The sequence below is a fragment of the Schistocerca cancellata genome, chromosome 1 (genome assembly GCF_023864275.1).
Source record: "Schistocerca cancellata isolate TAMUIC-IGC-003103 chromosome 1, iqSchCanc2.1, whole genome shotgun sequence".
NCBI lineage: Eukaryota > Metazoa > Arthropoda > Insecta > Orthoptera > Acrididae > Schistocerca > Schistocerca cancellata.
Window position 1 is genome coordinate 905,747,293 of NC_064626.1, and position 222,686 is coordinate 905,969,978.

General features: G+C 39.9%; 2 protein-coding genes across 3 annotated transcripts in view; one reads left to right on the top strand and one right to left on the bottom strand.

Annotated features, from left to right (window-relative positions):
• LOC126190987 (dynein assembly factor with WDR repeat domains 1) overlaps nucleotides 1-69,667 on the top strand; it is a 78,292-nt gene extending 8,625 nt beyond the window's left edge. Inside the window, exons 2-9 of the mRNA XM_049931667.1 lie at nucleotides 3,695-3,767; nucleotides 3,907-4,110; nucleotides 12,769-12,891; nucleotides 12,982-13,166; nucleotides 46,473-46,602; nucleotides 48,055-48,214; nucleotides 62,694-62,831; nucleotides 69,470-69,667. Of these exons, the coding sequence (XP_049787624.1) occupies nucleotides 3,695-3,767; nucleotides 3,907-4,110; nucleotides 12,769-12,891; nucleotides 12,982-13,166; nucleotides 46,473-46,602; nucleotides 48,055-48,214; nucleotides 62,694-62,831; nucleotides 69,470-69,667 (1,211 nt within the window). The remainder of the gene's footprint in view (nucleotides 1-3,694; nucleotides 3,768-3,906; nucleotides 4,111-12,768; nucleotides 12,892-12,981; nucleotides 13,167-46,472; nucleotides 46,603-48,054; nucleotides 48,215-62,693; nucleotides 62,832-69,469) is intronic.
• Nucleotides 69,668-89,076: 19,409 nt separating this feature from the next.
• On the bottom strand, nucleotides 89,077-206,799 carry LOC126190976 (WD repeat-containing protein 73-like). 2 transcript variants are annotated; one of them, XM_049931648.1, is made up of 5 exons: nucleotides 206,618-206,799; nucleotides 136,145-136,367; nucleotides 128,462-128,552; nucleotides 126,997-127,290; nucleotides 89,077-89,599 (listed from the first exon to the last, which is right to left on the bottom strand). In XM_049931648.1, exons 1-5 carry the CDS (start codon nucleotides 206,704-206,706, stop codon nucleotides 89,157-89,159), a joined length of 1,140 nt encoding a protein of 379 aa, XP_049787605.1. In that variant the 5' UTR covers nucleotides 206,707-206,799; the 3' UTR covers nucleotides 89,077-89,156. The 2 variants fall into 2 exon arrangements, with proteins under 2 accessions (XP_049787605.1, XP_049787613.1); XM_049931656.1 differs by lacking the exon at nucleotides 206,618-206,799 and adding an exon at nucleotides 146,604-146,758.
• Between the last annotated feature and the right edge of the window lie 15,887 nt (nucleotides 206,800-222,686).

Below are 222,686 nucleotides of genomic sequence, written 5' to 3' on the forward strand. Positions count from 1 at the left end.
TCATTGTGCATTCTGACAGACTTGGGCAATTCCAACACGACAATGTGACACCCCACACATCCAGAATTGCTACAGAGTGGCTCCAGAAACACTCTTCTGAGTTCAAACACTTCCACTGGCCACCAAACTTCCCAGACATTAACATTATTGAGCATATCTGGGATGCCTTTCAATGTGCTGCTCAGAAAAGATCTCCAGCCCCTTGTACTCCTACGGACTTATGGACAGCCCTGCAGGATTCATAATGTCAGTTCCCTCCAGCACTACTTCAGACATTAGTCAAGTCCATGCCACGTCGTGTTGTCACACTTATGCGTGCTTACAAGGGGCCTATACATTAGGCAGATGTACCAGTTCTTTTGGCTCTTCAGTGTTAGCTATAGAACCAATAAAACAATAGATTATCTGACTGTGAAACTTAAATGTTAACATTAAAGTATACTGTTCAGTTAGGCACAGATAGTAAAAGAAAACCATCATATTATAGAATCATAAACAGTGACTTGGTCTGAAGATAAATTACAAGAATAACGCTGGGGAGAGATTTACAAGACAGAGAGTATAGATGGAAAATTTAATGCTTTTTCAAACATATTCCTACAGCACTTTGAGTATTTTTTCCCCTTAAACTACTTCTTCTAGTGCCTATCCATTTTGGGCACTGGTGACCACCAAAGCTATAGCACTTTTGTTTGTCAGAAAGAGTTCCTCACTTACATGTGAAGTCCGTGTCCCTAAGCTTCCAAGCCAAAATGTTCTTCTTCTTCTTCATCCTGTTTTACCAGGTACCTTCCCATGAAGAATGCTCTGCAACAGTTTTATAGCTGTTTCCATTTCTCATTACGTGGCTGAGATATTGTAGTTTTCTGCATTTTACTGGTTTTGGAACTTCATTCCTTTCTTCATTTCTCTTTACGGCACTCTTAGCATTCCCCACTTAAAATTAACAATGGCAAAACAGAACTGAAGCAAAGATAAGATATCGATACATTTTAGGTTTAAAGTACCTTGTTTTAGGTAAGAAGAGACACACCTGTAGAATAGAGAACATGGTGTAGTCAAGAGCTGAAACTCTATTACCACCAGTATCATAATTAGTATTTATATAAATGTTACTCTGTTACCACCTGTATCATAATTAGTATTTATGTAAATGTTAATCTGCCCTTTGTCACAGTGTATCACTAGATGACAGAGGCCATGAATTGTGAGATGCAATTCTGTAATTGCAGCTGTATTTGAATAATTGTCCAGAAACCCATCTGCTTACCAAAACAGGGCAGGACCAAGTTCCAACTTAAACAATATCATAACATTCATGTCAGCTTATAGAATGATTCAACACTGGACAATTACCTGGGGGAAGACAGCTGACATCCATAATTTGATGAAGTACTGCCTAAGTAGTCTGAAAATAGCATGGAAAAGATTCATAATAATGTACAGAAAGTTCTGGTTGAAAATTACAAATTATTTAGGAATAAAAGAGATGATTCACCAAAAGGCAGAAGCACTGTGTCATTGATAGGCACATAAACAAATGATAAGGAGCTTGGCTAGCTTTTGGAATGCATTTCCTTTTTCTAGCTGTAGGAAAAACATGCACACAAACACACACACACACATTCACTCACATGCACACAAAGACACACACACATTCACTCACATGCACACACCCATCTCTCTACATTGTGCTCAGTCGACTGCCAGCTCTTTACCGGCTGTCGGTGAGTGTATTGGGGTGAGGCAAGGATGTGGGGTGGGGTGAATGCCTATTCTAAAATACTTTTTAATTTTATATATTTGTGCTCCAAATCTTCATCCTCAAAGCTAAAGTATTTGATGTTGGCTACTCAAACACTCTGCAGTCTGCATATTGTCCTTCTTGCAAAGCAAAAATATTTTCCATCTTTATTACTGTTCCTTGTAATGTCTGTGATCGTTATAGCTTCATGATCATTGACACCCACCTCTGTCCTAAAATTTTAGATCTGTTAGTCAGCAGGAGGTCTGAGATGTTCTCACCAGCAAGTTCCCAAACTGTCTGCTTCAAGCAATGTTGACATTAAAAACATTCCCAAATGAACCCTTGCCTACAGAGCCAGTTTTGATTGTATGACTCTCCCATTCTATAGCTGGAATGTTGAAGTCTCCTCCAGTTATGATAACATGATTAGGAAACTTACTCATGATATTGTCTAAGCTGTCTCTGAAATGCTCTGTGCTACAGCTCCTGATGCAGTTGGTCTTCTCAGAAGCACATGAGGAAACTGTCAAACTAAATGACATTTTTGAACTAAGTACTACTGATGCTGCTGCCACTGCCACTGTGAGGTTCTCTATGCTCTACAACTGGAGCACAACTGACTCTTTACTGCAAAACAGCTGCAAAATTCAAGTAAATTAGGTGACAATAGCACTGATGGTGCCATGAAACAACAAGATGAAGTTATTTCACTCTACACTAGTGATAGCAAAATACATCAAAGTAAATAAAACTTCTAAAAACAGATAAATAAACATACACTATTCACTTCTTCTCAGATGTATGTAAGAAAACTGCTAAACTAAATAATGGATATGAACTATGGATGCTCTACAACTGGACTGTAGAACATTTGTTTTCATCTGTTGGTGTATTCATTGTCTTGAACCATATCACTGTGGAATCCCATTCATGTTTGAACGTATGTTGTATTACCTCTGCTCCAAATATGTTTAGAAGCTGACACAAAAATGTTGAGTCATTGACTGAGTTTTCTCAAGTAATTATATGAGATTATTGCAATATATTAATAGTTTTGAAACAGGAAATGTGACATGATGTCTTGCATACTTAAGTTGAAAGGTCAATGCTGCTGTTGATTGTTGACTGTGATAATTCTTCATTCTTTTTCACAGTGAAAGTTCTGGATTTTCCTTTTTTCAATTATGTACATGACATGGAGTAGCTTTTGTGATTTTTGAATAAATTTCAAATTGACATAATTTCCTTATTTATTAACAATTTGGACTGCCAACAATTCACATACTGGTCACAAAACTGCTGCCTTACAACAGCTCTGCAACTGAGTAACAACTACCAATTAATCAATGACTGCTCACAGCCAGTGTCTGTAATTCTTTTGCATCTTATGAACTAACTGCTTTTATTTAACACTAGCCCTTATACAGAGTCATGACAATGTAATGAAATGACCATGTGGCATTGATGGCCAGGAGGCCCATCCAGGAAAGTTCAGCCGCTGAGCTGCAAGTCTTATTTCAGGTGACACCCATTGGGTGACATGTGTGTTGGTGATGATGAAATGATTATGAGGCCAAAACAACACACAGTCCCGGAGCAGAGAAAATCTCCAACCCAGCTGGGAATCGAACCTCGGCTCGCTGCATGGTAGGCAAATATGTTACCACTCGGAAAAGCAGGCGGACAGTCATTGACAAAAAATCATACTCATAGTTTTGTCATAATAGATGTTTAAGTTTACTTATAAAGAAAAAGATATTACTATAAATAATTTTATATGTGACATTGAGGTCGAGAAGATATATGTGTATGTTTTTAAATAGTGTTTCTGTGCTAAATTTGTAAAATAAATCCCTTTAACAATTATTTTTGTTATTGCATTACTTTATGTCCATTTGGAACTGAGTTTGTTAGAATTAATTATTTTATATATATTTTCTTAATTAGGTGTTGGCTGGGAATATACGAAACATGGACGGTCTAAGATTAAGATGAATGATCTTATCAATTTTTCTGACAAGTGAGTACAGTTCCATTACTGGTTTGAACTTATCTGGTTGTTGTAATACATAAATTCATTTTTATGTTTGCTTTTTAAACAAATGATTTCTGATGTATGATATTTCAAATTTGTAATGTGATGCTAATTACAATTAAAGGACAAATGTACTGCAGTTGGTGGAGATAATTGCAAAACATGAGCCACTTATAACAGAGAAAATTGTTCAGCAGTTAATAGATTTACTTTTGAAGCTACAGAAAAAACTTAAGGAATCTGTAGATCATCGGTTTCATAAATGCTTAGTACTTAAAGCTCATTTACTACCTCTTACAAATGTCGCATTTGACAGAGAAGGGAAAAAGTAAGTAAAATTTTATTATACATGCATTTTTTTTATGCCATTCACTTTAAAATTTCACAAAAATCAATTTTCTGACTATTTTAACTGTAGAGAGGTAAAATTAGTATGGACAACTAAAGGATGAGAGGCACACACAATATAAATAACAGTGTGTTTTTCAAAATATGTTATATTCAGTAGATTTTCAGTAGAAGTGTTATTAAAAATTAGCCACTATTAAATAAATATTTTTCCCATCGCTATCAATTAATTCATCATTTTATTCTTCTGACTTGTTGGTATTAACTGTTCTTCATCTACATATATAGGAAGATTTTCACCAGATACACAGATATGCTCGTAATGCATTATTGTGTTTATAAGTTGATGCAGATGAAAAATAATTAAAAAGCTAAATATTTTATTTGGATAAGTAAATAATAATTCAGTGTTTTAAATCCCTGATATATTTTATTATTCCAAATGTTAAATTCCATACTCTGCTTAGGTGTGTTATCTATATCTACACCTATGTGATAACTCTACAGTATTATGAAAAAGATAGAGTGCTACTCTCTGAAAAGATGACATGTTGAGTTGCAGACAGGCATGTTATATAAAATTTCAGCCAAAGCCTTCATAGGAAGAGAGAGTCGTCCACACACACACACACACACACACACACACACACACACACACACACACACACACACATTCATACAGGCAACCACATGGCACATACACATGACCACACACTGCAACAGAGATGCATTGAATGGGAGAAACAATCCGGAGCAGGGGAGGGGGGGTTGAGAGTTAGATACAACAGGGTACATGTGGGGGAAGAGGAATCAGCACTGCCTGGTGGAGCTTGCAGTGGCTAGAGGTAGTAGGACTTGCCAATAGGCACAACAGCACTGGAAGGTTGTGGAGGGTGAGGAGGAGGGAAAAACAGGGAATGGAAAGGAGAGCAGCAGAGAAGGGCAAAAGACTGTTAGATGCAGCAATAGGGAGCACACAATGAGGGTAGGGAAGGCAAGCTGTCAGAAGGTGACAGGGCAAAGGGGGCAGAAACATTTTGGTGGAGGGTGATGGGATAATGAGTTACCATAGTTGAGGCAGAGATGGTTGTGGGAGTGCAGAATGTGTTGTAAGTGTAACTTTCCATCTGTGAAGTTCAAGAAAGCTGGTGGTGGAGGGGAGGAACCAGATGCTTGGGTTGTGAAGCAGCCAATAAAATCAAGTATGTTATTTACAACTGCATGTTGTGCCACAGGGTGATCCACTTCGCTCTTGGCCACAATTTGGTGGTGGCCATTTGTCCTCATAGACAGCTGGTTGGCAGCCATACCAGTATAAAAAACTGAAGAATCATTGCAACAGAACTGGTATATAATGTCTCTGCTGTCACAGGTGATCTGGCCTCTGATGTGGTAAGATGAAGCAGTGACAGGACTAGAATAGGAAGTGCTGGGTGGGTGGAATGGGCAGGTTGTGCTCCTGGGTCCTCCACAGGTATATGATCCTTATGGCAAGGAGTTGAGGTTGGGAGTGGCATAGGGATGGACTAGACTGTTGTGAAGGTTGGGTGGGCAATAGAATACCTCCTTGGGGGGGGGGGGGGAGGGGATGAGAAGTATCTTGGGTTGTATGTCCATAATTTCAGGGCTTGATGATAGGCAAGCAAAGTCCTGATGAAGGATGTGGTTCAGTTGTTCCAGTCAAGGGTGGTATTGGGTGATGAACAGGATGCTCCTTTATAACTGATTCTTGGGGCTATTTTTGGATATGGCACAGAAAATCTGTTTGTGGGCTAGGTCAGGGGGATGGTGTCTATCAGTGAAGGCCTTTATGTGACATTCAGCATACTGGTCAGTGGAGCTCCCACCACTGCAAACACACCGTTCCCGAGTGGCCAGGCTGTGTGGGAGTGATTTTTTGTGTGGGATTGCAACTGTTGAAATGCAGACACCGTTGGTGGTTAGTGGGATTAATGTGGACAGAAGTGTGGATGGAGGTATCACAGAGGAGCAAGTCATTGACAAGGAAAGTCGCACACAGGTTTGAAGAGAGCCAAGTGAAGTGGATGGGAGAGGATGTGTTAAGGTTTTGTAGGATGAGAATAGGGTGTTCTGGCCCTGGGTCCAGATCGTGAAGATCTATCAGTGAACATGAACCAGACTTGGAGTTTACGGTTTTGGAAGGCTAAGAAGGTTTCTTCTAGTCGGCCCAGGTTGGCATAGGAGGGTACCATGTGAATGCCCACAGCTATGCCTCAGATTTGTTTCTAAACCTTCCCTTCAAAGGAAAAATAGTTGTGTGTTAGGATATAGTTAGTAAAATCTACCCACCAAGCAGCAGCACAACTCGCATATGAAAGGTTACAATTATGTAAGCTTTCAGAGCCAGTGACTCTTTTTTCCAGCAGAAGAATTGAAGGAGTAGGAAGGAGGGATGAAGGAAAAGGACTAGAGAGGTATAGGAAAAGGGGCAGATTTTGGAAGAGTCACCCAGAACTGCGGGTCAGGGGAGATTTACCAGACAGGATGAGAAACAAAGACTGATTGTTGGGGACTGCGCCAGATGGGATTTGAAAAACTGAGGGCTTAAAGGTGGAAGACAGGGTAAAATGGAAGACAGTGATCACTGATAAAACATCATGTGTGTGTTAATTAGAGTGAAAAGCTAAGTGCATTGTAGATAACAGAGGTGGGAGGGAGGCAATGAAAAATAGACATGTAAGAAAATGAAAGTTATGGAAAAGTAAAACAGAGTGAAGAAAGGAATAGTTACTGTGAAGAAATGCTGAGATGGAAGAAATTAACATGAATTAAGACCAGGTGGATGGTGAGAACCAATGACATGTTGTAGCACTGGTTCCCACCTGTGGAGTTTTGAGAAACTAGTGTGTGGGGGAAGAATACAGATGGGTTTTGTGGTGAAACAGGCAGCGAGGTCATGACTGTCACATTGTAGAGCTGCTCTGTGACAGGATATTGTGTGTTGTCAGTATACACCCTCTGTCTATGCTCACTCATCCTAACTGATAATTTGGCGGTAGTCATGCCGATGTAAAGGTCGAACAGTGTTTACATAACAACTGGTGTATGATGTGTTGTTTCACAGATGGCTCTCCCTTTGATAGTATTTGTTTTGCCATTTACAGGGCTGGTGTAGGTGGTGGTAGGAAGGTGCTTAGGGCAAGTATTGCATTGGGGATGGTCACAGGGATGGGAGCCATAGGATAGAGATATGGATGAAGAATGAGCATAGGGTTTGACAAGGATATTGGGGAGATTGGTAGGGTGATGAAACGCTATTCTAGGTGTAATGGGCAAAATCTCAGACAGATTGGATCTCATTTCAGGGCATGCTTTTAGGAAGTAGGTGATTAATACATTCCAGGCCAGGATAATACTGAGTGACAAGTGGTGTGCTCCGAAGCTATTTTTTGGAGGGATCAACAGTACCAGGATTGTATGTGAAGGCTCAGGAAATCTGCTTTTGAACTAGGCTGGTGGAGCAATTTGTCCAGTGAAGGCTGAGGTGAGAATGGTGGTGTATTGCTGTAAAGAGTCTGCATCCAAACAAATTCACTCATGCCCATAAATTAAGGATAATTGGAGAATGTGGTGCCACACAACGTGGCACTACACAGAACTGGTGCTAATAGCATAGGCACATAGTGAACACACACGACACAGATCTGTAAGTCCACGGTATTGGTGATAAGTTGAGAAAACCTTCCCGAAACACATGTGCTGCAAAACGCCACTGTTTCCTGCGCATGTACTCTGACATCAATATGGGATATGGTCACCAAGCACACGTACACAGGCCGCACAACAGGTTGGCTTACTCTGGATCAAATGGTCAAGCAGCTGCTGGGGTATAGCCTCCCATTCTTGCACCAGTGCCTGTCAGAGCTCCTGAAGTGTCCTAGGGGTTTGAAGACGTGCAGCAGTGCGTCGACTGAGAGCATCCCAGATGTGCTCGATGGGGTTTAGATCTGGAGAACAGGCAGGCCACTCCATTCACCTGATATCTTCTGTTTGAAGGTACTCCTCCACAATGGCAGCTCGATGGGGCTGTGCATTATCATCCATCAGGAAGAAGGTGTGACCGACTGCACCCCTGAAAAGGCGGACATCCTGGTGCAAAGTGACGTCCCGATACACCTGACCTGTTGCAGTTCCTCTGTCAAAGACATGTAGGGGTGTTCATGCACCGATAATAATCCCACCCCATACCATCAAACAATGACCTCTGTACAGGTCCCGTGAACATAACGTGGGACCACTGTTCCAATGATCATGTACTGTGTTCTTGACACCAGGCTTTATGGGCTCTCCTGTGACCAGGGGTCAGTGGAATCCACCTTGCAGGTCTCTGTGTGAATAAACCATGTCTGTTCAGTCATCTGTGGACTGTGTGTCTGGAGACAACTATTCCAGTGGCTGCGGTAAGGTCCCGAGCAACGCTACCTGCAGTACTCCGTGGCTGTCTGCGGGCACTCATGGTGAGATATCGGTCTTCTTGTGGTGTTGTAGACTGTGGACATCTCGTACTGTAACACCTGGACACATCTGCTGGAATCGTTGCCATAATCTTGAGATCACACTTTGTGGCACACGGAGGGTCCTTGCTACGACCTGCTGTGTTTGACCAGCCTCCAGTTGCCCTAGTATTCTACCCCTCACAACGTCATCAATATGTGTTCTTTGAGCCATTTTCAACACACAGTCACCATTAGATGTCTGAACATGTCTGCACACTTAGTCACTGCACCGCACTCTGACATGCACCAACACACATCTGCGTATACGGACTGCTGCCAGCATCACCGTGCGTCGACCGCAGGTCAAATGCATCGCATGGTCATACCTTGAGGTGATTTAAACCTGCAAACCATCCACCAGAGCATTGTTTTACCATGTATCAGCATTATCCTTAATTTATGAGCATGAGTGTATATTTGCCTTGGATGCCAAGGCTCTATGGGAGGGAACGTTTGACATGGAAAGGATGACAACTGTCAAAATGCAAATACTTTTATTTGTTAGTAGCTTTAATATGGACAGAAGTGTGTAGCTGGCCGTTGGTGAAGACAAGATCAATGTTCAGGAAAGTAGCATGGGATTCAACCATGTGAAATTTAATTGCGAGAAGGTATTCAGAGATTCCAGGAATTTTAGCAGATCAGCTTCACCATGAGTCCATATGGCAAAGATGTCATCATTGTATCTAAAACAAACCAGGGGCTGAAGACTTACTTATCCCAGGAAAGCCCCTCCAAGTGACCCATGAAAAGGTTGGTATAGGAAGGAGCAACCCTGTTTCCCATACCCCTCATCTGTTGCTATGTCTGCCCCTCAAAGGTGAAGTAGTTGCTGGTAAGTATAAAGTTGGCTAAGGTGATCAAGAAGGATGTGATAGGTCTGGAATCAGGTGGGCACTAACTGAGTAAATGGAAAAGTAAATGCTGTGTGGCTAGGGCCTCCCGTTGGGTAGACCGTTCGCCAGGTGCAAGTCTTTCGAGTTGATGCCACTTCGGCAACTTGCGGGTCAATGGGGATGAAATAATGGTGACAAGGACAACGCAACACATAGTCCCTCAGTGGAGAAAATCTCCAGCCAGCCGGGAATCGAACACGGGCCGTTAGGTATGACATTCCATTGCGCTGACCACTCAGCTACCAGGGGCGGACACTGAGGAAATGTTCAGCAGCAGACAGACCATGTACTTCGGGGATGTTAATATAGAGGGACATGGCATCAATGGTGACATAAAAGGCATGGGGTAGGAGTGGGATGGGCATGGATTTCATGGATTTTTTACTATGGGTTGTAGATGCTGACTAGTTAAGGCAGATATGTGTCTGGTGGGTGCTTTGAACCCAGCAACTATAGGATGGCCAGGATGAATGGTTTTGTGGATGGGAGAAGGTAAAAGGTGGGGGGGGGGGTTGGGGGGTAAGAAGTTTTGTGGATTGAGGTGTTAATCTTGTGAGGGGAGGGGCCTGAGATTTTAAGGAGGGACTGCAGGTCAGTTTGAATCACAGGGATGGGATCTTGATGGCATATGGCAGGTGCTGTTTGTAGAGGTGTCAGACAGCTGGTATAGACCTTCACTAATATACTTCATACTTCTTTTGGTCAAGTACCACAGTGGTAGATCCTTTGTCTGCTGGGAGGATAATGATGGCATCATCAGCTTCTAGGGAACATAGAGCCCGGAGTTCTGCAGAGAACAGGTTAGGGTCATGTTGTAGGGACCTGAGGAAGGGGTGTGAAGCAATGCCTGAGTTCTTGGAAGACTTGTAATGGATGATTTTGAGATAGTGGGGGTGGATCAAGTTGAGATCATAGTCAGAACTGTCCAAGGCAGGGTTCAATGTCGGGTTTGCTGTTGAAAAGATTTTGGGATTGGGTTGCAAAGAGATATTTCATTTTGACATTACATATGAAGGAAAGTAGGTCTTTCACCAAAGCAGCATGATCAAATGCAGGTTTATGGCTGAAAGTGAGATCCTAGGAGAACACAGATAATTCAAGAGGGGAGAGTGCATCAGACAAGAGGTTGAGAACACTGTACTGTTGTGACTGTTTTTTGGGATTATGAGTTATCATCAGTCTGGGAGGCAATGGTGAAGACTGTGGGATGTTAAGAGGTTGTCTACTGCCCAGACTGCAAAAGAAACACACTGAATGAGAGCAAAAACCCAGAGTGGGACAGGGAAGAGGGAAGGATAGCAGGGTACAAGTGGGGGAAGAGGAGTTGGTGGTGTCTGGCAGAGCATGCGGGGACTACATGTGGCAGGACAGGTCTGACAGGGGCATTGTCAGAAGGCTGTAGGGAAGGGAGAGAAGAGGAAAAAGTGGTAATGGAAAGGAGAGGAACAGATAAGGGGAAAAGACCGGTGGGTGTGTCAATAGAGTGTAACACACAATGATTGTGAGGAGAGGACAGGAGGGAGTAAACTGTTGGGTGGAGGGTGGGAGGGCAGTAAATTATCATAGGTTGAGGCTGGGATGATTTTGGGAGCAGAGAATGTGTTGTAAGGATAACTGTCATATGTGCAGCCCAGAAAAGCTAGTAGGGGAGGGGAGGATCCAGATGTCTCAGGTTATGCAGCAGTCATTGAAATAAAGTATTTTGTGTCAATTGCATGTTGTGCCACAGGTTGATCCACTTTGTCATGTGTGGGGGAGGTGTGCTTGCTTGTGTGAATGTGTGTGCATTTCTCTTTACTGAAGAAAGCTTTGGCTGAAAGCTTATATGTGACAGTTTTTTCATTGCGCCTATCTGCAACTCAGCATGTAACATTTACAACGAGTAGCAATCTATCCCTTTCATAATATTGCTGATATTCCATCCTGGGCTTTTCACTACATGATTCCTCTCCAGTTCACAGTGAAGTGTTTGGCTAAGGGTTCATAGAGCCACATTCACACTCTTGTTTGACACTTCTACTCTCAAATGGTGTATGGAAAAATTAGCACCGTATGAGCCCTGATTTCTCTTGTTTCATCATGATGGGCATTTCTCATTATTATGTGGGGGTCAACAAAATGTGTGGCATTTAGAAGAGAAAACTGCTGATTGTAATGTTGTGAAACAATCGTGCCAAAAAGAAAAATGATTTCATTTTAATGACTGCTTCTCCCATCTTGCTTATAGTATCTGTGACAGTCTATCCCCTAAACCTAGCTGCCCTTCTTTGATCTGTTTTCATGTCTGCCATCAATCCTATCTGGTAAGGATAGGTAAGTGGATAAATGTAGTTTAGGCAGTCTAATAGATTTGTTGCATTTTCTGATGTTCTGCCAATAAAACACAGTGTTTGGTTTGCCTTCCCCCCAACATCTTCTATGAGATAGTTGCTGTTCACACTGTTTGTAATTGTAATCCCTAGATATTTAGCTGACTTGACAGCCATCAAGTATGCGTGATTTTTTTTTTCTTTTTTGTGTAAATGAATGGAATTTTTTTAGATTCATATGGAGGTACACACACTTTTTATTGTTCAAGGTCAATTGCCACTTTCCACAACATGCAGATGTCTTGTATAACTCACTTTTAATTAATTCTAAGACTTTACTAGGTGATAAATGACTGTCATCTGCAAGCAATGTAAGAGAGTTACTCAGATTATCTTTGTTAGCAGCCTTGTGGCTGGTTTTCTGTTAAGTCACATTTATATTTTAAATTCAAAATACAGTATGTTTGAAGTATCTGTGATCACTGCTCCTTTTTTTATCATGTAAAGTGTGATACTTATTTCCTTTGAAGTTGATCACTGATTGACGGTGTTTAATATACCTTGTTTAGTCATCTTTGGAGATGCCTGCAGAAATCAACTCAGGGGTGGGGGTAAGACTCTAAAATTGCCATTTTCATATTAATTAGTTGGTCAGTTTCAAGATGTGTTATGCCACAAGAACCAATTTTGTGTATGATACAAAAAAGCTTATTATATCCCAGAGAATTTATGGTTATCGACTCACTTCTAGAAGTGCATGAGAATTCTTTAATGGATAAAAGCTCTGTACTCCATATTTCAGGTGTGGAAGGGGGGGGGGGCAGGAGGGCAAATTCCTCCTCTTGCCCTCCATGCAGATATCTATGGCCATACCTGTTACACAGTATCATTAATGTGTACTTTCAAACTTGTATAGGTGTCTTACAGGAAGCTATGATCGAACGTGTAAAATGTGGGATGTTGAGACAGGCAAAGGACTCCTTAACCTGGAAGGACATAAGAACATTGTGTATGCAGTTTCTTTCAACAATCCACATAGGTATTTGGATGCAAAAATTAAATTAGCTCTTGTGTAAATTGTTGTAAACTTAAAAGTAACAACTTTGGTTTAGTGTTTGTTTGTTGCCAGTGACAAAATCCTCACAGGCTCATTTGATAAAACTGCACGCTTGTGGTCATCAGTCACTGGAGAATGCCTTCACACATACTGGGGCCATACAGCGGAAGTTGTCTGTGCACAATTCAGTCCACTGAATACAACTATAGCTACAGCATCAATGGATTGTACTGCTCGTTTACACAATACACTTACAGGTAAATTTGTATAATAAGAAGAGAACTTCTATATTTTAAACTAAAAATCACCAAAACTATAATATTACAGAGCCAGGTATGCTGTTAACATGAGCTATTTCTTCATAGTAAACTGGACAGAACCTGTGATTTGATGGTACACAACACGTCACACATTAAAAAATCCCTCTTGATGAATATTTTTTAATTTAAAATTGTCAGTATTTTTGCAGTCGTTAATACAATAACACCAAGACAATTTCCTTTACTTCACATCAATGGTCATAAATTTTTGTGTCATCAGGCTACCAGTTTGGGTCTATAAAGAACATCTTCAGATCTGTTTTATAAAAACATATCCTAATATACTGGAGCCATAGCAGCATCATCAAATGCTAAACACAAAATCAGCACCAGCGTCGTCAGATGTATATAAAAAATGGTATATAGAAGAGTCACCTTGTTGACAGCACTACTGTTCAAAGCATTTTGTGTTCAGCATTTGATGATGCTGCTATAGCTCCAGTGTATTAGGACATGTTTTTATAAAACAGATCTGAAGGTGGTCATTATAGACCGAAACTGGTAGTCGAAACACAAAAAATTTGTGGCCATAGTCATGAAGTAAACGAAATTTATTCTATATTCTGCTCAACTCACAACCATGTTAAAGCTTGTGAAACCAAAACAATTCTTTTCTTTACATGTTGCATGGTGATCATATGTGCTGTGCTTCAGCTTTGATGTGTCTTCAGACTGAATTCTTGGCTCTCTCTAGTTTTACAGACTTTTCTTTTTTTTTTAGTTTATCTGTGTTTTGTGTAGTGTGATGCTAGACTCCAGCTTTTCATGTGTTTTGCTAATCTTTTAAGCTCTGTGTTAATATTACACGAGCATCTCCTATAATCTATTTTGGATATTCTACAGACTCATATATTAAATACGAGTTTACTTGAGAATGGAACATAAAATTAATATTTCTTCAAGGAGGCCTCATTCATCTTGTTACTGCTACACACAAAATTTTCATGCTCTTATATTACTTATGTACCTTGCATACAAACAGAAGAGGACTCTGACATGAATGTATTTGATGAGAAGTAGAGTGAAATCATGTGTACCTAGCTGTTGATGGAAGTATATGGAGAGTCATTGACGGATGTCAAAAATATCTGCAAGCGGTGTAGAGAGTTTGTAGATAGTTGTACTGGAATTCATTATGAGAAAAGAGGCAGGAGACTGCCAATTCCCAAAGAGACAATAACAATGATTGAACAAATCATGCTTCAGGATCAGCGGGTCACTATCTGTGAGCTCTGCAGGGTTGTTCCCAAGATTTTTCGAAGCACCATTCACAGGACTTTGATTGAAGTGTTGAAATTTTGGAAGATGTGCACAAGATGGGTCCCAAGAATGCTGACAGAAGACCACAAATTGCAACACATTGAAACTTACCACCAGTTTCTTCAATGTTATGCAGATGAAAGGGACAACCTTTTGGATTCAATAGTCACAGGTGATGAAACCTGGGCTTTCCACCTCACACCTGACACCAAACAACTGTCACTTGAGCAAAAGCATCCTGATTCATCCGAGTCACGGAAATTCGAAAGAACACAGTCAGCTGGTAAAGTCATGGCTATTGTGTTTTGGGGTCAAAAGGGAATATTGTTGATCAACTTCATGATTCCTGGGACAACAGTAAATGCTGACAGGTATTACCAGGCATTAAAAAAACTCAAATGGACGATTCAGAATGAAAGAAGAGAAATTCTGAGTAAGGGCTTAAGGCTTCTCCGTGACAATGCCCATCCCAATATCACCCATCAAACCATGAATCTTAGAAACAGTTTGGGGTGATATCGTCACCTCTCCCCCCTTTAGTCTGAACTTAGCACCCTATGACTGCCACTTGTTTCCCAAGTTGAAAAAACTCTTGGTTGGAAGGTGCTTCAGTGACAAAGACAAAGTGAAAGATGAGGTCCAACGCTTCTTCAGTTGCATGGCGGCGGGCTGATGTGACATGATCATACAAAAACTGTTACATCATTTACAAAAATCAAAATGGCAGTTTTGTGGAAAAATAGAAAAAAGGTTCAAGCTTCAAAACTATGTATAATTTGTTATAAATAAACATTTCTTTATAGTTTTTTTAAAAATTGGAGACCTTACTTTTGGGGTTACCCTCGTACATCTAATTTTGGATTCTGTGCTGTGCACTCTGATCTGCAGCTTCCACAGTGTCATGGTTGTGGTTCTGCTGTGCTTTGTTTCGGGTGGGGGTGTGGCATCCCATTGGTTCCATGTCATGAAATTACAATGCTTTGCAGTGTAGTTGAAATGTATGATGATGATATTATATGTGTAACCTACTATTAGGCTGTAAATGTCACCGGTTCTTCTTAAATGTCTTATAATCTTTATTATGCCATGTACTGTTGTTTCTGAGTTGTTTGCTTGAAATATACATATTGAGTATTCCATATGTGCCACATACCTATGTTTGAATTACAGCAGCTGGATGCCCCCCAGCTATTGCTTTGTTGGTAAAAATTTGTAATTGCATTGACTGCTAATTTCACTGTTTTATAAAGTAATTGTAATGACTGATGGTCTTGATATTATAATTGTGACCTGCTACTAGGCCATAAATGTCAATGGTTCCTCTTAATTACAATAAATGTCCCTTCCTTCCTCAGTTTATAAAAGTTTTATACTTACTGATCTTTTTATAATTTTGCTTACTGAGCTGTTTCAATAAGTGCTGCTTTCCAATACTCAAATTACATCAACTTTGGAGTGCTCCAGCTACTGCCTTGTTGGCACAAATTGGACCCCATTTACTGACATTTTTCCTTAAATATAGAATGTAAATAATATATGTACTTTCGAAGTATGCTGTTATCATATAACAATTATGCCTAATGTCATAGGTATTACTTTGACTAGTGCCAGCTACTGATGAAATTGTTTTTTTGTACAATGCTTATGTCAGTTGGACACCGAAGGTGTTATGGGGTTTTAAGTGACAAGATACTCTGTATTGATTTTAATAGCTGTCTTCTTCACTGTTACTATGTTGTTGCAATGTACTTCTTTTAATATCTTGCACTATATCCAATTTTTCATCCAAAAACACATCATGAGATTATTATTATTATTATTATTATTACTACAGGATTAACCAATACAAAGATTAATTAATAACAATATCTTATTGTTTTCCTGTTATCCTCCACCAAGCCTCTTTATCCAGTGCATCTTCCTTGTTGATGCTGCGATGTTCCATTACCCCGTTTATGTGGTCTGTCCAAGAACGTCATGGTCTTCAGTGCTTATGTTTGCCGGGTGGTTTCTATTCATAAACCTTCTTTGGCCACTGATGATCTGGCATTCTCATCATATGTCCGTACCATTTTAATGATTTTATTTCAATTCTATCTATCACTGTATCATTTGCCTTCATTTTAGCTCTTACTTCATCATTAGTTTTCCTGTCGACTCTTGATATTATGGCACTCCTACGCAAATAATCCATTTCCACAGCTATTAGTTTTCTTTTGAGATCCAGATTTAGGATCCATAGTTCTGATCCATAGCATAGCATTGATTCAAGCATTATCTTACCTACCCTTTTCTTATTGATATTGGAAATATTCTTATCCCACCACAAAGAATTCATACACCCTAACACTTTTCAGCTTTGCTGTATTTTATCAATATGTGCCCTGAGATATTTAAATTTCTCTGCCTGTCTCATAACTGCTTTGTCATCGATGTGTATTTCACCACCAGATACTCTGTTTTTGTTAGACTCATTTGTAGAACCCTATCTGTTGTATTCCTGATATAATCATCGTATCATGAACTCAATATCATAATCATCTTGTGCTGTAATAACTTGATCGTCAGTAAAACTTAATGAAAATATCTATACTTCATTGACAGTGATTCCCATTCCTCTACAGCTGTTCTTCCAATTTTGGAGAGCCACTTCTACATATAAATTGAACGAGATGGGTGACACACTGAAACCTTGTCACAAACCTTTAGTGACATTAATAGGTTCTGATAACGTTGAACCTCATTTAATCCGTACCACATTATCTCTGTACAATTCAATAATAATTTGTAAAAGGTGATCATCCATACCTATATCTTTCATAAATTTCCACAGCTAATATCTAGGAACTGTATCCTAAGCTTTTGCTAAATCCACAAAGGCAATGTGTAGCTCCTTCCCTATTACCATAAATTTCTCCATTAGTTGTTGTAAAATAAATAGGTCATCCGCAAGTGATCTGTTCTGCCTAAACCCACTGTGGTCTTCCCCAATATGGTGGCCAACAATTTGTCTAATTTTTTCAAACATTATCTTGCCAAATAAGCAGCTCATTGTGCAGTTGACACTAATGACTCTATAGCAGTTTGTGTCTTTTCTATTCCCTTTCTTGAAAATAAATACCATATATGACATTTTCCATTCTGAGGGAATTTCAATCCTTTTACAACAGTTGTTCCTCATGCAAGTTATATATATATATATATATATATATATATATATATATATATATATATATATATATATATATATATATTTTTTTTTTTTTTTTTTTTTTTTTTTTTTCCAGATATCTTCCTCCAACCTTCAATAATTCAACAGGAATGTTTCCTGGACCAGGTGATCGGCTATTCTTCATTTTAATTAATGCACAATTCACTCTCTCTATTGCAATGCTTATATTTTGATCAGTTACCTCCATCTTCTCTTCATTTCCTTGCGTGTAATATGGCCTATCTTCAGTAAAAAGGTCTGCATAATGCTTTTACCATTCCTTTAAGCGAATTAGGTTGTCCACTGCTTTGTTTACTTGTATTTTCTTCATACTGGTAATTGTTCTTCACACTTCTGTTGTTTCTAATCCACCTATTAGACTCTCAATTTCAATACGTTTCTGTTCCCACATCTTGTTCTTTTCTAATTTAATTCTGTTTCTTAATTTGTAATTTCGTGTCTGGTAGTTTTGCCTATCCTGAAGTGATTTAGTTGATAACCATTTTTTGTAGAGATTTTTCTTTTCCCTAATCAACATCTTCAGGTCATCAGACATCCATGGAGGATCTCATTTACCTAGACTCTTATCTCTGCCCCTAGTACCTCTAGAGAAATTTTTGTAAGTGATTTTTTAATATTTTCATATTCTACTTCAACAGTCATCTTCTGGAATTTAGTTCATTTTCTAATCTATGTTGAAATAAATCCTTGATGCTGAACTGCTTCAGGAGAAAGAGCTTATACCTTGCCTGCTCTAATTTCTCATGATTTCTGTGGTCAGCCACTTTTCCAGTTATTGATGGTTTTCTCCTAAATGGGTATGTTAACTTTGCTAAAACTAAGTAGTGATCAGACCCACAGTTGGCTCCCTGCTTGACTCTACAGCCTTGAACTATCATTTTTGGCCATTGCTTGGTAATTATGTAATCAATTATTGATTTCTGCTGTAAGGATGGTCTTTCCAATGTATATCTGTGGATATTTTTATGTGAATAATGCGTGTTCAGAATTTTCAAGTCATATTGGTTACAGAATTCTACAATATTTTCTCCAGAACTATTAATGACATTTTCTCCATATCTTCCTACTACTGCATCATTTACTTGTGAGCCAACCCTCACATTAAAATCTCATGCTGTTATTACTTCTTGGTGCTTTCTGACTTGGTTGAGTAGATGGTCTAATTTCTGGTAGAAATGGTCTTTGGTTTGTTGTGCCGCATTGTCATTTGGTGCATACACCCCTATTATAACTTTTTCAATGCCGTATAACTTGATGGTAATAGCGACAATTCTTTCACATATACATGCATAGTCCTTGATGTAAGCACTCAGAGTTTTGTTAATTAGAATGGAAACACTTGCTTTTGCTCATTTCTGTTTATCGACTCCAGACCAAAAATGGATGATTTCTCATTCCCTTGTCCCTTCTTTTTTGTTTCTGACAGAATAATTATGTCCACCTTCAGTGACTAATTTCATTTTCTATTTTGGTGTGTTTATTTGTCAGGCTTTGAATGTTCCATGTACCAACTCTCAACGTCCTTTTCCTTGCCAATAATTGTCCTAAAGAGTTTCTATCTGATTTCTGAGGCTCCGCTTCAGATTCAAGAGCTTGTAGAAGTTTTTTTATGGATAATGGGGTGCTGGCCCATTGAGCCAGTCCCAACTTGGAGGACCAGGATTTGTTATCAGGGTTTACTCCCCTAGAAGGGTTGGCTTCATCATGTCTATAGAGACCCCCCCCCCCCCTTCCCTAGGTGGGACACATTTCAGCTGGCTCCTCTGTTGAGGCCTGTCCGACTCGGGTGAAACTGCCAGTAGCTTCGCTACCCCTGGCATAGCCCTCAACTTTGCTGGGACATGCAAAACCTCCCATCCGGTACTGGAGGTACCTTCGATGAGGCAGTATCCCTTGGGAGACATGAGTTGATGATAAAATTATTTTGGCAGTCAAAACAAATTGTGATGAAGCAAGCTGGGATCTCTTTACATTCTCTCTTGTTTTGCCATCTGTCTCCTTAAATTCATTTAATTTTCATTTTTGCCTAATTACCATTAATATACATGGGTATAATCTGAATTTCCATAAAAGAGAAAGGTTGGCCCTCAATCTTAAGAAATATAGCACCAGGTCTAATTTTGTGCTTAGTTTTGTGTATGTAATTAATTTCCTAATGTATTTTGATCATCCCTAGTTAATACCTTTTGTTATAGAGTGGGATCAGCAATTGTTTCGTGACTTACATTCTATTGTTGACTTATAAATAAATGTAAGTTCTGTAATAATTATAAACGTTTGGAAGGAGAACTACTAGGATTCTTAAAGTATTTATTTGGCTCTATGTGAAAACATATTAGCAAAGCCAGCCCTTAATTAATTCCAAAATAATTACCAGGTTTGTCAAGAGCATTGTTTGTATAACTATATCTGTTAATTTCATTATTTAAACAAATAATTCATCCTAACTTTTGTGATAGAAGGAACTGTTAAAAAGGAGGATTTTTTTGATGTATTCACTTAATTGAATGAGCTATGTTTTAATTGTAATTTCTGTAACTTAAACATCAAACAGTGTATAGTTTCAATGCCTATTATTGCGAGGATATGTAAAGGACTGTTTTTTGTTCCCAAAACAGTCAGGCCACGGATGATTTTCAGATGAGAAATATGTATTGGTTAGAGTAACAACAATGCATCAACTTAACGGTGGAATAAGTGTAACACAAATAGGCCGTGTGTTAGAACAATTAATGACAATGTCTGTTTAATTTATTTGAAAAATAGTGTCACACATACCATATTATTCTGCAAGGTGTGGGCTTTCAAATAAAAAAATGAGGTGCTGTGTTGTAGCACTCAACTACGTACCCTCAGACTCAGAGTTGAAATATTAAAAGTTTTGGCTGGTTTTGTTGTCTAGGGGCTGGGATACATAGTTGCCGCATTACAAGTCAAATACTGCTGAGTCTACAGTATACAATATGTACATACCTATGAACGGAATGGTTGAAGGTTCTTATCACTCGGCAATTGCGAATTTTTAAAGCAACATATCAATTTATAAATGAAAGATAGCAATTAAATAAAATCTGCAGGTACTATCTTAACAACTTTAAATGATGAGTATGATAGTAGAAGTACTTTTGAGAATGTGGTATATTTCTGCAAACACTTATTGGTGTCAATGGTCCAGCAATTAAATAAAATATAAGTTGAGTAAAGGGAAACAATAGATTCCAATTTCACATAATTAGTTATGAATGACAACATAGCTCATGAGATATTCACTTCTAAACGTTCACATGTCGGCACTCCGAAGCAAACCGCTCCACACTCTCCAAGTCTTTTCTGCGACTGTACGTCTGTCGTGCCGTCGCGTCCAGCACCTCCTCTCCTGTCGTTCTGTCCCTCGCACCGTACTGTCCGTGCACAAAACGATCCTCCTCCCCCACTTCCATACAGTCTTTCCACATGTCCTTTTTGGAATGATCACAGTGATTGGCAAGAGTGTTCCCGCCCTGTCTCCAAGCCAACGTACACTCACAAACATATTGAAACACATACGAAATACTGGATTTATATTTAAATAACTTGAAATTAAATAAATATTCCTATGGCTGGACCATAAACACTCTCTAACACACATTATTAAATACATAAATAAATCAAATAAACATATATCAAAGGAATAGCAAGCAAAAGTAGGCCAGTAGCCTAATGTCTCTGTGCTTTCTAAAACACAGTAAATATTTGACCAATTTCTTCATGAGTACTTATGGCCTGATGCGATCGATAGTACGGCCACTTTGACCTCCTATAACACAGGTATTCTTCAAGTTACATGTCTGTAATTCATACCAATTTAGGTTTACACTGATAGTTTTCTAAAGACACGTCGATTGACGAAATCGGATGAACCATTCCAATTTTGGAAATACGTTGCTGAGTGTTACTTGTATAATTTACAGTCAGATACTAAATTTTAAACTTATAAGGTACTGAAAATCTAATTACACCATCAGAATTGTCGTGCAAATAATGGTAATGTACATGTTTCTTTTTGAGGTATCATGATTCATCTAGCTACTATTAATTTCTATACTAACTGTGAAATGTCTTCCATGATGGTTTTACAATGTCCACCATCTTTGGCACTCTTGGCATACAAGTCTATTTCATCAATACAGCGTCACCATGAAATTCCCAGCGATGTGGCCGATGGACCACGCGCTGGGTCTACCCCTCATGCTCAGCATCACATGGTTGCTGCTGGGCCACGGCCCGCCAAGAGGCCCCGCGCGGCCACGCCAAACCCGACGTTAGAATGTATCATTCCCCGCAAATTTATTCCCATTACTTTTACTTAAATCTCTCACTAATATATGCTTCCGCCATTCATGCCTGCTTTTATTGAAAGAGCCACCTATATAGCCTTCCTCTTCAACAAACTGCATATTACATATTTGTTGCCTTTCTCCATACCTATCAATGTTTCTGCCATTACCATTATCTCCAGTACTTTTTAATTGCCTGTTTAGATTGCCATCCCCGGACCTGAGATGTGGTGAACATCAGTTTCCCGACTGGCTGTTATGTGATCGCGCTTTGCACAAATTTCTCCCATCAAATCTGCATTCTTTACTCGGAACCTGTTGAAAGTTATCACTCCTGTTTGTTCTCTGACCATTCTGCTCATTCCAGCTACTTCTCCCTGAGAATTCCTTGGATTCCTCTCACAATTATTATTTTGGCGGTGATTATTTGGATTCCCATTTTGATAACTACCACCCGGTTTGCTCTGAGATTTGAACTTCAAGCCCTCTCTAATTTTTCTACAAATTCTAGAAATTCGTCCATGGGATCTCATGGACTATGGACAAGATCCCGCTACAAATTTCGAGTAATCACCTTTTTAACATGGTGATTTCTCTTAAAACCCCCAACTGATGTTTCACATGCATAAGCTTGCCAAGCTCGCTCTTGCAAAAATCTCTCATGTTCCTGTTATCATACCTGTAACTCGGCCCGTTTAAAAATTCATTTTGGATCCACATCTGTTTTGCCTCACTCCAAAATTTATTCAAAAAGCACTTTTCAAACTCTTTGTACGATTCACACGAACTACAGTTAATGACTGTGGGTCTCCATCCAAATGCCATTTAGCATATTTTATTTTCACTTCATCCGACATGCCATGAACAAAGGCGTCCCTACATGCAGCCAAGAAATTTACTGAGTGATTTCTTCTGTCATCTGTGTAACATTTCACAGATCTGGTATTTGCCCAAGGGATATTTAGAACCATCGTGGCCTGTTGGGAGGCTAACAAATTTAAATCACTTTTTATCTGTTGCATTTGTTTTTTAAATTCATTGTCACTAGTGATACTGGACTCTATTTTATCTTTATTTTGCCCGTTTCTTTCTCCCTATCACCTACATGATTGGCAATGTCACTAATTGCTAAATGTATATCACTTTTATGACCATCTCGCGCTTTTATACTGTCACTTACCTTGCCCCCAAGTTCCATCCGTATCTTATCCATTTTTTCCCCGAGATCTTTTTCCACTGATTCGATTTTGTATTTTACTATCACAACTTCATGTGTAATTTTCTCCATATCCACTTGGACACATTTTAATTTATCACCAATTGCTTTTTCAAGGTTACCCATAATTTTTTCAACTTCCTCTTTCACAGCGGAACCTGTTTCAGTTCACATTGTACCCATGTCTGTTTGAATTGTACTGATATTGTTTGCCATTGTATTCATATTATTTCCCAATCCCTGGATCATTTGCATTAGCTGATACATCATATCTCCCCCACGTTCATTCCATTTGCCTGAATTCCTACTAGTTACACTTTCACACTCTGATTTCGGACTGACCGGCTTATTTCTGTTTTTAGAATCACACATACTAGGTGACTGTTTTATATTCGCAAGATCTATAAGTGGAGCTTGAACTTCAGACTCAAACACCATCTTACTATTTGCTCATCTGATCTGAGATGGTTCCCTCTGCCATGGTGCTGCTGTCAGTTGTAGTGGAAGTTGACATTGAAGACTGTCCTGGAGTACTCTAAGACACTGCTGTCGTATTGCTGTTTATCTGCGTCCGCCACTGGAGAAGATTGCCTGGCGTAATTGCTGCCGGTTACCGTGTGTTCCAGCTGGTTTCAATGCCGCTGTCCATTAAATGCGCTAACCACTACTATTCCTTGCTCTCAGCTTAATTAGACTCTGAGCCCCCACGCAAATTGCCTTTAACGTGATACATAAGGACCTCTATCGATAGCAGGTGTTAGTTGTGGAATTTACTGTGTAATTTAACTGTTTCCAGAAACCTATTTGTGGATAAAACCGATCTCACACTGTGTTTTTTCACTCTACAGAAATCTCTAATGGTTTTGCAAATGTTTTTACACTTCACATAGTACGCTGAATAACAGAGGACAAAGGAATTACCACTTTGCAGGACACAAATCCCGGATGAGCCCCCAGTTGTGGGCTTTCAAATAAAAAATGTGAGGTGATATGTTGTGGCCCTCAACTATGTACGCTCAGGCTCAGAGTTAAAATTTTAAAAGTTTTGCCTGGTTTCATTGTCTAGGGGCTGGGATACATAGTTGCCGCATTACAAGCCAAATACTGCTGAGTCGTATACAATGTGAATACACACATGAATCAAATGGTCGAAGGTTCCTATCACTCAGAAACTGCGAATTTTTAAAGCAACATAGTAATTTATAAATGAAATATAGCAATTAAATAAAATCTGCAGGTACTGTCTTAATGACTTCAAATGATGAGTACGATAGTAGAAGTATTTGATATTTGTGTCCATTCAATGTGCCAACAACAAAATATGGACCAATGAATTTGTTCCTCTTGATGCCACATCATATGTTAACCAAACAAGGACACTGATGTCAGTTTGTCATAAACAGTGGGGATTGTCTACACTCCAGTAATGCATGTTATGCTGGTTAATGCTACCATGGTTTGTGAATATAGACTTATGGGAAAATAGTACCTTGGCAAAGAACATAGGGGTTATTCGCACTTGTGGAAGTGGTCACTCTCTAATGAATGCCCTTACTACTTAAATCGATTTTGCTGAAAGTCTTAAGTTACATGAAATCAGCCTATTAAAATCTCTGGTGGAGCCCTTCTTCTTAATATTCAGTGGCTGGCTTGCTAGAAAAGATCTTCACATACGTTATTATTATTAAGCGCTGCATTCAGTTGGGAAAAAATCGATCGTTTTGAACACTTCGTTCAGTTTACGACAGATCTAAAATTTCAGATGTGGACGAAGCCTTTTTGGACGATTTCAATAAAACTCAGAGATTGCAGGCTCTCTTCGTCACAGCTGAAACTTCCCAATTAATTACAGGCCCCAGACAATCATCAACAATTCAGACAGAGAACGCATTCGTCATTCACTCTAAAATGAAATGGTCACAAACCTTATTTCTGAGGAAAATTGTATATTGAATCCATTTCCGTACATGTTCCGTTTCCGTGGATTTTTAGTCTCATGAAATTTACTTTTACAAGTCCTTCTTTCTCTTTGTCTACCCCACTAGCGGCACAAACTTTCCTGCCTCGCTTTATCGCGAAGAAGAGTAAATAAATCTCCTTTTGCAATACGAAAATCTTCCAACCGATACTTTCCGAAGCTGTTCCTTTCTGTCTCTTTCTATCTCTCTTTCCATAACTATAATGACCATGGAGCATACACCTGTGTACCTCTGTTGTTCCAAAGAATAAACATACTCGAAAAATACCTTGGCGTCGACGAGCTGTCGGCGCATATATTACTAGAAAATCTGCTCAGATACTTTTCATACGTAAATAAATGTGGATGATTTGATTGACCATTATTAATTATTGCGTGGTAGAGGGTAATTTTCCGTGGGAAGATTACAACTCACAGAACAAAACCTCATTATGGAAATCAGCACCATGACATTCTTGGTGCAGTGACACATGGTATGGTAATACTTATAATGAAGCAGTATTGGGACAATACTATCTACAGACGTAGCGGAATCATGATGTATTTGCCAGGCACTTGTCCATGGATTGTGGCGCATTATCGTTAGTGCAGCTATTTCATTAGCTTCTCCTGTAACAAGTCTGCTTCATTTCCTTTTGCTGATCTGTACACTGCCATCAGACATAAAGGCATTCACAACCTGGTAAAAGAATGAACGAGAGAAAGTTTTCTCTGGAAAACACTCAGCATTCTCCCTAAATCTGGATTGTTTCATTTTTTTTCTTCTGTGGTTGGAACATTTATCATCCACTTGCATGTTTGTTCTCTAAGTAACAGGCTGGAGTGCAGGCAATAAACACTGTGCAAGTATCTTAATTTTTAGAGCCGCTATCTGTCTGTCTATGTCTGCACAATATGTGAGTTCCAATTGCAGCGTAGTGCCTGTTATGATATGTCGTAGTTTGCTACATGGCCATGATGGCATGTCAAGTAGTCCCTTGTTCAATAAATCAGGCGAATACAAAGTTGTGAATGGGGTTTCCAATTAGAAGTTATGAAACACTGGCATGCCTTACTCTCATAGTGTGGAGGTGGGGTCCTGAGTGCCATTGGATATTTAAGGGCCATTGAGTAGCATGTTGTAAATTATGATTGCATACCCATTTCTATTCCTCCGATTACAGTGCCATCTGTGGTGAAACATAGAAAATACTTCAGACAAAATATATGTAGATTTTGCCTTAAAATCATAATCATCAATAAAAAATGGGAGATTCCATTGAAGATTTTGAAGCTGCCTTCTGCCACCCATGCATGGGTTGGGGTGGTGTTGTTGAGAGTGGTATCATTGGATATGCCCCTCTGAGGCAAACAAACTGGAAGTATAACTTTTTTTTAATCTGATGTATAGTTTCCGAGAGATTTCAATGTCTTCAATAAAATGAACACCCTGTATGTATAGACTGTATCCGAAATTAATGTAGAAAATGAGAGGGCTGCTAAAGTAGACCATAACAAGCTAATTTCATATAGCAAAACATGTCCGCATCCCCTTGCGTACGGTGCTAGGTGTCGTTGAACAGCGTCATGCGCTGGCATGAGGGTAGGCACGCAACATGCCATCCGAGCTGTCATGGTAGCGGGTTTGCAGGGCAATGTTTTCACTGTATTTTGTGGCATCATGGTAAATGAGAAGTAGGGGTGAAGTTTTATAACGTCTATTTGAAAACAGTTACAAAAAGTGCTCAAAATTATGTCCTTCTGCCTGAATGCACACTGTGCAATGATGCTTGAGTGACACAGAACATTCCTGGTGAACTGAAAATTGCATAGGAGGCTGCATTAATGCATGCTATCAACTCTTCATCAGTCTCAGTGGGTGTTTCAGACAACAGATTTCAGGTGGCCCCAGAAAATAAAAATCAGTGGGCATTAAGTTGTGAGAAGATGCAGGCTATGCCACCAGCCCACTGTGACCTATCCATTTGTCACCAAAGGTTTCATCCAAATGCATTAGCATTGCATGTGCAAAGTGCACCATGATATTGGTATCACATTTGCTGTTGCCTTTTGAGTGGGAAATTTTCCAACAACTCTGGAAGAGTTTCTCTTTAAAAAGATTAAATATCTGTTTGCGTTCAGTCGCTCTGCAAGCATATATGGAGAGACCAGATTATCATCTGCAAAGCCAGTCCAAATGTTGACAGTGAAGTGATCTTGATGACCATGAACAAAGACGGTGTGAGATCTTTCCCATTGTGTTTGTTGAACATATCCTCTCATGTAAAGGATGCTTCATCTGTAAAAAGTACATGGTTCAGAAAGTCCAGTTGAAGGGGACACCTTTGTAAAAACAACCGCGAAGAAGAGTAAATAAATCTCCTTTTGCAATACGAAAATCTTCCAACCGATACTTTCCGAAGCTGTTCCTTTCTGTCTCTTTCTATCTCTCTTTCCATAACTATAATGACCATGGAGCATACACCTGTGTACCTCTGTTGTTCCAAAGAATAAACATACTCGAAAAATACCTTGGCGTCGACGAGCTGTCGGCGCATATATTACTAGAAAATCTGCTCAGATACTTTTCATACGTAAATAAATGTGGATGATTTGATTGACCATTATTAATTATTGCGTGGTAGAGGGTAATTTTCCGTGGGGAGATTACAATGCCCCTCGCAGCGAGCGAAGTTTGTGAGGTCAATTTTTATTCACCGAACACACTTCGCGAGCTATCTATTAGCGTGGATAACCCGGAAGTGATGATTGTCAGTCCTCCGACTGAAAAAGAATATTGTGTTTGAACTAGACGAAGAAAAGAAATGTTGAAGACAGAAAAAATGAAGAGACCGGTACCGTGGCTGTATTACTTTTACGTGCATCTAGGTGTTATGTTTGCTGTGCACAACCAAGGAAGATGATCTTTCATGAACGTTATGTCAGGGTCTACCCATTCGGGAACTTTCTTAAGTAGGGAAACCTTGGAAAACCTCTTAAGCTTAGACCCCCAGCCTACGGTACATAGAAGATAGGAAAGCCTATAGAAGAACAAAAATAATTTTGAAATTTATCTCTAAAGGAAAGATAGGGCCTAATTAGTACCACGATTTGGAGAAGAGTAGTTTGTGCCTCTAGCAAAAAAAAACGTTTTACAATAAATAACGTGAATTTGCGTTTTACAATCTTGCTTCTAGGACAATATATCTTGCGGTGCTAAACTCCCCCGGGTCTTGCATGTCCCCGACGTCCACAGTTGTAGTCGGTCTTCTATGCGGCCCCCTCTGTCGTTGATCTTCTACGCGGCCCACAATGGGAAGAGTAGAAGGGACAGGGATACTCGAATTCACATGCAACATTCATTCCAAAAGGATTAGCAATGACCAAAAGGGAAACTCTTCCTGTAAAAGAACTGATTAGGTAGCACCGTCCAAGATTCTCCTTTTTGAAAGCAAAATCCTTGTGGCTTCATGGATCCTTTTTGTTACAACGTACTTCAAGGAATTCAACTCTTAATTAATGATGTTGCCAAAAGCATCATCCGATTTACTCTCGTTTGAATACTCCTTTTGACTTTGCCTCCCCACTTGTGCTTATAAGTCCAAAAGTTTTAACAGATTTTCTGTGACTGATTTGTTCTTCGTAATTTAAAGGATTCATGTAACTGACTATAGATTTTGGATTCAAATTATCGAATAATGGAAAGTGTAGTTCATTTTATTTCAAGACATCATCCATATTTCTTTGATAAGTCATATAATTTAGCTATACTCAAAAAAACTTTTTATTCTAAATACATATATTTCTACACTTGAGTGCTGAAATGTAGAAGTTATTAGCATTGAAGAATGCGGATTCACTTCTTTCATTTACTCTCTGATTCATACGGCGTTCATCCATGCTCATATATGGAAATGGATTTTTCACACAAAATTCCCAAATGAACACGAACCATTAAATTACTAGTGAATCTATGAATACTACTTTCTTTAATCATTCAATAAAAAATTAAAACTCTTAGCTTCTAATTATACCACCTATTCCTTTTAAAGTTCAACATGAATCAATTTATCCTCGCGTTTGGTGCGAGTCTCTTACAAAGAATATCTGTATCGTCTATATCGATTTTAATTCTCGCGCTGACGTCAACTGTTTTGCGCGGGAAATAATCGTTGCGGCGTTAACCGTCACTCACGATTCACTACCACAATTCACATATTTACACATTTAAGCGTTCACATGAGATTATATATGAATCTTCACTTGAACCTCTTTAGATTATTCAGCGTCATTTGCGGGGAACCATTTCATTCTTCTTGAAGGTCAGTCAGATCCTTTATACATCTTGATAACATTAGCAATGCTAAAGTTCTATGTTCACCCAAACCACAGGTGAAGCCTATCTCCACTATCTTTTTTACAACACTCAATAGTACTAATTAGTCACTATTTCTATACTCTATGTCACTGACTACCTATTTCAATTTAAAGGCTTTTAACACTACACACACACAGTTTATTGTTATATTTTTTTACGAGCGTTCATCTCTGTCACTCGGAACACCATTCCTCCCTATCTTCTAATCTTCATTATATCTTTTTAAGTCGTTATGAGGAAATAACCCTTTTATTTTGTTCGATCCCGGGTAGCGATCTATTTCCTTTTGAACTTGAGCCTTTAACCTCCAGGGAACAGGATAGAAAGTTCTCCAATACGTTTCGTGCAGCTTAACGTAGAGATGGCATATGTATCCTTTAATCACTCCTGGCCTTTCATCAAACACGTTTTCATACGCTGATAATAACCCTTTGAGCTGCTTCTTCTGATCTCCCATGATGCAGTCGGATTCATTTAACTTCTCATCCACTAATTGACCGAAATCTCCTTTGACTTTGAACTCATTATTCACGTGCTGTTTAGAATTTCATGCAGTCCTGATCACTTGCACACTGATCCCACTATTATATTTTCTGGTAAGGCTTTCTTTTTTCAACAAGTCCAATTCAATTTCTTGTTTATTTACATCTAACCAAATTTTTCCTGTTTTAAAATCTATTCTGCATCCGTATTGACGCAGGCTGTCGACTCCGATAATGCAGTCTACCACCAAATTTTTGACCACAAGGAATGTGCTTAATATTGCTACATTTCCTACTTCTACACTAAGTAGTGACTGCACTTTTACATTCGCCGATCGAGCCCCAACGGCGCCTATTATTTTGCAATTTTGAACTGGAAAAATTGGTACTCGTCTTATATTTCTGATCTTGTTGAATAGAGCCTCCGAAATGACATTTGTGGTTGCAGCTGTGTCTAAAACTGCCACTATAGGTACAGTTTCCAAAATGACTTGCACTTCGGCTACTGCCACCTGTTCCCTATTCTCATCTTGGGGTTCTAAGTCCTCGGTCAATTCATCTGCCAGTAATCGTCCATCATTATACGTTAGCATGGGTATACATATCCTGTTGCCCCTCAACCTATTGTTGACCGCTCCTCCGGGGCACGAGTGGGTCCTTACAAGTTTGTTGGATTTTGATTCACCTGGTGGTTGACCTCATCCGCCACTTCGGTAATTACCGGTTGATTCGCGGATGTCCATCCCCACTGGTGTTGGTTATTTGAGTTTGTTCCCCCCGGTTGGTTCCACTTTCTATTACTGTTATTGTTCCAAGCTTGTGGTCTGAAATTCCTTTCGTTCCCCCACACGGGATTATATCGTTTCCCATTCCTGTTGTTCCTTGGATAGCCCCTCGCAAGACTATTGCCGGTATTATTATTGAGATTTTGAGGGGTTTCTCCACTATTTATCGATCTCTGTGCGTTCCCTTGCCTACCATTTGGCGGAGGTTCTATCTCCCGATATTGGAATTTGTTGTTACGGGCTTTCTGGTTGTTCTCTTCTATAATATCTATATGATCTAACGTCGTGAGGAACGACTCCAGGTCTTTATCGTTGCCGTAAATTAATTGATTCCGGATGCTCATTGGTAATCTTGCTTTAAGTATGTTTATTATGTCTGGCAAAGGCATAGGTCTGTCCCAATATCTAGTTTTATTTATATATTTTTCAAAATACTTCCTAAGGCTTCCTTTCGAAAAGGAGAAAGGCTTTGGGTAGAGCACCTCTTGCCTTAGGCGTTCCTGTACTCCTTCTGACCAGAACTTTGCTAAAAACGCTTTCTCAAAATCGTCATTGGTCGAGCAAACAGAAGTCATATCCGAGGCCCATATCCCCCCCGAACCTTGTATTTACCCAGTAACGAAACTGATCTTCTGCCACTCCGACCAATTTCTGGGTAGAACTCCTCTAAAACTTCGAATAAAAACAATCGGATGGACCCCCCTTTTGTCAGTATTAAAAATCTGAAATTGCCGATGCTTTATCATTTTTTCTTCGGCATGGCAAAGGCTTTCGTAATCTCCGTCAGATAAAACTTCACGCGAACAACTGGCTCGTGGCAATTAAATATTTGAGTTACTCACGCAAGTCGGTATTGTGTGCGAATGTGCAGTAACTGGCTCTATAGTCGCTGGCAACTTCTGCTGCTGGCCGGTATTCATTTGTTCTGAGCCTTGTTGTGAAACGCGTATCGACTCTGCTATCGTTTGTTTCCAATGCTCGAGATCAGCACCTAACTGCTGTCGCACTTCCTCTAGTCCTTTCGCAAACAAATTCTCTTCCTGTTTGCCGCACAGACTCTGGAATGCTTCTTTAACATTATGCTCAACGTTTTCACACATTAGCCTTTTGTTTTCTAATGTGATTTCGGATAATTTACCCGTTAATACATTAATCTGGTGGTCTATAACGTCTTGACGTTCTGTCAGATGTTCCACACTTTCCTTTATGTTCGTCTGCGTACATGCCAATTCAGGAAGTTGCGCAATTGCACACGACATGGCATCTTGCTTTTGTACTAATTGCGGAACCATTTCCACCTGTTCGCGTACGGTATCTATCTTAATAGCCACGTACTCCTTCATTTCTACACGTACGCGGTGAGTAGATTCCTCACATTGAGCTTTTACCAATTCGATTTGTGCAGTTAATTTTCGTTCCGTCTCTTCGGCCTGATCTTTAAGTTCCTTTGTCTTCGCCTCTATCCGTTGTTCTAATTCGGAAAATCTGTCGTGTAATTGCTGCTTAATCTCAGCTTTCAGCTTTTCCTGCCCTTCCGTAACTGATGCTAACTTCGTATTCAAATCATTTTGCCCCTCAGTAACTGAGGCTAACTTCGCATTCAGATCATTTTGCCCTTCATTCACTGCGGCGAACTTCGCGTTAATGTCGGTTTTCAAATTTTCTTGCCCTTCAGTAACTGAGGCTAATTTTGTATTCAAATGGTTTTGCCCTTCAGTAACTGAGGCTAATTTCGCGTTAATGTCAGTTTTCATATTTTCCTGCCCTTCAGTAACTGAGGCTAATTTCGCGTTAATGTCAGTTTTCATATTTTCCTGCCCTTCAGTAACTGAGGCTAATTTTGTATTCATATTATTCACGGTCTCCGTTAACATCTGCACCTGCCTCATGATAATGACCAATGGGTCTAATCCATGTTGCGTACTGGCTGATACATCTCCCGCCGTGTCTACCGGGTGTTCTATTGCGCTATCTGTAGCGATCGGTTCTACAACACTCCTTACTACATCATTATCATCAGTGCTCACAGCTGAAGGCTGTTGCGTATTGCTCTGCTCTGCTTGACTCATCTTAAACATTGCCCTCGTTAAAACCATATAAATGTTCTACCGTCAAGATATATATATATCTCCCTTCACACGAATACTTCTGTGGCTACTTTGTTATGGTACTTATACAGGTAAATGCAACTAGGGCAAGTGAATCAAACTACTTCTGTTATGAACACAATTAGAAAATGTTCAAATCTACGACTACTTCCTCAATACTATCAAGTTTACAAAAAAATTATAGATCTGGCCTTTTTTCTGCGTCCAGCGTGCTGCTTTTATTTGTCGATGAAATAATGCGCCTGCGAGTATTTCTTCTCTTTTCCACGTTAAGTTGTCTCGTCGTAGTTCACATGAAACAAAGAACAAAATTATTTTAACAACGTCCAAAAACGTGTCCTGTCACGGATTGGCCATTCTAATGAATGCCCTTACTACTTAAATCGATTTTGCTGAAAGTCTTAAGTTACATGAAATCAGCCTATTAAAATCTCTGGTGGAGCCCTTCTTCTTAATATTCAGTGGCTGGCTTGCTAGAAAAGATCTTCACATACGTTATTATTATTAAGCGCTGCATTCAGTTGGGAAAAAATCGATCGTTTTGAACACTTCGTTCAGTTTACGACAGATCTAAAATTTCAGATGTGGACGAAGCCTTTTTGGACGATTTCAATAAAACTCAGAGATTGCAGGCTCTCTTCGTCACAGCTGAAACTTCCCAATTAATTACAGGCCCCAGACAATCATCAACAATTCAGACAGAGAACGCATTCGTCATTCACTCTAAAATGAAATGGTCACAAACCTTATTTCTGAGGAAAATTGTATATTGAATCCATTTCCGTACATGTTCCGTTTCCGTGGATTTTTAGTCTCATGAAATTTACTTTTACAAGTCCTTCTTTCTCTTTGTCTACCCCACTAGCGGCACAAACTTTCCTGCCTCGCTTTATCGCGAAGAAGAGTAAATAAATCTCCTTTTGCAATACGAAAATCTTCCAACCGATACTTTCCGAAGCTGTTCCTTTCTGTCTCTTTCTATCTCTCTTTCCATAACTATAATGACCATGGAGCATACACCTGTGTACCTCTGTTGTTCCAAAGAATAAACATACTCGAAAAATACCTTGGCGTCGACGAGCTGTCGGCGCATATATTACTAGAAAATCTGCTCAGATACTTTTCATACGTAAATAAATGTGGATGATTTGATTGACCATTATTAATTATTGCGTGGTAGAGGGTAATTTTCCGTGGGAAGATTACAACTCACAGAACAAAACCTCATTATGGAAATCAGCACCATGACATTCTTGGTGCAGTGACACATGGTATGGTAATACTTATAATGAAGCAGTATTGGGACAATACTATCTACAGACGTAGCGGAATCATGATGTATTTGCCAGGCACTTGTCCATGGATTGTGGCGCATTATCGTTAGTGCAGCTATTTCATTAGCTTCTCCTGTAACAAGTCTGCTTCATTTCCTTTTGCTGATCTGTACACTGCCATCAGACATAAAGGCATTCACAACCTGGTAAAAGAATGAACGAGAGAAAGTTTTCTCTGGAAAACACTCAGCATTCTCCCTAAATCTGGATTGTTTCATTTTTTTTCTTCTGTGGTTGGAACATTTATCATCCACTTGCATGTTTGTTCTCTAAGTAACAGGCTGGAGTGCAGGCAATAAACACTGTGCAAGTATCTTAATTTTTAGAGCCGCTATCTGTCTGTCTATGTCTGCACAATATGTGAGTTCCAATTGCAGCGTAGTGCCTGTTATGATATGTCGTAGTTTGCTACATGGCCATGATGGCATGTCAAGTAGTCCCTTGTTCAATAAATCAGGCGAATACAAAGTTGTGAATGGGGTTTCCAATTAGAAGTTATGAAACACTGGCATGCCTTACTCTCATAGTGTGGAGGTGGGGTCCTGAGTGCCATTGGATATTTAAGGGCCATTGAGTAGCATGTTGTAAATTATGATTGCATACCCATTTCTATTCCTCCGATTACAGTGCCATCTGTGGTGAAACATAGAAAATACTTCAGACAAAATATATGTAGATTTTGCCTTAAAATCATAATCATCAATAAAAAATGGGAGATTCCATTGAAGATTTTGAAGCTGCCTTCTGCCACCCATGCATGGGTTGGGGTGGTGTTGTTGAGAGTGGTATCATTGGATATGCCCCTCTGAGGCAAACAAACTGGAAGTATAACTTTTTTTTAATCTGATGTATAGTTTCCGAGAGATTTCAATGTCTTCAATAAAATGAACACCCTGTATGTATAGACTGTATCCGAAATTAATGTAGAAAATGAGAGGGCTGCTAAAGTAGACCATAACAAGCTAATTTCATATAGCAAAACATGTCCGCATCCCCTTGCGTACGGTGCTAGGTGTCGTTGAACAGCGTCATGCGCTGGCATGAGGGTAGGCACGCAACATGCCATCCGAGCTGTCATGGTAGCGGGTTTGCAGGGCAATGTTTTCACTGTATTTTGTGGCATCATGGTAAATGAGAAGTAGGGGTGAAGTTTTATAACGTCTATTTGAAAACAGTTACAAAAAGTGCTCAAAATTATGTCCTTCTGCCTGAATGCACACTGTGCAATGATGCTTGAGTGACACAGAACATTCCTGGTGAACTGAAAATTGCATAGGAGGCTGCATTAATGCATGCTATCAACTCTTCATCAGTCTCAGTGGGTGTTTCAGACAACAGATTTCAGGTGGCCCCAGAAAATAAAAATCAGTGGGCATTAAGTTGTGAGAAGATGCAGGCTATGCCACCAGCCCACTGTGACCTATCCATTTGTCACCAAAGGTTTCATCCAAATGCATTAGCATTGCATGTGCAAAGTGCACCATGATATTGGTATCACATTTGCTGTTGCCTTTTGAGTGGGAAATTTTCCAACAACTCTGGAAGAGTTTCTCTTTAAAAAGATTAAATATCTGTTTGCGTTCAGTCGCTCTGCAAGCATATATGGAGAGACCAGATTATCATCTGCAAAGCCAGTCCAAATGTTGACAGTGAAGTGATCTTGATGACCATGAACAAAGACGGTGTGAGATCTTTCCCATTGTGTTTGTTGAACATATCCTCTCATGTAAAGGATGCTTCATCTGTAAAAAGTACATGGTTCAGAAAGTCCAGTTGAAGGGGACACCTTTGTAAAAACAACCGACAGAATTCAGTTCAATGTGGAAAATCATGTGGGATTAAGGGCATCAACCTTCTGAAGGTGGTAGGGGTCAAATCATCTTCATGCCACACATGCCATATTATGGAATATCTTATACCTATTTCCCATGCAACACACTGTGAGCTTGTTGAGGGTGTGTTGTGTTTTCCATCAGAGCTTATGCCTCTTCTTCAAGTCCTGGTGTACACACTGTGTGTTGATGATTGCATCCACCAGGCATTCACACCTGTAACACAAAATGAGTATGCCAGGGTTTGAAGTAGGCCTTAAATAAACATGTGCCACTATGAGAATGTGCTGATGGAAAATGTATTTTAAGGAAACGTGTCTCTTGTAGGGACCTGTGGATGGCAGTAAATGTGCATGGAGCTGGCATTCAATGATTTGGAAACTGCCAAATGTTCAGACATTGGGTAGCATGAGCATTTCCATATGCTGCTCCATAGGCACAGTGCATGTCTGCCATTTCCTCTCAAGAATAGGACTCCAGTTGCTGCCCTCTCCACACAATAACAAGCACAAGAATAAACAGACACAGGGCAAACCAGACTCCACAGTGTGCACAGGTGCTGCTGTCTATGCATCACCTATCAAACATGCATTGGCACAGGTAAAAGAATTTTCACATCCCAGTATGAGGCGGAAAACCTGTAGTGTTGTCCCGCCTGGAAAATTCACAATTATATTGACTTCCACATTTGTAAATAAAGGTCATAAAACTTCAACCTGATGTCTTTTTACCCTTGATGTCAGAAATACATTAAAATCATTGCACTGCAGACCTGCTAACATGATGGCTCAGATGGCATGTTGGGTGCCTACCCTCATGGCGGCACATGGTGCTGTTCAACGACGGCTAGTGCTGTATGCTAAGGGATGTGGATAAGGGTTGCTATCTGAAATGCACTTGTTATGGCCCACTCTACCAGCACTCTCATTTTATATATTCATTTTAGATACACTCTGTGTGGTGTACAGAGGTACATAAGAGCTTCTAATATAGAAGAGAACTGTTGATGATGATGACGATAGTGACATGAGGAATATAATGGAAAATGGGATACAAATAAAAAAATTAATGATACAGACATACATACACTATTGATCACTGAATTTCATTAGTTAACGTTAAAGGGAGAGAAAGAATCCTGATTCAAACAATAGAAATGAATCACCAAACCCATCTGATAATACACCTGGGTTTTTTGATTAAATGTAATCGTTTGCAAACTGTTGTGTTATTTACATACTCCACTGTTTTGTTATTGATCAACTTGATTATTTATTGTTATAAATTTTTTGCATGAACTCTTTAACCGAGTGAAAACTATTTCTTAATAAATATGCTTCAAGACGTATTTTAAATTTACACAGGTCCTTCAAGTTTTCATTAATTTTGGCAGTTTGTTGTATAGCTTGACTCCTTGGTAAAATATAGTGGTTTGGGTCTTAACTTTATTATTTTTATCTGCTTACAAGCATCTGCTGTATCTGGTTTGTTAATTATGTATGGAGCTGTTTGCTGCACATTGCTCAGTGTTTTTCTGAATAAAAACTGTAGTGTGAAAGGTGCATTCACCTTGAACTCTCAGAATACCCCAATTTCTTAAAACACTCAATGCAGTGGGCCCTTTTGCCACCTGCTAATTATTCTGGTGGCCTGTTTTGCGCTTTAATATATTTTCCATATTCTCGTTATTTGAACCCCAAAATATTTTGTCATAACTGATGTTAGAATGTGTGTGTTGTTCTCAGGCACGAGCTGTGGTTAATATTCATAGGGTGTAGTATTCTCTGTTAATTCCAATTTTTCTGATATGTTTATCCCATTTTAAATGCTGATCAACATATAAATCTAAAATTTTTGTACTATTACCTGTGGTCTCATTTTGTATTTCATGTGTTGTTGTCTTAGGTATTTTATTTACATAGATGTTCATGTTGTTAGTTTTCTCATATTAAGAGTTACCTTATTATTTGTTGGTCTGCCTCCATAGCTGAGGGGACAGCACAGCTGACTGCCAAGGGGAGGACCCAGGTTCGATTTCCGATAATGCCAGGGGTTTTTCCTGGCAAGAAAGCTGAACAAGTTGAAATCAGCCTTGTGAGGCTAACTATAGATGTCACTTCAGCAACTTGTCTGTTTTTAATACCAGTGACACCTGGTTTTCCCCAGACAGTCACCCATTCAAGCACTAGCTGGACCCAACATTTCTTAACTTTGGTGATTGGGTGGGAATTGGTGTTACCAAAATGGCAAGACCATTGGCAACCGAGGACATAATTAACTGAGTAGTACTAGCAGTTGGTGGCAGTAGGATCATTCTACAGTCAGCTTGAAGTGCCAGTTCTCTAAATTTTCTCAATAGCATTTCCCGAGGACAACATTGCCTTCCCTCCAGGAATGCCCATTTGAGTTCATGAAGCATCTCTGTAATACTTGCATGTTGATTGAACCAACCAGTAACAAATCTAGCAGTCCACCTCTAATTTAATTCAATGTCTTCCGTTAATGTGTACCTGGTGATCCCAAACATTTAAGAATGTGTTGCACTAATGTTTTTATTTATTTTATTTTACATGTCTAGTTATTTTACATCTATGGTCACAAACTTTTGTCATCAGACTACTGGTTTCGGTCTATACTGGCCGTCTTCAGATCTGCAGCAAAATATGAGAAAACATAAATACACTAGCAGATTGTCTATAGCTTAAGACAATAAAATAGACCACAATGAAAAGTAATACTGACATACATTCACATTTGTGCACTTTTAAGTATGAAGAGGCATACCTATTTTATAAAAACATGTCCTAATATGCTGCAGCCATAGTGGCATTGTCAAATGCAGTACATTAGGACAGGTACACCTCTTCATACTTAAAGTGCGATTTTATTGTTTCAAGCTATAGACAATCTGCTAGTGTATTTATGTTTTCCCATATTTTGCTGCAGATCTGAAGATGGTCATTAGAGACAAACCAGTAGTCTGATGACAAAAATTTGTGACCACAGATGTAAAGTAAACGAAATTCAGGTCTCTGTTTAACTCATGACCATGCTGAGCTTGTGAAATAGCTAAGATTTTTGAATTCATGTGGTAGCTTATTGAAAATGGATGTAGCAGTATACTGCACACCTTTCTGAACAAGAGTCAAGGAAGTGCAATCCAAATGCAGATTGGATTTTGGCCTAGTGTTAACTGAGTGAAAGCTAATAATTTTTGGGAATAAATTGCTATTGTTAACAAGAAATGACAATAAAGAATATATACATTGAGAAGCCAATGTCAGAATACCCGACTAATGAACAGGGATTGACAAAAGGTTTGCAAACTTGCACCACTTATTGCCAAACTGCCCCTTTCTGAGTCAAAAATATCCTTTGAGAATGGGAAGAGTTACCCCAAAATATAATACCATATTTCATAAGCAAATGAAAATAAGCAAAGTAGACTACTTTTCATATTGAATTATCATTTACTTCAGATACTGTTTGAATAGTAAAAATGGTAGCATTAAGTCTTTGAACAATGTCCTGAATGTGTTCTTTCCATGTCACTTTGATATCTATCTGAACACATAGAAATTTGAACTGTTTAGTTTCACTAATCATATGCCCTTTCTGTGAAGATAAAACATTGGATTTTGTTAAATTGGAGTCTTGCTGTGATTTAGCATTAGTTTATTTTCTGCAAGCCATGGACTTATGCCAAAAACTGCATATATCCAATATAAATTCCATGATTTGCTAAATATTTGAGAGCTTTCTACTTTATGATTCAGCCAGCTCTTGCTAACAAGAATAAATTGAGCATGACAAATTTCTTGGAAGACAGTACATTGGGATCTTTGTTACGAATACTTTGAGATTTTACTGATAAAATTTTGACAAAGTGTCTTTACTCTGAATATGGTCTGCTTTTATTATCTGTGTGTTGAGTACCTATCGGAGTACTTCAAACTACAGCCTAGCCTAAAAAATCCACATGTGCACTCCACAAATACTCTGGTACCCAAATAATGGCTTCCTTTGTGTAGTGCAACCCTGACCTACCAAGGGGAGTCCTGCAACTTTCTACTTGATAACATAGGTCCAGAAACTTGATACTCCATACTATTGTACTTTTCATAATAATCATAGATGTGATACTGATCCAAATGCTTTTTAGGTATCAAGGAATACTGTGTCTACCTGACTGCTCTGATACAAAGCTTGCAATAAATCATTTGAGAAAAGTTTGGGGTTGGTTGTACATGATCAAAGTTTTCAAAATTCTTGCTGGCCAGCCTAGAGGAAGTTATTCTGTTCAAGATACCTCATTACGTCTGAAATCAGAATATGTTCTAAGATTCTACAACAAATCAATGTTAAGGATATGGGATGGCAGATTTGTGGATCACTTCTGCTACCCTTCTTGTAAATGGATGTGAATTGTGCTTTCTTCCAATGGGCACAGTTTTTTGTTTGAAGGATCTACAATAATTTACAGTTAAGAGAGGGGCTAACCTAACCGCAAATTCAGTATAGCATCTGACAGAGATTCCATCAGGCCCTGAAGCTTTGTTCAATTTTAATAATTTCAACTAGTTTTCAACACCACTAACGTTAACACCTATTGCACTCATATTTTCAGTGAGACTAATATTAAACTGGGACACTTCTCCTGCATTTTATTTTATAAGGGAACATTTGAAAACAGAATTCAGCATTTCTCTTTTGCTTTGCTACCTGCTGTTTCAGCTCCTGTCTCCTCCACAAATGACCGAACACTAACTCTGGTGCCACTAACAGCCTTTACACATGGCCAGAATTGCTCTGAGCTTTGTGAAAGATCATTTGACAATATAGCCTTGTGCTTTGTTTTACACCTCTTATGCAATGGGCTCCATTTCTTTAGAAGTTTATTTACAGTGACTATAGACCATGGAGGGTCCCTGTCATTATTAACTGTTCCACTGGGCACATACTATTCAGTGCATGGTCAAGTATTCTTTTAAAGTTGAGCTCTAGTTCCTCTACATGCTCCTGTCCTGTGCTAAAAGTTTGAAGTTCCTCATAGAGATATGACACTACTGCTTTTTTATCCAGTTAACTGAATGCATATGTAAAATAAGGAAAAGGCAACTGCTCATGTATAGCACATAACAGAAAAGAGCATCCACACTAGCTTTTGAGTGCTACCTCTTTTTCCAGCGATAGTACACATATTCAAACACACACTGACACAGACACCCAAACACACACTCCATGGCCATGGCAAGACTAATTTTCTCTCTCTCTGTCTGAACAACTCTGTAATGCCCAATGGTACTGACCATCCGCTGTGTCATCCTCAGCCCATAGGCATCACTGGATGTGGAAGGGGAAAGGCATGTTGTCAGCACACCACTTTCCTGGCCATTCTCAGTTTTTGTGACTAGAGCCACTACTTCTCAATCAAGTAGCTCCTCAATTGGCCTCAGAAGGACTGAGTGCACCCCACTTGTGACAGCACTTGACAGATGCAGGTGTTGAGCCATCCATTTTCTAGCCTAGCCCAACAGTGCTTGACTTTGGTGATCTAATGGGAACCGGCAAAACCACTACCAAAAGTAGTTATTGACACTCAGTTATTGAAAGCAGTTCCCTGAGCTGATGGAGATGGGGAGGGTGTAGGGGAGAACTCAAGGTGGGGGCAACAGGAAAGAGGCAGGTCTTTGAACAGATGACTTTGTGGCTGTACAAGAAGATGAAAACATTAACATTACAGAGGGCACAACAAGAGATGTAAGAAGAGGGAGATGGGGGCAGAACTGAAGGGGGAAGAGGAGGGGGGGATAAGAGAAAGATGGAAGTGAAAAGGGAGAAGGGAGAAAAGAAGGGGAGAGAGAAGGGAGAGAGGTTGAAAAGGGGGAGAGGAGAAAGAGAGGGACAGGGAGAGGTGAGGGAGTGGGAGGGAGGGAGAGAGCGAGAGAGAGAGAGAGAGAGAGAGAGAGAGAGAGAGAGAGAGAGAGAGAGGAAGAAGGAGAGGGAGAATGCCCATGGGGGGGGGGGGGGTGAGGAAGAGTGGTGGAAGAAGGTAGTGAGTGCATGATCTGGATGGAGAAGGTGTGGTGTGTACAGAAGAGAGAAACGAAAAGGGAAGATGGTCAGATGGAACAGGTTAGCAGAGCTTTAGGCCAGGGGGATTGTGAGAGTGGAGGGTGTGTTGGAGAGACTATTACAACCTGCATAGTTCTGAGTAAGTTGTGCTGGAAGGGAGTACCCAAACAGCCTGCAGAGTGAAGCAACTGTTGACATCATTTGTGTTGTTGTAAGCAGCGTATTTGGCAACTGGCTGGTCAAGTTTGCAGTTTGCCACAGTTTTGCAGTGGCCATTCATGTGATCAGACAGTTGGTTACTTGTCAATCCTACATAAAATGCCGTTCCGTAATAACAGCATAGCTGATATATAACATGGCTGCTTTCACAAGTGGCCCTGCCTTTTATTGGGTAGGAAATGCATGTGACTAGATGGCAGTAGGAGGTGGTGGCTGGGTGTATGGGACAGGTCTTACACCTGGGCTCACTACAAGGGAACGACCCATGGGATGCAGGATTGGGAGTAGGACTAGATTAGGGATGGACAGAGATATTCTGTAGGTTGGGTAGGTGTCAGAACACTACTTTGTGGGATGTAGGTAAGATTTTGTGTAGAATATCCCTCACCTCAGGTCATTGAAGCCCTGATGGACAATTTGGTTGAGATTGTCAAGATCAGAGTGCTGGTTGGTGGCTGGTTAACAGGTTTACTGGTGTCAGAGAAGGAAATGGCATGGGAGACTTGTTTATGGATGAGCTGGATAGTACATTGTCTGTGAGTAAAGGCTTTGGTAAGTTTATCAGCATATTTTTACATCTCCTACTTTCCACTGCAGATGCAGTATCCACAGATGGCAAGGCTATAAGGAAGAGAGTTTCTGACATGGAGTAGGTGAAAGCTGTCAGGGTGGAGGTACTGTTGGTGGTTTGATGTGCTTGACCTGGACTGACATGTTTTTGGATCAATGTGAGAGGTGGAGATTAACGTCTAGGAAGGTGGTCAATGAGTTGAGAAGGACTAGGAGAAATAGATTTGGGATGGGTGTTGAGGTTATGGAGGAAAGATCAAAGATAGTCCTTGCTGTGAGTCCAGGTCATGAAAATTTCATCAGTGAATCATGCCTTTGTGCCTTCTCCCACCAATCTTCCTCTCTTGCCATCACTCCATGTGATTATTCACCCTCTCCCTCCCCCACTCTCTCCTCTCCTTTTACCGCTTTTCAACCCTTCTCCATTCTCTCTCCGCTTCCTTTCTCCCACTTGATCTTCTCCTTTCTCTTCTCCCCCCCTCCCTTTTTATTCTCTCAGTCCCCCTCGCCTTCTTCCTACATCTCTCATTGTACCCTCTGTACTTTTTTCATCTCCTCGTGCACCTGCAAAATCATCCATCCAAAGACCTGTTTCTTTCCCTTGACCTCCTCCTTGTGTCCTTCTCTACCCCTCCCCACCCCCACCAACTCAGGCAACTGCTTTCAGTAATCAAGTATCCATAATTAGTCTTGCCATGGCCACAGGAGTGTGCATTTGGGTGTCAGTATTGTTGTGTGTGTGAATGTGTGTATCACTGCTGGAAAAAGAGATAGTGCCTGAAAACTGGTGTGAATGTTGTTTTCTGTTATGTGTTACTGTGCTTCATGCATTGATCTGTTATAGGTGAGTGGTTGCCTTTCTCTTATTTTATGTACTGCTCCATCCAGGAATTTCCATTATTGTTACTGAACATTATATCTTTCTACTTGTTTCTATTGCCCTTTTTTTGTACTTTAGTAACCATTTTTGCCTCAACCACGTCATGGTTGCTGATACCAGTTTTGATGTAGACATCCACAGACAGGTTAGGTATGTTTTTTTGCTATTAGTTTTAATCTATTTCCATCATGAATGGGGTTCTGAACTATCTGTCCTAAGTAGTCTTTAGAGAAGGCATTTAGTAATATTTCACAGGATTTATTGTCATACCTACCTCTAACAAAATTGTAACTTTTCCCAATTGGTTGTTGTATGATTAAAGTCTTCACCAGTCATTACAATTTGATTGGAGAAGTTGTGTACGAGCAAACTGAGGTTTTCTCTAAAGTTTTTGGTTACATCAGAAGGAACCGATTGCAATTTTATGCCCACTCCTGGTAATGGATCTTGCCCACATAGTCTCACATGCAGCTTCTACTTGTGTCTCAGTGGATTTTAATGTCTTGTCTAATGTGACAAATACATCACATTTTCCATTCGCCATGCTTTTGATATACAATTAAATTTTCCCAAAACCCCAGTGCTGTCAATTTCTGGTTTTAACAGCTTTCTGTACCTAGTATAACAAAAACTTGACTACTTTTCAGGAGCATCTCAAACTCGCCAACAATGGTCATCTGGGGTAGTGTGTTATTGCTGAACACAATGCAGTGCCGTCATCAGCAGTCCATGCTTCCCAGTCAAGGCACAACTGAAACACAGCTATTTGCATTGTGGGGTTAATGGCAACCTGCACTTTGGATGGTAATTCTCTAGTTCAGCTGCTGCTAGCCTCTGACCAAAGGTGTGGAATGACACAGAATGTTGCAAGGAGTCCATTACTTATTCTTGGATGGGAAATGAAGATGTGGAGGGGTTACAATGTGGTTGGTGCATGGTGCAGTGATCCTATCTTGTGGTGGTCAGCTCTGGTTGACTGGAACCTTGACAACGAGTATGCTTGCCCTCATGTAACTGAACATCAGGTCATTGTCTTGTCCAAGTGCCCCAAAAATCTGGATATAGCATGTTTTGACTACCTGGCTAAATGGATACCCACAATCAGATCCTTCCCAAACTCTGTCAGGCATTGAAAATGTTGTTTCACATGATTACATGGCATGTCTATGACCTCCACAGTGATCACTCAACATGTGATGCTGTTTCTGTCCATTATATACCCTACCAGTTCTGGTAACAACATTAAACATCAGCAACAATAACACACACTGGTGACCATTCTGCCTGTCACAGAGAATTTAAACTTTAATCATTTACTTAACCACTGATGATGTGTAAGTGGACGAAGTTAGTCACTTCACCTTTTTTGTCGGGCACTGTGTGAGACATCGTGGACCACTGGAATATTTTATTGTATAATGTTATCAGAATACTCACACTTTGGCTTTTTATGAAACTTTATTTACATACTATAAATTAATCTTATTTTTTGCTACATAAGCAATGTAAAATGATGGTCCCATACAAAGTTACCAAAATCTGATGGGGGTCATTGTTTTCATACAGCACAGCACACAGTGCGAGCTGACAATAGGCATAAAAATAAAGCCCTGGTAAGATTTATGTCAGTTAGTAAATGTTAGAAACATTTGCAATTTTTCTTTTTTCTTGAGTGTCTGCCAAAAGGATCTAGTGAATGTGCTACTGATTCACTGATGTACATTGTTGCCACTGCCTCAGTGCTTAAGCTACATTTCATAAGATTTGACACATTTGTTAGAAATTTGTCACATTATTACAAATTTAAAAAATTATATAACATAATGATTAGTTTTAATATTGTTTGACTGACAATGTGCATAGTATTACATTGTGAAATAATAAGTACATAGTGTGTGCAGTGACTGGTAGTTAGAGATGAATGGACAGTGTAGCACTACCCTTTTATATTATTAAATGACTTTTTGCAATACGGTACAATCGTATTTTACAACAAGGATACATTGAATGTAGTTCTGCTGGTCTTGTACTCAGCAGGATGGCTAACTTTATTTAAATTTTCAATGGCTTCAGTAAATTACTAGAGGCAAATGCTGGGATGGTTCCTACTATTGGGCCACATCCGACTACCTGTCCTACCTTTGTCAACTAGACCTGTTGGTATGTAATGGCCTGCACATATGAAATATGTTCTATTTTGTTTGTTTTTAAACCATAACATGATGGCATGACCATCCATATAAAACTGATCCACAGATGAATAAAACAATGACATTTGCCTCATTCCTCATGGCTCTCTTCCATGATGGGACTTGCAGAACTTGATGAATGAATTAATGTAAAATTACAAGGAGAGAGAATGGTTTGTGTTATTAACTTCAGGAGACAAAATTCCAGTTCTGTCAGCAGACACATTTGAATATAATTTGTGCCTCCTTCACATCCTTTCAAAATCCATCCCTCTTTCCTCCCTGCTTTTAAATATGTCTATTGGCAGTACTGAATGTTTGCCTGCTGTCATATTCTAATTTTACAGTTTTTCCAAGTGATGACTTCTCCTTTTGATACATGAATAAATGAACTGTTTTCACTGTTTTAGGGCAGGAAGTTTCTGTTCTTAAGGGTCATATGGGAGAAGTTATAGCCTTACAGTTCAACAATGATGAACGTCAGTTACTTACAGGTTCTTTTGACAGCTCACTCAAACTGTGGGACGCCAGAACAGAAAAGTAAGGCAATTTTTGTAGTTTAAAAGAATAAGCTTTGTTTATAGGTAAAAGACTTATGTTGTTTGTATCAGATCTTATTAATATTTACATTTATATAAGCATAGTTCTCATTCTAATTATGCATTTAGTAGGATGATATAGAGATATTTTATTTCTTTGTGTTATGACTTGATATCTACATGGGATCAGTTAATACATGACTACATTGTTTTACAGATTCAGTTATTCTGATGTAAAGTGGACAGACTTTGACTTTTAATTAAAATGATCTTCCTCTTCCTTTTTTTAAAATCTCTTCAGTAAGTTTTTGACTGAGTGAGGTGGCACAGCAGATAAGACATTGTACTTACATCAAGGAGAATAGTAGTTCATATTCCACCCAAACATCCAAAGTTAAGTTTTCCTTAGTTTCCTTTAATCATATATGGGATGTTAGGACAGATTCCTTTAGAAAAAAAGTAAGAACTATTTTCCCCTCCAAAGAAACTTGTCATTATCTCTAATGATCTCATTGTTAATGGGATATTAAACCTTAATCTTTTTCATTCAATGAAAATCACAACTATATCATCTGGTAATCTTTTAAATGGACATTGTTACCACTAATGGTGTGTCTCTCTTTTTCTCTGCTGTAACTTCTTTCACTGCTGTCACTATTGTTATAATTTCATACGTCCTCCAACAGAGTGTATTACTACTTCTATCTGTAACAGTCATAAAACACTAAGATCATTATATCTAATGATGGCGAATGATTTCCTTCTGAGTTTTACAGCAATTATACTTTCAATATAAACTTCATTTATTGCCCTATAGCATGTGATAAAACTGAAATTTAATATACAGTAATGATAAACACTCTTTCAGTGTGGTAATATTTCAATAATTGTTTTTGTGGGTCGAAATACTGTTCTATGTAACTATCAGAGAGTTGCTTTGAGTTCGGCCTATCATTTACTTCTCAGTAAAGTAATTTATCATTAATTTTATGTATTGTTCTTTCTCTAACAGCCTGTCTATTTCAGTGCAAAATTTAGGTATTAATCAGCATGACACAATACAATTTACATCAGACACCTTGAAGAGAATTACATTCACCATGACTGGGAAAGAGACAGGATCTCAACTATATTTTTTGTTAATTTCTTGTAGTAAGGGTCACATTATCTATACATTTTTTAAATGATATCATGTTTGTTTTAAGCTGTGACTGATTTTTAATTCATTATTGCAATTTTGGGATTTGTGCCATTTTCAAGCATAAGACGTGGTCTCATATTGTCATAGAAATAGGGTAAAAATAACATTCTTGTAGGATTTTGTTACTCTTGATGGTAATATAGTCATTGGTTATTATTAATGACATAAATAGATTTGTTATTGACATGCATGTAACTTACATTAAATATGCATTTTTTTTCTTATTTTTAAATACACAACAGTTTTCTGCAGGTGCATTGGTACTATGCTTGGACACAGTGAAGAGATCAGTTCATGTCAATACAATTTTGACTGCAGTCTTATTGCCAGCAGTTCAATGGATAAAACAGCTAAAGTGTGGGATCCAAGATCAATGTCATGCATTGCATCCATATCAGGCCATGACGATGAGGTACAGCTATTAATTATGTATATCAAACCAAAACAAAAAAGTAGACTGTTGGTAATAAGTAGTGGCATTCATTTATAGCTTGCATCAAGTTCTTCTGCAAACTCTACATCTCTTCCTTCATTTTTTTCCACTACACAAATAGTTTTCATAAAAGCTGAACAAAGGAGAGTTCTCTTATACTGACAAGCTTCAGTCATAGTTATGTTAGAGCTCACTGCTTGGATAGTTTGAATGGTATATTCCATATCTTCTCTCCATTAACCCTTGAGCAGGTGTGCTGATTTTCATAATACTTTGTATACACTTAAAGAATAGCTGTCTTTATATTACCAAGGTAAACGTGTATGAGCAAAATTATAGATTAATCCTAGTTTTGTTCAACAATGATAAAATAAACTTACATAATATGATCTACATCATTGTTTAATGAAGCAATAATAAAATAAACTTTCATTATATCACTCTGTTTCTACATACAACTGTTATCTCAGATTAATGACCAACTGGAAGCATTAAACAGTATTGTTGTATCATATCCCAGCCAGTTCCTTATTTGATAACTAATTAGCCCATAGGCAACTGCTGCATTGCGAGATTGTGCTGCTAGGTCAGAATTTGGGTCATTTTCTTCTACTGATGTAAATTTTTTTCATCTAGCTTCCTGTTTATTTTATATTACTTCTGCTCACTTGAATGTATGATAAAACAATTTATCATTGTGTTAACTGAAGTAATAATGAAGGAATAGGCATGGGTTCATAATTGTAAAACAACAATGAAACCGTATAAGACAATGTTATTTGTGGTTGGTGCACTTTATACATAGGGATGCCCACTCGAGGGTTGTCTGAGCTAAGGAGTAGATGTTTACACAAATAGTATCATATGTAGTTCCTTTCTTTGTATGTGTCTTATCTCAAAATATTCAGATTTTTTTCTTATGAAGTAATGAACAGCATTATTTCTCCACCCCCGAAAGTATTTTAAAATAAGTACTTTTTTAATGTGACCATTTGAATACATTATGATTAGACTCTCAGTACATAAAATTGTAGGTAACTGGGCTAAATACATTGGTTTATTCCTTTAGTTTTTTTAATGTTTTGCTGTTTCTTGCACTTGTAAGGCACTTACCTTGTGTAACGGTCTCAGACTGATGAATAGTGGCATTCTGTGAGCGTATGAACGGCTTTCTACCTGATCATCACAAAATAATAACACGCCAGGGCACCCTTACAGTAATAACTGCTCATCTGATAAAACATAAAGAACTAGGTAGCAAAATAAAAAGGATAATGGAAAGTGTCTGATGAAATAAAAATAAAGGAATGAGCAATGATAACCCATTCACTGAACAGTGCAGGCATTGAGCATTTTACAAGCACAAGACTGGAAACATCGCTGACCTACTGGACAACGTCCTTCTTCAGAGCTAACAGAAACACATGTACTCATGCGCATGCATAGCTACATTGGCCAGACAGCTTTGTCCTAGCACTGCAGTCCACTGATGGGGAATTGGTTGTAAAGGAAGGCAGGAGAGTTAGAAAAGAGGAATAAGGGGAGTGTGAGTGTAGATTAATGAGTTGAAGTGGGTGTTGTGCGACATGGGTGGAGATGAATGTGGCACAGGGATTAGAGAAAATTGAGGCCAGGAGGAAAGCTGAATCAAAGGATCTGTTGTAAGGGTATATCCTATTTACATTATTAAGAGATGGCAGTACTGTGGGAGAATCTAGGTGACATGGCTTGTAAAGCAGCCATTAAAGTTGGATATGTGCTTAGCAGCAAACTTTGCCACTGAGTGGTTGATATGAATTTAGCTTTGGTGAATTTTTATCTGTAGAGAATTACAAATTACTTAAGCATAAAGGGACAACTCACTGGAAGGCAGAAGCGCTGCATCGTCGACAGATGCACAAACAAAAGGTAATGAGCTTTGCTTTGCTAGCTTTTGGAATGAAATTCCTTTCTTAAGCTGTTGGAGAAACATGCACACACACACACACACACACACACACACACACACACACACACGCTCATTCACATACGCATACGCCTGTCTCCCTATATTGTGCTCATTCAATGTCTCCCTATATTGTGCTCATTCAACTGCCAGCTCTTTTCTGGTACTGGTGAGTGTGATGGGGAGAGGTGGGGATCCAGGATGGGTTGGGATGAGAGATGGAGGGAGGTGGGAGGCAGGAAAGGGATTGGGGGGAAACGTCTAGCTTCTTGTGGGAGAGTAGGGAGCTGTCTGTGGGCTTGGTAGGGGTGCAGGGCAGTGGCAGACAGCTGAGCACGCAGTTTCACAGATTAGGATGTGAGATGGCAGCACACAACTAGCTGACACATATTGGGTGGGGACAGTGGGAAAGGGATGGTGTACAAGCACACACACACACACACACACACACACACACACACACACACACACACACTATTGAGTGGACACTGAGGGGACAGTAATTTACCTTAGTTTTTTTCCCCATTGTCCTCATCCAATATGTGTCAGATAGTTGTGTGCTGCCATCTCACTCTCTAGTCTGTGAAATCGCACGCTCAGCCGTCTGTCACCTGCCCCTCTATCTGCATCCCTAGCCAGCCCATGGGTGGCTCCCTACTCTACCACGAGCTGCTAGATTCTTTCCCCCCAACCCCCTCCCTGCCTCCCATCTCTCTCCATCCCTCACCCCACCCCAACCTACACCGCCACCTCACCCCAGTACATTCACTGTGGGCGAGGAAAGAGCAGGCAGTTGAATGATCACAATGTAGGGAGACAGGCGTGTGCATTTATCTCTCTCTCTCTCTCTCTCTCTCTCTCTCTCTCTCTCTGTGTGTGTGTGTGTGTGTGTGTGTGTGTGTGTGTGTGTGTGTGTTAATATGCATGTTTCTCCAACAGCTTAAGAAAGGAATTTCATTCCGAAAGCTAGCAAAGCAAAGCTCATTACCTTTCGTTTGTGTATCTGTCGACGATGCGGCACTTCTGCCTTTCGGTGAGTTGTCTCTTTATTCCTAAATAATTCATTATTTTCAACCAGAACTTTTGGTGCATTATTATTTGTCTCTAGAGAGTATTTTGTGTACAGACAGGAGATGCATAACTAATTTGAGAAAAATCCTAATGAAGGTGTTTTGCAGGTACTTTACTCCAATCATTTTAAATTACTGGGCACACTGGAAATCAAAATCAGGACTACTCCTCATGGTGCATGTGTGCCATTTGACTGCTTGTGAACTCAGTTATTACTAATGCTATTAATTTAACACAGCACATTTTATTTAACCAGAAGATTACTGATATGAAAGATTATTACTACCTTTTGCTAGAGATGTTTCAAGTACTATATGGATGCATGCGGTTAATTTCTATGCATCACAGTGCTGCAATAGGTTTGATCATTGACTAGCCAGTAATTAATATATGAAATAGTGCATACACATAGAGCAGGTCTTCCATATTGACCATGTGAGACATGTTTTCTTAATTAGAAGCAATGTCCTTCAGAAAAAGAGGAATGTTAAACCCTAAAATACAACTAAAAGAAGAAACAGAAAAGAACATTGGACATTTCATGAACATATTCATTACTACTATTAAATAGCATAAATTATAATATTCAGTAATAGGACTACCATATAGATAACAAAATGTAAACATCAAACAGAATATTAGGAATTTAAAAAGAAAAACAAAATTCAGGCATGCATCGATGCAAGAGGACGTGCTACTGGGTATTAGAGGTACCGGTCTGTACAGCAATCTGGACCACCACCTCTGGAGGTGGTACAACATGCAATGTGTGGTTTTCATGAGAAATAAAATGGGCAGAAATGATGTTTATGTTGAATTCTATTCCAGTTTTCCGTACAGGTTCAGGAACTTTCGGAACCAAGGTGACGCAAAACATTTTTTGATACATTTATATTAACCTAATTACAACAAATAGGCCCGACTCTTTGAATAGACCTGATCTCTTTGCGGATGGCCATGTTTAACCCTGCTGTTCTGTTCGGGTCTATATGACCCGAAACGAATATGAACGTTATTTTACATTATGTAAATACCAATATATATTTATGAAACTTTGTGACTTTGTCTGAAAATGGATGAGCAGCATGTGTTTTAAAAGGTTTTAAAAAAGTTTAAGAAGTTTGGGCTTCAACTGTAATAGTTGCATATGTAATGTTCGGGTCATAATGACCCGACACAAATATGTTTAGTGTAACTCGTATTTATTTCTAAAATCTGGAAATGGCGAAAATTATTTTTGTTGTGTTGTGTGGGAATAGTGACTGCATCATTCCAACTTACTCTCAACAATCACCTAAAGCTCCATGCGTTCACAACAATGGGCTTGTTTGTTGCTTTCCCCAGGAAATAATAATTGGCAGTTCTCAATAATTGGAATGCTTTGTTTCTGCCCAGTTTGACTTGTGACACCATGGCGATGAGACCATTGAATGATCGTGAGTTGGAAGAAATAGTAAATGCCTCACCAGATGAAGGATCACTTTCTGAGTTTGAAGATCACATCAGCAATGCATCTGAAAGCGAGTGTTCCGATGACAGTTACGACAGTCCACAGCCCATACAAAATAGTGTAGAGACTTTTCTTTCTAAAAATGGGAATATAGAATGGCAGTTGCATCCACCAGCACAACATGGTCGCCTACCAGCTTCGAACATCATCAAGAGTACCCCAGGAGTTACCAGGTATGCAGTCAGCAGAATATCTGATGTAAAATGTTCATTTGAAGCAGTATTTCACACAGCGCTTCAAAATGAAATAATAGAGATGACAAATATTGAAGGGCAGCGAGTTTATGGTGAACAGTGGACAGATATTGATGGTTCTGTTTTCCATGCATACTTAGGACTCTTACTCCTAGCGGGTGTATATCGATCTCATGGGGAGTCTACAAAAAGTTTGTGGGATAAAGATACTGGGCGAAACATATTTCGAGCAACCATGTCTCATGAAACATTCTGTAAGATATCACGTGTCCTGCGATTTGACAAGAAATCTACTAGAGAGGAAAGACGACGTACTGACAAACTTGCCGCAATTCGTAGTATTTGGGAGAAGTGGGTAGAGGTCCTTCCTCAACTGTATAATCCAGGAGAAAATGTTACTGTTGACGAGCAGTTAGTAGCATTTAGAGGTCGCTGTCCATTCAAGCAGTATATCCCAAGTAAACCGGCAAAATATGGGATCAAAATATGGACCATGTGTGACAGCAAAACTTCATACGTACTGAAAGCCCAAATTTATACAGGAAAGGTGAGTGGAGCGGCACCAGAAAGAAATCAGGGAATGAGGGTGGTATCTGATCTCACTTCTGAGTTACGTGGTCAGAATATCACGTGTGACAACTTTTTTACGTCGTACAATTTGGGGCAGCTGCTTCTGAAAAGGAAATTGACTATGTTGGGAACTATACGGAAAAATAAGCCGGAGCTTCCACACAAAATGACCAACAAGGAGGTACACAGCTCTTCATTTTACTTCACAAATGACACTACTGTGGTTAATTATATTCCTAAGAGACACAAGAATGTTGTACTTATGAGCACTCTCCACCATGATGCGGAAATCAGTGACAGGGCTGATAAGAAGCCAAAAATGATTTTGGACTATAATTCAACCAAAGGTGCTGTAGACACGCTTGATCAGTTATTAGGTACATATACATGCAAACGAAAAAGTAATAGGTGGCCAATGATAGTTTTCTACAATATTCTTGATGTTTCTGCTTATAATGCATACGTTTTGTGGATTTCGGTTGACCCTAATTGGAATGCAAGCAAATTGACTAGAAGGAGAATATTCTTGGAGGAACTTGGAAAGTCACTGATAAAAGAACATATTGCATCAAGAACGCATTTCCCAAGAACAGAAGATTCTTTGAGAATGGTCACAAGCATCCAAAACCCGAATGATGTGGGTGGTGTGTCAGAATCGGTAACAACAAGAAAATCTACAAAACGTGCACGCTGTAAGTTCTGTCCATCAAGTAATGACAATAAAACAAACATGGTGTGTGGAAAATGTAGTAAACATATTTGCAAGAAACATGTAACCTACTTGTGTCCACAGTGCAAGCAGTAAGAAAAGAACTGTAGTATTTTATAAGATGATTGTATTGAAAATTCTGTTGTTTCAAATTTATGTGAATACTTGTGCCTAAACTACAATCAGTAAGAAGAGAGGATTCTAAAGTTGTAGTGCTTTCTATGTTGGAATGTAATAAAAAAACTGTAGTGTGTTCTGTACTGTAGTGTGCTCTAAGATGAATATCTGTAATGACAACTGTCTGTTGTTAGAAAATGTCAATACTTACGTCTAAACTGTCAACAATAAGAATAGAAGTATGGAAAAACTGTAGTGCTTTCTAAGTTGAATGCCTGTAATGGAAACTGTCTGTTGTTTCAAATTTATGTGCATATTTAAATGAAAAATATCCCTCAATAAAGTTGTATGCATTGTTATTATTATTATTATTACCATTATTATTATTATTATTATTATTATTATTATTACTAACAAGGTACTGGAATAGAACAACAATGTCGATAGCTAAAACTGTACCAAAATTTATGTTTCTAAAGCATTTTGATATGTCGGGTCATATTGACCCGAACAGTATATATGTCAAGTAAAAGTGAACAGAACAGCAGGGTTAAACTCGTATCAATGCTTTTGAGGCATCTGGAGTAACAATGATTACCAAAAATAACAAAGGACAATTAAAACCAATAAGTCGATTTACATTTTCAGTAAAGTAGACAAAGAGGCATTAGTGTCATATCTCAGGGAAGAACTGAAAACATTTAACTCTGGGGAGGAGCTTGGAGAAGATAACTGGCAAAACAAAGGATAGATGTATACCTAACAGGATATTTTACAATGGGAGAGACTCTCCATGGTACATTGTCTTAGGGAAGAAATTTCAAAAGAAACTAACTTCTGCACAATAGGTATTCAAATACCCATGGAAGATGGAAAAACTGAAATTGAGAGTTGTAAAGCAAAATCAGAAATGCTGAACTCCGTGTAGTGACTCATGAGAATATTATGAAACAGGTAGGTTGCTACTCACCGTATAGAGGAGTGCTGAGTTGCAGACAGGCACAGCACAAAGACTACTAAATAATTAAGCTTTCAGCCAAAAGACTTTCTTCTGAATTAGACAACATACACACACACATTCATGCAAACACAGACTGGCCTTGGCAGCCAGAGACAGTGGTCATGTGTGTGAGCTGCATTTATATGAATGTGTGTGTGTATGTTGTCTAATTCAGAAGAAGGCCTTCTGACCAAAAGTTTATTTTTTAGCAGTCTCTCTGTTTGCCTATCTGAGACTCAACATCTCCACTGTATGGTGAATGGCAATCTATCCTTTCCATAATATTGTCATTATTCCATCTGGATTGTCCATTGTCTGCTTTAGGGAATCAAGTAGGTACAGTATTTCTTGACTACCAAAAATCGTGCAACTCAGTGAGGGACAGTGTTGTATCTTTGAACGCTTTTCAGATTTTCACCCTAGTCAGTCCTATAATAGAAGTTTAATATATTTTCTAATTCCATTTTGAATTGATAGCAATCACTTTATGTGTGCTGGAGTCTTTCTCTACAGTTACAAAAATTACTGCAGTAAAGTAAGGTTTTTCCAAATTTGAAAAATGATTCCAAGGTACAACATGGAACAAATGTTCTGTTCAAATTTAAAATGTTGCAATCATGAAAATCTTGTTGATACTGTGTTTACTAGTCTGTTACATTGTTATTCTACTACACACCAGTAGTTGGCAAGTGAAATCAAATTAAGAAGTAGTAGTGTCAAAAACCTGTTAGAAGTTAATAAAATTTTGAAATAGAAGTTAGTGGCAACTAATGCAAATTTCAGTTTTCATGACAGGGAAGACTGTTAAGCCCTTAGGGAAACTCAGTTCACTTGCATATGTTCTAAGGTAGAGGACCATTGTCCATTTCAGGGTAAAAGATGGTTTGTGACTGATGAAGTATGGGTTAACACTCTGCACTTTATGTAGCTACTTTTAAAAATATACAGAATATTAATCATCATAAACCTCTGTAACTAAACAATAAACAATGTCCTCCAAACAGCTTTAATATATCATACAGCACTTAAATATGTGGACTCATAGCATGTACAAATGCTGCACAAAACAACCTCATGTTTCATAATAATAAAACAGTAGAAATGCCAGGAACTGATTAAGGCAGTGCCCTAATGCTTGTACCTTCCAGTTATTCAAAAAGTAGTCATTAAATTGAAACACTGACAAGGAAACATCATGTGTTCCTAGGTACACTATCCCCCAGGCACTACACTCTTCTCTGCTGCATCTTTGTTTTTTGATAAAAATATGATGAAATAGTGGTAAGAAAAGAAATATGTGACTGGATCAAGGATTTCTTGATAGGGATGACACAGCATATTATTTTGGATAGCTAGTCTTTAACAGGTATAGAGTGCCCCAGGGAAGCGTGTTGGTACCCTTGTTGTTCATGTTGTGTGCTATCAACCAGGAAGACAATATTAATAATAACCTAAGACATTTTTCAGATAATGCAATGCTATATAATAATAAAAAAAACAGCTGCACAAACATTCATTCATATGCAAATACACTTCTCTGGTTTACCACCAGATCATATGGTGTAAATCTCACAATATTTCATCGATGCAACTGCTTGACATCTTGAGGTGATGCTAGTTGATGCTGTCACTGCTGCAAGACATGACTGATGATAATTGTATGTCATCATCAGAATTAATCAGGCCTTGAGCTGCCAATATGCATGCGAGGGAAGACACTTGCTGTTGGAGGAAAGTGGTGCTTTTAGTGCCCATGCTGGGTGCCGCAGATAGGCCTTCCATAGCACTGTGGGCAATGACTATGCTGCCAGATACTTGTGTGGTTAAAAGCTGAATTAAATCTCAGCAGTGCATTGTGTCGAGTCATGAATTGGAAGTTCTTGTTTTCCCTGTTTGATTTAATGGCAGCCAGTGCTGGATTCCAGTGGTGCTTAACTGAAAACCTGCAGCCTTTTTGATAAAATTGTTTGCCATATGGACATGTGTGGCCTCCTTAACAACACAGTCAGTGACAGTAGGGATGAAATTTCAGTCTTTCTTGTGAAACATATGATGCCCTGTGTTCAGGCAATGCTCCGCCACCGCTGATAGAGATACGACAAACTGGATGTTCCTTCTACAATACTGCAGAAAGACTTTGCAGGAATGTAGCCAATGTATGTGATGGCTTGCAGCAGCAATTGGCACAAGAATGTATGGTCGCAAGAAGACTGGGCTCCATACAGCCATGTGGCACTACCAGGAGGGAAGACTAGTGTGGTGTCACCACCAGACACCACACTTGCTAGGTGGTAGCCTTTAAATCGGCCGCAGTCCGTTAGTATACGTCGGACCCGTGTGTTGCCACTATCAGTGATTGCAGACCGAGCGCCGCCACACGGCAGGTCTAGAGAGACTTCCTAGCACTCGCCCCAGTTGGACAACCGACTTTGCTAGCGATGGTTCACTGACAAAATAGGCTCTCATTTGCCGAGACGATAGTTAGCATAGCCTTCAGCTACGTCATTTGCTATGACCTAGCAAGGCGCCATTACCAGTTACTATTGAGATTATGAATAATGTACCGTCAAGAGTGATGTTCACCATTTATGGATTAAAGTTAAGTATTCCACCAGCTACGTCCGTTTTTTCTACAGTCTAATTTCCTTGTCCTGTTCCAGACCTCACGCCAGCCTGCGTGAGCTAAAATGCATGCCTTTCGGCTTCCTCTAGTAAACCGGTGTTGTCTCTCCAGCCAACCCACAACAACTAGCATGTTTGGTGTGTGGTAGTGGTGCATTATACTGCATATGCAGCAGCAATTTAAGAAGCAGTTGGCACCACAGTGACATAATGAACTGGTACAAATTGGTTACTTCAAAGACAGCTCTTAGCTAGACACTCTGTGGCGTGCATTCCACAGACCCTAAAGCACTGCCGATTGTGACTTCAGTGATGCCAAGTGAGAGCTCATTAGAGGAAAAGGCAGAAGTCTGTTGTGCTTTCTGATGAAAACTGATTCTGTCTCAGTGCCAGTGATGGTCATGTGTCAGTTAGGAGAAGGCCAGTTGAGGCCTACAACCAGCCTGGCTGCGTGCTAGACACACTGGACCTACACGTGGAGTTATGGTCTGGGGTGTGATTTTGTACGACGGTAGGTGCACTTTTGTAGTAGGCCCGTGCACCCTGACTGCAAATTTTTACATCAATCTGGTGATATCGACCTTTTGCACTGTCATTCATGAACAGCATTCCAGGTGGTGTTTTCGAAAAGGATAACGCTCGCTCGCATACTGCTGTTGTAACCCAACATGCTCTACAGAGTGTCAACTTGTTGCCATGGCCTGCTTGATCACTAGATCTGCCTCCAATCAAGTACATAAAGGGCATCATCAGACAACAACTCCAGCATCATCCACAAGCAGCATTAACTGTCCCTGTATTGACTGACCAATTCAACAGGCATAGAACTCCAGCCCACAAACTGAAATCAGGCACCTGTGCAATACAATGCATGTACGTTTGCATGCTTGTGTTCAACTTTCTGGAGGTTATACCAGTTATTAAAGTGCCAGCATTTCACATTTGCAATGCCTTATCTAGCACTTACATTAACCTGTGGTCATGCAATGTTAATCACTTAAATGTGTTACCTAGACAAATATATTCGCACCATTTCATTACTTTACATTAATTACATTTTGGTGTTGTGATTTTTTTCCTATTTGTCTGTGTGTCTTTCTGCTAGTTAGTACTTACACAAGAGGCACACTGGCAACCTAACAAAAGGAAATTGCAAACATAATTAAGGGCTCTGTTTCCAGAATGAGAAGGTGGGAGACAAGGTACTGGCAGAAGTAAAGCTACGAGAACAGGTCATGAGTCATGCTTGGGTAGCTCAGCTGGTAGAGCACTTGCCCAAGCAAGGTAAAGATTTAAGGACTCTGTTGCAGCTTGACCATCTCTACAGAGATGTACAGTGATTTAAATTGCTGGCTATTAAGATTTCAACACCTTGAAGGTTGTTTACAACAAATGTTAGACTGCCCTGAAGTTTACCACATTCCTGAATATTCAGATGTTAAGCATTTCAGTACAATCATAAAGAGTAGGTAGTACAGCCTTCTACTTTCTGTATTTGAGGAAAATAACACAGCAACTTTCTCTTTCAGAAATTGGATTTGAATGTTGTTTGTTTGTGAAAAGATCATGTTATGTTATTTTTTTCATTAAAAGTGAGAAATGTCTACCAGCTTGTGGTGGAATTTGACAGTGGAAGAACTTTGATCTATCGATATTTTGGGTTATCATTCCATGATATTCTTGCTTGCATTGGTTGGGATCCTGTGACAGTCATGTAAATGTTGAAGCAAAGGGTTCAGGAGGATCAGCTCGAAACTATGCAGGATTGTACAGCCATGTCATATCTTGAGACAGTAAAGGGGCTTGTTTGTAGCAAGACAAGTGTCCACGTGGACAAAACAAGGATGTCTGGAGCACTATGGGCTGTCAGCACAGTGTCTGTAGTTGCAGCTCTCGTCAATGAAGCAGAAGAGAGACATGTCGACAGTGGTGCATACAATGCAAACACTGGGCTCAGCAGTAGCATGCTGCTGTCTTTTCAGATGAGTATCATTTCTGCATATAGCATTTTGACACCCATACCCATGCGTAGAGGCTCTGAGGCAAGCGAACATTGCCAGATAACATCCATCATCGTCACATGGGCCCAGCATGTTGCATGATGATATGGTGTGTCATTATGTACGTGACACAGTCACATGTACTATTACATTAGATAGCAAAATGAAATCATGTTACCACACGTTATACCTCAGGGTTAATCTACTATACCACACAGAAGTATTTTATTTATGTGACTATATATTACTTTGATAGATAATCTATTAATTGTGATTTTAGTGGCCAGCAATGTAAACAGGAAATAATAAGTGCTCTGCTAATTTTGTGGATGATCAATATGTTTGCTTTTATTTATTTAAAAATTGAAGTAATACATAGACACACAAATAAAATGCTTTGGCATGGTATAATAGATTAACCCTGAGGTATCAGGCGGGAAGGGGGGCGGGCTGGGAAGGTACATTTTTTAGGCTCATAAATTACAGCACCTGTTTCTGTATAACATTACATTTGACAGAAAATTTCTAAATAGAAGGCTGCAACGTACATTTATAGATGACATGATGTGCACATGTAACTATGTGGCTCGTAACAATTCGGTCCTTGTTCATGTCTCTCAGTATATAATCACTTGAGAAAATGTCAGAACATTACTTTCAGTTTATCCAGCATTGCTTGGTTACTTTTTTATCCCAACTTTACAAAATATAAAGATATGGGAGAACTCTTTCTTCCCAGTTTAGTTCATTCTGGAAAGTCTAACAGAATTCTCTTAAATGTAAACATGGGCTTCCGCAGCTGTTGTCACAATCAATAAAATTCTTCTGGGTTTGAGGGTGCATTGTCAACTATAAAATTCTGACATTTTGGCGACTGTTGCAAGGCACCTTCCTAACTGCTGAATGAGCAGTTAGCAATACTCCCTGAGGAAGGTGCCTTGCAACAGTTGCTGAAATATCGGAATTTTATAGTTGACAATGCGGCTCAAACCCAGAAGAATTTTATTGACAGAATTCTCTTGTAGTAGACTTGGATTTAAATGTCATTGGAACTGTGTGGAACCTAGGGAATCTCACTATCACATTTATTCATTCCATTTAGTGAGTCATATGTCTACTAAGTTTAGTTGAAATTATTACCACAAAGGCATGCTGAAAAGTAATGCCTCTTAATTTTCTGTGTGAAAACTCGGAAAGGTTTTTAAATAAAACTAGCACTGTTATCATTTTACATATTTATTCTTCTTGTCTACATATTTATTTCTCAATATAATTACTTTGGCAGCAAACACATTTCTCCCAACAAGAGACCAGTTTGTTGTTACCATCACTGTAGAATGTTTTGACTTTGTTGACAGAACCACAACTTCACCTCTGCTTGCACCACTTCATCACTATCAAAGTGAATCTGTCAAAGGTGTTCTTTAAGTTTTGGAAACAGACAAAAAATCAGATGGGGCTCATTTGGCGCTGTATATTGGATGATCAATGACAATGAATGCAAGGCATCAGACTGTTGCAGATGCCACAGCGCTTGTGTGTGGTTTGGTATTGTCATGCTGAAGGAAATGGTGCTCCATGCATGGATGAATTCTTCAAATTCAAAACTTGACTACAGCACACTGGTTCTCATGCACTGAAATATTTGTGGTACACACTGCCATGTTACCCACTACTATTCAGAGCCCTCTAGCAGCAGAGGGCTGTAAATATGTAGACATGAAGAGTAAAGATGTAGGATGTTAATAATATTTGTTGTATTTAAAATGTGTTAAGAGATTTTGCATAAAAATTAGGAGGCATTTCTTTTCAACATGCCTTCATAATACTTCAGTTGATATCTTGGTAAGTCATTGTGGCTGCCACTTGCCAAGCTTAATGATTTTATTGATACTATTTTTGTTTTTATTTTTTAAAATTATAAATCATATGTTTGTCAAGGAGCCATAATTATAAAACAGTGAGTAAATAGTGTAGTTATAGTTTTCTTTCTCACTATAAGAGTAAATACTTTTAATAGTTTACGTATCAGACTTACCTTAGGTGATTTGAAGATTTTAAACTTGTATTTCAGTTAGTTGAATTAATGTATTTTGAGAAAAAAATGGAACTTTTACAGGGCACAAGTGTATGACACCACCATATGAAAACAAGAGCAAAGATCTTAAAATTATAAATTCCTGAAGTCAGTATTAGTTCATCTTAAGTTCAAAGGAACATCCTTAGTGGACATGTGTATAATATTTACAGATTCATGGTGTTATTTTGATGCCTATATTTCAACTGATAGGTGTTGCTATTACATTCAAGCTGGATGTGGTCTTTATCACAATGCACTTCATTTGACCACCCTTAAGTTCTGGATGTTTAAACTGGGACTTGGTCCAAGAGTGAAATATGAGTCCACTGTTGTATTGCCACATCTTTTTGTTTCTCTTTTTGTTTAATCCCTACTTCCAGAGATTGAGACACAGACATTGTATACTAACTAAATTCATACCCCACACAGAAGCAGCATCCATCCCATGCCCATACCTACTGAGGGAACTCATGGGAACATTGTTTAATACCCACTGAAACAACACTCTGCCATCCTTTCCCCAGTAGTTTATAGGGTAAAAAGTGAATGTAAATTATGTTTTATTTGTTATATTTTCTCAGCTGTAGTTAGGTATCTTCAATATTTCCAGTTATGTGACAGCAAAGTTTTTACATCTTAGGTGTTGGAAATAGCATTTGACTCTGCAGGGAGACGGCTTGCTACAGCAAGTAGTGATGCCACAGCACAAATATGGGAAGTTAAAGGAAATCTAATTAAACTTGCTACTATGGAAGGTCACACTAAGGAAGTATCCAAGGTAATAAATAATATTAGAAAATCTTTCTTAATTATTTTTGCAAATACTAGCAGCTTCTAAGTGCTTAAGCTGCTCACAATGCAGACTTGAATTTATATTTACAATGTGTGGTCAGCAAAACATAGACAAATGATACATTTCATTAATTCTCTGATGTAATGTATATGAGATACACTCAGTTTTGTGGCTGTTTACATTTAAGAGCCTAGATGTGATACTAAGTTTGTAAAACAGATACTGATAATCAGCAGAACAATTCTTGTGATAAATTTATTAGAGATGAAGCACAATCTCAGGTTGACAAAGGTGGGTAAGCAGTTCATTATGCCTTGCTGCGATCACTAACATTCAGTGATTTAGAGGAATTATAAAACTGAAAACTCCATCCGAACAGGCCATGAAGACCCAACAGTGCCTACTGGTCGCTACATCATCCTCAGTCCACAGACGTCTCTGGACGCGGATGTGGAAGGGCATGTGGTCAGCACACTGCTCTCCCAGCTGTATGTCAGTTGATGAGACTGGAGTCGCTACTTCTCGATCAAGTAGCTCCTCAGTTTGCCTCGCAAGAACCGAGTGCACTCCACTTGCCAATACGTCAGCAGACCAGATGGTCACCCATCCAAGTGCTAGCCCAGCCTGACAGCGCTTAACTTCGGTGATCTGATGGGAACTGGTGTTACCATTGCAGCAAGGCCATTGGCTTAAAGGAATTATGGAAAACCTAGTATGGGCTGACTAGATTTACAGCTTAACTGTCTTCATGCTGTATGCAGTTTTTGGATATAATATTTAAATTTTTCCTGATTTGTGAAATTCAAGCCTAAAATGTAGGAAACATTTATGAACTAATCATTTATATAATTTGGAAAGTCTTTCTTGCCAATATCAATGCTGTCTGCACTTTTAAGCTTGATTCCCAGAACTTTATGTGTCTTCTGTGTCTTCATTTTTATAATTTCCCTAGTAGATTTTGACTTTTTACCATACAGTCTTCTTAAGTTATCTTTCTTCAGCATTGTTGCCTTTGATACTATGTTTTGATATACCTTCTCATTGTATTTACATATTTTATAAATACAGGATCTGTGAACATTTCTGTTAGATGTGGTGGTACTGACAACGTGGTTTGAGCCGCATCTTTGTGTTCTTGGTAGTGCATAATTTTGCTGTCTCAAACTGAAAACTTTTGTGGGTATTGAGTGATGTTAAACAATGATGGATGCAACACAACTGTTTTAGATTCACTTATTCCCACATTTAATAAACCTGAATTGGTTTTGTGGGACAATGACCAATTCCTAACACTTATATAAATAGAATCACTTATATAAATAGAATCAAGAGAACCGGGCTAGACCACAAAACCAGTGAGTTTCAGTGGCAATACTTGTTATATACCACATTCCACTAATCACAATTCATACAAAACACAGTCAGTTGAGCACAGTTCTGGATGTACACCATAGACATTCAGTGTTACACAGGTTCACAAAACATATCCACGAAGTTCAAAGTTCAGATAGGCACACATCGTTTGTACTAGGATCAATCACAGAAGTTCACACAGATCTTCACTGACACATAATGTAGACAAGAAAAATGATGTGAGGCTCTTAATTGTTCCATATCAGATGGTGGACAGACTTTTAAATCTTTCACTGCATAACTTGATCCAAATAAGCACAAAGTTGAATTGAAATGTTAACTATCTATTTTCTAGGTACTGGTTATTCTGCATAATTGTGGATACTGACACAATTCAAGCTCAGGCAATAATCTGGTTTACATAATAAGTAATTAGTTAACAAAATGCAAAAGACTGCAGAACTATTTTGTGTGTCTACACTGAGAATTGCCTAGTTATGGAATACAGTTGCCATAATTGAAATTATGATAATTTATACAATGTCATAATTAGTTGCTTAACCAGTTAATAAAGGGTGTCATTTGGCCCATAAAAATTAAGGAAACTAAAGTGTGATGGTAAACTTGAGAATGAGACAGTTGTAATGGTACAATAGAAAACAGAAATTTTGGGTGTGTCCAGACTTCAATACTAATTATCTTTTAAGTTAATTAGTTTCCTGAAAATTAAAATATATGACTGTCACTTCTCATGTCATAGCTTTTTAATGGTATGTGTCGACATTTCCAAAGCTACTGATTAGCTCAGTCACATCCTATCCTTACCTGCGATTATGATAATGTCAGCTATTCATTGCTTCTACTCAATATGGTTTCAGTAAAACTAAACACATCATTGTAATCATCATCATGACAAATTATCAGAATAATGAATTTGCAACAAATATTGCCTGAAAAAATTTTGACAGATCTGCACATAGATATGGTAACTAGACTCAAAACGTAAAATGAGAAAGAAAAATTATAATAGGAGTACAACAACAGCAGGTGGAAGAGATTCAGCTTGTGTTCTTCCGTTCATCCAAGATATAAAATTTGTCAGAAAGCTTTATGTTAACAGTTCTAGTGGTGGTGATCTTCAGTGAATACAAAAGAGTTATAGAATGTAGAAACGTAACATAACAGTGATGGAAGAATGAAAATAACATGAATGACATCATGGACTTACTTAGGGAAACATGAATGCATTTGTTCACAAATTGAAATGTGTTTTTTGACAGCATCTCTGTAGACTGAGTAATGTATGAATGCAAACACTTATGGTTTTTATAGAACCTTCAAAAGCATCCTCTGACAGAGAAGAAATTAAACAAATCATCATCGCTTTCAAACTCAGCTAAGAAATAAATAAAGACATCATAAGAACTGGACGCTGAAAATATATTGGTGATAAAAGTCAACACATAATCAACACTGAAATGGGGAAACTAAAAATAAAAACATCCTTCCTTTTCATAAAAAGAGGTAACACAGACGTAAAAATCTTATATTTCCCTTCTCTATGTAACTCATAATATTATTTTGAAATCTCCTCAGGCTGGAGTGAGGAAGAATTGAATCAAAAATTTAGAAAAAAGCAAGAAGAGTTCATTTGGGGATGCTTGTGTGTTAAACATATCATAAATCTTGACTGTATCTTTTTACAATGAAAATTAAAAGTAAGAAATTTGAGATGACACTTTTTAATTTCAAGGACAGCAATTTCAATGATTATCAAAAAGATAAGAGCAATAATTCAATAGACCTTCTTTGATAGCTAGTGAATCCAGAATGAAATTTCCACACTAATTTCAAACTTCTGTGAAGTAAGTAGATGTGTTACTCAGAGAGTCCTATGCCTCAACAGAATACTCAAGATAAGTCATCCATGTGTGATGCAAGGAATTCATTTGTGAAAGGGATCAAGAGCATAACAATAACTGAAAGTCCTGCGTTCTTAATTGACCTTTCAATTTACTTTCTGGCTTAGAGCCGGCCGGAGTGGCCGAGCGGTTCTAGGCGCTTCAGTCTGGAACCCTGCGACCGCTACAGTCGCAGGTTCGAATCCTGCCTCGGGCATGGATGTGTGTGATGCCCTTAGGTTAGTTAGGTTTAAGTAGTTCTAAGTTCTAGGGGACTGATGACCTCAGATGTTAAGTCCCATAGTGCTCAGAGCCATTTGAACCATTTGCTGGCTTAGAAGCTTCTATAAAAAACAGATCACCATCATCAAGCACATTCATTAGGGTGCCAACATGTCCCTTTTTAAAACATGTATATTATGAACCACAGGTCAGTGCCCAGAATGTTAGGCTGGACAAAAAGAGAGAGACAGACAACCAAGTGGATAGGACTCAATATCATCTTGGAGTTCAGGAAATTTCAACATGATGGGACTACTATTTTTGTATACTTAAATAACAGTCAGTATCTTGAATACAAACTGAAACTATATGGCACATTGTTTGATCTTAAGTTATTGTATCTAGGGGACTGTCTCACACTGTATTCTGAAATCCAAAAACTGAAAAAGAATGTTATGAGCATCCAGTTAACCTTATTGGTAACAGATTTGTTTAAGAAACATAAAGTGCATCGGGAAACATAAAGAACACAACCAAACCAAAAAGAAATGCAAAACATTGCAAGACTCGATATAAGTGAATGAGAGTGGTGCTTAATGAAGCTGTGTTAAAAGTTCTATTTTCAGTAAGTCTGTTAGTAATTATTTATTAATCTGCTGAAATGCCAGCAGTATTTGCACCTATTGCTTTCAGGCACTTGATCAGAATGTGTAATCCTGCTACTTTGGTATCTGACAAATCAGTTAAAATTTTTGGTAGTCATAAGAAGTGTGATGTAAAGTAGGAATGCTATGAGCATCCAGTTAACTTTATTGGTAACAGATTTGTTGAAGAAACATAAATTGCATCAGGAAACATAAAGAACATAACCAGCTAAACGTTGGTACATGTGAGGCAATACTGACCCTACGACTTATCTTAGAAGATAGATTATGGAAAGGCAAATCCACGTTTCTAGCATTTGTGGACTTAGAGAAGGCTTTTGACATCATTGAGTGGAATATTCTCTTTCAAATTCTGAAGGTGGTAGGGGTCAAATACAGGGAACGAAAGGCTGTTTACAATTTGTACAGAAACCAGATGGCAGTTGTAAAGAGTCGACAGGCATGAAAAGGATGCAGTGGTTGGGAAGGGAGTGAGACAGGGTTGTAGCCTATCCCCGATGTTATTCAATCTGTATATTGAGCAAAAAAAGTAAAGCAAACAAAAAAATTCAGAGTAGGAATTAAAATCCATGGAGAAGAAATTAAAACTTTGAGGTTTGCCAATGACATTGTAATTCTGTCAGAGACAGCAAAGGACCTGGAAGAGCAGATGAATGGAATGGACAGTGTCTTGAAAGGAGGATTTAAGATGAATATCAACAAAATCAAATTGAGGATAATGGAATGTAGTCGAATTAGATCAGGTGAAGCTGAGGGAATTAGATTAGGAAATGAGACACTTAAAGTAGTAAAGGAGTTTTGCTATTTGGGGAGCAAAATAACTGACGATGGTCGAAGTAGAGAGGATATAAAATGCAGACTGGCAATGGCAAGGAAAGCGTTTCTGAAGAAGAGAAATTTGTTAACATCGAGTATAGATTTAAGTGTAAGGAAGTCTTTTCTGAAATTATTTGTATGGAGTGTAGCCATGAATGGAACTGAAACAAGGACAATAAGTAGTTTAGACAAGAAGAGAATAGAAACATAGTGCTACAGAAGAATGCTGAAGATTAGATGGATAGATCACGTAACTAATGAGGAAGTACTGAATAGAATTAGGGAGAAGAGTAATTTGTGGCACATCTTGACTAGAAGAAAGGATCGTCTGGTAGGACATGTTCTAAGGCATCAAGTGAGCACTAATTTAGTATTGGAGGGCAGTGTGGAAGGTAAAATTTGTAAAGAGAAACCAAGAGATGAATACACTATGCAGATTCAGAAGGTTGTAGGTTGTAGTAGGTACTTCAAGATGAAGAAACTTGCACAGGATAGGATAGCATGGAGACCTGCATCCAACCAGTCTCTGGACTGAAGAGCATAACAGCAACAACAACAACAAAGTAGGACATTTCTGTCCTTTATATTTGGCCAAATTTTTAGTGGAAGTTATAGAAATAATCATATGATTTTTCATTGGAGTATATAAAATATGTGGCAGGCAGAAACAAAATGTATTGAGCTTCAGGAATAATCTTTCTGATCTGACAGGCGCCCACGTGTAGCAGTGTTGGATATGGACTATTTTCTAATCTCAGAGTTTAGTATGTATTACCCAAGTACAGGTGTATAACTCATTAAACTAGTAGTGTATTTTCATCCATCATTAGTCTAACTGCAGGATCTCTAATAACCATTATCTAAATGAGTATAATTGTAAACATATTTGTTTGTAATACTGAATGCATACTGGAAGATGATAATCCAAAATGAAGAGTCATACTTACACTAGTCATAGTTATACTAGCAATAATTTAAAAAAATAATGGGTGCCAATACTGCAAATATTAATGTGAATCTCAGGTTCTCATTAACTGAGGGTTGCTTTTAAGATGTGCACAGAGAGAGAGGGGGAAAAACTATACATTTGCTTGCTTTCCAGAATTCTTTTTGTCTCCTGTTTACTTTCTAGTTCTTTTATGAAGAATTATCAGAGTTTTTAAAACTAATAATTAATGATTCAGCTTTCTGTACATGGCACTCATTTGATATTATTTGTCGCACCAGCTGCATTTTAGCCTCCACCCTACTTTTTCATTCAGTGAGATGGTTGCATTCCAGTCCGAGCTCCTGGAGATGGCGGTCACATGTGTGAGAGGTGTGCTTGCGTGTATGAAAGTGTGTGTGTGTGTGTGTGTGTGTGTGTTTTTCTTCTGAAGAAGTCTTTGGCTGAAAGCTAAATGAGTAACAATCTTTTCATTGCACCTGTCTGCAACTCAACATGCCATCTTTATGTTGAGTAGATATCTATCCTTTCTATATTGTTGATATTCCAACCTGGAGTTTCCGATATTTGGTTCCACCCTACATTAATCACATGTAGAATGTGACAGCAGTGTGTCTGCATAATATTACAATGTATTTATCATGTACTCCCTATTATAATGTTAATGTAGTAAAAAAATACAACAATAGAGTGGTGATATTACATTGTTCATTGTTGCAGGTGTGTTTCAATCCAGCAGGTTCTCAGTTACTGACAGCATCAGCAGACCATACGGCAAGACTGTGGGATTCAGAAACTGGGAAGTGTCTACAGATTCTTGAAGGGCACAAAGATGATGTGTTTTCTTGTGCTTTTAATTACAAAGGAGACATTATAGTTACTGCATCAAAAGACAATACTTGCCACATATGGAAATAAAAGGATACAAACTATCTTGTATTAAAAACACCATAGTTTACTTATTAACAGTGATGAAACCAGTATCATTAAGAGTAAGATACAGCAAGACAAAAGAGAAAATGAAAGGATAAAGGAAGGAAAAGAGCTGCCAAAATTGAAAAGTATCAAGAAAAAGAGAGGAACTGTGGAAATGCTAGTACGGATGTCAAAGTTTTAAGAGGGTTGAGGCCTGTGAAGGACACTGAGATGGAATAGGCTAGAAGGATGTGGAATTGTACATGAACTGGAAGGGGGTGAAGTCGATTCAGTATTGGAATGTTCTATCTATGCTTGACATAAAATGATAATAATAATGTACATGGTGGCAGCCAGTCAAGGAATATTTTAGGGAATTGATTTAAAAAATTAATTTCAAAGGCCCAGTCAAATCTTTACAAGTTTACTCCTAGAGCAACTTATGCTGTGCCTACGTAGCACAAGTTGCCTGTCTTTCAAAACCAAGGCAGTTCTGTCCAGTTAAAGCTGCTGACAAGAGATGCCCTGAGACCTCTGCTGAAACTGCTAGGGAATTCATGCCATTGGTTTTATCGATAGCATGCATTGGATACAAGCTGCGTGTGGATGCTAGAGTGTTCCGCGGTGCGGAACACGGTTGCTTCTCTCTCTTGTATTCGAGACCTTGAGCAGAACAGACGTCTTTCCAGAAGGCAGAGCCTCTGGCTCTGCTTTTCACAACCGGTCACCAACATAAGTTATGTTGCGGCCACATGTAGTAAGTGTTGCTTCACGCAGTGGAGAATGGGAAAACAGAGGCAGTAGGTGATCGCAGCATTGCAAAGTAAGCGTGGCACAGATAGCCTTTGCTGACAGTTGCAGTCTACCAACAAGCTGACGCAAGGACGCACGCAGACCGAGCACCGAGCGAAGCTTGGAGAATGCTGAGTAAGGAGAAGTGAGGCCAGCACGCTAAGTTACCACCGAGGGTAAGAAACGTCCTCCTGCCGGATATAAATAGTGGAGCACAGGCAGCAACAGGCAGAAGCCATTAGGAAGCAGTTCGGATCTGAGGACGGACGTGGTCCGTGTCCGAATGTTCAGTCTTCGTAGGTGACGATTCCGGAAGTCTGTTCCACCTCGCAGGAGTCATCCGTTTGCTGCCAGATGTCAACTTCAGCTCTGGGGGTCGGCCCAAGTTCTGTCGGCACCATGGCTGACTAACTACAGTGAGAACTTCCAGCAGGACCGGCTGCAGCGCAGTCTTGGTCACAGGTGCCGCCGGGGACTGACGCCCGGACTCCACGGCAACCTGGCCTCACGGCGCGTGGTCCGTCAATGACGGGACCTCGCGGACATCGCGACTGACGGCTTCCCAGCCGCCGGTGCAGCAGGTGTCGGCAGCTGACCTCATGGCGAGGAGTTCATCTCAACCACAGGGCATCCTTACTTCAGCGGAACACTGGTGGCCTGAGGCACGCATTGTTGGAGAATCTACACAGCAGCAGCTAGGCGGAGGGATTCGCAGGGCTGGGCAGTGACGACAAGGGAGAAATTGTAAAGAAAGTTCAATAAATAATTGAAAAATCCATGCCGTCTCAGTCTTTGGCGCAGCCACTGTGTCTGCAGCTAACAAGTAGCAAATGGTCGTAACAAATGGTGCAGAAGCCATAACCAGTGGCCATCTGTTGTAACAAGTGGTGTCAAGCGCACCCACGCCACGACTTTGACTAGCACCGTGCGGAGCAATGTAGAGACACCGAATACATGTACATCTACATTTATACTCCGCAAGCCACCCAACGGTGTGTGGCGGAGGGCACTTTACATGCCACTGTCATTACCTCCCTTTCCTGTTCCAGTCGCGTATGGTTCGCGGGAAGAACGACTGTCTGAAGGCCTCCGTGCACGCTCTAATCTCTCTAATTTTACATTCGTGATCTCCTCGGGAGGTATAAGTAGGGGGAAGCAATATATTCGATACCTCATCCAGAAACGCACCCTCTCGAAACCTGGCGAGCAAGCTACACCGCAATGCAGAGCGCCTCTCTTGCAGAGTCTGCCACTTGAGTTTGTTAAACATCTCCGTAACGCTATCACGGTTACCAAATAACCCTGTGACGAAACGCGCCACTCTTCTTTGGATCTTCTCTATCTCCTCTGTCAACCCGATCTGGTACGGATCCCACACTGATGCGCAATACTCAAGTACAGGTCGGACGAGTGTTTTGTAAGCCACCTCCTTTGTTGATGGACTACATTTTCTAAGGACTCTCCCAATGAATCTCAACCTGGTACCCGCCTTACCAACAATTAATTTTATATGATCATTCCACTTCAAATCGTTCCGCACGCATACTCCCAGATATTTTACAGAAGTAACTGCTACCAGTGTTTGTTCTGCTATCATATAATCATACAATAAAGGATCCTTCTTTCTATGTATTCGCAATACATTACATTTGTCTATGTTAAGGGTCAGTTGCCACTCCCTGCACCAAGTGCCTATCCACTGCAGATCATCCTGCATTTCGCTACAATTTTCTAATGCTGCAACTTCTCTGTATATTACAGCATCATCCGCGAAAAGCCGCATGGAACTTCCAACACTATCTACTAGGTCATTTATATATATTGTGAAAAGCAATGGTCCCATAACACTCCCCTGTGGCACACCAGAGGTTACTTTAACATCTGTAGACGTCTCTCTATTGATAACAACATGCTGTGTCCTGTTTGCTAAAATCTCTTCAATCCAGCCACACAGCTGGTCTGATATTCCGTAGGCTCTTACTTTGTTTATCAGGCGACAGTGCGGAACTGTATCGAACACCTTCCGGAAGTCAAGGAAAATAGCATCTACCTGGGAGCCTGTATCTAATATTTTCTGGGTCTCATGAACAAATAAAGCGAGTTGGGTCTCACACGATCGCTGTTTCCGGAATCCATGTTGATTCCTACATAGTAGATTCTGGGTTTCCAAAAACGACATGATACTCGAGCAAAAAACATGTTCTAAAATTCTACAACAGATCGACGTCAGAGATATAGGTCTATAGTTTTGCGCATCTGTTCGACGACCCTTCTTGAAGACTGGGACTACCTGTGCTCTTTTCCAATCATTTGGAACCTTCCGTTCCTCTAGAGACTTGTGGTACACGGCTGTTAGAAGGGGGGCAAGTTCTTTCGCGTACTCTGTGTAGAATCGAATTGGCATCCCGTCAGGTCCAGTGGACTTTCCTCTGTTGAGTGATTCCAGTTGCTTTTCTATTCCTTGGACATTTATTTCGATGTCAGCCATTTTTTCGTTTGTGTGAGGATTTAGAGAAGGAACTGCAGTGCAGTGCTGTGAAACAGCTTTGGAAAAAGGTGTTTAGTATTTCGGCTTTACGCGTGTCATCCTCTGTTTCAATGCCTTCATCATCCCAGAGTGTCTGGATATGCTGTTTCGATCCACTTACTGATTTAACGTAAGACCAGAACTTACTAGGATTTTCTGTCAAGTTGGTACATAGAATTTTACCTTCGAATTCACTGAACACTTCACGCATAGCCCTCCTTATGCTAACTTTGACATCGTTTAGCTTCTGTTTGTCTGAGAGGTTTTGGCTGCGTTTAAACTTTCTCTTTGCTTTGGCAGTAGTTTCCTAACTTTGTTGTTGTACCACGGTGGGTTTTTCCCATCCCTCACAGTTTTACTCGGCACGTGCCTGTCTAAAACGCATTTTACGATTGCCTTGAACTTTTTCCATAAACACTCAACATTGTCAGTGTCGGAACAGAAATTTTCGTTTTGATCTGTTAGGTAGTCTGAAATCTGCCTTCTATTACTCTTGCTAAACAGATAAACCTTTCTCCCCTTTTTTATATTCCTATTTACTTCCATATTCAGGGATGTTGCAACGGCCTTATGATCACTGATTCCCTGTTCTGCACTTACAGAGTCGAAAAGTTCAGGTCTGTTTGTTATCAGTAGGTCCAAGATGTTATCTCCACGAGTCGGTTCTCTGTTTAATTGCTCGAGGTAATTTTCGGATAGTGCACTCAGTATAATGTCACTCGATGCTCTGTCCCTACCACCCGTCCTAAACATCTGAGTGTCCCAGTCTGTATCTGATAAATTGAAATCTCCACCTAATACTATAACATGCTGAGAAAATTTATGTGAAATGTATTCCAAATTTTCTCTCAGTTGTTCTGCCACTAATGCTGCTGAGTCGGGAGGTCGGTAAAAGGAGCCAATTATTAACCTAGCTCGGTTGTTGAGTGTAACCTCCACCCATAATAATTCACAGGTACTATAGGGTGAGTCCAGCAACTGCCTTCTCTCTGTGTAGTTAGACAAGTCGAGGGTAACGTTAAGGGATGTGAGAGTGTCATTTGAAAGGCCTAGCAGCCCTGTAGACTTATCACAGTTCCGTGGGAATGGTAGTTACGTTAACTTAGTACCATCTAAATGTGTAGTGTGCGGATTAACAGGTCACGTCGCTCCTTGCGATAAATTTGTACCAAGCACTTGTGATGTGTGTGGCTTCTATGGTCATGTGGGTCAATGTGGTAAGTCTAGATGGCTTGCCATTAGACGTGCTAGGAAATAACTTGCTTCTGGGTAATACAATTTTATTTTTGTCAGGTGAGGTATACCACATGGAAAATGTCAGACACACGTGCAACCGGGACAAGTGATGCCGTAGTAGCATTGAAAGAGCAAGTTAAGAAACATTGAAGAAAATAAGTTGCAAAAGCAGCACATGCAGAGGATGGAGCAACAATTGTTGCAAAATACTCAATCAGGCTTGGGAAGCAATCATGTAGAATGCAAGGGTACTATCTTTTCCGGTGGCAGATTGTTCAGCGGCTAATTTGATGCCTTCCTTCTCGGGTAAAACATCAGAGGATGTGAATGTTTTCATTGGTGACGTACGTAGTACGGCTAGACTGTGTGGCTGGTCGGATGAAATGTGTTTGCAAATGGCGAGGTTACGGTTAGTAGGTGATGCAAAGACTTATGTGGCATACCACGAAGGGTTAAAGGATGCTACTATGTTCACAGAGTTGGCTGAGGGATTATTGTAAAGGTTTAGGAAACAAAACAGTGCCAGATTTTTTAGAGAAAAATTGGGGAGGATGATGCAAAAAACGGGTGAAACGGTAGAAGAATTTTCAGACAGAATTAGGAGAATGAATGCACACACGAATGAGTTAACGCAAGATGTGAGTGCAAATGAAGTTCTATTGAAAGAAGCAGAGAATAGAGCTTTATACGCATTTTTTCGAGGGGTCTCGCTGGATTTTTCACGCCAGATACGGATGGAAAATCCTAGTGACTTAGCAGCAGCATTGCGCATAGCCACACATTTGCAGGAAGTGGATAGCGCCACTAGAAGTCGCAATGACAAGAAAATTTTTTCGTCTTCCAACGAGTGTTACCGTTGTAGGAAGCAAGGTCATTTTAAGGGACAATGTCTGGAACCGCAGTGTTTCAATTGTCAGAAAATAGGGCATAAGGCACGGCAGTGTAAAGCCAAGAAACGGGTTGATGATACAGCAGGTAAAAAACTGTTAAACGAAAAAGGGAGTGTTCCTGCTGTCAGGAGGCATTCCCAGTAAAAAGAGGTACTCAGAGAGTGCACGAAGAGGCGAATTGTAGTTTGATGGTTTCGATAAAAGATAAGTGGCAAAGAGTTTTAGTGGATACTGGAGCGCATGTGTCAGTTGTCAGTGTGGACCTCGTGGGCAAAAAAGGATTGGAAGCTCCAAGATAGAAATTGTGCACAGTAGGTGATAAAAAATTAGATGCACTAGGGACAGCACAGCTCAAGTTTAAGATAGGGAACGTATGGTTCCGGGAGCAAATGGAGGTGTTGTCAACTGTGGGACAGGGATTTTCAGCGATACTTGGGTTGGACTTTCTGATTAAACATCATGCCAAAATTGACCTTTCCCAACATATGTTGGAACTCGATGGGAACTTGCTCTCAATGGGTACAGCCGTTGCAAATGTTTCAGAGTCGCAAGGTGCACCGATAGCTAAGGTGATACAACTAAACTACGTACAAGTGCATTAAAGGTGATTTCGTGTGACAAAGTACAAACAGGTACAGGGAAGTTGATCTGGGTACCGGTGGATGTCGATATGCTACAGCAGGGTTTATTTTTGGTAGAGCCGCTACTGAGTAATGAGGTTTTAGACGAGAAGCATTGCTTTATTCATAGGAGTGTATCACGGGTAACGGACATAAAGGGACAGTTTATGGTTCCGGTGAGTTTCGATAACTTCGGGCAGGATGATGTTGATCTGCCGAAGGGATTAGTAATAGCCACAGTAGAGTTAATGGATGAAGACGACATCGATAGTTCGAGGCTAGACTATGACATAAAGAAAACCGTCAGCATGTCTGCACTTCGTGACAAGGTAAATCATTTGAGAGGAAATGATCGTTCGGGTATGGAAGTATTATTACTAAAGTATAAAGCATTGTTTGAAGCACAGGGTACGTTACCTGCTACACCGATAACACAGCATCGTATTCCAACAGGGAATCATGCTCCAGTGTATCGTAAGCCATACAGACTACTGAAACTGGTCCTAGTTCTGAAGAAGACAGCGGATGGGTCGAAAAAATTTCGCTTTGGTTGCGATTACAGACATTTGAATGAACGGACAGTGGCGGACATATATCCGATTTCGAATATCTCAGAAATGTTAGACAACCTAGGGCAGTGTAAATTTTTCTCCACTATGGATTTGTGAAGCGGTTATCACCAGATTGAAGTATGTCCGGAGGACAGGCCAAAAACAGCATTTATGACACATTGTGGTCACTTCAAGTATATAGGAATGCCGTTTGGACTAAAAAACGCTCCAGCAACATTTCAGAGGTTGTTGGATGGAGTCCTTCACGGGTTGAAAGTGAAAAAATGCATGGTGTATCTGGATGACATTACAGATTTTTCAAGAGATGTAGAGCAGCATGTGGAACGGTTAGACGAGGTGTTTAAAAGATTAGAGGCAGCACGGCTAGTATAAAGTTTGGACAAATGCCATTTTGCGCAAGCACAAGTAAATTATCTCGGGCATGTTATTAGTCAGGACAGGGTACGGGCAGATCCTCATCTCACTTCTGCAGTACGAGATTTTCCGGTTCCGCAAACAGTTAAACAACTGCAGTCATATATTAGTCTTCCAAGCTATTATTGAAAATTTGTACAGGGGTTCGCAGAAATAGCGAGGCCACTTACTAAGTTGCTAAGAAAAGGTGTTACCTTCCAGTGGACGTCAGTGTGTGAGAAAGCATTTCAAGAGTTGAAACGGATACTGACATCAGATCCAGTTTTGAAGTTTCCAGACTTTTCAAAGGAGTTTATACTACAATGTGACGCATCTAATCACGCTCTAGGTGTTGTACTTGGACAAGAAATTGATGGCAAAGAACATCCGATTGCATTCGCGTCTCGTCAACTTAACAAGGTGGAACAAAATTACTCCATGACGGAGAAGGAATTGTTAGCAGTAATATACGGGATTTCGTACTTTCGATGTTATCTGTACGTTAGAAGGTTTAAGGTCGTGATGGATCATTCAGCTCTGAAATGGTTATTAGGTCTTGAAAGACCCAGCAAGTACGCTAGTGAGATGGGCGCTGAAACTCAGTGAGTTCGATTATGAGGTAATACACAAGCCAGGTGTGAAACATGCCAATGCTGATGCAAGTAACAGGGGTGACTGAAGATGAGTGGAAAAGGTCACAAGCCATGGATAGTGAAATGCCAATTGTTCAGAAAGCAACCGCAGTTCCTAGTACAGGACGGGTTACTTCGCAGGTTGACGAAATGCGGCCCGCGCATCGTTGTACCAGCAGCGTTAAGATCCGAAGTTTTGCAACAGGTGCATGACCATTTTCTTTCAGGACAAGGTGGGAGAAGAACTACAGATAGGCAGAAAGCAGAGAAGTTTTGGTGGAGGACACGACGTCAAGACGTGGACGAGTACGTCAGGAATTGTGTGCCATGTGCACAGTGTGCAGACTTGAGCCATCAAAAGATTCAGCTTCAAAGATTGCCAGAGGCAGACAGACCTTTCCAACAAATCGGAATCGATGTATTAGGTCCACTTAATAGGAGTGCAGCAGGGAATAAGTATGTGTTAACAGTGATTGACCACTTTTCTAGGTATTTAGTCATGGTCGCATTACCAGATCAGTAAGCAAGTACGGTGGCACAAGTTTTAGTTAATAATTGGTTACTCACGTATGGGATACCTTAGTCCTTAATTCGGATCAAGGTACTAATTTCACGTCTGATCTGATGAAGCAACTGTGTAAGTTACTGATGGTAAAGAAACTACGGACTAGTCCATTCCATCCGCAAACAAACGGGCGAACGAAGAGAGTGCATCGCATGATCTCTAAGGTGTTGAGTCATTATGTAAATAGTCAACACACCGACTGATATGTGTACTTGCAATTTGTAACCAGTACGTACGTCGACAGCATTGTCGCCGTACGAAGTGGTGTATGGGTGGAAGATGCCATAACCTTTTGACATGCTCCGTCCAAGGCTGGGAGCGGAGGGTGAGCATGTAAGGCAATTTGCGAAAACCATTAAGGAAGTATGGCAGAGAGTTAGACGAGGTAACACGAAAGCGTTGGAATGACAAGAACGGATGGGAGGTACAACGAAGAAGTTGCCACAGTACAGAGTAGGCCAATGGGTGCTACTAGCTAATCCGTATGTTCCAAAAGGGAGAACCAAGAAGTTCACAAACAAGTTCCAGGGACCATATCAGGTAGTGGAAATGACATCATCTGTCAATGTAAAATTACAATTGCCTTCCAAGACAATGGTGGTTCACGTTAGTAGAGTTAAGCTGTTCCAGGGGGTAGTAGATCCGTGTATATGTACTTCTCCTTCTGGCAGAAAGCGAAAAGAAGCGTCAGAAGCATACAGTAAACTTGGGTATCAAGTATAAATTGCGTTCAAGGGATGTGTAGTTAGCAGTAATTATCATGTGTGTGTATTATTTTTGTGCACGGGCAGGTGTGTGTGTTGTTGATGTCACCAGAAAAATTCAGACGGAGTCTGAAGCAGGCAGAGGGAGAGTTTGCAAAGAGGGTAGAGCATGTAGTACCGATAATTGAAGCGAGTATGTAACTTTTTTATCATATGTCTAGGATTAGGGTAACAACAGATCTAGTTAAGATGTATATAGAGATTAGATTTCCAATAACTAGTGCGGGGAGACAATATCACTGTTACACAGAGCATCATTATCCGGTCAGATGGGAGCACATGGGGAAGGGCATACAGTTCAGGGCACAGCAGGTTTTATTAATTTCTAAGGAGGGGGATACTCATGCTACTTTGTTGAGTTTAGAGTTGAGTAGATGTCTAAAGGAGTCAGTTTCCACGGGCCAGGGGTCATGTGAGATACAGTTATTTAGGGCAGAAGCAGAAGCTTCGGAGTGTCAGAGAATAATAGTGAAGCCTACGCCACATTGTCAGCAAGTTGGGAGGCATTGGTTGTGTTCTGTATTCGTTATGGACAGGATATCAGCCAAGTGTTAGGACAATGGGAATTGGAAAGCAACCACGGAGATGGAATTATGGGACAGTGTTTAGCTAATCAAAAGGACAAATTGTGAAATAGTAGGGGACCGTTTCAGCTTACCAGCGACAGTCATGGGAGTCACCAAGGTTACAGATACTCATCAGACGTTGTACTGGCCAGATGCATCATTCAGTATCACTCCAGGAGAAAATTTGACGTATATTAACAACACATTGGATGCTACACTATTGCGGATGATAGATAAACTAGTAGATTCGGAGAAAGGTCAACTTTCAATGCAGCAATTATTAAGGCATGTGGAGGAGTACGATACCAGGCGGAAACGTAGCATAGTGACCATTGGTATTTCAACCAGTACTATTACCATGTTGATTGTATTTATCAGTGTGGTATATGTCTTATTCAAATGGAGGATTCGGCATGTTAATGCAAGACTGCTCCACGAGATTCCTGTAGAATGGATTACCAGTAGGGCATGAGTCAGGGCAACCTGGATGTATATAGGGAAGAAGTAGAATATAGGATAGACCTAGAGTTAACGTATAGGGTAAATTCAGGGGCGAATTTAATTTTTAGGAGGAGGCAGTGTTGCAGCCACATGTAGTAAGCATTGCTTCACGCAGTGGGGAATGGCAAAACAGGGGCAGCTGGCGATCGCGGCATAGCGAAGTAAGCGCGGCACAGATAGCCTTGCTGACAGTTGCAGTCTACCAACAAGCTGACGCAAGGACGCATGCAGACCGAGCGCCAAGCAAAACCTGGAGAGTGTTGAATAAGGAGAAGTGAGGCCAGCATGCTAAGTTACGCTGCAATTTACTGCGGGAGTAATAACAAAAAGCTGCCACTGAGGGTAAAAAATGTCCTCCTGCCAGATATAAATAGTGGAGTGCAGACAGCAACAGACAGAAGCCATTAGAAAGCAGTTCAGATCTGAGGACGGACATGGTCCGTGTCCAAATGTTCAATCTTCGTAGGTGACAATTTCGGAAGTCTGTTCCACCTCGCAGGAGTCATCCGTTTGCTGCCAGATGTCAACTTCAGCTCCCTTCCCACCCCCCTTCACCAGGATCCCTACTTCGCCGGTACTTGAGTGAGAAGCTGTAGGAGGTATGATGTTAAACATCTCCTACAGAATGGACATTCTCACCTTCACCTTTGAAGTCCCTGAAGAAAAATCTTAGCAACCCAGAAAAATCTTAGCAACCACTATGGAACGGCAAATGGTGAAGAAACGGTCACACTTGTGTGCGAGGGTTGTCCGATAGGTGTGGTGTGTGTTTCGTGTTAGTCATGCTTGTACTTACACTACCCATCCCTTCCAAAACTAATATAAATCCTTCCATCCACTTCATCTCTCTTAAAAAGTATAAAATGTTCTATAACGGTAGAAAATTATACATGATAACATAGTCGTTTAGTCATTCAGTTTATACTATACTTTTATACACACATAAAATTCTCTATTCAATTTATGTCATCTCGACATCACTTGGTTTAAATAGTACCATCATATTATACTTCCCACTAATATAATATTCTATTCATTTCACTTCATGTCTAGAGATCACTGTTCATCCATGATTCTCTTAAATTGGCCTCAATCTTGTAGTCATATGCGGTTTCCGAATTACTAACTTTATAGGATAATTCAAGAATAGATTACAGAATAGTTTAAGATTTGAAGGGAATTCAGTGCAGGAAAAATAGTACAGAAGAAACACCAAAAACAACTAGGTATCCGACGGTCGTAACTCTGCCCGTTAACACAGAATGTTAACGTCCCTGGGAGACAGATGTGACTCTGCCTGGATCCCATGGATCTGACATTAACCTCACTCGATTACTTACAGACCAATACTTCTCATTAAATTTTGTGTGAAAGCTTCCCCACAACAAAACAATTACCACTTTACTAGGTAACATAACATTAGGTTTTCTACTTAGTCATGGACAAGTTTTAATTCTTTTCACAAGTCATCCAGAACCTTGCTAACATCATTAAGTTCGCCTTGCTAACATCGTTAAGTTCGGAAAAAGCAACCGTCGAAATGTTTCCGGAAATTATACTCTTGGTAACTTCTCGATCTTTAATCAGTTCAAATGTTTCCACCAAACTACTTACATTTACAAGGTCAAAGTTGGCTATTTTTCCTTTAAAATTTCGTCCCATATTATCTACTCGTGAACTTATAACGCATGTAGTAACACCTGGGATTTTTGATTGAATAATCGACATTACTTCCTCAGGTGGATCTGTGCTCTCTTTCAAAGTATTCACTTCCTGTCTTATGAAATTTAATTTAACATTACATACATTTTAACAAAATTTTAATTTTTCACTAAATTCAGATTCTACATTATTATATTTATCTTCAATGTCAAATTCTAATTTTTTAGTAAAATCTTGAAGTTGCTCATCCTGTCTCTGGTTAAATTCAGTAAACAGTTGATTAACGTGAGTATTCAAAGAACTACTGAGTTCACTCTTTAAATCTAACCTCAGATTCTTGACCTTATTATTAAGACTGTCGAGTTCAGTCTTAAATAAAACTATATTTGCTGCTTGACTGTTCAAGGTTTCACTCTGAGCATTTAAACTAGAATGTACTAAACCTATTTCTCTCCTTAGAGCTTCATTCTGAGCATTTGAATCTGTTCTTTGATCATCTAACTTAGCATTTAGTTCTTGTCTCTGTGCATCTAATTTTTCAAAGTCCAAATATGTGCAGTTGCAGCTGCACTTTGTGCTTCTAGCTTTTCACTTAAAGTGGCACTTATTAACTTTACTAACTCTATCCACTCTGGCACTCCCCTCTCGACTTCCCCAGCCATGGCTGGCTCTGAAGTTGTTCCACACTGATGTTCCTGATCCATAGTCTTACCTTTAGACCTAGTGATCATTAAAAAAATTCCGTTCTGAGTATAATAACTATACTAACAGTTTATCATTCCACATTTCCTTTGACTTTACCAAACAATTATTGTTTTTCACTCACCGGGCGTAGAGTTCTAGCTGTGTTGGTGAGCGAATGTGTAATCGGCACCAGTGTACAGCACTGGCTCTGGCAGCATCAAATGTTGGTTTCAAGCGTCGGCGTCGGCGAGCGGACGCGGAGTCAGCACTGGTGAGCAGCAGCTGGTGCAGTTGGCATCGGAGGCTGGTTACTATGTCGGCGCGATGTGTGTGTGAAAACTGCTTACTCTCCACTCCCAATCTTCTTAGTCGAAAAGTTGAGGTCTTCTCTCTGTTTTTTTGCTGCTATTACTTTCTCACGTCTTTTACTGTGTCACACTGCAACTTTCTTCCATTGGTTTATTGGACTCAATACAATTCCTGGGAACAGTTCTCATATCTTGTTAGACCTGGTTGCTATGGCAACTCATATCATCTTCTTCCTGTTTCTGTCTTAAAATTCCAGTTTTCTTCAGGTCCTGTCACTTGGGTCGCCACGTTCTAACGTTTTTCGGTGTCAGAAATAATAGCTTCTTATTTCTGTAATCTGTTGATCACATATATGAACTTTAGTGCCAATGTACTCATTGATTAACGATGTTCTAGAACTGCTATGCAGAACAAAATTCTCTTCTTAGACCCATAAATATCTTCAGTGTCTCACTCATATCTCGAGCTTTAGAAATAATTAAGTACATTGAGACAGTTTAAAAACCACATGAAAATGTGAACATGTGTCTTGACTTCTCCGAGTCCAAGACATGAAGTAAGTTAAAAGTCTCTAGTCTCAAACGAGTCCAATACATGAATGAACATAGAAATCTATATTCAGTTGTTCATTAATCTTTTTACAATCAACAGAGACACTAAAGAGCACAGAATACTACATAAAGTTTCCTTGTTCTTCTCGACCTGTACACGGAGACTCTGTGGACTGTACAGGAGATACTTGTCTACCGCCGTTCGGCCACCGGGTCCATCTTTTTCTTGTAACTGTTTTTTTTACCTGCACATACAAATAGGCAATGCACAGTATGGCGTATTCGTTTCTCCCACACACCTCATAAATATTGGGTGTTCGAAATGGTGGAAGACTGAGTGCTTCTAGAATTTACTCCGAAATTCTCGAAGCACTACAAACATGCTATATGCCACTGTTGCATTTGCGTGCACTCGTTTTCGTGGTTTTGATGTCACATTGAGTGTCACACTTTCACCTGAGTGCCATGTTTCGAAGAATTGCTGTGGTGTTTGTATTCATTCTGGGTTCAGTGAGTGTGTGCTTATTATTCAAAATCCAACGCTATGGCAGAAGATCCCCATTTTTACAGCCCGGGTATCATTACTACCTGCCGTACTTGCATTTTCAGTGGAGAGAACCCTGACCAACAGTATCTGTCGATGAGGTGAGTACCTGCTCGAACAACATAGTTCACTTGCCCATGTGTCAAGTGTTGTGAGCCACGATATTCATAAGTTATTTCGTTGCACATGCATGTTCATGTCACCACAGTTGACCGTGCACTTGTTGAAAGACACATATAGCCATCCAAAACACTGTATAAATTGCTTGTCTTTGAAGTTCATTTCTTCATGTAGAGCTTCGTTTCCAATGAAAATTCATACAAGTATTGAGTTACATCATTATACATAACATGATAACTTATACCTATGGCTGACATTCCATCCATTGGTTATATTATGAACATAAATTTCTTAATTTTCAAAATGTCATAAAAATTTTCATTAACTGGGTTCTGTTACTACAGTTTGTTTGTTAGCTTCAACTTATCTTCACTCACATCACATATACAATTAATTATATATCACATTTTTATGACAGAATACAAACATATGATACATTTTTGCTTCATTTTATTGATAGGCTTTTATCACTTATGGGAGCTCAACTCTTTCTTAGTTAGAGGAGGGAGAAAAAACATTGGAAATAGGACTAAAACATTGTGCATTGCTGGTCTAACTACACTTAGCGTCGCCTCATTTATTTGGAAGGGAAGAAAGGAAATACTCATCTACTGGTTCAAGGATTTATGTGGAAATGTTACTCATACAATCATGGACTAGTTGCCAACAGTAATATTTTGGAAAAAAAAAAAAAAGGTATTAAGTTACTTATCCTCCTCAATCCGGGGGTCCACATGCGTGAACTTCGTGGTTTTATTTCGTAAAGCTTGTGAACAGTTTCTATCGACTAAATACCTCTAGTACACATTTGTGGAAGCTTCATAGTTTCAGTTCATGCCACCAGATTGCACCACAATCTGCTTGCAGTGCCCTGTGTGATGTTTTGAAGATATGGGTCGGTGAAATGGCTACACACACACTGAAGGTAATTCAAAATAATATCTTATTCTATATGCTAACTTTACTTTATTTTTTGCTTCACATATGTAAAAATAGTCACAAATGTGATTGATTTCTTTTTTTCCCCTAATTATCTCTTATTGTGAATACAGTGGACATCGAAATTCGAATTACACGTATGTGTATTTCAGGTCTCAACCTCAAAGTTTTCCTGCTTACCTTATTCATTGTGAAGCTTTAGTTGTTATGGTATTAAGTGAAGAAATCCTCATAATTATCCAATTGTTATGGCAAAATGTTATATAATGTTTACGATCTCGATTATTTAAACATCAAAAATTAATTTATGGCATTATTTTCAGTAATCAACGATGAAGACGTACTTCGGATGCTGGAGTTCAGTTCACTTTCAGACGATGAGAGTCAACAATTGTTTGTCGCAGGAGAGTGGACGTAAACGTAAGTTAACATGGAAGTGCTCAAAAATGGAAAACAAGGAACCAGGTGAAGATAATTTCAAAGATATGATGGATGGTGTGTTAAGGGATCCTGCTAAATACTTCTTTGAATATTATGATAAGAATTTTTGGAATGTTGTTGCAGAACAGACAAATCTATATCGTGTGCAAAGTAATAGTAAGAATTTGAAAACAAATATGAACGAAATTCTTTCCTTTTTTGGGATCGAAATTCTAATGGGTACGCTCAAGCTACCACAAGCCAAGATGTACTGGAGTAGGCTACTTGATCTGCCTCTCATCAGTGATACTCTGACTCGGGACAGATACTTCAAGTTACGCAATCATTTACATTTTGTGAATAATTTTCATGACCAAGATAGGAGTGACAAACTTTGAAAAGTGAGGCCTGTGATTAATGTTTTCAGGAATAAGTGTCTCGCTTTGCCACGATCTAAGCACCTATCAATTGATGAGCAGATGATTCCATTCTCTGGCAGATGTGCAATGAAAACTTACGTGCCATCAAAACCCAATCCTCTTGGGTTGAAAAACTTTATTTTGGCATCTTCAGATGGTTTAGTTCTTGACTTCATAATATATACTGGCAAAGGAACAGTGCCCGACACTGAATTAAAAGAAATAGGTTTAGGTGCAAGTGTAATTAAGCTGTTGACTGTGACAGTTCCAAACAATGGGCAGCATGTGATATATAATTACAGATTTTTTACAGGCATTAAGTCAATTGAGCTTTTCTTAAGCAACAACATATATCAAACAGGTACTGTAATGAAAAACAGAATTTCTGATGTGGCTTCAAAATTCCAAACTGATTGTCTAAACAGAGGTGAATGGGATGAACATGTGAGGGAAGACAAAAAGGTGTGTGCACTTAAATGGAAAGATAACAAGGCTGTCATTTTGGTATCATCTTGTGTTGGGAGTGGTTACTTGTAAGCGATGGTCAAAGGCGCAGAACAGAAGTATTGATGTACCACTACTAGCTATTGTGAAGAGTTACAATTTTAACATGGGTGGTATTGACCTATGTGACAGATTCATGGCCTACTAGAGGTCAAATACCAGAACAAGAAAATGGACAATCAGACTATTTAATCATTTTATTGATTTAGCTATTATTAATTGCTGGTTTATGCACAAAAGAACCTGTGCAAAAGAAGTAGTACCAAAGTGTAACAGAGACTGAATGTGGCCAATGTACTGATAAAGGGTTCTCATGTCAGAGGGTTGTCACAACTCTCCAAAGAAATAACCTTCGATGAACAGGACATCACTGACAGCTCAGGAGAAGATGAAGACAATAAACCCAAAAGAAGAAAAGTTGTCTCCATGCCAAGGAAGCCAACTCGATATGACCGGATTGATCATCTTCCCCAATACGTAGAGGCAAAGAATGCTTCTAAATGTCGTTTTGAAGATTGCAAATCCCGCATAAGAACCTTGTGCAAGAAGTGAAATGTTTATTGATGTGTGACTAAAAACAATTGTTTTGTAAAATTCCATCAACAAAAACTTTAATCTGTTTTTCAATGTATTATTTATTTCCCATTTAAGACCTGAAGTCCACATATGTGTTCCTAAAATATTTTGGACTGTACAAAAAATAAAAGTACAAATAATGTAATTCTGAATGTAATTATGTGCAAGACTAATAAAAATAACACTGAAAACAATTTTCCTCACTTATTTTATCTTCGGGACTCAAGAGATTATATTAGATGTATATGACCATGTGAACAATTTTACTTTTTTCAAAATGCAATGTTTTCTGTAAATATCATTGTTCATGGGTGCAACAAAATAAATACTATAATGTTGTTCCTGTAGCTGAAAAAATTGTTGCATTTTACACTATTTCATTGTTTAATGGTTTTGAACTTTTGTTTGGTAATAATGTATGTAACAACTCCTTTTCCGATATTAGTTCTACACACATAAGTCACTAGCTTCATCTTTTATACTTAACTTCTCTAGCCCTGTGGTTATGTGGTGCTCAGATAGACCAAGGTGCCTATTTTTTCAGAGTGCTCTAAATTTTTGAAACAGATATGAAGCTCATCTAGCTTATTACTCAATCCTTCTAATTTCTGATGAAATAAGCTTTTTCTGTGCATTCTTAAGCACATTTTGTGGAAATTTTCTTTTGTTGTGACTTGCCCCGCAGGATGCCTGAATCTTGATCCTAAACTAAAAAAGGTGCCCCTTTGACACCAGTAACAGCAGAAATCTTGCTTTGTGTGATAATACCCCCCATATATTTTCTAAAAGAAGCTCACCCAACCTATCTTCCCCATTTTATTAGCAAGCCATATGATCCAAGCATCAAGTGAGAACCATTGGTATTCATATTGTGGGGTACACAAGTATAATCACAAAACCAGATGCCTTGTTTTCATAACATTAAGAGTGATATAACATTTGCAGAAAACCAATCAATAATCACTATAAACAGATTATTTACAATATCCTCTGTTCTTTCTCATTCTCTCAGTGTGACTGATTAATAATGTGCTCCCAGCTGTTCTGCTGAGTGCATAAACTGGAACTTGATGGACTACCCAGAAGCACACCATTAATACACTCTGTTGCTATTTTTCTTTTGTAATTTATTATAATACTTGTGTCATCTGTAGAAAAGACCTAATTCTGCTTGATGTCAGATGGAAGACGATTAACATATAAGGGGAAAAAGAGGACTCAATATTGGAACTTGTAGAATTCCATTAATGATTTCCGTCCAATCAGAAAAAATATCCTGTCTGCAGTAGTTGAATTAAGACATGCAGCTTTATACATTCTTCTTGTTAAGTCTGATGTATGCCATGTCTTAGTAACATCATTACCTGCATGAAAACTTAATTTTTGTAACAAATTACACAGTCAAATGCCTTCAATAAATCACAAAAAATACCAGCTGGTGCCTTGTTATTTAATTGCTGCAGAATCTAATGAGCACCACAAGTTTGACAGCCATTCTGGAATCCAAATTTTGATTTACTAAGCATCTGATTATTACTAAGATGGGTTATCATTCAGAGCACATCACTTTCTCAAATACTAGAAACATAGTTACTGATATCACTCTTATCACTGAGAACCATTACCCACTTAACCTACTCCACAAACCCTACTATACTGCTAATACTCCATCCCACATCCACCAACAAAGCCCAAAAGGAGTAAATGCTTCACCCTCCCAAACATACCAGTCATGGACATAAATAATTGAATCATAGCAAACCTGTGGTGGATCTCTTTCTTTATTCTATGAAATCAGAAATAGCCCTCATACGGCCCAACAGAAGTCCTTGATTACACAGGGGATACCTAATAGAAGCAGTATATGCAGTGACAGAAACATACATATGTGATTTATTAATAAAAAATAGCTCTAGGATTTTTATCATCTGCAGAAACATGCAAATTGGGATCTGCAGATGCACAGTATTGTGGATGAGATGTTTCAACAATTTCTATGTAATTACAAATTCTGTTATGACAGATGGCAAGTAAAACACTTGGATTACTCAGGATATAAGAAAATCACCTCACACAATCAAGAATGCTGAATAGGCTATCAAGGGAAAATATTCAGTTAAAATCATATGCTAACTGTACAAGAAAGTTATAATAACAGCAAAAAATATTATGCAGTGATGTGTATATTGTGAGAGGCATTAACAAAAAATCTGGAAAGCAATAATTAGTGATATTGACAATGACATAGTAAATTGCAACTGCAAGGAAATTTCTTGAGAATGCAGAGCAGATTGTTAAATATTTTATGAACACTGTAAAAGTGTAACACAAAACTTTATTAAAAGCAACAGTAATTCATACTCTGACGTAAAAGTTCCTATAAATTAAAAAACTATTCTCTTGTATCAGAAGTAAAAAGATACAAGTTGCAAGCTGAAAAACAAAATGTCACATCGCACCGATGGTATGCATAACAAAGCAATCAGCGCTGTTGTAATAACTTGAAGAAACAAAAATTCAGTTAAGGATTTACTTGTCTATTTCTAAATTGCTTGTTTTATTCTTTAAACAAAGGGTGTTGGATTTGTGGGTAACAATGATGGATAAAATAACTGAAGTAAGACTATTAACTTTGAATAACTCTTATTTATTAAAACAAGTTGTATAAAAATGTCCAAGAACGTAAAAGCTACTTTCATGAAGTAGTCACGAGAACTGCCAACAATGTAAAGATTTGTCTTCTGAAGCAGATAAAATGATTTTCCCATACCACAGATGATCTGTGGTGTTGAAGCGTTTTCTAACACTAGTCTTCCTGTGCCCATCATGCATAAAGCGAAGACTGAGTCCACCTGTCTTTAGCAGTTCATATACATAAATATTATCATCAAAGCCTGACACAGATATGCTATTCACACTTATAGTTGAAAAACGCAAATGAATTTGCGAATTGCAAACACTTGTCCTAATTTTTCTATTGTTAAAAACATTGTCATTGCACAAAGCTGCTCTATTATTGCGAATATCAAAAATAGTTATATTTCCAGTATTTGAAAGTAGTCCAACATATTCTTGATTTTCACTTTCACTGCCTCTTTCACAGTTGTAATTTGAGGATAACACCCATTGGTCACCAGCTGTTTTATGATCTGCAACAAAAATTATTTGATAATAAAATTATATTAACAACAGAACCACCAATTCTCCATTGTATCTCTCACACTGCTAATGATATTGATACAGAAATAATTAATATTTATTATTTGACTGTTCTGTTACTTCAGAGGAATATTCAAATTATCTCATAATTCTTGCTGGTTAATTTGCATGATACAGGATCATTGGCTGTGTCAATCATATTCCACAAACATGGATGCTGTTGGTTCCTTTTTTTCTAAAAGAAGGCAGTTAGACTCATCTTTGTCATTACATAATCTGAAAAATTTCCCTGTCACCAATATGTGGGGGTCATCAAAATGTTTCGTGACTCACTCTGTAACACACCAAGAGATGACAGTGCAAAGGAGTACCAATGACTTTGGAATGGAGAGCAAGTTAGAACAGTGAACATTAAGTTCTGTGTGAAACAGGGAAAAGCCACCACAGAGATGCTCGACACGATTTGGCAAGTATATGGCCATGTTTCAATGAGTTGTGCAAGGTGTGTGGAGAGGCATGTGTGAGTCAAGAGAGAGGACATCACTGGAAGACAGAGAGATCAGGATGAAGTCCCTCGAGTAAAATTCCTGTAAGTGTTGAAAACAGTAGGTGACTTGGGCATGAGGATCACTGAAGAATAATCCACAACATTGCTGCCATTGTCAGTGTGTTGTACGGAACAGTGCAGGAAATCCTCACTGGAGGAAAAAAATGACCATTTGTAACCAGTATTAAAGCTGTCGACGCTCAGAAATGAGTTCAGTACGCAGCGACTAATGTTTTTGATCACTGCTAATAACATAAAACATCTCAAAGGTAGTAAAGCAAGTTTTAAGTCTAACTTACATTGTTTTTATGGAAAACTGCTCTGACTCTGTGGACAAATTTTTATTTCAAAACTGGCAGCCCCTGTTTAGGAAAAGTAGTTTTCAGTTAAATGTAGTTGGACTAGTCTGACAAAAAATATGCTCATTAATGTTAACACTAATCATGTATAAATGTCCCACAAACTGATTTGTTCCACATCATTTCGATAAAAGAGCCATTCAAATGATGTATAGAACATGTACCTAACATGATTTCAAAATGCAGCATGTTGCTGACAAGTTTGTTCCCAAGGTCCCAGGTTGCTGACCCAGGAGCAGAAGGAACCCCGTGCCGAAGTCTGATAAGAACTCTGAACGTGTGCTGCGGATGACCTGTCCACGTCTAGCATCATTACGAAATGTGGCTGTACGGGTAAGACCGTGAGATAAACCAATAGTCTTCAAAGTGGAACTGCCCATCATCTACATGATAGGAAAAGGTGAGGCACATCTGCAGTGCAAAATTGTGCATCATGAATTTTGTATTGCTGTGCTACTTTCAAGGCATTAGTGTGTAAATGGACATATGCAAATAAAGTACTTTCTTGCAAAGAGATCTAGCCTTGAATTTTTTTATACCCTCATGTAATCCTAAGTAATAATTTCCACAGTGTGTCATGAAACACTCTCAACACATGAGCAAAAGCATAGTGCCTTTAGTCATCTGAGAATCTTATAGGTGAAAGGACAATTACAACTAATGGTTGGAAATGAATTCAGCATAGACTATTCTCCGTGCCTTTTCCTCTTTCTCTTTGGGTTCCATAAAACCATGTAAGGCAAAGGAACTCAGTCATGAATGGGTCAAGTATGACATTACAGCAAAAGGCTCAATAACATTTCAAGAAATCCCTGTGCAAAATAAAAGGAGAGTGCTTATGTTTCAAAAATCTCGGGCCCATCACATGTTTTTCAGTTTTGCTATTAATATATTGAAAACTTAGCCTGCAGAATAGTCCACAACTTTCTATATAATGGTTTAGGGTGTTATCCAAGTGTAACTAAATTTTTCATCCAGATAGCACACAGTGAACTGTGTAGTTTCTTTTCAAGGAGTCTATAAAATTGAACAACAGACATCATAAACAATGTAGGTACAGGTATGACTGAAGTTATATTCTCATATACTTCAATAATGATATGCACAAGATTTTCTGACACCAACACCATTCTGACTGCCCTTTCCAAGGCCAAGAATATGTATGTATGTGTTGTAGCCATAAATAAAATACACTGTATCAGGTAAAATTGAATTACATGCACTGATAACTACATTGCTTAAAGGATGGAAGGAAGATTAGTGTTTAACGACCAGTCAGCAGTGAGGTCATTAGAGATGGAGCACAAGCTCTGATTGGGGCAATGATGGGGGAGGAAATCGGCCATGCCCTTTCAAAGGAACCATTCTGGAATTTGCCTGGAGCAAAACCTAAGTTTTCAGACATGGATTTGAATCATATTCCTTCAGTATACACTGTTTACTATGTGACATTTAGTAAATTATAATTCTGTGCAACGGCGTTCTAGGCATATTTCATTTCAAATTATGAGTCCGTCTACATCATTTATGCTATATTTACTTGTATATGTAAGTTACATATCTTTTTGTTACAGTAATTGCATTACAACTGTCAAACTGTAATGCACATAAAATAATTTATACTATTGTAATGGTTTTCTACTGAAAAGGTTTTGAGGGAGTTTCAAAAATATTTATGTTTCTCTCTCTTAAGTCTGAAGGGAGTTTAATAGGGCTGCATGTGACAACTGTTTTGTATTTCATGTGTACAGGCTTATTGAAGTTCTGCTTCCTTGCATCATGATAGTGCTGTCTCTTGTTATCTTGAGTACTGGGAGAATATCCGAGTTTAGATCAGCATATGAGCACATATAGTTATATGCTGGGTCATGTTAGTATCTTAAGAGCTTTACTGCTGGCCTACAATCTTCTCTCTGTTTAAGGTTGGCTATGTGTTGCTCTTTGCTATTCTTCTTGCTCTTTTTTGTAATTTGCTATGCACTCATCTATTCAAATGTAGATACCTTGACACTGTTTTCGTTTTCTAGTTTAAAATTTATGCAAAATATTTTAGTAACATAGTTAGGCAAATTTAATAAGTGAATCTTTGGATAGCACATTATTTACTTCTACAGTGTATTTTATTTCTAGATTATGTGTGTCTATCCTTGAACAGTAGAACTGTATCAGCTGCATAAGTAATTATATTACAATAATAATTAATGTTTGTGATGTAATTTGTGCATGAAATAAAAAGCAATGGGCAAGGATGTATTCCTGTGGGACTAATGTGTGTAGAATGCTCAATTCAGACCTCACTTCTTCATTGTTTTTGGAATTTCTGCATACTGAATCCTATTTGTCAGGTATGAAAGGATCCAGTCCCCTGTGTTTCCTCTTATACCATATACTACCAATATTTCTACTAAAGTTTTGTGGCCTACACGATCAAATGTCTTTGTTAGAGCCATAAATATTCCTACATATTTATTTCTTGAGTCTAGTATTCATTGCGAATGCACAGAGTCACTTCAAAATATGACACCATATGAGATAATTGAGTAAAACTGTAAAGTAAACAAGTTCTCATTTTCTTGTGGCTGTGACAATGGGATTTAATTTTATAATTGAGATTACATATGATTCTGAATGAGATGCTTCCAAGAACACATTTCACTCAACTGCATCCTTATATTATAAAGTGTCAAACTTCATTGATTATCCTGTGCTAATAAAATTACACTTTTAAGAGAATTCCAAGTAAGGAACTGTATGTGCTGTGTGGTATATTATTTAATTAAATGTAATCCATGAGATGATGTTACCCACTACCCACTGTGAAAATCATTTACATTCCATTCTATTCCATGTCTTTCAAAACAACGCTTCTCATCTTCAAAAAGAATTCTTATAATCAACTTTCATATTACTGATAGATTGTTGATATATGTAAATGCAATGAATTTAGAATATGACTTTGTGGCACCTCCCCCCAAATTTACAGTACCACATTCAGATATCAATGTTTACACTCAAGAATACCATCTGCTTCCTGTTTTTTAATTACAAAAGGAATCATTGGTGAGCTGTATTTTCTAATTCCATAATGCTTTAACTTATGCTAAAGTACAGCATGGACTGCACAATCGAATGAATGTGTGGTAACCAGTGATAGCGAGAAATTATTGCTATTAGCACTGAAACAGAACTTTTTCTGTCTTGAGTTTGCTCATAGAGGTTAGCTGTAACAGCTGTGAACAAAGCGATTACGATTTCAGTTCTGCCGCAAATTGTTGACTGCCACTTTCTCTGACACATTACACATCATGATGTTATTGTTAGCTTAGGATGTGAGTTAAATTCAGAGCTAGAAAATGTATCTGCTGCTGCAGTTCAGCCATTAGTCATTTAAAATCAGGTGTCAACAAAGAATCTCGTATTTCTGACAGACCTTGTGGCGGCAACTTCCAGCACTGCTCCGCATTACACATTAACAGCATTTGTGTAGTGACTTGCTGTGATTGTGTGTTGAGTGAAAGCCGATGGCCAATTTGGAAATACCATAGGGGCAAGTGAGACATAAACTATCAGGCAATTTTAAATGGGCTATCGTAATGTAGTGCACATACATGCAATCAAGGCAATAAAAAATAAATAAATAAATAAAAAACTTCATTGTATTGTATTGTATTTATTGGTTCTGTTATCTACAAAGCAACTTACGCGTAAGACTTTGGACAAGTCAAGTTATAAGTATACAGCTTAAAGTCATATCTAGGCGTACTTACAGGGGGTAGATAAAGTCCGGGAACACTTTCAATTATCAAGAACCAAACATCGTGCAGATATCATACATATGTCATTTTGAAGAGAAACCCCGAAAGTGGACTTCCGATGGTAACACCATCCTATTATTCAAAACACTGGTTGTTAAATAAGAAAGAGGTTGAGTTAAACACATATTTAAACAATGCCACAATGTCTCTTAGCAGAAAGTTAAAGTCCACCACATGGCAAAGTATACCATTTCGAAACCCAAACAGAAGAAGAAAATGCACCACAAAGACACATTGTGCTTAATCTCATGGACAAGATTCTCGATGATGCAGTGCTTTCAGTGCTCTAGAAAGGTCAGTACTGTGCACCAACTTCTGGAGCAACCTCTATCTTAGATGTGTTAGCTGGAATAGAACAGGCAATTTTGAAACTTCCCAATGAGGTTGCAGAAGAGCTTAGGAGATACAGCTGCTGAATTTTAACTGAGCCCCATTTAGAAAGTTCAGTATTACTTCAGGAGAAAGGAAGGCTCTGCGGGACCTGAGAGCAGACAGAGACCTTCTCATTTTACCAGCCAACAAAGAGCGCCACCGTCCTCTCACGAACTGAGCATGACAACAATATAGATGCTTTGCACGATGACCCCGTATATCACAAGCCAAGAGAGGATCCAATTGGCAGGATTCAAAGAAAAACTTCAGATCTCCTCAAGAAGAGTTTTATTCCACCTAACATCATCGAAGGCCCTCGCTAACAGGCTGCATTTCCCCAAGACTTAAAGCTGAAAACTGAAAAAGTTTCTCCTTGACAACTACTCCTATTTCATAGAAGAATTCCTATTTTTGTAATGTGTATAAGGTGGTGGGTAGTAATCACTAACTCTAATCTGTATGTTTTTAAAAAGATATAAAAATAAGTAAAATTTTAAAAACTTATAAATGTTCAGCATGTAGCCATATTCACAAATTAATTTGCGATGTGAATGTAAAATGACTGGTTCCACATCATTATGGTTTACTGTGCAGAAGAATGCATGGAACCTGAAACTAACTAACAACAGCCTACCAGACATCCACAAGGATGGGTCTCCTCTTAATTCCACAGTGAGCAACATTGTAACGTCTACCTATTTCTTGACTAAACATCTTACTTCACCATTGGGACCTCTCATGACAAATATGACCATCATATTGGGAATCCAGATGATTTCCTAGGACAGCTGAAGATGCTTTAACTACAGTCATAGGATATTTTTGTTAGCTTCAACATTGCATCATTATTTATGAAAGTGTGTCTACAGAGCTCATTATAGTTGATTAGCAGCAAGTTTGAGTAACACATTGTGGCATAGTTTAAACATTTGTGTACCTCAATGTATTTCTTATTTAATAACCAATATTCTGTACAAATGGGCAATGTTCCCATTGGTGGTCTTCTGTTCCCCATAGTGGCCAACTATTTTATGGAACATTTTGAGGAAAAATCAATGCAGTCGGCAACTTTCCAACCTTCCCCCTTCTAGTGGTATGTTGATGATACATTTGTGGAATGGCCCCAAAAAATTGAGTTACTACCTATGTTTCTACAACATTGGAATTCACTCCATGTGATTATTCAGTTTGCCATGGAAGTGGAAAAAGATGCTTACCATTCCTACTGTGGTGTGTTTGGTCAAAGATAATCTTGGCCCTAAAAAAGCAGCATATGTAAGATCCTGTGCCAGAGTGGAAAATCTTATATTGAAAAGACATGTCAAAGGATGCAAAAACATTGTGTTGAACACCACTGACAGCCACACCTGGGCCAACCTGATAAATCAGTGGTAGCAGATTCAGTACATTGCACATTTTACAAAAAGACTGATGTGTTATCTTCAACATCATCATTTTGAGGTTACGTTTTTAAGGAGGCCATACATATCCATGCACAGGACATTCTTACTCTCCATCTGGGATGCAGGATCTCTACTAAACATTGTCTGCCATTAAATTAAAACAGGAGAAACAATATCCTCCGACATATGAGCCGACAGAGTGGATTTCAGAGAGTTAATTCAGCTTTTAACTGCAGGAGTGTTAGGCAGCACAGTCATTGCCTGCAGCACAATCAAGGAAGGCCTTATTGAGGAGCTTCTGGTAGGGGGCACTATGAGTGCCATTTCTATACATCTGTGAGCACCCCCACAAGTCATGTGTAATTCCTGCTTCTAGCCTTATAAATTTCGATGCCATCATAAGATTATCAGTTATCACATCTTGCAACAATGATGACAGCAACTATCACCACATGTGTCGAACAGTTGTTTAGGTGAAATAGTGTGCTATTAGAACAATTTTATCCAGTGGCAAACCCAAAGTTCATTTGCAGCAGATGCATCAGGAAAGTCTGAAAAGTCACAAAAGCCACACCCTTCTCAAATTCTTTAAGTATGTTAAAAATATAAAATATTTTAAACATAAAGCTATTTGCTCATTGCTTGAGTTCACCCACAAATGTGGACTAAACTACAAAGAGGGCTATTTAGTTGGTTAAATATCTTACTTAATAGTAAAGCCCTTTTGACAAACAAGATAACTAATTAGCTTGACTACTTTATCAAAGCTAAGTTAACGTCCCCTGAAAATAACTTATACAAATCCTACTATGGCATTAGTAAACTCAAAACACTTCAAAATCATTTTGTATTAACCCATACCAGTTATTGTTACTACCACCCAGTATGAAACAGTATAAACCCTCGCCTGATTTTGTCATTCAATAAACTAAATCTTCAGAACCCTTTATTAAATTACACTAATAGATATTCCGTAAGATTTTGATTTATATTTTGTTTTTGAATGATCACAAACAATTATTTAGATAATAATCTTAATCTAAACTTGTTACAGGATTGACATAATTAATTGTAGCATGTCTGTCATTGTGGAAAGCTTAGAGGGTGTTCTGTTGACACAAGCATTTCAATTACTATTAGCATTACCATTTCCTGTAGACTCTTATTTGAGCAAATCCCATTCAGAAATTGATCAATATTTGTAGCAAAGGAAAAAAATTCTCTGCAGAGGGTAGGAAGGGTATAAAGACCACAGAAATTACCACAAAATGGGTACTTCCCTGTAGCATGGAAAGTAAGGGTTCTTCCTAGCACAGAGGACAAAGGGTACTGAGACCACTGTAAATACTGATAGACTCTTCACGAGTCCCGATGCATTCACACAACTTCATTGAACATCACAGGTGCTCACCTTTTAAAGAACAAAACAAAATGGGTTCTTATGCCAACATATTATAATTACTGCCATGACTACTCATAAGTCAATTTTTTTCTTTGCTACAAATACTGATCAGTTTCTGAATTGAATTTGCTTTTCAAATAAGAGTCTACAGGAAATGGCAATGCTAATAGTAATTGAAATGCTTGTGTAAACAGAACACCCTCTGAGCTTTCCACAATGACATACATGCTATAATTAATTATGTCAATCCTCTAACAAGTTTAGATTAGTCAATCTATCTCAGTACAGGCTAGTAGGTGCCGTCCCCTAGCAAGTGCACAAAAGATCCTTAGACCATTATACAATAACATTCATAATTATCTTTCATTTCATATATACATAAAATCACTTCCATTTCACTTACTGGTATTTACCATTTTGATTATCTAGTCATCTGTTTTTGTTCCATAACAAAATCCTTTTCCTAAACATGTCTTTTTACTTCACCTCTCTTCCTTCGCCTTCAATCCTTCTGCCAGGATGAGGAGCCACTGGCTGCAAAAGCTTGCAAACTGTAATATCTTTTATATATGTGCTCTTTTGCCACCACGTAGTGAGTAGATTTTTTTGTCTATCCATTTACTTGTATTTTCAAAAACTGATTATTTTTGTTAGTATTACCTGATAATGATAAATTTTAATAGTGTCAGTGGCTGGTGCACTCTCAGTAATTACAGATGATAGTAAGTTCTCTTATGGAACGGAAGTTAATTTGTCAACAGTAACTGACAATCTTAACGTATCAGTGTTAATAGAAGAAACTGGCGTAATTATTAAGTGTTGTTATGATCTGTTTCACCACCACTACCAGAGGAAACCACTGCATCTTGTAGTGTCTCTAACTGATGTATCATTTCATTTGTAATCACTGTAAGAGTTTCTGTATTCTTAGCTGTAACATATTCTGAATTACATTTGCCAATTCTGAAGTACCTTCTGTTTCTATTATTTGTTCTTAATTTACTGAAACACTCCTGTACTAAAGTGATAATATCAGAATGTTCAATATAGTTGTCTGTCTTATCTTCCACTAAATCTAAATAATCATCAAAATCTTGGATTGAGAACTTTTCTCAATCAGTGTTATCTATTTGGGAAAGTTTGTCATCTATTTGAACAAACTCATCATTCATTTGCAAATTATTTGCTGTTGATCAATCTAAAATTGCCTGTCTTAATTTATTATCCATTTTGTTGAAGTGCATTGTGCTATGCATCTATGTTATCGGTTCTAAAGTCTTGTCATCCCGTTATGTCAACCCCTTAATAGTTACTAACTTAAAAGTCAAAACTTTTTAATGTAAACTAGCTAAAAATAAATTATTTAGTTCTCTCTTTGCTGTCTCAGTATCAACAAAATTTCCTCCGTTTTTTTCTAAACTGTACAATGTTAGATACATTGACTTTGTAATTACGAGGGCAGTTCAATAAGTAACGCAACACATTTTTTTTCTGAAACAGGGGTTGTTTTATTCAGCATTGAAATACACCAGGTTATTCCCCAATCTTTTAGCTACACAACACTATTTTTCAACGTAATCTCCATTCAATGCTACGGCCTTACGCCACCTTGAAATGAGGGCCTGTATGCCTGCACGGTACCATTCTACTGGTCGATGTCGGAGCCAACGTCGTACTGCATCAATAACTTCTTCATCATCCACGTAGTGCCTCCCACGGATTGCGTCCTTCATTGGGCCAAACATATGGAAATCCGACGGTGCGAGACCGGGGCTGTAGGGTACATGAGGAAGAACAGTCCACTGAAGTTTTGTGAGCTCCTCTCGGGTGCGAAGACTTGTGTGAGGTCTTGCGTTGTCATGAAGAAGGAGAAGTTTGTTCAGATTTTTGTGCCTACAAACACGCTGAAGTCGTTTCTTCAATTTCTGAAGAGTAGCACAATACACTTCAGAGTTCTGCAAGCGCCTATGAATATCTGAGATGCCCTGGTTTTCCGCCAAAAGAAACTCGATCACTGCCCGTTGTTTGCAACGCACACCTGTTACAGACGCCATTTTAACAGCTCCGTACAGCGCTGCCACCTGTCGGAAGTCAATGAAACTATACGAGATGAAGCGGGAATGTTTGAAAATATTCCACAAGAAATTTCCGGTTTTTTCAACCAAAATTGGCCGAGAAAAAAAATGTGTTGCATTACTTATTGAACTGCCCTCGTAAATGTTCACTCAACTATTTCATTCTGTTAAATAACAAAGATAATTTCAATTAAGCAATCACTTCACAATATTGACCCTTAAAAAAATAGAACCAACCAGATTTTTAATAAAGCAGATTTCACTGAGAAGCCTGTTGATTAGCACCAACTGTGTCTGCCACTGGCTGCTGACGTCTCACACACCTTCTCTCTGTTGTGTGTCATCTGTCTCCGAAAACAGGCTGTGAAACCAGGCTGTGTGATAAACCACATGTTTGTTTTCATGCCATTGTAACTAACTCATAATATAAACAGAGTAGAATATTGAAAAATATAGCTGTGTCTTCATGGCAAGTGTGGCTCATCACAATGTTCCGCATGGGTCTCGGTTGGTTACTGGCTACATAGTGAAGCACATGTGGCACTTATTTATGTACCACATTTGTATATTTTTTTAATGTTTTACTATTTTTTTGTATTACAAGTCCATTGTGATGGTACAAAAACAAACATGCCATTTAGCACACAACATGATTTCATAACCTGTACTCTGTGGTCCTGAAGATGACAGATTAGTTCTGTCAAAACTAAAAATCCAGTGTGCATGCGCATTATTAAGGGAATAAACCACTTCATATCAGAAGCTTTCTTTAGACAAATAATTACTGAAAATCGAACGGAAAGATAATTCCTATAACATAATAATTAAGGTTTGAGTTAAATTACTTAAAAATAGTTAACATGCTTTCTCAAACAATGGAAACTTCAGGTAGGAATACCAACAATGTAGGAAAAGACAGATTGCTACTGATCGTAAAGAAGACACATTAAATTGAAGACAGGCACAATTAAAAGACACTTACATGCAGATTTCAGCCAAAGCCTTCATCAGTAAAAGAGAGACACACACAATTCATACACACAAGCAAGCACAGCTCATGCACACATACCTACAACTCCGGCATATCACTGCTTTCTCATTCATATGAGGCAGCATTCATAAGAGCATAGAATTTTTATGCAGTTAAACTCGGGATTTTTCCCTTTTAAACTGAAAAGCATGAAGTTTTCTCTATCCTCATAATTACAGATTAGTAATCAAGTTGTTTAGTAATTTCATACTAATGCACATTTTAAATAGTGCATAGATCTGCATTTTATAAGTAATATTATGTGTTAGTACATATATTTGTTTGCATTGTATTAATCATTTAAGGTTCTCTTTGAATGGCTCGTGGCTGTTGGGGTTTGCCAGCAGATACCTTTGCAAAACAAGTACATCATGGAGGTCCCAACACCACAGGGACCCAGAAGGGGCCCCCTTGGAGTATACAAAAATGAGAATAAACATGGAAACAGATTTATTTAAGGCAATCTCATAGTTGCAGAAGTTCGTTTGTTTCAGTTGTACTCATATACGCACACACAACAAGATATTTAATCCTGGGGATAATTATTTCAAGTATAAGGAAGAGTATAATAATAAGGAATATTGCAGTGGAAAATACTTCAAGAATAATTTTTTTCATGATTTTGCCACCCCAAGATCATCCACTTGTAAATACATTAAAATACTTTAAAATATTTTTTGGCTTTGTACATTGATAAATAGAATTTTCAGTGCCACAGAAGAGGAATCTGCTAACCAAAAAGACTTTATGATTTTGCTGCTAAAGTGTGATTTTAACAAGCCCTCTGTCCCTAGTGCTATGTGGGCATTATTACTGTCAATAAGTGGGGCCTTTCAGTGGATACTCCTCATACGTCACTAATATCATATTATTACTTTCTTTTAAGGCATGGAATGAATTAATGTCCCTCTGTATTCGCAGTGGGTTATGTATTCCACTCACTGCTATAATCTGATATGACATGCAATTGGAGGAGTTCCTCTAACCTAAAAAACTCATATGTATGTGCTACATGTACTCTCCTACTTCAGCAGCTGTTTCCTGCACATAATGCATGTGTGACCTATCAAGAAGACAGGTGTGGGGGAGGGGGTGGGGATGGGGGGTTGGAGCACCTACAATTCTACACCCAATGGGAGAGCAAGCAGTAAAGGAAACAAAAGAAAAATTTGGCGTAGGTATTAAAATCCAGAGAGAAGAAATAAAAACTTTGAGGTTCGCCGATGACATTCTAATTCTGTCAGAGACGGCAAAGGACTTGGAAGAGCAGTTGAACGGAATGGACAGTGTCTTGAAAAGAGGATATAAGATGAACATCAACAAAAGTAAAACAAGTATAACGGAATGTAGTCGAATTAAGTCGGGTGATGCTGAGGGAATTAGATTAGGAAATGAGACACTTAAAGTAGTAAAGGAGTTTTGCTATTTGGGGAGCAAAATAACGGATGATGGTCGAAGTAGAGAGGATATAAAATGTAGACTGGCAATGGCAAGGAAAGCGTTTCTGAAGAAGAGAAATTTGTTAACATCGAGTATAGATTTAAGTGTCAGGAAGTCATTTCTGAAAGTATTTGTATGGAGTGTAGCCATGTATGGAAGTGAAACATGGACGATAAATAGTTTGGACAAGAAGAGAATAGAAGCTTTTGAAATGTGGTGCTACAGAAGAATGCTGAAGATTAGATGGGTAGATCACATAAATAATGAGGAAGTATTTAATAGGATTGGGGAGAAGAGAACTTTGTGGCACAACTTGACGAGAAGAAGTGATCGGTTGGTAGGACATGTCCTGAGGCATCAAGGGATCACAAATTTAGCATTGGAGGGCAGCGTGGAGGGTAAAAATCATAGAGGGAAACCAAGAGATGATTACACTAAGCAGATTCAGAAGGATGTAGGTTGCAGTAGGTACTGGGAGATGAAGAAGCTTGCACAGGATATATTAGCATGGAGAGCTGCATCAAACCAGTCTCAGGACTGAAGACCACAACAACAACAACAACAACAACAACAACAACAACAACAACTTGGGAGAGGTCAAGAAATAACCATCTGAGATTGCTGGAGAATAATGTATGCCTCTGGTAATTACCCTTCAGCCGGAAAACTGTGTTTCACAGTGCAAGTCATGCTTCTACCATCATGTAAGGCTAGCTGTCCTCAGCTATTCAGCCAGCTTCACTGGGAACCAAGAATGGCCTCTGGCAACAGTGCTATTTACACCAATGTGAGTTACAATTTGCAGTCAGTTGCACAGCCAGCTGCCAGTTGCTCAGCAATTACCAGCAGAATCTTAGACCAGGGCTTAACAACTGGCCAGTTTTGAGCACGAGTACTCGTGTCTGCTCAGGCACGTGCTCGTGAGCAGGTGCATGGTCGCGGAGTAGGGAGGGAGGGGAAATGCGCGCGCAAGTTCGAATAGGGCCGCAGCGTGCCTATTGAATTCGCGCCGACTGTATAACGTTTAAAGTACTACGATCAGCTTTAACAGTCACATCGCTGGTTAAGAATCATGTCAAGTCACCATTGTGTAACCCCAACCATGCTTTCGCAGTTCAACCCCTAGTGGGAGGAATTTTATCTGTTTACAGAAAAAGATGGTGTTGCAAAATGTTTAGTATGTCACAAAACGCTGAATTCTTTTAGGAACTTTAATTTGCAGCGACATTATATGTCGTACCACGTGAAAGACTACGGAAGAGGAAAATGTGATGGACCAGATCTTGCACAGCAAGTTATTAAACTTAAAAGGAAGCTATCCGAAGATGATCTGGACGACGAAGAAAAATCAACTGAGGCAGCTCTCAGAGTGAGTTACAAAGTTGCTTTGCTTTTAGCAAAATCCCTGTGTCCCTTCACTGATGGCGATTTAATAAAAGAATGTTTGGTAGTTGCAGCAGAACATTTGTGTCCATCTGAAGTTGAACAGTTTCGGATTGTGCCATTATCTAACATGACCATTATGCGTCGCATACAGGACATGGCAGACGACGTCCAGAGACAGCTTGCAAATATCTGTAAAGATTTTATGGCGTATTCTCTAGCTCTGGACGAAAGTGTTGATATCACTGGAACAGCGCAGCTTGCCATGTTTATTAGAGGTGTTAATAGAGATCTTCAGGTGAGGGAGGAGCTCCTCAATGTAGTAGCCATGAAGAACACTACAACCGGAGGTGATATTTTAAGAAGTGTTGAAGAAAGTGTTGAAAATATAGGATTGTCGTGGAATTCTTTAGTTACAGTGACTACAGACGGTGCACCAGTGATGACAGGGGAAAAAAATCAGGTTTCGTTGCGCTGTTAAAGGAGAAAATGCAAAAACTGACTGTGCCGAATGAAATAAGGGGCGTTCACTGTGTGATCCACCAGGAAAACTGATGTGCAATGAGTATCACACTAAAAAAATGTGATGAGTGTTGTTGTTCGTACAACCAATTATATAAGGAAGCATGGGCTACAACACAGGCAATTTAAAAGCTTTCTTGAGGATGTAGAGAGCCTGCCTTATTACAGCGAGGTCCGCTGGCTTAGTCGTGGCGAATTATTACATCGATTTTTTTGCCTATTAGATGAGATAAATATGTTCATGGAAATAAATAACATGTGTATTCCTAAATTGAAAGAGCCTTCATGGAAATGTGATCTCGCGTTCTTAGCAGATTTAACTAGCCATCTGAATGCTTTGAACATTTCACTACAAGGTAAAGATCTGCTAATTACTCATTTCATAGATCGAATACGAGCTTTTCAAATGAAATTGACACTTTGGGTGAGTCAGCTGGAAACAGGAAATCTAGCTTATTTTCCTAAATTATCATTCATGCAAGATGTTCACAAAGACTGTGAATGTTATTCACATAGTTTAGTTGCCCGTAAGGAAGAATTTGATCCAACGCTTTCACGATCTGACAGCACTAGACAGTGATTTTGATCTGTTCTCCTCTCCATATTCAGCAAATATTGAAGAGATTCGTCCTGAGCTGCAACTAGAAATTATTGACCTGCAGTGTGACAGAGAATACAGAGACAAATTTCAGAACAAGAAAAACATTTTGGAATTCTACAGACACTTCCCTCAGGATAGATTTCCTCGTTTGCACAAACTGGCGGCTACAATAATATCAATGTTCGGTTCCACGTATGTTTGTGAACAACTGTTCTCTGCAATGAAATGTAACAAGACGCGCCTGAGAAACGCATTGTCTGATCAAAATTTAAACTGCACGCTGCGCCTACAATGCACAAGAACAATTACTCCGAACATAGACACAACTGTAAAGGGCAAAAAGTACAAGATAACCGAGAATCCCATACTTCAGTGACACCTTTCATTGTGTAACAGTTCACAAATTAATACAAATGTAGAGGCATACACTAAGCTAATAAAATTATGTGGCACGTGTACATTATCCTTTATTTGTTTCATTTGTCGCAGTAACAATTCGTGAGTGATACCCCTGCAGGTGGCCGCGGATTTACATTGACTGGCGGCAGCCGTTGTGTGCCCCACGTGACTCTCCCCACTCTCCGCTCTGGTCCGGTAGTGGGGGTAGCATGCTCGTGCTGCTCTGTGCTCGCACCTTGCTGCTCACAGCTTGCTCCGCGAGCACATATGTTGTGAAGCCCTGTCTTAGACATACACTGAGCACATATGCAATGACAAATCACAAACACTATGACATCTTCCATGCTAACCACCATGGATTCTGAAAAAAATTGTCACGTGAAACTCAACTCGCACTCTTTTCACTTTACGTCCTGAAAGCCATGGCTCAAGGCGGTCGAACAGTGTTTCTTGGCTTGCAAAAGGCATTTGACTCAGTACCACACATATGCTTATTATTGAAAGTATGATCATTGGTGTATCAAGTGATACTTGTGACTGGATTGAGGAATTCTTTATGGAGGGGATGCAGCATGTTATTTTAACACCAATAGGAGCTAGCAGTGCGAACTTCAAAGTGCAGCAGAGAGGAGGTAAGTCATGTGACCAGAGATGAATGTAGTCTTCATCCACTACAAGCCTTACAATGGTGACTGCAGAATTTAAATATGCATGTAGCATTCAAATGGACATGTTTTACGAGTGCTACAAGGAAACCATTAAATTTTGGTTACATTGTAAATCATACAAATTTAAAGGCTGTCAAGCCAAGTAAATATTTATGTACTACAATAAGGACCAACTCAAACTGGAACCATTACGCAGAAAATGTTGTGGGGGAGGCAAATCAAAGACAGTGTTTTATTGGTAGCACACTTAGAAGATGTAACAAGTTTACTAAAGAGACTGTCTACATTATCCTTGTATGTCCTCCTCTATACTATTGCTGTGCAGTATTGGACCAGATAGGACTGATGAACAACTTCAAAAGTTCAAAGGAGGGCAACTCGTTTTGTAGAGACGTCACAGAAATGACGCGTGAGTTGGGGTGGCAATCATTGAAACAAAGGCATTTTTCATTATGGAGAAAATTTTTCACAAGATTTCAATCACCAACTTTCTCCTTAAAATGCAAAAATATTTTGTTGACTTCTACCTACAAACGGAAAAATTATCATCGTAAAAGAATAAGAGAAATCAGAGCTCACAAGGAAAGCTTTAAGTGTTTGTTTTCTCACATGCTATTTGAGACTGAAATGGTAGAGAAATAATCAAAGTGGTTCAAAGAACTCTGTGCCAAAGACTTAAGTAGCAGTCATGTAGATGAGGTGCAGGTATCTTGGATGAAGAGTCATTGACTTATCTTGGACTAGCTATACAGCAATGCTTCGCAAGCTTTTTAGGGTTTCATACCTCAATCGGTAAAATCAGAATACTGACGTGATCACTTTGTCAATAAATTGGTCTTTCCTAGCCAAAAAGTCGGATATAAATGAACAATATCAAAAGAAACAATGTAAATTCATGAAGTTTTTCATACACAAAATGAAATCAGCAAATCCATATATCCTACACAAGTAAATTCAATGTTATTTTGTATTCATAAAGGCTGCAACACTTGATTCTTTCACTGGCGTGAACTTCCAAAATATTTCTGTCATCAAGGTAAAAACACTAACAATGCCCTCTATTGGTTCTTTGGTGTACTATGAAACTAACTTCATCACCTGCTGGTTCTCTGGTGTACTATGCTGTCACTAAGGCAAATATCTGAACCCAAAAGTTGAACAGATGCCTAAAACTTTAAATTATGATTGTCACTCCCCCATCCAGTGATCCAATTTTGGTTAAATAAAGCATATATGTCACCTCACACAATGCTCAAGTTACCTGAGAAAAACCCATGAAAATTTGTCTAGTACTTTTGGACATTAGTGTGTCCAAACAAACAGGCACAACAAATTTACAGTTTTATTATTAGTACAGATGAAGTGTCATCAACTTCAGGTGTGCTCCAGATAAGTTTGTCAGGACCCTTGCTGTTTACATTGTATATTAATGACCTTGCAGACAACAACAACAACAACAACAACAATAATAATAATACTAACCTCTAACTTTTCACAAATGATGTAATTATCTATAAAGAGGTGCTAAAAAAAGCTGCACAAATATTTAATTGGATCTTATAAAATTTCAAAGTGGTGCAAGGACTGGCAACTGCTTTAAATGTTCAGAAATGTAAAATTTTGCACTTCACAAAACAAAAAAAATATAGCACCCCTATGACTATAATATCAAGGGTAAACTATTGGAATCAATTAACTCATAGAAACACATGGGTGTAAAAATTTATAGGTATATGAAATGGAATGATCACAAATTATATGTGAAACAGGTGGCAGGCTAGTTTACAAGTAGAATACTAGGGAAATGCAATCACTTGTCTGTAGATTTGTAGCCGTTGGCCTTTGTCTCTGACATAAAGTACATGTAACTTACGCACATATTTTATCTTGTGACACCTATTGCATCATGCGATGTAATAAGGCCAACACTTTTGAAAAAAGTATTTTTACAAATATCGAAACCATGGTCAAGGGATAATAAACCTTTATTTGCAACTAGTTGGCTCATTTTTCAATCTATTTTAAATTTCAAACCTTTCTGCAAAAATGATATTTACATTCACCGGACAGATTAACAAAAACAGCAGATGTTGGGCAACTATAGTAAATGTAGTAAATGATCTGTCTATTGCTTAACCAGTATTTGATTTGGAAGTTTGCATGTAAGAGAGATACTGAACATGTAGAGCAGGTGTAGATATAGCAGTGAAACAGCACAGAACACTATCACAGAGAGCGCACACAAAGCACTGCATTGGTAGAGCCCTTGACTCTAGTGTTTACCTTTCAGAAGCATAGGCCTGACCATGCAGTTCTTACCCTTATTTCGACTATCTCAGACCTGGCCTTTGTCTCATGCTGAGCTCTGTTTCTGCATGTTAGTGTAAGTTACTCATGTTGGTCTCACTTATGTTTATTTCTGTGTTCTTCTCTATGCAATGTCTGGACTCTCTGTTCACCTGTAGATTTACTTATGTCGAGTTGTAGTACTTCGAGAATTTCTGTGTAAATTCCAGAACCACTTGGCCTTCCTCCATCTTGAACACATGATATTTTACATAGAAGTGTGAGAGAGATGAATCCAACCTGCTGCACATTGCATGTTTGTGTGTGCAGGTCAAAAACAGTCACGAGCAAATTGTGGACGCGGCGGCCGAATGGTGGCCTACAAGTACCTGCTGTACGATCCACAGAGTTTCAGTGTATGTGTAGAAAAGAACACAGAGTGTTTATGTATTATTCTCTGCTTTTAGTGACTGTGATGATTGTTACAGATGAATGAAGAAATGAGGTTAGACTTTCAAGTAATTCATTTGTTGGACTTACTAGAAGCAAGACATGTTCATAAATTACGAGTGGTCCTTAAACCAGCTCGCTTATGAATGTTAATTTAATGCATTTATAAAGCTCAAAATATGCGTGATATACGAGAAGACGGTGATATTTACATGTGAAATGCGAGAATGTTATTCTGCGTAATCCAATATATCGTTAATTGGTGAAAACAAAGTTTGTATATTTACTCCACACATTCTATTGTCAAAAAGCATTAGAGCATGGCGACCAGTGAAAAGGACTCGAAAAAACAGGAATTTTGAGAAGAAATTGAAGAAGAAGAAAAGATGTGTTGCCATAGCAACCAGATATAACAAGACAAGAAAACGGTTTCATGTAATTGGATTGAGTCCAAAAATCAAATGGAAAAATTTATGGATGCAACAAAATGGAAGACGTAAGGAAGTAATAACGGTAAAAGAATGGAAAGAAGACCTCAACGTATTAGACTAAGAAGAGATACGGCGAGAATAATTCAACTAAGAAGATCCAGTGGGGGGAGTATACAGCTCTGACACACACTGTGGGAACGCCAATGCAGAAACAACATCCGGCACCACTGACACCAGTTGCAGTTCACCAGTGCTGACTTGCCGTCACATCCGCTTACCTACATTGTGAGAATTCTACGCCGGGTAAGCGCAAAATAGAACTTTAGTACCTTAGCAAGAAGTGATGCGAATAGTAGAGTGACTTTTATTGGTGTAGTTATTGTACTCAGAGTTGAATTTTTTTAATGATTACTAGGTCTACTAGCACTACAATGAATAAAAAAATAGGAGTGCGGGTAAGCTACTACAAACAGTATACTGAACGCATTATTGCAGCTAAGATAGACACAAAGGCCATGCCTACTACAGTAGTACAAGTTTATATGCCAACTAGCTCTGCAGAGGATGAAGAAATTGATGACATGTATGATGAGATAAAAGAAATTATTCAGGTAGTGAAGGGAGACGAAAATTTAATAGTCATCGGTGATTGGAATTCGAGAGTAGGAAAAGGGAGAGAAGGAAACATAGCAGGTGAATATGGATTGGGGTTAAGAAATGAAAGAGGAAGCCGTCTGGTAGAATTTTGCACAGAGCATAACTTAATCATAGCTAACACTTGGTTCAAGAATCATAAAAGAAGATTGTATACATGGAAGAATCCTGGAGATACTAGTAGGTATCAGATAGATTATATAATGGTAAGACAGAGATTTAGCAATCAGGTTTTAAATTGTAAGACATTTCCAGGGGCAGATGTGGACTCTGACCACAATCTATTGGTTATGAACTGCAGACTAAAACTGTAGAAACTGTAAAAAGGTGGGAATTTAAGGAGATGGGACCTGGATAAAATGACTTGACAGATATGGGGGAAAGAAATACAGTGGAAGAAGAATGGGTAGCTCTGAGGGATGAAGTAGTGAAGGCAGCAGAGGATCAAGTATGTAAAAAGATGAGGGCTAGTAGAAATCCTTGGGTAACAGAAGAAATATTGAATTTAATTGATGAAAGGAGAAAATATAAAAATGCAGTAAATGAAGCAGGCAAAGTGGAATATAAACGTCTCAAAAATGAGATCGACAGGAAGTGCAAAGTGGCTAAGCAGGGATGGATAGAGGACAAATGTAAAGATGTAGAGGCTTATCTCACTAGGGGCAAGATAGCTACTGCCTACAGGAAAATTAAAAAGACCTTTGGAAAAAAGAGAACCACTTGCATGAATATCAAGAGCTCAGATGGAAAACCAGTTCCAAGCAAAGAAGGGAAAACAGAAAAACGGAAGGAGTATATAGAGGGTCTATACAAGGGCGATGTACTTGAGGACAATATTATGGAAATGGAAGAGGATGTAGACGTAGATGAAATGAGAGATACGATACTGCGTGAAGAGTTTGACAGAGCACTGAAAGACCTGAGTCGAAACAAGGCCCCGGGAGTAGACAACATTTCATTAGAACTACTGATGGCCTTGGGAGAGCCAGTCCTGACAAAACTCTACCATCTGGTGAGCAAGATGTATGAGACAGGCAAAATACCCTCAGACTTCAAGAAAGCACGTGTTGACAGATGTGAAAATTACCGAACTATCAGTTTAATACTAACGCGAATTCTTTACAGACGAATGGAAAAACTGGTAGAAGCTGACCTCGGGGAAGATCAGTTTGGATTCCGTAGAAATATTGGAACATGTGAGGCAATACTGACCTTACGGCTTATCTTAGAAGAAAGATTAAGGAAAGGCAAACCTACGTTTCTAGCATTTGTAGACTCACAGAAAGATTTTGACAATGTTGACTGGAATACTCTCTTTCAAATTCTAAAGGTGGCAGGGGTAAAATACAGAGAGAGAAAGGCTATTTACAATTTGTACAGAAAGCAGATGGCAGTTATAAGAGTCGAGGGGCACGAAAGGGAAGCAGAGCAGTGGCTGGGAAGGGAGTGAGACAGGGTTGTAGCCTGTCCCTGATGTTACTCAATCTGTATATTGAGCAAGCAGTAAAGGAAACAAAAGAAAAATTCGGAGTAGGTATTAAAATCCACGGAGAAGAAATAAAAACTTTGAGGTTCACCGATGACATTGTAATTCTGTCAGAGATATCAAAGGACCTGGAAGAGCAGTTGAACGGAATGGATAGTGTCTTGAAAGGAGGATATAAGATGAACATCAACAAAAAGCAAAACGAGAATAATGGAATGTAGTCGAATTAAATCGGGTGATGCTGAGGGAATTAGATTAGGAAATGAGGCACTTAAAGTAGTAAAGGAGTTTTGCTATTTGGGGAGCAAAATAACTGATGATGGTCGAAGTAGAGAGGATATAAAATGCAGACTGGCAATGGCAAGGAAAGCGTTTTTGAAGAAGAGAAATTTGTTAACATAGAGTATAGATTTAAGTGTCAGGAAGTCATTTCTGAAAGTATTTGTGTGGAGTGTAGCCATGTATGGAAGTGAAACATGGACAATAAATAGTTTGAACAAGAAGAGAATAAAAGCTTTCGAAATTTGGTGCTACAGAAGAATGCTGAAGATTAGGTGGGTAGATCACATAACTAATGAGGAGGTATTGAACAGAATTGGGGAGAAGAGGAGTTTGTGGCACAACTTGACAAGAAGAAGGGACCGGTTGGTAGGACGTGTTCTGAGGCATCATGGGATCACAAATTTAGCATTGGAGGGCAGCGTGGAGGGTAAAAATCATAGAGGGAGACCAAGAGATGAATACACTAAGCAGATTCAGAAGGATGTAGGTTGCAGCAAGTACTGGGAGATGAAGAAGCTTGCATGGGATAGAGTAACATGGAGAGCTGCATCAAACCAGTCTCAGGACTGAAGACCACAACAACAACAACAACAACAACAACAACAAGTGAGAGTGAAGTTTAAAACAGATTTCTATTTTTACCAGGAAATACATAAAGATGTCTACTAGAGCAATGAACCATGAGGCCTACTCATAAAGGATAAGGTGGACGTACTCGGCATTTGCTAAGGATATAGGGCAGGCATACCTACCTACAGATAGGATGACCTGTGGCCTGATGAATAGGGATGTTTTATGTTGTGGCGTAGCAAGAGCCACGCCACTCGGAGGTAGCCGAAAGGCACGCGATCTAATGCAGACGGGCGTGAATTCTGGAACAGGATAACTATTGAATGGTAGCAAGAAAAGTACGTAGCGGCTTTATACTTAACTTTTATTCTCTGATGAATACAGCGTTCTTCTTGAGACATTTATACTATAACTCTCAAAGTAGGTAAGGCTAATGGCGCCTTGCTAGGTCGTAGCCATTAACTGAGCTGAAGGCTATTCTAACTGTCTCTCGGCAAATGAGAGGAAGGCTTCGTACGTCTAGTCGCTAGCAATGTCGTCCGTACAACTGGGCGAGTGCTAGTCCGTCTTTCTAGACCTGCCATGTGGTGGCGCTAGGTCTGCAAGTACTGACAGTGGCGACACACGGGTCCGACATGTACTACTGGACCGCGGCCGATTTAAGCTACCACCTAGCAAGTGTGGTGTCTGGCGGTGACACCACATTTTATATACAGGCGTACCTACCAGAACATAAGGGGGAAGTGCACTCATAGGTTCAATCCACTGTATGGTATAGGTACTGATCCTAGGGGCAAAGGACAGTATCGCGACGGAAGTCACACATTTAATAGGAATTATTCTGGTAAGTTTGAACTCTATATACCACTAGCTTTATTGTGTTTTATGTTAATTTATAAGTGTCAAAAGGAACAGTTTCATTGGTCCAGAGTTCCTCCAGACTACAAACAACTATAAATAATGATACTAGTATGTACTAAGGAAAAAATAGTACAAGGACTTAGAATACAGAATGAAGTACTAAAGTGTCATGAACATCTGGAACTTACGATTCGAAACTAAAGGTTTAGTCCTCATGATTCCTAGATATAAGAAAATGAACTCCAACATCGACTGAAATGTTCATGTATTATAATTAAAGTAAAATGAAAAAAAAAAAAATAAGGAATAGCTAAATAATAAAAGAAAGGGTATTCACGATTATTAAAAGAACAAGGTATACTGTTGAAATATAAATTGTTACTACATGTGATATTGTGGACGCGGCGACCGAACAGCAACATACAAGTACCTGCTGTATGATCCATAGAGTTTCAGTGTCTGTGTAGAGAAGAACAAGGAGTAGAGTAAAGTAGAGTAGAGTTTTATTGGTCCTGGTAATCATATAGTACACAAATAGTACATTCTGATGTAGGACAAGTCAATGGATAACAAAATATAATATTAAATTTGCATTAATGTCATTATTTCTACATTAAATGATCACTGTGTTACAAAATACAGAGCAAATATTGTACCAAAATAAAGAGTAGATATTTTAAAGCAGAAAGAGCATGTACTGTACTTTAATATTTGTATTACAATAACACTTACAAGGTAAATCAATAAAGCTCTCTTAACATTTATATGATACATCACTAAGGCAAAGACACAAATCGTTAGTGAACTTTCTGAAGGAACTCATGGAGGCTGTAGAAGCAGTGGTGTGTCAAATATGCCTTAGCAGTTGACTTGAAATTTGCCAGGTCATTTATTGATTTAATTTGTGGGGGAAGTTTATTATAAATAACTTTCCCATAATACAGGGTTCCTTTTTTATTCAGGGTGGTGTTGGTGGGCTCTAGATGAAAGTCTCCTTTTTGCCTGGTGTTACAGGAGTGGATATTTTCATTTTTCTGGAAGAGAGTGGGATTTTACATTGAATATTTTTTCACAAACACAGTTATCTCATGGAAGTGGGAGGATTTCTAGCTTTTTAATGAGTGGTCTACAGGTTTTGTTCCATTTTACATCTTCCATTATTGTTATAATTCTTTTTTGTAGCCTAAAGAGCTTTTGGCTAAGAGAAGAGTTCCCCAAAAAATAATTCCAGGGGGAAAAAAGGACAGGTATACACTTGCACACACACACATATCCATCCGCACATACTGAGACACAAGCAGACATTTGTAAAGGCAAAGAGTTTGGGCAGAGATGTCAGTCGAGGCGGAAGTACAGAGGCAAAGATGTTGTTGAACGACAGGTGAGGTATGAGCGGCGGCAAATTGAAATTAGAAATTAGCGGAGATTGAGGCCTGGCGGATAATGACTCCTTACCTCGACGTAGAATTTAATGCATTCCCTATAGAATGCCCCTTGCTGTTGATCTTGCATATTAGGGACTTGGCACACACTATCAATAGTAACCTCATCCTTTTTGAAGATGACGCAGTTATCAGTAATGAAGTACTTTTTCAAAAAGCTGTACAAATATTCAGTCAGATCTTGATAAAATTTCAAATGGTGCAAAGACATGACACTTGCTTAAAATATACAGAAATGTAAAACTGTGGATTTCACAAAACACAAAAATATAGTATTCCATAACTACAACATCAATAAATCACAACTGGAATTGCTCAACTTATACAAATACCTAGGTGTAACAATTTGTACATACATGAAATGTCAGTCATAGGTAAAGCAAATGACACACTTCGGTTAGTTGATAGGATTGTAGGAAAATGCAATTAATCTACGAAGGAGACTGCTTATGAAATACTTGTACGACTCAAGGACCAATGTTTTTCAACTGTGTGGGACACATGCCAAATATTGGGGATATTGAATGTATACACAGAAGGGCAGTAGGTTTGTCAGAGCAATGGGAGAGTGTCACAGACATGCTGAAAAACCTGAATTAGCAGACAATTCAAGACAGACACCAACTACTCTGCGAAATACTTACAAAAGTTCCAAATACCAATATCAATTAAGGAATCTATAAATACACTACAATCTGCTATACAGGGTGAGTCACTAACTATTCCTACCTAGAATAACTCCGAAAATATGACAGGAGCTGAAAAGTTTGTGGGACGAAAGTTGCATGGGACAATGGGGGCCATAATATGACATTGGTTTTTTGTTGCTAGGTGGGGTCACATCAGAGATATGAAGGTCAACTTTCTTTTTCTTTCTTTTTTTTTTTTTTAATGGGATGCTATAGTTTGGTACTTATTTTCTGATAGTGGCTATCAAGACGAATCCAATGTTGTGTAATAGTAAGGTCTTTGAAGGTCAACGAAGGGCAAAAAGGTGGCATGAACGTCCATTTACAGAAGGTGTTCAACGTGATGACCATTGGTATCAGTGCACTGCTGCAATCTCCTTATCATGGATTGAGTGGTATTCCTTATCACTTCGCCACTTATCCAAGCACAGGCTCTGACAATTTTCTCTCGTATATTGTGCAAATAATAAATATTCGCCGAATACGGCATATCCATCTAATGTGCCACTGACATGTAAACACCATTCAATGGTTTCACAATACAACACTAATAGGAACGGTAAGACTAGTATCATCCAATCACGTGAATGTGGATGATGTATTCCTCTGAAGAACAAGTCAATATGTTTCTCATTTATGGAGGATGCCAACAAAATTCAGTGAGAGCTAGAGTCTTATATGCTCAAAGATATCCTCAACGTACTCACCCAACACGTCGTACACTTAAATATGTGTATGATAAATTGAGAACAAATGGATCTTTAATGCATCAAAAACATATCCGGCAAAAGAAAGTTACTGATGAGGAAACGGAAATTGGTACTCTTGCCACTGTGGTTCGAGACCCTTGTGTTAGTTCGCATCAAATGGCAAGGGAATCTGGCATGAGCCAGAGTAGTGTTGTTCGTGTTCTGCATCACCATAAATATCATCCTCACCATATCAGTCTCTACCAAGAATTAACTGGTACGGATTATATGTGCCACATTTAATTCTGCCGATGGAATTTATTAATTTGATTTTATTCACTACGAGGCTACATTCATGAACCACGGGAATGTTAATTTGCATAACACGCATTATTGGGCAACTGAAAATCCATGTTGGCTGCGGCAAGTTGCACACCAAAAACCATGGTCTGTGAATGTATGGTGTGGGATTCTGGAAGACAAAATTATAGGCCCCTATTTGATCAAAGGAAATCTTAATGGTAGGAAGTACACCACATTCCTGCAAGAAACATTAGGTCAGTTATTGGAAGAAATACCCTTAGGAACAAGGAACAGAATGTGGTATTAACACGATGGGTGTCCGGCACATTTTTCGCTGATGGCTAGAAATGAGTTGCAGGGAGAATTCCCAAATTGCTGGATTGGATGCGGAGGAGATGTGTTGTGGTCAACTCATTCACCAGACTTGATGCCTCTGGACTACTACTTGTGGGGATTCGTAAAAGACATTGTTTATGAAGATGTTCCAACAACACCTGAAGATATGCGAGGAGAATTGTCAGAGCATGTGCTTCAAAAAGTGCTGATGTAATAACGAATAGCACTCAACCCATGATAAGAAGGTTGCAGCACTGCATTGATACCAATGGTCATCACTTCGAACACCTTTTGTACATGGACATTCATGCCACCTTTGTGACCTTCACTTACCTTCAAAGACCTTACTGTTACACATCATTGGATTCATCTCGATAGTCACTATCAGAAAATAAGTACCAAACTATGGCATTCCGTTAAAAAAGTTGACCTTCATATCTCTGAAGCAACTCCACCTAGCAACATAAAACCAACGTCATATTATGGTCCCCGTTGTGCTATTCGACTTTTTTCCAGCAAACTTTTGGAGTTATTTTAAGTGGTAATAGTTAGTGACTCACACTATATACCGCAAGAACAAAAATAGATTAATTATTGTGTGGGCAATGACTCTTCCTGTGCTTCATAGGTGACTAGAATGGGAAGAAACACAATATGTGGTGTACTGGAAAGTAACCTCTACAAACTACATCATAGAAGTCTGAGAGTGTATATGTAGGGAGGTAATAGCAGTTTACATCATTTTGAGACAGAAATTTCTAAATCAGATATAATACTTTAAGTCAGACCCAGGAGCAGATATAGAGTTGGATCATAATTTACTAATGATAAAGAGTGAGCTGAAGTTAGAGAGAATCATCAGGAGAAATCAGTGTTCAAGTAAGTCAGATTGAGGTACTGTGAAAAGATGATGTAGATTTGAAGTTCTCCAAGGCTGAAGATAGGGCAATAATAAAAAATAATGCAGTTAGAAGGTCAGTTGAGGAGGTGTACGATAGGTAACTGTGGAGAAACTGTAGTTAACAGGAGAAATATTTCAATGGATCAATGAGGGAAAGAATCATAAAAATGTTCATAAGAAGAAAGCAATGGAAGAAGGAAGGGTAATTAAGGTTTAACATCCCCTCAACGACAAGGTCTTCATGGATAAAGCACAACCTCAGACTAGGGAAGCCAGGCCATGTCCTCTCAAAGGAGTCATTGTGGCATTCACCTTAATTGATTTATGGAAATCAGGGAAAATCAGAACCTACATGGCTGGATGAGATTTGAACTGCCACCCCCTGAAAATGAATCCAGCACCTTATCACTGCATCACCTCACAAAATGAAATGAAAGGAACACAATAATATAAATCACTTAGAAATGAAATCAGTAGGAAGTACAAGAAAATTGAAGTAAAACAGCTGCAAGAAAAATGGAGAAAAACTGTAAAAGAAATTGTCTGAAGGGCACACTCTGCATACAGGAAAGTAAAAATACCTTTTGGAGAAGTTAAAGATCAAGGCCTCAACACAGAATGTGAAAGGAACTCCACTGTTAAATACAGAGGAGATATATGGAAAGAGTACATTGAGGGCCTCTACAAGGGGGAGGAACTATCTGCTAACATGATAGAAGAAGAAATGAGTTTCAATCAAGAAGACATAGGGGATCCTGTATTAGAGTAAGGAGTTTGACACAGAATCTTAAGGCTTGTGATCAAACAAAGCAAAAGGGGTAAATAACATTTTTTTAGAATTTTTGAAATCAATGGTGAAAGTGGCAACCCCATGTTATTCAAGTTTATATGAAGAATGTATGAAACAGGAGATATACCATCTAGCTTTTCAAAAAACATTATCCATAGAACCCCAAAGACATTAAGGGCAGATAAATGTGAGAATTATAATACAATCAGCTTGACAGCTCATGTTCCCAAACTACTGAGCATTATAACTTGCTTAAGACTGGAAAAGAAAACTGAGAACCTGTTAGAACACAGATTAGGTTGGCTACAGGAAAGGTAAAGGCATCAGAGAGGCAGTTTTGATGTTACACTTGATAATGAAATCAAAACTTAGGGAACAAGATACATTCAGTGGATTTGATGATGTAGAATAAGCGTGGGACTATATTGTGCAATATATTTGAAATCCACAGAAAAATAGTATATGCTATAGGGAAAGATGAATAATACACAATATGCACAGGAAATGAAGAGGTAACAACAACAATGGGTCACCATGACAGAAGGGCTCAGGTTACATAGGGAAAGCATTGAAGGAAATAAAATAATGGTTTAAAAGGGGGGTATTAAAATTCAGAGTGAATGCCTACCAATGACGAGATTCTCTGATGATACTGCTACCCCCTATTGCTACACACAGGTAAAGTGAAGAAGAATGGAATGAGCTGCTGAATGGAATAAACACTCTGCTGAGCACATAATATGGATTGAGAGAAAAGCAAGGAAAGAGAAAACTGTTAACAAGCAGTACAAAAGAAATTATTGTCAGACTGTAAGTCCATCAACACTGGGGAAAATGTAATAGACAAAGTGAAGGAATTCTGCTATCTTGAAAGCAAAAGAACATGTGACAGACAACGCAATAATTACATAATAAAAGCAAAGAAGGGAGATTCGAGTTTAATGTCCCTTCAACATTGAAGTCATTACAGAGGGAGCACAAGCTCTGATTGTTTCAAGAATGGGGAAGGAAACTGGCCACACCCTTTCAAAGGAACCATTTTGGCATTTGGCGGCAGAGATTTAGGGAAATCTCAGAAAATCTAAATCAGGATTGTCGGACACAGGCTTGAACATTTGTCATCCCAAATGTGAGACAGTGTGCTAACTAGACATAAAAAGACTAGCAGCGGCAAAGAGAGCATTCTTGTCGAAAGATGTCTGCTACTATCAAACATAATTCTTAGTCTGAGAAAAACTTCTGAGAATGTATGCCTGGAATGCAGCATTGTTTAAAAGTGAATCATTGACTGTGGAAAAACTAGAAAAGATGAGAATAAAAGCATTTGATATGTGGTCTTACAGAAGAATGCTTGGAATGCAACAAATAATGTGTTAAGTGAATATTTCACTCTGTTATGAAGAGGAAATTGTGGTTAGCAATATGAAACCAGTCAGAAAACAGATTTATTTATTTTTTTTGTTTTGGGGTGGGGGTGGGGGCAGATAATTTAGGCATCTGGGGCTACATTATGACATGAAACTTAACTATTGCATAAAATGAATAAGATTATCTGACACACAAAAACTAACACTGAAATTGATCTTTAGCATTTTTCTAAAACCTGTTTGGCACCCAAATGGTATGCATGAAAAGCAGTGTAATATGATGTGTTTCTGGTTTAACACAAAAGCACATTTTTGGTAAAGGGTATGACATACTTTAGAGTAATGATATTCATCTGGTTATTTTTTTTCGTCAGCTCAGTATACAGGAATAAAGTGCCACGGCCAATAATTTGTTATAGTGAATCGGCACACTACACAGGAATAGCCAGTCAGAATATTGGCGGTGGTAGAAATTTCTGAGTAATGAGGCCAAACCTGTATTATTTCATAGAATGAAGACATTTGAAGCTACTGCTGATGGTCTGTCCATCAGATGGAGGCTTAAAATTCAGCATCTTCCTTTATTCTATTCAGGGGAGTGTGAGGGAACAAATATTCACCCTCCATGTGCCTCCTCCACCACCTCTATACATTCATGTCACAGTCACCTGTGCAAAATTTTTAAGCTAATCCACAATATTCACAGCCCATAAAAGGAAGGTGGGCAGTGAGATGTATGCAACAAAAACGTTTTAATGGTTAAATACCTGGTGGACTTCAAAATCTGTACTGTGTGATTTTACTTTTATAGACATTTATTATAACGTATGACTTAATTCTGAGCTGGTGGCCAACAAAGTCTAAGGATCTATATTGTCATGTCATAATTACATTCGGGTCCATTCCAAAACACATGGTTCTTAATGAATTACAACACTTAGCGCTGAAAGCACACTTATTACAGAAACCAATGTATAGACAGAACAGGACGAACTCCTGGATGGAGAGTGCTACTATTTAGACAAACATAAAATACTAACTCCACTTCGAGATGTTACCTACAGTTAAACAGTTATAAAGAAATACCAGGGAATGTATTATTCCAATCTTCTATTAGTCCACATCCTCCTCCCCCTTCTCTCTGTCCACCTCCTCAACCCCATCTCTCTGCCTCCTCCTACACCCAGCTCTCTCTCTGTTGATCTCCTCCTCCTGCCTCTTCCTGTCCAACTCCTCCATCTGCCCTCCCTGTCCATCTCCTCCTCCTCCTCCTCCCTCCTCACTCTGTCCATCTCTTCCTCTTTCCTTTCCATGCTCACCTCTTCTTTCCCCCCTCCTCTCGCCACATTATCACTACCCTCCCAAAGAGAGCCTGCTGGTTCTTTCCAGATCATACCTAATGTGTCTACCACCTTGGTTTCGGGGGTTTAGGATTATCTTTCTACCTGTTACTTTGACCATGTACCCATATGTCAAATATATTTCACGTGTATTTAACATATTTCACATATATTTGTACACATATATCAACTGTATATCTAGTGAAGTTTGCCCTATAGTTCCATTTTCACAAAGCTCAATGTTTATGACATTAGACTTCATTGGCCACCAGCTCAGAATTAAGTCGTATGTTAGAAAACATGTCTATAAAAGTAAAATCACACAGTACAGATTGTGAAGTCCACTAGGTATTTACCCATCAAAAGGATTTTTTTGTGTACATCTCATTGCCCACCTTCGTTTTATGGGCTGTGAACAAGTTTAACTACTTTGCACATGTGACTGTGACGTGCATGTATTTCCCTCACACTCCCCTGAATAGAACAGTCATATAGTGATATAATTTTGCAGGTACATCCAGTAGTATATGTGGCTACTGTCTGTAGAATGTGCTGTGAATAGGATTAGTAGCAAAAATTAATACATTGTAGTGTCATGCATAACATGGCAGTTTTTCACACAACAACTTATATCATTCCCTATCTCCTTAATTGAGTGCCATACAATGCTATATTTTTGAAGGTACATTCAGTGACATATACAGGGTGTTACCAAAAGTTACGGCCAAACTTTCAGGAAACATTCCTCACACACAAAGAAAGAAAATATGTTATGTGGACATGTGTCCGGAAACGCTTACTTTCCATGTTAGAGCTCATTTTATTACGTCTCTTCAAATCACATTAATCATGGAATGGAAACACGCAGCAACAGAACGTACCAGCGTGACTTCAAACACTTTGTTACAGGAAATGTTCAAAATGTCCTCCGTTAGCGAGGATACATGCAATCCCTGATGTGCTGATGCAGCCCTGGAGAATGGCGTATTGTATCACAGCCGTCCACAATACGAGCACAAAGAGTCTCTACATTTGGTACCGGAGTTGCGTAGACAAGAGCTTTCAAATGCCCCCATAAATGAAAGTCAAGAGGGTTGAGGTCAGGAGAGCATGGAGGCCATGGAATTGGTCTGCCTCTACCAATCCATTGGTCACCGAATCTGTTGTTGAGATGCATACAAACACTTCGACTGAAATGTGCAGGAGCTCCATCGTGCATGAACCACATGTTGTGTCGTACTTGTAAAGGCACATGTTCTAGCAGTACAGGTAGAGGTATCCCGTATGAAATCATGACAACGTGCTCCATTGAGCGTAGGTGGAAGAACATACTGACGAAACTAAAATGAGCTCTAACGTGGAAATTAAGAGTTTCCATACACATGTCCACATAACATCTTTTCTTTATTTGTGTGTGAGGAATGTTTCCTGAAAGTTTGGCCGTAGCTTTTTGTAACATCCTGTATAGACATCATGTGCAAAATGTGTTGCAAATAGCAAGGAAGTAATAAATTTAAATGACACACATGATGCATCAGTTTTTTATGCATCTCAATGTTTATGATGTCACATCTCATGAACTCTGTGTCATACAATAACATGTATCAAGTCTCCGGGCTGTATCTCACTTCCTGCTGTAATATTCAGTGGTATATGGAACACTGTCTGCAAAATGTGTTGTGAATACACTGTGATAACGAAGTGCTCTCATTCTCAAATATTGGATGAAAGAAGTAAGGGTGCTCACGCGTCATGAGCTACACTTCTTTTTCACCCCCATCTCCACCCCTTTGATAGATAGGTATATGTAATGTCGCTTATGTTTTAATTCACGGTATAAGCCACCTCTGTTACAAATTTCATCCAAATCCGACCACCTGTTTCACCTTCAAGGAGTAACAAATATACACTCACTCTCTCCCTCTCCCTCTCTCTCTTTTGAAGAAAAAGACACATTGTTTCACAGGTTCTCATACGAGCTGACTACAGCACTTTAGATCTACATCTTGTCAGGGGTCCCAGGTATGGCAACATTGGAGGATCCTGTCCTATGTATGGTAGCACTGGAGACACCTCATGTTATAGTCATGTTGTTACATCCTCATCATTATTATGAACATTGAAGGAAGCCTCACCTACCCAAATTTTGCAGCGATCAGCAATCTTCAGTTTCCTTCAACAGAAAGCCCCCATTATCAATATGCACATCAAGACTGTAGTACAGCTTCATATGAAGGACAAGGACAACATCTGTGCTTATGTCTTCTTGATGATAGGTCATAATCCTAAACTTCGCATGTGGTGTCTAACAAGTGAGGAGGGCTACGGTACAGCCCAAAGTGGCACTTTAGAAACTTTTCTGATAGTTCACTTTTCACAGTGGTGTAAAAATACATACCAAGTTTCCAGGGCTGTACCTCACTGCCTGGTACTTGGCGTTAACAGTGCTCTCGGTGCTTCTCCTTGACATTCAGGGTCCATATGCGAGCCAGCTGTCCTGTTTCTTCGGTCCTAGTGGTAAGCTGTTTCACATGGTCGTCCTGAGTACTGTCTACTTGAAAAGGAAAAAATGTACCATTGTCGCTAAGGTCTCGTGACCATGGAGCAGAAAGAATAACGTGAGCCGTTACTGTCTTGCTTCGCTGTGTTGTATGCAAATGTCATGACAGGCAATATTGTACCCCAATCTCTCTGTCCAGCATCAGCACACATTGAGAGCATATTTGCCTAAAGCATTCTGTCACACAAGTCATTTGTGTGTGGTGCCAGCTGCCATCCGGTGGTAACGCTGCCATGTGAAATTACCTCTGGTACTGGCCTCGACTGGAAAAGTTTCCCCACAATTAGATCATCACAAGGGATGCTCTGTGCTTCAAAATGTCTTCTACAAGGAACCTTGCACTTTCTGGAAATTCAGCAGTTGTCTTCGTTTTGGAGACAGTGTAGCAGTTAAGATAGTCCGTACAGACTATAATCCATTGATTCCCATTTTTCAACTTCAGTAATCTCCCCCAAGAGGTTGATTCCAATTTTGTGGAATAGTATTGTTGGAGGTGGAGTTGCTACTAGAGGTGCTGGAAGCAACTGTGGCAATGCTTCATTGCTGGCATGCCTTATAGCAGCTCACTTAATGCCTAATGGGTTGACAGAGATCTGGCCAGTGATACCTGCATCTGATTCTGTCTACAGTCTTCACAAATCCTATGTGACTGGATGTTGGTATGTCACTGAAATATCCCAAGATAGCTAGTCATAGATGAGCTGGGATAACAAGCAAACATTTCTGCTCCAGTGGATCATAATTCCTATTATACAATGTTCTCTTCTGCTCAGTTCCTCCTTGGCCTCTACAGTTTTCAGCAATGTTACATCAGAAAATTCATTTAATGCAGTGATGACTGAGACTTCATCCACTGTGTTCTGCCAACGGATTCTTTGAATGGCAGTCAGTATCCTTGTGTATACGTCTGTTTTTGTATACCATTGTAACATTCTGCTCCGGAAGTCTCAGTGCCCATCTTGCCAGCTGACCTGACAGATCCTTCAAGCTAGTCAGCCTATGTATAGAATGGTGGCCCATCTCAATGCCAAATGATCTGCGAAATAAATATGGCCAGAATCTGTTGATGGTCCAACAATTGTGACGCACTCATTTCATGAGTTTGTAGTAGAACTGTGCCTAACCCGTACCCACCAATGTCAGTGTGAAATTCTGTCTCAACATCCTCTTCATACAATGCTAGGACTCGAAAAAATTTTAGCACCTCTTAAGGGTAAGCAAAGCTCTTCCTTGCACCTTGTTCCAAGAAAATTTGCTGCATCCCTACAATAGTTATTGTAAGGGATGCGCTTTGATAGAGAAGTCCTTTATGAATCGCTAGTAGTATAACACATTCCAAAGAAACTTCTCGCATCACAAATGTGATGAGTCAGAAAATTGGTGGGATATCTTTATTTTCACTGGATTGGGACAGACCCCACTGCCATTAACTAGGTGCCTCCAGATTTTCATTTGTTGAACAGCAAAGAAGCACTTTTTTGGATCCAGGTGGAGGCCTTCCATCTGAACATGCTTCAACAGGATTGCTAGGCAGGTCATCCAGATAGCAAAGACAGGTCATCCACTTAAGGTGTCAAAGCAGTGTTCATCATATGCTTGAAGGTGGCTGGAACATTACACAGGCCACATGGAATAACTTTGAACTCATAGAGGCTGTCAGGAATTATGAAGGCAGTCTTCTTGGTCAGCCTTGTCATGTCACAATTTATCTGTAGCCTGTCTGCATCCCCATAGCTGAGAAATGCTTAGCTGCTTTCAAACAGTGTAGTGTGTCATCAATATGCAGTATAGAGTACACATTTCTTTTTCTGTGATTTTGTTAAGTCATTCGTAGTCAAGGAAGAAATGGCATCTTCTTCTTCTTCACAAGAATCACTGAAGGTTCTATGATATCATCCTGGAGGACCTTCTACACTTCCTCTCGAATTACGTCTCAGTAAGACAGCAACACATTATACAAAAGCTGACTGGTACATGGTCTCCCATGTTGATATGGTGTTTTACCATGGTTTGCTTGGTTTGTCTTTTCTCCACTCCAGTTCGATAGTAGGTTCCTTCACTGTGTTGTCCATACTGGTGGCAGAGCATAATTCTTTCTTGATGGCAATTAGAGTTGTCCATCCTGACTGGTTCAGCTGTTCCTATGCACATACCTTCTGGGATGAGTTGTGGCTGCTTGTGACAATTAATGACCCAAAATTCTCCATCTTCTGTAATATTTATGATCATTGCTGGCATACAGATTTATTTTGTGAGCCTGAGTAGCCTTCTGCAATTGACAAAAGCTTCACAGTTTAAATGAGCATCTAGATTGATGACTTGAAATCATTTAGTTGATGACAGAAGGAGAACAATGTGTTCAGTGGCAAACAGCTGCTCAGAGCAGTCCTTGCTATGTGAGCTTGTTGGAACAGTTCTGTTAATCTGAAGCTCTAATCTACCACAGTCTATGACTACCTGTGATACCTTTTATGAGCCCCATCCAAAAATAACATCATGACTACATTCTTTTAAAATGACAAGGTCAAAAGGCTGTGTTCTGTCCTTGATAGATATTCTTGCAACAGATGAACGTATTTTCCACAAGCAAACTTCAGCACAACTGCTTTGATATCACGAACATAGTCTTTGTTACCTTGTGACAATAAGCATTAAATGTTACCCAAAACAGAAGTGCCTGAGATGACTAGCACCTGGGCAGGTTAGCCATCTATGAGATTTCCTGATATTACAGTAACTGTCCATGGAGGATTTTCATCTGTGGTTGCCTCACCTACATAAATATTCACCTTGCTTACTTTTCCAACAATTTGGTAGCAGGCAAGCAGCTGGTCTCACTCAAAGGCGAGGTTATCAGCACCCCCACCATGATGGGGAGTGACCTCTTCCATGGTATGGCGGTAGACTTTGTCCCACAGATCAACTATGTGTCTTTTCCCAAAGATGCTTAAATTGTTCTACCATAAGGGGGCTCTTCAGCATGGAATTTGTATCAGCCACTGAGCTGCTTTCCATTGTTCTCACTGCTGGGCTACCCTGTCCAAGTAAAAGCACACATCTGAAAAATACATTAGGTCATTCCACCTGTTGTATTTGGTGACTGTCAAATTATTTGAGCCATCTCGTTGGGTCCCAACCAGCATACCCGAAGATCACTAAAGGACGTCTAATGCACAGCTGACTTACTGCTGTTATGGAATTCACTGTCACAAGTGTATATGGATCATTAGAACAATGTACTACTTGTATTCCAGTTTTTGTTGGTGATGGATTTTACATCCCCCTACTGGAGCCACAGTGATACAGATGTTTTTGCGTACTCATCCGAAAGTAGCGTAGTAGCAGCACTGAAAACATGTATTACAAGCACTAACTGTCACCCAAAGTAGAAATGAACTCATGGACAGAGTGTTAGTATTTCAAATGTAACTAACATTTGAGAATCTTCCAGAAATGATAAATACTAAATAACAATATTTGCTGTTGACGGGATTTGAACCAGTGACCTGCAGCACATCAGCCAGTAATGCTAACTGCTATTCCACGCGTGCACCACAGCTCATAACAGTATGCATATAGCTAAACAGTATCATCATAATCTGAAACTTGTGTTTCTCTAAGCATATAAAATATTCAAGAAACTTATGGGAATTCATACTGGTGATGCATTCAAAAATCACTGGTATTTCGAAAGGTGAACACATCATCAATTCAAGGTAACAAACCCATTAATGCCTTGAAAATTAGAGGGTGTTCACCTGTCAAAATATTGGCGGTTGTCAAAGATGACATTCAGCTGTATTCCTGTAAATTGCTATCACAGCTGCTCCATCATCAGTGTTCATTGTGTTCCAGATTTATGTTATATGAGATTCTTATTTGATTACAATAATTAATAATAAGAAGGAAAAACATCATGGAAAGTTTCACTCACCACATGTTAGGTGACCATCTGTGGAACCAGTTCGCGTGTCATACAGACTTGCTGAACCTTCATTTTCTGAACAAACTGCAATTATGTTTCGTGACACAAATTCTGCTTTCACTGTACTTTCTTCTCCAGTGCATGGAGTTAAACCTGTTGTACCAACTGATTTTCCCACAGTTAGATCGATCCAAGTAATACCTTTTCTGTTTGTTGTAACTAGGGCAAGTTTATCTTCATTATTTATTGCCATAAAAGGTTCGAACTGACTGCATTTAATTGTCTGCAGTATTGAAATGTAATCTGTATAAAAAATATGATAAAAATTTTAAAAACTGTATTTATTATTTGTATTTCTAATTACATATCTAACAGTAGCCTTATATTTCCATGTTTTCATTCACTTCTTTCCTGCAATGAAAAAAATAAATATGTATCATGTTACAACTGATTTCAGTTATTCAAACAGTTCAAAAATGGAAAAAGAGCTACAGCCAAAGTATGATGATTTTTCAACTACCGCGTCAAACTAAACAATCAGAAAGTATTAGATACTAGTAATAAAATAGACAACTTAATAGGCCAAAAAACATAGACAAGTATGAGTAAATATAAATGACTCAGCCAGTAAAAAGTTCCCATTATTGTTCAGGGACTTCATAATCTCTCAAAACTACATTTGTGTATATTTTAGGATCTCTGAACTTAGAACTGATGTTAGTTTATACATATTAAGCACACTTATAATTTACATTCATGAATGCAGGGAACAACAAACCATGGATTATCTCCTCATCTGCAAACTGCACTCAACTACAGGCTCCCCAAAAGAACTGATGGCAGCTAATCATGAACCCTATGATGTGGCTAAAAACTGATTACACAGCATTTCAAATATTTGTTATTATGTAAACCTGTTTGTAGAAAGTTGGTAATGCTTACAGTACCAGAATGAAATAATGTATGTACTGTTTTGGTTACACAATGTATGTTTTCTGACATGATTAAATAAAATAAAATGAATTAAGTTCATTTTGGAATATTCAGATTTACAGAATCTATTTATTGTACTTCTACATGAATATTTTTTGTACAGCTTGTTTGAATTCGCTTGGAACTCTTCTAACTTCAAAGAAAAGTTACGTGAAGCATTGCACAATGAGGATATAAAAAGCTTAGCAGGAAAAAGGTGGGGAGAAAATAAAAAGACTGCAGCGAATAGTGTTTCAACTTAGAAAAAAAGCGGGAAATATATGAAATTGGGATGGGCAAGTACTAAGGAAACTGGTACAATGAAGACAGAAGTGCATATCAAGAAAGTGAAGTTTAGTTTGATTTGAGACAATGGAGAAAGAATAATTTAAAGTGTAAAGGAAGATCCAATGCGCAGTTCTTAGGTGCTCAGTGACAAGAAACATCTTTTAAACTCTGCTATTGTGCTACAAAATATGCAAGCAAAATAATGAGCAATTACCAGATTTTTCAGAGCCCATCTGGTACATGACTATCCCATTTAGAGCTTTTTGGGAGGCAACAAACTTTTTCTTTCCATACAGAACTCTCATCTGGAAACAAAAAATGAAATAAGCTACAAATTTTTCCCTAGATATTTATTTAAAAGGAATACATAACTAAAATGGTGTGCCAAGTATTTAGATAATACAAAGTTACAATGGATATATAAAGGTAAAGACAAAAATATTAAGACAAAAATTGAAGACAAAAGATTAAGAAAGCAGTTCTCTGAGAAGAAATCATATTAAACAGCAGGAATGGAAAACATTTCCCAGTGGTACCATATCCTATTAAAAATATGCCTACAGCAATAGTATTTGTCATTTCCCTTTGCTATGTTTATAAGTTGTTAATGACTTTTCACAATTTACTGTTTCTTCTTCAACACACTTGTCATGGTGAAACTGACATTTTGTCACATGTTTTAAATATGTCACGATTAAACTGGAATTTACTGCAAAATCATAGTCTGTCTTGACCAGATAAAATGATATGTGATAAAAACAGACACTATTATACTATAATAAATGTTGCCAATTTTTACAAATTACTACACTTAAATTAATTAATAAACTTTCAATATTTTTTTTAAATGCCTTATAATCTCATATAAAATGCAAAAAATGGAATCTACCAACAGCAAATCAGATGATTGTTTCTACGGAACACAATTTTTTATTTCTGATTACTAAGTTTGTGTACATTCTAAACCTGCCTTTATCAGATCTATCAAGAAATCTAACACAACATCGAAATATTACAATGCTTAAATATTTTTTTCATTAATTTATGTTTTTGCTGTTATTTTTGCTTCAGTGCATGACACTGCAGACATTAGTGCCATATATTGAACTGAAACTGAAATTTGTGTTTGATCACAATCAACCAACAGAAGCAGTAAACAAGTGTGACATGAAATTCCTATGTACTAATTTCACATGTTATTTACAAACTCCATATGGGAAAAAAACCTACTAGTGTGCAAGCTCCATGTAATTCTTATTTGCGGGATTCTAGAAAAGCTCATCAAGAAGGAACAAAATCAGAAGACTCCTGACTGGGAGAGGATACCCCCGTGCAACAATGAGGACGTTTTTTCAGCAATTTTGAATTTTTTCAGAGAGTTGCCGTGTGATAAGGTGCATTGTCCATAGCAAGAAAAACAAGCTGAAGCCATCATGGCACTGTTTTAAACAAGGTATGTGAAAGTATGTATTATTTCTTATTTTGAACTGTACTAGCCCAAAAGAACTGAGAAAAAGTAACATTATCCTTCACTGTTATGTTTTTTTAATGTCAATACACAAACAAACAGACAGACAAAACAGCATGATAATTTTACCTCATGCACACAGTGCTGTGCAACAGAAATTGCCAGCACAGCAACTACTGGCAAGAGATGCGATACACTGCACAGAGCAGGCATGTAGTTGGTGCACACAGAGCACCAAGAAGGTTGATATGATACTGAAAAGTCATGGATGGAATATAAATAGTGCATGGAGTAAAGGTAATCTCTCACCATACAGTTTAGATGTTGAGCAGTTGACACGCACATACACAAAATTGAAAACATAGTGGAGTTTCCAACCAATGCCTTTCCTAGGAGCCAACAGATATAAAACACACATACATTGCCCCAAGGTGTGAGCTTCAGATGAGAAACATGGTGGGAAAGGGAAGAATGTGATGGAGAGAAGGGCAGCTATGGCTAGGATGGAAATGTCCCAAGGTAGGGGGACAGATCATGGCACAGTGGTTCAACCTGGCAAATGCAGGTGGAATTTTATGTGGTTCATGACTGAGCGAATGACTGGATTGAAAAAAAGAGGCATGGAGGGTGACGGGTGGGAGTAGGATGACAGAACAGAGGAAGAGGGTGATGGGTGGGATTAGGATGATAGAACAGAGAAAGAGGGTGACTGAGGAGAGGAAAGTGTAGCTACATGATGAAGAGAGAGGCAGAGGAATAGAGGGGAAGATAAGTGTGCGATGAGGGTTAGCAGAGAGTGCAGCCTTGAGTATAGTAGGATCAAAGTATGTTTTGCAGCAACAGATCCCATCTACGTAACTAGTATTGTAGGGTCAAAGTATGTTTTGCAGCAACAGATCCCATCTATGTAACTTAGAAAAGTTGATATTGGAATGGGGGTGGCAGAGGGTAGGAGAGGATCCTGATCACTTGGGTTGTGAAGTAGCCACTGAAGTCAAGGACATTGTTCTCAGCAGCAGGTTCTGCACTGTGCAGTCAAATTTGCTCCTGACTGCAGTTTAATTACAGCCATTCATTAGGAGACCAGTTGGTTGGTGGCCATGTCCACATAAAAGGCTGTGCAAAAATTATAGCAGAGCTGGTATATGACATGTCTGCTTTCACAGGTGGTCCAGTCTCTGCTAGTGTACGAAATGCCACTGATGGAACTGGAATGGGATGTGCTGGGTAGGTGCATAGGGCAGGTCTTCAACAGGAATATGACTCTTGTGGCATGGGACTGGAAACAGGTTCATTAACTAGTGTTAGAATCTGTTGCTGAGTACAACGTGCTTGACTTCATTGCTTCATCTATAGACTGAGTGGTAACTTTTATTCCTTTCTTTGTTCTGACTGCATTGGGCTCAAGATGAAAGCATGAAAAATAAGTCAGCACCACCATCTACAAGTTAAAACAATGTATGAGGTGCGTTCAAAAAGTATGGTGACTTTATATTTTTATGAAAAAATATTTATTTATTCATCAATATTCATGTTGTCCCCTTCAAAGTAATCCCCATAGGGTACAATGCACTTGGGTCAATGCTTCTTTGAATACTCGAAGCACTTCTCGTAAGCATTTTTTTGGTACAGCCTTGAGTACTTCCAGTGATGCAGTTTTTATTTCCTCAATTGTTGAAAATTTGTGTCCTTTCACAGGTCTCTTCAGTTTTGGGAACAGTAAAAAACCACAGGGGGCCAAATCCAGTTAACATGGTGGCTGAGGCATGATTATCATGTTGTTTGTGGCCAAAAAAATCTCTCACAAGCAACAATGAATGAGCAGGTGCACTGTCACGACCCAAAAGTCATGAATTGTTCTTCCACAATTCGGGACTTTTCTGCATTGCTTCTCGCAAATGGCACATAACGTCAAGGTAATATTCGTTATTGACTGCACGACCTTGAGGCAAAAATTCATGGCACAGTACATCACTGTAATTGGGGGGGGAGGGGGGGGGGGGGAGTGAGCAAAACTTTCAAATTTGATCAAACTTGGCGAGTTTTTTTCGGTCTTGGCTCTCCGGGATGCTTCCATTGGGAAAACTGGGTTTTGGTTTCTACGTCATAATCACAAACCCATGTTTTGACACCAGTTATGGCCCTTTTGAGCAAATCAGCATCATCATTGATGTCATTCAAGAGCTCCTGAGCAATGCTCATGTCATGATTCTTCTGACCAATTGAGAAGTTTTGGAACAAACTTCGCTGACAAGTCTCATGCACAAAACAAACAAAAAAATTGCATGACACAAGCCGACTGATATGCCAACATCCTCAGCAACTTCTCTTATGGTAATTTGACAATTTTACAAAACAATTTTCTTCACAGCTTCGACGTTATCATCTGTTGTTGTGCTGGGGGTCCAGAGTGAGATCTGTCACTGGCATCTTCTCGCCCATCTTGGAAGAGCTTGTACCACTTGTAAACTTACTTTTCTTAGAGCAGACTCACTGTACACCATTATCAACATTTCAAGTGTTTTAGAGCACTTGATTCCAGTTTTCACACAAAATTTGATGCAAATTCTTTGCTCAATTTTTTTATGATAATCAAAAATAGCCAATAACATTAAAACATGTCTAACCTTTCTAACTGTCAAAAACAAATTAAGTATGTTGTACACTTGTAACTGTGAACATATGCTCGGGACATGTATACCAACATAAAAAAGATCAATAATTGAATTTACGTTGCCCACACAATTTGAAAAGTCACCTTTCTTTTTGAACAGCCCTCTTAAGATCCTTCTAACTTCTAAACACAACAAACTGAACTTGAATTGGTTGGTTTTTTATGCAGCAGGAAGCCAAGAAATATTACAGTCTCACTTAGATTGTACAATTTATTTCTAGTATCAGCAGATTACTTTTATTTGTTTGAAATTGTAACATATGAGTCTTAGTGAGGCAGCGTGCGATATAGATAAATGCTAGGCCTGTTCATGCATTATCTAGGGTGTGCCTGATATGGTTAGTTTGGGACTTGGCTGTAAAAAGATGTCAATTTTCAAATATACCTTCTTGTCGTTTTACTGTGAAAAACTTGTTCTAACAAGCAATTTATGTTTCATTATTATTGTTTGCAGACACTTTTTAGTAAATTCGACAGAAGGATTCATTATTAGACAATTCTCCTGTAGTAGTTGGTTGTTGACTCTCTTCACAAGTAAACTCATCTTGTTTTGAGTTAAAGCAGAAGAGTTTCATGGTTCTACCTTCATCCCAAACAATTATGTAAATAAACATCAATATGTACACAAGCCTAATATAACCAGGGTGTTGCAGGTGTCCCAAATGTCGGCTCCTAATGACTGTCTCATCTCAACAATCACTCAACTAGAATGTGCCTGAGTTTGTGGTTATGCCTGTTTCCTACATATTCATTTATTTTCACGAAAGATTTATTGCATCCTTCAATCTAGACAGTTAAGAAAAGACATACCATGCTCTACCATCATATCTATTAGGTGGCTGCTGAAGCAGACGTGGAGTTTGTAGTACTACACACCCAAGGCTGGCTAAGTTCCCCTGTTGTTCGAGTTCTAAAAACCTAACTGAATAATGACACATGAAAATATTTATTGAAAGTTACAGAAGATTTTCTTCAACTGTCTGCTTACACACAGTGCTTGAATGTTAGATAACACAACAGAGAAAACGAAGAAATGCCATTATTGTGTTTAAGAAAGTAAAATTACATAAATTATCTTTTTTAAAAAGTTTTTATACTATGTACAAACACCAACATGCAAACTAATGACAAGTCAAGCATTCCCAAGAAGCATAATACATTCATAAACACGTCCAAAAACCATGTTTAAACATAGGTGTTAAAACTATTAAAATATAAAACTTAATGAAAAGTCCAGTAGTCCGCTGTAGCTGTATTTATTTCAGTCAATTAGAGACCCACACAACCAGTTTCGCAACTTTTAAGTTCTGGTGCATATCTGTACTGATTTTTTTTTAAATTAATGCTTTAACAGTAGTGGGGAATTGAAGTTATTTGAGATACCTTAAAGTGCTGAATGAACAAAATTAAACATGGAAGAAAATATTGTGCATCTAGTTAGGAAAATAGGTGTGGACCACACACATCACACAAAGAACGGGGCTATGTGTCTTAAATAAACAAGATTCGTAATTTCATACCAAAAGAAGGTTACTTACAAATAACGTGTCTTATAGTATAGCAAGTAGAGATGGGGGATCCGCTCTTGAACTAATTCATAGAGTTCAATCTTTCAAAGGAGTGAACAATCAGTGATTCAGAAAAAAAGAACGGTAGCTCCAAACGTTTCCCACGGCAGAGAGAGGGGGAGAGAGAGAGAGAGAGAGAGAGAGAGAGAGAGAGAGAGAGAGAGAGAGAGAGAGAGACGGAGCATATCAGCAGCGCCTCTGCTGGTCAGAGCACAGTGCACGCCACACAACACAGCCAGCGCCGGCCTCTGCCCTGCTTCTACCTTGGCTGCCTGCATTGTGCAGTGCCCCATTGGATTTTGTGTTTCACATATGCCGTGCCGTCTCTGCGCGTCGTCTGCCGTGTGCACTGTGCAGTGTCTGGCGCAGCTTAACTTCGCATCGCACTCTGTCGGCGATCGTTTCAGTCGCACATCCTGCCCTCTGGGCAGTTGATGCGAGCAACAGGACAGAGAGCCACCTAGCGGATAACATAGGAACTACTTGCAAAAACCTGCTCGCAAGGGAACGGACGATTTGTCTCGGAGCGGGTGAGTTCACCGCTCCCCCCCACCCTCGGAACTCGCCCGCTCAACGCTCACCCCACCGTCTCGACTCTAGCTAGAGCGTCGAGCAAAGCGACTCAGGTGTCACTCTGGTCTCTGCGGTCTCAGCTCACGCAGTAATACAGCTCGCGGCTCGACCTGCTCGACTCAGCGCCTCTGCATCGGAGTTCGTCCCCACTGGATATTGTTCTTCGTAGTAATACCGCTATGTATATTACATTATTATGTTATGTATACATCAATTGTTTTTATTTTATTTTTATTTGTTTAAACTGATTAGATTAGGTTCCTGATGACTCCTCTTACTATAGGATTTTTATTATGGACACTCGAATTTACGCTTTAATTACGAGCGAACCGATAAACGTATCGCAAAATGTGATACACCAATATTTTCCTTGTTTTATTCTGCGTAAGGCTATATGCAGCACTTTCGTTTTACAGTCAAATTTATATATTTTTTTCTTATTCTGGTACGGATTTTGCGATTTTAGGCGTCTTCGAAAGGAAACGTTCACTTTAAAAATATATGGCTTGCGATGTATTTGTATGAGGTTAATGAAATTTTAATACATTATAGCCAAATATATTGTTAATGTAAATCTCAAGTTACAACATTTTCCGATCACCCAAAAAACCACGATAGTGCAAAATAAATCAATAATCAAAAACTTTGTCATATTGTGGAAATTTCAATAAACAATACAAAATTCTTACTCATTATCTGTGTTACTTCAAAATAGGATCAAATAAGATCAAAATACAGGTATAGTACTGGAATAAACCAAGTTTAAAGGGCAATGTGCCTTCCATTTATTTTCTATTGTAAATGAGTGGTGAGTCATGAAAAAGAGCTAATTCATTTCAGGGAGTGAACAGTTCTGATCCAATCTCTGAAAAGAACAGTTTTGCCCATCTCTAATAGCAAGTAGTCACAGAATGTCAAAGAATAACAGTTGGCATGGCTAGGCAAAGTTACAGCCCTTCTCAATTGATAACATCATCATCAACGATGAATGTCATGTCTAAAAATTGAAAGAATAGAGTTAGGCATCAGAAACTGATCCTTGATTAAAAACAATAAAGTAGTAACTCAAACGAAACAGTTGGGGACTGTCCCAATGCAATATAGAAGAACGGGCAAAAACAGGACTGACTTGTGTTAAAATCATGAACTGTTGTCAATTTACCAATTAAAATATGTTCCTGTTGGCCTCTGTCAAGCAATAGACAATGCTCCTCATAAATGTTATCCAGAACAGTCCTGTAGTCATCGAAGAATAAAGTAAAGTTAGTGATGAAAATTAATGAAATTAATGTATTTAAATCTACTGGACGTTATTTTAGCCGCTTTGGGGGCTACCAATAACCAAAGGAAGAAGTTTATGCTGCGGGTCTATTGGACTTATTGTTTAGTTACATATTTTAATAGTTATGACATGTATATTTAAACAATTTTTTACTGTATGAAATGTCAATCTCAGAATCTTTATCTTCATAAAATCACACAGAAACTTAGGAAATGAGATCCATAAATAATAAACAAACACAGAATCTGCCAGATACAACATATTACAATATGGTTGGACAAGCTGTAAAAAAGCACAAATTTCAATATTCCATTTAACAAAAGAAAACTTACATCTACTAATGGTGCAGAAGTAAAACCACCACTTATTTGTTTCAAATCATTTTTCTCTAATCTTGCCTGATCAGGCAATTCAGTCAGTGACTTTGGCAGCATTAGCTCCATGACTTCATCATTTCCTCTTCTATCTTTTCCAAATACACATATGCTTTTTTCACCAGATAAAAACAGACGATATTTGGGTGTTTCAAATTTGAACATCTGAAGTACACTGTACCTGTAAAATACGAAAATTTGGAAAATTATACACCATAACTAAGTCTTCTTACAAAGTGTAGCAATGTTGTGTGTATCAAAGACTATCTATGAAGTAGGAAATATCTTCTGTAGACTCCTACAAACTTTCAAGAATTTTGAGTTGATCACCTTCAACCATGCCCTCGACAAACACTCATTATTTAAGATAAAAATCAAAATTTTACATGAGTTACTTTTGCTCTCAAATGTTATTTGTTTTTTCTTTCCATAGATTGCTTTGTTTACATGATCCTCTATTGTCAACTTCAACTTATTGCTGTAATCCTACATTACTTTGCACCTGGCTGTTTATTCTGTAACTGTAAGCAAAAACTGCAGTGAATTAAATTAAAATGTGCAATCTGTAGGTCATTTTGAATAAATGAACTTCCCCACCAGTTTTACTGAGAGCCTAGAATTTAACATTGAACCTGAGCCACAGAGCTTATTTTTTCATTACCTGGTGTTGCTGCTTCATTCACACAATGAAGTGCCACACTCCTGTGCAATGGTCTGGACCATTGAGTACTGATAGTTATTTTTCCGATCAGAGTCACATGAATTGGAATGTGTAGTAGTAAAATGCAAAGAAGGAGAGAAAAAGTAAAATAAAATGATATACAATAAAGGCTGTAATTGTACTCCTTTCAAAATACAGAAGTATGGGGAAAACACTGCTTACATAATAAGATTTTAGGCCATTTTTACACCCAGTAATCAGAAACACAATGGAAGAAAGTTAATGAAATATCTACAGGATTTTCTGCAATGAGGTGACAGACTTTCAGAAGAAGAATAAACATACAAAACTGAGTACGTGAACTTCAGGCCGGATACACTACAATCGAAAGGTACAACACAATATAGCTGGTATCACAACTAAACATGAACCACCTTCAGAACTTATGAAATGATTCACTGTCCACAGGATGCCTCATCACCATAGGAGGTCCAATCATTAGATATGTCATACAGAGCCATTTGCCTATTGGATTTACAAATAACCCCCACCTTCAATTCTTTAAGGAACCAAACTCTTACATGTAACACACCTTCAAACATCCAATTACTTTACAAATGCGTTAATGACTTAATACTGGATGTTAAGCACGTAAAGTCTTCATCACTGAAGACACAAAACCCTAGTTATGTTGGTTTTATTAGCTTTAGATAATTCACTTTTAGACTAATGAAAAAGTAAAAATAAAAAATGGGTAAACTATATAAGCAATATTCCCTTTATATGTACATGTATTCTCTGGAGGTTGTCAATACGAAAAAGTTTCGAAAAGGTTGTTGTTGCGGTCTTCAGTCCAGAAACTAGTTTGATGCAGTTCTCCATGCTACTCTATTCTGTGCAAGCCTCTTCATCTCTGAATAACTACTGCAAGCTGCATCCTTCTGGATCTGCTTAGTGTATTTATCTCTTGGTCTCCCTCTACGATTTTTACCCTCCATGATTCCCTCCAATACTAAATTGGTGATCCCTTGACGCCTCTGAATGTCCCCTACCAACCGATACCTTCTTCTAGTCAGGTTGTGACACAAATTCCTCTTCTCCCCGATTCTATTCAGTACCTCCTCATTAGTTACATGATCTAATCTTCAGCATTCTTCTGTAGCACCACTTTTCGAAAGCTTATATTCTCTTCTGAAGTAACCTATTTATTGTCCACATTTCACTTCTGTACACGGTTACACTCCATACAAATACTTCCATAAAAGACTTCCTGACACTTAAATCTATAATCAATGCTAACAAAATTCCCTTCTTCAGAAACGCTTTTCTTGCACACTGCCAGTCTACATTTTATATCCTCTCTACTTTGACCATCATCAGTTAGTTTGGTCCCCAAATAGCAAAACTCATCTACTACTTTAAATCTCTCATTTCATAATCTAGTTCCTTCAGCATCACCTGATTTAATTCGACTACATTCCATTATCTTTTATTTTCCTTTTGTTGATGTTCATCTCGTATCCTCCTTTCAAGACATAGTCCATTCCATTCTACAACCCTGTCTCACTCCCTTCTCAACCACTGCTTCCCTTTCGTGCCCCTCAATTCTTACAATTACCATCTGGTTCCTGTAGAAATAGTAAATAGCCTTTTACTCCCTGTATTTTACCCCTACCACCTTCAGAACTTGAAAGAGCATAGTCCAGTCAACATTGCCAAAAGCTTTCTGTAAGTCCACAAATGCTAGAACCTACCTTCTAAGATAAGTCATAGGGCCAGTGTTGCATCACGTGTTCCAACATTTCTATGAAATCCAAACTGATCTTCACTGAGGTCAGCTTCTACCAGTTTTGTCTGTAAAGAATTCGTGTTAGTATATTGCAACTGTGACTTATTAAACTGATAGTTCGCTAATTTTCACACCTGTCAACATCTGCTTTCTTTGGGATTGGAATTGTTATAAAGTGTGAGGGTATATTGTCTGTCTCGTACATCTTGCTCACCAGATGGAAGAGTCTTGTCATGGTTGGCTCTCCCAAGGCTATCAGTAGCTCTAACGCAATGTTGCCTACTCCCAGGGCCTTATTTTGACTTAAGTCTTTCAGTGTTTTGTCAAATTCTTCACACAGTAAAATATCTCCCATTTCATCTTCAGCTACATCCTCTTCCATTTCCATAATGTTGTTGTTGTCTTTAGTCCAGAGACTGGTTTGACGCAGCTCTCCATGCTACTCTATCCTGTGCAAGCTTCTTCATCTCCCAGTACCTACTGCAACCTACATCCTTCTGAATCTGTTTAGTGTATTCATCTCTTGGTCACCCTCTATGATTTTTACCCTCCGTGTTGCCCTCCAACACTAAATGGGTGATCCCTTTATGCTTCAGATTATGTCCTACCTAATTTTCCATAATATTGCCCTCAAGTACATCCTGGTATAGACCCTCTATATTCTCCTTCCACCTTTCTGCTTTCCGTTTTTTGCTTAGAGCTGGTTTCCATCTGTGCTCTTGATATTCATACAGGTGGTTCTCTTTGTCCAAAAGTATCTCTAATTTTCCTGTAGTGATATAGGCTTCCACATCCTTACATTTGTCCTCAAGCCATCCCTACTTAGCCATTTTGCACTTCCTGTTGATCTCATTTTTGAGATGTATGTATGCCTATTCACCTGCTTCATTTATTGCATTTTTATATATTCTCCTTTCATCAGTTAAATTCAATACCTCTTCTGTTACCCAAGGATTTCTACTAGCCCTCGTCTTTACCTACTTTATCCTGCCTTCACTGTTTCATCTCTCAAAGCAACCCAGTCTTCTTCTACTGTATTTCTTTCCCCTTTCTTGGCAATCATTCCCTAATGCCCTCTCTGAAACTCTCTAGAACTCTGGTTCTTTCATCCAAGACCCATCGCCTTAAATTCCTACTTTTTTGCAGTTTCTTCAGTTTTGATCTACAGTTCATAACCAATAACTTGTGGTCACAGTCCACATCTGGCACTGGAAATATCTTACTATTTAGAACCTGGTTCCTAAATCTCTGCCTTACCATTATATAATATATCTGAAACCTTCCAGTGTCTCCAGACTTCTTCCACATATATAACCTTCTTTAACGATTCTTAAACCAAGTGTTAGCTCTGTGCAAAATTCTACCAGGTGGCTTCCTCTTTCATTCCTTACTCCCAGTCCATATTCACCTGCTACTTTTCCTTTTCCTACTATCGAATTCCAGTCCCCCATGACAATTAAATTTTCATCTCCCTTAACTATCTGAAAAATTTCTTTTACTGCATCATACATTTCTCCCATCTCTTCATCATCTGTGGAGCTAGTTGACATATAAACTTATACTACTGTGGTAGGTGTGAGCTTCACGTTTATCTTGGCTACAATAATGCGTTCACTGTGCTGTTCATAGCTGCTTATCTGCATTCCTATTTTTTGTCAATTATTAAGCCTACTCTTGCATTACCCTTATTTGAGTTTGTGTTTATAACTCTATATTCACCTGAACAGAAGTCTTGTTCCTACTGCCACCGAACTTCACTAATTCCCACTATATCTAACTTTAACCTATCCATTTCCCTTTTCAAATTCTCAACCTACCTGCCAGATTAAGCGATCTGACATTCCACACACTGATCTGTAGAATGCCAGTTTTATTTCTCCTGATAACAACGTCCTCCTGAGTAGTCCCCACCTGGAGATCTGAAGGGGGCTATTTTACCTCCAGAATATTTTAGCTAAGAGGACATCATCATCATTGAACCATACAGTAAAGCTACATGCACTTGGGAAAAATTACGGCTGTAGTTTCCCCTTGCTTTCAGCAGTTTGCAGTACCAGCACAGCAAGGCTGTTATGCTTGATGTTACAAGGCCAGATCACTCAATCATCCAGACTGTTGCCCCTGCAACTACTGAAGAGGCTGCTGCCTCTCTTCACGAACCACACATTTGTCTGGCCTCTCAACAGACACTCCTCCATTGTGGTTGCACCTACGGTACAGCTATCTGTATCACTGAGTCATGCAAGCCTCCCCACCAACAGCAAGGACCATGGTTCAGTGGGGAGGGGGGTATCCATTCATATATTATTCAAATCTATGCTCTATTCACTAATGACCTCACCAATGACAGGATTTTAAGTGCTAAGCATAATACATTCTTTTTCAGGTTTAAAAAATTGTTATTATGCCGAATATTTACTTATTTAAGCTATGCACAACCTTCAAAAATGCAATTGTACCAACTTACTGGAGGGGGGGGGAGTGTGTTTACTGGATTACTCCATTCTAAGGATTTACCTGATTACTCTGATGAGCATTTAAACTAGTTCTCTGAAACGAGTTTATTCCTGCCCTGTACAGCATATGTAATGGTTAATAAAAAGTTGTGTGCATGCAAAACAAAACTGCCAAGGGACCATTCGAACTTTCTTCAGTATGTTTCCCACAGATTACTGAGAAACACTAAAACTAAGTGTTCAACTACAGCAGGCAGGTGTTCTGCCTCTGCCATTGTTTGTCCAACTCAATGAAGCCAGAGACAATTGAGTCATACATTCACCGGCTTCACTAGTATTTTATGGTGGTTAAGGCTACAAATCCCACTTGCAATGGGCTTCCTTTTGTCTTCTATAGATTAACAAATATTCCATTTGCTTTAGAAATTATCACCACTTGCGAACTGGTAACATTATCATTCATAAGATCTGTAATTTCCTGGAAAGGCAGGAATGTCATTTAGCTCTAGCAACATTGAAAATTACAAACTGTGTCTAGCCTGCCACAGATGGCTTCCCTTTGCAGCCCTATAAAAAATAGAATGAGTCTTTTTGCAAGCTACATATGAGAGACTTGTTTGTGTGTATGGTTACAAGCTGGCTATTTGGTTGGTTGGTCGATTTGGGGGGGGGGGGAGGTGACCAAACAGCAAGCTCACCAATACCATCTGATTACATAAGGACAGGGGAGGGAGTCAGCTGTGCCCTTTCAAAGGAACCATCCCAGCATTTGCCTTTCGCAATTTTAGAGAAATCACAGAAAACCTGAATCAGGATGGCTGGACGTGGATTTGAACCATCGTCCTCGTGAATGTGAGCTCGCTATTTACATATTACTGTCACAGTGACTTAAATTTAATGAAAATAAACATATTTGGCATTAGGCATATTAATAGTGAAATAGATTTAATTTAATGAGTGAGGCAAATATTTTTGTCTTCTATATCACACATACTACTAGTTTTTAACTAAGTTTGTCTACTAAACAGAAGGAGTCGCCCAAAAGAAAGGATCTTAGATTGAATTTAGAGAAGGCTCTTAGATTGAATTTAAAGTTCACTTTGTTACCTTTCATATGATTTCTGTTATCGAGTATATGAGCAAAGATTTTTGTGGCTATGTACTAAACATATTTCTGAGTAATGAAGCTAATATTTTTCTCTGATGATGTACCTGAACATTACTTATTGTCTCAAATGGTGTTGCATTATTTCTGACAGATTTAATTAACAATGATGCATTCATTGTACAAGTGCAGTTCGATTGACAAATTCCTTGAATATACATGTGCAAGATGACAGTGAATATCACACATTATTGTGAAAGCTTGCTTCTGTAGAGTCAATACTTTCTCCAGAAATGGTAAATTGCCACATAAAAGTATTCCATAAGACAGTCATGAGTGGACTCTAACTCATTCACTGAATCATTTTCATGTGCTGCATTAACAGTTAGCAATATTCTGTTTATTGTACTGAACTAAATATGCCTTTTTTAAAGACAGATTTCATTTGCAGAATACCACTTGACAAAACTCCAAAGTGGCACCTGTATTTTCTTGACATAATCTCTCTAACAGAATAAATATAGCACTCACTTCATCTGAAAAAGCACAAACTTTTTTTAAGCAAGAACTTAGTGTGGAAGTAATTCCTGCAGATTCCTACATTCAAGACAAAGTGAGGTTCACCACCAAAAAGGAGACTTACAAAGAAGCATTAAGGCTCTTCGGCTAAAGTGGAGGTGTTCTTGTAACAGTTCACAACACAATCAGCAATCCTACAATTGCTGTCAATCCTTGGTAGTCTCATGTTTAGATATCATCATAGTTTTGGTTATGATCACCAGAGGCATGTACTTACCTGGATTGTGCATAATCAGCTCTTGAAAATTCTCAGTCTTGCAGTGTTATATGTCATGTTTCCAAAAGCATGATAAATCTGACTGTCTCTAAGAAGTTTGGCTTGTCACATTCAGGCTGATTATAGAAAAATTTTACTGCCACTAATGTTCATATCATGTAAAGTTTGTGAAAACATGGGTAAGAGACACTGCGGCTCTTATAGAGGCATATAGACAGTTCTTTTTCCCTCGTTCCATTGCGAGTAGAGCAGGAAAGGGAGTGACTAGTAATGGTACAGAGTATTCCTCCCATGCACTGTATGATGATCTGCAGAGTATGTATACAGGTGTAGATTAAATGTAGATTCCTCATCATGTCAAGAGCAAAGCAAACATCAGCAGATGAATGCTTGGAAATAAACAGTTATGAGACAGTCAAGTACCTAGGGGTCTGTCGGGCAGTATCCCTGCATTATTCTCAGCATTTCAAGCCTTCAAGTTCAGTTTCAAATGAAGCCATGGGCATCTGCAACTTTAATTAACCTTTGTAGTACTTTACCATTGCCTACAGTGGCAGTGTTTGGTTTCCACACTGCATTGTCTAATAGGGTACGAGTATATTCCAGTTTATGGTGCAATCAGCATTGAAGCAGCACATCAAAGCATTTGTTGTGCATTCTGGTAGTGAAAAAGCAAGCAGCAGAAAATATATTTGGCTTAATGCTTTCACGGCATTCAAATTTTATATCGAAGACACGGCCAACTTAATATTAGATAACAGTTCCTCCTTTCAGGCTTCAAGTGGCCTGTGGCATTTAGTTAACCACCAACTTCTTAGTCCAATAACTAGGATGTGCAAGTAATTTCACAGAACACATCACAATGAAACTAATAACTGTCCTCTCTTTTTCCTAATCAAATTCCATCCACATTAAGGCATGACATAAAAACCTTATTAGGCAGTTTACAATTTCAAGGAAAGATTGAGCTAATTCTCTACAGAAGCATTAAGAAATAAATTCTACTTATGGGCTGATTGTAAATATACACTACTAACTACTGAAGCAGGAGTGGCAGAGCTCTATGGCAGGTATAACAAAATGGAACACATGCAGCCATCCTTTGGATGTTGTTATACAGCTACCAGTTTTGGCAATTCAATACACCATCTTCAGGCCTTAACTGACACTGAGGGGGTGAACTCCCATTATATACATGACGCCATCAGTGGCCAATATCCATGAGCTGGTTTCTGTAGACTGTAACAACAATGTTGTCTCTGCAACAATCAAGTTGGTATTGACATTACTGTTACAGTCTACAGAAACCAGTTAATACATGTTGGCCACTGATGGCATTGTGTGTGCAATGGGAATTCACCCCCTCAGCATCAGTTAAGACCTAAAGATGGTGTATTGAATACTGAAAGGATGTTTGCAGGTGCTCCATTTCATAATGTAAGTGAATGACCTAAGTCCCTCAAATCTTCAATCAGAATGATGGACATGGTAGGTGGTGCAACTAGGCTGGAAGATGTCAAGAAGCCAGTAATCCACCATTCTGGGTGGGGTACCAGAGTGTCCTGGCCAGTGGGTGATGGCAGCAGCGATTCTGTAAGAATGCTGACCACAGCTGTGTGCGGCAACTCGCAGTGCAGACTAGAGACTACGCGACAGCACAGGACAGTGCGCACTGCAGCATGCACAATCATGCCACGGACATAGCACTGATAAGATAACTATTGAAAGCAGCAGTGTCTGCCCGTGTGGGCAATGGTGACCACATGCCCAAAGTGTAGAGCTCCAATGTAGAGGCTCATCGGTTGGAGGATGCTAAGTCTACAGCATTGGACTCAGTGGTAGTAGTAGGGCTGCAACTAACTACAACACAGTCTGGTGGTGAAGACTGGCTGATCCAGATGAGGCCCAGATGAAATGCACAGACGAACTGAGGAAATTATTCTTCTACATATGATGTCACCATCTAAGCTTGAGATCGTAGCAGTGCTGAAGCTACTGTTATTGTGAAAGCTTATATCTTGTGTGCGCACATGCAGATAAGTTGTGGCTTGTTTATTCAGATGCTATAAGACAAAAATGCCTGGTTTTGTGGTCCCTGGTTGTTTGTCTTACAATGGGAAGATGAAGGGAACTGGACTTACCTACCATCAATTCCTCTGAGATGTACAGCTTCTACGAGTACTGACCACAAAATGTTATTGGAAAGGCCATATTAATGTGATAAATACCTTACCTCACAGCATTTTAAATCAGATAGTTATTCCAGGACTTGCGAGCGAAGATTTTAAATATATCTGTCAGAAAGGTTCTGAGACCTGCTGTAGCGTGTGTGAATCTTCCCGTTGGTACATGTGTTCGCACAGTTGTTGAAAGACAAAAGAAAGCAAGGCAGGCAGATCTGGGTGAGAACAGGTCTGAAAGTGGAGCTGGAAACATTTTAAAACTTTACATCCAAGAAACAAAGCTGATCAGTCCACATTAACTGATTTACTGAAGTCAGAAAATAAAGAACTGTCTCAGCTCCAGAATCGAGTGACAGAATTAAGAGCATAGGAAAAAATTTCTCTAACTTATGTGCAGTGTTCTCAAAGTAAAAGAGAGAGTTTTGAGAGAGTACCTTAAGGCCTTTCGTCACAGACAAAAGGAGTCAATTGGCTACAAATAATCTAGCTCCTAATAATGTGAAGGATGTTTTGAAGAAAATTTTCTCTGAAACTCGAATCAGATGTTCGCTCTCCGGGAAGAAGAAAACCAAGTGGAAATGAGAGGACATATTCAAAGCAGTGAAATTCACACTCTCTCTACGAAGTGTCACAAAGTCTTGTGTTCCACTATTTGGTCAGCATTAAAGAGACTGTTCTCAAGATAGTTCCAGTGTCACCATGGAGAGTTGAGTGACACATTTCGATGAAAGCTGAGGCACAGTCACTGTCTGACATCGAGCGCATATGTGCGCTCTCTCTTTCGGTGGGTGGATGGGGAGGCGTCTTTTGACGAAATGAACGTCAATGGGAGGTGACATTTGACGAAGTGTAGGATTGTATTGTATGCCCATGTAGTACCGTGCTTGTGGATTTTCAGGAGGGAAACAGTTGATATTTTACGACTCTGATATTCAGATTGTGACCATTCCGCGAGGCCTTGCTCCTACTACTTACGTCGTGTACCCCTTTTTGATCCAAATGGTTACCACGTCAGTTCTGTCAGCGACCGGGCAATGTACTGCCACTGAGCGTGGCTAAGAGGTGGTGATACACTTCGCTCTATAGCTCAACAACTCAACATGATAATGTTTAAATGAAAACCTTATACTAGCAGTGAGACATGCAGTGAATTATAAAAGATGAACTGAGGTTGGATCTGTAGGCTGAAATCCTGAAGGGTAACAATACTGCTCAAAACAGACTCTTATAAAGCCCTTTCTTTTTCAGAAATGCACAATGTATGCAAATGGTGACCACATGCAAATATCTCATTAAATAACTGCTCAGTATCAAACAGCAGTCCAAAATTTGGAATTACTTTGTGTAGATATTGCATTTACACTCAGCAGCATGCGCTAAATAATAAACTACAACAGTGCAATAAACTCTGGAAAATCTGAACTCACTCTCAACGTTCGCTAGCATGAGCTTAATCATTCCCTGGGAATCTGAAATTTTATAGCCATCAACGCTATTAATTTCAACTAAAACAGTTCAAGTCCATCACAACATAAATCCGTTAAACGACGAGTCTTTACAAGAGCACAACTGCTATGACATACAACAGAAGCTAAGTTGCTCGTGCGAGATCTCGTTTCTAACTGAACTGCTTCCGAAGATTCAAATCAGCGTCGCGAGACGCACAAATTATCACACGCGCCCAAGATATTAAGCACCGTTACACGAAAGTAACGCTCGCGTCTTACATCCGCCGATAACTTTACAGAATCCAGACGAAACCAAGACTGAAATACCTCACCGAATACTCCGGCCACAGGATAACAGACGAAAGAGCGAGACCTTTGCCCTGCACGCTTCTTTAAAGGTTCGGTCACATGACCACTCCACGATTCAGTAAAGGTACTTTCAGCTTGACCACCACTCTCAATTTTCACAATAATTTCATAGAAATACTAATGATAAAACATATGGAAAATCTTTTTGCCCTGACCTATTAATAAACTTATTTATGCATTATTTCAGCTATTTTAAAAAACTCTATCGTCACATCCTTCAATTCGAAACACTAACTTGACCTATTTTACAAATCACAATTATAATTAAATATACATCGAATGTTACGGAACATTAAAGAACGAAGCACATGCTGGTAAGATCATTTGTGTATATGTGGAGGATTCCATACTAATGGCACCATTTACGTAAATAAAGTACATAAATTGTTTGTAAGATTATGGTATATTTGTTTAATTAGAAAAGTAACCTGTCATTATATTGATGGTATTATACTCTCTCATCTGGTGCATCGTAAGTGTGACTTTCGTGATGAGTTCAACTGTTACAATTTGTTATAAGCAATAACGGTAATAATGTTAATAACTATTTAACTATTAAAGCTTCAAACATGGATTTATGTTTAATGTGCTTGTCCCACTGACGCGAATCCAAAGCTGCCATTGGTTTCTTTCTAACAGGCTTCTAGGCGGAATTTGAAGATATTTTCATTAAAATTATATTAATAACAATATTCCATATTCCAAGTCACAGGGCCTCCATCTTAGCTCGTCCCGCTACCACGCCGCGGAAACACACCCCTCTTTCTGCCCCCGAGTGTGTCGCGCCTATTGGCGTCTCGGTGCGCTGACGTTTCAGACGGACATCACGTGACCATATCCACACGGTTTCAGAGAACACCTGGTTACACATATTCAACCATTCTGAATGTAGCTACTAACATGTGTGCTACGCTTACCTTTTCCCATATCGCTTGCTTAGCCTTACTTCGCTAGCGTTCTTTGTTATTTTTTGTTTGTTGTTTTATATTTGCTACTGGGATTTACTTTTTTTTAAATATATATAGTTTATGCTATTAAAGGGATGAATACAGTACGCACATTAAAATGGTGTAGGTTGCAGCAGTTATCCGGAAAGAGCTGTATCAGATCGGTCTTCGGAGTGAAGATGACTACAACAACGACATTGTTAGGATGGTTTTTGTCGCTACTTAAACGGTCTGTTTGCCCATTATAAAAGAAAGAGTGTCTGCCTAATGTAAACACACAGAGCAGGTATAATATCTAAACCCGAAAACAATGGCTTACAGGAGTTTCTTGGTTTACATCTTTAGCGAGTCTAATAGCCTCTTATTTTTATTCTGAAAATCCTCTTTGCTGACGCTATTTGCAGTTTCCACCACAAATTCGGTAAAAATAAGTATTGTCTGTCAGACGGCTGGTAATACACCTAGATCTCAAATTAACATGGTAGGCACACATTCAGCATGTATATACCAAGATAAAAGTGGTTCCATACCTCATAAATTAGGAACCACTGTAAGTGAAAAACAGTAGCTTAAATGTTACACTTTTTTCTGTCAAAAGTTTCTTCTTTTTATTAGCCTCTGTGGGAACTATACTGTATAGAGTACACTAATAGTATTCCGGTGGGGGGGGGGGGGGTGAGGGGGGGGGGGGAATCAGCAATCAACGGAATTTTGAATACGCGATTGAATCATACAGGCCGCCCTTCTCAGTGGTTTACAACGTTAATCGTATTACAACACAGATTTCTGAGTCAGCAGTTCATCTGTCGTTGGCCAGGCGTGTGCAGCAACTAGTAATGTGATGCCAGTGTCTATTACAAAACGTCAACGCAACCCGATGTTTCACTGGCGCGAGACACTCCCTCTTTCAGCAGAAAACCCCGATGACCGCCGAGCCTCGTGGCCTGCTAGTCGCTTTTACCTGTGCGCAAGCCGAGGCCTACATTAAGGCCCCGGCAGACGGATGGTGCTTTTGAAAGTCAATGCTGAGCGTGCCGACTTCAACGTGCTGCTGAGCGCTCAGAAACGATGCGACTTGTGCATACGGGAAGTGGACCCCAACGTAGTATACACGATAGCAACGCTCTCCAACGGCAGTACTAGTATCTGGCCCTTAAACCACACTGTTCACGAAATGGACGGGCGTAAAATTCCCGTATTAGGTTTGTTAAAACGTACAGTGAAATCCCTTGTCCATGTGCTAGTCAGTTCATTCTGCGTGTAGTATACATGAATAAAAACTTCGATATCCATGCACAAGTCAAAAAGAGAAGTACCATGTTCAGTCAATAAAAACATCGGCTTATAAAAGTTTCATTACTAATAGTGCGATACCACTTTACAATAGTTCTTCACATGAAGTAAAAATTATTTCATCATTATCACTTTTTAGTAAAACCCTAAGGTCACTCTTACTTGATCACTGCTCCTTTTCAGTAACAGAAGCTTTACAACATATGAAACACAAAATTTAAAAGGTGAAAGGAGAAGATATCTTACTGCAACTAGTGCAAACTGTCCTGTAGATTAAGCCAATCGAACAAACTCACTCCTCAAACAGAGCGCACATATATTTACATAAGATCGCTTATTATAGTACGGAGGGTGTTCCTGAACGTGTGTCCAAAAATTTAACAGGACGTAGAAGATGCTCCACTGAACAATCTGGGGTAGCGAAACAGGGTTCGGAGAAGCCAGCTTAATGATATAATAGCAATCAAATCACATTGCTGTGTACTTTATTATTTTCGTTACACTTAAGTGCAAATACCATCAATGACTTAATGAATGTACAATTTGCACTGTATCTTACAAAATGAGCTGAAACTGACGGCCATCAACCTCAATGCAAGCATGACATCAGCGAACAAGAGTCTGACGCACCCTGACAAACATCCTTTGTGCGCTTCGAATCACATCATAGGCAGCTACAATTCTGGCAACTAATTCCATCTCCGTATCCACTGGGGTCTCATACACAAGTGACTTCAGATATATCCACAGGAAATAATCTCGGAAGATTCATGTCAGATTACTTCGCAGGCCACGGCGTAGGACCTCCCCTTTCAGCGACCAGGAAATACAGCATTGACGGCACACTGAAGTAGGGCGGTGCACCATCACGTTGAATCCACACACTTTCACGAACAGCCAAGAATACGTTCTCCAACAACTGAGGTAGAACTCTTTGCACTAATCTCAAGTATATATGGTCATTCAGACGGCCAGCTAGAAGATATGGTCCAATGTGATTGTCACCTACAATGCCGGCCCAGATATGCACAGCGTGAGACTTTTCCTCATCCCATACATGGCTATTCCTGCCATTCGGAATATCATCACGATCAAATGAGCATCTCGTCTTCAAAATCGAATGTACTAGTGGTCCTCATTTGCCAGATCCCTCGTTCCTCCTTTCCGATGAAACGGTCTCCTGCCTTCGTCGATCGAGAAAAATAAGCGTTCGTCTTGATGGATGATGCCTATTACGAAATCGTTCCCTGCACAGCCTTTCAGCAGCGAGAACATTTCAACATACTTCCCCATACACAACATGTATGTCACTGAGTTCTGCGAAGCTGTACCGGTACTGCTCCATCGTATTGTACTGTACGTCTCTGGATAGCACTGAGTAATGAATGGATCTGTCGCTGCTTCATAGCACGTCGTGTCATGGCACAATGTAAATACAATACAACAGAGCCACTTAATGGACATGTAAAGTAAACAAAACCTGCATCATGACTTCCTAGTAATCAGGCATGTCTTCCTTGTTTCCTTGCAGGAAATAAAGAATGTACATGAACTGCACAGTTCGCGTAAACGTATACGCATGTTAGTTGTAAATAAGGTGAAAAACAGTAATGCTAGACAAACCGGTAGACCAGTTTACTTTCATATCTCTTTAAGCTAGCTTCTCTGACCCCCAGGTTCCCTATCTCAAATTGTTCAGTGGAGCATTCTTATGACCTTTTGCATACTCTCACGGAAAAACTCTGTATTCTTACATTAAACTTATAAGAAAGTATCAGAACCTATTAAAAACGCGAATGGTAGTAAAAAAAAGTAGTTGGATGTAGTGGGATATGAACCACCAGCACGTCATATTTTACCTTACAATGTGTGTCCCTATTTACAACACTTTTTTAAATCTCGCTTTATTCCTTACTGTTCGGTGCGTTTTTGTTTAGGGTGAACGCTCCATGATACTAGGTCACGTTCATCGTCGATCCATTCACTCAGTTTTTTATTACAGAAGGCGGCTATCTTTCTGACCGAACACGCTGAGCTGCCGTGCCGGCTGTACCAAGCCGACCACGGTTACTTGAGGACTATACCTCGCATGTTACCATCTCCTGAACGCTTTAATCGTAGCTTTGTTACTAACTGATATTTAATCATGACAAACTGTACCAAGAACAGTGCGCTTTTGATGGATCCTCTATGTGCCATCGACAGCTGCAATCATGCCGTCCCTCACTCAACCCGTCATATGTAGGTTCTTTTGTTGTCGTAGCAGTTTCTCATCACGGACGGAAAGTCCATGTGTCTGGAACGACGAACTGCATTTTGAACATGTCAATTCATGTTTTCCGGATCCACAAGACCCCGCAAAAAAGCGTAGATGTTTATGGATGTCTCTCACATGTACAAATTACATTAAACCACTTCCTTGCTGACGGCATACAGCCATCTGATGGGGGAGAGAGGCTACGGTGTTCAGTGTTGCCAATTTAGCGACTTTGTCGCTAGAAATGGCGACTTTTGCCTTCGTCTTAGCGACAAAAAAACTTTTTAGCGACAAAAATTATTTAGCGACTTATCTGGCGACTTTTGGAGTAACGCAAGAACAATTCGGGGGGTGGGGGATCTCAGACATTATTACGTTTTAAACAATGAACAATAGGACTGATATCGAGTTACCGAGTGAGTAGATTGTTTCATGACCTCTAGTTCACCTGAGTTTTAATGTATTTTCAGTGATTATTAATTGGTGAAACTTACGTTGTGGTGGCTTACATTATGGATTTACCGCAGAAGAAGAAGCAGTACACTCAGAAATATCGGGATGCGTGGGAAGCAGAACCTGATTTCAATGGGTGGCTGAAACCAGACTTATCCAGGCAAGATGTCAAGTATGTGCAACAGAGTTTTATGCTAAATTGTGTGATATTAGAAACCATTCGAAAACTATTAAGCATAAACAAAAAATTGATTTAAAAAAACACAAACCACCTTACCTGTGAAAATTGTTCCGAAAACTACAGTTAGAATAGCAAACAGAGCAGAAAACACCCTTTCTTTATTTATTGCTGAACATTGTTCTATTTTAAGCTTAGATCATTTAGGAATACTGTGCAAGAAGGTGTTTTCCGGTGACGAGAGCGCTAAAAACATGCAATTACATCGTACAAAGTGCACTAACATTATAACTGAAGTTTTGACTCTATATTGTACACAATCATTGGTTGAAGATATAGGTAACCAAAAATACAGTGTACTAATAGATGAATCCACAGATGTATCAATATCTAAAATGCTAGGTATCGTTATACGGTACTATAGTGTAAACAACCAAAGCATTAGATCAGCATTTCTCAAATTCGCTGTAGTAGAAACTGCAGATGCAAGAAATCTGGCTGCTGTTCTTGTGAATTCTTTGAAAGATCTCAAACTTCCAATCGCTAATATGGTAGGAATTGGCACAGATAATGCTTCTGCAATGGTTGGAATGAACAATGGGCTTTTCGAACAACTCAAGAGACAATATGGTTTGAAGCATTTGGTATTGATCCGTTGCATTTGACACTCTCTTCAGCTTGCAGTTTCGCACGCCTCAGTGAATACCATACCTAGAAACATAGTTTTTTGTACAGAAAACCTACAATTGGTTCTCCATTTCATCCAAAAGACAAGAGGAATATAAAAATGTGTGAGACAATAAATTGTGGAAAAAGCCACTAAAAATTTTGAAGGTCTCTGCAACACTTTGGCTTTCAATTGAACCAGCAGTACGAAGAATTCTGGAGCAGTGGGAAGAACTAAAGCTACATTTTTCACTTGCCATTGTTCAAGACAATTGTTACACTGCCGATCTTTTGTTCAAAATGTTTCAAATGGCTCTGAGCACTATGGGACTTAACATCTATGGTCATCAGTCCCCTAGAACTTAAAACTACTTAAACCTAACTAATCTAAGGACATCACACAACACCCAGTCATCGCGAGGCAGAGAAAATCCCTGACCCCGCCGGGAATCGAACCCGGGCGCGGGAAGCGCCGATCTTTTGTACAAGATGTATTGTGACGACTCAAATTATCTTTACATGTTTTACCTTAGACATGCTTTAAAAGACGTACAAATAGCAATAAAAGCTTTTGAAGGAGAAGACAATGACCCCACTAAATTACTAGATACACTTGTATTTCTCATGCAGTCACTCGGACAAAACATAGTTTTTCCAACTGTTGATTTCTTGACAACACCAGTTCCAAGCGAATGTATGTACGCAAATCCGAACCTTGGCTTTATGTTGGAACAGGAATTGTCTGAGTCAAGTTTGTCTGAAGAAAATAAAGTTTATTTGAAGAAGAGATGCATTCAGATTAGTCTAAAACTCATAAAAGAAATTCAACAAAGACTGCCAAGAAACGTTACGATCCTGAAAAAAATGTCAATGCTGAATATTGAAGAAACACTAAAAGTGAATAAAAATGATGCTGTAGCGGGTGTAGCCAAAGAATTGGGTTTTAGTGGCGATTTCATAGACGGTATGCTGCAAGAATGGCATAATAGGTGAAATAACACTACTAACACTGTTCGATTTTGGAGTGAGGTTTTGCAGTATAAAAATTCCGCAGGGGAGAATCCTTTTTCGTTGATTTCACAGCTAGCAATGACTGTTCTATGCCTACCGCATTCAAATGCAGAAGTGGAAAGGATATTCAGTTCTATGAACATTATAAAAACTAAACAACGTGACAGATTATCGTTAAAGACAATTAATGCTTTTATAATATTGAGAGACCAGCCGAAGAAACAAAATAAAGATGGTGCATCTTTTGACATACCGTCAGACGTACTGGAGCTTACTGGAACGAACAAAAGTTACTCTTTTGCGACAAGACCAGTCGATCTGCAACATCATCTTCTGAGCGACGTTCAACCTTCTACATCAACTACAGTTCTGTCAGAGCATGAAACAGAAGAGTTATTCGATCTTCTGGGTGACGACGATGAATAGCTCACATACCGGTATGTATATATTTTGTAACCTAATTTCAGTTCTTGCTTTCTTTTGTTACAAATATAGTTGTATATTTCTAGTATATTTGACTACTGTGATTGAAACAACATTTTATGTGTTGCATCAATTATAACATGTTTAATTAAACGTTGGTGTATTTTATATGTATGTTGTTGCAAGTGATGGGTCATTTAATTAAGACAATATAGCAATTACGTATGAGACAACTTTTATTAATATTTTACTAAACCCCCCCCCCCCCCCCACTGGCTTATTGCATTATTCACAGCACGAAATTTTCAGTACACCCCTAGTAAAATCAGTTTTAGCGACTTTCTAGCGACTTTTGATATTGGATCTAGCGACTCGGGTTTTTTAGAGTTGGCAACACTGACGGTGTTCAAACCCCACCTGATATGTTGACAAAATTATAAAATGGAGGGGGTAAAATGATATTAAAATCGACTGCAAGGTAGTCAATACGCGGCTATATGCCAGCTGCAGTGATGTAGTGCGCGAGGGGAATATGGCAATGATGACAATATAGGCACCAACATGTGAGCTGAGATTCAAAGGAATGTGGTTTGTCTGGAGCCATGGCAGACAGCGTTGTCCCTGCGCGCGACTGGCTGCAATGAGACAACATTCGTTCACGCGGCAGCAGCTTGTAATTACAATATTACTGTCGCCTTCGCATACCTGGAAACTGCAGAAACAGTTATTATCGTCCTGGTAGTTTTTAAATGTTTATTTGAACCAGTGTTATGTGTGCACAATATGAATCTCTGTTTCGTACATTTACTTTTCTATATTTATATGATACGTGCAGTATCTGAGAATTGACCAATTTGACACCAAGTTATGGAAGAGAAAAGTTGTTGAGCATCAAAGTGGATTTTCAAGAAGCATAAGAAAGTAACGAAAAAATCGCCAGTTATCATTTTAACAGAAATCGCGTGCATCAAAATAATAGCTTTGGAAACAATGAAATTAACAGAACAGCTTTAAATAAAGGTCAAAACGTTTGTTTACATTGATACTGGTTATTTTTATTTTTAATAATTCTCAGTATGGACGTCGATATTGTCGAACACAAACTGGATAAAAGAACTGTCTCAACAGATCTCTACTGAATTTTGCGTACTGAATAGTTCAAAATGTCTAGTATCATTATAGGCTTAATTCAAAAGCTGACAGTACGTCTAAAAGATCTCATCATCTTTATATACCACTTTCTCAAGATCTTATGAACAGGATGTGAAAGACAGCTGATTGTTGTCTTTAGCTCTGAACTGTCTCCTTTCTTTTTTGGACAAATGATAATTCTAAGAAGTAATTTCAGTGACTCTGAAAGTCACTTTCAACTTCATCCAAGAACACGTTCGAAGGGCGATATGTTTGCACTTCATAAACTCGTGATCTGATGTCCTCCAGATTACAGCAGCAGTTTCAACAATTCAGGTGAGTTCCTTTTTTTGCTTCTGACCTTATATCACATATAAACAACTTTATTTTTATTCTCGTGCACATGTAAGATAAAATGCAATAGCTTACGTTTCGATGTCATATCATTTTCTTGTGCAGATTTAGTTTTCCAACGGATAATAAATCTTCATAGAACTTATGGAACAGCCATTTTTGTATTGTCGCGATCTTTGGGAGGTATCTGTTATAATTGTTCAGAACGTGTTAAGAGTGTGAACTATTATTCATCTTCATTTGCTTCCAAATGCTGACAAATTGACCCACGCAAATACTTCATTATCTTTTGGCCAGTCAACATAATTGTGGAGTGCAACATTATATTTGAAAAAACTTTTCGCTCAATTAACACGGTATCTACCTTCACAAGAAGATCTTGAATGTGCTCCACTCGAGATTTTAACTGAGTTTCCCAGCCAGTATTCCGTTTCATCACAATTTCCATTATCTACTCTTAAAATGTCCTTGTAACGTCACGAAAAACAGTTCTTCCGCTGATCCCTTTGGTTTGCGGTAAAATATCTGAACCGAAGATCGATAAATGTTGGACTTTTTTTTCTTTTTTTTTTTCTCAATGTAGCTGTTCTAGTGCAGTGACCTCCCTAATAAGATTTTCTGCCTGATGACTCCTCCACTGCCAGATTTTGCTGTGGTAAATAAAAGACTCTGTAGAAAGCACAGTTTTCGACAGCGGAGCAAATAAATCCAGAGAATGATTGTATGATTGTATGAATAAATGAAACAACAAGAGGGAATATTGGAAAACCCAATGTAAAGTAAAAATTTGAAAACCCAATGTAAAGTAAAAATTTGACTGTCATTTACCACGCGATTTCCATAAAAATGATAATGGCGATATTCACAAACCAACTAAGTTTTTTGACACTTTCTATGACTTTTTGGAAACACATTATAATGCACTATAACTTTTCTCCAGAACTTTTTTCATCAAATTGGCCGATTCTCCGACAGTGGACGTTCTGTCGTGAAGAAACAAGTGTCGGTGGAAAACTAACGTTTTCTGATGTAGCGTGGAAGTAACTATGTTTCACGAATGCGCATTACAGTTACGTTGACGTTCAAATGTGGTACTTAATTGTAGTAACGAGAGTGAAATTAATTGTTCAGCGGATTCCTAAAGTTGTCATGGACCTCAAACAGAACAGAAACGGCACGACTTCCGAATTCTACTGACAACTGTCGTCAGAAGTTTGGGGCCAAAGTTCCCTCAAAAAACTTTTACGAGCTATATTTGAAATTAGTACGCCTTTGAGTCAGCAAAACTCAGTAAACATCGCGCAGTAGCCGGCCATTAACAACCTTAGCGATATAACGTTTCTACCTTAGCACTGGACGGGGAGACATAGCGCTCAATGCAATAGAACCGCATTCGGTAGACCCGAGTTCGACCCCACAGCCAGACATCTAGATTTGGGTTTCCCAAGTTTTGAAAGTTCAATCTACGCCAGGGGTCTCCAAAATACGGCCCGTGGGCCAACAACAGCCCGTGAACACCGTCAATCCGGCCCGAGGGAACGGGTCACACATGCGTGGTGTGTCCGGCCAGCTGTGCTTATTTATTCATTTATGTTTTATTACAGTCAAACCTTGCTTATCGAGCACCTTGCATGACGAGTGATTCACACAACGAGTAGTAGAAAATGCAAGCAACTGACTCGTTTAACAAACGATGTCTCGCGTAACGAGTCTGTTTAGTGTTACTTTTTTCGGTCTTTAACAACCATTTCAAAAACCACATTCGAGCCTGGATCGGTCCCTTCGGCCACTATAAATGAACATCAACTCACGTGTTCTATAACAACACCGCACTGTAGAGTAGAAGCTCCTACAATTCTGTTTTCAATGGCTGTACTGATCGCAACGCGCCTCGCGCCGCAATTGTCACACATACCACTGCTCGGGCTTCCGCGACGATGTTGCAAATTCTTTTCTTCCCCGGCGCCATGGTAACCCTTTCCGTTTCAATATCTGTTTATGAATTCCAGTTCTGATTTGTCGTCGTTAACTAACACGAATTCACCAAAGACGCCCATAAGGCAGTAGATTAACGACAAATTTTGAAGCACAGGCATACACGGATATCTTTGGACAACTCTCTGCACCGTAAAAAAAATGATTACACCTACTGTATTATAAATCATTTTGAGCACTTATTTTTTCGAAGTGGAACCCTTGGCATATTTCTACGGGAAAAAATGTTTCACTTAACGAGGGTCAATTTCGAGTAAGATTCAGGATCGATAATGCTCATTAAGCGAAGTAAAACTTGTTGTTGTTGTGGTCTTCAGTCCTGAGACTGGTTTGATGCAGCTCTCCATGCTACTCTATCCTGTGCAAGCTTCTTCATCTCCCAGTACCTACTGCAACCTACATCTTTCTGAATCTGCTTAGTGTATTCATCTCTTGGTCTCCCCCTACGATTTTTACCCTCCACGCTGCCCTCCAATACTAAATTGGTGATCCCTTGATGCCTCAGAACATGTCCTACCAACCGATCCCTTCTTCTGGTCAAGTTGTGCCACAAACTTCTCTTCTCCCCAATCCTATTCAATACTTCCTCATTAGTTATGTGATCTACCCATCTAATCTTCAGCATTCTTCTGTAACACCACATTTCGAAAGCTTCTATTCTCTTCTTGTCCAAACTATTTACCGTCCATGTTTCGCTTCCATACATGGCTACACTCCATACAAATACTTTCAGAAATGACTTCCTGACACTTAAATCTATACTCGATGTTAACAAATTTCTCTTCTTCAGAAACGCTTTCCTTGCCATTGCCAGTCTACATTTTATATCCTCTCTACTTCGACCATCATCAGTTATTTTGCTCCCCAAATAGCAAAACTCCTTTACTACTTTAAGTGTCTCATTTCCTAATCTAATACCCTCAGCATCACCCGATTTAATTCGACTACATTCCATTATCCTCGTTTTGCTTTTGTTGATGTTCATCTTATATCCTCCCTTCAAGACACTATCCATTCCGTTCAACTGCTCTTCCAAGTCCTTTGCTGTCTCTGACAGAATTACAATGTCATCGGCGAACCTCAACGTTTTTATTTCTTCTCCATGGATTTTAATACCTTCTCCGAATTTTTCTTTTGTTTCCTTTACTGCTTGCTCAATATACAGATTGAATAGCATCGGGGAGAGGCTACAACCCTGTCTTACTCCCTTCCCAACCACTGCTTCTCTTTCATGCCCCTCGACTCTTATAACTGCCATCTGGTTTCTATACAAATTGTAAATAGCTTTTCGCTCCCTGTATTTTACCCCTGCCACCTTTAGAACTTGAAAGAGAGTATTCCAGTCAACATTGTCAAAAGCTTTCTCTAAGTCTACAAATGCTAGGAACGTAGGTTTGCCTTTCCTTAATCTTTCTTCTAAGATAAGTCGTAAGGTCAGTATTGCCTCACGTGTTCCAGTATTTCTACGGAATCCAAACTGATCTTCCCCGAGGTCGGCTTCTACTAGTTTTTCCATTCGTCTGTAAAGAATTCGTGTTAGTATTTTGCAGCTGTGGCTTATTAAACTGATTGTTCGGTAATTTTCACATCTGTCAACACCTGCTTTCTTTGGGATTGGAATTATTATATTCTTCTTGAAGTCTGAGGGTATTTCGCCTGTTTCATACATCTTGCTCACCAGATGGTAGAGTTTTGTCAGGACTGGCTCTCCCAAGGCCGTCAGTAGTTCCAATGGAATGTTGTCTACTCCGGGGGCCTTGTTTCGACTCAGGTCTTTCAGTGCTCTGTCAAACTCTTCACGCAGTATCGTATCTCCCACTTCATCTTCATCTACATCCTCTTCCATTTCCATAATATTGTCCTCAAGTGCATCGCCCTTGTATAGACCCTCTATATACTCCTTCCACCTTTCTGCTTTCCCTTCTTTGCTTAGAACTGGGTTTCCATCTGAGCTCTTGATGTTCATACAAGTGGTTCTCTTATCTCCAAAGGTCTCTTTAATTTTCCTGTAGGCAGTATCTATCTTACCCCTAGTGAGATAAGCCTCCACATCCTTACATTTGTCCTCTAGCCATCCCTGCTTAGCCATTTTGCACTTCCTGTCGATCTCATTTTTGAGACGTTTGTATTCCTTTTTGCCTGCTTCACTTACTGCATTTTTATATTTTCTCCTTTCATCAATTAAATTCAATATTTCTTCTGTTACCCAAGGATTTCTACTAGCCCTCTTCTTTTTACCTACTTGATCCTCTGCTGCCTTCACTACTTCATCCCTCAAAGCTACCCATTCTTCTTCTACTGTATTTCTTTCCCCCATTCCTGTCAATTGTTCCCTTATGCTCTCCCTGAAACTCTCTACAACCTCTGGTTCTTTCAGTTTATCCAGGTCCCATCTACTTAAATTCCCACCTTTTTGCAGTTTCTTCAGTTTCAATCTACAGGTCATAACCAATAAATTGTGGTCAGAGTCCACATCTGCCCCTGGAAATGTCTTACAATTTAAAACCTGGTTCCTAAATCTCTGTCTTACCATTATATAATCTATCTGATACCTTTTAGTATCTCCAGGGTTCTTCCATGTATACAACCTTCTATCATGATTCTTAAACCAAGTGTTAGCTATGATTAAGTTGTGCTCTGTGCAAAATTCTACCAGGCGGCTTCCTCTTTCATTTCTTAGCCCCAATCCATATTCACCTACTACGTTTCCTTCTCTCCCTTTTCCTACACTCGAATTCCAGTCACCCATGACTATTAAATTTTCGTCTCCCTTCACTATCTGAATAATTTCTTTTATTTCATCATACATTTCTTCAATTTCTTCATCATCTGCAGAGCTAGTTGGCATATAAACTTGTACTACTGTAGTAGGTGTGGGCTTCGTATCTATCTTGGCCACAATAATGCGTTCACTATGCTGTTTGTAGTAGCTTACCCGCATTCCTATTTTCCTATTCATTATTAAACCTACTCCTGCATTACCCCTATTTGACTTTGTGTTTATAACCCTGTAGTCACCTGACCAGAAGTCTTGTTCCTCCTGCCACCGAACTTCACTAATTCCCACTATATCTAACTTTAACCTATCCATTTCCCTTTTTAAATTTTCTAACCTACCTGCCCGATTAAGGGATCTGACATTCCACGCTCCGATCCGTAGAACGCCAGGTTTCTTTCTCCTGATAACGACATCCTCTTGAGTAGTCCCCGCCCGGAGATCCGAATGGGGGACTATTTTACCTCCGGAATATTTTACCCAAGAGGACGCCATCATCATTTAATCATACAGTAAAGCTGCATGCCCTCGGGAAAAATTACGGCCGTAGTTTCCCCTTGCTTTCAGCCGTTCGCAGTACCAGCGCAGCAAGGCCGTTTTGGTTATTGTTACAAGGCCAGATCAGTCAATCATCCAGACTGTTGCCCTTGCAACTACTGAAAAGGCTGCTGCCCCTCTTCAGGAACCACACGTTTGTCTGGCCTCTCAACAGATACCCCTCCGTTGTGGTTGTACCTACGGTACGGCTATCTGTATCGCTGAGGCACACAAGCCTCCCCACCAACGGCAAGGTCCATGGTTCATGGGGGGAAGTAAAACTTAACAGTGTGAAATTTACATTGCAATTAAATCATACAAAATACGTTCAACAATCTTTTTGTTATTTTTTTACCAATTAAGAAACAGATTAACTAACATATATATAATGTAGCTTAACATTTAACTGTAATTAATTACATGAGATTTCCTGAAAATATACCGTACCAAAATGACATACATATGCAATTCACATAACGAAATTAATCGCTAATTATTATTACTGAGATTTATGTAGCTGTAACTTCCCAATTACAATTGTTTGCAGTTGTGAATCAGGCTTACTAGTGGTAATTATCAGCAGCGACTTCAAACGCTTTTCAGACCAGTAAATATTTTTTGTATACAGTATTTCATTTTGGAATATATTTTTTCAGTGAGATAAGTAATGCCAAAAGCAGAAAAAAGCCGTGAGAAATCTTATGCAACCGATCAAACTGTGTGTGTTTAAGCCTCTTACAAAATTCCAGCAATGATGAAGTTAAATATTTACCTTTATAAAATTCACCACATTTGGTTGGTTGCTTGGTTGGTTGCTTGGTTGGTTGGATGGTTGGGAACAAGCTACTAGGTCATCAGTCCCTTTGTCCTCGAACAGACAGGTCTATATGACTGTAGATCAGAGATAGCCTACTGTGGAAAACCCATGGGAAGAAAATCCAAAGGCTACCAATGTCAGCGAAACTGAGGTAAGGGACAAAAAGAAGAACAGGAGACAGAGGAAGAAAGGCAAGCAAGGTGTGCCCATCTAGGGAGCAGCCGGAAGCCCCTGGAAGTGCAGAGGAATGAGCAGACATACATCTCCCAGCCCCTGCCACTAATCAGAAAACACTACTCCGAGACTGCCTTGGAAAGACTAGCAGCATGGACAGGGCAACAGAAGCACAGAGAGACAAAAAATGAACAAGTTCCACAGACTACGAGAGAGGGGAGGAAAGGGGGGGTGGGGGGCGGGTAGGAAGAGTAAAAGAGCAGGTAGGGTGAGGACTGGGCTGTACCATGAAGCCCAGATAGCTACATCACAGTCTGGGCAGAGGAGGCAACACAGTGTTCTGCCGACCCCTCAATGGGCTGAGAAGGATAAGTGGACCTCCCTTAAAGAGAGTGATTAAAGCCTGCTTCACGAATAAAAAGTAAAACTAAGTCAGCCGCTGGTGCATCCTATCCTAACATCAGGGGTATTGAGTCAGGGAGATTAAGAGTCCATCGCAGGGTGGCTAGGTTGGGACAACCCAGCAAAAGTTAAACCACCATCAAACAGGAGCCACAATGACAGTGCTATGGAGGAGATGACTATGAGTCAGCCAAGTATGGCGGGCAGAGTCATCAAAGGTTGGCAGAGTCCTTGTGAGAGGCCTGCATGCAGTACCTCCACAGATTCATAGTCTCCTTTATACCCATAGTTTGCTTGGTGAAGTCAGGGTGAGCAATTCTGCATTCCAGGCACCTGAAACTTGCTGGTGTAATTCCAATTAGAGGTGTGTGTTTGGAATAACAATCTCAAGAGTTGGTTTACTGGTAGCCATTTTGGCCAGACTATCAGTGAGTTCATTCCCTGGGATCCCGATGTGGCCCGAGGTCCAGGCGAGTGTCACTGAGCATCCACACTGTTCAAAGGCATACAGGGAATCCTGGAACGCAATGGCCAAGGGCTGGTGAGGATAGTACTGGTCAAGGTCTTGCAAACTGCTCAAGGCGCCGCTGCAGATGACAAAGGACCCACGAGTACACAAATGGATATGCTCAAGAGCAAGAAATGGCTACCAATTCTGCAAATTCTGCAGTGAAAACAGTACAGCCATCTGCCAAGCAGAGCAGTTCAGTATGTCCCAGACGACCAGCAACCATTGAGCCATCAGTGCAGACTACTTCTGAACCTTGGGATGGGCCAAGGACTCAGAAAAATAGGCAGTGGAACGCTTCACGATGAACCAAGTCTTTCAGACCTTGTGAGAAACAACTAAGTTCAGAGAGGATAGGCAGGATACAGATTGCAATCGTAGTCCCTGACTGGGGCCTCCATTGCAGGAGATGGATTACCATGTTTGGAAAGAGGATACGGTAGTGTGGATGCTTAAGGGAGCTGTGAATGTGGGTAGCATACTTGGCAAGCTGTTGTTGGTGACTGATCAACAATGGAGGGACCCCAGCCTCCACAAGTAAGCAGTTCACAGGGCTAGTTCGAAAGGCTCCTGTTGCAAGTCGAACCCCACAGTGGTGTATCGTATCCAGTATCCATAGTGCTGAGGGCAATGCTGGACTGTAGGCCAGACTTCCAGAATTGAGGCGGGATGGTATCAGGGCTTTGTAACCTGCAGAAGGGCAGTGCAATCTGTATCCCAGCTGGTGTTACTCAGGCAGCAAAGTGTATTAAGGTGCAGCCAGCATGTTCACTTATGCTGGCAAAGATGAGGAATTAATGTGAACCAAGAATTGAAGACCAGTGCTAAATAATGATAAGTCTCCACCACATTGAGTAGCCGGTAGTCAAGGTAAAGTTCTGGGTACAGTTTAACAGTACATCATCAACAGAAGTGCATGACCCGAATCATGGTGACAAAAAATCGAAAGCCATAGGTGAAGGGCCATGCCTGTGCCTTTTCATGTGGCACCTCACAGTCAATGATCAGCAGCACCCACACTAGATGGGCATTAGTAGAGGCAAGTGTTGTCAGCTTACAAGGATGGTGATACTGAGGACCCCACAGCTGTGGCTAGACCACAGATGACTACGAGAAAGAGGGTGACACTCCATACAGAACCCTGCGGGACACCGTTCTCTTGGATATGAGGGGTAGGTTGAAAATGGGAACAGACCCTGAAGACTCCACTCGTATAAGGTAGCAAGGATGCAGTGTTGCCATATGGTTTCAAGCTTTTTAGAGGTCAGAGAAGACAGCTATAATGTGTTGAAGTTTGGCAAAAGCTGTTCAGATGGCGGATTCCCAGTAAATCAGGTTATCAGTAGTGGAATGGGACAGAGCCAGAAGACCCCAAGACTCAAGGAGCCAACACTGCCACCGTGTGTTCAAGCAACTTACAGAGAACACTGGTGAGAGTTACTGGGAGATAACTGTCCATCTCTAGAGTATGCTTACCCAGTTTCAGCTCTGGGACAACAAAGCTTTCTCACCATTGCAATGGGAACTCACCCTTGCTCCAGAGGTGGCTAAAGATGACAAGGATTTACACTGACAATCCACTGGTAGGTGCTTCATCATTTGGTTGTGGATGCAACTGGTGCTATATCAGGGCAGTGTGCTAGGACACTGATGAATTCCCACTCACTGAATGGAGCATTATATGGCTCCAGGTGGCATGAAGTAAATTGCTTTCACTCCCACAGTTGTTTTAGGACATGGAAGGCAGGTTGATAATTCTCAGACAAAGAGCACAGCAAAACGTTCGGCAACAGCGGCTGTGTCAGTGCAGACAGTGCCATTCAAGGTAAGACCAGGCACACCTGCAGGTGTCTGGTATCCATAGAGACATCTGATCTTAGCTCAAACCTGTGAATGAGAGATACGTGGCCTGATGATCGAAACATACTGTTCCCAGCATTCACACTTTTGTCTTTTTATTCGGTGGCAGCTCCGGGCACGGAGCCACTTAAAGCCAATGAGGTGCTCCATTAATGGGTGCCGCTTATGGCATTGGACAGCACGCCTATAATCTCAAATGGCATCTACAATTTCTGAGGACCACCAAAGTACTGTCTTCCATCGGGGGGAGCCCGAGAAACAAGGGGTCATTAAATCAGTTGCTGAATGCGTGGCTGTAGTTGTATTCCGGACTGCCTCATCAATATCTCCATGTGGTGGGCAGCCAAGGACGAAAGCAGAGATGAAAGCATCCTAGTTAGCACTGTCGAGAGCCCACCTGGGTAGGCACCCACGGTAATGAGACTGAGGGAAGGACAGGAAGATTGAGAAGGTTCCAGCTCTTGGCTGTGATACGAGTGCATCTACAGAGCAACAAGTTAAGTGTTTATCCTTTTCTGCGTTTTCCTCTTAGTATATTTATTAAATTTCGTGTGTGTTTCTCTGATTAAGAGGGTTAATCTCATGTTTTTGTAAGTGTAAATTCATTCATTCTGTAGAACAGTACTTGCTCATTTGCTTAGTGTTGAAAGCAACTGTCTGTTCATTTAGTGAGCCAGTCAGTTAGGCTCCAGATTTTGACTGTGACATGAGTTCATCTACAGAGAGACAAGTTAAGTGTTTTTCCTTTTCTGTGTTTTTGATGTAGTATATTTATTAAATTTTGTGCATGTTTCTCTGTTTAAGAAGGTTAATCTCACGTTTTTGTAAGTGTAAATTCATTCAGTTTTTAGCGCAATTGTTGCTCACTGAACAGACAGCTATGTAGCTCTTTAACACACCAGCGTCCATTGGTGACACATCAATAGGGTTGCAAGTCACATATCTAGGATTGTCTGCTTTTATAGTTCACTTCTTCAGTTAGTCTTGCTAGGATGGATTGGTTCTGCTTCCGAGGCACCTCCTAGTGCACCCAATGCAACGGATCCGCCCTCACAGTAGGGTGAGTGGCTGGTGGTAGCGTGTTCGCATTACTCAAGGTGAAGGGCCAATGTGGAGACTGGCCACCTGGTCTTACCCGTTCACCCTATGAGTGGGCAGGTGGCCACTCGTTCGAAGGGTCCGAGCAGGCTAATGGAGGAGGGATTTACTAGTTATTGGGACCTCGAACATTAGGCATGTCACGGAGCCCCTTAGGCTGATAGCATTAGCAGCTGGAAAGAAAACCAATGTGCACTTGGTATGTCTGCAGGGAGAGGGGGGGGGGGGGGGGGCTTGCCCTGTGGCTATCGAGCATGCAGGGTGGAGTCATCTGCAAGTCATGGCTCACGTTGGCACTAACGATGCCTGTCGCTTGGGTTTTGAAGCGAACATCAGTTTGTACATGTGGCTGATGGAGGTGGTGAAGACAGCTGGCCTCGTGCATGGAGTGCAACCAGAGCTTGCTGTTTGCAGCATCATTCCCAGAGTTCATCAGGGTCCTTTGGTTTCGAGCCCGAGAGGAGGGTCTCAACCAAACACTTTGTTGACTCTGCTCTGTGATGATCTTGGCTGTAGATTTGTAGACCTGCATGTGGGGAATTGTATGACTCACCCTGATAGGTGAGGGATGCACTACACAAAGGAAGCAGCTACTCAGATGTGGAGGCATATGAGGTTTTTTTAGGCTATGTGGTGGTTTGAGGTGCTCTGATGAACATTCACCAGTTTATTCACAGCAAGGAAAGACAAACACCGTTCAGAATAAAGACACTTCGACTAAACTGTTGAAGTATTTGCAATAAAGTACCCGACTTTACTGCCCTCCAGGAAAGTTCTCACGCTCAAATTATTTTTGAGACTGAGAGCTGGCAGAAACCCAAAGTGGAAAGCTCTGAGATATTTAGCGAGTCATGGGACATGTATCGGAAAGACAGATTAGAGGCCATAGGAGGGGGTGTGTTCATTGCAGTTGACAAAAATATTGTCTCTACTGAAGTCGAAGTTGCATGTGACAGCAAATTTATCTGGTTGCATGTAACAGGTTTAGGTGAAACTAAGTTAACTGCTGGATGTTTTTACAGACACCCAATTCCGCTGTGACAGTTCTCAAATCATTCGAAGAAAGTCTACAGTCAATAGCATGCAAATATTCAGATCATGCAATATTATTTGGCTGAGTACATACTGGGATGTCTATGGATTCACTGTGGTGAGGTACAGACAGACAGTCGTGTGAAATACTTTCAAACATGTTTTCTGAAAATTGTGTTGCCAGCTAGTTCGTCAGCCTACACACAATCGAAATATCTAATACCTTGTAGCTACAAATAGGCCGGACCTTATAAACAGTGTCAGCATGGAAATGGAGAATAGTTACCATGATGTCACTATAACAACTATGATTACAAAAGTTAATAAATCAGCCAAGAAGAGTGTTTCTGCTGGATAAAGCAGATAAGCAGTTATTATCATCTCACTTAGACGGTGAAATGGCATCACTTAGTTCAAAAGGATGGAAAAGACTCACAATGGTTTACTAAAGAAATTTGGTGGATACTGAGGAAGCAGAGGCTGTTGCACTCTAGGTTCAAAAGCAGATGCACAAATGACGACAAGTGAAGGTTAATAGAGATTTGCGCATTTGTGAAAAGAACTTTGCATGAAGCATACACCTATCCCCCGTCACATGTTAGCAAAAGATCTAGCAGAGAACCCAAGAAAATTCTGGTTGCATGTAAAATCGGTAAGTAGGTCTAAGGCTTCTATTCAATGACCTTGTTGACCAGTCTGGTGTGGTAATTGAAGGTAGCAAAACAAAAGCCGAAGTTTTAAATTTCATGTTCAAGAAATCATTCACTCAGGAGAACTGTACAAACATACTGTCATTTGACCGTCGAACAGACTCCCATATAGACAACATAGAAATAAGCATACGTGGCATAGAGTAACAACTGAAAAATTTCAAAACAAATAAATCATCAGGTCCATTACAAAGAGTACTATACGGCATTCGCCATTTACCTAGCTTACATTTATCGTGATCTCTCGCACAGAACGAAGTCCCACGTGACTGGAAAAAAGTGCAGGCTTCTCCAGTATATAAGAAAGATAAAAGATCAGATCCGCAAAATTACAGACCAATAACCCTAACTTCTATTTACTGCAGAATTCTTGAACATATTCTCAGTTTGAATGTAATAAACTTTCTTGAGACTAAGAAGCTTATGTCCATGAAATAGCACGGTTTTAGAAAGCATTGCTTGTGCGAAACTCAGCTCGCCCTTTTCTCACATGATATACTGAGAACCATGGATGAAGGGCAACAGGTAGACTCCATATTTCTGGATTTCCAGAAAGAATTTGACATGGTGCCCCATTGCAGGCTGTTAATGAAGGTACAAGCATAGGAAATAGGTTCACAGATATGTGAGTGGCTCAAACACTTCTTAAATAATAGAACCCAGTATGTTGTCCTCAACAGCGAGTGTTCATCAGACATGGGTATTGTGAGTGCCAAAGGGAAGTGTGATAAGACCACTGTTGTTCTCTATATACATAAATGATTTGGCAGACAGGCTGGGCAGCAGTCTGTGGTTGTTTGCTGATGATGCCATGGTGTATGGTAAGGTGACTGTAGGAAGATACATGACAGCTTAGACAAAATTTCCTGTTGGTGTGGTGAATGACAGCTAGCCCTAAATATGGAAAAATTTAAGTTAATGTGGATGAGTAGGAAGAACAAACCTGTCATGTTAAGATACAGTATTACCAGTGTCCTAGTTGACACAGTCAAGTCGTTTAAATATCTGGGCGTAACATTGCAAAGCAACATGAGGTGGCACGAGCATTTGAAGCATGTGGTAGGGAGGGCAAATTGGTTGACGTCAGTTTACTGGGAGAATTTTAGGAAAGAGTGGCTCACCTGTGAAGGAGACTGCATAGAGGACGTTGGTGTGACCTATTCTTGAGTACTGCTTGAGTGTTTGGGATCTGCACCAGGTTGGGTTGAAGGAAGCCATTCAGAGGTGGCTGGCTAGATTTGTTACTGGTAGGTTTGAACAACAGGTGTTATGGAGATGCTTCGGGAGCTCAAATGGGACTCCTTGGAGGGAAGGCGACATTCTTTTCGAGAAACACTATTAAGAAAATTTAGAGAAATGGCATTTGATGCTGACTGCTGAATGATTCTACTGCCACCAACATACACTGCACATAAGGACCATGAAGATAAGATATGAGAAATTAGGGCTCATAGGAGGCACACAGACAGTCGTTTTTCCCTCACTCTATTTGCGATTGGATTAGGAGGGGAAATGGCAAGTAGAGGTACAGTGTACTCTCTGCCATGCACCGTACAGTGGCTTGCAGAATATTGATGTAGATGTAGATGTAGATGTAGATGTAGATGTAGAAGTGGTCACTACTACACAGGTCATTGTTGACCCTCCAGCGGATGGATGGAGAAGACAAGGACTGCAAATGGAAAGGTCAATGGCTGAGAAGATTCTATGCACCACACTGAAGTATATGGGGGTATCAGTATTCAAGAAGCAAAGGTCAAGTTGTGCCAATAAATTTTCAAGGTCTTTACCAAGGCCAGTGACCATGTTTCCACATAGTGTTATCGGCATTGAGATCACTCAAGATTAGGGAAGGTGGAGGGAGCTGAGAAACCAATTCAAACATTATGTTCTGAGACCCTTCAGCATCAGGAGGGAGGTAAACAATGCAGAAAGTAATATCCTGAATTGCCCTTACCCAAACAGCCACAGCCTCCAAATGTGTACTAAAACCATATAGAGTGTTTAGAACATATGTGCAAACCCTGTCATAGGCAGCACGATTCTTATATCCCCAGTATCTATGAAGGGCTGGGATCCGTTTTGCTGGAAACCAGGTCTCATGAAGGGCAACACAGAAAGCAGATACGTGCTTAAATGATGTCATAGTTCAGCCAGGTGGTGGAAAAAAAAAAAACACTACAATTCCACTGCAAAATGATGTTGGTCGATGTACAGTTAGGCCATGAAGGGACCAAGGGAGCAGGTTATGCCTTAGGCTCACCTGCTGCCACTTGTTGCAAGGTTATGGCATCTCAATATACATAGGTGCAGGGTTCTGGTGTGTGGTGCAGACTGTATCCTTAGGGGCTGCTGGAACCTATTCCTTGGCTACATGAGTGCAACAAGTGGGATCTGTTAGTGTGGGTCCACCAGAAGTCCTACTTCTTAGAGGACTATTTCTTGGCTTTCCTCTCCTTAGACCTTAGAGGGTTTCAATAATTGCAAGGGATTCTTTGAATCAGTTTCAGGTAAAGATGATGATCGCGAAGCCCTGTGATCAAAAGCCTGTGGCTCCTTCAGCCATTGGCTGGTGTCCAGTTATAGACTGGCAGAAACCTTGGAAGAAAGTGTCTTGAGAATCCAGAAGAAGGTGATTTGTCTCCAGCTGGGAGGTGGGGACCTATGTCCCTGGTGGGTGGGAAACCACTGATCCCAAAGTAGGAGTGGGGAAAGCAGCACAAGGGGAGCCCCCAACAATTGCTGGGAAGGCATGGTTCAGCAGCCCTGTGGACCCACTTAGGAGATGTAATTGGTGGGAGCACGATTTCTGAAGGAGGCGACATCATCATAGCTGTAGCGTACGACATTGTTTGACATGCTGAGTGCCACTGTTCATAGTTCTTCTTGGGCTCTTGGTAACTTAGTTTGTACAGAGTTTCGTATTCTTGTATTTTCTTTTCTCTTTGGAAATGAGTGGTCTGGTGAGTGAGGAATTGATACAGATGGGGGCACATGCATAGGGAGAGTTTGCATGAAGCACTCCTCCACAATCTCTACAGCATTAAGCATGTGCCCAAATTTCAGGCACTTGGCGCACCGCATAGGGGAGGGGGGCAAGGACATGTGATTTCACATTGCATTGGTATACCAGCACCCTGACCTTTTCAGGTAACGAATCATCCTCAAAGGTCATGATGAAGGCACCAATAGCAACCCTATTGTACTTTGGCCCCCTATGTACACAACAGACAAAGTGTACTCCCGACTGCTCCTAAGTGTTGTGTAGCTCACTATCAGATCATAAGAGTAGTTCTCTGAGGAAAATGATGCCCCAAACTAAATTTAGACTGCTATGGGGAGTGACAGTCACCAGTATGTCACCCAGCTTGTTACAAGTGAGCAGTGCCCATGACTGGGCAGGGGAGGCCATACTGATCAAAGCCGACCCACTTTTCATTTTAGGGATGGATGCCACTTTCCCAGACTTGTCTTCGAAGTTCTCCACATAGAACAATAGCTTTGTGACCCAGAAGGAATCACCATCAGTCCTTGCACAAACCAAGTATTGCAGGGAGTATTGCTCTGCTTGCTGCTTAGCTCTCTGTTCCTCACATGGTGTAGCCAGGGAAGGGAACTCTTGTCTCTCTGCATTGAAAGAGGACTGTCCTTTCATAGAGATTGCTGGTGTCATATGGCCACCAGCAGGAGATAACTTCATCTGATCCAATTCATTTGTGCCATTGTGCCACCCACTCTGAACAGGGGTTTTGCCCATGGGCACCACCCAGCCTGAGCAATGGCTACATGGCCTGTAATCCATTTCTCAAAGTCCCCATGCCCCAGTCAAGATGGGTACAGAGTACTTGTCATACATGGGGAGTTTTCAGCTAAGGCACCAACAGTGTGATCCCTGCACGGTCAGGTGGCTATCAGTGTGCAAGTTCTTGCTGCCCCCCCCCCCCCTCCCCATAACAGGATGGCTACCGTGTTGGGTTTTGAGTGTATTACCATACTAAAGGGAAGGGTGCACAAATGAGAAGGCACAAAGGTCAAGCACACACTGCATTTGGTGACCTTCCCTGCATGATTCACACTTCTGGAGAATTTTCAGAATTTGTGGCCAAACCCAACTTTATTCAATGGAAAGTTAAACAATACACCAGAAGTGGAAATTCAAGGCCCAATCATAAATCAGGTCCGAGCTGGGTCAGTACCAAGAAAACCATCAGATGGAGAGGCAGAAAGGGAAAGGTACTGTATAGTGGAAGTATAACACTGCAGCACTGAAAAGAAGTAATGTTGCAAAGGTTGGGACCCTGTGGTAGCCAAGCATGTACTCCCAAAAGAGTTGTCAGCCCCTTGGAAGGAAGCTAACACTGCAAAGCAACCACTTCCATTTGAAGTTCTGGGGAAAATTCTCAATATCGGCATTCAAGAATTTTAAAAAATCTTGATATTGTTTGCAGTTGCGTCAAAATGTGAAAAATGGGACTGAAAATTTGTTTTTACAGCACTCAAAGTTTCAATTGCAGAATCTACTGGAAACAGAGCTTTTGACCGCTGACATGTCCAGCATGTGTTAAAACGCATGAAACCTTTTTTGTTCAATTGAGACAAAACAATTTTTTGTCGAAAGGATTTAACATGATTGTACAATCAGGAAGTACCTCATTTTCTACTTGTAATTTTAAATTTTGGTCAGCCATATGTCTAGATAAATCTTTATAAAATGGTAACTTCTGTAACCACTTATTCTTTTGTAACTTAGCCAAAGGACAGTTCCTTTCATTCGAGAAATTTGTGATTGTTGTTTGGAGCTCAGAAATTGCATCAGAGTTTTTCCAGAGCTATGCCAACATACTGATGTATAATATGGCAAGTCATTTGCTTCAGTGTCTTCAATAAAGAGCATGTGATCTTCTATTATTAACAGCTGACATGATTGGCTTTAAAACTTCTGACATATCCAAATACTATCTGCACAAAGACTGTTGATGAATGATGAATTGTCATTTTCTACCGCCTTTAACACGAGAGCAATGACACATTCATTTTTTCCATATGTTTTTGGTGCCATCAGTTTACCGTCGTCGAAGCTGCGTTGGTAAAGTACCGGAACTTCAAGCGCTGATAGAAAGCACCGAAGCTGAAATAGTTATAGGTACAGAAAGCTGGCTGAAGCCAGAGATAGATTCTGCCGAAATTTTTACAAACGTACAGACGGTGTTTAGAAAGGATAGATTGCATGCAACTGGTGGTGGAGTGTTCGTTGCTGTTAGTAGTAGTTTATCCTGTAGTGAAGTAGAAGTGGATAGTTCCTGTGAATTATTATGGGTGGAGGTTACACTCAACAACCGAGCTAGGTTAATAATTGGTTCCTTTTACCGACCCCCCGACTCAGCAGCATTAGTGGCAGAACAGCTGAGAGAAAATTTGGAATACATTTCACATAAATTTTCTCAGCATGTTATAGTCTTAGGTGGAGATTTCAATTTACCAGATATAGACTGGGACACTCAGATGTTTAGGACGGGTGGTAGGGACAGAGCATCGAGTGACATTATACTGAGTGCACTATCCGAATATTACCTCGAGCAATTAAACAGAGAACCGACTCGTGGAGATAACATCTTGGACCTACTGATAACAAACAGACCCGAACTTTTCGACTCTGTAAGCGCAGAACAGGGAATCAGTGATCATAAGGCCGTTGCAGCATCCCTGAATATGGAAGTTAATAGGAATATAAAAAAAGGGAGGAAGGTTTATCTGTTTAGCAAGAGTAGTAGAAGGCAGATTTCAGGCTACCTAACAGATCAAAACGAAAATTTCTGTTCCGACACTGACAATGTTGAGTGTTTATGGAAAAAGTTCAAGGCAAACGTAAAATGCGTTTTAGACAGGCACGTGCCGAGTAAAACTGTGAGGGACGGGAAAAACCCTCCGTGGTACAACAACAAAGTTAGGAAATTACTGCGAAAGCAAAGAGAGCTTCACTCCAAATTTAAACGCAGCCAAAACCTCTCAGACAAACAGAAGCTAAACGATGTCAAAGTTAGCGTAAGGAGGGCTATGCGTGAAGCGTTTAGTGAATTCGAAAGTAAAATACTAGGTACCGACTTAACAGAAAATCCTAGGAAGTTCTGGTCTTACGTTAAATCAGTAAGTGGCTCGAAACAGCATGTCCAGACACTCCGGGATGATGATGGCATTGAAACAGAGGATGACAAGCGTAAAGCTGAAATACTAAACACCTTTTTCCAAAGCTGTTTCACAGAGGAAGACCGCACTGCAGTTCCTTCTCTAAATCCTCGCACAAACGAAAAAATGGCTGACATCGAAATAAGTGTCCAAGGAATAGAAAAGCAACTGGAATCACTCAACAGAGGAAAGTCCACTGGACCTGACGGGATAGCAACTCGATTCTACACAGAGTACGCGAAAGAACTTGCCCCCCTTCTAACAGCCGTGTACCGCAAGTCTCTTGAGGAACGGAAGGTTCCATATGATTGGAAAAGAGCACAGGTAGTCCCAGTCTTCAAGAAGGGTCGTCGAGCAGATGCGCAAAACTATAGACCTATATCTCTGACGTCGATCTGTTGTAGAATTTTAGAACATGTTTTTTGCTCGAGTATCATGTCATTTTTGGAAACTCAGAATCTACTATGTAGGAATCAACATGGATTCTGGAAACAGCGATCGTGTGAGACCCAACTCGCTCTATTTGTTCATGAGACCCAGAAAATATTAGATACAGGCTCCCAGGTAGATGCTATTTTTCTTGACTCCCGGAAGGCGTTCGATACAGTTCCGCACTGTCGCCTGATAAACAAAGTAAGAGCCTACGGAATATCAGACCAGCTGTGTGGCTGGATTGAAGAGTTTTTAGCAAACAGAACACAGCATGTTGTTATCAACGGAGAGACGTCTACAGACGTTAAAGTAACCTCTGGCGTGCCACAGGGGAGTGTTATGGGACCATTGCTTTTCACAATATATATAAATGACCTAGTAGATAGTGTCGGAAGTTCCATGCGGCTTTTCGCCGATGATGCTGTAGTTTACAGAGAAGTTGCAGCATTAGAAAATTGTAGCGAAATGCAGGAAGATCTGCAGCGGATAGGCACTTGGTGCAGGGAGTGGCAACTGACCCTCAACATAGACAAATGTAATGTATTGAGAATACATAGAAAGAAGGATCCTTTATTGTATGATTATATGATAGCGGAACAAACACTGATAGCAGTTACTTCTGTAAAATATCTGGGAGTATGCGTGCGGAACGATTTCAAGTGGAATGATCATATAAAATTAATTGTTGGTAAGGCGGGTACCAGGTTGAGTTTCATTGGGAGAGTCCTTAGAAAATGAAGTCCATCAACAAAGGAGGTGGCTTACAAAACACTCGTTCGACCTATACTTGAGTATTGCTCATCAGTGTGGGATCCGTACCAGATCGGGTTGACGGAGGAGATAGAGAAGATCCAAAGAAGAGCGGCGCGTTTCATCACAGGGTTATTTGGTAACCGTGATAGCGTTACGGAGATGTTTAACAAACTCAAGTGGCAGACTCTGCAAGAGAGGCGCTCTGCATCGCGGTGTAGCTTGCTCGTCAGGTTTCGAGAGGGTGCGTTTCTGGATGAGGTATTGAATATATTGCTTCCCCCTACTTATACCTCCCGAGGAGATCACGAATGTAAAATTAGAGAGATTAGAGCGCGCACAGAGGCTTTCAGACAGTCGTTCTTCCCGCGAACCATACGCGACTGGAACAGGAAAGGGAGGTAATGACAGTGGCACGTAAAGTGCCCTCCGCCACACACCGTTGGGTGGCTTGCGGAGTATAAATGTAGATGTAGATGTAGAAGATTCGTTTTCTGAACAGCATTTTCTATTCCTTTAACAAAAAAAAGTTCTCCCACAGCTGTGCTGTTAATTAAATGTAATTGCATTTGGAATAACTATGAAAATGTTTAGTCTTCATATCAAGTTTTATATTGTATTATCTGAGAACTGCTACTGCTTCATTGTAAATTATACACATTACCTTATTACTCAACTCAATCATGAAATATTGATGTCCCCACTGCTCTTTAAAATCACTACACTCACTATCTACCTTCCACTTCTTTTCCATATTCACACAAATCCAAACAAAAGGGGTGTAACTGCAAATCATAATGATGTCAATTAATAGTATTAAGAGCAAGGATTCTGAGTAAAGAATTGCACTAGATTTATCTTTAACTCAATTAGAATTTAATTAAATACTCACTGTTAAACACACTGTATCTTCACTAAGAAACTCTATTCAGAAAACACACTAGTCCAGCTATATATTGCTTTTCAGAATGCACATGTTGCCATTACCCACAAGATGGCATTGTGCTACTGCAATTAACTTTTCTAACTCTCCAGAAGACATCACTACTATACATTTAACATTGTTGGAAGTAGTCATGACAATATGTAAAGCACAGCATGCTAATAGGTTATCACTGTGGCAATGAAATGACCTGGACAATCACCCATAAGTGCCAACAGAAATTGCAGAGTGGAGTCCACCATGGTTCACTATGGCATAGATGATATTTCAATCACTGTTTAGTCCTGAAATGAAAATTTTCATATAATTCAACACTACAGCTCAAGGTCAAACAATAATTAGTTCAGAGCATGATAACTACTGCGGTGCCACACAGTGTCAGCTCGTAAAGACTGGGAGCAGTGGTAAGCACCAACTTTGAATTGCACTGAGGAATTCTTGGCAGTTCTACAGTACCAGTCTTTAAGAAAACTTAGAAAAGTAGACAGACTAAAGCTATTCATGATGGGACTAACTGGAAGAGCCAGTTTGGCCTTTAGGGTAAAAAGTTCCATCTCTAATGACCTTATCTGTCAACAAGATACAAAACAATAAACTAAGTTTCTTTCTTCTACCATAGTAGATTATCAATGAGCCTCAAAGTGGAATCCATGCATGTATTGTCAGCACTGAGCAAGTTGGAAATTCTTTTCCATGTACTTCTCTCTTCGTGACAGTCATCATGCTGCTTCCTCTGCTCAGTAACTCATTGTATATATAACGGCAGAGACTGCCAACATGTATATCAACCTGCAACTTTTTTTGATAACAACAACTCACACAATTTGTTATTCTTTGCCAGAACAACAGGAATCAGCAGACTTCTTTCAGCTTGTTAATGGCTCGGTTGACATTTTGAAGTGTCATCAAAAAAACAGTAGTGAGTACTTTTGAAACTAACAAGCACCTCCCAAAAACTATCCCTGACAACATTTATTTCTGCTGAGAAAAAATGCACATTGGCAACAGAAAAAAACTACTGCTGTTCTGGAACGTACTGTTAACATGATTTAATTCTTTGTTTGGCTTTCATTCTGACCTTCTGTTGCCTGGGATTAGGCATATTTTAACAGGATGGCTGTACCAGGATTGACTCTAAAATTTGTTTTTGTAGAACACAGGTATCACTTTTTATCAACATCCTCCTCTGAAAGAAGTAAAACATCGCCTTCATTTGTTGCTTCTGGGAAAGAATGATCATGACATTCCGCTCTCGAATATTTCATCAGTGTGACCAGAAGATGATCTATTCCTGTCATCCAGTTTATTTTATGGAATTCTGCCTGATATGTCTGAAGCACTGAAAAATTGTAAAAGGTAGTGCCAAAACATGGGCATTACAGTAGGCAATGACATCCTGCTTTCCCTACATTTCAGCATTGATCAGGTCATCTTTGCTGAGAAAGAAGATGTCATGTCTTATATATTAAGAAAACTTAAAGAAGAATATCAGCATTGGGGCATGAAAATAAACTTTACCAAGACTGAATACTTACAAGGGAACCTCCCCATCGCACCCCCCTCAGATTTAGTTATAAGTTGGCACAGTCGATAGACCTTGAAAAACTGAACACAGATCAATCGAGAAAACAGGAAGAAGTTGTGTGGAACTATGAAAAAATAAGCAAAATATACAAACTGAGTAGTACATGCGCAAGATAGGCAACATCAAGCATAATGTGAGCCCAGGAGTGCCGTGGTCCCGTGGTTAGCGTGAGCAACTGCGGAACGAGAGATCCTCGATTCAAATCTTCCCTTGAGTGAAAAGTTTAGTTTTTTATTATCAGACAATTATTATCTGTCCGTCCGATGCGAGGTAACTGCTCTTATGTTTTCATCACTTTTTTGGGAGTGATTAGCACATCCACAAGAAAACCTAAATCGGGCAAGGTAGAAGAACCTTTTTACCCATTCGCCAAGTGTACAAGTTAGGTGGGTCGACAACATATTCCTGTCATGTGACGCACATACCGTCACCAGTGTCGTATAGAATATATCAGACGTGTTTTCCTGTGGAGGAATCGGTTGCCCTATGACCTTGCGATCAAATGTTTTCGGTTCCCATTAGAGAGGCACATCCTTTCGTCTACTAATCGCACGGTTTTGCGGTGCAGTCGCAAAACACAGACACTAAACTTATTACAGTGAACACAGACGTCAATGAACGGACAGATCATAACTTTGCGAAAATAAAGAAAGTAAACTTTTCACTCGAGGGAAGACTTGAACCAAGGACCTCTCATTCTGCAGCTGCTCACGCTAATCACCGGACCACGGCGCTCGTGAGGTCACACTATCCTTGATGTTGCCTATGTTGCTCATGGACTACTCAGTTTGTGTATTTTGCTTATTTTTTCATAGTTCCACATAACTTCTTCTTGTTTTCTCGATTGATCTGTGTTCAGTTTTTTAAGGCCTATCCACTGTGCCAACTTATAACTAAATCTGAGGGGGGTGCGATGGGGAGGTTCCCTTGTTAGTTGGCAGAGGTATAGGAAGGGACCTTATTATGGATGATGGATCTATAGTAAAGTGTAGTTGATCAAATAAATATTTAGCGACAATCATTTCTGATAAAGGTCCAGGAATAAAACTACATCAAAAAAAGTTGAAGAGAAGGATATATGAAATTTTAGTTGAGCGCATTGCTCTGTATGGTGCTGAACTGTGGGAAGTTTCCAGAAATTAAAGGCAAGGGAAATGAATTTTGGAGACAAAGTTGTGAAGTAATAGGAAAAGACACACAGTAAGGAATGAAGTAGTATGAGAACAGAAAGGAGTTACAAAAGATATTGTGGACACAACTGAAAATAAACAGCTAAAGTGGTATGGACATCTAGAAGAATGCCAGAGGAAACATGGGCTTATAAAATATGGGACTGGAGACCTCTGTAACACAGAAAAAGAGGAAGACTACGGGTGTATTGGAATGATGGAGAGAGGCATGCGATGCAGGACAGGGACATGCAAGAAGAGAAGTGGCAAGATAGGAGGAGATGGAAACTTTGATGCGAGAGATATTGCATGGTGTAGAAAACTCGCAGAAAGAACAAAATGTCTGAAGCAATGGCCATGTCCGATGGGGAAGCAGAGATATAGGACATAAGTTTAAGTGTGAGGCTGCTGCCCGTCTGCTCTGACAAAAGATGTTGAGTGATCAGCAGAAGGATTCAGATATCTGGTATGTTACATTGCACATTGTGCTGCAAAATATAACAACAGACTGGGGTCATCACCAAATGAAACACTTTGTCTTCCTCCAATGCACCTCTCAGAATACGGTTGGCTAGAATTTCTATCATGAAATTCATTAGTGTCATCTCTCTCTCTCTCCAAAAGATGACAGCATATTTCTATCATATACCACCTTGTATGAAAAGAGCACAACACAGTCATGCACTTTAGAATTGTGTGCAGCTATGACATAGGATAGGTATATGGCCTAGTCATTGTGATAGTTGTCCACATAATATCTATTGTTCTGATGATGAGTGCTTTCCATTCTTCTTTTTATTGAGAATGGAAGGTACTAGTTCTTAGCTTACTGTTTTGCAATAAATGGCATAGTTGATCAGTTAGCTTGGATGTGAAGTTGGTGCTATGATCTGAAATTACTGTGTTGGAAACACCAAACTCAAATTACCAGTTCTTTACCATTGCCTGTGCCATTGTATACGCTTGCTGATTCAGGACTGCAACCATCCCATCTTAACATGAAAAGTGGTCTACGATGGTAAACATGTAGTGGTTACCCACCAATGTTAGGTTGAATGCATCCAAAATGTCCATTCTCACCATTTCAAATGGCCTGGACACCTCTGATAATATTTACAGCAGTATACATTGATAACTGAGATAGGCATGTTGTGAACATGGTCTCAACTCTTCACACACTGGTTAAAATCCTGTCTCCTTGTCCTCTATCAGTATTGTTCCGCTATTCTGACAATCGGTTGTCTTTTGTCCTCTATAAATTCCTATAATACATGATTGTGCGCTTCCTTCAACACTTTGTCTCTCAGAACTGTGGACACCACAATGTGTAGCCCACTCCTCTACATCTTTAGAAAAAGCAATATCATCATCTAAATAGATCATACACTGATGAAGCCTTAGTCCCCTTAGTATTCCATATAATAACTTCTGGAATGTAGCAGGTGCATTCTGAAACCCAAATGGCATCTGCTGATATTAGTAGTATCCCCACATAATGGTAAACACAATCTTCTGGAACCACTACCAACTGGTGATACACACTCTTTAAATTCATATTGGAGGAGTATTTACATTGACCCAGGTTGTCCAAAATTTCTTTTATATTTGGTATACGATATGTGTCCATCACTTTTCTTGCACTCAGATATTGGTAATCACAAGAAAACATATAATTCCTCATCCCCTCTGATGATTTCTTTGGCATAATGACAATGTGTTCCCCACGGACTACCACTCTCCTCAATAATATCATCTCCATCTGCTGAGTAATGAATTCCTCCAGCAAGAGCTGAAATATTCTGTATAGCTTCTTGTAGGCTGGAGGGTTATCACTCATCAGGATTTTATACTGTGTTACAGGTGGTGTTGTTAACAGTCCACTAGGATTGAACAAATCTATGAATCATATTAACATAGTTTCCATCATTATTCTATCTTTCCCTTTTAAATACTGTGCTTTTTCGCATAATACAGGTAGTTTGCTTGCAGCAATGGTCTTCACTCAATCTACATAAATTGTCCTCATCCTAGACATCCAAACTGGCAATCAATATTCTTTTTGGAATACCCACTTCATTAGAGTCAAAATTACACTCACTCATTGGAACCATGTAAACTCCATATACTTCATGCATGCATGCCACCTCTACATACAAAACAACGCAAAGTATCCAATTCATTATTGTGTACCAGCAGCTGTATAAAACGACATATCGTTTAGTGTGTCAGTACACCCACTCACCCAGAGTAGTTTTCCTGTAAATCTTGGTACTTTATCATGAGAACTGAGCTTTAATGAATGTGTACACAGTTTATTTGGTTCCACCTTTGAGCCTTGTGACAAAGTATTATTTGCAGTGATCATTCGCAGCCAGAACAATGTTCCACAGATCAATTTTTGTGTTTGACATTTGTCCAGAAAATCTGGTCCTAGCATTGTGCAGAACTCCTCACTGACTTGGGGCAATACTTTCATACATTCCCTAATATTCCTTGCTCCAATACAGAAATTGAGCAATGTCGACCCCAATGATGCCCCATCATTTTCCCCTAGTCCATGTAATCTATATCACGCACAATTCAGTCTCTTCCTGTCCAAGAGGTTGAGACTAGTCAGAAACACGAGTCCCAGTGTCCAATAAAAACTTATGTTCCATTCCATCCACCATGCCCACCAATCAACACTAAGCCTCTGCACCTGCCTTTCATGCATTATGCTTCACTAGGAATGCTGCCAAGCAGTTGAGGAATTACCATTGGCACTTCATGAAGCTTTATCTCGACATCACCCACTTTGCTTCCTATTCTGACAATTCCATGCCCAATGCTTCACCAACTCACACTTCTAACAGAGGTTTGTGGCATTGTTTTCCAAGTGTAGCACACATGTTGACACCTACAGCACTTCACTTCTGAGGAATAAAAAAAATGGCTCTGAGCACTATGGGACTTAACATCTGAGGTCATCAGTCCCCTAGAACTTAGAACTACTTAAACCTAACCAACCTAAGGACATCACACACATCCATGCCCGAGGCAGGATTCAAACCTACAACCGTAGTGGTCGCGCAGTTCCAGACTGAAGTGCCTAGAACCGCTCGGCCACACCGGCTGGCTCTGAGGAATAAAAATTATATTTATTTGTACCCAAGTTGCTATGTCTACTGCCAGCAACTGTACAGCAACCTTAACTGCAGCAGCCAAAATCCTTTGCATTCTCCATTCATGCCCTCCTTGACATACAGAGTTCAAATCTAGCACCATGTGTTTTGTCTCTGAAATAATAATTTTATCTGCTTCATCATTCTGTGTTAACTCACATGTTTTCACATTGATTTTCACAATTCAATCTAAGAATGCTTCATTACTGAAATATTCCATTAAGTTGTTTCCTGAAGGATCTGACACAATTCTGCTTGTGGTAGCACTGGTACGAGTCCCTTCTTGAATTGTTCAAATGTGCGTATTTTATTCAACATCTCATGACACACATGTCTGCTTCACCCACTGATCATAACTTGGTCATGTGCAAACATAATTCGTCCAACCAATTTTGCAGACTACACGCAGCTTCCAGATTGTCAATAAGTTCTAACAAATTCTTAATCCCATAAAAGGAGCCACTAGACTAGCCACAATGAGATCTACAGAAGGAACAGACAAATAATGAAAAATCCAGGATGGAATGAAACAGAAGGAACAGGTACACTGCATGAAGCTTTTGCTTCTACCATCCCAACTAGGTCACTGTGTGTATGGGCATTACCTGCTGTTAAAGTGCCCATCTGCCCTTGTAATGCTGAATTCTTCTCTGATAGTTCAGCCATCTGCTTGATTAAATTTTTAACCATTTCCTGCATCATCGTTGCTCAAGTTTCTGGGATTTGTACAACCTCCGTCTACAGACAATACAATACATCTAAAGTACATCAAACATTAACAAATCGAGGACAGACATCACAAACAATTGGGCATAAGTACAAAAAAAAAAAAAAAAAAAAAAGATATCATTCGTTACAACAGACCATAGCCCATCAAGATTCTGACGACTGATGTGCCTCATGCCAATAATGTCAGCAAGTACTACACGTAACTGGTACTGCCTGCATACATGGAAATTTGTGACCTAGTAAATCACAATACTGGCACCTCACTGGCATAAACAGTGCTCTCTACAGTTTCCTCTAAACTGCGAAAGTCCACTAGTCCCTCTGGTTTCACAAATTATACCTTCATTTTTCTAGACATATCACTTCTATATACCATGGTCATGTACAAAACAAAATAAGAAGGTCAAAAAAAGTAGAAACTCACTCATGAAAACCATACTGCCAAACTCCAGATTGTAGCTGGAGACGTGGTCCTGCACCCAGCTGCAGACATCAGTGACCACTTCTGATAACACTTACTGGGACTGGAATGGGAAGCTTCTATGGTTGGTAATGGAACCAGGCTGGTAGACATCAGGAGAAACCATAACAGGACCATGGCTCAGACACGAAGGAATCGGGTCGCCTATGGCATTGTGGCTCTGCTGTTTTTGATGCATCAATGGTATTTTCTGGTCCCTCTGCTGTGCTGGGCTGCCTGGTAACTATTCAGTGCTTTGGGAAAAGTACTTGTCATATCAGCAAGTAGCCCCTGATGTAACTTTGCCTGGAAGGCCAAACTGTCCTGCTTCCTCTTGCATTAGCCGTGGAAGGTGTCTAAATTTTACTCTGACATGCCCAGTAAATTATTTGTGATGCAATATAATAAACACCTTTCAATCCTCACACATACAAGTACTTACAATTACCACTGGGTGTAGTGAGAACCCTATTTATTTTCTAACATCAATTAATGGTACAACCACTTGATACGTTCCAAGGTGACAACTCTGTACATTCATCCATTGCTGCAGCTGAAGGGGCAGGTTACAGATAAGCCACATCTGGTGCATTTTCAGGACATAACCATCTGAATGTACAAATTTGGACCCCATCCCAAGTGGGCCTTATGTACCACAAGCATGTCATCATCATAGCACCAAACAGAGTGAGATGGCTTCAGAACCAGATGCAGCACTGCCAACCAGCTGAGTCACAAGACAGCTTCCCATTCTGAAGAACTGACATACTGACATACAGATGCCTCTTACCCCTTTTCTGTAATGTTCACTGACATACCTCCCTCCTGCACCTCCCATAAACCATCATGTTATAGGAAACCTACTACACATGTGTGAGATCTGAATGAAAAGAGTAAACATGAGACAATTACAGAACCAGTTAGCACCCATCTACCAGGTGATCACATGTGCACCTACATATTCCACACTCCTAACAGAAAATTCCATCCATGTGAATACCTATTTAGACACTCCTTGGCTACTACCAACTATGCCAATATTAGTCACAGCAAATTGCAAAATTCACAGGTTCTGGTGATATACTGAAGAGGACTTGAATGTAAAAAGAAATTCTTCTCTGTGGTCACAGGGGCGGTAGCAGCAGCACATTCTCCTGCAACCTGCCTCTGCTGCACACTGCTTTAAATCAGTTGACCAACCATTTTTTGTGAAGAGGCAGCAGTTGTGTCAGCATTATTATTTTTGTAAACACTGTTTTAAGTTTTTGGTGATTTTGTAGATACAGATATGGCCAAACAATGTGCTACCAACAAATTCTTTTTCCTGTTAGGGGAAATTAACAGTGGAAATTGTTACCATGCTCAGAAATCACAGTCTAGTGCTCTAATAGGGTGCAGTAACTTCTCTAGTGATATTAATGCTTATATTTTAATCATACAAGTGCCCAATACCACGGAGTACAGTGTCGCACAAAATGTGGTGGCAGTCATAATGTCTCATCCCACAAAAGTACTATCCCAAAATGCATTTACTGTCCCAGAAATCACTCATCAACTGACAGAAACTGTCCTGAATTAAAAACATCACTGGATATTAAATGCATTGTGGTTACTAATGATATTACATTGCAAGCAGCTATTAATATGTATAAGAATTGCAAATATTCTCAAGCTGTGCAAAACCGTGGATCCAATTTGAGAAATGAATAATATTTTCCCTCAGTTTCTGGAGCAGCTGCTTCACCTCTGACATGACAGTTTAATATAACAGTAATGAACTGCATTTCAGCAAGAGGAAATATGAGCATTCCATTGCATTTCACCACTGCCCCACAGGAACTAACTGCACAATGGCAGCACGAAGCACTTGTGCCCCACCTGTGCCTCAAAATGCTCCAGAGGACGGTGGCTGTTACACATTGACACAAATGCCTGAGATTTCCATTTAGATCCCAGAAAATGTTTGTACCACCTCTCCTACCAGTGACAATAATACATCAAGAGCCTTACCTGCAACAAGTACGTGCAATTCTGGAGCCGCTCAGTATAAATTGAATACCTTTGACTGCAAGAAATATTTGGCCTTGACATTTGCAGACACTTTAAAATAACCATGTAATTATAAAAATGTGGCTTTTATACTGTATGCAAGAGGGCAAGAAAATTATTGTTCTTTGTTTTTGTGATGAATATTGCCCCAGCACATGTATTTTATCAGTTGTGACATAATGAAAGTATCTTGTTTTTTAATCTGAACTTCTCATCTGTGCCTTACAAATCCCTTCCTGGGAATTTATTTGCAATCCAAAATTATCCTTTGCATTTCCTTTTCTTGCCTTTTATAGAAAGATTTATACGTGCAGTACATTGTGCATTATTTCAGCTTATTTGCCATGTTAATAACACAAAAGCTCAAAAAAGTTACCACAGAGAGTGTCAACCTGACGCCATCAGATTACTATTCTGTACTCATTCCACCATACCAAACGCTGCCTGGAAACTATGTTAACATACCGTATTTACTCGAATCTAAGCCGCACCTGAAAAATGAGACTTGAAATCAAGGAAAAAAAATTTTCCCGAACCTAAGCCGCACCTGAAGTTTGAGACTCGAAATTCAAGCGGAGGGAAAAGTTTTAGGCCACACCTCCAAATCGAAACAAAGTTGGTTTATTGTAATATGAGAGACAATTAAGTCGAATGAATGACGATACAGCTACAGTAGTTTGGTTCAAGTCGTAAGCTTAGCAGTTAAGCTTTACCAGGTAGCCATTGCTATGCGTCAGGCGCTCCGTCCGTATTTTTTTGGGTACCCTTCCTTTTTCACGTGCTTCGTCTGGTTTGAATTGATTGCTTATTTTTCTTTGATCTGATAAGTGCCGTTCTCTTTGTTATAGGTGTTCAAAAAGAACCAAATAATAGGCTGCGTATAATAGAAGATGTTCTGAACGAGAGTTTAAGGAAAATTTTTCTCCGTTTGAAAATCTTTGCAGACGCCTCTTTAGTACATTACATTCTGCACAGAAATTAGTCATCTTAGATTTAAAAATCTAGTCAATTGCCGTGTTTCAATTCTGACTGTATCACTATTAGGCATAAGAATAATACGAATATAAACATGACATGATATGTATATTCTTCTGCGTTTGCTGTTGTCTCACTCTAGTTTCGTAGTTTATTAGGCAGACAGGATTTAAATGAGATAGCAGCAAACATGAATGAATTCATGGCAAAATGTTTATAATCGTATTATTCTTATGGATAAGATAATAATGTGTGTGATTCACAATTCATAAAAGTTCCTATTAGCAACCATCTTTTCTCACAGGTAGGAAAAAATTCAGAACATAGAGTTGGCCATATTGACAAAGATCCCAAACAATCTCGCCAGTCGGATTTTCGTAGTACATTGAAATGCTGCTACATTCGAAGATGAACTGCGGTGTCACCGCCAGACACCACACTTGCTAGGTGATAGCATTTAAATCGGCCGCGGTCCGCTAGTATACGACGGACCCGCGTGTCGCCACTGTCAGTGATGGCAGACCGAGCGCCGCCACACGGCAGGTCTAAGAGACAGATCCTAGCACTCGCCCCAGTTGTACAGCCGACGTTGTTAGCCATGGTTCACTGAGAATCACGCTCTCATTTGCCGAGACGATAGTTAGCATAGCCTTCAGCTACATTTGCTACGACCTAGCAAGGCGCCGTATTCAATTGATATTGAGATTCTATTAATGTATCATCAAGAGCGATGTTCTACAAATGTGGATTAAAGTTAAGTATTCCAGAAGCTACGTACTTTTCTTTACAGCATTCATTACGTATCCTGTTTCAGACCTCACGCCAGCCTGCGTGAGTTTAAGCGCGTGCCTTTTGGCTTCCTCTCATTGTGTTTAGGCTGTCTTGTCTAGACACAACATATTTGGCGACGAGGATCAAAAAGGATCTTGTTCTTTATACTTGCTTTGCCCTAATTTACTTGTGTCATGGCTTCGCCACATTCTCCAGATGTACTGTCCGAATTTTATCGCTTGCAGAATCAGCAGACGCAGGCCTTATTGGATGCCCTTGGACAGCTCGTCCAGGGTCAACGTGCACTGCAAAACGATGCGGCCGCCGCCGCTTCATCGCTACCGCAGCCACAACACGCAGTTGCACCACCGTTTCGTCCATTCGATGCGGAGTTGGAAAGCTGGACGGAGTGGTCACGCCAATTTGGATTTCATATCGCCGCCTACGGAATTCAAGGTAACGAGCGGCAGCCTCATCTCCTTTCTTGTGTCAGTGTGTCCACCTACCGTGTGATAGTGAAATTGTTTCCCCGACGCGATGTAGCAACTCTGTCCTATGAAGAAATTTTGTCTGCTTTAGATGCCTATTTCAAAGAAACAGTCAATGTAGTTGCAAAAAGGTATACATTCTTTCGTAGAAAACGTATGGCCGGTCTAACTAATCGGGAGTGGGTTGCAACTTTGCAAGGCCTTACTAGGGATTGTGCTTTTGAGTGTGAATGTGGACTCCCTTATTCAGATACTATGGTGCGTGATGCAATTGCACAGAACGTTTCTGATGTTCGCATAAGGGAACAGATTTTGAAACTAGTCAATCCCTCCCTTCAACAAGTGATGGACATATTGGATCGGCAGGACACACTTGACTTTGCTCAGGAATCATTTGAAACTTCGCCAGCCATGTGTCACATTAACCGGACCGCCGGGAAAGCTGCACGGAACTGTAAACAGCCCTCCGCGCAGCCACGTGTGCCGCGTAAGTGAGCAAATGCAGTGCTAAAATCATGCCCGCGCTGTGCAACTAGACATTCGCATGAGAATTGCCCGTCACGCCAAGCTATTTGCTTTTTCTGTAATAAGAAAGGTCATGTTCAAAGTGTTTGCCAGAAAAAGCTCTGATCGGACACTCACAACGATTCCAGGCCCTTTGCTTCGCGCCGACATCGAACCAAGAATACTCGGACTCGTGAACCTTCGCCCATGGAAATTCATGTAGTTCATGCCACTCCGCCCAGTGCTACTCTCTCTAACAGTGACTGTGTTCGTCCCACAAAAAGTGTGTGTCGACGTCGACGGAAATCCCGTCGCGTCGCAAGTGATTCTGTCCCGGTGTCAGTTCACGTTGCACGAGACAGTCGCTCTTGTCGTCAGCAGGACAATAAACTTTTTGTAGATTTGGACTTTGACGGAAACGTGATACCATTCCAGCTCGATACCGGAGCTGCAGTTTCATTGATCAATCACGACACGTACAAACAACTGGGCAAACCTCCGTTGCGTGCCGCAAATGTTAAGTTACATAGTTATTCCGGACAGCATATCCCTGTGTTAGGACAGTGCAGCCTTCTTGCAACATACAAGGGACAAACAAAACTTGTGTCATTTTACGTACTTCGTTCTTCTGCTGCAGTGAACTTGGTTGGTTTAGATTTATTTCAGTTGTTTAACTTGTCTATAGTCAATCAGGTCCTATCAGTGTACCAGACTGTGCTTTCAGCCAGTGTTTCTCGTCTATGTGAAGAATTTGCAGACTTTTTGCACCGGGCCTCGGTTGCGCTAAGAACTATAAAGCACATTTGGAACTGAAAGTAAACGCGCAGCCGGAATTTTTCAGAGCGCGCAATGTTCCCCACGCATTGCGTGATGAGGTCGCAAGAACATTTAGCTAGCCTCCGAACATTATTTCAGGTCTTGCGACAAAATGGTCTTCGCTTGCGGATGGACAAATGTGTGTTTTTTTGCTCGTGACTTGCCATATCTGGGACATGTACTCAATGCCCAAGGCATACATCCCAGTCCAGAGCACCTTCGTGCCATACAAGACTTGCCTTCACTGCAGAATTTGAAGCAGCTACAGAGTGTGCTGGGAAAAATTAATTATTACAAAGTTCCATGATTTCTTGTATGGTCGTCACTTTACCATCATCACAGACCACAAACCTTTGACATCGCTTTTTCATCCGAACAAGCCTGTACCTCCACGTACAGCGCAGAAATTCATTCGCTGGTCTAGTTTCCTCTCGCAGTACCACTACGATATCTTGTATCAGTCCACTGCTAAGCACGGAAACGCCGATGTGTTGTCCCGTTTGCCTGTTGCTGAGGATAGAGCATTCGATTCTTCCGAACTTGCTTGCATGTTCATTGACTCGGAAACCGATGACGTGGTCGAATTGTTTCCGATTGATTTTCGTCGTGTAGCTACAGCCACAGCTGCTGACCCTGTCCTTGCTACTGTTTTGCGTTTTGTTGCTACTCAATGGCCATTGTCAAAGTCACGGATCGAGGATCCGTTGGTTCGCCGATTTTTTGCTCACAAGGAGAGACTTTTTGTTCGACGTGGTGTTTTGCTGTTGCGTTCTGATAATGATCAATCCAGGGTCGTGGTCCCACATTCGTTACAGTCCTCTGTCTTACGGCTTCTCCACCAAGGACATTGGGGTATAGTGCGAACGAAACAACTTGCTCGTCAGCACTGTACTTGGTTCGGAATCAATGCTGCGATTACGAATATGTGCTCTTCTTGCATGGCGTGTGCCGAACAACAATCCGCACAACCGTGGAAATTCTTTGCAGCATGGCCGAAAGCCACTTCCCCTTGGCAACGCTTACACATCGATTTTGCTTGTCCATTCTGGAATGCTCGATGGTTGGTTGTGGTCAATTCCTTCAGTAATTTTCCTTTTGTTGTTCGGATGTCTTCCACGATGTCTTCTGCCACCATCCAAGCGTTGTCCGCTATCTTTTGCATTGAAGGTCTACCACAGACTATTGTTTCCGACAATGGCCCACAATTCATGTCTGCAGAATTTCAGTCATTCTGCAAGGCCAATGGTATTCAACATCTGACATCCGCGCCATTTTCGCCACAGTCAAACGGTGCCGCTGAACGTTTGGTCCGGACTTTCAAGTCACAGATGTTGAAGTTGAAAGAGTCGCATTCTCGGGAGGATGCGTTGTTGCTCTTTTTGTCCTCGTATCGCTCTCAGCCCCGAGATGGTCGCTCGCCGGCTGAGTTGCTCCACGGTCGTCCTCATCGAACCTTGATGTCTTTGCTGCATCCGCCGCATCAGGTTCCTGTGCAGCGGCAGACACTTGCTTTTGCCCCTGGTGACGTTGCACACTATTGCCACTATTGCGGTTCACAGCGTTGGCTCGCAGGGCGCATTCTTCGCTGCCTCGGCCGCGCTATGTATCTGGTTTTGGGGCCCCTGGTGAGGTGCGTCGGCATCTCAATCAGCTGCACCTCTGTCGTCGCCTGGGTTCTGCCACTCCCCGTTTGCTTTCAGCGACGGTGCCGTCCGGTCAGCGCCCTGGGGACCCATCTACTGGCTCGCCTCATCCCCAGGTGTTACCGACGCTGCCTTCCATTTTGCCCCATGGCGACGCGCCGCCGGCGACGCCTGTTCTCCCGCCGGTGCCGCCCGCAGTGGACGCGTCGCTGCAACTGCCAGGCGCCTCCCTGGGTCACGCGCCGCCGATCGCTTCCCGTGACCAGATGTCCTCCGCCATGGAACACTTGCCCGCTCCGGACCATCTGTCGTCTTCGCCAGTCGGCTACCCCGACGCGATGGAGGTCGACCGTTCGGCCCCTCCTGACTCTCTACGGGCGCATACACCTCATGTTGGCGTGCACCCTGGACTAGGTTTTCAGGCGTTTCCTAGCTCCCCTCGGACCGAATGGCCAGGTGCGGATGGCACAGCCTCGCCTGTTGTTAGGCTCCCCACCTCATCGCATACGTCAACATGGGGTCCTCCCCACGGCGGGCGGAAGCCTTATAACACAACCGTTCGCCGATTTGTGGGGGAGGAATGTGGTGTCACCGCCATACACCACACTTGCTAGGTGGTAGCATTTAAATCGGCCGCGGTCCGCTAGTATACGACGGACCCGCGTGTCGCCACTGTCAGTGATGGCAGACCGAGCGCCGCCACACGGCAGGTCTAAGAGACAGATCCTAGCACTCGCCCCAGTTGTACAGCCGACGTTGCTAGCCATGGTTCACTGAGAATTACGCTGTCATTTGCCGAGACGATAGTTAGCATAGCCTTCAGCTACATTTGCTACGACCTAGCAAGGCGCCGTATTCGATTGATATTGAGACTCTATTAACGTATCATCAAGAGCGATGTTCTACAAATGTGGGTTAAAGTTAAGTATTCCAGAAGCTACATACTTTTCTTTATAGCATTCATTACGTATCCTGTTTCAGACCTCACGCCAGCCTGCGTGAGTTTAAGCGCGTGCCTTTCGGCTTCCTCTCATTGTGTCTAGGCTGTCTTGTCTAGACACAACATGAACAATACGGAATTTGTATGTACTTTGTTGGATAATGTATGAAAATGAAGTGGTCGAAACTCAGTGCGGAGACAAAAGCTCGTCTTCCACCTTTTTTTTTTAATTTTTTTTACTGACGCAGAGGTTTTGGCGCCAGTATTTATCTTTGTGCCTGCAAAGCATGCCTGTGTAGCGCTACATATATTCGACCGCAGAAGTTAGGTGTGGCGGCACCTACCAATATTTTTCAGAACTTCCACTTACTTTGCACTCGATTCTAAGCCGCAGACGGTTTTTTGGATTACAAAAACCGGAAAAAAAGTGCGGCTTAGATTCGAGTAAATATGGTAAATAGTCATGCTTCATCTGAGCCATGATAAAAATGCTGTTTATTTTCTAAATTCTTGGCCATTTGGAGCTAGCTCCCACTTCTATCACTTTCATCTTTGGCCGAGCCCTGCACAAATCATACATCTGAATGGAATCGATGACAACTAGAATGCTTGTGCCCTTTTGAGCCTTAATTACAACAGTTTATATGTTTTATCCAGGTTGGATAAAATGCATTTTAGAGCAATTAGATTGTGTCTCAGAGCAATGAATTCCAGATCAACTAATGCTATACTGGTGGAAGCCAAAGAAATAGCTCTTAACATTGAACAGAAATTATTGACTGACAAATTTATCCTACGACATTCTGCAATTATTAACCTTCCTGTGCTCATAATAATTAGAAAACTGGTGAAGGTAGTAGATCAAAGAAGCAGAGTATCAGCCATTTGGGAGCCCCTATTTAATCAGATGCCTTACTGATTTACATTATACTGCTTGGTTTAAAATATTATAAATTCTAGATTTTCTTTATGATGACAAAGTCACTTTCAAGAAACCTCAAGTATATCATTAAGAGATTATATTCAGTATTACCTCCAACAGTATGCTCATGAATTTCATACAGTCTAAATGATTTGATCATGTCAAAGTTTACACTAATGGCTCTAGGGCCCAAAATGGAGCAAGATATGTCTGCTACTGCCCATTTATTGAAACATACAAAATGTATGCTACTCCTCAGCAAGCCTCCATATACATAGCTGATGTCTTAGTAATTAGGGCAGCTTTAAATATGGAAAATCAAAATTTTCAAAATTCTTTGTGCTAACAGACTGCAGAAGTGTGTATAAAAACCAGAATATTACAACAACTGGAGTCAAGCAAATAAATATGCCTTCTCCAGGGGACAATGCCTTATCATAGCACTGACCATGCGGGAGGATGGGTTTGCATGTTTGCATGACACTAAAGACTGTATTGGTGGTAGGGTAGCTACTGTCAGGGTCTCCAAGCTGCTGGATAGGTCTCTGCGGATGAACCTGATGAAAGAATGTTCTACAATGACTCATCTCTTCACATTTCCATTTTCATAGTCCTTCCCCTACTCACTAGGTACCCAACCAAAGGTGTGATGTGATCAATTCCTTGGGGTTTGAGGCACATGGGAAGATGAGTTGTAAACAGAGCCTCAGGGATACCAGGGAGTAATTTGGCTTACACCAGCACGAGGCGCCAGTGGAGTGAACCTGATATATCCCCAATTCTTATAGGACCAAAATGGAGAACATGGAAAAGAAATTACAATATTGAGAGACCTCGTGATATCTCAAAAACACAACTGGTGATATCTCAAAAACCCAAAAACCAACCTTCGAATTGGTGGCATCTATTTCTGCAACAGAACTGACTAACAGACCAGTTCAAGAAGCAGAAAACGTCACTGAGAAGCTATACCAGATCAAGATCAAATCCTTGTCTGGGGCTCTGAATTAGAAACTTCTCAAATAACAAAAAGAAAAAAAGGCAAATAATGATATATGGAGGGAAGCAAAAGGTCTGGAACCTAACACCTAGGAATAAAAAAAAGATAGATTTCTTCCACCTCCAAGACAGGGAACAAGAGAACAAGGGAAGAATCTGTTACTCCCACTTCTCAGGATACCCCGATCCTTAGACAGGAGCCAGGAAACAGACTTTTAGTATGGCACTCTTAGTTTTTACAATGGCAGTTATACAACAGGGATATCCACTGATCAACATAGCAGGACGAGCTATTTCAGAAGGCTCTTTTTGAAAAGATTGGGAGGGGCGCAAGTCTAGGTCCTGAATTCAACAGGATCTATCTGGAAAAAGATGCTCTAAACTTTGACTGTGATGGGATGGGAACATGAATCAGCTTAAGAAGCTGTTTGCCAAGAAAGCTGTTAGTCAAGGCAGCAGCAGAACTTTTCACAACCATAAAAATACTGATTTGGGTATCAAAACTTCTTAAGGACGTTCCTTCACATGTTCTGTTTCAGAAAGTATGGGTGCAGAAACAGAATGCCTCAACAGATGATTGGAGTGTAATCACCCAGAAGGTTGTATCTGACAGCGAAACCCTTGGGGGAAGTCGGTGAGGAATCCCTGAACACTATGTGACAGGAGAACCTGAAGCTGTATTTAGCATTCTTGCAGGTTGATGTCAAGGTCAAAGAAGCACAGTAGCAGCCATTTGGGAGCCCCTATTTAATCAGATGCCTTACTGATTTACATTATACTGCTTGGTTTAAAATATTATAAATTCCAGATTTTCTTTATGATGACAAAGTCAGTTTCAAGAAACCTCAAGTATATCATTAAGAGATTATATTCAGTATTACCTCCAACAGTACGCTCATGAATTTCATCGGACATCGAAAATAATGATGGTTACAAGTTGTCAAATGGAAGTGTTGCCGATAAACCTGGAACACAATAAGGTGACAGCTGCTGCCTTGAATCGCCTTCTGGGAAGACAGGCTGTGGACTTGACCCTGACCCAGGAACCCTATTTATATAAACGGGATGTACCAAACATTGGAGACATTGGAGGCACTGGAGGTAAGTTAATCATTTATTTTTAAAAAAAGGAACTATAGAACATGTATTTATGTTGAGAAGGGAATTTCATTCATGCCAATGGTGAACTTCTGTGGCAGGAACTTGGCGACAATCAGGACGAAAGAGCATACGGAAGGAAGCGCTAGTCAATTTTTACTGATCACAGCTTGCCTTCCTTAAGAGGACAGTGCTGCTGTTTCCCAAAAAGTGAGGATACTGGTGGACAGCTACTTCCAGCTGAATGAAAAACTGCTGGTTGATTATTATGCTAACACCCACAAACTGCTTTGGAGAAGCAGTAAGGCCAACAGCAGAGTTGAATAGCTGCTGGAATATCTATTGGAGAGTAAGTTAGAGATCTTGAATAGTGAAAAGGAAATTACATTAGGAATAGATGGAGGGAAGAAGTAACAGACATAGCTTTTGGGTCCATCTTAATGGGTAGTTATGTCAAACAATGGCATGGAGTGATGGAGCCATCATTATCTGATCATTTTTGGGGCTGAAATGGGTGTTAAACATATCCTGTCTTATAGTAATCCTGGGAAAACAAACTGGGGCTCGCACAGAGAAAATCTAGCTCATGCTTATTAGAAATTAGAACTTCTACAAGAAATCCAGTAGATCTTAAGATTATGGGTTGATATTCATTCCCTTCCCCAACCGCCTGTGTGATGAACGCCTGTACATCCTGCTTCAAAGTTCTTCCACCATTACTGTACTTTACTGTCACTCATAAATGTTTTACCATACACATTACTCATTCATCGATGAATTTCAGCTGCAATGCGTCGCTCAGCATAAAGAAATCGAATGACAGCATGCACTTCACACTTGGGGAGAGCCACTATTGTTCTTGGCATGTTTACATCCTCACTGAGTGCTCAGAACTGATAAGTGCTATGTGATGTGATCGCTGGGCGTACTATAGACACTGAAAAATGCTATGTTGGGCTTTCACTGTGGTTTTAATTTTGCGACTGATTAGATCCTTAGAATAAAAAAAAAGGCCCTCATACTTTGCAAGTTTGAAAGTACTGTTACAACAATGGTAACATGTGCTAGAAAACTGGGCAAAACTAGTGTAGGAAACAGTATCTAATGGTCAGTCCCAGGAAACATTTGCAGTACCATTCACAAGAAAGCGTATCCAAAACACGTACTTAAATCTTAAGCTCTTCAACAAGGCAGAAGGTGCCCTCATACACTCGGCTTGCAGTAAAAATTGGTGTGCAAGCCCCAGGAGCATGTTCTGGATATACACCTCTCAAATGAGACCTTAGATATTCCTTTGGCTTGATGCAAGTACAACCAATGCCAATTTTTCATGAATTTGTGTAACTGGTTAAGAAATTTACCTAGTTTTATAAGTAAGAGTAAGCAAAGTCTAGCTTTGATGGAAACAACAGAACATAGCTTTTGGAAAACCAATATCATATAACAAACACAGAAGCACTTAATGCAACAATAACCAATGTATACATCTTCCATGTTTTTCATGGCTAGAACAGCCAATGTCATTGAGGTCAGTATGTTAAGTGACTTGTGCAGTGGACAGAACGGGAATATTAATTTTACAGTCATGCTCATGAATACATTTCATAAAGAAGGACACTGTAGTAGTAAATTGTAGGCTATTAATCCCAAGTTCCTTGAACTTGGTGACACCCACATGGAAGCTGAGACCATTCATACAGGTGTTGAAAAAAATATAAAAATAATAATACAACGGCAGAAATTGAAACATCTAGGGACTGGGATAATCTGATCAAATAAGTTGCTAGAAAACCACCTATAAATGTAGTCAAACTTGAGCAAACAATTTTTTTTTTTTTTTAATTTTAGTGGACTTTTAAGTCAATGTTATGTTCGTAGAAAATTAAACATTTTGAGAGAGTCAGGACTTTGGCTGACAATAAAATGTGCCACACCATAAGGGATGCAGCATAAGCAAAAATGCATCAGGAAAGATTGGTTGGTAGGTAAAAAGAGGGGGAAAAAGACCAAACTATGAGATCATCGGTCCCTTGTTCCTAATAAAACAATGCCACAAGTGTGAGAATAAAACGAATGAGACATAGAACACAAAATGGAAAGAAAGGAAAAACCACAAGAACGAAGGAAAGGCAACGAAACCTAAAAGGAACAAAAGAGGACTAGAAAACAACAAAGTTGCTAGAAACAGAAGAGAGTAAAACAAGAAAGCAGATTACAGTGACTGGACAACCATGAGAATAAAGAGGAGAAGCCAGCTACACTGCAACACATTAAAACTTCCACCCTAAAAGCACTAGGGTGTAGGGCACAGAAGGACACAGGACATGTGCTAAAACCTACATAGAAGTATAAAACCCACTCTCACGGATAAAACTTAAAAATAAAGCTGCTGCTCAGGAACTGTTGCCCACCGTCGAAGGTAGTGAGCTGGAAAAGTTAAAAGTCTGCTGAAGAGCAGCTAACAGTGGGCAGTCCAGCAAAAGGTTGACAACTGTCATTTGGGAGTCATAGCGACACTGAGGTGGGTACTCGCTATGGAATAGGTAACCATGTGTTTTTATGGCCAATGCGGAGCCAGCAGAGAACAACTAATTTTCTGTGAGAGGACCGCCGTCTCCTTAATTATACGCAGGTGCGTACTGTTATGCCATTCCATCTCCCAAAGCCTGAAAACCATGCTGCGTAAAACAGAACGCAGGTCAGCTTAAGAGATACCCATCTCCAAAAACGGTTTCCGTGTCATCTGTTTGGGCAGCCTATCGGCAAGTTTGTTGCCTGGGATTCCAACATATCCAGGGGTCCACACAAACACCACTGAATGACAGGACCGTTCCAGGGCATAGATGGACTCCTGGATGGATGCTACCAGAGGATGGCGAGGGTAGCACTGGTTGATAGCTTGTAGGCTGTCCAATGAGTCAGTACACAGCAGAATTGATGCGCCAGGGCATGAGTGGAAGTGCTCAAGAGCACGAGATATGGCAGGCAGATCTGCAGTGTAAACACTGCAGCCATCTTGCAAGCAGTGCTGTTCAATATGTCCTCCATGAACATACGCAAAGCCTACGTGACCATCTGCCATCGAGCCACCGGTGTAAACCACTTCTGAGCCCCGAACACATCAAGAATCGAGAGGAAGTGACAGCGGAGAGCCACAGGGTTAACGGAGTCCTTAGGGCCACATGAAAGGTGGCCTAGGTGTACACCATGGCGGCGTACATGAATGGACTGCAAGTAGTGGTGGTAAAGGGAAGGACTCCAGTTCGGAGAGAAGGGATCGCATGCGAACCGCAATCGTTAGCGCCAACCTGGGCAGCCGATGCGGGAGATGGACTGCCGCGGGCAGGAAAAGGATATGGTAATTTGGATGCTCAGGAGAACTATGAATGTGTGCAACATAACTGGCGAGCAGTTGTGCACGTCTGATCTGCAAGGGACGGACCCGAGCCTCCATCCGTATGCTGGTCACCGGACTCATCCTAAAAGCTCCTGTCACTAGTTGAAACCCACAGTGGTGCACAGGGTTGAGTAAATGCAATGCTGAGGGTGCTGCTGAACCATAAACCACACTCCCATAGCCAATTTAGGATTGTACAAGGGCACTGCAGAGCCACAGCAGCCTAGAGCGATCTGCATCCAAATTGGTGTTGCTCAGACAACAGACAGCATTTGAGGTGCTGCCAGCACTTCTGCTTAAGCTGACGAAGATGAGGAAGCCAAGTCAATCAAGCACAAAAACCAGTCCTAAGAATCGATATGTCTCCACTACAGTGAGTGGATCGTCATGAAGGTAAAGTTCTGGGTCGGGATGAATAGTACGATGCCGACAAAAGTGCATGACACACGACTTTGCGGCTGAAGACTGGAAGTCATGGGCTAGAGCGCATGACTGTGCCTTGTGGATGGCTCCCTGTAGGCGACACTCAGCAACACCAGTACTGAGCAGCAGTACAAAATGCAGAAGTTGTCTGCATACAGAGAAGGTGAGACAGATGGCCCGACAGCTGCTGCTAGACCGTTAACGGCCACTAAACATAGAGAGACACTCAATACAGAGCCCTGCGGGACTCCATTCTCCTGGATATGGATGAATTATGGGATGCACTAACTTGGACATGTAAAGTATGGAACGACAGGAAGTTTTGGATAAAAATCGGGAGTAGGCCCCGGAGACCCCACTCATACAATGTGGCAAGGATATAATGTCGCCAGGTCGCGTCGTATGCTTTACATAAGTCAAAAAAGGCAGCAACCAGGTGTTGCCACCTGGAAAAAGCTGTTTGGATGATAGACTTGAGTGACACAAGACTATCAGTGGTAGAGCGACCCTGGAAGAAGCCGCCCTGACATGGAGCCAGTAGCCCATGTGACTCCAGGACCCAACCTAATTGCCGACATACCATACATTCCAGCAGCTTACAAAGAACGGTTTGAGCACCGAAATGATGGTGCTCTCCCGCCATTGCGATAGAAAGATGCCATCGCACCAGATACGGTTGAAGACAACAAGGAGATGTCACTTGTAGTCAGATGACAGATGTTTAATCATCTGGCTGTGGATCCAATCAGACTCAGGAGCTGTGTCGGGGCAATGTGCAAGGACACTGAGGAGCTCCCACTCTGTAAATGGGGTGCTATAGGATTCACTGTGGCATGAAGTGATTGAGAGGACATTCCCTTCCAGTCACTGTTTGAGAGTGCGAAAAGCTGGGAGGCAGTTCTCCAACGCAGAGGCTTGAGCAAAGTGCTCAGCAATTGTGTTTGCGTCGGTAGATAACACGCCATTTACGGTAACACCAGGAACACCTGTTGGGGTCTGGTACCCGAAAAGACGTTTGATCTTTGCCCGGACTAGGGAAGGTGACGTACGGCACCCAATAGTTGAGACATATCTCTCCCAACACTCCTGCTTCTGTCATTTGATAAGTTGGCGAACGCGGGCACAGAGCCATTTAAAGGCTCTGAGATGCTCCACAGAAGGGTGCCGCTTATGCCACAGCTCGCCGATGTTCCTTAATTGCTTCAGCGACTTCCGGCAACCACCAAGGGTCTGCCTTACGCCTCGGGCACCGTAAAAAGTGAGGGATCGTGTTTTCTGCTGCAGAAAAAATTGTTGTAGTCACCTGCTCAACCATCACATCAATGTTACCGTGTGTGGGGGAGATTCAATGGCGACAGCAGAGGTGAAAGTTCCCCAGTCCACCTTATTTAAAGCCCATCTGGATAGGTGTCTGTGGGCCACACTGAGGCAGTGACAGGAAGATGGGGAAGTGGTCACTATCACACAGGTTGTCATTTGCTCTCCAGTGGATAGATGGGAGAAGTCCTGGACTGCAAATTGATAAATCAATGGCTGAGTAACTACCGTGAGCCACACTGAAATGCGTGGTGGCCCCAGTATTTAAGATGCAGAGGTTGAACTGAGACAGTTAAGTTTTGACATCTCTGCCTCAGCCAGTAAGCACAGTGCCACCCTACAAGGGGTTGTGGGCATTAAAATCACCCAAAAGTAGGAAAGGTTTAGGGAGTTGATCAATCAGTGCAGCTAATACATTCAGGGGTACTGCATCATCTGGAGGAAGATATACATTGCAGACAGTTATTTCCTGTGTCGTCCTTATTCTGACAACCACAGCTTCAAGAGGAGTTTGAAGGGGCACATGTTCACTACAGACTGAGTTTAGGACATAAACGCAAACTCCACCTGACACTCGATTATAGTCGCTACGGTTCCCATAATATCCCTTATAGCCACAGACGGCACGGGTCCGCATTGCTGGAAACCAGGTTTCCTGCAGAGCAATGCAGATAGCAGGTGTAAAGCTTAACAGTTACCATAGCTCAGCCAGGCAATGGAAAAAACCACCGCAATTCTACGGGAAGATGATATTGTGAGACTGGGAAGGCATGGAACATTCAATGAGGTAGTTTATGCCTCAGAGTCACCTGCTGCCACCGACTTATTGCCTGAGCAGTCTATATCCATTGTGTCTGAGGGTCTGGAGAGATCTACGTCCTCAGAGGATGCCAAAATCTCCACCCCATCCTCAGACGCAGAGCTTCTAGGTAGCGGTAGTGTGGGTGCCACCGCAATTCCCTTGGTCTTAGGGGTTTCCTTTTTGGATTTCTCTTGCTGCTTCTTGGGTTTTCCTGGCTGGGAGGACTTCACTGGCTCAGTCTCCAGGACTGAGGATGAGTGTGAAGCCCTATGACCAGCTGCTTTTGGGCTCTTCAGCCATTGGTGGGTGTCATTTTCCCCACTAGCAGAAACCTGGGAAGGGAGTGACCCAAGGGATCCCTTCCTCGCAAGAGAAGTCGAAGAAGACTTACGCTTCTCAGGCTTAGAAGTGGTGACAGATGTCCTTGATGGTTGGGGGTGGGGGTGGGGAGGGGGTATTGCTCCCGAAGTAGGTGGTGCAGGAGCAACAGGGAGGGAAATGCCCCCCACCATCAAGGGGGCAGGAGTAATCTTCCGGTTCTGAGAGGTTACGGGGGTTGGCAGAGCTGATGGTGCCAGAACTGTAGTAGTGGCAGCATAAGATGATGTCATACGCACAGGATTTTCAAGTGTTCAGATTTTCTCTTAGCCTCAGTGTAGGTCAGTTGGTCCAGGATTTTTACTCCACAAGTTTCCTTTCTTTCTGGAGAATCCCGCAGTCTGGCAAGCAAGGCTAATGGTGCTCTCTGCAGTTGACACAGATGGGAGGTGGGGCAAATGGAGTATTGGGATGTGATGGGCGTCCACAATTTCAACATGTGATGCTAGAAGTACAGTGGGAAGACATGTGGCCGAACTTCCAGCACTTAAAGCACCGCATCGGGGGAGGGGTATAGGGCTTTAGATCACAGCTGTAGGCCATCACCTTGACCTTCTCGGGCAATGTATCACCCTCGAAGGCCAAGATGAAGGCACCGGTGGCAACCTGATTATCGCTCGGACCCTGGTGGACATGCCGGATGGAATGTACACCTTGCCGCTCTAAATTGGCGTGCAGCTCATTGTCCGACTGCAAAAGAAGGTCCCTGTGAAATATGATACCCTGGACCATATTTAAGCTCTTATGGGGCATGATGGTTACAGAAACATCTCCCAGCTTGTCATAAGCAAGTAACGTCCGTGACTGGGCAGAGGATGCTGTTTTGATCAAGACTGACTCAGATCTCATTTTGGACAAGCCCTCCAGTTCCCCAAACTTGTCCTCTAAATGCTCAACAAAAAACTGAGGCTTCATTGTCATGAAAGAGCTCTAATGTGAAATCAGAGAAGGTATCATGCAGAGTATGCAAGCAACACTAGGGCTCGATGCCTGGCCCTGCCACTGATCGCGACATCACTTCTGGGTGCATATGATTGACGCACCTACTGGTGCCTTGGCAGAAGAATTGTGGTCCAGTGACTCTTTGGGAACAAACTGGCCATGAACCTGACACTTCACCTGAAGATGGTGAGTAGGAAACACTTTGAAATGCTGTAATAACACACTCGGGTGTAGAAGATTTCATCACTACAGTTAAGTTGCCCCTATAGGGATGTCTGTTACATTCTATATCAAATATGTAAAAGAATTATTTTTAGCAACAGTTTATCATAGGTTTCTGAACCAACAAATCATGCATGTGACTGGAAAAAGGTGCAAATTACTGGAATCTCCATAAAGAGTCAGAGAGGGCATATCTTAGTGATAAAATATTGCAGAACAATAAAATTATTTTCTGCTCATTTATGATGAACTTTCAGGAAAATGAAAACCACTTCTGTACAAATCAATATAACTTCTCCAAGCACTGACCATATAAAACCCAGATTTCTCAGTTCATTCATGAGATCCAGATGGTGGCACAGAGTAGCAAAGGTAAATCCAACTTTTCTTGAAATCCTTCAAAACAGTTCCACAGTACCTTGTCACAAAAATACATGCATATAAAATATTTGAACTGATATGCAAGTGGAATGCAGACTTACTAACAAACATCATTCAGAATATTGTTAACAGAGGAGCATTATAAAAATCTGAAGTAAAGGATAGTGTACTTCCTGGTAATGTGACAGACTCACTACTGGACACAATATAAAGGATGTGCATAATAACTGAAGATATCTCAAAAAGTACACACTGGATCGAAAAAGTTATAATTCCAATTTGTTTGTCTTGAAGGGGACCTCCAACAATACCACACTAGGTCTGCCATTCCGCCCTGTGCATGGGTGGTGGGAGGCAATTTTGAAATCTTCAATGGGAACCCCATTTTTTATTGCAGGTTATGACTGTATGGCAAAATCTTCATACATTTTGTCTGAAGCATTTTCTTCATTTCACCAAAGAAGATGCCGTAATTGGAAGAATAAAAATAGGTACCACAATTGTAATTTACAACATGCTACTCAATGGACCTTGAATATCCAATGGCTCCTGAAACTTCACCTCCATGCTTTTGGGGTAGGACAGGCCAGTATTTCACAACTTATAATTAGAAATCTCATTTCTAACATTTTATCCCTACAACATATTGAACAGGGGACTACTCAATGCACCACTGGTGCCATGTAACGAACTATGACATATTATAACAGGCAGTACACTGTGACCAGCGCTCACATATCATGGAGACATAAAACAGGTAGCAGTTCTAAATGTTATAATACTTGCACAGTGTTTATTACCTGCACAGTTGCCTATGATTTTGAGAACAGATGTACAAGTGGACGATCACTGTTTCAATCACAAAAGAAAAAACTGAAGTGATCCTGATCTATGGAGAATGTAGGAGGAATGTTGAAGCTGCTGTATCTTGTATGCCAATCATTTTCCAGAGAAAGCTCACTATTGTTCATTCTTTTACAAGGTTGTGATCACCTTTATGTCTGATTGGCAGTATAAGACCAGCAACAGGAAATGAAGCAAATATGTTATACGAGAAGCTAATGAAATAGCTGTACTAGCGGCAGTGCACCACAACCCATGGATAAGGATCCAGCAATTACAATACAATCTGTTATGTCCAGTATTGTCACAATACTGCATTGTCATAAGTATCATTCATACCACATGTCACTGCATCAAGAACTTGATGGCATCAATTTTCATAATCAGGTAGTGTTTTGTGAATGAGCGAGTCAACACATGCAAATGACCCCCGCATTCTTGGCCGAGGTACTTTTTTCTGATGAGTCAACATTCACAAACCATGGCAGTGTGTACTGGCATAACATGCATTACTGGAGTGTAAACAATCCCCTCTGGTTATGTTAAGCTGACCATCAATGCCCTTCGTTAGTTGATGTATGGTCTGACATCATGGGTAACAAACTCATTGTCTATATTTTATCGATGGCACGTTGAATGGACAAAAATACTAAACATTTTTGGTACGGGAACTACTGGTCCTACAGCAGGATGTTGCCCTGGATTTGTGACAGTGTATGTGATTTCAGCATGACAGTTGCCCAGCCCATTACACAACTGAAGCACGGGAGTTTTTAAACAGTGTTTACATTGATCGCTCGATCGGCAGAGGTGGGCATAGTAACTGGCCCGCTAGGTTGCCAGATTTCTTTCAGTGGGTTCGTTTAAAAGATAAGGTGTACTGTCAGCAAGTGCCAACAGGCCATGAAGATACGGTTGACAGCATCGAAATGCCTATGCTGACATTCCTGCAGGTATGCTTCTGTCCTATTTATGGTCATTTGAAAAATGGATGCCTAGGCATATCAAAGTTGGTGGCATTACACTTGAACACTTACTCTAATAGGAAAAGTAGGGTAGCATTCACCTCAAGCTGCAGTGCTGTGTCGAGTAGTCCTCTGTTTGATATGACAGAGGAATAAAACACTATGAATATGGTTTCCAATTGGGAGTTATGAAGTAATGGTCTGGCCTACCCTCACAGCATGGAGGTATGGTCCCATGTGCCATTGTATATACAAGAGCCATTGAGTGGAATGTTATAAATCATGACTTCGTAATCATTTCTAGTCCTCTGATTACAGTGCCTTCTGTGGTGAAATGAAGAAAATAATTCAAACAAAATGAATGTAGATTTTGCAATAGAATCATAATCTGCAATAAAAAACATGGATTCCCATTGAAGATTTCGATGTTGTCCCCCACCAATCACACATCGAGTGGAGTGGTGTGTTGGGTATGGTATCACTGGATGACCCCTCCGAGGCAAACAAATTGGAATTATAATTTTTTTGACCTAATGTGTCATTTTGCGACATTTCAATGTCTTCAGTTATAATGACCACCTGGTATATAAATGATGGCAGTTAGTGTCTGCAGCTCTCTGAGGCTGTTCACAGATCATGCAATTGTGTGCAGGGAAGTTAGGAAATTGTTATGACAAGCAGAGACACTCGCAGCTGATCAGTGTAGGATGCAAAGACTGGCAGCTGACCCTCAACATAGAAAAACTGCAAAGTAAAGTGAGCAAATAGATGAAAATATCTAATATCATTTGACTAGATGACCAGTCACTGATAAGTGTGCATTACTGCCACTTTTATAGGCTTTGATATCAAGGACAGGCTAAATTTATTCAATGATCTTTTTCATATTGCTTCTTTAATGAACTTCTTCATCACTAAATAATGGTAAGCTTCAGAAACTACTATTACAAAAGTGTTCATTAACGTCTAATAACAGTACACCACCCAGTGTCACCTCTGTCTTCCTCTGGTAGTCTGTAAATGAATGTTTATGATCTTCATAAACTTTTATTTGTAATGCCAAGCTACACCCATTGGTAAATGCTCGTGTTATTCATGAGTTGTTACTGGTCAGTAATTGACAGAAAAACAGAAAGTTTCTTCTATGAAGGCACAATCTAGATGACACAAATGATGCATATGTTTTCCCCTGTGACCACAGCTACCTTCCAACTCAAAACCAACTTCTCAATTATTTGTGCAAGTTACGGAATGCTGGAATAATGTAGAAACAAACTCACTGTAGGGTTTGACAGCTTTTGGAAGAAAGTAAGCTAGGGTTTAACGTCTCATCAGTGCCACGAGACACACATGACTACTTGTAACAGTTTGCTGTTTACAGTGGATATCATAAATATAGATTCATTTGTGTATGAAGTTCAGTCACTCAGGTGATATTCACAGCTCTTCTGCACTGTTGTCAAGTCTGAGAGCATAAGGAAAAAGTTAGTGCATTTGAGATATGTTATAGAGACAGATCATTATGAAGATGAGCTGCTATCCACAGTAGCCATTGTTTTCAATGTACACATAAGCTAGATGATTTAGAAGTGAGTTCATTTGGTGTTTTGTAGGCTTTCATGTATTTGCTATCTGCAGCGAAACAGTATAGGTTTCAAATGTCAAATACTGTAGCTGAGTTGGTCCCTCCCACCAAAATTTCTTGCCAGAAACATCAACATCCATCCTTCATAAGAAACAGAAGATGAGACTCATTACAGAAATCTATCCATTACCAATCAACTATGGTCCATTACTGATACTTTTGAGCAAAATCAAATCTTTTTCATTGACATAGGCATAGCAGGATGATTATACACAGCAGCCATCACAACTCATTACTCAGCTTGATTTGCAAAAGCACTGTGTAGACATTTATGGGTTTACTGGAAGTGTCTGATTCCACATGTCTGCTTTGACCCATGATGTAATGGTGTTGTGATGTGTGACGTCACAATGGCATGGTGTTTTTGGAGTTAGTTCGGGTTTGTAGATGCTGTGTTGATGTATTTGATGGTGCCTTCTGGTGTGGATGTTGACTTGTGGAGTTTAATGTGTGGTACTATGTGCATGTGAATCTTGGTTATTGTCGAGGCAATGTAGGTCTATTTGATTCTGGGTAGTCAGTGCTGTAACAGGGATTTAGAAATGTTTGCTTCATTTTCATTGAGTTATTATGCTTTCTTCCTTTTGTTTATATGTTTGGCTTTTTTATTGGGTTTGATTATTTTGGTATTTGTCGTGCAAATGAAAACTATTATTTTTTATTGCAGCTTTAAACATGGCTGTTTCTCAGCAACTGTATATAATTTTCAAGTAGGAAAAACACTGCCACCCAGTTGGAAATAACTTATGTTAACACAGACATAGGTTTCGCCAGCTCTAAGGATATTTTCTCAGAATGAAATTTTGTGAAACCCTAAAATTACATTGTGAGAAGGTATTCGTTAGAGCTTAGAGCAGATAAGCTCAAGGCAAAAATAAAATGAAACGCGGTGTGGTCTTCGGCACGTATACATAGCAAGGAACAACATCAGACGACATGTGTCTGTTGATCTAACGATAGTAAGAACATTAGCGTGTTCAACAAAATAATTTCCTTCAACATTCCTAAGCAATTTGCCATTAAAGGAGAAAAAAATCCATAATTTCCCTCCACATAATAATAAAAAATACCTCTTTATTGAGTCATAAAACCAGTCGTCGTCATCTTCCTCTTCTGATATACCAAGTTCTTCCTCTCGTAATTCACGCCCAGCATCCATGCTGAAACTTTTTTAACTTCTGTCTTTAAATAAAAAACACGAGACAATGATCATCACTACACGGCACTGTTTATATTTACATCAGAGATGTGTCAAGTTGAACTCTGTCGTAATCTCTGTGACTAGTCAGAGATTTTACTATCAAAGACAAGAGCACCCGAAGCGCTATTGTGTAATCAGGGTATTTTTACAAGGTCTTTTATTTAGGGCCCCCTTCAAATACAAGAGGTTGTAGTCCGATGTAAAATGCACCTACACCTAAATTCTGTAAATATGGCGTCAATGGTAGCGAATATTCTTAATAAGCGCAGTATTATTTAAGATATTTGTTGAATTAGTGAAGAACTCCCTTGTAAGAAAAATACAAGATGCAAGTTATTTTTTAAAGCCAATTCTGACTGGCCGTCACGTTACGTCACGTCACCCTACGTCAAGGTTTCTTGGGAACAAAGTTTTGAAGGCTGACGTTATCGTCCTTTGTACATCACAGAACGTGCCTAATATATATAAATATATAGAGGCACGTAAGTCAAAGTCTGTGAAAGTAGATCACGGGACGCTACGAGAGCTATTGTGACTGCGCTACTTTCAAACATATACTTTGACTGAAGCATCTTGCTGAGTCCATATTGAATTTCGTCAAGCTCGTATTTGGTGTGTTTTATATTATAGCCACATTACAACTAACATCCTATAAATAAATGTTGTCACAATACACTAGCACATTCAAGATCTCTCGAAAAGGTACAGTATAATAATACTGAGTTATCGGCGTATAAAGGTTTCAGGAGGCATATGACACAGGACTAGGTCCAAAACTGCAACATGTTGCTAGGTAATGGAAAACTTTTCCTAAAATGAACTGTAAATGCTATAACTTTTGTGCATGTCCTGTCATTGGCAAAAATCTTATTATTCAACTTTACTTTTCTCAGAGTTTCTAGGATTTGTCAAGATCAATAATTTACAAATTAAGCATGAAACACGGAAATTCAAGTGAATATTCAAAACATATTGTTTATCTGGTAAAATCTATCACTGATCGTCAGAACAAAAACTTAAAATGAACAGACACTTGTGTAAAAGAATTAAAAGGTTATCTAGTCTCACTTCAGCCGCCTATAATGTATAAAAGAAAATTGAAATGCTATTTATTTTAGTAGATTTCTTTTCCAAACAAGAACATATCTGAATAAAGCAAATATGCGGACGAATCTGGTACTGGTACAGGCATATTCCTGTTGACATTTTTCCTTGTTGTTTCAGTTATTTTCACGAGCGAAAGAAGAATTTACTTTCCTGGCAGAGAACTGCAATTTTTCGCATAAATTAGAACGTACTTCACACAAACAGCACATTTTTTAGCAGTAGGAGAGCTTCCTCTTAAGTACTTTTTGTGAAATATACCGCTATTTAAATAAGTAGTATGTAGTTGGCAGATTCTCACTTTCAAAGAAAGAAAATATAGCAGTAATTGTAATGTTTAGCACAAAACAGAACACACTTCACACAACCAACACATTTATTTAGCATTTCCGGAGCTTCTTAAGTACTTTCCGTGCTACATACCGCTATGTAAATAACGAGTACAAAGTATGCAGCTTCTCACTTTCAAAGAAAGAAGAGACAGAAATAGTTTCCTAATTAGCAGTGAATGAACAAACAACGTATAATGAGCTTGTGAGTTAAGTTGCCTGCTGGAGTGCGTGCCACAGTCACGACGATACCTTGAAAACAGGAATTTCTATCTACACCTTCGAGAAAACCACCTCTCTTGAAGTATATACGAATAAAAGGCACGGGGTCATGGGAGCTCCAAGCTCATTTCCTCCCAATAAACACCCATGCTCTCATCCTCCAATCTTTGTTTCGTTGTGCTTGCGGATGTCTTGCTTGATATCAATGGTTATTCTATGCCTTTATTATTCGTTCTTTGTACTTGTATCTCGGGACAGCAAATTGGGCGCCGATTGGGCGCTCTCAGTTGGCCTCAGCTCTTTAGCGCCTTCTGGTGGTAGTCAGCGAAAGCTTACAGTAGTATGCTGTGAACTACTCGTGTGATTTGGCTATAATGCGTTTGTTTACTTTAACACAGCTCTCATTTGAAAAATGTAAAAATATAGTTGCAATTTGTGTCCGCGACATGTGGCAGTAAGAAACATTTAAATCGCCAAATTATCCAGGACAAAGTCACTACAATCAAATTTCCGTAAAAATGAAGTTTTTACAACATGGCGGTATCGGATCCGACACGTCTTGTTTGTTTTTGTTTCCAGAAGAAACAGCACTAATGTGTTTTATATACCATATGCAAACCAAAAGAATTTGATTTGTAAGGAGATTAACAGTTTTTTTTAGCTAAGTGTCATATAAGACATGGCCTTTGGACTGGGTCCTGACATTTCTCCATGTCGTGGGGAAGCTTAACAATTCTCACAAATGGCTGTTACTTCTTCTTTTTTGTACTTTAGGAGATTGAAAATCATCTGAGAAGCTGAGGAATACAGCTTCCTATTTAATCTACAAATACTTTGTACAGATTAGGCCTACATTTGAACATAGTTTTAAACATTAGTTTTAATCTCAGACGCCTCAGACTTTTTCCCCCAGAAAAATATGGAAAGAATGTTGCCAAAACGTTGTTCTACTCTCATACCAAATATTAGTCTTCTCATACATGAAAATTATACAAAATTTCATCTAAATCGAAACAGATGAAATAATAGATTTATTTATTTGAACAATTTGATGTCTCCTTTGATAATATATAGCATCTATAAGTTTACATCCATATCAAAGAAACAAACTGTCACTTACTAAGTTATGGTTCTTACCATAAAAACAAATGTGCTTTATTTTTTTAACTGATTGTCATTAGCAACAACGATTTTCATTTCCTGTTTATCTATCAGTAAAAACACTAATGGCAATCAGACAGCAGAGGCAGTTTTTATTCTAGACGCCCGTAGTTGTACAGTCTTAATAATCAGTAATCCTGAATTCCTGCAACACAGTTCGCACTTTACTGGCAATTTCTTCATTCAAAACATCTTTAGTGAGAAAGTTTCCTAGGCTTACCGAGTGTGCACTGTAAAACAGCTTGCCCAATTTTCAAAATGTTTCACATACAGACGAAAACTACATAAACACTTGTATTAATAGATCTTACTCTAATAATAGACTCATTAAGCCAACTAGCTTATCTCACAGCGCCAGTCTACTGTTTTTGGTTCTTCAACCCACTGCAATACATAAATAAATGCTTCTGCACCTCCTTGATTGTGAAATATAATTACAATAGCCTTTGTGTTATAGGCAGATTCAATCCACTGAAAGGAATGCTACATAAAAATATAAAGCTACTCATCAGCTGCTTTAGTCAGATACAAACTCCATAAAGTCCCATTACTTAAAGATAAAATTCAGCTTGAGGTTAATGAAGGAAACAAGTGACAATGACGTTTATGTAGCTATTGGAAATAGATATCAGATTCAGATCACTCTATCTGTGTACCCCTCTGCAATCAGAAGCATAAGGTTAATCGTTTAATATAATAAGAATTTTTCTTGTGAAAAATTACTCATAGTTTTGGGAGAACTTATCTATGTTTTTAATTGTGGGATATATTTTTGAAGAATTTTTTTCATAATGTCTTTCATTATCGTAAATTAGGTTCTAAAAATTGCATGTGCGACCTAAGCACTTGACATCAAATTTTGAATTTCTTGTGGAATGAATCAAGCAGATCCTTGTCCTTTGAAAATGTAAAAGCTTTCACAGTCCATCACCTGGATACACCATGAGCTGCAGACTTGAGGCCAGCCGAGCACAACTGATTGGCTCACTCAATCAGCACCAAGTTTTGCTGTGTGTAGAAACAATTTTCTCTATCATTTTTTATGAACTGAAAGCACTAGAGGACAGCCACACAAGTCCTGGTAGAGACTATGGTATTGGTGGGCCACCAGAGGTGCAGACCCACTGCAGTCCTTGTAGAAATAATGGTATTGGTGGGTCATCAAAGGTGCAGACCCACTGCACTCCTCGTAGAGATGGCTAGCAGCCATCTTTTTCGACTGTGAAGGTGCCCAATCACAATGGAAGAGTCTTGCGGACAATATAGCAAGTCCATAAGAACTGATTTGATGTGATGTGACGTGATCAACCTAGTAAATACACCCTGACATGACAGTGCTGCGATGTAACATGAAAGATGACCAGTATGAATTGGTCTTCTGTTGTGTACATAGTCCCGCGTAGTCAGCGCGTACACAACTTTTCCACTAGAGCACGCCCCGCTAAGTACAACAGCGCAGGCGCAGCGCTCGTCCGTCTCCGCACTACGAGATGTGCGCTGTCTTAGAGATGGACCAAATTCTGCTTCCCCCGATCCGTGTATTAATATGTAACGCAGCCAATGAGATTGCTGCTAACGTAGAACCTTTTCTCCTCGCGGATCACACTCACGCAGAGATACCTGAATGCAGGAGGTATTATAATGAGTGTAGAGACCTCCGATTAGTCAGTCTGCATTAGTCTGTAGTCAAGTTTAAGCCTAAGAAGATTATCATATTCCTGTACATAGCCATGAAGAGAAATGTATAGACACTTGGTCAAGTATCAGAGATATGTAAGAATAAGATTAACGTACCAAGACCAAAGGAACTTCAGATTGTCAATTGTAAATAGCATCCAGAACCAAGTTAAGTTATTTTTTTGCTTGTTATTATTTTATTAAATGTGTGAGAAAATTAATCAAGCTCTGTTTAAAGTTGGTCACTGTCAATCTGATACTCTAAGCGTGCAAGTGCCATTTCTATCATCTGACCTAACGGCAGAAGATAAACACGCCATGGTAAGACCACGAGACATATTGCTGACACTCACCTACTTTGTTAGAGCGACAAGTCAAATAATCTGATGGTGTGTGTACCGAAGGTCTTACAGTACGCACACCACATCTTCAAATAGTGGAGGGTTCACACTGACCAATGGGTTAAAATTTAATCTTGTTTTACTAGACTGAATGTCAGTACAACGTTAATTCACGTTGCCTAGCACCAAATGGTGAATGTGTATTATGAGATACCGTAACACCCATGATACAAAATGTTTGAAGTACCCTATAGTATAGGAACTGATGATATGCCAAGGATAAATTTCATTAATGGCTAAAGCAAACTTTATAACAGATATTCTTGATCAGTTTTGTATGTTTTGTATTGTTGAGACGTGAAAAAATATTTCAAAACTTCGAAAATGTTTGGTTCCTATAATACATACATGCAAAAATATCAAACAAAATTTATAAGGGAATACATACAGCCTGTTTGCTTATCCATTTTTCCTATGTAGCATAAAACATTATAAACAACTGTATTTTCTTATTCAACAGAGCTGATTTTTTCATTTAATAAAAAATTATTTAACGAAAATTGCTTCATCAGAGTTGTTGTGGTCTTCAGTCCAAAGGCTGGTCTGATGCGGCTCTCCATCATACTCCTTCCTGCGTGACCCTTTTCATTTCTGAATAACTACTGCAGCCTACATTCTTCTGAATCTGCTATATGTACTCTTCTCTGCGATTTTTATCCCCCACTCTTCCCTCCAGTATTAAATTGACGATTATTTGATGTCTCAAAATGTGTCATATTATCCAGTAAAAAAAGAACGATCGTGTGGCATTGATGGTCAGGAGGCCCCATCTGGGGAAGTTCAGCTGGCAGATGCAAGTCTTATTTCAGGTGACATCACATACGGTGACTTGCACATTGGTGATGATGAGATGATGATGAGGACAACACAACAGCCTTGCCATGAAAGGAGAAAATCTCCATCCTGGCTGGGAATTGAAACTGAATCCACTGCACTGTAAGCAAGTACATCACCATTCAGCTAAGCAGTTCTATTCAGTACCACCTCATTAATTATGTGACCTAACCACCTAATCTTCAATATTCTTCTGTAGCACCACATTTCAAAAAACCTATATTCTCTTTTTGTCCAACCTGTTTATCATCCACATTTCACTACCATGCATGGCGACACTACGGACGAATACTTTCAGAAAAGACCTTTCAGCAACTGCTGTAATTGGAATTGGAATTATCACATTCTGAAGTGTGAGGTTATTTCGCTTGTCTCATACATCTTGTATGCCAGATGGAAGAGTTTTGTCATGGCTGTCTCTCCCAAGGCTATCAGTAGTTCTGACAGAATATCATCTACTCCCATGGCCTTGTTTTGGCTTAGATCTTTCAGAGCTTTGTCACATTCTCCTTGCAGTATCATATCTCCCATCTCATCTTCATTTATATCCCTTTCCCCTTCTACAGTATTGTCTTCAAGCTTATCTTTCCTTCTTTGTATTCATATAACTACTTCTCTTTTCCCCAAAGAGCTTTTCAGTTTTCATGTAGGTGATATTTATCATTCCACTAGTGAAATATGCTTCTAAATTCTCACATTTGTCCTCTTGGCATTCCTGCTCAGCCATTTTGCACTTCCCATCAATCTCATTTTCTAAACATTTATATTCCCTTTCTCCTGTTTTATTTGCAGTATTTCCATATTTTTTCCTTTCATCAGTTAAACTGAATATCTCTTATGATATCCAAGGATTTCTGTTAGGCTTCGTATTTTTAGCGTTTCATCTTCTGCTGCCTTCACTATTTCATCTCTGAAAGCCACCCATTCCTCTTCTACTGTATTCTTTTCACCTGTTTTAGTCAACTGTTGCCTAATTCTCCCTCTGAAACTCTCAGCAACTTCAGATTCTTTCAATTTATCCAGGTCCCATTTACTTATTTTCCTACCTTTTTCGAATGTCTTCAGTATTAATCTACAGTTTATAATGAATAAATTGTGGCCAGAGTCGACATCTGTCCCTGGAAATGTCTTACAATTTAAAATCTTCTTCCTAAATCTCTGTCTTACCGTTATATAATCTGTCTGAAATCTTCTGGGGTCTCCAGGTCTCTTCAATTCTTTCATGATTCTTCAGCCAAGCGTTAGCGATGATTAAGCTGCACTCAGTGTAAAAATCTTCCAGACAGCTTCCTCTTTTGTTTGTTTCCCCCCATACATGTTTACCTACTATTCCACCTTCTTTCCTCTTCTTACTATCGAATATGAGTTCCCTTAACTATCTGAATAATTTCTTTTCTCTTGCTATAATTTTTTTTTCAATCTCTTCATCATCTGCAGAGCTAGTTGGCATATAAACTTGCACTGCTGTGATGAGTATGGGCTTCATATCTATCTAGGCTACAATAATGCACTCACTATGCTGTTGATAATAGCTTATCTCCATTCCTATTTTCTTATTCATTATTAAACCCACTCCTGCATTACTTCTATTTTATATTTATAGCCCTGTTTTCACCTGACCAGACGCCCTATTCCTTCTGCCATTGAACTTTGCTAATCTCCGATATATCTACATTCAATGGATCCACTTCCCTTTTTAAATTTTCTAACCTGTCTGCCCGATTAAGGGATCTAACGTTGCACACTCCTTTCCATAGGATACCAGTTTTATTTCGCCTGATATCGACGTCCTTCTTAGTAACCCACACCTGGAGATATTTTTTGGAGACTATTTTAGCTACAGAATATTGTATCCAAGAGAACGTCATCAGCATTGAACCACACAGTAGAGATGCATGACTTCAGTAAAAATTATGGCTGTAATTTCCTCTTGCTTCCAACTGTTCACAGTACCAGCATAGCAAGCGTTTTGGTTGATGTTACAATGTCAAATCTGTCAGTCATCCAGAGTGTTGCCCCTGGAACTATTGAAAAGACTGCTGCCTCTCTTAAGGAACCACACCATTGTCTGGCTTCTCGACAAATACCCATTCGTTGTGGTTGCACCTACAGTGTGGACATCTGTATCACTGGGACACGTAAACCTCCCCACTGATGCCAATGTCCATGGTTTGTGGGGGAGCCTCGTCAGTACTTGTTATTATTTATATGCAATGTAGGTGTCAGCTATGCTCTATTAGTGTAAAACCTAAATCATATTTCGCTTTCAGACATATGGCCTCGTTTATGGAAAAACACTCAATGATAGAAACAGTCGTCATTGAGCACTTGCCGTTTGTCTCGAAAAAAATCAAAATAACAAAATAAATATTCTAGACACACAAAAGCATGAAGTACACAACTATGACATGAGTGAAACCTGTCAAAATATGTCAGCTTCCGATCTACATCTACATTTATACTCCACAAGCCACCCAACGGTGTGTGGCGGAGGGCACTTTACGTGCCACTGTCATTACCTCCCTTTTCTGTTCCAGTCGCGTATGGTTCGCGGGAAGAACGACTGTCTGAAAGCCTCCATACGCGCTCCAATCTCTCTAATTTTACACTCCTGATCTCCTCGGGAGGTATAAGTAGGGGGAAGCAATACATTCGATACCTCATCCAGAAATGCACCCTCTCGAAACCTGGCGAGCGAGCTACACCACGATGCAGAGCGCCTCTCTTGCAGAGTCTGCCACTTGAGTTTGCTAAACATCTCCGTAACGCTATCACGCTTACCAAATAACCCTGTGACGAAACGCGCCACTCTTCTTTGGATCTTCTCTATCTCCTCCGTCAACCCGATCTGGTACGGATCCCACGCTGATGAGCAATACTCATGTATAGGTCGAACGAGTGTTTTGTAAGCCACCTCCTTTGTTGAAGGGCTACATTTTCTAAGGACTCTCCCAATGAATCTCAACCTGGTACCCGCCTTACCAACAATTAATTTTATATGATCATTCCACTTCAAATCGTTCCGCACGCATACTCCCAGATATTTTGCAGAAGTAACTGCTACCAGTGTTTGTTTCGCTATCATATAATCATACAATAAAGGATCCTTCTTTCTATGTATTCGCAATACATTACATTTGTCTATGTTAAGGGTCAGTTGTCACTCTCTGCACCAAGTGCCTATCCGCTGCAGATCTTCCTGCATTTCGCTACAATTTTCTAATGCTGCAACTTCTGTGTATATTACAGCATCATCTGCGAAAACCGCATGGAACTTCCGACAATATCTACTAGGTCATTTATATATATTGTGAAAAACAATGGCCCCATAACACTCCCCTGTGGCACGCCAGAGGTTACTTTAACGTCTGTAAAGGTCCCTCCATTGATAACAACGTGCTGTGTTCTGTTTGCTAAAAACTCTTCAATCCAGCCACACAGCTGGTCTGATATTCTGTAGGCTCTTACTTTGTTTATCAGGTGACAGTGCGGAACTGTATCGAATGTCTTCCGGAAGTCAAGGAAAATAGCATCTACCTGGGAGCCTGTATCTAATATTTTCTGGGTCTCATGAACAAATGAAGCGAATTGGGTCTCACACAATCGCTGTTTCCGGAATCCATGTTGATTCCTACAGAGTAGATTCTGGGTTTCCAAAAACGACATGATACGGGAGCAAAAAACATGTTCTAAAATTCTACAACAGATCGACGTCAGGGATATAGGTCTATAGTTTTGCGCATCTGCTCGACGACCCTTCTTGAAGACTGGGACTACCTGTGCTCTTTTCCAATCATTTGGAACCTTCTGTTCCTCTAGAGACTTGCGGTACACGGCTGTTGGAAGGGGGGCAAGTTCTTTCGCGTACTCTGTGTAGAATCGAATTGATATCCCGTCAGGTCCAGTGGACTTTCCTCTGTTGAGTGATTCCAGTTGCTTTTCTATTCCTTGGACACTTATTTCGATTTCAGCCATTTTTTCGTTTGTGCGAGGATTTAGAGAAGGAACAGCAGTGCGGTCTTCCTCTGTGAAACAGCTTTGGAAAAAGGTGTTTAGTATTTCAGCTTTACGCGTGTCATCCTCTGTTTCAATGCCATCATCATCCCGGAGTGTCTGGATATGCTGTTTCGAGCCACTTACTGATTTAACGTAAGACCAGAACTTCCTAGGATTTTCTGTCAAGTCGGTACATGGAATTTTACTTTCGAATTCACTGAACGCTTCACGCATAGCCCTCCTTACGCTAACTTTGACATCGTTTAGCTTCTGTTTGTCTGAGAGGTTTTGGCTGCGTTTAAAATTGGAGTGAAGCTCTCTTTGCTTTAGCAAACGACGACACAACTACCCCCATCAACATCAATTTCCAATTTCGCAACTTTCTTGCCCAGAGACCATGATGAGGACGTGACATGACAGGTGTGACTGCTGACATTTCAAATGCAACATGGTTTCTTTTCACATTAGATGGCATGTCATGATATCACAGATCGTGAAGTGACGTTCAGTTCTGTCAAGTATGAATCAGCCTTAAGCAATATTATGACTCATTACTGTAACCTGACAAAAAAATTCGTCCTATATTTGGAACAAGGATATTATGAATTGAATCTTCGAAGTTTCATCTAAGGCACTGATATTTACAGATGGTTCAGAAATAGGAGCCACTGGATTAGTTGGCTGTGCTTTCTCATGTCCACAACTATGACAGTTGAAACAATTTATTCTGCCAACACTCTCGCACATCTTGACAACAGAAGCGACAATTGTAAAAGAAGCTCCAGTAGTTGGTAGAGAAACAGTAAGTCACTGCTTAGCATTTATATCATATTACAAAACCTTTATTCAGTCCATTGAAAGTCCAAAATGTAACTATCGAACAAACACATGTATACAAAATTATTAATGCTTTCATGGCCACTTGTCGACAAACTGCCTGTTGGCTTCTGTCTCCGGTTTTTCGGCCGACGTTCGTCTGATGATTTTTCTGATGTTTCGCCAGCATGAGTGGCTGGCATTGTCAAAGTTTCACCTTCCACTGCTGGTAGTGGACTGGAGCCGAGCTCGCGGATGAAGACTATATGTAACTGGCACGCCAACGTCTGAGGGCTTCTCCACGGTCATTTACAGTGTAGTACTCTTGTTACCTGCGGCATTTGTTCGCTGCAGTATGGGAAGCCAGGATGCGTTTACCTTGAGACTTTCTTCTTTCTTGCTGAAGCCATTCTCGTGTTTGTGTATTTCTATAGCTTCTCTGAACAAGTGTTGTGTTATAGTTCTTCTCTACAACCAGAACTTCCGTGTCGGCGAATTTTACTATGTAGTCGATCTCACGCAGCGCGTGCTCTGCCACAGCCGATTTCACCACCTGCCCCAATTTGCACTGACGCTTATGTTCTATGATCCTGGTGTTGATCGATCGTCCAGTCATTCCAACATAAACTTTTCCCGCATGTGCGTGGTGTGCGTAATATTCCCGTCATTGTAATCGGGTCCCCTTGCTCCTTTGCCTACCTGAGACACTCTTTGATCTTCTTTGTCGGTTTGTAAACAGTCTTTAATATACGGCAATATACGGCCGATTCTGTTCGTCACACTAGGAATGTCTATCAGAAAGGGCGTGCTCGACATTTCTTTTTCTGATTTGTCACTTCACGGAGTGTTTGGCTCTGTTATAATTCTTATATCACTTGTGGAGTATCCATTGCTCCTCAGAACACCAAGTGTTGTATTTCGCGTCTGAGGTGCTGCAACTTATACATCTGTCTTGCCCTCATTACGAGCGTATTAATCGTGCCTCTTTTCTTTGGATTGTGTGATGATTTGATAGTTTGTGCTGTATTGGTCCATGTGTCTCGGTTTTGACAGAGCACTGTGAGACCTAAGTCGAAACAAGGCCCCAGGAGTAGACAACATTCCGTTAGAGCTACTGATAGCATTGGGGGAGCCAGCCATGACAAAACTCTTCCATCTAGTGAGCAAGATGTATGAGACAGGCGAAATACCTTCAGATTTCAAAAAGAATATAATAGTTACAATCTCCAAGAAAGCAGGTGTTCACAGGTGTGAAAATTACCGAACTATCAGTTTAATAAGTCACGACTGCAAAATACTAAAACGAATTCTTTACAGACGAATGAAAAAACCGGTAGAAGCTGTCTTCAGGGAAGATCAGTTTTGATTCCATAGAAACGATGGAGCATGCGAGGCAATACTGATGTTATGACTTATTTTAGAAGACAGATTAAGGGTGGCAAACCTACGTTTCTAGCATTTGTAGACTAGCTTTTGACAATGTTGACTGGAATACTCTCTTTCAAATTCTGAAGGTGGCTGGGGTCAAGTACAGGGAGCGAAAGGCTATTTACAATTTGTACAGAAACCAGATGGCAGTTACACGAGATGAGGGGCATGAAAGAGAAGTAGTGGTTGTGAAGGGAGTGAGTCAGCGTTGTAGCCTATCACCGATGTTATTCAATCTGTAAATTGAGCAAGCTGTAAAGGAAACCAAAGAATAATTTGGAGTATGTATTAAAATCCATGGAGAAGAAATAAAACTTCGAGGTTTGCTGATGACATGGTAATTCTCTCAGAGAAAGCAAAGGACCTGAAAGAGCAGTTGAATGGAATGGACAGTGTCTTGAAAGGAGGATATAAGATGAACATCAACAAAAGCAAAACGAGGATAATGGAATGTAGTCGAATTAAATCAGGTGTTGCTGTGGCAATTACATTAGGAAATGAGACACTTAAAGTAGTAGATGAGTTTTGCTATTTGGAGACCAAAATAACTGATGATGGTCGAAGTAGAGAGGATATAAAATGTAAACTGGTAATGGCAAGGAAAGAGTTTCTGAAGAAGAGAAATTTGTTAACACCGAGTGTAGATTTAAGTGTCAGGAAGTATTTTCTGAAAGTATTTGTATGGAGTGTAGCCCTGCATGGAAGTGAAACATGGATGAGAAATAGTTTAGACAAGAAGAGAATAGAAGCTTTAGAAATGTGGTGCTGCAGAAGAATGCTGAAGATTAGGTGGGTAAAACACGTAACTAATGAGGAGAGAAGAGAAATTTGTGGCACGACTTGACTAGAAGAAGGGATAGGTTGATAGGACATGTTCTGAGGCATCAAGGGATCACCAATTTAGTATTGGAGGGCAGCATGGAGGGTAAAAATCATAGAGGGAGACTAAGAGATGAATACGCTAAGCAGATCCAGAAGGATGTAGATTGCAGTAGGTACTTGGAGATGGAGAAGCTTGCACAGGATAGAGTAGCATAGAGAGCTGCAAATCAGTCTCTGGCCTGAAGGCCACAATATCTCGTATGTTGATCCCAACCTTATTTTTTCACTTGTTCCAGATCGACACACTGTACACAAACAGTTGACTTTATGGAAGATTTGAGAAAAGATGACGCACATTCACCTGTAATTTTCTAAGTATTCTTAATGGCATCTCCATCCACATTTTAGTGCACCAACCATATTTAGTCAGAAAAATGCAGAGTAGGTAATAGACTGCAGAAGCACCAGTCACAGGTAAGTGTGAATGCTATGTATTGCAAAATACAGCTCAATATCACAACATAATCAGGCAAGCCAGCTGGGTAATGTTTGATAACAGTTGAAACAGCAGTACCTAAGCAGAAGAAGATGGAATCCTTTCCACATCAGCCACTGTGGAAATGTTTAGCTTATGTTAGTATTACAACTCTGCAATTTCAGGGCTGTGACATTAGGGCAACAGCTGAATGCTGTCAACTCTACAGCAGGGCAGTATGCCCTAAAAACATGGGAGATAGAGCCACCGTCTCACCTGCCAGCACTGGCCCTGGGAAGCGGCATGCTGAACATCACTGTCGAGCCAGGGGTAACAGCCTTTACATCGCCTGCCCACCACCTGCTGGACAGTGCTGCCCGAGCCCCACTAACACACTTGTGCCTGTAGCTGGCTGAGAGGACTGGAGTCATTGGTGACAGAGGCAGCTGCGTCACGCACCACCACTCAGTTGATGTTGCACTGACACATAAAGCAACTTTGATGCCTCAGCCATACTGGTGTTGTCTATATTGAACCATGGCAGGGAGCCATAATAAAGGTACATTGATACTTCTGGTTGTTTATCTGTTGGTGCAAGGTGTCCCCTCCACCCAACTTGGCACCAGCTGCTTCACTGGTGTCAGAGTATTGATATCGCCTTTTCAGCGAAATGCCTAAACCTACAGCCCACAGTATGGTGAGTAAAGAATTTAAATTGTTGTTGTCAAAGTGATTTGGTCATGGAAAAGATGCTTGACTGTCGTGCTCTTCGTAAGGTGAATTTTGTTAAAAGTAAGGAGCCACTAGATTGGTGACACTTCATATGTAATGGAGTCACAATTATGTTGTTTGGTTGCTCCTTTCTTTGGTAAATCAACTGAGGATATGCAATCATTTATGGAGGATCTTAGGTATTTGACAGACATGGGTGGGTGGTCTGAGGTAAAAATTTTGATGGTAGCAAAGTTAAGATTAATGGAAAAGCAAAAGCTTATGCAGGTTATAGGAGACTGTCAAGGGAGCTGAAACATTTGGAGAATTTAGAAAGAGGTTAGTTGAATGGTACACAAAGCAATGGGACCAGATATTTTAGAGAATGGTTGGATGTGGTAACCGTAATACCACATTTTATTACGGAAATGACTGTGTCAGATACTATTCTGTGTGTAGGAAACAAAAACATTACTTATTGCGTAAGAAAAGCGAACTTTATCATTGCATTATCTCTGATTTTTGTTATCTCTGTTGTTGAATGTACTACACTTGCGTCTCGCGACCCGCTACACGCACACAGACAAAGTTGACACTTGGCATAATGACTGATGGGAGCGACCGTAAAGGCATTTCCCATTAACAGTCACTTCCATCAGCCACCGTGCTGATTGTCAACTTTATTTGTGCGAACAATAATGTTAGTGTCTTCGATTTTGTTCTTCCTTTAACAAAGAGATAGGGAATTTATAATTATGAATGGTAAGTATTACAACTCGATAGTAAGAATAAAAATTTTATTCAAGAAAGAAATAATAGAGTACTCATCTCTTATAAATTTTATAGTCATTCTAATTATAAAAAAATTTCAGCTACACTACGTTGACGTGGAGTTGGAAGGACGTTGAGGAGATTGGCAAACAAACCTGCAAATAAATACGACTTTCAACAGACTCAAGAGCATGCAACATAAAATCTGCCACAGCTCTTTACCAACATATTACCATATGCCACAACATACAGAAGGCCAGGTTAGTTCAATGTACATTTCAATACACCAAAATAACGTATGTTGTAAGTTATTTTCTGTCTTGTGTGGTCACTTCAGTTATGGTTCTTTTCATTTATTACCTTCTATGTCTCATTTCTTTTGAACAGATATCTGCTAATACCAGTATTGCTGGCCCCAGTTTTGATCACAAGTGAGGTAAATTATTCCTACACATTGGTCAGGGGCCTGAAGAAGGCGTAGTAAATTTCTGAAATTGGTTGCCCAATAAAATAAGGTTGAAAATTGACAGCTGAAAGGCGTTTAATTTGACATCCTCCATCAAACAGCTGAGTCCCGCAACCATCGCTAAAGAGATGGACATACATAGACTCATGGGTTTTGCATGGTGTAGAACCGTAATAACACACTTTTAGAGTCAGAGTGAACATTTATTTCAGCACTGAACAGAGTGAATATAGAAGAGGATGTCGAACAAAGTGTGAGAGCACAAAGACTGGTGACAAAACCAAAGAGCATAATCAAAGAAGTGTCACTTCGCATCAGAGACGCCACGGAGCCCCCCCCCCCCCTTACCCGGCAGCGCAGAGCACAGCAGGGCAGAGCTACCATATGTCCACAACAAAATTCTCATGCTAGCGCAGCGGGTGGAGGCAGCATCCAGTGCGTGAAGTGTGCGTCTCAGGTGTCTCGTTGTCAGGATCCTGGGCATCGGACAGCTGCACAGGCAGTGGTGAGTCAAAGGGGGCCACAGCAGTGGCGGGCGAGGCGTCAGCAGAAGTGGGCTGGCAGGGAGTGGCGGGGAATGGTTCTGGAAGGAACCACACAGGCTTTACTCATTGAACAAAAACCGTACTTGCTTGTAGCAATTTGAAGTGTTAAGACGTCAAGCTTTGTGATGTACGTGGTGTGGATTCGGTGACCAGTGCCATTGCTGATTGCTGAGACACATG

Bases quoted from the DNA above. Each gene is read 5' to 3' on its own strand.
- LOC126190976 (XM_049931648.1), bottom strand. From the start codon at position 206,706: ATGGATGCTGGGCGTGAATTACGAGAGGAAGAACTTGGTATATCAGAA. The intron at 136,368-206,617 runs GTATTTTTTATT...CGTATTTTACAG, and splicing joins TTTTATGACTCAATAAAGAG to GTACAGTGTACTTCAGATGT. The intron at 128,553-136,144 runs GTAAGTTTTCTT...TTTTGTTTCCAG, and splicing joins CTTCTGCACCATTAGTAGAT to ATGAGAGTTCTGTATGGAAA.